The 213,792-nt window shown below is 41.9% G+C and overlaps 4 protein-coding genes across 17 annotated transcripts; all 4 read right to left on the bottom strand.

Annotated features, from left to right (window-relative positions):
• Nucleotides 1–36,753: 36,753 nt before the first annotated feature.
• ubash3ba (ubiquitin associated and SH3 domain containing Ba) lies at nucleotides 36,754–93,400 on the bottom strand. Its single transcript, XM_036933336.1, has 13 exons — nucleotides 92,371–93,400; nucleotides 49,223–49,276; nucleotides 48,413–48,599; nucleotides 47,909–48,107; nucleotides 44,854–45,023; nucleotides 44,414–44,622; nucleotides 44,056–44,200; nucleotides 43,701–43,821; nucleotides 43,378–43,593; nucleotides 43,105–43,249; nucleotides 40,063–40,169; nucleotides 37,677–37,786; nucleotides 36,754–37,456 (listed from the first exon to the last, which is right to left on the bottom strand). The coding sequence occupies exons 1-13, from the start codon at nucleotides 92,499–92,501 to the stop codon at nucleotides 37,319–37,321; spliced, it is 1,932 nt and encodes a 643-aa protein (XP_036789231.1). The 5' UTR covers nucleotides 92,502–93,400; the 3' UTR covers nucleotides 36,754–37,318.
• A 151-nt stretch (nucleotides 93,401–93,551) lies between these two features.
• On the bottom strand, nucleotides 93,552–139,862 carry f11r.1 (F11 receptor, tandem duplicate 1). Its single transcript, XM_021618972.2, has 10 exons — nucleotides 139,535–139,862; nucleotides 121,118–121,180; nucleotides 120,821–120,937; nucleotides 120,476–120,616; nucleotides 116,378–116,580; nucleotides 99,609–99,711; nucleotides 96,935–97,042; nucleotides 96,637–96,649; nucleotides 96,310–96,367; nucleotides 93,552–95,821 (listed from the first exon to the last, which is right to left on the bottom strand). The coding sequence occupies exons 1-10, from the start codon at nucleotides 139,581–139,583 to the stop codon at nucleotides 95,786–95,788; spliced, it is 891 nt and encodes a 296-aa protein (XP_021474647.1). The 5' UTR covers nucleotides 139,584–139,862; the 3' UTR covers nucleotides 93,552–95,785.
• An 8,864-nt stretch (nucleotides 139,863–148,726) lies between these two features.
• Nucleotides 148,727–173,727, bottom strand: LOC110534231 (upstream stimulatory factor 1). Of its 14 annotated transcripts, XR_002475101.2 has the most exons (12): nucleotides 173,526–173,712; nucleotides 172,998–173,063; nucleotides 172,842–172,891; nucleotides 170,812–170,957; nucleotides 170,558–170,671; nucleotides 170,168–170,309; nucleotides 169,865–169,919; nucleotides 169,488–169,546; nucleotides 169,267–169,373; nucleotides 149,973–150,101; nucleotides 149,425–149,634; nucleotides 148,727–149,394 (listed from the first exon to the last, which is right to left on the bottom strand). XR_002475101.2 is itself a non-coding variant. In XM_036933335.1 (11 exons), the coding sequence occupies exons 3-11, from the start codon at nucleotides 172,816–172,818 to the stop codon at nucleotides 149,545–149,547; spliced, it is 828 nt and encodes a 275-aa protein (XP_036789230.1). In that variant the 5' UTR covers nucleotides 172,819–172,891; nucleotides 172,998–173,063; nucleotides 173,526–173,720; the 3' UTR covers nucleotides 148,727–149,544. The 14 variants fall into 14 exon arrangements, 12 of the variants coding, with proteins under 12 accessions (XP_036789230.1, XP_021474637.1, XP_021474639.1 ...); XM_036933335.1 differs by having other exon boundaries at nucleotides 148,727–149,634; nucleotides 170,842–170,957; nucleotides 172,803–172,891; nucleotides 173,526–173,720; XM_021618962.2 differs by having other exon boundaries at nucleotides 148,727–149,634; nucleotides 170,842–170,957; nucleotides 173,526–173,717.
• Nucleotides 173,728–202,495: 28,768 nt separating this feature from the next.
• Nucleotides 202,496–205,193, bottom strand: thy1 (Thy-1 cell surface antigen). Its single transcript, XM_021618958.2, has 4 exons — nucleotides 205,048–205,193; nucleotides 204,489–204,544; nucleotides 203,917–204,240; nucleotides 202,496–203,613 (listed from the first exon to the last, which is right to left on the bottom strand). Exons 2-4 carry the CDS (start codon nucleotides 204,520–204,522, stop codon nucleotides 203,516–203,518), a joined length of 456 nt encoding a protein of 151 aa, XP_021474633.1. The 5' UTR covers nucleotides 204,523–204,544; nucleotides 205,048–205,193; the 3' UTR covers nucleotides 202,496–203,515.
• Nucleotides 205,194–213,792: the final 8,599 nt, after the last annotated feature.

Genomic DNA, 213,792 nt, shown 5'->3' with positions numbered 1-213,792 from the left:
ATATTGACTCACCCTACTTGTAGAGAAACACCAATGCCATCCTCCTCTTACATGTTGCCTAAATGGTCTATGACTTTGTCTTTTTATATATTTTTATCAAAAGAGGGCAAATGCTTGCTGGCTTCCCTTGCATTCAAAGCTACTGGCGGCAACAATGTCATACTCATTCTGACCAGACAGCATCAGATAGATAGATACGCTACATATACTGAGATAGAGGGGGACTGTTTCAATCGCTCGGATGCTTTCTTCTGTGAGAGACATTCAGCCTCTTGCGAATTGAAAGAAATGTATGAAACACAGAAAGACAAAAGATAAATGATTTTGTATGTTTTTTTCTGGGGAGGCTTGGCTTCCCCTGGCATCCATGAATACATACCACTGGGCGCTGCTCTACTCTGCCCACACTTCTAAAGGGACGCTCAACTACTATGGGACAAAATGGGGGTGGGAAACAGACAAGACATCATATGAGCCCTACATTAAAGATATTTTATGAGCCCATGCACCAAAACCCCCAAATTATTGTGCCGTTATTCAATACATACAGTGCCTTGCGAAAGTATTCGGCCCCCTTGAACTTTGCGACCTTTTGCCACATTTCAGGCTTCAAACATGAAGAATCAACAACAAGTGGGACACAATCATGAAGTGGAACGACATTTATTGGATATTTCAAACTTTCTTAATAAATCAAAAACTGAAAAATTGGGCGTGCAAAATTATTCAGCCCCTTTACTTTCAGTGCAGCATACTCTCTCCAGAAGTTCAGTGAGGATTTCTGAATGATCCAATGTTGACCTAAATGACTAATGATGATAAATACAATCCACCTGTGTGTAATCAAGTCTCCGTATAAATGCACCTGCACTGTGATAGTCTCAGAGGTCCGTTAAAAGTGCAGAGAGCATCATGAAGAACAAGGAACACACCAGGCAGGTCCGAGATACTGTTGTGAAGAAGTTTAAAGCCGGATTTGGATACAAAAAGATTTCCCAAGCTTTAAACATCCCAAGGAGCACTGTGCAAGCGATAATATTGAAATGGAAGGAGTATCAGACCACTGCAAATCTACCAAGACCTGGCCGTCCCTCTAAACTTTCAGCTCATACAAGGAGAAGACTGATCAGAGATGCAGCCAAGAGGCCCATGATCACTCTGGATGAACTGCAGAGATCTACAGCTGAGGTGGGAGACTCTGTCCATAGGACAACAATCAGTCGTATATTGCACAAATCTGGCCTTTATGGAAGAGTGGCAAGAAGAAAGCCATTTCTTAAAGATATCCATAAAAAGTGTCGTTTAAAGTTTGCCACAAGCCACCTGGGAGACACACCAAACATGTGGAAGAAGGTGCTCTGGTCAGATGAAACCAAAATTGAACTTTTTGGCAACAATGAAAAACGTTATGTTTGGCATAAAGCAACACAGCTGAACACACCATCCCCACTGCCAAACATGGTGGTGGAAGCATCATGGTTTGGGCCTGCTTTTCTTCAGCAGGGACAGGGAAGATGGTTCAAATTGATGGGAAGATGGATGGAGCCAAATACAGGACCATTCTGGAAGAAAACCTGATGGAGTCTGCAAAAGACCTGAGACTGGGACGGAGATTTGTCTTCCAACAAGACAATGATCCAAAACATAAAGCAAAATCTACAATGGAATGGTTCAAAAATAAACATATCCAGGTGTTAGAATGGCCAAGTCAAAGTCCAGACCTGAATCCAATCGAGAATCTGTGGAAAGAACTGAAAACTGCTGTTAACAAATGCTCTCCATCCAGCCTCACTGAGCTCGAGCTGTTTTGCAAGGAGGAATGGGAAAAGATGTCAGTCTCTCGATGTGCAAAACTGATAGAGACATACCCCAAGCGACTTACAGCTGTAATCGCAGCAAAATGTGGCGCTACAAAGTATTAACTTAAGGGGGCTGAATAATTTTGCACGCCCAATTTTTCCGTTTTTGATTTGTTAAAAAAGTTTGAAATATCCAATAAATGTCGTTCCACTTCATGATTGTGTCCCACTTGTTGTTGATTCTTCACAAAAAATACAGTTTTATATCTTTATGTTTGAAGCCTGAAATGTGGCAAAAGGTCGCAAAGTTCAAGGGGGCCGAATACTTTCGCAAGGCACTGTAGCCTATGATATAGGCTACCGCACATTAGCCTACACGCGACAGAAAATAATAAGGTGACCCCTGAAAGTCAGATGGAGATAAATATATCAGATGGAGATAAATTATATCTACGTGCAGTCCTTATATTACTGTAGCATATGCTGCAGCAAATGTAGTGACCACAATGGTCACTTGTACCATTTTTTTTTTAAACTGACAAATAAAATCAATCAATCCGAACTGTGCAGCGCAATCAATCCAAACTGTGCAGTGGAAATTTGACAAATGGAAAGAGACATCTGTAACAAAACACCAAAAAGTTGAATGACATTCAGAGATTGCCAAGACAAGCCTTCGGTACTGGTAGGCCTATAAGGGAGGGAGGGATGTTTTTTCTGTTTGTCAAGATTGAAATAGACAATTTTTTGTGGTGTTAAAAACACACCATGATATTAAAGTGACCGAAGTCGGCATGTTTTGTTTACTGGTTGTGGTGCATTGGCACTGAAACCTGTTGCTGGATAATTCATTGCTTAGATTTTATATAATTATAAATATGCCATCAAAACGTAAAACAACGCAATTAGCACAACACATACAGTAGGTTGTAATATGGCTATTTTGGGGGATTGGCTTCCCCGGTGATTTTACACACGCATCCATACTGGCAGAGCCAAGGGTGGGTCCCATCTTGTGTGCAGCATCAGAGTGAGATTTGCGCAGGTTAGCGTTTTTTGTTCTGGAGGCAGCTCTGCAGAGCGGTCATTTGTTGCCACAGCCACAAAGTCATCAAATCTGATATTAAACCTAATGCTAACCACACTACAAATCCTAATGCCTAACCCTAACCTTAACATTTTTACAATATGTGACCTGTTTCAAGACACTAGGCGTATGTCGCGGGTCTTTTATTTTTTTTATCAAAATGTGTTTTTGCCATCTCGAACTTTCAGTGTATGCTATCTGTAAATACAAATAAAATTGTTACATTACGAGCCTAGTTGGTTTAGCCAAAGATTACGTAAAAACAACCTTCCCGCTAGCCATGATTGGATGAGATTATGAGTGGGCTGGACATGCAGAGAGATGAGTTTGGATTGGTCTGCCATATAGCACACTTCTGTCTATTTGAGCTGGTCAGTATATCTAGGTAATCCTGTCTAACATGGCTTTAATTTTTTTTAATCATGTATTAAAACTGCATAAGTGTTGCTCTCCACTTTCTGGAGGACTGAAATCAGTGGAATTTGAGTATGATAGCTAAGGAGATGGAGAAAACACCTGTCTCCGGATTACATCTTCAAACTAAGGACAACCATGGCATCCAACCGGAGACGCGTCGAACCATGAATGATGTATACGGTATAATGATGTAAGATAGTTTAGCTAGCTACATTTTCAGGTATTACACATTTCTAATTTTGACAGAAAGAGCCATTTGCTTGGTTCGCTATATCCTAATGTTAGCTAGCTAACACTGAACCTGGTTGGTTAGCTACCTGCAGATTCACGCAGGGTAGTAACGTCATCAGTTTTGATTATGGTTCCTGTTTACCTAGCTAGCTATTTTTTTTTACGTATATGACATTATTTGTATCTCAGAGCCATTTGCTTTAGCTAGCTATAGCCTAATGTTAGCTAGTGTAACAGTTTTTAAAATACTTTGTGAATTTCACCAGGTTCATATATTAATATAGCATAGTCCTAGTGCTGGAAATAGCTGTCAGTAATCCAGTGTGCCCACCTTGTTATTATGCATGCCTGCATCCTGGGAATAGGTGAGTGTGTACTTGCGTTTTGCCCTGCGTGCTCATGTTCAAATCATTTTGATTGACTGTGAGAGGAAGGCATGTTTTTTCAGTTGTCTTCAGAAAAATTAGATTCCTTTAAGCACAAGCACAAGTCATGATACAGTGTTTTGCTCATGAATAATGTTGTATATTTAGAGTTTACTCATAAGTGGATGGTATTGTCAAAATGCAATTGTAATTGTACTTTTTAGAGTGATATTAACATTCTGAATTGAACATGTGGTTACTAGCTAGCTAATGTACTGTAAGTGCAAACAATGGCTAGCTCCTCGACTGATACTGTGCGACTATGTTTTGGAAAAAGGCAACAATTGGCAGAACATATTTATGCTCTTCAAATGTTTTGTATTTTCTTTTTGATGCAGTTATGTAGTTTTATCGATGTAAAATGTGCGTTGTGTTGATACATTATGAGAGGCTGTACTCATTTTTGTATTCTAAAATATTTTTTACGCACTATGAGAGAAAGAGGCGGCAGTTGCCAGAAAATATTTGTGCAATACAAATATTTTGTCTTTTATTTTAGATGCAGTGAATTCTGATGAATTAAAACAACCTGATCTCCGAAGTTCACGTCTATAGTCTCAATCAATCACATACAACGCAGAGTTACAGCGGTTCAGTTCAGCACCGGTTACACTATCTAACATTGAACCTGGTTGGTTAGCTACCTGCAGATTCATGCGTGGTAGTAACGTCATGAGTTGTAATTATCGTTAATTGTTTACCTAGCTAGCTAGCTAACGTTAGCTGGCTGGCTGGCTTGCTAGCTAACGTTATGTGCATGACCTTATTTGTATCTCAGAGCCATTTGCTTAGCTAGCTATAGCCTACTGTTAGATAGCTAACATTCAACCTGGTTGGTTATCTACCTGCAGATTCATGCTGAGTAGTAACGTCATGAGTTGTGATTATTGTTTACCTAGCTAGCTAGCTACATGTCTTAACAAAAGACTCCACTATGCAAGTAACCATTTCGGGTATCTTCGTAAATTCAGTCTGGCACTCTGCTCCAATTTCAGAGCACTCTCGTCTGTGTGTGCAAGAGAGTGCAGAATAACAGATTCATTTACAAAAGCTCAACACCAGTTGAATGTGGCCGGTGCCAGTAAGTTCATCGGCCAGATCGTCCGGTGTGCGCTCCGAATGCGAAACGCTCTGAATTTATGAACAGACAATCTGACATCACAGTTGCAGTCACCAATGCTCTGGATAACATAACATCCTAACCAGCCATGCTAGGGCTAGTAATGTTCAGTGAGCTGTTCGCTCTGACTTAGATGTCTGGAAGTAGCTAGCAAGTTAGCTTGGGTGCTTGACTGCTGCTGTTAGTACATTCGGATCAACCCTTAAAGAGTTGGGTGGGGCTAAAGCTTAAGAGGGTGTGAACAATGCTGAATGGGTGTAGACAAAGAAGGGCTCTCCAATAGTAGTACCAAAACATTCAAAAGGCAATTTTCTCAAAAGTGAGTTTAAAAGTTTATCATCTTTCAAAGCAGAATTACTTTCCCATTGTTCCTCAACTGTAGTGTATGATATAACATTTTGTAGCTCATGAGTCTCTACTTTAAGCCTATGTAAAATAAAATAAAATTCAAATTATGCTACTTAAGACCGATTTGAGCAGGTCAGTCACATATGGCAACTGTTTACTTTGCAGCTGGCCTAATGGGAAATCACTCAGTTCTGTCTCCAGGAACAGGCAATAAGCTATAAATGTCAACCTGCAAGATTTACAGTGCCTTTCACCATATCATTTTCAATGCTGTCCCTTATTCTTCCTATATTGTCTGCAGAATAATTCAGAATAATTCAGTGTGCAGTGTATTGTACTGTGTCACCGTCGCATGCCCTATATATATGTGGGCTGGGAGTAATGGGGAGAGTAACCTACCTGAGGGGAGGCTCTATTGTGCTGACACAGTCTGGGCAATGGTACAGTCTGCGGAAAAGGGGGTCCAGTAAACTATGAATGTTGAATAAAACTGACCTTTCGGCATACTTACTGTACCTCTCCTGGTCTTCTGCGCTGGGTTTTTGCATTTGAGCTTTTTGCGGCTACCTCCTCCGCTATTCAACATTAAGAAACTAAGACAGATACATTTAGTGGTATTTTTGTGATGCATGCAGCATGTCACAATATATTATAGCCTACCATTTAAAGAAAGTGCAGAAGTTATAAGTAAACACGTTTCTTGTAGACGGGGTGTTCAAAGCACACTGTCTAACGAGATCACTGTCCCAGTAGTGCCAAACACACGTCTACCACCAGTGAGTGAGTGATCAAACAGCAAAGAGAATATTCCCCGATTGTTTCAACTGTCTGCTCTGCTCTGTTCTGTGCGGCCTGTTACATAAAGGCTGTCCTCAAAACACTGCCATCCAATTCTGCTCACAGCACTGTTCGTTGTCTGTCTGAGTAATCTCCTTTTTTCCTCTGGCTGTGTCTGCGATGACCCAGTTTGCCTGAGGCACTCACTCAAAACACAACCAGAACACACAGGCTGCGTCTGAAATTGCACCCTATTCCCTGTATGGTGCACTTTTGTACAGAGCCATGTACTACTTTTGACTGGAGCAGTCTCAGGGCTCTGTCTGCGTCTGAAATTGCACCCACCCTATTCAATCAAAAGTAGTGCACTGCATAGGGAATAGGGTGACATTTCAGACGTTGTCACTGAGTCACAGGGCAATGAGTTTGCTCTGGGCAGTACACTTGACTGGACTGGACTGACAGACAGAAAGAGAGAGAGCTAGAGAGAGAGAGAGAGAGTCACAGCTCATGCCTGACAGTATCATGTCTCCCCAAACACAGTCCTAGTGCTGGAAATAGCTGTCAGTAATCCAGTGTGCAGACAGAATGCTCAGTCTTTTTCATGCACACGTTCAGGCAGCTTTTCTTTTTCATACCCATCAACACACAGCCAGCCTGGCTCACTGTTAGATCCCTTCTTACTCATCCCCATCTCTGTCTTCTCTCCTGTTCTCTACACTCCTCTACTGTTCTCCCCTGTTCTCTACACTCCTCTACTGTTCTCCCCATCTCCTTTCCTCTCCTCTCATCTCTTCTCCTCCCACTTCAGCTCAACCCAGCTGATGAACTCATTAACTTACGCTGCTGCTGTATTCATTCATATATGATTCCATATTCTCATGCCAACTTCACTATAGGACACGACCCACTTGTTAACTATTACTCAATACCCACACAAACATGTGGAGCACAGAACGAGTCACTGTATTAGAAATAGATGTGCTATAGAGAATATGGAGAACAGGTTTAGTCAAGTAGCTGACTTCTAGTTGAGTAGTTTTAACACGGATAACTTCTTCAAAAAGTGATGTTTTGTGGGTTAATTGTGTGATATGCTAGCTACAGTGCATTCAGAAAGTATTTATCCACATTTTCTTACGTTACAGCCTTATTCTAAAATGGATTACATATTTTTTTCCCCTCATCAATCTACACACAATACCCCATAATGACAAAGCGAAAACAGGTTTTTAGAAATATTTGCAAAAAAGAAATAAACTACCTTTGCTATGAGACTCGAAATTGAGATCAGGTGCATCCTGTTTCTATTGATCATCCTTGAGATGTTTCTACAATTTGATTGGAGTCCACCTGTTGTAAATTCAATTGATAGACATGATTTGGAAAGGCACACACCTGTCTATTTAAGGTCCCACAGTTGAAAGTGCATGTCAGAGCAAAAACCAAGCCATGAGATCGAAGGTATTGTCTGTAGAGCTTCGAGACAGGATTGTGTCAAGGCAAAGATCTGGGGAAGAGTACCAAAACATTTCTGCAGCATTGAAGGTCCCCAATAACACAGTGGCCTCCATCATTCTTCAATGGAAGAAGTTTGGAACCAACAAGACTCTTCCTAGAGCTGTCCGCCCGGACAAACTGATCAATCAAGGGAGAAGGGCCTTGGTCAGGGAGGTGACCAAGAACCAGATGGTCACTCTGACAGAGCTCCGGAGTTGCTCTGTGGAGATGGTTGTCCTTCTGGAAAATTCTCCCATCTCTGCAGCACCAATCAGGTCTTTATGGTAGAGTGAACATACAGAAGCCACTCCTCAGTAAAACGCACATGACAGCCCGCTTGGTGTTTGTCAAAAGGCAATTAAAGGACTCTCAGACCAAGCGTCACATCTGGAGGAAACCTGGCACCATCCCTACGGTGAAGCATGGTGGTGGAAGCATCAGGCTGTGAGATTAGTCAGGATCGAGGGAAAGATGAACAGAGAAAAGTACAGAGAGATCCTTGATGAAAAGACAACGCAGGAGTGGCTTCAGGACAAGTCTCTGAATGTCCTTGAGTGGCCCAGCCAGAGCCTGAACTTCAACCTGATCGAACATCACTTGGAGAGACCTGAAAGTAGCTGTGCAGCTACGCTCCCCATCAAACCTGACAGAGTTTGAGAGGATCTGCAGAGAAGAAATGGGAGAAACTCCCCAAATACAGGTGTGGAAAGCTTATAACGCCACACCCAAGAAGACTCAAGGCTGAGTGTAATCACTGCCAAAAGTGCTTCAACAAAGTACTGAGTAAAAGTTCTGAATATTTATGGAAATATGATATCTGTTTTTATTTTTTCTAATATTTTAACCTCTTTTTGCTTCGACATTATGAGTTATTGTGTGTAGATTGATGAGGATTTTTTTAGTTAATTTTAGAATATAAGTCTGTATCATAGCAAAATGTGGAAAAACTCAAAGGTTCTGAATACTTTCCAAATGCACTGTGTCTATATATACACACACGATACTTCTAGCAATGCTAATATACAGTATGACCAACGGCTAAAAACAGGAAGTAATTCTCCGGAGGCAGAATGCCGTGAACCTATATTATCCGGAAATTGTTTTATGATGTTGGGCAGGTATCCCATTCAAATTCAATTCAAATTCTGTTTCCAGTGCGTTGTGGCCAATTCAAATTCAATTCATTGTTTGAATTTAGAAATTCCGAATTGACCCCAACCCTGTCACACACATATAGTTGAGAGGAGCACAGGGTAACAGCAGTGCAGCGCATGTTGTGGGGTAAAGGGCTTTACTCAATGCCCCAATGGTAGGGAACTATTGTCAGGATCTGAACACAGCAGCCCTCCAGTTACCAGTTCAGTTCCCCCCACAGGAGGTTGGTGGCACCTTAATTGGGGAGAACAGGCTTTTGATAATGACTGAAGCAGAATGGGTGGAATGGTATCAAATACGTCAAACACACGGTTTCATTTTCTTCCAGAAACCGGCCCAGGATTCAAACTGGCAACCTTTCGGCTGCAGGTCCAACTCCTTAGCCGCTGGGCTACCTACAGGTTGATTAGCAGGTGCAGATATTCACCTGTACTGAGTGATTAATGTAGCAGCATTAAACAGATGTGGCAGAGCTACTGTACACTCGATTCCTTGTTGACCTTTCTGACCCCCCTTCTTCCTCTCTATCTTTCCATTTCTCTCTTTGCCTTTCTCCCGTCTCCCCCTTTGTCGCTCTCTCTATTTTTCTCTCCTGCTCTCTCTTTCTCCCCTGTCTCTGCAACTGTGATTATTTTCTCTGGCATCAACTGCTTTGTCATTAGATTCACCTAACTTACTGTATATCATGTTTATAACCAGTGTGTGTAGATATATTTGATGTAAAGTTTGAACACGCAGCTAAAATTGAAGATAGCTAATGACAGCAAGAGTCAGGGTTAGTTGTAACAAGCCTAAAGAGGACTTGGTGCTGGGAATGCAAATGTTGGGCCCACCAAGCGTGTACCCTAGGACTATCATACCACTGTCACAACTGTGACTCTGATGGAGTGAACATGTCCAACATTTACTCACACACGCAAAAAAAGCATGTATTTTTGGAACACTTCACATGACATTCCACATGTGAAAACGTGTTTATGGACAACAAAAATGTGTCTATGATACACACACACACAGTGGGTTTAACATAGTGTTTTCAGCTTACATATTTGACACACTTGACTACATTGTGTATGTTTATTTATATAGTAATTATTATTCAATCTGGGATTTGAACTCACAACCTCTTGGTTCACGTCTGAATGATATTTCTGCTACGCCACCACACCTGCATTCCTGCACCTTGAACTTCAAAGTAAATCTCAGCTTTGTTAAATACACACTCAAGGAAAACTACGATATTGTGTTTATCATAGTGATTCAAGAGTAACATTGAAACAGAATAATATGCCCCACCAATATTAGACAACTATACAGAAAAGCACATTTCTGAAATAAGTAATTGAAATCAATGAGAAAATAGTCAGATTAACTTCTAACTAAAATAATAATGAATTTGTAGACATTGTTGCTAAGCAGAAAGATCAGCACACCTCAAATCCAGAGGTTGTGAATTCAAATCCCAGGTGGGGTTAAATTTTAGATGAACAGTATACCACTTACTTTAAAACTACCATACCATTACCTTACTTACAATGGTTTGTGATGGTTTGGGACCATCACATGACGTCCTGACGACTGGTAAAACAAATGTCTTGAGAACATCCATGTGCTTAATCTAAGTCACTTTTATCTTGAGCTAGCTTCGCCGTGGGCTTCGCCGAATGCTAGCACTTTTTACCTGGGGTAAACTCCTCCCGCCGGGGCAACCTGTGTCAGATAATCAAATCCCTGCAATATCTAGTGTGAAGTCTTCCAAAAACACATTTGCACATGATTTCACATGAAATGTCACATGAAGTGTTCCAAAAATACATATTTATATGTGAAATGTCACATGAAGTGTTCCAAAAACACATATTTACATGAAGTGTTCCAAAAACACGTTTATATGTGAAATGTCACATGAAGTGTTCCAAAAACACATGATTTCACGTGTGAAATGTCACATGTAGTGTATCAATGTTGCATCCCCATGTCACATTGATTTAACATGAGATCATGTTCTCACGTGCTCACATGTTGTCACATGTAGTTTTACATTAGCTTCACATATAATCACGTGATCACACAAGATCATAAGTGTTCACGTGAAATTATGTATTTTTTCTTTCATAAGAGACACCACAAACATTAAATTGTTTAGTCCAGATTTTGCTATTTAGTTGTGAAATGTTTAGTTGAGAAGGGCCAGTTAATGGAACTTTTTATGATTTGTATTATTATTTCTGCAGCACAAAATGTTAAACATGGCAATGTTGTTCTCATGTTCTCAATAAAGGCTTTCAATAATTCGTTGCATATGATGAAACAGTTACATTTCCCCCACGTCCCGGGTCAGTTGTAACATTTCAATCCTTGTATGAGACAAAGTCACAACTTGTCTGTTTGATTTAGAGAGATAATACCTATGCCCATTTGTTGCAAACAGATGGAAGCTGTCCCTATCACATTTTGAATGTAGTACATCAAACATTCTCTGAAAAATTGACAAAAATGCTAAAAAAAGTGTTACAAACATCCCTCATCTCCCCTACTCAATATGAGACTTGACATACAGATATTTATAGTAGAAGTATATGGAGTCTAATTAGGACTTTGATAAGTTCAAACTTGCACTCTATCGTGGAGTAAGAAGGGGTGTTTTCGGAATGGAGTCTCCGGTGCCTGTGCAGTCACCCTGTTTTTAGAGCTATAGTTGAAGTCGGAAGTTTACATACACCTTAGCCAAATACATTTAAACTCAGTTTTTCACAATTCCTGACATTTAATCCTAGTAAAAATTCCCTGTCTTAGGTCAGTTAGGATCACCACTTTATTTTATGAATGTGAAGTGTCAGAATAATAGTAGAGAGAATGATTCATTTCAGCTTTTATTTCTTTCATCACATTCCCAGTGAGTCAGAAGTTTACATACACTCAATTAGTATTTGGTAGCATTGCCTTTAAGTTGTTTAACTTGGGTCAAACATTTCAGGTTGCCTTCCACAAGCGTCCCACAATAAGTTGGGTGAATTTTGGCCCATTCCTCCTGACAGAGCTGGTGTAACTGAGTCAGATCTGTAGGCCTTCTTACTCGCACATGCTTTTTCAGTTCTGCCCACACACTTTCTATAGGATTGAGGTCAGGGCTTTGTGATGGCCACTCCAACACCTTGACTTTGTGTCCTTAAGCCATTTTGCCACAACTTTGGAAGTATGCTTGGGGTCATTGTCCATTTGGAAGACCCATTTGCGACCAAGCTTTAACTTCCTGACTGATGTCTTGAGATGTTGCTTCAATATATCCACATAAATTTTGCTCCTTCGTGATGCCATCTTTTTCATGAAGTGCACCAGTCCCTCCTGCAGCATAGCACCCCCACAACATGATGCTTCCACCACTGTGCTTCACGGTTGGGATGGTGTTCTTCGGCTTGCGAGCATCCCCCTTTATTCCTCCAAATGTAACGATAGTCATTATGGCCAAACAGTTCTATTGTTGTTTCATCAGACCAGAGGACATTTCTCCAAAAAGTACGATCTTTGTCCCCATGTGCAGTTGCAAACTGTAGTCTGGCTTTTTAATGGCGGTTTTGGAGCAGTGGCTTCTTCCTTGCTGAGTGGCCTTTCAGGTTATGTCGATATAGGACTCGTTTTACTGTGGATATACATGTATTGTAGATACCTTTGTACCTGTTTCCTCCAGCATCTTCTCAAGGTCCTTTGCTGTTGTTCTGGGATTGATTTTCACTTTTTGCACCAAAGTACGTTCATCTCTAGGAGCCTGAAGGTCCCCTTCCTGAGCGGTATGACGGCTGGAATTTTATAAGCTGTTTAAAGCTTGATAAAGTACAGTCAACTTAGTTTATGTAAACTTCTGACCCACTGGAAATGTGTTACAGTGAATTATAAGTGAAATAATCTGTCTGTAAACAATTGTTGGAACAATTACTTGTGTCATGCACAAGGTAGATGTCCTAGCCAACTTGCCAAAACTATAGTTTGTTTACAGTAAATTTGTGGAGTGGATGAAAAACAAGTTTTAATGACTCCAACCTAAATGTATGTAAACTTCAGCTGTATGTCCCATTGTGCCATACAGAATCAAGAGTGTCACACACAGTTGCACACACACCACCATTACCCTTCACACTTGCAAAACGAGAGTGTTTGAGACACAGCTACTGGTTAGACTCACATAGACCCCTAACCTCTAAGGCAGGCTGGGACTTAGTGGGACTCGGGGCAGAAGGGAGGGTTAGTGGTATTCAGTAATACTAAAACAAACAGAGGGCATCTGTCATTAAACAAGACCTCGTAATTTGAATATAGGCAAAATGTGCTGGTTTAACTACTCAACTCACTTTCTTGTTATGACTTCCAATACAGTCCAAACCCAACAAACGCTATCCCTGCCACTACTACTTTGTAAAGGGCATGGGCATTAGACAGTCCAGTATAAAAAATAAATAAAAACGTTTAACCAGGAAGGGCTCATTAAGATTTGAAATCTCTTTTTCAAGAGCGTCCCGGCCAAGATGGGCAGCACCAAATCCTTACACAATTACAGACAAACATGAAAAACTACAGGCAATCTAAAAACTGAATTCACAAGTGTATAACAAAATCATAAAACAGCAAATTAAAAACATTGAAAGGTCAGGGAATCAGCCTCAAAATCCTTCATCAATGATTGAAACGTACTGGTTTAAAGATGCACTATGCTCTGTTTTGTCTTGCTTGCAAAATTTCTAATAGTTTTCTTCATTTCAGTTTATCTGACAAAACAAGCAAGTATAGTGCAGAGAATCACTGTACCATCTAAACCGCTGTGTAATATATTTTCCGTAACTAAAATAGTGTATTTTCAGCTGTTTGACTGCAAGTCTACGAAGCAATTGATCTGTTCTATGTGCACTATTTCTATGCTTCCCGTTTTGTTTTTGCATCTTTTACTATCGGTTTTGTACACTAGTTTCAAACAGCCGAAAAATACAATATTTTGAGTTTTAGAAAATATATTTCACATCCGTTTAGATGGTACTCTACACTATACTTGATTGTTTTGTCACAAACTGAAATTAGGCATACTATTAGAATTTGAGCATACTAGGAACTGGCAGAGTGATTTCTGCATAGTGCATCTTTAAGTCTAATTATAATGCTGTGTAGGCCTCCTACTGATATTACAATTTTCTACAAATTATTCCAATACATTTTTAGGCTATTTGACATTTAAAATATGCATGTATTTCTATTGTAATGGCAGAAATTATTGACGAGAACTTGGAAGACCGCCAACAGAGGGAACTTCTTGGAGAACTGATTGATGTTCAGTGGAAAATGTCAGCTTTATGTTTAAATCAACTTTCTAGGACAGCAATGTGAGTTTTTGTGGTTTGCCAATATGGCAGTCACTATTGGGTCTACTTTCAGAAACTCCCATTTCATAGCCTACTACAACAACACTATGTTGATGCTTGCTGGGATGTTGGTTACCAGAGATGGACTGTCTCAATACATTGCATATTAGTCCACAATTTCTCAGACATTTGGCTCGTAGTTCTTGCACAGGAAAGAATTGGAGACTGTTGTGATCTGATTGGTCCCTGAAAACTAACAGTGAACAGCAAGGGGGAGATAAAAATGATGGTTAAGGAGAAACCAATCATACGACCACCACTAGAGATAGAGTCCACTAGCTAGCTGCACTGGTGTAAAATGTCGCTATTGATATGATTTGTATATTAACACACAATATCTGGGACATTCTGGAGAACACTTATGGATCTGTTACCAACATACATACTGTACATCCATATATTTTCTCTGTAAACTGATTTGACAAATGATTTGCATTTATGCGGTGAGGTGGGGCTAACTAATTGAGAAATTGCAATCCAGGAGAAATGGAAACACAGCATACTTTGTGATATCAAATGCCTTCTTACACTTTAGGATGGGGCATGCAACCAAGCTCACATGAAACAATCCATGAAGACAAATGATCTGAAGTATGAAGTATACCTTCTGAGTATAAAAAATTAAGATGATTATAGATATACTGAACAAAAAAATGTGCGCAACATGCAACAATTTCTAAGATTTTATTGAGTTACAGTTCATATAAGGAAATCAGTCAATTTAAATAAATTCATTAGGCCCTAATCTATGGATTTCACATGACTGGGTCACAGATACCTTTAAAGAAAAAGTAGGGCTGTGGATCAGAAAACCAGTCTTTCTGGTGTGACCCCCATTTTCCTCATGCAGCGCGACACATCTCCTTCGCATAGAGTTGATCAGGCTGTTGATTGTGGCCTGTGGAATGTTGTCCCACTCCTCTTCAATGGCTGTGCGAAGTTGCTGGAAATAGGCGATCCAGAGCATCCCAAACATGCTCAAATGGGTGACATGTCTGGTGAGTATGCAGGCCATAAAAGAACTGGGACATTTTCAGCTTCCATAAATTGTGAACAGTTCCTTTGCCGAATGGGGCTGCGCATTATCATGCTGAAACATGTGGTGATGGCGGCAGATGAATGGCACGAAAATGGGCATCAGGATCTCGTCACCGTAACTCTGAGCATTTAAATTTCCATCGATAAAATGCAATTGTGTTTGTTGTCCATAGTTTATGCCTGCCCATACCATAACCCTACCATGGGGCACATTGACATCTGCAAACCGCTCACCCACACGACGCCATACACATGGTATGTGGTTGTGAGGCGAGTCGGACATACTGCCACATTGGATGTAGGATGGATTATCTTGACAAAAGGAGAAAAGCAGGGTTGTAGACAAATTTGAGCACAACATTTTAGAGAAATAAGCTTTTTTTGCATATGGAACATTTCTGGGATCTTTTATTTCAGCTCATGAAACCAACACTTTACATGCTGTGTTTATATTTTTGTTCAGTGTAGATTGAATGGGCTTGTCATTCACACATTAACGCATGCTCAACAGAAAAAGAACCGTTTGCAAATTATCTGTGGGACAACAAAATATACTAATCCCAAAGTCGTCTGCTCCCGCCCGCAGCATGAAAAACCTCAATGATCGCTGTCCCGCAGGAGGGGTCCCAGCAGGGTCAGACAGCCAGGGAAGACCAGTCTACACAGCAGAATTTTGCAGTGAATGATACAAAGTTCCATCTTGAATTGGGTAGACCTACAGTAGCTACAGGACAGCGGCTTAAGTTTAAAGTTACAGTCTGGGATCTGGGAATAATAGTCATTTAAATTATTGAACCATTGATTATATTTTTGGTTAATATAATGTGTACATGTACACCAAAATAATTCTTTGTCATGCCTCATTTTAGGAGGATCAGATGGTGACATGGGTCTCAGCAGGGTCAGGCAGCCAGGTAAGACCAGTCTGTGACGAATGTAAGGTGAATTTTTGCAGATACAACACTTTACTCTCTCTGTGCAGCAAACACTGGAGAAGCCAGATGCCATTTTAAGATAATTTGACAAACCTTCAAATTTGATTTTCAAACTGTATCAAGGGTTGATAGAGGCTCTTCACGAAGACACAAAACATGGAAAACAAAAATTTGAGGAAGACCTGATAGAAGCTATGATGATGATGAATGGATATGTTTGAATGCCCAGACATGTTCATATATCTCAGACATAAATTACTGCAGTTTAAGACTATCCATAGAATGTACTATATGCCTATGAAACTGAATATCATGCAGAGGAAATGTAATTCCTCTGCTGGAGGTGTAAAACACAAAACGGGACATAAATGCATATGTTATGATCTTGTGAAGGCCGGCTCAATTCAGGCAAAGAGTATGTTCTTTTATCTCAGCATGTCTACAGATTCTACCTTCTCCCTTTTGTTGTTTGTTTGTAAATGTTGATACTGGAGACTTACCTGAAGAAAATGTGCAACAAAGCATTTATAGCGGCAAAGAAATGCATTGCTATTAATTGGAAGGTCGGTTATCCTCACACAATGTCAAGGTATGTATCACTAAATGTAAACTCAGCAAAAAAAGAAATGTCCTGTCACTGTCAACTGCGTTTATTTTCAGCAACTTAACATGTGTAAATATTTGTATGAACATAACAAGATTCAACAACTGAGACAAACTGAACCAGTTCCAAAGACATGTGACTAACAGAAATGGAATAGCGTTCCCCTGAACAAAGGGGGAAAATCAAAAGTAACAGTCAGTATCTGGTGTGGCCACCAGCTGCATTAAGTACTGCAGTGCATCTCCTCCTCATTGACTACACCAGATTTGCCAGTTCTTTGCTGTGAGATTTTACCCCACTCTTCCACCAAGGCTCCAGCTAGTTCCCGGCTATTTCTGTGGGGAATGGCCCTAGCACTCATCTTCCAATCCAACAGGTCCCAGACATGCTCAATGGGATTGAGATCCGGGCTCTTCGCTGGCCATGGCACTGACATTCCTGTCTTGCAGGAACTCATGCACAGAACGAACAGTAATGCTGGTGGCATTGTCAGGTACCACATAAGGGAGGAGGATGTCTTCCCTGTAACGCACAGTGTTGAGATTGACCGCAATGACAACAAGCTCAGTCTGATGATGCTATGACACACAGCCCCAGACCATGACGGAACCTACACCTCCAAATCCATCCCGCTCCAGAGTACAGGCCTCGGTGAAACGTTCATTCCTTCGACGATAAACGTGAATCGTCAATGAAGAGCACTTTTTGCCAGTCCTGTCTGGTCCAGCGATTGTGGCTTTGTGCCCATAGGCAACGTTGTTGCCGGTGATGTCTGGTGAGGACCTACCTTACAACAGGCCTACAAGCCCTCAGTCCGGCCTATTGCGGACAGTCTGAGCACTGATGGAGGGATTGTGCGTTCCTGGTTTAACTCGGGCAGTTGTTGTTGCCATCCTGTACCTGTCCCGCAGGTGTAATGTTCAAATGTACCAATCCTTTGCAGGTGTTACACGTGGTCTGCCACTGTGAGGACAATCAGCTGTCTGTCCTGTCTCCCTGTAGCACTGTCTTAGGCATCTCACAGTATGGACATTGCAATTTATTGACCTGGCCACATCTGCAGTCCTCATGCCTCCGTGACTAAGGCACGTTCACGCAGATGAGCAGGGACCCTGGGCATCTTTCATTTGGTGTTTTTCAGAGTCAGTAGAAAGGCCTCTTTAGTGTCCTAAGTTTTCATAACTGTGACTTTAATTGCCTACCGTCTGAAAGATGTAAGTGTCTTAACGATCATTCCACAGGTGCATGTTCATTAATTGTTTATGGTTCATTGAACAAGCACGGGAAACAGTGTTTTAACCCTTTACAGTGAAGATCTGTGAAGTTATTTTGATTTTTACAAATCATCTTTGAAAGACAGTGTCCTGAAAGAGGGACGTTTCTTTTTTTGCTGAGTTTCTTACAAGATTAGGGGTAAACTGGGCAACTTTCATAAGTTCTGGATGCCTTGTATGGAACACAGTACGAATAAAGGTGTCTGTATTGAAAACATGAGGGGAGATACCTTTTGAGGTAATCCCTAGCTGCTGGGCTGCTCTGCCCTGGCCCTGGGGGTCTGCCATCCTGTAGGTTGTCACTCTGGCCTTGGCCTAACACACCCAAAACAAATAATGAATGTTCCACTTAGGTCCCAAACCTAAGTGGGGTGTGTTTCATTTGGGGCTGCAGGGTGGTGGACCCCTAAGGACAGGACGTTTGAAACCCAGCTATATTGTGTGCAAGTAAAAAGAGCTCTACAGTACTATTAGACCTATGCGATTAATTATATGGAGGATTTGCTGTTTCTGTGTGTTAATGTCCACTACCAGTCAAAAGTTTGGACACACTTACTCATTCCAGGGTTTTTCTTTATTTGTACTATTTTCTATATTGTAGAATAATAGTGAAGACATCAGAACTATGAAATAGCACATATGGGATCATGTAGTATCCAAAAAAGTGTTAAACAAATCAAAACAAATTATATTTTCCAAAGTAGCCACCCTTTGCCTTGATGACAGCTTTGCACACTCTTGGCATTCTCTCAACCAGCTTCATGAGGTAATTACCTGGAATGCATTTAAATTAACAGGTGTGCCTTCATAAAAGTTAATTTGTGTAATTTCTTTCCTTCTTAATGTGTTTGAGCCAATCAGTTGTGTTGTGACAAGGTAGGGGTGGTATACAGAAGATGGCTGTATTTGGTAAAATACCAAATCTAATCAAAGTTTATTTGTCACGTGCGCCGAATACAACCTTACAATGAAATGCTTACTTACAGGCAACATCAACTGTTCAGAGGAGACTGCGTGAATCAGGCCTTCACGGTCGAATTGCTGCAACGAAACCACTACTAAAAGGACACCAATAAGAAATAGTCTGATGGCCTTGAGATAGAAGCAGTCTCTTGGTCCCAGCTTTGATGCACCTGTACTGACTACGCCTTCTAGGTGGTAGCGGGGTGAACAGGCCGTGGCTCGCGTGGCTGATCTTCTTGATGATCTTCTTGGCCTTCCTTTGACACCGGGTGCTGTAGATGTCCTGAAGTGTGCCCCCGGAGATGCATTGAGCAGACTGCACCGATCTCTGGAGAGCCCTGCTGTTGAGGATGGCGCAGTTCCTGTACCAGGTGGTAATAGAGATCAACAGGAAGCTCTCAATGGTGCATCTGTAAAAGTTTGTGATGGTCTTACGGTCCAAGCCATATTTCTGCAGCCTGCTGAGGCTGATTGTCAGTGATGTGTACGCCGAAGAACTTGAAGCTTTTCATCTTCAAAAAACGCCGGCCCCGTTGATATGTATGGGGGCGTGATCCCTGTGCTTTCTCCTGAAGTCCATGATCAGCTCTTTAATTTTGTTGACGTTGAGTGAGAGGTTATTTTCTGGCACACACCTCTCTGTAGGCTGTCTTGTCGTTGTTGGTAACCAGGCCTACGACTGATTGTGTCATCTAAAAACTTGATGATTGAGTTGGAGATGTGCGTGGTCACGCAGTCATGGGTGAACAGAGAGTAAAGGAGTGGGCTGAGTACGCACCCCTGTGGGTCCCCTGTGTTGAGGATCAGCATATTGGAGGTGTTGTAGCCTACCTTCACCATCTGAGGGCTGCCCATCAGGAAGTCCAGGACCCAGTTGCACAGGGTGGGGTTCAGACCCAGGGCCCCAATCTTAATGATGAGCTTGGATGGTACTATGGTGTTGAAGGCTGAGCTGTAGTCAATGCACAGCATTCTTACATAGTAGGTATTCCTCTTTTCCAGATGGGATAGGACAGTGTCCAGTGCGATGTCAATTGCGTCATCCATGGATCTATTGGGGTGGTACGTAAATTGAAGTGGGCCTAGGATGTTGGGTAAGGTGGAGGTTATATGATCCTTAACTATCCTCTCAAATGACAGTAGTGAGTGCTATGGGGAAATAGTCATTCAGTTCAGTTCCCTACACTTTCTTGGGTACAGTAACAATGGTGAATATCTTGAAGCAAGTGGGGACAACAGACTGGCATAGGAAGAGATTGAATGTGTCCATAAATCAAATCAAATCAAATGTATTTATATAGCCCTTCGTACATCAGCTGATATCTCAAAGTGCTGTACAGAAACCCAGCCTAAAACCCCAAACAGCAAGCAATGCAGGTGTAGAAGCACGGTGGCTAGGAAAAACTCCCTAGAAAGGCCAAAACCTAGGAAGAAACCTAGAGAGGAACCAGGCTATGTGGGGTCGCCAGTCCTCTTCTGGCTGTGCCGGGTGGAGATTATAACAGAACATGGCCAAGATGTTCAAATGTTCATAAATGACCAGCATGGTCAAATAATAATAATCACAGGCAGAACAGTTGAAACTGGAGCAGCAGCACGGCCAGGTGGACTGGGGACAGCAAGGAGTCATCATGCCAGGTAATCCTGAGGCATGGTCCTAGGGCTCAGGTCCTACGAGAGAGAGAAAGAAAGAGAGAAAGAGAGGATTAGTGAGCGCATACTTAAATTCACACAGGACACCGGATAGGACAGGAGAAGTACTCCAGATATAACAAACTGACCCTAGCCCCCCAATACATAAACTACTGCAGCATAAATACTGAAGGCTGAGACAGGAGGGGTCAGGAGACACGGTGGCCCCATCCGATGACACCCCCGGACAGGGCCAAACAGGAAGGATATAACCCCACCCACTTTGCCAAAGCACAGCCCCCACACCACTAGAGGGATATTTTCAACCACCAACTTACCATCCTGAGACAAGGCCGAGTATAGCCCACAAAGATCTCCGCCACGGCACAACCCAAGGGGGGGCGCCAACCCAGACAGGAAGATCACATCAGTGACTCAACCCACTCAAGTGATGCACCCTTCCTAGGGACGGTATGAAAGAGCCCTAGTAAGCCAGTGACTCAGCCCCTGTAATAGGGTTAGAGGCAGAGGATCCCAGTGGAAAGAGGGGAACTGGCCAGGCAAAGACAGCAAGGGCGGTTTGTTGCTCCAGAGCCTTTCCGTTCACCTTCACATTCCTGGGCCAGACTACACTCAATCATATGACCCACTGAAGAGATGAGTCTTCAGTAAAGACTTAAAGGTTGAGACCGAGCTTGCGTCTCTCACATGGGTAGGCAGACCATTCCATAAAAATGGAGCTCTTTGGAGAAAGCCCTGCCTCTAGCTGTTTGCTTAGAAATTCTAGGGACAATTAGGAGGCCTGCGTCTTGTGACCGTAGCGTACGTGTAGGTATGTACAGCAGGACCAAATCAGAGAGATATGTAGGAGCAAGCCCATGTAATGCTTTGTAGGTTAGCAGTAAAACCTTGAAATCAGCCCTTGCCTTGACAGGAAGCCAGTGTAGGGAGGCTAGCACTGGAATAATATGATCACATTTTTTGGTTCTAGTCAGGATTCTAGCAGCCGTATTTAGCACTAACTGAAGTTTATTTAGTGCTTTATCCGGGTAGCCGGAAAGTAGAGCATTGCAGTAGTCTAACCTAGAAGTGACAAAAGCATGGATGAATTTTTCTGCATCATTTTTGGACAGAAAGTTTCTGATTTTTGCAATGTTACGTAGATGGAAAAAAGCTGTCCTTGAAACAGTCTTCTATGTTCTTCAAAAGAGAGATCGGGGTCCAGAGTAACGCAGAGGTCCTTCACAGTTTTATTTGAGACGACTACAACCATTAAGATTAATTGTCAGATTCAACAGAAGATCTCTTTGCTTCTTGGGACCTAGAACAAGCATCTCTGTTTTGTCCGAGTTTAAAAGTAGAAAGTTTGCAGCCATCCATATCCTTATGTCTGAAACACATGCTTCTAGCGAGGGCAATTTTGTTTCATTGAAATGTACAGCTGTGTGTCATCCGCATAGCAGTGAAAGTTAACATTGTGTTTTCGAATGACATCCCCAAGAGGTAAAATAATAGTGAAAACAATAGTGGTCCTAAAACGGAACCTTGAGGAACACCGAAATTTACAGTTGATTTGTCAGAGGACAAAACCATTCACAGAGACAAACTGATATCTTTCCAACAGATAAGATCTAAACCAGGCCAGAACTTCTCCGTTTAGACCAATTTGGGTTTACAATCTCTCAAAAAGAATGTGGTGATCGATGGTATCAAAAGCTGCACTAAGGTCTAGGAGCACGAGGACAGATGCAGAGCCTCGGTCTGATGCCATTAAAAGGTAATTTACCACCTTCACAAGTGCAGTCTCAGTGCTATGATGGGGTCTAAAACCGGACTGAAGCATTTCGTATAGAGAGCCGTTTATTATGTTCAACATAGGAGGGCCAAGCACGGGAAGCAGCTCTTTCAGTAGTTTAGTTGGAATAGGGTCCAGTATGCAGCTTGAAGGTTTAGAGGCCATGATTATTTTCATAATTGTGTCAAGAGATATAGTACTAAAATACTTGAGCGTCTCTCTTGATCCTAGGTCCTGGCAGAGTTGTGCAGACTCAGGACAACTGAGCTTTGAAGGAATACGCAGATTTAAAGAGGAGTCGATAATTTGCTTTCTAATAATCATGATCTTTTCCTCAAAGAAGTTCATGAATTTATTACTGCTGAAGTGAAAGCCATCCTCTCTTGGGGAATGCTGTTTTTTAGTTAGCTTTGCGACAGTATCAAAAAGGAATTTCGGATTGTTGTTATTTTCCTCAATTAAGTTAGAAAAATAGGATGATCGAGCAGCAGTAAGGGTTCTTCGACACTGCACGGTACTGTCTTTCCAAGCTAGTCGGAAGACTTCCAGCTTGGTGTGGGGCCATTTCCGATCCAATTTTCTGGAAGCTTGCTTCAGAGCTCGGGTATTTTCTGTATACCAGGGAGCTAGTTTCTTTTGAGAAATGTTTTTAGTTTTTAGGGGTGAAACTGCATCTAGTGTATTGCGCAAGGTTAAATTGAGTTCCTCAGTTAGTTGGTTAACTGATTTTTGTCCTCTGGCGTCCTTGGGTAGACAGAGGGAGTCTGGAAGGACCTCAAGGAATCTTTGTGTTGTCTGTGAATTTATAGCACGACTTTTGATGTTCCTTGGTTGGGGTCTGAGAAGATTATTTGTTGCAATTGCAAACGTAATAAAATGGTGGTCCGATAGTCCAGGATTGTGAGGAAAAACATTAAGATCCACAACATTTATTCCATGGGACAAAACTAGATCCAGAGTATGACTGTGACAGTGAGTAGGTCCAGAGACATGTTGGACAAAACCCACTGAGTCGATGATGGCTCCGAAAGCCTTTTGGAGTGGGTCTGTGGACTTTTCCATGTGAATATTAAAGTCACCAAAGATTAGAAAATGATCTACTATGACTACAAGGTCCGATAGGACTTCAGGGAACTCAATGAGGAACGCTGTATATGGCCCAGGAGGCCTGTAAACAGTAGCTATAAAAAGTGATTGAGTAGGCTGCAGAGATTTCATGATTAGAAGCTCAAATGACGAAAACGTCATTTTTTTTTGTAAATTGAAATTTGCTATCGTAAATCTTAGCAACACCTCCGCCTTTGCGGGATGCACGGGGGATATGGTCACTAGTGTAGCCAGGAGGTGAGGCCTCATTTAACACAGTAAATTCATCAGGCTTAAGCCATGTTTCAGTCAGGCCAATCACATCAAGATTATGATCAGTGATTAGTTAATTGACTATGATTGCCTTTGAAGTAAGGGATCTAACATTAAGTAGCCCTATTTTGAGATGTGAGGTATCATGATCTCTTTCAATAATGACAGGAATGGAGGAGGTCTTTATCCTAGCGAGATTGCTAAAGCGAACACCACCATGTTTAGTTTTGCCCAACCTAGATCGAGGCACAGACACGGTCTCAATGGGGATAGGTGAGCTGACTACACTGACTGTGCTAGTGGCAGACTCCACTATGCTGGCAGGCTGGCTAACAGCCTGCTGCCTGGCCTGCACCCTATTTCATTGTGGAGCTAGAGGAGTTAGAGCCCTGTCTATGTTGGTAGATGAGATGAGAGCACCCCTCCAGCTAGGATGGAGTCCATCACTCCTCAGCAGGTAAACACTCCAGCCAGCTGGTCTGCGCATGCTTGGAGGACGAGGCTGGGGATGCCTTGCGAGGGTTAACACGCTTAAATGTCTAACTCACATTGACCACAGAGAAGGAGCAGTGGTGGCCCACGTCAGCGGCACTGTGTTTTCCTCGAAGTGAGCTAAGAAGCTGTTTAGCTTGTCTGGGAGCAAGACATCGGTGTATGCGACGTGGCTGGTTTTCTCTTCATAATCTGTGATTGTCTGGGGTCCCTGCCACATACATCTCATGTCTGAGCTATTGTATTCCAACTCCACTTTGTTTCTGTACTGACGTTTTGCCTATTTGATTGCCTTACAGAGGGCATAACTGGACTGTTTGTACTCAACCATATTCCCAGTCACCTTGCCGTGGTTAAATGAGGTGGTTTGCGCTTTCAGTTTTTCAGGAATGCTGCCCACTATCCACGGGTTTTGGTTTGGATAGCTTTTAATTGTCACAGTGGGAACAACATCCACTTTAAGCTTTCTGATGAATTCAGTCACCATGTCAGTGTATATGGCAATGCTATTCTTAGATCAAAACAATTTTGAAGCATGGATTCCAATTGGTCGGACCAGTGTTGAACAGTCCTTACCACTTGTACTTATTTGAATTTCTACCTATGGGAAGGGAGGAGCAGGATGGAGGCGTGATCTGATTTGGCGAAGGAAGAGCGGGGGAGGGCCTTGTTGCCGTCCTCGAAGTGAGATTAGCAGTAGTCGAGAGTTTTTGAAGTGTGAGTGGCACAGGCAATGTGTTGAAACAAATTTGTTAGCATTTTCCTCAGATTTGCTTTAGTAAAGTCCCCAGCTACAATAAATGGGGCCTCAAGATATGTGGTTTCCAGTTTGCACAAAGTCCAGTGTAGTTCCTTGAGAGCCGTTGTGGTATCAGCTTGAGGGGGAATATACACGGCTGTGACGAAGACCGAAGAGAATTCTCTCGTGAATTTGATTGTAGGTCGGGTGAACAATAGGACTCGAGTTTCTGTACATTACCACAATCACACCATGAGTAGTTAATTATGAAATGCACACCTTCGCCTTTCACACCCACTTAAGCCTTAGCCTCACCCATCTCTTTAAGGATTCACATGTAAAGCCAAGTGCTAAACAGTGAGTACAGTAGTAAAGTATATGTCAATCTAGCAAACCAGGCTACAAACAGCAACTTTCTAAGCAATGTTTTGGTTTGTTTCTAGCTTGTTAGCTAGCTAGCTAACAGTGTGCTTTGATTGACTCCATTGTCTTAGTTGAGATGTTGACATCATTGGTGTGATCCACATGTTGCAGGTCAGTTGTGGCCAGGCCCATAGCGTAGACTGTGGTTGGAGTTTGCATTTGTCTGTGCTCTGTGGTTGATTGAGCTGTTCTGGACAAGAAGTTAGCTACCTGTAGTTATTTGCCCTGTTTCATTGCATGTGGAGTTGGTATCTTTGTAGCCTTAGCAACATTCTCTGCGGTCGCTTGGGGGCTGTGAGAAAGGGTTTCTTGAAGATCGTCTCGGGGGTTCGCGGTGTATTGTGATGAACTCTCTACCATGCAGATACTGTTCAAACGTGCAAAACAATGGAGAGACATTCTTTCTCAAACTGTGCATATCTTTGTTCTGTGTGAGTCAATGTTCTGGAGGCAAATGCGACAGGTTGTCCTTTTCGTAGAAGGTCTGCACCCAAACCTGTCTCACTGGCATCACACTGCTGTGTGACATCATCACTCAGGTCGTAGTATCTGAGCACTGGGTGTTGTTTGACTAACTGTTTGATAGTCTCAACTGCTGTGCCATTTCTGTGGTAGACATGTCCATTCAATGTCCTTGTCATTCAGTCTTCTGAGCGGCTCACACACATCAGATAGGCGGGGCATGAATTTTGCAAGATAGTTCACAAACCCCAATAGCCGCTGTAATGACTTGACGTCGGTCTGTGTACCCATATTCTGAATGGCTGTTATTTTCTCTGTGTCAGGGCGAAGGCCCTCTGTGGTGAGAAGATGACCCATGTATGTCACACTAGGTAGCTTTAACCTGAGTTTATTTTTGTTCAGCTTTAGGTTGACATCTCTTGTTCTCTGTAGACGAGCTGTAAGGTTTCTGTCATGATCTGCCATCGCTTCTTCGTGTGTGTCACCACATCCATAGCGTAGAATGTAATCTGCGATCACACGCACTCATTTTAGTCCCTGTAGTGATTCGTCCTCTCTGCGCTGGTATTCTTCAGCTGCTGGGTTGATTCCAAATTGCATTCTCAGAAATCTATACCTTCTTACAGGTGTATAGAAAGTTGTTAGCTGCTCACTTCATCAAGTTTGACATGCCAATATCCATCTTTGGCATCGAGTACTGAGAATACCTTTGCACTGGATATCATTGGTAGAATATTTTCTATTGTGGCCATCTGGAAGTGGATCTCAGTAAGGCGTTGTTGAGTGCACTGGGGTCCATGCATATTCGTCGTTTACCGGGTTTTTCAATAACAACCATGTTGCTGATCCACAGTGTGGGCTGTGACTTTCATGATGTCTGCAATGTCCGTTCAATGTATGGCCTTTGTGATCCTTTCCTTCAGTGGAATAGGCATCCGTCTTGGTAGCTGCTGCACAGGCCCGGGCTGCATTGTCTACTTCTAGGTGTAACTCTCCAGGAAGGCAGCCAATCCCATCCAACACATCCTTGTACTTGGAGATGATCTCCTCAGTTGTCATGATGACCTCAGTGAATGTGGTGCTTGGGGTGTCAACGTGATGTAGCACATGGCTGTGGTTCACGTGTAGTAAGCTGAGTCTTTCACATGTGTCAGCTGACAGCAGAGGAAGCTGGGATGTCTTCAACTGAAATTTGAAATGAAACATTTTTCCATCATGATCTGCTGAGATTGCATTCTCCTGTTGAAAATTATCAGTGTGCCGTCATCTAGCTTGAGTGTAGTTTTGCTGGGTAGGAGAACTGGGTTACTGTCTTGCATGACTCGCTGTTGGTCCCCATAGCTTATGACATTCCCTGTTGATCCTGTGTCTAGTTGACATTTAATTGTATGGCCGGGGTCATATGTCAATGGCTCATCACTGAGTGGAGCTAGCTTAAGGTTAACGAACCATTTGTTTGCCTTGTCTTCCACAGAGTTAACCCGTGAGATGTACAAGATTGCATCTGTTTGGTCATCTGACTCATTATGGTCCTCTAATAGATTAAGTTGAGGTTTGTGTTGTGCTTGTTTATAAACTCTGGCAAAATGGTTTCGTTTGCCACATGCTTTACAGGTGACACTGTATGCTTGGCATTTGGCTTTGGCATTAGCATGTACTGAACCACAGTAATAACAGGGTCAGTCGTTTGGCATTCAATGTTTGTAAGTATCCCCTGTAAAGTCTGTCTGTTTACGACCTTATGTTTGGCGTATTTATTCTGAACGTCGCTCAATGGAGGTATAATGTACAGTCTTGTGTTTATTCACTTGAACGACACGTGAATGGATTTGTTCAGTGTGAGGTTAGGTTCTCTGAGCATGTGCTCGCACAGATATATCTTTAGTGCCTATGACAGGCCTGTCACAGACTAGTTCCTCCCGTAATGCGCCAAATTCGTGTGTCTGCTAGCTTCCTCAGATTTCCAATGTACTGCTCTGTTTCACATTGACTTTGTTGACAAGCATTAAACATGTGACTATTAAAACCTACCCTAAACAGAAACTGTGGATTGATGGCAGGATTCACGCAAAACTGAAAGCGTGAACCACCGCATTTAACCATGGAAAGGTGACTGGGGATATGGTTGAATACAAACAGTGTAGTTATTCCCTCCGCAAGGCAGTCAAACAAGCAAAATGTCAGTATAGAGACAAAGTGGAGTCGCAATTCAACGGTTCAGACATGAGACATATGTGGCAGGGACTACAAACAATCATAGACTACAAAAAGAAAACCAGCCATGTCACGGACACTGACGTCTTGCTTCCAGACAAACTAAACACCTTCTTTGCCCGCTTTGAGGATAATACAGTGCCACCGACGCGGCCCGCTACCAAGGACTGTGGGCTCTCCTTCTCTGTGGACGACGTGAGTAAGACATTTAAGCATGTTAACCCTTGCAAGTCTGCAGGCCCAGACGGCATCCCTTGCAACATCCTCAGAGCAGGAGCAGACCAGCTGGCTGGTGTGTTTATGGACATATTCAATCTCTCCCTATGCCAGTCTGCTGTCCTCACATGCTTCAAGATGGCCACCATTGTTCCTGTACCCGAGAAGGCAAAGGTAACTGAACTAAATGACTATCGCCCTGTAGCACTCACTTCTGTCATCATGAATGCTTTGAGAGGATAGTCAAGGATCATATCAACTTCACCTTACCTGTCCCCCTAGACCCACTTCAATTTGCGTACCTTCCCAATAGGTCCACAGACGATGCAATCGCCATCACACTGCACACTGCCCTATCCCATCTGGACAAGAGGAATACCTATGTAAGAACTCTGTTCATTGGCTACAGCTCAGCATTCAAAATCATAGTACCCTCCAAGCTCATCATTAAGCTGGAGTCCCTGGGTCTCAACCCCACCCTGTGCAATTGGGTCCTGGACTTCCTGATGGGCCACCCCCAGGTGGTGAAGGTAGGCTACAACATCTCCACTTCGCTGATCCTCAACACTGGGGCCCCACAAGGGTGCGTGGCCATGGCCATGCACACCAACTCAATCATCAAGTTTTCAGACGACACAACAGTAGTAGGCTTGATTATCAAAAACAATGAGACACTCTATACTGTGGAGGTCAACACATTCGGAGTGTGGTGTCAGGAAAACAACTTCTCACTCAACGTCAACAAAACAAAGGAGATGATCGTGGACTTCAGGAAACAGCAGAGGGAGCACCCCTCTATCCACATCGATGGGACAGCAGTGGAGAAGGTAGAAAGATAAGTTCACATCACGGGCAAACTGAAACAGACAGTGTGGTGAAGACGGCTAAACAGCGCCTTTTCAACCTCAGGAGTCTGAAGAAATGTGGCTTGTCACCTCAAACCCTTACAAACCTTTACAGATGCACAATTGAGAGCATCCTGTCGGGCTGTATCACCGCCTGGTACGGCAACTGCCCTGCCCACAACCGCAGGGCTTTCCAGATGGTGGTGCGGTCTGCACAACGCATCACCGGGGGCTAACTACCTGCCCTCCAGGACACCTACAGCGCCCGATGTCACAGGAAGGCCAAAAAGATCATCAAGGACAACATCCACCCGAGCCACTACCTGTTCACCCAGCTACCATCCAGAAGGCCAGGTTAGTACAGGTGCATCAAAGCAGGGACTGAGAGATAGAAGCTATTTTTCAATCTCATGGCCATCAGACTGTTAAACAGCCATCTCTAACACAGAGGCTGCTGCCTACATACAGACTTGAAATCATTGGCAACTTCAATAAATTGATCACTAGTCACTTTAATAATGCCACTTTAATAACATTTACATATATTGTATTACTCATCTCATATGTATATACTGTATTTTAGACCATCTTTTGCATCTTGCCTATGCCGCTCGGTCATTGCTCATCCGTATATTTATATATTCTTATTCCATTCCTTTACTTAGATGTGTGTGTACTAGGTAGTTGTGGAATTGTTAGATTACTGCACTGTCGGAACTAGAAGCACAAGCATTTCGCTACACTCACATTAACATCTGCTAACCATGTGTATGTGACCAATAGAATTTGATTTGATTTTCGATTACTTCTAGTAGATCACATTTCTGGATGGCTCAAAGTGTTTCTGTAGCGCATCTATAATTGTTACCGGGTCAGTTCAGACATATGATGACGCTGTTGGAGATGACATTCATTTCCTCATCACATTTAGCAGAGTTGCCATGCATAATTTTTCTTCCTTTTCATCCAGACCCGTAGCCATCTCATAGTTTTCCCATTGTGCTCGGAAAAATGTGCAGTTGTATGTATCTCCCTTCATGTCCATAGGCTCTGGTACTGGAATGTTTTTTTTGTGTTTTGTTGTCGTTATTATTTGAAGCTGGTTAGCTAGTTGGCATGTCCCTTCCTGCTGTGCATTTATCCATGTGCTGTTTTGATATTTTGATTTTCAGGTATATGCCTATTTGGTTCTAACACTGTTTTGTGTGGTGTTTGATCTATACAAGAGCGAGGTAATGTTGATAAGAATGTCTTTACTTCAGAGGCCATGCAATTCAATACTCATCTTTAAAACAAAAGCAATTTAGGTCAAGCGGGTCCATATTAACAAAGGAAATGGAAGGACAAACAGTACAGCTAGATAGCAATAGAAACTGTACCATAGAGGCACAGAATAAGTTAGAGGAAAAACAAAAATAAATGGAGGGAATTATTAAAGAAAGATCAAGTGTAATATATTAGGAAATATAAAAAATAAAGCGAATTTACCAAATATTTTTTTAAATCTTTTAACATAGAAATGCTACCATTCTTTTTTTTTACTGAAACTGGTAACAAATGACGGAGTCGCCCATAATTCCCCAAACAATTATTTGAAAGAGAAAGCAAAGTACTTTAAGCATATATCTTCTCCATCTCCACTAACCAAAGTTAATTGTATGGATTTATATAATGAATATGAATTCAGAGGGCAGAAATGATTAAATATTAAAGCATAGACCTTTCACTAAAGGTGTGAGTCACACACAAGTTATACTTTTGTTCCGAACTGGTTCTCCAGCAGATAAGTGAGAATGTCTCACCCCATGTTCAAGAATGACCTTTTTCTCTTTATTCAGATATCAACCTCTCTTTTTAAACAAGCCATAGAAAGTTGGTTGCAATTTCAGTTTAATCCACCAGAAAAGACAGAACAAATAATACAACAAGTAGTGGTTCAACTAACATATACTAATTGATTAAAACATTTTTTTTTTTTACAAAGATTATACATTTTTTTATGTTTAAAAATTATATCATAAATATGATTGGTGGAGCTAAAAAAAACAAACATGGAAATGTCTGCTCTACTCAAAATTACAACCAACTATTTGCAGCATTTCCACAAAAATGGAAGAGGGAAAAAGTAAGAAACTTGTCTGTCTGCATTGTGGAATAGATATTGCTAGCTCCTGTACATATGTATAAAATGGTTTTACATAATGTTTTTTACAAGTGTACTGACAAGTGAGTATGTTTACATGCACACTAATAATTTGATATTAAACTGATTATGGCAGTAGGCCGAGTATGTAAATAGTCATGTAAACACCTTACTATGTTTATCTTAAATTCGGCGTAACGTCAAAAGACGAAAATGCTATGACATATTCATGGGAAATCGTTGTGTACTGTCTGTATTCCTACTGTAGCAGCATGGTGTAGAATATGAGACATCTCAAAGACACACATTAGCTAGCAAGGACACACAGTTACAAGACTAATATGAGTCATTAAGCCAAAGTATTTTACTGAGTAACTTTCTATTAAGGTATCTATACTTTTACTCAAGTATGATAACTGGTTACTTTTTCCACCACTGCTCGTTTATCATTTGTTTTGTCAACGTTTTGTTGTCCAGCTCCTCTTGGAAAGAGGAATCATCAGAAGCAGCCATTGTAGATAATTATTTAGCAGTCTTGGATGGACAGTGCACGGTAACATTGCTCCTGTGATCCTGTACCAGCTCTGTTTTGTAAAGCCTACCTTCGACGGTTGGAACAAGGAAATATGGTTCCTGTCAGGCTGTAGTCTTTACAAAAAATGAGTCAACCTAAATATCCTGCAATTTCCTGGCAGATAGGAACATCATTGAGACAACTCCAGTAGCTGCATTGAACAAGGATGACCCTACAGTATCTACTCGCATGATCTGTCACACCCTAATCTGTTTCACCTGTCCTTGTGATAGTCTCCACCCCCCTCCAGGTGTTGCACATAATCCGCATTATCCCCTGTGTATTTATACATGTGTTCTCTGGTTGACCATTGCCAGTTTGTCAAGCCAACCAGTGTTTTGTTCTCAGCTCCTGCTTTTCCCAGTCTCTTTTTCTCACCCTTCTGGCCTGTCCTGACTCTGAGCCTGCCCGACCTGTACCTTTGCCCCACCTCTGGATTGTTGACCTCTGCCTACCCTGAGGCTGCCTGCCGTCCGGTACCGTTGCCCCACCTCTGGTTTACTGACCCCTGCCTGCCTTGACCTGTCTATTGCCTGCCCCTTTTGGACTATTAAACCATTTATCAATTCGACGTTGTCTGCATCTGGATCTTACCTTCATTCCTGATACGGTTGGTCGTGCAATCAGTGAAATACAAAGGCCGCAATATTTGCTACAAAAAAATGACTCCATAGACTTTTAGATCAGACAGCAGGCTCAATCAAGCAATGACATCGTTGCCGTTACTCCCATGGTGAGAAAATACAGCTTTAGTGCATAATTATATCTGAAACACCTTCTCATCACTCAATCATGTAGGGAGGGATACATTGGTCGGCTAATACAGGACTAGTGAAAGACTCAGAGCACTACTTGTGTAATATTGTGTGATATTGTGTGATAAGTGTAATATTTTTTATTAAGGTTTTTCAGGGGGTGCTGCAGCACCCTCAGAACCCCGACTTCCCATGGCTATGCTATTCACTCAGTGTAATGAAAAAATGTCTAGCTAAAATTGATAAAATCTTGCTGCGCAATGACAGAAATTCCGTCTATGCCTTCTCAGAGTATAATATGTCTAGTTAAATGACTATGGTATATCAACTGGTAAAAATGTGCTGTCCAACTGAAATACTCCAATCATACATTGCCACCTAGTGGCATTTAATAGTAGCATCTTTGCAAATATCAAAAATCACACATGAATGCAGATAAAACATTTATTTGCAATCATTTGTATATTTCTTAAGCAGTTCATGATCACTATAATTTTCACAATCCTTTATCATTACAGAGGCAGTCATTTGCAACAAAATATAATACACAACCTTCTGGAACACTGTGTAATGCACACATCTTAAAACAATAAATACAACATTTTAACAGGATTTCTTTTTTTTTCATGTATAGTTTGTGAGCTTGTTTTATTTCCCCTTTTTGCATGGAGAGCACTTGTGGAAATAGTGAGAGCAGTCTGGCTCAGCGCAGAGGAGGTTATTATTAATAATAATTTTTTTCTTACCATTAAAATGACAACAAAACAAGTTAACGGTAATGTGGGAAGACTAGACTGTGTCGAGTACTGACGACTTCAATAGATGGAGTACTGCCAACTCAAGTAGGATGGACGAAACAGTGTGAGGGTAAAGTGAAGTTGCAAAACCAAGTAAAGGGAATTAACTCAGCGCAGAAAAAATTGATCTGTAACTTCTTTAACCAATAATACGTTTTCTTCACTCATTCATTAAAGCATTCGCTCCTTTACAACAATATAAATGAATGGTTTCATACATTATCATTTGAAGGCTGTTGTATATTTTGTACATACATTTGACAACCATATCATTATATCCTTTTTTCAATAATAGTGATTCCCCGGTTCATATAGGCAATCACGTACATTTAAAATAAACAACTTAAATATCCAATCTTTCAACATATTCAAATAACTTTCTAATCTAGCAAACATATCACTGGCTAAACACAGACAATGGGAGAGTCCTGAGAAGAGCTTTCTGTGCTCTGTGCAAAGACATGGCATAGAGCACAGTAAAGAGGGGAGAGAGAGAAAAACAGTGAGAGAGAGGAAGAGACAGAAGTGAGAGAGACGGGGGGGGGGGGGGGGTGTGACAGAAGCATTGTTTTAATTTCTAAGATCACGCTTTCCCACTTCTGCCAGCATATTGTGTTTGCAGCCATGTTGTTGCAAGCGCAATGCTTTGTTATACTGTAGATGGGGTTACTAATGACGTTTATCAGGTTGTGAAAGAAACAGGTTATTACTGTGTATAGCTTTGCGGGGAGACCGAAACACAGTTGGCCTCAAATGTAGACATTTGTGACGTGACTGATCGTCATGACAAAACATATTGATATTGGCCATATATGAATAATAAGTCCTTCCAGAGGAAGCATCTCAATGTTGATGGGTTTTAATGTACTGTTTAGTCTGTTTTTTTTGAGCAAAGGTGACGTTTGGGGCGGAGGAGTGGAGGGGGGGGGGGGGGGGGGGGGGGGCTGTGTGGGTTACATTGCACATTTACCAGGTCTCCACTCATAGGTCACTATATAAAGGAAAAGGAAAGCATACATACATTAAGGAAAAAAAAGTGAAAATATGCTGGTGCTTTTTAACATAACACTGCTTATAACAGGTTCTGAGAAGGATCATTAGGATCAAATGCTTCTTCTCAAGACATCTGTGATGACTGTCAACCATCTCCATTTCACCTTGACAAGAAAAATCTTAATTCAGACAGCAAGAGTAGTTTGGTTGGTTGGCTACATCCTAGGTGTCTCATGTGCAGTAGCTAGCTGTCCCAAAACACATGGCACTGGTTGATATGTAGAACTGCTCATGACATCGTCCCTCTGCCTTCATTGGTTGGACGTACCTGCATGTCATTTTCTTAGTTGTGCTAACAAACATGAACACTTGTCATTTAACAGGATGTGCGCTGCACAAATGTAAAAGACAAAAACAAATAAATGTTAAAAGCTTGAATGTTTAACCCTTTCCAAACAAACGTCTTTAAACAAAGCATTTACGGCTAGGTTGGAGTTGCTGAGGGATGGTTGAACTAGCCAACTCGACCCTAAAGCTAAAAGTGACAGCTCTCATCTGATTGTCAAGATTCAGGCCTATATTTGTGCTTTTTGAGGAGGGTTTATACAGCGGGTGAAATGACTGAGTACATTGAAAGTCACATTTTCAGAGCCATGGAAGATTCTAGCAGAAAAGGGGTTTCTTGTGCAGGTCTCTTCTCGTCACAGTGTATGAGAAAGCAGCCATGTTTTTTTTAAAATTTTTAAAGGTGGCACCAAAGCGTCGGCTGGGTAGAGACCCCAGGCAGCACTGTCTGAAACATCCCCTTCTCATGACACGACCCAACCTAAGTTTGTTAGCCATCAACAACGGCTCAGAAATATGACACGTTTTCATGAAGCGCTCTCCCCATTCAGTGAGGCATAGGGAAGGGAGGGGAAAGGGCAACTTGGAGATTTCGCTGCCCTGCTCCTGTCCTTTGTGCTCTGGCCAATACACACACCTCCTCATTCACAAATAGTGCATTAAAGCATACATCTTCAACACATATCAATATATTCTATCAATATACACTACCGTTCAAAATATACTATAACATCAAATTGATCAGAAATACAGTGTAGACATTGTTAATGTGTTAAATGACTATTGTCTCAACGTCAACAGTGAAGAGGCGACTCCGGGATGCTGGCCGTCCAGGCAGAGTTGCAAAGAAAAGGCCATATCTCAGACTGGACAATCAAAATAAATGCTTAAGACGGGGCAAAAGAACACAGACACTGGACAGAGGAACTCTGCCTAGAAGGCTAGCATCCCGGAGTCGCCTCTTCACTGTTGACATTGAGACTGGTGTTTTGCGGGTACCATTTAATGAAGCTGCCAGTTGAGGACTTGTGTTTCTCAAACTAGAAACTCTAATATACTTGTCATCTTGCTCAGTTGTACACCGGGACCTCCCACTCCTCTTTCTATTCTGGTTAGAGCCAGTTGGTGCGGTTCTGTGAAGGGAGTAGTACACAGCATTGTACGAGATCTTCAGTTTCTTGTCAATTTCTCGCATGGAATAGCCTTCATTTCTCAGAACAAGAATAGACTGACGAGTTTCAGAAGAAAGTTATTTGTTTCAGGCCATTTTGAGCCTGTAATCAAACCCACAAATGCTGATGCTCCAGATACTCAACTAGTCTAAAGGCGGCCAGTTTTATTGCTTCTTTAACCAGAACAACAGTGTTCAGCTAACATAATTGCAAAAGGGTTTTCTAATGATCAATTAGGCTTTTAAAATTATAAACTTGGATTAGCTAACACAACGTGCCATTGGAACACAGGAGTGATGGTTGCTGATAATGAGCCTCTGTTTGCCTATGTAGATATTCCATAAAAAAAATATGCCGTTTCCAGCTACAATAGTCATTTACAACATTAACAAGGTCCACACTGTATTTCTGATCAATCTGATGTTATTTTAAATGGGGGAAAATGTTCTGCTTTTCTTTCAAAAACATCAACATTTCTAAGTGACCCCAAACTTTAGAACGGTAGTGTTTATATATATATATATATCTCAATGCTGCAATATACACTGATTGTACAACATATTAGGAACACCTGCTCTTTCCATGACATAAACTGACCAGGTGAATCCAGGTGAAAGCTATGATCCTTTATTGATGACACCTGTTAAATCCACTTCAATCAGTGTAGACGAAGGAGAGAACACAGGTTAAAGAAGGAGTTTTAAGCCTTGAGACATGGATTATGTATGTGTGCCATTCAGAGGGTGAATGGGCAAGACAAAATATTGAAGTGCTTTTGAACGAGGTATGGTAGCAAGTGCCAGGCGCACCGGTTTGAGTGTGTAAAGAACTGCAACGCTGCTGGGTTTTTCATGCTCAATAGTTTGCCGTGTGTATCAACAATTGGTCCACCAGCCAAAGAACATCCAGCCAACTTGACAACTGTGGGAAGCATAGGAATCAACATGGGCAACATCCCTGTGGAACGCTTTCAATATCCACGCCTCAACGAATTGAGGCTGTTCAACTCAATATTAGGAAGGCATTCCTAATGTTTTGTACCCTCAGTGTATATAGACTCATTCAATGAGTGTGTTTACACAGCATATGCGATGGAAGGCGGGGCATTTTTGGTCTGGTTTTGATAGCGGTGTGTGTGTGTGTGTGTGTGTGTGTGTGTGTGTGTGTATGTTTACCGCGCTAGTTAGATAGCAGAGGAAATGTTTGCTTTGCGTTGGCTGCATCCGTCTTAGCTCAGCAGTGTCTCTCTGGGCTGCTGGGAGGTGGGGGCGGGGCAGGAATTCCTCAGTCCTGCTGTAGCGTCTCCCTCCAATTGAAGCTGTGATTGGGCCCGTGGGTCAATGGAAGGATGGGCGGGTCCACCAGCTGCCACACCCCTGTCTCCCCCATCTCCTCAGCCGCACAGAAACCTAGGTAAGGAATCTATACAGGGAGAGAAGGAGAGATGGATGCGTATTGAGGGACAAACTGGTGTCATTAGAGAAGTGTGCGGGGGGGTGGGGAGGCAGAGAGAGAAAGGAGGCAGAGAGAAAGGGATAAAGAGGGAGAAAACGAGATACATTAGAAGGGAGAGAGCAAAAGAAAGCGAGATAGAAAGCAAGATATAGCAGATCAAGAGATGTCCTAAAGAAAGCATGCTGACCTTTCTGACCACTTGTACAAAGTCCTTGGCGTTCTGTGGGCTGAGGCCCTGCATCTGGCGAGTACATGCCTCCAGGGAGGAAGCATGGGCCACAATCAGCACAGTGTTTCCTGTGTGAGACCAGAGGTTACATACGTTTACATTTTTTGTCATTTAGCAGACATTCTTATCCAGAGCGACTTACAAGAGCAATTTGGGTTAAGTGCCTTGCTCAAGGGCACATCAACAGGTTTTTCACCTAGTCGGCTCGCGGATTCAAACCTTTAAATTATTGGTCCAACGCTCTTAACCGCTAGGCTACCTACCACACATAACATGACTTACTTACAGTACATATCTACTTATTCACACTAACTCACAAATACCATCACTTAAAGTACATGGACCAGTGGAGGCTTCTCAGAAGAGGAAGGGGAGGACCATCCTAATCAGTGAATTTCAGAAATAGATACAATTATATTCACTTCACCAAGTACCTGATTAAAACACACTGTTTTGCAATGAAGGTCTATAGTAGTCTCAACAGCACCCTCTAGGGTAGCACCATGGTGTAGCCGGATGACAGCTATTTTCCATCCTCCTCTGGCTAAATTTATTTCAATACAAAACCTAGGAGGCTCGTGCTCCTCAACCCCTTCCATAGACCTACATGGTAATCATGACGACTTTCGGCGCACGTCCTCAAACCAATCAAAGCTTTTGCAGTATGAACTGACATGTTGTTCATCCAATTAAAGAATTAGAGAATGAACCGAGTACTACGCATGTGTGATTTAGAAGCTTGGTGAGTTGGTGACATTGTTGGTTAGATTGAGATTAGCATAGTGAATAGTTAAGCGTTTTTAAGATATTCAATTCAAATGAGTTTCTTCAAACTACAGGACACGAAGGTAAAGTATATATTGTTTTCTTGGTTTTATAACTATTTTTGTGTTGCGTTAGTGCCGTTTATAAAAAATAAAAAAAAAGAGTGCAGTTCTCTCTGCTAGAATTGCTGCTAACGCTCACAAACAATGTAGTGGATTTTTTGTTGAGGAACCCTCATTGCCCACATCAGATGTTACGATGCTTTATTTGCTGAGCATATGGAAGTTTCTACTGTCTTCTTCTTTGATCATCTTCTTTGAGACAAAATCCATTCAGAATGATTAGACAGCTTCCATCGCATAATCCATTAAAAGTGAGATTAAAAGAAAGGTTGACGCAGAGCATTTTGGCACATGGCAAATCAGCTGTCGCTCGCAGTTGTTAGCTGTGAATACAAATAGCCAATACAATTCCATTACAGAAGCGCCATCATAGGTTTGTGCAACAAGTTTCTCCATGAAGTTAAACTCTGACTTTGTTCATTCTGAGATGTCCAACAGACTGCGCACCTTGCTCATTTGACACAAAAGTACCCCAAGAAATGCTCCTGAATAAAGCCCTGATCATCCACATACGCAACTGAGAGCGACAGCTGATGTCTGTGGTTTCATCCATTTGCCATGTGACAAAATGCGCTGTCAACCTCTTAAATGGATGGAAGCTATCAAATCATTTTGAATTGATTTCGGCATCAAAGAGAAAGACAGTAGAAACTTCCATATGCTTAGCAAGTAAAGCATCGTCACTTGTTGCCCAAACCTAGGATGGCGCTTATGTAATGGAATTTATTGGCTATTTGTATTCACAGCCTGGTCCCCTCCTGTTCCCTGATTAAGAGGGGATGACCACTCCGTTACCAGTGTCAACTCTCTTCTGACATGAACTGAAGCCATGTCTCATGGATGCACTGACTGTTTCCTGTCCAAGCATTGTGAGTAGGCCTGTCAATGTTCTCTCATTACTGTATGTAGAGTCAATCACATTCACAAACACAATCCCATTATTACACATCAATGTGATTTTAATCCTTGCTTGGACTAACTCATTCTTAGCTATTTTGTACTGCACTGAAGCCTTTGAACACACCTCATACCCACATTCAATCCCTTCCCAACACTGTAAGTGGCCCTCTCATTCCCATTCCCCATAATATTTCATTATAAATGTCTTTATTAAATGTATTTGGTTCAAATCATTTTTGAAACACCGTCTTCTTCGTGTGGTCTGTGACTATACCGTGGTTCTCTTATACTACTCCATTTTTGAAGTTACCAGCCTCCATTGATCAACTCAAGAGTTTAGGAGTTAATCAGCACTTTCGAGGGGATCATCCCGAGCGATTAGTTGCACAGATTTGCTAATCTTGACCACATCATGAGTAGTTGTTTAGGATGCAGGATGATTTGTAGATCAGGGATTCTGCACAGAGCCTTGCTCAAGCCCATCCTCTGGAACACTCTGAATATGTAGCATAGTGTTACTTCACAGTGACTGTCTAGTCTGCTTTGGTCCTCCTTACCCAGGTTTTTGCACTCTGTCAGAATCTCCCTGGTGACCTGGAAGCTCCGGCTGATGTAGGCGTCATAGGACTCTGACACGCCAAGCTTGCTGATGGGAATATGAGGTCTGGAAGAGAAGGAGAGAAGAATCTGTTAGTTACACTGAGCCCTGTCCTCTGTAGCTCAGTTAGTAGAACATGACGCTTGCAACGCCAGGATAGTGGGTTAGATTCCCGGGACCACCGTACGTAAAATGTATGCAAGCATGACTATGTCACTTTGGATAAAAAGCATTTGCTAAATTACATATTCAGAAAATCCTGTATAAATGTTTTATTGCTGGCTATTTTCTGTTTACAATGTATTTTCACCTGACTGCAACACTTACCAAAGAGCTGCAGTTAGTTTCAGAATGGGTAGCAAGGAATTAGTTAGTCCTAAATATTTCCAAAACTAAAGGCATTGTATTTGGGACAAATAATTCACTAAACCCTGTATCTCAACGTCTCGTAATGAATAATGTGGAAATTGAGCAAGTTGAGGTGCTTGGTGTAACCCTGGTTTGTAAAATGGTCAAAACATATTGATACAACAGAAGCTATGATGGGGAGAAGTCTGTCCATAATGAAGCGCTGCTCTGCCTTCTTAACAACACCATCAACAAGGCAGGTCCTACAGGCCCTGGTTTTGTTGCACCTGGACTACTGTTCAGTAGTGTGGTCAGGTGCCACAAAGGGGGACTTGGGAAAATTGCAGTTGGCTCAGAACATGGCGGCACGGCTGGCCCGTAAAAGTACATGGAGAGCAAACATTAACGACGTGCATGTCAATCTCTCTTGGCTCAAAGTGGAAGAGAGATTGACTTCATCATTACTTGTTTTTGTAAGAGATTGACAAGCTGAATGTACCGAGCTGTCTGTTTAAAATTCTAGCATACAGCTCGGACACCCACGCATACCACACAAGACATGCCACCAGAGGTCTCTTCACAGTCCCCAAGTCCAGAACCGAATATGGAAGGCCATAGAGCCATGACTACATGGAACTCTATTCCACATCAGGTAACTGATGCAAGCAGTAGAATCAGATATAATAAGCAGGTGAAAACACGCACAAAGGTAGACACATGCATTCGCACACATTGTGTGTATGGGGGTATTACATTTTTGGAGGGTTGTGGATATGTGGTGGTGAAGGGATGTTACAGTGAGGGAAAAAAGTATTTGATCCCCTGCTGATTTTCTACGTTTTCCCACTGACAAAGAAATTATCAATCCATAATTTTAATGGTAGGTTTATTTGAACAGTGAGAGACAGAATAACAACAACATAAATCCAGAAAAACGCATGTCAAAAATGTTATAAATTGATTAGCATTTTAATGAGGGAAATAAGTATTTGACCCCCTCTTAATCAGAAAGATTTCTGGCTCCCAGGTGTCTTTTATACAGGTAACAAGGTGAGATTAGGAGCACACTCTTAAAGGGAGTGCTCCTAATCTCAGTTTGTTACCTGTATAAACGACACCTGTCCACAGAAGCAATCAATCAATCAGATTCCAAACTCTCCACCATGGCCAAGACCAAAGAGCTCTCCAAGGATGTCAGGGACAAGATTGTAGACCTACACAAGGCTGGAATGGGCTACGAGACCATCGCCAAGCAGCTTGGTGAGAAGGTGACAACAGATTATTCGGAAATGGAAGAAACACAAAAGAACTGTCAATCTCCCTCGGCCTGGGGCTCCATGCAAGATCTCACCTCGTGGAGTTGCAATGGTCATGAGAACGGTGATGAATCAGCCCAGAACTACACGGGATGTCAATGATCTCAAGGCAGCTGGGACCATAGTCACCGAGAAAACAATTGGTAACACACTACACCGTGAAGGACTGAAATCCTGCAGACCCCGCAAGGTCCCCCTGCTCAAGAAAGCACATATACATGCCCGTCTGAAGTTTGCCAATGAACATCTGAATGATTCAGAGGACAACTGGGTGAAAGTGTTGTGGTCAGATGAGACCAAAATGGAGCTTTTGGCATCAACTCAACTCGCCATGTTTGGAGGAGGAGGAATGCTGCCTATGACCCCAATAACACCACCCCCACCGTCAAACATGGAGGTGGGAACATTATGCTTTGGGGGTGTTTTTCTGCTAAGGGGACAGGACAACTTCACTGCATCAAAGGGACGATGGATGAGGCCATGTACCGTCAAATCTTGGGTGAGAACCTCCTTCCCTCAGCCAGGGCATTGAAAATGGGTCGTGGATGGGTATTCCAGCATGACAATGACCCAAAACACACGGCCAAGGCAACAAAGGAATGGCTCAAGAAGAAGCATGGCCTAGCCAGTCAAAAGACCTTAATCCCATCGAACATCTGTGGAGGGAGCTGAAGGTACGAGTTGCCAAACGTCAGTCTCGAAACCTTCATGACTTGGAAAAGATCTGCAAAGAGGAGTGGGACAAAATCCCTCCTGAGATGTGTGCAAACCTGGTGGCCAACTACAAGAAACGTCTGACCTCTGATTGCCAACAAGGGTTTTGCCACCAAGTACTAAGTAATGTTTTGCAGAGGGGTCAAATATTTATTTCCCTCATTAAAATGCAAATCATTTTATAACATTTTTGACATGTGTTTTTCTGGATTTTTTTGTTGATATTCTGTCTCTCACTGTTCAAATAAACCTACCATTAAAATTATAGACTGATCATTTCTTTGTCAGTGGGCAAACGTGAAAAATCAGCAGGGGATCAAATACTTTTTTCACCTCACTGTATATGATGTACTATTTTTACATGGCCTTTAGATTGCAGGCCTGCGTAAGAGTAAAGCAAAAAAACTGGTTAGGAACTGCCCTGAATCAGCCGTTATGGGGAGCCTAGCTGTGTGGAGAAGGCACTTTTTGTTTCCTTAAGTGTCCTTGCATCAACAACCTTTGAAATGTTTGAATCCTTTATGATACCATGTTATTTGTGGATTCAAATAAAGTATTTCAGGTGTGTGTGTGTGTATGTATGTAAGTTCTGAGGTACTGTATTCAAACTAGGTGTACTGTACCTGTAGGTTGTGTCCACACTCAGGCTAGCAGCAGCCATGTCAGTGGGAGGAATCCAGGCAGGGAGAGAGGTGCCAGACACCCACTTGGTCCACTCAAACAGACCAGGCTCTATACGGATCTTAGTCTTCCCCTCCTGCTGCAAGCCTGTGGAATAGAATAGAATAAAACAGAATTGAATACAATAGAATAGTTTATTGTAATCCGAGGAGGAAATTCTTTGTTCATCAGGCTGATGATTGTGGTGGATGGTTATGATATTGATCAGGACATACCTCTGAGGATGTTGTGGGCAGTCTGGACACAGCGCAGCGAGGGAGAACAGTAGACAAAATCTATCACCGCTTGGCTCTCCAACAGAGCTTCACCCACAAGGCGGGCCTGAGTGGAACCGAATACTGTGATTGGACAGTCTTTGTCGTAGTCTCGGAAGCCTCCACTTCTCGTTGGCAAACTAGACGGCATGTTGAGGTTGGAGCGAACATATCGGCCTAGAGTCATGAACGTAAAATAGGAGGCAGACTGATTATCATAATAGAGTAGGTACATTAGTACTACAGTAAAGCATATCTACTATTCAATCCAATCTCCTACTGACCTTTAGCATCAAAGCACTGAGTGATCCAGTGTTTCCCAAACACTACATCCATCCTCTCACCATGGCGACACACAAACAGACTCCTCTTGGGAAGACATGACTGAGTAGTGGGCCTCAGCATCTGGAGAACACAGTTTCATTACACACCGTTCATACATACTGTTAATAGCCATTATTAAGTACTATTATTCAATCATGTCTGTGCATAAACATTTGAATTCTTATTCAGAGTAGAATAAGCAAGGTTGTACAGCCTTTAGTAACCTAAAAAATGTATTGTGAAAAAAAATATATATATAGATATATCAAAAATGTGTTACATTTTGTGGCAAATCATTCAGTGTAACACGACTACCTGGACAGGTGGACAGAGGACAGTGAGGCTGGATGGATCTCCAGGGTCGTCAAGAAAAATTCCGTCCAGCTGTCCATCAAATAACAGGCCGCCCACTGCACCCCCAGTGTTGGACGGGGAGGCTGGGTTGCTGAAAGAGTGAGATCTGGGGAACAGATATACAGAATCAGGAAATTAACTTGAACCTAAACCATATCAAAAGTAACAACCCTCTTTTAAAATTGCTACGTTTTGGAGCAGCAAAACAGCAAGCAGATAGGAAAGGGGACAACTCTACTGCATTAAAAACTCACTTATTTACAGAATCACAGCCATAGCAAATCTCTACCCATTGAGTATGAAGCCTTCCTCTACTTACCCATGGAAGACCCAGGTGTCACACTCATCTGCCCGCCTGACATAGTTCTCAGGCAGCAGTCCAGGTAGCCCAGTGCCCAGAGAGGTGCCATAGACCCAGCCCTCGCTGGCACTACCCTGTTCCACAGGGGTCATGAAGATAAAGTCGCCAGGCGCCAGCTCTAGCTCGTCCTCATTCTGGGGCACGTATGGGTACATCACACGCAGCGTCTGGGGGGGGGGGGGGGGGGGGGGGGGGGGGGGTCAAATCTAAATTGCATTTAAAAATACACTTTACAGTAAAACAATACGACAATACAGTGAAACAATACAGCTAGACTAAAGTAAGAGAGATATATAAAAAGGAAAACAAGAGATCAGTAATAAAGACAAAAAAGAGAGATGAATAACACATAGACCACAACCCGGTCAGAGTAAGGCAGATTGGGGGGGCTGGTGTACCTCGTGGTTGGCAAATCGGATGTCCCGGGAGAAGAGAACGGCCAGCCAATCGCAGCCCAGCGACACGTCCACTCCCTTGGCCAGCTTCTCCAAGGCAGCCAGGTGATTGGTCTGGAAGTGGTAGGCCAGGGTCACATGGAGCTGCTTCTTATGGGGCTCCACGTGCACATCTGAGTTACGGATGGAGAGAAACAGGAGCATTATAGACACCATTTATATATTTACAGCTATATGGTAATTTATTTTTGAAAGTTTGATAATTGGAGAGAGACAGAAACAGAAAAGACCAAGTCCATATTATGGCGAGAAGAGCTCAAATAAGCAAAGAGAAACAACAGTCCATCAATACTTAAAAGACATGAAGGTCAGTCAATGCAGAACATTTCAAAAACTTCAAGTGCAGTTGCAAAAACCATCAAGCGATATGAGGCCGTCATGGGGACCGCCACAGGAAAGGAAGACCCAGAGTAACCTCTGCTGCAGAGGATAAGTTCATTAGAGTTACCAGCCTCAGAAATGAGCAATTAACTGCACCTCAGATTGCAGCCCAAATAAATGCTTCAGAGTTCAAGTAACAGACGCATCTCAACAACAACTGTTCAGAGGAGTCTGCATGAATCATGCCTTCATGGTCGAATTGCTGCAAAGAAACCACTACTAAAGGACACCAATAATAAGAAGAGACTTGATTGGGCCAAGAAACACGATCAATGGATATTAGACCGGTGGAAATTCATCTGAGTCACTGGCTTACTGGTGCTCTTCCATGCCATCCCTAGGAGGGGTGATTCACTTGAGTGGGTTGAGTCACTGACGTGATCTTCCTGTCCGGGTTGGCACCCCCCCCCTGGGTTGTGCCATGGGAGATCTTTGTGGGCTATACTCGGCCTTGTTTCAGGATGGTAAGTTGGTGGTTGGAGATATCCCTCTAGTGGTGTGGGGGCTGTACTTTGGCAAAGTGGGTGGGGTTATATCCTGCGTGTTTGGCCCTATCTGGGGGTATCGTCGGACGGGGAACAGTCTCCCCCGACCCCTCCTGTCTCAGCCTCCAGTATTCATGCTGCAATAGTTTGTGTGTCGGGGGGCTAGGGTCAGTCTTATATCTGGAGTACTTCTCCTGTCTTATCCGGTGTCCTGTGTGAATTTAAGTATGCTCTCTCTAATTCTCTCTCTCGGAGGACATGAGCCCTAGGACCATGCCTCGGGACTACCTGGCCTGATGACTCCTTGCTGTCCCCAGTCCACCTGGTTGCGCTGCTGCTCCAGTTTCAACTGTTCTGCCTGCGGCTATGGAACCCTGACCTGTTCACCGGACGTGCTACCTGTCCTAGACCTGCTGCTCTACCTGCGGTAGATACTCTGAATGATCGGCTATGAAAAGCCAACTGACATTTACTCCTGAGGTGCTGACTTGTTGCACCCTCTACAACCACTGTGATTATTATTTGACCCTGCTGGTCATCTATGAACATTTGAACATCTTGGCCATGTTCCGTTATAATCTCCACCCGGCACAGCCAGAAGAGGACTGGCCACCCCTCATAGCCTGGTTCCTCTCTGGGTTTCTTCCTAGGTTCTGGCCTTTCTAGGGAGTTTTTCCTAGCCACCGTGCTTCTACACCTGCATTGCTTGATGTTTGGGGTTTTAGGCTGGGTTTCTGTACAGAACTTTGTGACATCAGCTGATGTAAGAAGGGCTTTATAAATACATTTGATTGAGGAGTCCAAATGGAAGATTTTTGGTTCCAACCGTCGTGTCTTCATGAGACAGTAGGTAAACGGATGATCTCCGCATGTGTGATTCCCACCGTGAAGCATGGAGGAAGATGTGTGATGTTGCTTTGCTGGTGACACCGTCTGTGATTTATTTAGAATTCAAGGCACACTTAACCAGCATGGCTACCACAGCATTCTGCAGCGATATGCCATCCCATCGGGTTTGCGCTTAGTGGGACTATCATTTGTTTTTCAACAGGACAATGACCCAACACACCTCCAGGCTCTGTAAGGGCTATTTGACCAAGAAGGAGAGTGATGCAGTGCTGCATCAGATGACCTGGCCTCCACAATCACCTGACCTCAACCCGATTGCGATGTTTTGGGATGAGTTAGACCGCAGAGTGAAGGAAAAGCAGCCAACAAGTGCTCAGCACATGTGGGAACTCCTTCAATACTGTTGGAAAAGCATTCCAGATGAAACTGGCTAATGCCAAGTGTGTGCAAAGCTGTCATCAAGCCAAAGGGTGGCTACTTTGAAGAATCTAAAATATTTTGATTTGTTTAACACTTTTTGGATTACCACATGATTCCATATGCGTTATTTCATAGTTTTTGATGTCTTCCCTATTGTTCTCAATGTAGAAAATATTACAAATAAAGAAAAACCCTTGAATGAGTAGGTGTGTCCAAACTTTTGACTGGTACTGTACACAAAATAACTATCTATAGACAACAGGTCAAACGAAATTAAGTGCAGCTAAATTTGCAGTCTTTCCAGCTTCAGTTTGAAGGGATTGTGTTAGCTGTGTTGTTGGCTAGCTCTCGAACAACAGTGTCCTGAGCACATCGTCTATGGCAGGTGAAATCTCGCATCATTAGGCCATTGATATGGATGTAGCCAAATAAATACCACTAGAAAACAGCTTAAACAAATGCAAATGCAGCTACTATGTTGTTTTTCTGGTTGCACTGTTTGACCTGACTGTAACTTAGCTGTAGTTGGCTAGCTAGCAAGCAAAGGATAAGAATGTTGCCAGCATGGTAATGGAACATTTAGAACGATCGATTGGGTCGCGTCCATAGATACAGAACAAAAAGACTGAACGATTGGGTCGTGTCTCTGGCAACCGAAACGATAGAACTAACGACCAGCCGGCTTGGGTAGCAACCCTAGATGTGTGTCGGAACTTGTGGAAGGATGAAACAGTGTGAATAAATGAATCAAAATACAATTTTCATTATTTGACTATGTTGGTAACCCGTTGCATGTCCTCCAAACACCTGCTTCTCGGACAGTATCATTTAAACGTATTGTCCAATACATAGGTCCAATATACCTGCTTTAGTAGCCGCCTCCGTAGCAAAGTCAGCGGCAAAGTCCTTGAGCACTTCTGCCACCTGCTCCTCCACAAAGAGGCCTATGAAGTTGGAGGAGGTGTAGAGCTCCAGGGGGAGAGGGTTAGGGAAACGACCCCTCCATGACCCCACTGTAGCCTGTAGGGCCTCACTCAGGGCCTCCACCTTACCGTCCGCACACTGGAGAGAGAGGGTGACTGAGTTAGTTACATGTACAGTATAGTACAGACAGAGACGCAACTCTGTACACAGTGCTGCATAACACAGAGATTGCACAGATACAGAGCAACGACAGCTGAGTCAAAACCCAGCTAGCAGCGTATACATGCACCATGGCACATTACACAGTAAAACAATGCCAAGAATCCAGGTCAAAGAAACCCAGCCAAGACGTGCAGTCACTGCCAGTACTGACGACAAACAGTCTCACGGTTTGTCCTGAAACAGACAAACAAGGGTCCCCCATTGGTCAGGGCAGTACTCACCATGAAGAACTGGCAGAGGGTGATGTGAGGGAAGATGTTGTGGGCCTTGTTCTTGCCGCAGGTGACCCGTGACTGCTGCCAGAAAGTGCTGAGCTGGTGGAGCAGGGGGCCGCTGGGGCGCAGGTACAACACATACTCCCTGGGGAGAGGGTCGTCCAGAAATGGGTCGTCCACATGAGAGAACAACCTTGGGCGAGGATAAGGGTAGGTGAGGAGAAGGAGAGGGGGAGGCGAGGAGGGATGGCAGGAGGGTCAGTACACAGGGCAAATTCAAAAAGTCTCAGAGTGGAAGCACTGATTTAAGATCAGTCTTGCCTTTCAGGTCACAACGAATATGACTATATGGGCGAGCGTGGGGGGCCCGATCCTAGATCAGCATTCATACACAAAGATGCCTTTGAAATATGAGCCTAGGGAACTGGATGTGGGCTACACCCTCAACCAACAACACGAGTCATGTCTTTATAATGAAGTGTCTGTCAAAATAGCTTTTCACTTGACACTACAGTATATTTCATTACTCTACAGTATATTTGTTCATATAACAACAAAAAACATATTTTTTCCATTTTATAAAGCGGCACTGTGCAATAATAAAAAGAGTGTGGGGTGAGTGAGTGGTGCATGTTTGTTCCATCACCAGCAGCTAGCAACAGGGTTTGCAGTAACAGAGTTACAGCGATGTCCTCATACAGTCTATGGACAGATGTCCTTAAATGTGATCCGCTTGAATGATTACCACCTCTAACCAGGCCTTCACTATTAAGTCAGGAAGAAGTAAGTAAGGGTGTGTGTGTGTTCAATACCCACCAATCACAGGCTGCCTGCACATTTTTGCCTCCCGTAGACACCAGAGCTTTTAGCCTGCAGAAAGAGAAAGACAGAGAGATGATCAGCAGAGTGTCAAAATCAAGTGTCTTTTCCAGAGGATGTTTTACTAGAACTTAGTTTATTGGAACTTGTTCAAGAGTTTTGTATTATTACCATGTATCCCTGTACCACAGTACCCAGCACTGTACCACAGCGAAAAAGGTATCCAAGTGTGCAGGCCTTGCAGTAGGTATGGCTATAGTTTGCATTTTATATGGCTCTAAATGTCATGATACAGTACAACCACAGTCGGCAAAGTCAACTTCTGTTCATTTGCTTTGGAGAGAGTTTAAATTAAGATGTGAAAACAGGGCTTATTAAGGGTTAAATAAATGACTGCTAATGCATGCTAAACACAAGCTACAGTGTTCATTCTTATCACGCGCTAGGGAGGGGGGCGATATCACACGCTAGTTCCTCTTACACTTTATTAGTCATTAAGAAAAACTGTGGCCACTGACCATCTTTAGATCAGCAAAGCCACTGTCCTCACGTCACACGGTTGGAGTGGATGATATTCAGTCGACTGTAATCAATAGCTCCTTACACAACTCTTAACAGACAGGCTTCAATAACACACTTTCCGTGGCAAGATTGAGCGGGTAAAATAGCTATAGCGTTTGACAACATGTATGTTTGTTTGTGTCTTTATGGACGATGTGTATCCATGCGTGTCCGTGTCAGAGAGAGAAGAGTCATTGTGTGCAGTGATAAAAGGCAGCAGCTGCAGATGTATTTTTCTTGTGGAAATTAATGATTGAATATGTGAAGAAAATGCAAATGAGTTACTGCTGGGAAATGAGAAAAACATCAGCTAAAACTAAAGTGGGGAGAAAGTCACTGAGTTCAATTAGAAACATTATTACCTACATTTGATACCATCTATGAAGCTACGGTATAAAAAGCTAGCTAATTGTGCCATTTCCCAAAGCCAGTCAGCTAACATCTATGGGATTTTTTTTTACTCTGAGTGAGAAAGAGCTAATGACATTACAGTTAATGAGAGCTTCTCAGATTATAATTAGCGTCTTTTTATAAAACCTCTAAAATCACATGTTCACACTCACAGTAACTCTGTAGGGACTAGAATACCTGCTATGATGATCAGAGACTGTGCCAGGCAGTGCCAGCTGCCACATAACTCAAAGGACTACATATTAACCCAGAATACAAACTGACAACTGGACTACAACTCGGAGGACTTCATTACCCAGAATCCCCACTGACTACGGCACTGGGGATGGTAATTAACTGTGAGCCACATGGACAGAGTTAAGTGGATGGACTCTTATTGACACACACTCCCTCTCAGTGTGACACTGTTCTATGTCACATTGTTTCACACCCACCCCAGTCAGCCTGTCCTCAATGTGTCATTTGTACCTGTGAAGGATCTATATTCACACACACACGGACACCTGCACGCACGAATAAACAATTCAAGTGAATGACACAGATGAGAACTTTTACACACCGTCACACACGTTCGGACGCAACATACAACACCACACTGTCTCTCTGACTTGAGCTGAGAATAGCAAAAGCCCTAGTTTATTTCAGATGACAATAGAACACCATTTGTGTGATGTAATCACAAAAAGGGCCATTGACCAATTCCTTTTCCTGGTTCTTCTCAAGGTTACTTCACTTCCTGCTTCTCTTTCACAGGCTACTTACTGGTCACTTTAATAATGTTTTCATATTTTGCATTACTCATCTCATATGTATACACTATATTCTATCATATTCTACGGTATCTTAGTCTATGCCGCTCTGACATTGCTCATCCAAATATGTATACATTCTTAATTCAATTCCTTTACTTTAGATTGTGCCTATTGTTAGATATTACTTGTTAGATATTACTGTTGGAGCTAGAAGAACAAGCACACCCGCAATAACATCTGCTAAACAAGTGTATGTGACAAATAAAATGTTATTTGATGAACTGTATGCATTTCATTTCCGTTAGCAGTAAAGACTATCAAAAGTACTCGTGACTATCACCATCAGTGAATGCGGAACAAACATTGTAAGAAGCACCACACAGACTAAAATGTACTGTCTTTTTCCCCCATTTCTGTTAGCAGCATAGAAACAACTGAGAAGACTAGTCTACCAATCACCCTGTTTGTGACTCTGCTCTCTTACTTTGCATGTCTCATGATCTCACCATCTGTCTGTGAATGAGTTAAGTTTGAAGTTGTATTCGTCACATGCAAAATAACAGTGAAATGCTTAACTTGCAAGCCCTTCAACAGTGCAGCATTCTATATCAAAATAGTATTAAAAAAAACAAAACAAGTCACACAAAAATGACAGGTTGATGTAAGCTATATACAGGGTCAGTGCCAGTACCACGTTTACAATGTGCATACTGGAGTAGTTGAGGTAGATACAATGCCTTCATAAACTATTCATACCCCTTTACTTATTCCACAAGTAGTTGTGTTTTTAGAAATAATGTCTGCAAATGTATTGAAAGTGAAATACAAAATTACATCATCATTCAGACCCCTGAGTTAATACTTTGTAGAAGCACCGTTGGCAGCGATTACAGCTGTGAATCTTTCTGGGTACGTCTAAGAAAGTTACACACCTGACTGTGCAACATTTGACCATGATGCTTTTCAAAATTCTTCAAGCTCTGTCAAATTGGTTGTTTATCATTGTTAGACAACCATTTGCAGGTATTCATAGATTCAAGTCAAAACTGTAACTCGGACACTCAGGGACATTCACCATCTTCTTGGTAAGCAACTCCAGTGTAGATTTGCCCTAGTGTTTTAGGTTATTTTCCTGCTGAAAAGGTGAATTAATCTCCCAGCGTCTGATGGAAAGCAGACTAAACCAGGTTTTCCTTTAGGATTTTGCATGTGCTTAGCTCCTTTCCGTAATAATAATTATAATAACAATATAGCAGCAACATAAGTGGTGGGTGTGGGCATGGTGGTAAGTGTGTGTGTGTATGTGACTTTGTGTGTGTGTGTGTGTGTGTAGTGTGTGTGTGTGCGCAAGAGTGTTAATGTGTATGAGTTGAGACAGTTTGCATTTAGTCAGTCAGAAGCATATGGTCCTTGGTGGGGGTAGGCAGCTATTGTATATCTGCTTAAAAGTGCAATTGCTTGGGGGGGAAGGGGGGGGAAGCTGTCTCGGAGCCTGTTGTACCGAGACCTAATACTTCGCTGCCGCCAGCCGGACGGAAGCAGAGAGAGAACAGTCTATGGAAGGGGTGGCTGGAATGTTTGGCTATTTTTCGGCCCTTCCACAGACACCGTTTGGTGTGTACAGTATGTCCTGAGGATAATTCAGTGTGTAGACTAGACACTTCTTAAAGAGGTGGAAGCAAATAAGTGTCAAAGACAACACTTACTATTACATTTTTGTTAGCAGTATAGAAACTATCCAAGACACAAGCAACCAACCAACCATCGTGAATATGACTATACTCACTGTGTGTGTGTGTCTTGGCTCACCACCATCTGTGTGTGAATGATTCATAAATGGAAACAGAGCCTGCATCTCAAATGGACCCCTTTTCCATGTATAGTACACTAGTGTTGACCAGGGTCAACAAGCAGTGCCCCATATAGGGAATCAGGTGCCATTTGGGACACATCCAAAGACTCCACCATCACCACTATGTGACCAGACCTCAGAGTGAGAAGCTAACAGTGAATGTCGTGCCACTCTGGTGTTCACAGTCGGTGAGCTATTTTTACACTAGCCATCCCCACAGAGAGAAAGCCTGCCGACAGAGCAGTGTGCCTGCCTGCCCTGGCTGCTGCTGCCGCAATGCATGCTAGGACAAGAAAGTCCTGATTACCTCACCAGATGGCTCATACAGTCACATAGAGAAAACACAGAGACATACGGTCATTTCCATGTAAAATGACCCATGAGCACCAACATATGAAGTTCAAAGGAGCATGTAAAATTGGGTGTGAAATATTTAGCAAAAGTAATTCATATATACACTACCAGTCAAAAGTTTAAGAACACCTTCTCATTCAAGGGTCTTTATTTTTACTATTTCCTACATTGTAGAATAATAGTGAAGACATCAAAACTATGAAACACATATGGAATCATGTAGTAACCAAAAACGTGTTAAATAAGTCAAAATATATTTTAGATGTTAGATTCTTCAAATGTGACCCATTTCAGGAAACTAGGCATATGTCGCTAGTCATGACTTCACAGGAGAGCCATTACATTTTATTTTTATTATAAAAATGCGTTTTGGGGCAGGAATGCCTTCTGGAATATGTGAACTTTCAAGTGCCTTAATAACAAATTTGTGTGCCATCTGTAAATATGAATACAAATTGTAAAATTACGAGCCTTGTTGGTTAAACCACAGAAAGAGACAGCAACCTTCCCACTAGCCATGATTGGCTGAGATAATGAATGGGCTGGACATGCTGTGAGAGGAGTTCGGATTGGTCTGCCATATAGAAAGCTTCTGTCTATTAGAGCTGGTCAGTCTGTTGGTAATCATGTCAAACATGGCATTAAAAAAAATATATACACTGCATCGCAGTGCTAGAGGCGTCACTACAGACCCTGGTTCGATCGGGAGTCCCATACGGCGGCGCACAATTGGTCAAGCGTCATCCGGGTTGGGGGAGGATTTGGCCGGGGTAGGCCGTCATTGTAAATACGAATTTGTTCTTAACTAACATGCCTAGTTAAATAAAACGGAGGTACATTTTACCGAAACTCTGTTACTCTGTTTGCATCTTCAGTAAAAATGTGTTTTTGTCAAATGTTCAGTGTACATTGTTAAAAGCAGTCCGTGCATCGATTTGTATGGTTTGTTAAATTTGGAAATGTATTTTTAAGTGAAAAATATGAGTTTACCATGGATGAGCATTACCATGGAATTGCCCATATGCAGTGAGGGAGCCACGTGGAAGCATAGGCCTACACACAAGCACTTTCGAACACACATATACAGTATATTCCACCTTTATTCAAGGGAGAAACTACGCTGAACAAAATAAATAAAACGCAACATGTAAAGTGTTGCTGCCATGTTTCATGAGCTGAAATGAAAGATCCCATTCATTTTCCATACTCACAAAAAGCTTATTTCTCTCAAATTGTATGTACACATTTGTTTACATACCTGTTAGTAAGCATTTCTCCTTTGCAAAAATAATCCATCAACCTGACCCCGTGTGGCATATTAAGAAGCTGATTAAACAGCATTATCATTACATATGTGGACCTAGAGACAAAAGGCCACTCTAAAATGTGCAGTTTTGTCACACAATACAATGCCACAGATGTCTCAAGTTGAGGGAGCAAGCAACTGCCATGCTGACTGTAGGAGCTGTTGCCAAATAATTTAATGTTAATTTCTCTACCATGAGCCGCCTCCGTCATTTTAGAGAATTTAGAAGTATGTCTGGCCTCACAATTGGAGACCATGTGTATGGCGTTGTGTGGGCGAGCAGTTTGCTGATGTCAACTTTGTGAACAGAGTACCACATGGTGGCGGTGGGGTCATGGTATGGGCAGGCGTAAGCTACGGACGCTGAACACAATTGCATTGTATTGATGGCAATTTTAAATGGACAGAGATACCGTGAAGAGATCCTGAGGCCCATTTTCGTACCATTCATCCGCAGCCATCATCTCATGTTTCAGCATGATAATGCATGGCCCCATTTCACAAGGATCTGTACACAATTCCTGGAAGCTGAAAATGTCCCAGTTCTTCCATGGCCTGCATACTCAGACATGTCACCCATTGAGCACGTTTGGGATGCTCTGGATCAACGTGTACGTCAGCTTGTTCCAGTTACTGCCAATATCCAGCAACTTCGCACAGCCATTGAAGAGGAGTGGGTAAACAGTCCACAATCAACAGCCTGATCAATTCCATGCGAGAGACGCTGCATGAGGCAAATGGTCTGACTGGTTTTCTGATCCACGCCCTTACTTTTTTTAAAAAGGTATCTGCGACTAACAGATGCATATCTGTATTCTCAGTCATGTGAAATCCATAATCCATAGATTAGGGGATAATGAATTTACTTCAGTTGACTGATTTCCTTATATGAACTGTAATTCAATAAAATCTTTCAAATTGTTGCATGTTGCATTTATATTTTTGAACAGTATAGATCGATTTCCTATTTCTGCAGGAGATATACTTATGAGATCACAGCGACCCAGAGGTGACCGAGTGACACCAATAATGAGGAGGACACTGCCCTCACATAAAACATTTGGCACACAATCAAATGAAATGTGTTAGAACCCGTTTTCTCGATATTCTAACATTCTCAGTACAACATTCTATGGAAGACACCCCAATGTGGTTATTATAAAGTAGCTATATCTATGTAAGTGACACTTACAGCGACACAGACTAAAATACTTTGAAGCTTATCATCTCATGAGGATTAGGTGTGAGAGTTTAACTCATTCAGTGGAGACTAGAACACTAATATAACACACACCTGTTAAAATGCTAGCTTGTCACCTTCTCCAGTGTGGGTGCCGGCCAGGTCTGGAGTTATTAACTCCAACCCTCTCCACCCCTCACAACTCCTCTAGTCCCTAACAGTGATGGGAGGGAAGAAAAAAAATATATAGTTACATATCAGGATTTCTCTTTGATGATATTATAATACATTATATCATATTGACAATATCGCAACATACTGTCATTTTTGCTCTAGTTGGCTGTACCTGCACCAAAACTCCAGTATTTTTCCTTCATTAGCTAGATCTCCATCTTGTTTTTAAATAGGGAGGCAATTTTTTTTGCGCTCTTATTTCCATGACTGATCAAAACTTGTTTTCTCATGGCTCGTCCTTCTGCAGCCGACATACGGTCAGCGAAATGTTTGCAACATCGAATCGCAATACATATAGAACCGAGAGAGTCGCAATACAAATCGTATTGGCATTTAAGCATTGTGATCATATCGTGAGGTCCCTGGCAATTCCAGGCACTAGTCCCTAGCCCCTCTCCTCTCCTCGTCCACCCCGCCCCTCCTCGGTTCCAAGCAGGAACTCAATGATTTATTTATAAACTGCATTTCCTGTTCAAGGCAAGCAAGGGATAAAAAGGTTGGAGTGCACTCTGATAATGTACAATCATAGTAGTGGTGTGGTGAAAGGGAGTGTGGATTTGTCTGAATGGACATGTTGCATAGCCGTAGTGAATGTATGTTTTTGTTCTTGAATAAAATCACACAACAGGGTCAAACGGGAGGACTAACTGCTTGGTGATAAAGAAGGAGATATTTGAGCGAGTACAACATTTAGGAAACACTTGAGGGAGCTCTGTTTACTCACACAACCTAAAAACATACTCATCTGGTTGCATCCCCTTTCAGAATCTGTACTACAGCTCCCCCTGGCCCCTCCCCGACTCAGCCTCTATGGGGAAATTCACATTTCCTGTTTACAAAGCTGCTAGTGTGCACACATCACTCACCACTTATCACACTGACCGTGCAGAGAAAACTCCTCATCCACAACACACAAATCAACTGCACCTCCAAAACTATCAACAGAGGAAGTGTCCTTCCCTGTATCTGGCCTGGCTTCTGACTCACCCTTAGACAGCTGAGATAAGGCTTCACGAACCTGATCCTCATACATCAGCCTGCGTTTGAACTGAACCACACAGAATAAGAAAACACTTCCTCATCCTCTCCAACTTTAGGGCCTTTTTTCAACAGCAGTTAGTGAATTCCTGCTGGATGACCTTTCAGAAGAGAATATGTAAAAAAAAAAAGGTTGAAGAACAACATTCTGTATGCGTCCGAAATGGCACCCTATAACCTACATAGTGTACTACTTTACAGTGCACCCTATGGGCCCTGGTCAATGTAGTGCACTATGTAGAGAATTAGGTGCCCATTTGGGACAGAGCCTATGTCTCAGTCCCTGTGCTCTGTTGTGCCGTAAATGCATCATCTCCAGCTCCGATCAGTCTCAATGAGACTTACTACATATCCCTACTCACTCAGGGAGGAGTGATGGCACACCTCGCTGTAATGTGCAGAGGGATGGCAGAGCAGTGGGGGAAGATGAGAGAGGGAGGAAGAGAGAGTTCTAAGACAAAGAGGATAGAGGGGGGGGGGGAGAAAAGGATATGGAAGACAACAGGAGGGAGATGGAAGAGAGTTAGGCATGCTGATCCTCTGTGCTTAAACCACACAAAGCCCATTCTGTGCTGTACTGACTGCGAGCTGCTCAAACATCTTCTGAACCCAACAAAAAAGCTCAGCCCACTAATTGGTTGTGTAAGACATCCTTGTTATCCAGGGCCAGTATTCATAAAGCCGCTCAGAATACGAGTGCCAATTTAGGATCAGGTCTCCCTCCTGTCCATGTGATCTTATTCATTATCATCTAAAAGGCAAAAAGGATCCCTGATCAGCACTCTTACTCTGAATACGGCCCCTGGTCTCTGGTACGGTGAATTAATTGATTGTGGTTAACAACTAGGCCTTAACTTTCCATTCAGTGTTTCCCTCAGACCGTAGTCTCTCTACAAAGCCAACAGTATGATGAACCCCTCTGCCAGTGTCTCACACAATCACTCACTTCATAAAAAAACATAAAAATTAAAAAAAGAGGATAGAGGACCATGTGGTCATTCAGGGTAGAGATAGCGGTGGGTGACACCATTAAATATAGAGACAGAGCGAGAGAGATAAAGAAAAAACACATTTCCATCCACAGTTATGAGAGTTAAGTCATACCGTATAATTTAAAAAAAAATAAAAAACAGGAACTTTCGGTACAATTTTTAGTAAGTGGTGTGATCTGTGTCTGTAAAATGTATTATGCGAGAAATGACGGAAGAAACATCTATGTGCAAATATTGATATAATAATCATATCGAAGGAAACTTGGAGTCACAGATTAAATAAATTAACTTCACAGGTTGGTGAAAGTGCACGGTGATGAGCTTGATGCTCCTTGACAATAAATATTGAGGGTCTTATTCTGGTGACATGATCGATGCTTGACAAAAATATTCCATAATAAACTCATGTAGGATAGCCTACCTGCACAGCCTGCAAGCTGTTGGCTAGAGGGCACGTGCCAAGACCAGAGTAGGCACATTTGCTATTTAACGCAACGCTATTTGACAAAACTAAAATCGGTAGAGTTGATAATGCGATGGAAACACACTGAACATGAGATATTTTATTCGGTACATGAAAACGGAAGAAAGAAAAGAACAAGCTCACATGGGAATGTAAAAGCAACTACTAGTCCGTCTAACATTGGGAGTCTCCAGGCAGAACACTATGCAGCAAGGACAGACGAGTGTGCAACTTTCTTTTTCATTGGTATATAGTTTCTTATCCGTTAGTCAGCACCACCTCATCTAAAAGGGTGTGTTCTTTATTTCATTCCCTTTCTCTCCAGAGAGATATGGTAATGTCCTAAATGACACCCCATCACCTATATAGTGCCCTACTTTTGACCAGAACCCTTAAACGGGTCCTGGTCAAAAGTAGTGCACTAAATAGGTGATGGGGTGTCATTTAGGACATTACCATATCTCTCTGGTGGCTCTGGAGAGAAAAGGAATGAAATAAAGGAGTAGGGTGTAATTTGGGACACAACCATAGCCTAACATCTGTCACACAGAAAGCCGAGTCAAGCTCAAGGCACCAGCAACATTTAATCCATCAGGTCCTCCCTATTCTACTCTAGCCTGGGTAGACCAGACTGAACACTGTACTTAGGTGGTGAGCGAATAGTACAGTCAGGTTTAACCAGGGCTGTGTTCAGTACAATTTTTTAGTTCTGGCACATTTCTTTTGAAGGGAAACGGTGCTGTACTGAACAACCATTTGAAAAACGGAATGTGGTTGGGTTGTGAAACGCTTGTCAGCATGGCCACTGCCCTTGATATATGTCACTCAATGCTTCAAGCCACACCCGCCGCGGTACATCCGCAAGACTAACCTAATTGTCAAACTGTAGAAATAGTAGCCCTTTACTGAAGTAGCACAACTTCAAAAGACTGGCTAGCTTTGCAAGGGACACAAATAAAAACACTAAATGATACCACCATTAATAACCAAATATGCTGATGTCAGTGTAGCTATTTGGATATGTTTTCCCCTCTGTTGCATAATGCATGAGATGCTGAGTCCACAGAAACAGTAAACACTAGTCTTTTGGTATTCACTTTTAGTTGACACAGAAGAGCCAGAGTAATCAATACAAATATCTCCTCTCAAAGTCTGTCCTCAGTGGCTCAGATCAGGCTACAAATGCATGAAGGCATCACCCCCCCACCACACACACAAACACATCCAAAACAAAAAATGTTTTAAAACCTCTCTCTCATTTTGATCGTGGTCTAGTCCTTGTGTATGGCTTTAAGCTACAATATATTACCAATGACACTACAGCTTTCTGACTCAGTACATACAGTATTGACTTGTCAGCAATCAAACCATACTTATTTTGTAATTCTAAAGAATTCCATCTATTCCAGCAGATCTGAATCTGTCCACCATGCATGTTTGTCTCTGGGGGCCTGATTGCTGAACGCACACAGTACAGAGCCTCAGCGAGCTATTCTGCAGACAGTCAGTAACCCCCCCCCCCCCCCCCCACCCACAAACAAACAAACAAAAGAACATCAATATTCCCATTTGCTTGTAGGCTACATCTAGCAATGTGGTAAACATCTCTACTGGATGTCCCTAGAATGCAACTACAAAGCTTTTAGAAAAAGGAAACAATAACAGGAGAGAGAGGGAGAGTCTTTGCTAGAGTGTATTTTATACCAATAGTGTTGGATCTGTGACATTCACTTGTATTGATCATATCTTCAATGCAATATCAGATCCCATTGACTGTAGTGACCATAACATTGGCTTTCCTTGTTACTGCCACAAAGTACCAAAGGAAGGGCTTATTGATAAAGAGATCATCATGTTTCTCAGGAACATTTCTCTTTGTTGAAAATTTAAAACAAAATGTATGTTAGTCTGATGTGTATAAGGAGGAGAATCCAGATGAAGCACGGAGTATTTGTAAAATTATTCTTGCTAATTGTTGACAAGCATGCACCTGTTAAGAAAGTGTCAGAGCCCACTGGATCGGTGATGAATTAAAAAATTGTATGGTTCAAAGAAATGCAAAAAAGTCAGGTTGTTCATCTGTTTGGTTGACATACTGTCAATTGAGGAAAATAAGACATATGTAAAAAAAAAATATATATATATATATATATATATATTTGTTTTGGTAAAGTAGGGATAAAGACTTCAGAGCACCTTACATGATAGGGAGTGGCTCTTAATCCATGAATGGATCTTTTATTTCTGAGGCTCAGTATCCATGAGTGTGCAAATTCTTGCAGTATCTCGCGGGAATTTGGGACTTCACTCATTTTCTCATGCCGAAATCAGATTAGAAACATACAGTGATTTCAGAAAGTGTTCATAGCCCTTGACTTATTTCACAATCTGTTGTTTCTGTTTTCTGTCCTCTCCGGCACCTGACTTAGGAAGGACGCCTGTACCTTTGTAGTGACTGGGTGTATTGATACTCCATCCAAAGTGTAATTAACTTCACCATGATCAAAAATATTTTCAATGTCTGTTTTTTTTACCCATCTACCAATAGGTGCCCTCCTTTGCGAGGCATTGGAAAACCTCCGTGGTCTTTCTGGTTGAATCTTCCTTTGAAAATAAATGTTTGACTGAGGGACCTTACAGATCAATGTACAGTGCCTTGCGAAAGTATTCGGCCCCCTTGAACTTTGCGAACTTTTGCCATATTTCAGGCTTCAAAACATAAAGATATAAAACTGTATTTTTTTGTGAAGAATCAACAAGTGGGACACAATCATGAAGTGGAACGACATTTATTGGATATTTCAAACTTTTTTAACAAATCAAAAACTGAAAAATTGGGCGTGCAAAATTATTCACCTTTTAGCCACCTTTTGCTGCAATTACAGCTGTAAGTCTTTTGGGGTATGTCTATCAGTTTTGCACATCGAGAGACTGAATTTTTTTCCCATTCCTCCTTGCAAAACAGCTCGAGTTCAGTGAGGTTGGATGGAGAGCATTTGTGAACAGCAGTTTTCAGTTCTTTCCACAGATTCTCGATTGGATTCAGGTCTGGACTTTGACTTGGCCATTCTAACACCTGGATATGTTTATTTTTGAACCATTCCATTGTAGATTTTGCTTTATGTTTTGGATCATTGTCTTGTTGGAAGACAAATCTCTGTCCCAGTCTCAGGTCTTTTGCAGACTCCATCAGGTTTTCTTCCAGAATGGTCCTGTATTTGGCTCCATCCATCTTCCCATCAATTTTAACCATCTTCCCTGTCCCTGCTGAAGAAAAGCAGGCCCAAACCATGATGCTGCCACCACCATGTTTGACAGTGGGGATGGTGTGTTCAGCTGTGTTGCTTTTACGCCAAACATAACATTTTGCATTGTTGCCAAAAAGTTCAATTTTGGTTTCATCTGACCAGAGCACCTTCTTCCACATGTCTGGTGTGTCTCCCAGGTGGCTTGTGGCAAACTTTAAACGACACTTTTTATGGATATCTTTAAGAAATGGCTTTCTTCTTGCCACTCTTCCATAAAGGCCAGATTTGTGCAATATACGACTGATTGTTGTCCTATGGACAGAGTCTCCCACCTCAGCTGTAGATCTCTGCAGTTCATCCAGAGTGATCATGGGCCTCTTGGCTGCATCTCTGATCAGTCTTCTCCTTGTATGAGCTGAAAGTTGAGGGACGGCCAGGTCTTGGTAGATTTGCAGTGGTCTGATACTCCTTCCATTTCAATATTAGCACTTGCACAGTGCTCCTTGGGATGTTTAAAGCTTGGGAAATCTTTTTGTATCCAAATCCGGCTTTAAACTTCTTCACAACAGTATCTCGGACCTGCCTGATGTGTTCCTTGTTCTTCATGATGCTCTCTGTGCTTTTAACGGACCTCTGAGACTATCACAGTGCAGGTGCATTTATATGGAGACTTGATTACACACAGGTGGATTGTATTTATCATCATTAGTCATTTAGGTCAACATTGGATCATTCAGAGATCCTCACTGAACTTCTGGAGAGTTTGCTGCACTGAAAGTAAAGGGGCTGAATAATTTTGCACGCCCAATTTTTCATTTTTTGAATTGTTAAAAAAGTTTGAAATATCCAATAAATGTCGTTCCACTTCATAATTGTGTCCCACTTGTTGTTGATTCTTCACAAAAAATACAGTTTTATATCTTTATGTTTGAAGCCTGAAATGTGGCAAAATGTCGCAAAGTTAAAGGGGGCCGAATACTTTCGCAAGGCACTGTATGTGTGGGGTAAAGAGACGAGGTAGTCATAAAAAAAAAATCATGTTAAACACGATTATTGCACAGAGTCCATGAAACTTGTTATGTTATAAATCCTCTTGAAGCTAGGGGGCTCTATTTTTATTTTTGGAAAAATAACATTCCCAAAGTAAACTGCCTATTTCTCAGGACCAGATGCTAGAATATGCATATAATTGACAGCTTGGGATATAACTCTAAAGTTTCCAAAACTGTAAAAATATTGTCTGTGAGTATAACAGAACTGATATTGCAGGAGAAATCCTGAGAAAAATCCAATCAGGAAGTGACTTATTTTGAAACCCCTGTCTTTCTTTCGATCCCTATTGCCCATTGAAAGGGATATCAACCATAATTCCCTTTTCTGTGGCTTCCCTAAGGTGTCTACAGCCTTTAGACGTAGTTTCAGGCCTTTATTTTGAAGAATGAGCGTAAACATCCACATTGTGTAAGTGGTCTGTTGGCTCTGTGTGACTTTTGAGCAAAAAAGAGAGGTAGCCATTTTTCCTCCCGGTCCTAGTGAAAAGCAAACTATCCCGGTTGATATATTATCGAATAGATATTAGAAAAACACCTTGAGGATTGATTATAAAAAACGTTTGCCTTGTTTGTCGATATTATGGATATAATTTTGAATTTTTGTCTGCGTTGTCGTGACCGCTATTTCCGGTGGATTCCTAGGCATAAAGGATCAAACTAACGGAGGTATTTGGATATAAAAAATATCTTTGTTCCCTTTATGGAACAAAAGTCTCGTGAGTGAAAACATCCGAAGCTCATCAAAGGTAAACAATTAATTTGATTGCTTTTCTGATTCGTGACCAAGCTTCCTGATGCTAAGTGTACATAATGCTATGCTAGGCTATCGATAAACTTATAAACGCTTGTATTGCTTTCGCTGTAAAGCATAATTTCAAAATCTGAGAAGACAGGGTGATTAACAAAAGGCTAAGCTGTGTTTCGCTATATTTCACTTGTGATTTCATGAATATGAATATTTTCTAGTAATATGTTATATGTTATAATACGTAATACGTAATACGCTATGCTATTCAGCGTTGCTGATGACAAATATACCGGATCCGGGATGGGTAGTTAAGAGGGGAAGGGGTTGACTAGCTAGCCACATAGCCAGCAGGGTTGCATCAGTTTTCATTGGACTAGAGCTAGCTTGGCTGGCTAGCTAGGTAGCTAACACTAGCTAGATAACATGAGCTGATCATCATGTAGCAAGCAGCCTGTGCTGACTAGCGTCGTTAGCATGCTAAAATTAGTTAGCTAGCTATCAAAAATAAATTAATCAAGGAAATTGTACTGAACACATGACAAAAAACTTTGTAGTTGCTATTGATGTTTTGGTTGTTGTTTTTTTTTTGCTTAGTGACATTGTGAAAATCATAATTTTGCCATTTAACTAATTTAACTACTGGGATGTTTCTAAGAAGTCCTATACCTACCGGTATAAGAAGTCCTAAATCCCTGAGATAATTTGTGCGGAGAGGGAGCCTCAGAAATAAAAGAGCCGGTCAAGCATTAGGAGACACCATAAGTGATATTATGGGAAGAAAACCCAATTCATCTCCATAGTTTAGCGATGGGTCATTTATAACAAAACCTTTTGATATAGCCAGTCATTTCAATTATCATTTCACCGGTAAAGTGGCCGAACTGAGAAGTGAAATTATAACATTGAACAGTGAACCACCATATTTGTGTATTGAAGATCTATTAATGAAAGAGAAGGATTGCCGTTTTGAATTTAGTCAAGTTTGTGTGGAAGAGGTGGAAATAATAATCATCAATAATGAAAAGCCACCAGGTACAACCTAGATGGGAAATGATTGCGAATGCGAGCAGACTGTATAGCCACCCCTATTTGTCATGTCTTTAACCAAAGCCTAAAGAATGGCACTGGAGGGGACGGCTGCCGTTTTACGGTACCCTAACTAATTGTGCTATTTTGTGTGTTTTTTCACATTGTTTGTAACTTATTTTGTATATGTTGATGCTACCGTCTCTTATCACCGAAAATAGCTTCTGGATATCATAACAACAATTATTCACCTTGAACTGGACAAAGATTTTTTCTTTAATGAGTCGGAAGTGAAGGATATAATGTTGCTCCCAGACAAGGCCCAAATCCCCGTCATACGCATTAAGAAAATAAGGAAATAGAGGGCGTGGAAATCATGGTGCCTTCTGAGAATTCGTTGGCGAGTGGGTAACCCGCCTCTACCAACCATTCTATTTGCCAACGTGCAATCACTGGAAAATAAACTGGATGAGAACCGTTCGAGACTATCCTACCAACTGGGCATTAAAACCTGTAATATCTTATGTTTCACCAAGTCGTGGCTGAATGACAAGGATAATATACAGTTGGGTTTTCCGTGCATCGGCAGGACAGAACAGCTACATCCGGTAAGACTATGGGTGGGGGTGTGGGTCTATTTGTCAAAAACAGCTGGTGCGCAACGTCTAATATTAAGGTCGTCTCGAGGCATTGCTCGCCTGAGGTAGAGTACCTCATGATAAGCTGTAGACTACACTATCTACCAAGAGTGTATCTATATTTTTCATAGCAGTCTATTTACCACCACAAACCGAGGCTGGCAGTAAGACCACACTCAATGAGCAGTATAAGGCCAAAAGCAAACAAGAAAATGCTCATCCAGAAGTGTCGCTCCTAGTGGCCGGGGACTTTAATGCAGGCAACTTAAATCAGTTTTACCTAATTTCTAACATGTCAAATATGCAACCAGAGGGGGAAAAGAAGACCACCATTACTCCACAGAGCTCTCCCTCACCCTTCATTTGGAAAATCTGACCATAATTCAATCCGCATGATTACAAGCAAAGAATAAGGCAGGAAGTACCAGTGACTCGCTGAATACAGAAGCGGTACGATGACGCAGATGCTATGCTACAGGACTGTTTTGCTAGCACAGATTGGAATATGTTCCGGGATTCATCCAATGGCATTGAGGAGTATACCATCTCAGTCACAGGCTTCATCAGTAAGTGCATCGACGACATCGTCCCCACAGTGACCGTCCATGAATATCCCAACCAGAAGCAATGGATTACAGACAACAATCCGCACTGAGCGAAAGGCTAGTGCTGCTGCTTTCAAGGAGCGGGACACTAATCCGGACAATTATAAGAAATATCCCAATGCCCTCAGACGAACCATCAAACAGGCAAAGCGTCAATACAGGATTAAGATTGAATCCTACTACACCGGCTAGGACGCTCAGCGGATGTGGCAGGGCTTGAAAACTATTACGGACTAAAGGGAAACCCAGCCACGAGCTGCAGAGTGACACGAGCCTACCAGATGGGCTAAATGCCTTTTATGCTCACTTTATAGAGCTGCACCATTGAGAGCATCACCGGTATGGCAACTGCTCGGCATCCAACCGTAAGGCGCTACAGAGGGTAGTGGGTACAGGCCAGTACATCACTGGGGCAAATCTTCCTGCAATCCAGGACCTACAGTTGAAGTCGAAGTTTACATACACCTCTGCCAAACACATTTAAACTCAGTTTTTCACAATTCCTGACATTTAAACCTTGTAAAAATTCCCTGTCTTAGGCCAGATAGGATCACCACTTTATTTTAAGAATGTGAAATGTCAGAATAATTTGAATGATTTCAGCTTTCATTTCTTTCATCACATTCCCAGGGGGTCAGAAGTTAACACACATTCAATTAGAATTTGGTAGCATTGCCTTTAAATTGTTTAACTTGGGTCAAACGTTTTGGGTAGCTTTCCACAAGCTTCCCACAATAAGTTGGGTGAATTTTGGCCCATTCCTAAAGAGTATTTAGTCAGCCACCAATTGTGCAAGTTCTCCCACTTAAAAAGATGAGGCCTGTAATTTATCATAGGTCCACTTCAACTATGACAGACAAAATTAGAAAAAAAATCCAGAAAATCACATTGTAGGATTTTTATTGAATTTATTTGGAAATTATGGTGGAAAATAAGTATTTGGTCACCTACAAACAAGCAAGATTTCTGGCTCTCACAGACCTGTAACTTCTTATTTAAGAGGCTCCTCTGTCCTCCACTCGTTACCTGTATTAATGGCACCTGTTTGAACTTGTTATCAGTATAAAATACACCTGTCCACAACCTCAAACAGTCACACTCCAAACTCCACTATGGCCAAGACCAAAGATCTGTCAAAGGACACCAGAAACAAAATTGTAGACCTGCACCAGGCTCGGAAGACTGAATCTGCAATAGGTAAGCAGCTTGGTTTGAAGAAATCAACTGTGGGAGCAATTGTTAGGAAAGGGAAGACATACAAGACCACTGATAATCTCCCTCGTTCTGGGGCTCCACGCAAGATCTCACCCCGTGGGGTCAAAATGATCACAAGAACGGTGAGCAAAAATCCCAGAACCACACAGGGGGACCTAGTGAATGACCTGCAGAGAGCTGGGACCAAAGTAACAAAGCCTACCATCAGTAACACATTACGCCGCCAGGGACTCAAATCCTGTAGTGCCAGACGTGTCCCCCTGCTTAAGACAGTACATGTCCAGGCCCGTCTGAAGTTTGCTAGAGAGCATTTGGATGATCCAGAAGAAGATTGGGAGAATGTCATATGGTCAGATGAAACCAAAATATAACTTTTTGTTAACTCAACTCGTTGTGTTTGGAGGACAAAGAATGCTGAGTTGCATCCAAAGAACACCATACCTACTGTGAAGCATGGGTGTGGAAACATCATGCTTTGGGGCTGTTTTTCTGCAAAGGGACCAGGACGACTGATCCATGTAAAGGAAAGAATGAATGGGGCCATGTATCGTGAGATTGAGTGAAAACCTCCTTCCATCAGCAAGGGCATTGAAGATGAAACATGGCTGGGTCTTTCAGCATGACAATGATCCCAAACACACCGCCCGGGCAACGAAGGAGTGGCTTCGTAAGAAGCATTTCAAGGTCCTGGAGTGGCCTAGCCAGTCTCCAGATCTCAACCCCATAGAAAATCTTTGGAGGGAGTTGAAAGTCCGTGTTGCCCAGCAAAAGCCCCAAAACATCACTGCTCTAGAGGAGATCTGCATGGAGGAATGGGCCAAAATACCAGTGTGTGAAACAGTGTGTGAAAACCGTGTGACTTACAAGACTTACAAAAAACATTTGACCTCTGTTATATACCCTTTGTTGGCAATGACAAAGTATTGAGAAACTTTTGTTATTGACCAAATACTTATTTTCCACCATAATTTGCAAATAAATTAATTAAATCCTACAATGTGATTTTCTGGATTTTTTTTCTCGTTTTGTCTGTCATAGTTGAAGTGTACCTATGATGAAAATTACAGGCCTCATCTTTTTAAGTGGAAGAACTTGCACAATTAGTGGCTGACTAAATACTTTTTGCCCCACTGTGTATATGCATATTATTAGTAGATTTGGATAGAAAACACTGAAGTTTCTAAAACTGTTTAAATGTCTGAGTATAACAGAACTCATATGGCAGGCGAAAACCTGAGAAAAATCCAACCAGGAAGTGTGAAATCTGAAGTTTGTAGTTTTTCAAAGCTTGGCCTATCGAATCAAATTGCACTAAGGCTTCCACGATATGTCAAGCGTCTTTAGAAACTTGTTTGAGTCTTCTACTATAAAGGAGGGGGGAATGAGGGCTCTTTGAGTCAGTGGTCTGGCAGAGTGTCACAGACTCGTGACGCGCGGTCGCGAGAGAATTAGCTCTCGTTCCATTGCTTTTCTACAGACAATGGAACTCTCCGGTTGGAACATTATTGAACATTTATGATAAAAACATCCTAAAGATTGATTCTATACATCGTTTGATGTTTTTACGACCAGTAATCTAACTTTTTGGGAATTTTCGTCCTACCTTTCCGCTGGAAGGAAAGAATGCGCGTTTCGATTTGTTTACCAAACGCCCTAACAAAAGGAGGTATATGGGAGGTATAATTAACTTTATCGGACAAATCAAACATTTATTGTCGTACTGGGATTCCTGGGAGTGCATTCTGATGAAGATCAAAGATAAGTGAATATTTATAATGCTATTTCTGACTAATGTTAACTGCGCAACATGGCGGATATTTCTTTTGGCTGGTTTAGGCTCTGAGCTCCGTACTCAGATTATTGCATGGTATGCTTTTTCCATAAAGTTTTTTTGAAATCTGACACAGCGGTTGCATTAAGGAGAAGTTAATCTAACGTTCCATGCATAACACTTGTATTTTCATCAATATTTATAATGAGTATTTCTGTAAATTGATGTGGCTCTGCAAAATCACTGCATGTTTTGGAACTACTGAACATAACATGCCAATGTAAAATTATATTTTTTGATACAAATATGCACTTTATTGAACAAAAAACATACATGTATTGTGTAACATGAAGTCTTATGAGTGTCATCTGATGAAGATCAAAGGTTAGTGATTAATTTTATCTCTATTTGTGCTTTTTGTGACTCTCTTTGGCTGGAAAAATAGCTGCGTTTTTCTGTGACTTGGTGGTGACGTAACAATCGTTTGTGGAGCTTTTGCTGTAAAGCATTTTTGAAATCAGACACTGTGGCTGGATAAAAAAATATTTTATCTTTAAAATGGTGCCTAATACTTGTATGTTTGAGAAATTTGATTTATGAGATTTCTGTTGATTTGTATTTGGCGCCCTGCAATTTCATTGGCTGTTGGCGAGGGGTTCCGCTAGCTACCGTTCCCAGACAGGTTAAGCATCTCCAATCCAAAATTAAATCTAGAATCGGCTTCCGATTTCACAACAAAGCCTCCTTCACTCATGCCGCCAAAAATACCCACGTAAACTGACTGTCCTACCAGTCCTTGACTTCAGCAATATCATTTACAAAATAGCCTCCAACACTCTACTCAGCAAACTGGATGTAGTCTATCACAATGCCATCCGTTTTATCACCAAAGCCCCATACACTACCCACCACTGCTACCTGTATGCTCTCATTGACTACATATCCGTCGCCAAACCCACTGGCTCCAGGTCATCTATAAGTCTTTGCTAGGTAAAGTCCCACCTTACCTCAGCTCACTGGTCATCATAGCAACACCCACCTGTAGCACACACTCCAGCAGGTATATTGCACTGGTCATCCCCTTTCCTTTCAGTTCTCTGCTGCCAATGACTGGAACGAATTGCAAAAATCTCTGAAGCTGGTCATATCTCCCTCTCTAACTTTAAGCATCAGCTGTCTGAGCAGCTAACCTATCACTGTATCTGTATTAGAGGTTGACCGATTATGATTTTTCAACGCCGATACCGATTATTGGAGGACCAAAAAAGCCGATACCGATTAAATTGGAAGATTTTTATTTTATTTATAATGACAATTACAACAATACTGAATGAACACTTATTTTAACTTAATATAATACATCAATAAAATCAATTTCCCCTGAAATAAATGAAACATGTTCAATTTGGTTTAAATAATGCAAAAACAAAGTGTTGGAGAAGAAAGTAAAAGTGCAATATGTGCCATGTAAGAAAGCTAACGTTCAAGTTCCTTGCTCAGAACATGAGAACATATGAAAGCTGGTGGTTCCTTTTAACGAGTCTTCAATATTCCCAGGTAAGAAGTTTTAGGTTGTAGTTATTATAGGAATATTTCCCGCTATACCATTTGTATTTCATTAACCTTTGACTATTGGATGTTCTTATAGGCACTTTAGTATTGCCAGTGTAACAGTATAGCTTCCGTCCCTCTCCTCGCTCCTCCCTGGGCTCGAACCAGGAACACAACGACAACAGCCACCCGCGCTAACTCGCTAGCCATTTCACTTCGGTTACACCAGCCTCATCTCGGGAGTTGATAGGCTTGAAGTCATAAACAGCGCAATGCTTGACGCACAGCGAAGAGCTGCTGGAAAAACGCAAAGAAAGTGCTGTTTGAATGAATGTTTACGCGCCTGCTTCTGCCTACCACCGCTCAGTCAGATACTTAGATACTTGTATGCTCAATCATATTATATGCATCGCAGGACACGCTAGATAATATCTAGTAATATCATCAACCATGTGTAGTTAACTAGTGATTATGATTGATTGATTGTTTTTTATAAGATAATGTTTAATGCTAGCTAGCAACTTACCTTGGCTTACTGCATTCGCATAACAGGCAGTCAGGCAGGTCGTTATTGCGTTGGACTAGTTAACGGTAAGGTTGCAAGATTGAATCCCCCGAGCTGACAAGGTGAAAATCTGTCGTTCTGCCCCTGAACGAAGCAGTTAACCCACCGTATCTAGGCTGTCAGTTAAGAACACGTTCTTATTTTCAATGACTTGCCTAGTTAAATAAAGGTTAAATAAAAGGTGTAAAAAATTTAAAAAGGCAAAATACCGATTTCCGATTGTTATGAAAACTTGAAATCGGCCTTAATTAAAAATCGGTCATTCCGATTAAATCGGTCGACCTCAAACCTGTATACAGCCAATATGTAAATAGCACACCCGACTACCTCATCCCCATATTATTACTTTCCCTCTTGCTCTTTTGCACCCCAGTATATATACTTGCACATCATCATCTCCCGACTCCAGTATTAATACTAAATTGTCATTATTTTCGCCTCTAGGGCCTATTTATTGCCTACCTCCCTACATTTGCACACACTATACATATATTTTTCCTTTGTGTTATTGACTGTAGATTTGTTTGTGTAACTGTGTTGTTTTTGTCACACTGCTTTGCTTTACACATACCACCCCCGCCCCTTTCCATTGTGAAACCAAAAGGTCATGATTTTGTTAGTCCATTAGGGACTGTTTTCATTGCTTTATGTTAGCAATCAATAACCTATACTGTGTGTGTATGTATTTCTGTGTGATTATTTAGTTAGTTAGTAAATAATTAAATAAGCCAATTTGTGTATCGCTGATTCATCACTTAGGTTAGGGTTTGTGCAGATTTAAGAAAGTCAACATTCAGAATGAGACTGATGAGGAAATAGTTAATAGTTGACTGTTATTAATGTAAGAGATATTTAGATCAACTCAAAAGATGGGAGATAGTAACTTGTAAAAAAACTTTTCCCATGGTGCCCCAAATTCCTAATGTGTTAATTGTTACATGATTCATTTAAAAATGTAAATTAAACATAGGTAATTATTCGATAAATAGCAGTCATCACATTAATGATAGTCACGACAACATAAAGTGTGTAACCATTGAACATGCTTGAAACATCTCCTTCCAACTCACTCTCAAACACATAGATCCCCTCAACGCAGCACACTCTCCAGATCCCAATCACCTGTTCACACACCTGCATGTCATTATCACATGCTATTTAGTTCAGTTCTTTGCACCCCATCATTGTGAGGTATTGTTTGTTTTGTGACACATATTTGGAGCTCTGTTTTTCCCGTAATTTAATCCTCCCGTGTATGATAGAGAGGCAGGCCAAAACTAACGACGCCTTTTGCCTATTCCCTGCCTGTACTGTAGCCTATTGGATTTCCTGTTATCAATCTATTGCCTGATCTCCTGGATGATGTTACTAGCCTTTTCCCTGCCTGTACTGGACCCAGCTACCTGCCTCCTCCTGTGGTCCTTTACAATAAACACCCGCTGCGCCCTGCGCTTGAAACCAGCCCTCTATGCCCATCGTGTTCATTACAATAGCTGAACTCCAAGGAGAAACATTGAATGGTCAGTTATCATGTTCAAGTCAGTTGTTGTGAAGATGGGGAGAGGCATGTCTGTTATAAAATGTGTTTAACACAAAGATCAACTGTACTAGTTGTTCAGGCTTTGATCTCATCTTGATTAGTGTCCCGTAAAATGGTCAAGTGCAACAAGAAAGACCTAGCAAAGCTGCAACTGGCTAAGAAAAAATCATTCCATGTGTTATTTCATATTTTTGATGTCTTCACTATTATTCTACAAAAAAAATATCAGTACCAGTCAAATGCTTGGACACACCTACTTATTCAAGGGTTTCTCATATTTAACTATTTTCTACGTTGTCAAAAAATATTGAAGATAAACTATGAAATAAGACATGGAATCATGTAGTAACTAAAAAAAGAGAAGAAAAAGTGTTTAACAAATCCAAAATACATTTTATATGAGATTCTTCAAAGTAGCCACCCTTTGTCTTGACAGGTTTGCACAATCTTGGCATTCTCTCAACCAACTTCATGAGGTAGTCACCTGGAATGCATTTCAATTAACAGGTGTGCCTTGATAAAAATGTATTTCCTTCATAATGCATTTGAGCCAATCAGTTGTGTTGTGACAAGGTAGGGGTGGTATACAAGAAGAAAGCCCTATATAAAAACTTTGAAAGGTTTCTTCAAGTGCAGTTGCAAAATCCATCAAGCCCTATGATGTACTGGCTCTCATGAGGACCGCCACAGGAAAGGAAGACCCAGAGTTACCTCTGCTGCAGAGGATAAGTTCATTAGAGTTGGCTGGAATCTGAGGCACAGTTCAAATAAATGCTTCACAGAAAACAACAGACACATCAACTGTTCAGAGCAGACTGTGTGAAATCAGGCATTCATGGTCAAATTGATGCAAAGAAACCACTACTAATTGGACATCAATAATAAGAAGAAACTTGCTTGGTACCAAGAATCAACAGCAATGGACATTACACCAGTGGAAAAAAACGGTCCTTTGAGTCCAAATGTGATTTTTTTGTTCCAACCACCGTGTCTTTGTAAGTAGGCGAATGAATGATCTCTGCATGTGTGGATCCCACTGTGAAGCATGGAGGAGGAGGTGTGATATGTGAGGGTGCTTTGCTGGTGACACTGTCAGTGATGTATTTAGAATTTAAAAAAGGCACTTAACCAGCATGGCTACCAAGGCATTCGGCAGCGATACGCCATCCCATCTGGTTTGCACTTAGTGGAACTAAAATGTGTTTTTTTAACAGGACAATGACCCAAAACACACCTCCAGGCTGTGTAAGGGCAATTTGACAAAGAAGAAGAGTGATGGAGTGCTGCATCAGAAGACCTGGCCACAATCCAATTGAGATGGTTTGGGATGAGTTGGACCGCAGAGTGAATGAAAAGCAACAAGTGCTCAGCATATGTGGGAAATCCTTCAGGAGACTGTTGGAAAAGCATTCCTCATGAAGCTGGTTGACAGAATGCCAAGAGGGCGCAAAGCTGTCAACAAGACAATGGGTGGCTACTTTGAGGAATCTCAAATATAAAATATATTTTGATTTGTTTAACACTTTTTTGGTTACCACATGATTCCATGTGTTATTTCATAGCTTTGATGTCTCCACTATTATTCTACAATGAAGAAAATAGTAAAAATAGAGAAAAGCACTCGAATAAGTAGGTGTCCAAACTTTTGACTGGTACTGTATGTATGTATGCATGTACACACACTTGAAGTCGGAAGTTTATTAATTTAAAAAAAAGTCATTAAAACTTGTTTTTCAACCACTCCACAAATTTCTTGTTAACAAACTAGAGTTTTGGCAAGTTGGTTAGGACATCTACTTTGTGCATGACAAGTCATTTTTCCAACAATTGTTTAGACAGATTTCACTTATAATTCACTGTATCACAATTCCAGTGGGTCAGAAGTTCACTACTGTGCCTTTAAAAAGCTTGGAAAATTCCACAAAATGTCATGGCTTTAGAATCTTCTGATAGGCTAAGTGACATATTTTGAGTCAATTGGAGGTTTACCTGTGGATGTATTTCAAGGCCTACCTTCAAACTCAGTGCCTCTTGATTTTCCCATAATGTCAAGCACAAAGAAATCAGCTAAGACCTCAGGAAAAAAAAAATGTCTGGGTCATCCTTGGGAGCTATTTCCAAACCCCTCAAGGTACCACGTTCATCTACAAACAATAGTACGCAAGTATAAACACCATGGGACCACGCAGCTGTCATATCGCTCAGGAAGGAGACGCGTTCTGTCTCCTAGAGATGAACATACTTTGGTGCGAAAAGTGCAAATCAATCCCAGAACAACAGCAAAGGACCATGTGAAGATGCTGTAGGAAACCGGTACAAAAGTATCTATATCCACAGTAAAACAAGTCATATATCGACATAACCTGAAAGGCCGCTGAGCAAGGAAGAAGCCACTGCTCCAAAACCACCATAAAAAAGCCAGACTACGGTTTGCAACTGCACATGGGGACAAAGATCATACTTTTTGGAGAAATGTCCTCCGGTCTGATTAAACAAAAATAGAACTGTTTGGCCATAATGACCATTATGTTTGGAGGAAAAAAAGGGGGAGGCTTGCAAGCCGAAGAACAACATCCCAACCGTGAAGCACAGGGGTGGCAGCATCTTGTTGTGGGGGTGCTTTGCTGCAGGAGGGACTGGTGCACTTCACAAAATAGATGGCATCATGACGTAAATTATGTGGATATATTGAAGCAAAATCTCAAGACATCAGTCAGGAAGTTCAAGCTTGGTCGCAAATGGGTCTTCCAAATGGACAATGAAGCATACCAAAGTTGTGGCAAAATGGCTTAAGGACAACAAAGTCGAGGTATTGGAGTGCCCATCACAAAGCTCTGACCTCAATCCCATAGAAAAGTTGTGGGCAAAACTGAAAAAGCATGTGCGAGTAAGGAGGCCTATAAACCTGACTCAGTTACACCAGCCCTGTCAGGAGGAATGGGTCAAAATTCACCCAACTTAATGTGGGAAGATTGTGGAAGGCTACCCGAAACGTTTGACCCAAATGAAATTATTTAAAGGCAATGCTACCAAATTCTAATTGAGTGTATGCAAAATTCTGACCCACTGGGAATGTGATGAAAGAAAAGCTGAATTAAATCTCTACTGTTATTCTGGCATTTCACATTCTTAAAATAAAGTGGGGATCCTAACTGACCTAAAATGTAATTTTTACTAGGATTAAATATTTGGAATTGTGAAAAACTGGAGTTTAAATGCATAAGGTGTATGTAAATTTCCGACTTCAACTATACACACAACTTATTTGAAATTGAATTACATGTTGTTCTGGTCTATTACTGTTCTGTCATGTATTTGTAAGTTTTACACAGACCCCAGGAATAGCAGCTGCTGCATGTGCAGTAGTTAATGGAGATCGTAATAAACTAAACTAAACTCTCTCGCTCTCAGCACTTTGATTCTGTAAAGGTCACAAACCACTTCCTCAAACAGCCCACTTCCTCTTGGTGGACAAACGAGAGACAGAGAGCCTGCCCTGGCAGCGTGGGTGGAGAATACGTGTGTGCATGAGTATGCATACATGTGTATTTGTGAGTGTGTGTAGATTTGCTTCTCTAATCAGAATATGAATTAATAAAAAGAGGCAAAGGTGTACGTTGTTTGGTAGAGAGTAGTAGAGCATTTCAAAAGAGATGTATTTTTACTCTCCGCATCATTCAGTGACCACAGAAAGAGAGACTGAAGTTCTCGGTTTAGGGAGGAGATAAGCAAAAAACAAAAGAGAGGCTTGGTTGGAAGAGACATGTTTAACACCACCATGAAGAAAAATGGTGCTAATTATACAGGAAACGATTAATCCTCCCTGCATCATGTGACAATTAGCCACAGTGATCTAACGAGTGTCAAGACATTGAAGAATTTTACTTTCACTCCAGTATAATACAATGGCTCAGCTATTTTGTCATGATCTAGGCCTACCTTCAAACTCAGCAATTCTGTCTTAGCATGGTGCAAGTCGCCTATTTTAATAGTGTGCAACATTGAAATATTGTTCATTTCATCAACAAAAAAAAAAATATATATATATATTAACTGCACTCTCGGGTAAGGGCCTAGTAAGTAAGCATTTCACTGTAAGGTCACCTACACCTGTTGTATTCGGCGCATGTGACTAATAAAATAAAATTTGATTTGAATATTCATCAAACATTATTTTTTTCAGTGGCAACTGACGAGACTATAACGGACTAAATAGACCCAGAAAAAACAATATTTCCAGTTGACTAAAACGAGAACATCTGACTAAAATCTGACTACTAAATGGACTGGTTAAGAGTTTGAGAGATTAGAGCTTTTCAGTGATAATCAAAACTAATAATAGCGCAGATGCAAAACGAAATCCTGTCCAGCAGTTAGGATGCGCCAAATCCGGCACATACAGCCTAGCCTACATCAGCTGGTGCACTGCGGGAGAGCACGAGATGAGTGTGGGCACACAGGCTCCGCTCCAGCGCCGCCTCCGATTACACGTGTGGCCCAGGCGACGCTTGCTTTCCCATAGCTAACCAGTCATCACCAGCGTTCTAGTTAGATACCCTTTGCCTAGATGTTAAACACTAGCTGCTTTACGAAATTAAAAACGGCAGCATTAAGTTTAACGGTAAAACAGCCTAGCTACGCTTCTCTCCCTTGAGTATAGAATGTTGAATTTGTAGTCACGCTCAACCCTCCCACTTTCCCCACTGCATTTCAGAGACAGGTTGTGTAGCCAACGTACTAGCTGCGTCTCCCTCTTTTCCTCAGAGAAAACAGCTTGATTCTAGCCATTGCTGTTCAAAAGTTTGGCCCGATAAGACCGGCTATACGTATCTTTCCATCAGTGTATTGGAGGGCTGCATTTTACTTTCATGAAACATATCGCAGGTCGTTGTAAAACTAGGCTAACCATTTGTTGAGACCTTGTTCAATTCCATTACCTCATCAGCTAGTTATAGCTAACAATCTGGGGTGCGTTCAGCACGATACAATGTTTTGGAACGTTTAGATAACATTTCTATGTAGAACAAACCTGCCTCTGACATGTTGAATAAGGAATAACGTCACTCAATTCATGGGATTTCTATCTGCAACGTATTGCAGCTGAACTTGGCCCTGGTAACATTACCAATAGCCTATATGTAAACATTTGGTGGCACAGAAAGACAGGAAAATGGATAGCAAACAATGTACTGACCAAATAATGTTAGTTCATGTGGACTCAGTGACTCAGACTTGAGCACAAGGACTCGTGACTTGATAAGGGCTCTACGTTTAGTGACTTGACTACATCTCTGGGCGCAATTACACAGTAACCACATTGTAGTATCACAGTAATAAGACAGTAACATAGGGCTGTTACTAAAAAATAAAAGTATTGCATGTCAGAGCAATTGTCGAGGGACAGTGGTATGCCATGCCTGCATATTGCAAAAGATTGATTACCCATGTGACATACACTACATGACCAAAGGTATGTGGACACCCGCTCGTCGAACATCTCATTACAAAATCATGGGCATTAATATAGGGATTTGCTTCGATTCAGCCACAAGAGCATTAGTGAGGTTGGGCGATTAGGCCTGGCACTCAGTCGGCGTCCCAAATCATCCCAAAGGCGTTCAATGGAGTTGAGGTCAGGGCTCTGTGCAGGCCAGTCAAGTTCTCCAAACCAATCGACAAACCATCTCTGTATGGACCTCGCTTTGTGCACAGGGGCAATGTCATGCTGAAACAAGAAAAGGCCTTCCCCAAACTGTTGCAAGCACAGAATCGTCTAGAATGTCATTGTATGCTGTAGTGTTAAGATTTCCTTTCTCTGGAACTAAGGGATCTAGCCCGACCCATGAAAAACAGCCCCAGACCATTATTCCTCCTCCCCCAAACTTTAGTTGGCACTATGCATTGGGGCACGTAGAGTTCTCCTGGCATCCGCCAAACCCCGATTTGTCCATCAGACTGCCAGCTGGTGAAGCACGATTTCGCACTCCAGAGAACGCGTTTCCACTGCTCAAGAGTTCAATGGCGGTGAGCTTTACACCACTCCAGACGACGTTTGGCTAGGGCTGGGCGATAAGAGTGCATTCAGAAAGTATTCCTTTGCTATGAAACTCGAAATCGAGATCCGGTGGATCCTGTTTCTATTCATCAACCTTGAGAGGTTGCTACAACTTGATTTGAGTCCACCTGTGGTAAATTAATTTGATTGGACATGATTTGGAAAGGCACACACCTGTATAAGGGCCCACAGTTGACAGTGCATGTCAGAGCAAAAACCAAGCCATGAGGTCGAAGGAATTGTCCGTAGAGCTCCGAGACAGGATTGTGTCGAGGCACAGATCTGGGGAAGGGTACCACATAAAAATCTGCAGCATTGAAGTTACAAGAACATAGTGGCCTCCATTTTTAAATGAAAGAAGTTTGGAAACGACAGGTCGCCTAGTGGTTAGAGCATTGGGACAGTAACCAAAAGGTTGCTAGATCGAATCCCCGAGCTGACAAGGTCGTTCTGTTCCTGAACAAGGCCGTTAACCCACTGTTCCTGGGCCTTCATTGTAAATAAGAATTTGTTCTTAACTGGCTTGCCTAGTTAAAAACAAATTTAAAAGGGCTGTAATGTAACAATGTGGAAAAAGTCAAGGTCCAAATATTTTCTGAATGCACTGTATATCATATATCAAATAAATGTGATTCATTTAAATGTATATTTTTGAGCGATATTCCAAATGCCTTTCGCAGAGTCAAGTTTTTGTATTTTTCATTATGAGTGTTTATGTCCGCTTGTTCTGATGGTATCCTCCTTCTCCCAAGCCCATCCCTCTACCACTCACAACAACAAAGATGAGATCACTTCTTCCTCTCTGACAAATGGTTTCAACTTGCTATTTGTGCAACAAATTGACAAAGACAAAGAAACAGAAATATTATTATACTGTAATGGAGTCAACCTTTCAAACCATACCCTGTTTATGTTTCAACTCCTCCAAATTCGAGCAGAGCAGACACTACTAAAATGGATGTACCAATGAACATTCATTCTGGAAAATTAATGCTCAGTTTGTCGTGCACGAATTACGGTAGCACGTATTGCTAGCAACATTTAGTCAAATAAAGATTGCTATACTAGCGGTTTAGTCAGTTTTATAAATGTGCAATAAGCATTAAAAAAAAATCTAAGGAATTGGCAGCTAGTTCTCATTGAGAAATAACGTAGGCCACTTGATTTCAACATTGAAACAGAGGACAGGCTGGCATGTTGATGAAAGTCAGCTGGACAGAAGGTTGTGTTCAAAATTCAACTGTGGCATTGTCAGCTGAATTCAGAGCTTGCACCTAGATCCAAGTTGGCTAAACTTGAAATATAAATATTAGCTGGCTATGCACTAGCACATTTTCTTGTGCAAGAGAGATTGTTTACGAGATCGGTGTTAATTTTATATAATGCCTGCTACATTAGTGAATTTGCATTAAGCACGTTTCTGGTTAAATTTGTAACTAAAAGCTGCAGTTTAGCAACATGGCAATGCTGGGTTACTATGTCACAACAACTCCCCGGTCATGTTTAGCAGCGTTTACATCTAACCAGAGTGGTCAGAACAAACAAACAAACAAGAGGGAAGCTACAGAAGAGAAAAATGAGGAAGAGGGGAAGAGGACACGTGAAATAAAAACCAAAATGTGCCAAGAAAAAGCAGATGGAGAAAAGGGAGGAAGTATAGTCAGAGGAAGAGGCCGAAGAATAATAAGAACAAAGCAGAGCTAAGGCCAGGCCAATGAACCCCACGGTTGTGTCAAAGGGCCAAATGTAATCAGGCGTTGTAATTAAAAGCCTATTACTCTGCAGCCATCCCATCCTAACCCCACAGAGAGCCAGATCGCCATCTGCACTATGCTGTGTTGCACATGCCTTCCAGAGCCCTGCCAGACCCTACAGTCAAGTGCCCATGGGCTCTCAGTATGGAAACAGACTGAGGATGGGCATTAACAGATTGGGAATGGAAGGTGTTTGAACACAACCAGTATGGTACAGCAGGGAGGGACACTTACTATGGCAACAGCGACTAGGCAGATGGCTCATCAATAAACACATGCACAGAGAGACACTCATACACAAAGACACCCTCCCTCTGTCAAACACACACACACAAAGGATAAACATGTGTTCAAACACATACCAGTAATTACAGTCAAATGCATTACCCTCCAACAGAAGCATCGGCTACTCAAACATTAACAAGCAGCCTATGTCACATAATGTTAATGCAATGAGGCTGTGGAGTCAACACTTTCATATTTTTGGGTTGCGTAAGTACACACTTGTGGTCAAGCTCATCTTAGATATACTGTACAGCAGACACGCAGGCACTGCGAAACACACTTCTACTGAACTGTGGAAACTGATGAGTCTATACTGGTTGATTACAAAGCAGGGCTTAACTGCTATCTCACAGTCAAACTAGTTTAGCAGGCAACATTAACCAGGTGAAATTGTGTCATTTCTCTTGCGTTCATTGCACGCAGAGTCAGGGTATATGCAACAGTTTGGGCTGCCTGGCTCATTGCGAACTAATTTGCCAGAATTTTACGTAATTATGATACATTGAAGGTTGTGCAATGTAACAAGAATATTTAGAGATGCCACCCGTTAGATAAAATACCGAACGGTTCCGTATTTCACTGAAATAAACGTTTTGTTTCAAAATGATAGTTTCCGGATTCGATCATATTAATGACCAAAGGCTCGTATGTGTTTTATTATGTTATAATTAAGTCTGATTTGATAGAGCAGTCTGACTGAGCAGCAGCAGGCCTGTAGTCATTCATTCAAACAACACTTTCGTGCGTTTTGCCAGCAGCTCTTCGCAAGCACAGCGCTGTTTATGACTTCAAGCCTATCAACCTAATGGCTGGTGTAACCAATGTGAAATGGCTAGCTAGTTAGCTGGGTGTGCGCTAATACTGTTTCAAACGTCACTCGCATTTAGATTTGGAGTAGTTATTCCCCCTGCGCTGCAAGGGCCGCGGCTTTTGTGGAGCGATGCCTCGAGTGTGGCTGTTGTCGATGTGTTCCTGGTTCGAGCCCAGGTAGGGGCGAGGGGGACGGAAGCTATACTGTTACACTGGCAATAGTAAAGTGCCTATAAGAACATCCAATAGTCAAAGGTATATGAAATACAAATGGTAGAGAGAGAAATAGTCCTATAAATACTATATTAACTACAACCAAAAAACTCTTACCTTGGAATATTGAAGTCTCATGTTAAAAGGAACCACCAAATTTCATATGTTCTCATGTTCTGAGCAAGGAACTTAAACATTAGCTTTTTTACATGGCACATATTTTACATGGCACATATTTTACATGGCACATATTACTTTCTTCTCCAACACTTTGTTTTTGCATTATTTAAACCAAATTGAACACGTTTCATTAATTATTTGAGGCTAAATTGATTTTAGATGTTTTATATTAAGTTAAAATAAGCGTCCATTCAGTATTGTTGTAATCAGTATTGTTTAAATCGGCTGATTTAAATCGGTATCGGCTTTTTTGGTCCTTAAATAAATCAGTATCGGTATTGAAAAATCATAAATCGGTCGACCTCTAACAGAGACTTCCTGTCACAACATGTAATGATTAAAGTTGTTTAAGTGAATAACTCAAATAAAAAGGTTAAACATTTTTAAACGTGTGGCAATACCTGGAGAAGCATAGCTTTTGTCCAGTATAATACCTTACAAGCTACGGAGTCGCTCTGGCATCAACTCTGCTATCCTGGAAGGACACACTGGGCATTGAGATACACCCAAGTCATAAATTGTTCTCTCCGCTACTGCACGGCAAGCGATACCAATGGACCAAGTCTGGAACCAACAGGACCCTGAAGAGCTTCTACCCCCAAGCCATAAGACCGCTAAATAGCTAACCGGTCTATCTGCATTTACCCTTTTTGCACTCTTGACTCATCACATACGCTGATGCTATTGTTTGTCTATTTTTCATGTTACCTTTATTTAACCAGGTAAGCTAGTTGAGAACAAGTTACACATGGAGTTTCACATGGAATAAACATCAAGCAACTCTGGGATGCTGGCCTTCTAGGCAGAGTTCCTCTGTCCAGTGTGTGTTTTTTTCGCCGATCTTAATCTTTTCTTTTTATTTGCCAGTCTGAGATTGGCTTTTTCTTTGTAACTCTGCCAGATACTCAAGTCTAAAAGGTCAGTTTCATTGCTTCTTTAATCAGAACAGTTTTCAGCTGTGCTAACATTATTGCAAAAAGGTTTTCTAATGATCAATTAGCCCTTTAAAATGATAAACTTGGATTAGCCAACACAACGTGCCATTGGAACAGGAGTGATAGTTTGATAATGGGCCTCTGTAGACACGCCATTAAAATGCAACAAGTCATTTACAACATTAACAATCTAACTGTATTTCTGATTAATCTGATGTTATTTTATAATAAAGTGTTTCTCTTTCAAAAACAAGGACATTCCTATGAGACCCCAAACTTTTGAACAGTAGTGTGTGTATGAACAGTTTAAGTCAGAAATTTACATACACCTGAGCCAAACACATTTAAACTCAGTTTCACATTTCCTGACATTTAATTATAGTAAAAATGCCCAATCTTAGGCCAGTTAGGATCACCACTTTATTTTAAAAGAATGTGAAATGTCAGAATAGAGAATGATTTATTTCAGCTTTTATTTCTTTCATCACATTCCCAGTGGGTCAGAAGTTTACATGCAATGCTACCAAATACTAATTGAGTGTCTTTAAAATTGCAAAACTTGGGTCAAACGTTTTAAGTAGCCTTCCACAAGCTTCCCACAATAATTTGGGTGAATTTGGACCAAATTCCTCCTGACAGAGCTGGGTCAGGTTTGTAGGCCTCCTTGCTCGCAGATGCTTTTTCAATTCTGCCCAGGTCAGGGCTTTGATGGCCACTCCAATACCTCGACTTTGTCCTTAAGCCATTTTGCAACAACTTTGGAAGTATGATTGGGGTCATTGTCCATTTCTGTCTAGCGTTCGAATGTGCAGTTGCAAACTGAAGTCTTGCTTTTTTTATGGCGTTTCGGAGCAGTGGCTTCTTCCTTGCTGAGCGGCCTTTCAGGTTATGCCAATATTGGACTCCTTTTACTGTGGATATTCATATTCACAAGGTCCTTTGCTGCTGTTCTGGGATTGATTTGCACATTTCGCTCCAAAGTAGGTCTCTAGGAGACAGAACGCATCTCCTTCCTGAGCGGTATGACGGATGCGTGGTCCCATGGTGTTTATACTTGCGTACTATTGTTTGTACAGGTGAATATGGTACCTTCAGGTGTTCAGAAATTGCTCCTAAGGATGAACCAGACTTGTGGAGGTCTACAATCTTGGCAGATTTCTTTTGATTTTCCTATGATGTCAAGCAAAGAGGCACTGAGTTTGAAGGTAGGCCTTGAAATACATCCACAGGTACACCTACAATTGACTCAAATTATGTCAATTAGCCCGTCATGGCTATAGAAGCCTCCGATATCATTTTCTGGAATTTTCCAAGGCACAGTCAACTTAGTGTATGTAAACTGACTCGTGATACCATGAAATAATCTGTCTAAACAATTGATGGAAAAATTACTTGTGTCATGCACACAGCAGATGTCCTAACCGACTTGCCAAAAATATAGTTTGTTAACAAGAAATTTGTGGAGTGGTTGAAAAACTAGTTTTATTGACTCGAACGTAAGTGTATGTAAACTTCCGACTTCAACTGTATGTATGCATGCATGTATAAATACCTCAGCAAAAAATAAACAGCCTTTTTTCAGGACCCTGTCTTTCAAAGATAATGCATAGAAATCCAAACAACTTCACAGATCGTCCTTGTAAAGTGTTTAAACACGGTTTCCCACGCTTGTTCAATGAACCATAATTAGCGAACATGCACCTGTGGAACAGTCGTTAAGACACTAACAGCTTATAGACAGTAGGCAATTAAGGTCACAGTTATGAAAACTTAGGTCTGGGGAAAAAAAGACAAAGACACCCAGGGTCCCTGCTCATCTGTGTGAATGTGCCTTAGGCATGCTGCAATGAGCACTTCAGATGTGACCAGGGCAATAACTTGCAATGTCCGTACTGTGAGACGCTTAAGACAGTGACACAGGGAGACTGGACGAGCAGCTGATCGTCCTCGCAGTGGCAGACCACGTGCAACACCTGCACAGTATCGGTACATCCAAACATCACACCTGCGGGACAGGTACAGGATGGCAACAACTGCCCAAGATACACCAGGAACGCACAATCCCGCCATCAGTGCTCAGACTGTCTAGGCTGAGAGAGGCTGGACTGAGGGCTTGTAGGCCTGTTGTAAGGCAGGTCCTCACCAGACATCACCGTCGCCTATAGGCACAAACCCACCGTCGCTGGTGCAGACACTGACGAGTCACATTCATCGTTGAAGAAATGAGCGTTACAACAAGGCCTGTACTCTGGAGCGGGATCGAAATGGAGGTGGAGGTTCAGTAATCGTCTGGGGCGGTGTGTTACAGCATAATCGGACTGAGCTCGTTGTCATTGCAGGCAATCTGAACACTGTGCGTTACAGGGAAGACATCCTCTTCCCTCATGTGGTACCCTTCCTGCAGGCTCATCCTGACATGACAATGCCATCAGCCATACTGCTCGTTCTATGCGTGATTTCCTGAAAGACAGGTATGTCAGTGTTCTGCCATGGCCAGGGAAGAGCCCGGATCATGTCTGGGACCTGTTGGATGGGAGGGTAAGGGCTAGGGCCATTCCCCCCCAGAAATGTCTGGGAATTAACGTGCCTTGGTGGAAGTGTGGGGTAATATCTCACAGCAAGAACTGGCAAATCTGGTGCAGTCCATGAAGAGATGCACTGCAGTACTTAATGCAGCTGGTGGCCACAACAGATACTGACTGTTACTTTTGACCCACCCCCCTTTGTTCAGGAACACATTATTCCATTTATGTTAGTCACATGTCTGTGGAACCTTTTCAGTTTGTCTCAGTTGTTGAATCTTATGTTCATACAAATATTTACACGTTAGGTTTGCTGAAAATCAGAGCAGTGGACAGTGAGAGGACGTCTTTTTGCTGAAATATATATATATATATATATATATATATATAATCACAGAGTACCAGTCAAAAGTATCTTATTTGGACTATTTTCTCCATTGTAGAATAGTGAAGACAGCAAATCTATGAATTAACACAATGAATCATGTAACCAAAAAGTGTTAAACAAAAATATATTTTGAGATTCTTCAAAGTAACCACCCTTTGCAAATCTGTCAAGGCCATCATGGCATTCTCTCAACCAGCTTCTCCTGGAATGCTTTTCTAAGTCTTGAAGGAGTTCCCACATACGCTGAGAACTTCTTGGCTGCTTTTCCTTCACTCTGCCATCCAACTCATCCCTTGAATCAGTGGTCCACACTTTTGACTGGTACTGTATATGTAGTAAAAGTCATTCAATATTTGAATAAAACAATTTACAATTCCATTTGTTAACTTATTTTATTTTAAACAACGTTGGATGCAGCTTATGGTAGAGAAATGAACAGCTCTGGCGGACATTACTGCAGTCAGCATGAAAATTGCACGCTCCATCAAGACTTCACATCTGTGGCATTGTGTTGTGTGACAAAACTAGAGGTGGACCAATTAATCGGAATGGCCGATTAATTAGGGTCGATTTCAAGTTTTCATAACAATCGGTATTTTTGGACACCGATTTGGCAGATTTTTTCCCCCGCACCTTTTTTAATCTTTATTTAACTAGGCAAGTCCGTTAAGAACACATTCTTAGTTTCAATGACTGCCTAGGAAGGGTGGGTTAACTGCCTTGTTCAGGGGCAGAAAGACAGATTTACCTTGTCAGCTCAGGGATTCAATCTTGCAACATTACAGTTAACTAGTCCAACGCTCTAACCACCTGCCTCTCATTGCACTCCACGAGGAGCCTGCCTGTTACACGAATGCAGTAAGCCAAGGTAAGTTGTTAGCTAGCATTAAACTTCTTATAAAAAAACAATCATAAATCACTAGTTAAATACACATGGTTGATGATATTACTAGTTTATGTAGCGTGTCCAGCGTTGCAAATAATCGATACGGTGCGTATTCGCGAAAAAGGAATGTCCTTGCTCCAATGTGTACCTAACCATAAATATCAATACCTTAAAATCAATACACAGAAGTACATATTTTTAAACCTGCATATTTAGCTAAAAGAAATCCAGGTTAGCACGTAATATTAACCTGGTGAAATTGTGTCACTTCTCTTGCGTTCAATGCACGCAGAGTCAGGGTATATGCAACAGTTTGGGCTGCTTAATTTGCCTGAATTTTGCGTAATTATGACATAACATTGAAGGTTGTGCAATGTAACAGGAATATTTAGACTTATGGATGCCACCCGTTAGATAAAATACAGAACGGTTCCGTATTTCACTGAAAGAATAAACGTCTGGTTTTCGAGATGATAGTTTCCAGATTCTACCATATTAATGACCTAAGGCTCGTATTTCTGTGTGTTAAGTCATAATTAAGTCTGATTTCATAGAGCAGTCTGACTGAGCGATGGTAGGCACCAGCAGGCTCGTAAGCATTCATTCAAACAGCACTTTTTGCATGACAAGTAATTTTCCCAACAATTATTTACAGACAGATTATTTCACAGTACCACAATTCCAAAGGTCAGAAGTTTACATTCACTAAGTTGACTGTGCCTTAAAACAGCTTGGAAAATTCCAGAAAATGTCATGGCTTTAGAAGCTTCTGATAGGCTAATTGACATCATTTGAGTCAATTGGAGGTGTACCTGTGGATGTATTTCAAGGACTACCTTCAAACTCAGTGCCTCCTTGCTTGACATGATGGGAAAATCAAAAGAAAAATCAGCCAAGACAATAGTATGCAAGTATAAACACCATGGGAGCGGGAGCGCGGGAGCGCGGGAGCGGTATGACGCAGCCGTCATACAGCTCAGGAAGGAGATGTGTTCTGTCTCCTAGAGAGGAACGTACTTTGGTGTGAAATGTGCAAATTAATCCCAGAACAGCAAAGGAACCTGTGAAGATGCTGTAAGAAACAGATAAAGTATCTATATCCACAGTAAAACGAGTCCTAGATCAGCATAACCTGAAAGGCCACTCAGCAAGGAAGAAGCCACTGCTCCAAAACCGCCATAAAAAAGCCAGACTACAGTTTGCAACTGCACATTTGAAGAAATATCCTCTGGTCTGATGAAACAAAAATAGAACTGTTTGGCCATAATGACCATCGTTATGTTAGGAGGAAAAAGGGGGAGGCTTGCAAGCCGAAGAACACCATCCCAACCGTGAAGCACGGAGGTGCCAGCATGTTGTGGGGGTGCTTTGCTGCAGGAGGGACTGGTGCACTTCACAAAATAGGTGGCATCATGACACAGGAAAATTATGTGGATATATTTAAGCAACATCACAAGACATCAGTCAGGAAGTTAAAGCTTGGTCGGAAATGAGTCTTCCAAATGGACAATGACCCCAAGCATACTTCCAAAGTTGTGACAAAATGGCTTAAGGACAACAAAGTCAAGGTATTGGAGAGGCCATCACAAAGCCCTGACCTGGGCAGAACTGAAAAACCGTGTGCGAACAAGGAGGCCTACAAACCTGACTCAGTTACACCAGCTCTGTCAGGAGGAATGGGCCAAAATTCACAAACTTATTGCGGGAAGCTTGTGGAAGGCTACCGAAACGTTTGACCAAGTTGAAATTGTTTAAGGCAATGCTACCAAATACTAATTGAGTGTATGTAAACTTCTGACTTACTGAGAATGTGATGAAAGAAATAAAAGCTCAAATAAATCAATGTCAGGAATTGTGAAAAACGGAGTTTAAATGCATTTGGCTAAGGTGTATGTAAACTTCCGACCTCAACTGTGTGTGTGTGTGTGTGTGTGTGTGTGTGTGTGTGTGTATGTAAAATTATTTTGGGGAAGGAAAGGAATAGCTCCCTTGTGTACACTGCCGGTTATCAAGTCGACAGCCTTTCCTGCAAGACTTCTTGGAAACCAATCTTAAAATGGAGAAGCAGCAGGAAGTTAACAGCAACCACATTGAAATGTGAGATATTTCCATCTTATAATTCTCTCAGAAAGATCCATCTTCCACATGGCTGATCTAGCCTGGGTGCCAGTCTGTTTCTGCTCTCTTGCAGCACACACATTTCCAGATTCCCTCTTGCAAGACAGCAGAAAGGCTGGCACGCAGGTTAGATCTGACAACCAGACTCAGGATCACTGCCCCTTCCTCCTACAGTTCTGCATGTGACAGTGGCTGACACTGCGTGCAAGTGTCCAGTGCTGTGACAGTGGCTGACTGTCCAGCTAGATCACATCTGATTATCGCTGCTCAATGACAAATTATTCAGCATGAATACCCTTCATACAACAGTAGGGTTGTATGATTCATGTTCTCCACACACACACTGAAGCTCTTGTCCTCGAAAGGCTATGCCAAAGAGTTTCCCGGACAAACATTTTGTCTTATCCTCATAGCTACAGTAGGTCGGTGAGGCTTGTGTGTTTGTAGAGTGAATCATATAACCCTTCTGTCATAAGTATTAGTGCTTCTCTGTACCAGGAAACCTTCAATCACTACAGGGATTGAAGGTAAAGAGACTCACTAAGCAATTAGCCATGCTAACAAAGAAGGATACACTGAAGTGAGGGTTAAAACTACACAAAACCCCTGGTCAACTTTCAATATTAAACTGTTTAAAGACAAACCAATCAACACTCATTTCCAGATCCCAATTGTTTGGTTGAAAAAAACAAAAAACTATGCTTGTCTTTCCCCATTTTCTCTCCTCCTTCCTCTGCTTACAATGTTGGATACATAAACCATCTGTGACCTCACATCTGGTGAGTACTACTAGAGTTGAGTACACTAGCATCTAAAACACAGTGTTCAGGCTCGGAGTATTGAAGTATTCAAGCATATGAAACAGTGTTAAGGCCATTAGCATGTGATTGTGAAACAGTTCAGACTAATATGTAAAACAATGCTGTTTGGTATAGAAAATATTGAACACCCAACCAGTAAAAAAAAAGTGTTTTTTTAAACACCTATTGCTACTTAGAGGTGACATGACGGTGCACTACTTTTCAGACAAGTTTTTCCTTAAGAGTGGTTTTGGTAAATCCTGAGAAGTATTTTCATATTACTTACAACCTCATGCTAATCACATTAGCCAACGTTAGCTTAACCGTCCCGTTGGGGGGGGGGGGGGGGGGGGGGGGGGACAACGATCCTGTTCAGGTTAAGAAGAGTGTTTTTGGTAAATCCTGAGAAGTATTGCTTTAGCAGTACCCTCCTGTCCCGTCTGCCTGGGACGTTATTAAAAACAAACTCAAATTTGGCCAGGAAGACAATTTCATTTCCCAAGACGCAATACATGACCAAATATGTGAACTCCTGCTTGGGTTCACATACTTGAGGTCATGTAGTGCATCATGGGCATTAAAATAGCAGCAAAGGGGGACCAATTCCATAACAGCCTCCAATCTTCTGGGAAGGCGTTCCATTAGATGGTGGAACATTGCTGCTTCCATTCAGCCACAAGAGCATTTGAGGTTGGGCACTGATGTTGGCCAGTTAGGCCTGGCTCGCAGTTGGCCTTCCCATTCATCCCAAAGGTGTTAGAAGAGGTTGAGATCAGGGTTCTGTGCAGGCCAGTCAAGTTCTTCCACACCGATCAACAAACCATTTCTGTATGGACCTCGCCTTGTGCACAGGGGCATTGGCATGCTGAAACAGGAAAGGGCCTTCCAAACTGTTGCCACAAAGTCGGAAGCACAGAATCGTCTAGAATGTCATTGTATGCTGTAGCGTTACGATTTCCCTTCACTGGAACTAAGGGGCCTAGCCAGAACCTTGGGTATTTTTTTTATTTTTTAAAGCCATTATTCCACCAAACTTTACAGTTGGCACTATGGATTGGGCCAGGTAGCATTCTCCTGGCATCCGCAACATTCAGATTTGTCCGTCAGACTACCAGATGGGGAAGAGTGATTCCTCACTCCAGAGAACGCGTTTCCAGTGCGCCAAAGTCCAATGGCGTCAAGCTTTACACCACTACAGCTGACACTTCCATCACGCATGGTTATCTTAGGCTTGTGTGCGGCTGCTCGGACATGGAAACCCCTTTCACGAAGCTCCCGACAAACAGTTATTTTTGCTGACATTGCTTCGAAACCACTAATTTCAAGGGGTGTCTTCAGACACACATAATTCCAAAGCAACTAGGACAATTTCAGTTGATCAATGTATTTATAAAAGTTTTTTTTTTACATCAGCAGATGTCAAAGTGCTCATGCAGAACTCAGCTCAAAACCTCAATAGAGCAAGCAATGCAGATGTAGAAAACTCCCTAGAAAGGAGGTAACCTAGGAAGAAACCTAGAGAAGGACCAGGCTCTGAGGGGTGGCCGGTCATCTTCTGGCTGTGCCCGGTGGAGGTAAGACTACATGGCCATTTAAGCAAGATCGTTCAAGATATTCAAACGCTCATAGATGACCAGCAGGGTCAGATAATAATCAAAGTGGTCATATAGGGTGAAGAGAGCAAGAGGATACCTAGTCAGTTGCACAACTGAATGCATTCAACCGAAATGTGTCTTCCGCATTTAACCCAACCCGTTAAGATGTTATTGAAGGAGTTCAAGACCTGTCCAAGGTGGATGGTTGATCGTGACAACATTAGGCTATAGAGCAGGGATGGGCAACTTTGATAGGGGTGGGGTCCAAACAATTTATACACACACACACACACACACACTAGATGACTCACAGGGGGTGCTGTTCTGAAGCCAACGCACCTCCATTTTGGTACTCACCCACAATTATAAAGCAAATAGTTGGGAAGCTATAGAAATGCATTGTGATGTCTACATTCAATATATTAGACACCTTAATGCATACTTCAACATTAAAACAATATACAAAATATGTACTTCAAGGAAAATGTTTAAGTAATAATGTTACGGTCCCCACTTCCCCCCCCCAAAAAAGTAAACAGAATTCCATTCATTCCTATGGAGGACTGCTCCTTCTAGGGAGTGGCAATATGTCCAATCAGTGGCTTCATAGCCCCCCTTTGGCCATTACATAGCATCAGCAATCCAGAGTTTATATACACATCATTGGTCTGCATACCCACACATGCAGTAAGAGCCAGCCCTAGCCTTTTGGGGGCCCTAGGCAGGCAAGGGCAATTACACAGCCATAATGCAAATACTCAAAAACAATTACATCCAACACAATAACCTATCCATAAAAAAAAAATTAAGAAAGAAAAAATAAATCAGCTGTCATAGGTTTGGTTAAAATTTGAGCCATGATTTAAATTTTCTCCAGTATATGGTAACTGTCAGAAAGTGACAATCTGCACTCTCAGTAAGTCAACTCTGACAATGGTAACGGTTTGGAATCAAAAATATGAACTGTTTGTAGAGTGATTCAATTGGTTTTAGAATGGTGGCTACTGCATGTGAGAAAAATAACATGTGAAAAGTTCAGAACCCTTAAATTAGTCCAAACTAGACCGTGTTAACCACCTTCACCGGTTTCTTGAAAGTCAAGTTGGAGTCCAAATGATGCTGATATATAGGACATAGCATTTGACCCTCTACCAGTACCAACAATGGAGTGTTTCTTTTAACACCGGTATGGAACAATATTGCTCTGCAACTTAACCTATAATAGCAGGCTTAAAATAAAGCTTTGTTTGCACAGCTTAGACTGCGTTTAGACACGCAGCCCGAATCTGATCTTTTTGTCACTAATTGGTATTTTTTGACCAATCAGATCAGCTCTGAAAAAAGATCTGATGTGAAAACATCTGATTGGTCAATACCAATAAGTGGAAAAAAATATCAGAATTGGCCTCCCTGTGTGACCGCAGCCTTAGTCTAAAATTAGACTGCATAATAAGTAATCTAATGAATAGCGGCAGTACACTAGCTGTAGGTCAGATACTCACGCCCTGGTCTTGGGGAATCCCATGGACAGCAGCACGTCCAGACTTGACCCATGTTTTACAGTGCCCGATCGATTCTGGCGCTGCCTCCGCGGGGTGACTTTGGTGTAAAGCTCTTCTTTAGCTGCCATCATAACTCTCACCGTTCCATTGGTATTTCAGTCCTCGGTTTCACTTACTTTCAGTAAAACCGGAAAGATGGAGGCGGCGGCAGACATTGAAAAAGCGGATAATTTGTGTTAAACGGAATTAGACTAGACGTTGCTACACATGAACGACAATCCCGTTTAGTGGATGGAATAAAGCGAACAGGAGGTTCTGTAGACAAATGTTCTGAACACAGAATGAACTAAGCAGCTTCCTGGTGAAACGCAGATAAAGTCATAACCATAGCTGCAGAAGGGGGGTCACTAGTCGGAAGTCACTTTTGCTCTCAACGTCGCCGAGTCGAATGCTCTGACTAGGATGTAAACTATTTTTTGCTGGGAGTTTCTTGCAATTGTTCGCTAAAAACGTTAACACATTTGTGTCCTGAAATTATTTATTCAATGTAACTATGCCTCAAATGTCTTATTTATGAATGGATTTTGAGTGAGCGTCGGGACAGCCTGTCAAAAAGGTTGCAGCTCTCAACAGCACCGCCCCTTTTTCTTAAAGAGACAGGATTCACTTACGTCACATTTCTTTCTGTATGATCAAATGTATCCATTCACAGTGATTATACAGTGACTGCGCAAACAGAATAGAAGCTTACCCCCTCTCTGCACCACATGCACATCTACGGAATTCTTAAGACATTCCGAATTACAAAAACGATTTAAGGATACTGGTCTGTAAATGTACAAATTGTATATCTTTAAAATGTTTGGGTCTGGAAAACAGTAAGCTACATGGGAACACATCTAATTGGCACAGGTCAGAGGGCATATTAACATTCTCTAATTAGCCCTACACCAAACCTGCTATACACTAAACAAAACATTTTATACAGTGTGCCTTAAGAATAGTCTCTCTCAATCTAGCCTAAACTGATTATGGTAAAGGATAGATAACACTCAACAGTACTGAAGGACCATGGATGATCTTAGCTAGCACCTTCTGGATACATTGTACATAATAATAATAGCTCAAAGTCAAAGATATGGGAAAATACAACTATTACAAAAATGGTCTTTCAGAGACTGTTCTTCAAATAGTATTTAATATTAGAATCAGGTGTTACCGTAAAAACAACAAATACATTAATCTGTCAAAATTGTAAAATGCTCAATAAAAAGATCTAGATTAAAACCTGACTAATTTTTGCGAAATAAATATCTTAAGTACGACTGCACCCATGTTCTTTGTATGATGTTGCTGTGAGCACAATATCCCATCTTTGGGATGCTAAACTTGATAACTTGCAAAGAAGGAGAATGCACATCTCAACAAGTCTGGTTGCTAGTTTGTTACTGCTCTTGACAACTTCTCATGGAATTGTCATGCCAAACATATTTAAGTGTTTAATAGTGAGTGACAAAGAGTTGGCACGGCAGCACAAACCGATCTGGGACCAGCAACAAACAATTCAATACAATGACTAATACAAACATTAGGAATGTGATCAAAATAGCGTTTTACCACCTGAGAAACATTGCCAAGGTGGGTCCGTTTCCATGCTTTTATTCCAAGCATGCTTGACCACTGTAATGCTAACCTGTCTGGTCTACCCAAGAAAGCCATTGGTCAACTGCAAAACATACAGAATGCTGCAGCACGGGTCCTGACCGAGACCAGATGGAGAAGCTACATTACACTGGTTTTATGGTCCCTGCACTGGCTGCCTGGGTTTTAGAATTAATTTTATTTTCTATTGGTTTTTAAAATCAATTCACAATTGTGCACCCAATACATGTAAGACAGGCTTTTAAAGTTATGTACCCAGTAGGTTCCTCTGGCACTGGCCTTTTAACTATCCCAAAGCCTAGGACCAAGAGGCATGGAATGGCAGCCTTTAGTTACTATGCCCCCAGACTCTTGAATAGCCTGCCAGAGAACCTGGGGGAGCCAAAACTGTGGACATTATTTAAAGAGATCTTAACACATATTTTTAGATATGCATTTTCTTAGGGTGCTTTTTAGTCATTCAGTTCATTATTCTTCAGTGTTTTTATGCTCTTATGTCTGTTGTGTAGTAAATCGTTTATTTATGGTTATAATTTCTCCCCTGTAAAGCACACGGTGTTGCATTCCATGTCAGAAATGTGCTGTATAAATCAAGCTCGATGTGAGTTGATCAAAACACAATGCCATTTAAAACTAACTACCGTAAACAAAACATTTCACATTACAACTCACTGAACAGCATGGATATTCAAGGCACACAAGGTATGCGTATCAAACTGCAACCTATTCCCTACATAAATGCTCTAGAGCCTTGGTCAAAAGTAGTGCACTATATACAGAATAGGGTGCCATTTGGGATACAGTAGAGGCATGGGACAGAGGGAGCTGTGGTATTTCCAAAGCTTGTGTCAGGTTGAACAATCAAGACTTGGCAAGTTGAATCCCTTATGAAGAATGTAGGTTGTAGCTCAAAATGACACTAATCCCTATATAGTGCACTTCTTTTGACCAGGGCCCATAGAGCTCTATATTGGGCTAGCCTAGCGGTTAACAGTGTTGCGCAAGAAACTAAAAGGTTGTTGGTTCAAATCCACTCCTACCCTTGAAAAAGGAAGTTAACCCCCAAAATATACTCCCCGGGCATCGATGACGTGGGTGTCAATTAAGGCAGCCCACCACACCTCTGATTCAGCAGAGTTGGGTTAAATGCAGAAGACATTTGTTGAATGCCTTCAGTTGTGCAACAGAGTAGGTATTCCCTTTCCCCTTCCTTCTAGTGACTATATAGGGAATAGGGTGCAATTTGGGACGCAATGCATAAAACGCATGTTCTATTGGGGTTAGAAAAATTTAAATCACCAGCGTTATTGAAATATTTTTGGGAAAAAAGAAAAGTTCTATACACACAGCCGCCACAAAATAAAGCAGACATACAGTAAGTAGGTGACTGCCAGTTAGAGAAATATTAAAGTGGAAATAGTTTTTATAAACAGATGGAATTAAAAAGATTACATTAAAATCAATCCACACTGAGCAGGTAAAAGGGCCAGTGGTATTAGCATTTACCCAATTATCTCTCCTTCCTCCCAAAGTGTGCACTTTGCTTCACTGATTTGAAAGGAAATGGCTGGTATAAGGAAAACATGTGGAAACTCCCACTAGCCCATGCCGCTGCCAATCCAATGCTCTGAGATTTGTGGGAAGCAGTAAACAAGAGCACACTTCAGGAGAAAAGGGAGATGTTATTGGGTCGCAACCGCATTCATCGTTGTTGCCGTAGACTCCTGAGTATATCCTATGTTGCTTGCCCTGGCTATACCACGAAAGAAGACTTCTGTTTGAATTCCCCCTGAAACAGACAGAGAAGACTGCAATTACAAGACTACACCTTTTCACTGGAATACAATACCAAAGGACAGCAACCATTAAGTCTTTAGAGATGGTCCTCTGCAGCTCAGTTGGTAAAGCATGGCGCTTGCAACGCCAGGATATTGGGGCCGATTCTCGGGACTACCCACACGTAAAAATGTAGGCACCTATGACTGAGTCGCCTTGGATAAAAGCATCTGCTAAATATTATATATTTCCCTGACAACCAAACCATATAATACACTACAATCGTAATAATCATCTAATTGTCAGAAATTGAATTTGAGAGCACAGAGAAAACAAAGCATATAGAAATTATTTTCTTCACAATAATGTCTATTATCTTTTGAATAATCTTCTGCTTGCTAAAATGTTAAACACACCAGAGAAATGGAAGAAATACTATGGAAATTAATGTCTAAAAAGCACAAGACATGTTAAGACATTACAAAGAACGATGAAACTTACATCCTCTTCATCGCCATACTCCGATGTTGGCTGGTAGACCACTGAGGGTTTGGGTTGGCTGTAAGAGGAACACACCAAGTGAGCCTACAGTGATATCTATAAAGCCATCAGCCACTTTAAAGTGTACTATATTGTACTTTTTACATGGTGTTCTCTTTTTATGAAATGTTACATAAAATCCTTAAATTAAAAAGCCCTCAGCAACAGGGGCTGAGGCAACCAAAGGAGGACATAGATGTAATTTGACACTGGCGCTGAAAACCAATTTGCTAAGTCCTGCATTAACATGATCAGACAAAGTAATCAGTTATTAAAGAGTCCACTTACCTTGCACTCTTTTCTGTGAGGACAGAATAAATAAAAGTGAGTTAAATGTAGAGACATTTGTATGATGATTTGAATTTGAAGGTTATAACTTGCAGTTCATAATGTTTCAGTCACTGATCTGGGCCCGTATTTTTTTAAATGTCTTTGAATAGGAGTTCTGATCTAGGATTAGGTCCCTTCTGTCCATGCAATCTTATTCATTATGATCGAAAAGTCCAATCGGTTCCTAGATCAGCACTCCTACTTTGAGACGCTTTATGAATACAAGACCAGGAGTGGTTAGGGGGTGTGAACTCACTAGGCAGGTATCCTTTGCGGCGGGCGTACCACAGTCCAAAGCCTAGCAGGGCCAGGGCTAGGAGAGCCACGATCACCCCGGCAACAATACCTCCAGTGTTGATGTCATCTAGACAGAGAGGAGGAAAAATTGGGTAATTTCCACCAAAATGTTGGTTGATGCATCTTCCCGCACATTGATAAAACACTGTACTAGCAGACTAACTCAGCAAAAAATAAAAATAAAAAATCTGTTTTTCAGGACCCTGTCTTTCAAAGATAATTAGTAAAAACCCCAAATAATTTCACAGATCATTGTAAAGGGTTTAAACACTATCCCATCCTTGTTCAATGAACCATAAACAATTAATGAACATGCACCTGTGGAACGGTCGTTAAAACACTAACAGCTTACAGACAGTAGGCAATTAAAGGTCACAGTTATGAAAACTTAGGACACTAAAGAGGCCTTTCTACCGACTCTGAAAAACTCTGAAAAACACAAAAGGATAGAAGCCCAGGGTCCCTGGGTCCCTGCTCAACTGCGTGTTTGAAAGCTGCAAGGAGGCATGAGGACCAGGGTAAAACATTGCGATGTCTGTACTGTGAGACGCCTAAGACAGTGCTACAGGGAGTCAGGACGGACAGCTGATCGTCCTCGCAGTGGCAGACCACGTGTAACACCTGCACAGGATTGGTACATCCAAACATCACACCTGCGGGACAGGTACAGGATGGCAACAACTGCCCGAGTTACACCAGGAACGCACAATCTCTCCATCAGTGCTCAGACTCTCCGCAAAAGGCTGAGAGAGGCTGGACTGAGGGCTTGTAGGCTTGTTGTAAGGCAGGTCCTCACCAGACATCACCGGCAACGTCGCCACCTATGGGCACAAACCCACAGTCGCTGGATCAGACAGGACTGGCAAAAAGTGCTCTTCACTGACGAGTCGCGGTTTTGTCTCACCAGGGGTGATGGTCAGTCGTGTTTATCATTAAAGGAATGAGCTTACGCAGAGGCCTGTACTCTGAAGCGTCCGTCATGGTCTGGGGCAGTGTGTCACAGCATCATCGGACTGAGCTTGTTGTCAAGCTCAACACTGTGCATTACAGGGAAGACATCCTCCTCCCTCATGTGCTACCCTTCCTGCAGGCTCATCCTGACATGACCCTCCAGCATGACAATGCCACCAGCCATACTGCTCGTTCTGTGCACGACTTCCTGAAAGACAGGAATGTCAGTGTTCTGCCATGGCCAGCAAAGAGCCCGGATCTCAGTCCCATTGAGCACATCTGGGACCTGTTGGATCAGAGGGTGAGGGCTAGGGACATTCCCTCCAGAAATGTCCGGGAACTTGCAGGTGCCTTGGTGGAAGACTGGAGTAACATCTCACAGCAAGAACTGGCAAATCTGGTACAGTCCATGAGGAGGAGATGCACTGCAGTACTTAATGCAGCTGGTGGCCACACCAGATACTGACTTAATTTTGATTTTTACCTCCTTTGTTCAGGGACACATTCAATTTCTGTTAGTTACATGTCTGTGGAACTTGTTCAGTTCATACAAATATTTACACATGTTAAGTTTGCTGAAAATAAAACGCAGTTGAGGAGATTTCTTTTTATGAAGAGTTTATAACACTTTAAATGTATATTTTCTAAACCTTTGAGTGCAAAGTTCATTATTCATTTCTAATAGTTAAAATTATTTTCTTCTCAGTTGTATTTGTTCATTTCACTTGCCTTGGCAAATGTAAACATATGTTTCCTTTGAATTGAAAGAGGGAGAGACAAATAGAGAAATTAGATACATTACCCTGGCTCACAAAGTCAAAATGGGAGAGTGAAACAGCCTAGCATCCTTGTCAACGAGTGGAAAAAGAATATGTGCATTCACTATGGCATAAAGACCAAAGCAAATAATGCTAATATTCGGGGGGGTGCTTGTTACACACACACGTAATGGAAATAAATATTTTTTGCATATCCCAACTCCGAGACAACTGCAGGGAGTGGGGTCACGGCCATGGTCACCTGCCCCTGGAGGAATTAGGGTTAAGTGCCTTTGCTTTGACGCCGGTATTCGAACCACCGACCTTTCGGTTACTCGCCCAACGCTCTAACCTATCTGCTGCCCACATCTAGGTCTGGTTATTGTAAAAGCACTTATGCGGATGTAAAAACTTTGATTCCAGGGGTTGTTAGGAAACATATCCACCAGCATAACAATATTTTAAGAGTACATAATGTGAATCGGCTGCAACAGGATTATCTAGATTTACCGGTGTATGGTATGACCTACATTTGAATGAAGGAAACACTTTCCTAGATTGCTTTCACATTTTTGTATTAGGCCAGTAAGCTACTATCCAAACCAAACAAGAGTGATTCACATTAGGGATGGGGGTTGGAAATAATTTCTCTATTCGAATAGTATCATGAATTATTTTTTGATATACAGTACCAGTCAAAAGTTAAACTATTCCTTCCAGGGTTTCTTCATTTTGACTACATTGTAGAATAATAGTGAAGACCTCACAACTATGAAATTTAACACATGGAATCATGTAACCAAAAGAAGTGTTAAACAAAATCTAAATATATTTTGTATTTGAGATTCTTCAAAATAGCCACCTTTGATGACAGCTTTGCACTCATTGGCATTCTCCGATCCATAGAAAACAAAGAGCACTTACGGACTTCCATTCTGACAGCTTCACAGCGTTTCGCAGGGCCGGCAGCGTTCACAGCCTCACAGCTGTAGTCTCCTGTATCCATCTTGGAAGCAAAAGGAAACTCCTGCGGGGATAGAAAGAGACATTTACAAGCACTGATATTAAATAAAAAGGGTAAACAATTGAAATAGAGGTTAGATACCACACAGTACTGTTGTGTTAGCCTGGTCCCAGATGTACAGTGCCTTGCGAAAGTATTCGGCCCCCTTGAACTTTGTGACCTTTTGCCACATTTCAGGCTTCAAACACAAAGATATAAAACTGTATTTTTTTGTGAAGAATCAACAACAAGTGGGACACAATCATGAAGTGGAACAACATTTATTGGATATTTCAAACTTTTTTAACAAATCAAAAACTGAAAAATTGGGCGTGCAAAATTATTCAGCCCCTTTACTTTCAGTGCAGCAAACTCTCCAGAAGTTCAGTGAGGATCTCTGAATGATCCAATGTTGACCTAAATGACTAATGAGGATAAATACAATCCACCTGTGTGTAATCAAGTCTCCGTATAAATGCACCTGCACTGTGATAGTCTCAGAGGTCCGTTAAAAGCGCAGAGAGCATCATGAAAACCAAGGAACACACCAGGCAGGTCCGAGATGCTGTTGAAGAAGTTTAAAGCCGGATTTGGATACAAAAAGATTTCCCAAGCTTTAAACATCCCAAGGAGCACTGTGCAAGCGATAATATTGAAATGGAAGGAGAATCAGACCACTGCAAATCTACCAAGACCTGGCCGTCCCTCTAAACTTTCAGCTCATACAAGGAGAAGACTGATCAGAGATGCAGCCAAGAGGCCCATGATCACTCTGGATGAACTGCAGAGATCTACAGCTGAGGTGGGAGACACTGTCCATAGGACAACAATCAGTCGTAAATTGAACTTTTTGGCAACAATGCAAAACGTTATGTTTGGCGTAAAAGCAACACAGCTGAACACACCATCCCCACTGTCAAACATGGTGGTGGCAGCATCATGGTTTGGGCCTGCTTTTCTTCAGCAGGGACAGGGAAGATGGTTAAAATTGATGGGAAGATGGATGGAGCCAAATACAGGACCATTCTGGAAGAAAACCTGATGGAGTCTGCAAAAGACCTGAGACTGGGACGGAGATTTGTCTTCCAACAAGACAATGATCCAAAACATAAAGCAAAATCTACAATGGAATGGTTCAAAAATAAACATATCCAGGTGTTAGAATGGCCAAGTCAAAGTCCAGACCTGAATCCAATCGAGAATCTGTGGAAAGAACTGAAAACTGCTGTTCACAAATGCTCTCCATCCAACCTCACTGAGCTCGAGCTGTTTTGCAAGGAGGAATGGGAAAACATGTCAGTCTCTCGATGTGCAAAACTGATAGAGACATACCCCAAGCGACTTACAGCTGTAATCGCAGCAAAAGGTGGCGCTACAAAGTATTAACTTAAGGGGGCTGAATAATTTTGCACGCCCAGTTTTTCAGTTTTTGATTTGTTAAAAAAGTTTGAAATATCCAATAAATGTCGTTCCACTTCATGATTGTGTCCCACTTGTTGTTGATTCTTCACAAAAAAATACAGTTTTATATCTTTATGTTTGAAGCCTGAAATGTGGCAAAAGGTCGCAAAGTTCAAGGGGGCCGAATACTTTCGCAAGGCACTGTATGTGTGTTATACAGCCAACTATGGTCAGCCTGTTTGGCATTCCAATGAGCATAGGAGTTTACTATTCAGCACGTGTTATTAGCCGTAGCCTATTTAGCTAGCTCAAACCAGCTAAACTGCCACGATGGATATCAGAAATTGGCTTTGATAAAGTAGCAAAACAAAGCCAAAGTAGCAGGGGACACCTGGCTACTGTGTCAGTAGACCTTAAAAGTTGACAGCGCTGGAGTTCCTTGGGCACTGAATGCAAGTGTTCATAAAAAACACAGTAAGACTCGAGGCTACAGGGCTGCTGAAGGCAGTGACAGTTTACATTCTCTTCAGTCTTCGTGATCCTTCAAACAAATTACTCCAGGCAAAAGCAACAGATCTTTACACTTAAGTCAGTGGTCCGCAGTGCATCGAGAAGTTGGTGTGACAGTGGCACTAACGCACCACCAGCTCCAAGCAAATGACAATGTCAAATCAAATCAAATCAAATTTTATTTGTCACATACACATGGTTAGCAGATGTTAATGCGAGTGTAGCGAAATGCTTGTGCTTCTAGTTCCGACAATGCAGTAATAACAAGTAATCTAACTAACAATTCCAAAACTACTGTCGTCTTGTACACAGTGTAAGGGGATAAAGAATATGTACATAAGGATATATGAATGAGTGATGGTACAGAGCAGCATAGGCAAGATACAGTAGATGGTATCGGGTACAGTATGTACAATGAGATGAGTATGTAAACAAAGTGGCATAGTATAGTATAAAGTGGCTAGTGATACATGTATTACATAAGGATACCGTCGATGATATAGAGTACAGTATATACGTATGCGTATGAGATGAATAATGTAGGGTAAGTAACATTTATATAAGGTAGCATTGTTTAAAGTGGCTAGTGATATATTTACATCATTTCCCATCAATTCCCATTATTAAAGTGGCTGGAGTTGAGTCAGTGTCAGTGTGTTGGCAGCAGCCACTCAGTGTTAGTGGTGGCTGTTTAACAGTCTGATGGCCTTGAGATAGAAGCTGTTTTTCAGTCTCTCGGTCCCAGCTTTGATGCACCTGTACTGACCTCGCCTTCTGGATGATAGCGGGGTGAACAGGCAGTGGCTCGGGTGGTTGATGTCCTTGATGATCTTTATGGCCTTCCTGTGACATCGGGTGGTGTAGGTGTCCTGGAGGGCAGGTAGTTTGCCCCCGGTGATGCGTTGTGCAGACCTCACTACCCTCTGGAGAGCCTTACGGTTGAGGGCGGTGCAGTTGCCATACCAGGCGGTGATACAGCCCGCCAGGATGCTCTCGATTGTGCATCTGTAGAAGTTTGTGAGTGCTTTTGGTGACAAGCCGAATTTCTTCAGCCTCCTGAGGTTGAAGAGGCGCTGCTGCGCCTTCTTCACGATGCTGTCTGTGTGAGTGGACCAATTCAGTTTGTCTGTGATGTGTATGCCGAGGAACTTAAAACTTGCTACCCTCTCCACTACTGTTCCATCGATGTGGATAGGGGGGTGTTCCCTCTGCTGTTTCCTGAAGTCCACAATCATCTCCTTAGTTTTGTTGACGTTGAGTGTGAGGTTGTTTTCCTGACACCACACTCCGAGGGCCCTCACCTCCTCCCTGTAGGCCGTCTCATCGTTGTTGGTAATCAAGCCTACCACTGTTGTGTCGTCCGCAAACTTGATGATTGAGTTGGAGGCGTGCGTGGCCACGCAGTCGTGGGTGAACAGGGAGTACAGGAGAGGGCTCAGAACGCAACCTTGTGGGGCCCCAGTGTTGAGGATCAGCGGGGAGGAGATGTTGTTGCCTACCCTCACCACCTGGGGGCGGCCCGTCAGGAAGTCCAGTACCCAGTTGCACAGGGCGGGGTCGAGACCCAGGGTCTCGAGCTTGATGACGAGCTTGGAGGGTACTATGGTGTTGAATGCCGAGCTGTAGTCGATGAACAGCATTCTCACATAGGTATTCCTCTTGTCCAGATGGGTTAGGGCAGTGTGCAGTGTGGTTGAGATTGCATCGTCTGTGGACCTATTTGGGCGGTAAGCAAATTGGAGTGGGTCTAGGGTGTCAGGTAGGGTGGAGGTGATATGGTCCTTGACTAGTCTCTCAAAGCACTTCATGATGACGGATGTGAGTGCTACGGGGCGGTAGTCATTTAGCTCAGTTACCTTAGCTTTCTTGGGAACAGGAACAATGGTGGCCCTCTTGAAGCATGTGGGAACAGCAGACTGGTATAGGGATTGATTGAATATGTCCGTAAACACACCGGCCAGCTGGTCTGCGCATGCTCTGAGGGCGCGGCTGGGGATGCCATCTGGGCCTGCAGCCTTGCGAGGGTTAACACGTTTAAATGTCTTACTCACCTCGGCTGCAGTGAAGGAGAGACCGCATGTTTTCGTTGCAGGCCGTGTCAGTGGCACTGTATTGTCCTCAAAGCGGGCAAAAAAGTTATTTAGTCTGCCTGGGAGCAAGACATCCTGGTCCGTGACTGGGCTGGGTTTCTTCCTGTAGTCCGTGATTGACTGTAGACCCTGCCACATGCCTCTTGTGTCTGAGCCATTGAATTGAGATTCTACTTTGTCTCTGTACTGGCGCTTAGCTTGTTTGATAGCCTTGCGGAGGGAATAGCTGCACTGTTTGTATTCGGTCATGTTACCAGACACCTTGCCCTGATTAAAAGCAGTGGTTCGCGCTTTCAGTTTCACACGAATGCTGCCATCAATCCACGGTTTCTGGTTAGGGAATGTTTTAATCGTTGCTATGGGAACGACATCTTCAACGCACGTTCTAATGAACTCGCACACCGAATCAGCGTATTCGTCAATGTTGTTATCTGACGCAATACGAAACATCTCCCAGTCCACGTGATGGAAGCAGTCAATGTTATGCAAGTACACGTGATGGAAGCAGTCAATGTTATGCAAGTACAACTCCAGCAATACGTGGTAGACAGTACAGTAGGCCAGCAGGACAGAGGAGAAAAGACTGCATCGTTCTGACATTTCACCAAGAACAGAGAAGGCAATAGCCAACTGTGTGCCCTTGACTTTATAGAAGGTGAAACCACTGCTGGATCTAAGCAAAACCCAATTTGGTGGAAGCGGAGCTGTCGCTCGCCAGGTTTTGCAAACTGAAATTGCCCGCTAAGGCTCCAATGTGCTAAATCACAACATGTCGCTGAACTCATGAACACCATCATTATCCATGTTCGAAGCATGCTGCATCTCACTGTAGTAGTCTGTTTTGAATCTCCAGTCGCCTTTTGTTTACTCTAACTAGCCTGTATCAATCTGATATTTTGTTTACTAGGCGTACTTGGTATCGCTGCTTTGTTCGGTTCACATTAGCAGTTATGTCAGTATTCTAAGTCAAATTGCTATTCATTACTTTTGTTTTCATGCATGAATAACTAGGTTGCTACTTTCCAATGCAAGAACCCCCCCCCCCCCCCCCCCCCCCAAATTGTGTCCCCTCACCGATTTCTACTGACCCCTTAGTCACTATCCCAGCGACGGGTCTAGAAACACCTGCAGTGGGGAGCGCACCTGGCCTGGGATAATCATCTGCTGTGTCATTGCTACCAGTGATGGGCACACTTAAGGGATGAATGGTCTCTAGACAGAATTGGCTATTGCTGCTGTCAGATTGACCAGATTATTACTTCCAATAATTGCAAGAGGGTCTTCAATACAATAGCTAGAATGCAGTTATACTTTTAAAATGTGATCCTATTGGTTTTCAATTTCATTAAGCAGTTAGTGTTTAACCAGGCAAAGCCAAAAAAAGAGCAGGCTGGTGACTGTTGGTTACAAGGAAGCAAGCGAGTCGCCTGCGCGATGTGTTGCCTACGATCAGAGGCAGACCTAGAGCAGAGCCTGCACACACTCAGCACTTTCTTCGCCACAGCTGCGTGTGCCAGTGTCCTTACTGCTAGCTAGAGAACAGAACCCTTGCTCCTCTGCGCACAGTGTTGTTAATATTCTGCATATACAGTAGTAGCCTGTCCAGTCCAAATACAAGCACGCAGGAAGGCAAGTGAGTCACCAATGGTCGAGAAGGCGAGTCTGAGGTCAGAGTCACAAGTCATGAAAATCATGACTCCGATTATAACACTGGACTAATTCCTTTAACCTTTTTGGGATAGGGGGCAGCATTTTCACTTTTGGCTGAATAGCATGCCCAGAGTGAACTGCCTCTTACTCAGACCCAGATGCTAATATATGCATATTATTAGTTGTATTGGATAGAAAACACTGAAGTATCGAAAACTGTTTGAATGATGTCTGAGTATAACAGAACTCATATGGCAAGAAAAAACCAGAGAACAATCCAACCAGGAAGTGGGAAATCTGAGGTTTGTAGTTTTTCAAAGCTTGACCTACCGAAAACACATTGAGATATGGATGAGGTTGCACTTCCTAGGGCTTCCACTAGATGGCAACCGTCACTGACTCACCTGAGTCAGTGGTCTGGCAGAGAGCCTTGGTCTCATGACGTGCGGTCTCAACAGAGTTACCTCTCAGTGCCTTTCTTTTACCTTTATTTAACCAGGTAGGCAAGTTGAGAACAAGTTCATTTACAATTGCGACCTGGCCAAGATAAAGCAAAGCAGTTCGACACATACAGAGTTACACATGGAGTAAAACAAACATAGTCAATAATACAGTATAAAAATAAGTCTATATACAATGTGAGCAAATTAGGTGAGATGAGGGAGGTAAAGGCAAAAAAAAAAGGCCATGGTGGCAAAGTAAATACAATATAGCAAGTAAAATACTGGAATGGTATATTTACAGTGGAAGAATGTGCAAAGTAGAGATAGATTTAATGGGGTGCAAAGGAGCAAAATAAATAAGTAAAATAAATACAGTAGGGAAAGAGGTAGTTTGGGCTAAATTATAGATGGGCTATGTACAGGTGCAATCTATGCGCTGCTCTGACAGCTGGTGCATAAAGCTAATGAGGGAGATGTGTTTCCAGTTTCAGAGATTTTTGTAGTTCGTTCCAGTCATTGGCAGCAGAGAACTGGAAGGAGAGGTAGCCAAAGAAATAATTGGTTTTGAGGGTGACCGGAGAGATATACCTGCTGGAGCAAGTGCTACAGGTGGGTGATGCTATGGTGACCAGCGAGCTGAGATAAGGGGGGACTTTACCTAGCAGGGTCCTGTAGATGACCTGGAGCCAGTGGGTTTGGCGACGAGTATGAAGCGAGGGCAAGCCAACGAGAGCGAACAGGTCGCAATGGTGGGTAGTATATGGGGCTTTGGTGACAAAACGGATGGCACTGTGATAGACTGCATCCAATTTGTTGAGTAAGGTATTGGAGGCTATTTTGTAAATTACATTGCCAAAGTCGAGGATTGGTAGGATGGTCAGTTTTACAAGGCTATGTTTAGAGTGATGAGTGAAGGATGCTTTGTTTCGAAATAGGAAGCCAATTCTAGATTAAACTTTGGATTGGAGATGGTTGATGTGGGTCTGGAAGGAGAGTAACCAGACACCTAGGTATTTGTAGTTGTCCACGTATTCTAAGTCAGAGCCATCCAGAGTAGTGATGTTGGACAGGCGGGCAGGTGCAGGCAGCGATCGGTTGAAGAGCATGCATTTAGTTTTACTTGTATTTAAGAGCAATTGGAGGCCACAGAAGGAGAGTTGTATGGCATTGAAGCTTGCCTGGAGGGTTGTTAAGTGTCCAAAGAAGGGCCAGAAGTATACAGAATGGTGTCGTCCACGTAGAGGTGGATCAGAGATTCACCAGCAGCAAGAGCGACATCATTGACGTATACAGAGGAGAGTCGGTCCAAGAATTGAACCCTGTGGCACTCCCAGAGACTGCCAGAGGTCCGGACAACAGACCCTCCTCCGGATTTGACACACTGAACTCTATCAGAGAAGTAGTTGGTGAACCAGGCAAGGCAATCATTTGAGAAACCAAGGCTGTCGAGTCTGCCGATGAGGATGTGGTGATTGACAGAGTCGAAAGCCTTGGCCAGATCAATGAATACGGCTGCACAGTAATGTTTATCATCGATGGCGGTTAAGATATCGTTTAGGACCTTGAGCGTGGCTGAGGTGCACCCATGACCAGCTCTGAAACCAGATTGCATAGCAGAGAGTATGGTGAGATTCAAAATGGTCGGTAATCTGTTTGTTGACTTGGCTTTCAAAGACATTAGAAAGGCAGGGTAGGATAGATATAGGTCTGTAGCAGTTTGGGTCAAGAGTATCTCCTCCCTTTGAAGAGGGGGATGACCGCAGCTGCTTTCCAATCTTTGGGAATCTCAGACGACACGAAAGAGGTTGAACAGGCTAGTAATAGGGGTGGCAACAATTTCAGCAGATAATTTTAGAAAGAAAGGGTCCAGATTGTCTAGCCCGGCTGATTTGTAGGGGTCCAGATTTTGCAGCTCTTTCAGAACATCGTCTGACTGGATTTGGGAGAAGTAGAAATGGGGAAGGCTTGGGCGAGTTGCTGTGGGGGGTGCAGTGCTTTTGACCGGGGTAGGGGTAGCCAGGTGGAAAGCATGGCCCAGCCGTAGAAAAATGCTTATTGAAATTCTCAATTATAGTGGATTTATCAGTGGTGACAGTGTTTCCTATCTTCAGTGCAGTGGGCAGCTGGGAGGAGGTGTTCTTATTCTCCATGGACTTTAGTGTCCCAGAACTTTGAGTTAGTGTTGCAGGAAGCCAATTTCTGCTTGAAAAAAACTGAAGACAAAGGAATTTAAAGGAATTCTCCGGTTGGAACTTTGATGTTATGTTAAAAACATCCTAACGATTGATATCATACATCGTTTGACATGTTTCTAAAGGACTGTAACGGAACTTTTTGAGTTTGTCTGCACGAAATGCTCGCGCCTCATGAAGATGGATTATTATTGGTGGCTATTTGGACATAAATGATGGAACAAATCAGTCATTTATTGTTGAAACTGGGATTCCTGGGAGTGCATTCGGATGAAGATCAAAGGTAAGTGAATATTTATGGTGTTGTTTCTAACTTTGTTGATTTCAAAATGGTAGATATTCCTCTGGCTGTTTTGGGCTCTGAGCACCGTACTCAAATTATGCTTTTTCCGTAAAGTTTTGAAATCTGACACAGCAGTTGCATTAAGGAGAAGTTTCTTTAATTCTGTGAATAACAGTTGTGTCTTTTATCAATGTTTATTATGAGTATGTTTTACTGCCAATTGTGTAAAAATGGGCCTACATAAAGCCAACCAATAAAACACTGCAGAAAATATCCTGATTAAAAATATTTATTTGATCACATTGGCTGCACATGTCCTGCCTGCAACAAATATGAAACATTGTATCAACTATTAACTTGGGTCTGGCTCAAAGCTTGTGCTAGCAAACTTGCAACATTTTATAAAATATTCTGGGCCCTCTGAGTATCATGTGCTAGTGAGCTTGGAACAGACAGCTTTAGGCCAGTTGCTCGACTTAACCAGCACCTCAAGTTTACTGCTTGAACTCCTTTTCTAGAATATTAGCTTGAATGTATTGTGGAGCTCCCAAAATGATTACAGGAACCTATTATTTCAGTCCAAGTAAAGAACTGATAAGTAATCAGGCAGGCATATTTTATGACATTTCCATTAGACCAGAGAATGAAAATTTGTGGTTACAGTAGTTATTGAAAGGGAGAAAGCTAGAAAGATTTTAAATACATTGAGGAACTATTGTAATTCTCAATTATGTAAAAACAGAGACCTTGTTTGCTTACTGTTTGAGGTGAAGGAAAACATTACTTTGAGAAGCTCCACAGCTGGAGGCTGGACTGAGGGCTGTTGTAAGGCAGGTCCTCACCAGACACCACCGGCAACAGAGTCACCTATGGGCACGTTTATCGTCGAAGGAATGAGCGTTACACCGAGGCCTGTACTCTGGAGCGGGATCGACTTGGTGGAGGGTCCGTCATGATTTGGGGCAGTGGCTCACAGCATCATTGGACTGAGCCTGTCATTGCAGGCAATCTCAACACTGAGTTACAGGGAAGACATCCTCCTCCCTCATGTGGTACCCTTCCTGCAGGCTCATCCTGACATGACCCTCCAGCATGACAATGCCACCAGCCATACTGCTCGTTCTGTGCGTGATTTCCTACAAGACAGGAATGTCAGTGTTCTGCCATGGCCAGCGAAGAGCCTGGATCTGAATCCCATTGAGCAGGTCTGGGACCTGTTGGATCAGAATGTGAGGGCTAAGGCCATTTCCCCCCCCAGAAATGTCTGGGAACTTGCACGTGCCTTGGTGGAAGAGTGGGGTAACAGCTCACAGCAAGAACTGGCAAATCTGGTGCAGTCCATGAGATACTGACTTACTTACTTTTGATTTTGACCCCCCCCCCCCCCTTTGTTCAGGGACACATTATTCCATTTCTGTTAGTCACATGTCTTGTGGAACTTGATCAGTTTGTTTCTGTTGTCTTATATGCATACATAAACACAGTTGACAGTGAGGACGTTTCTTTTTTTTGCTGAGTTTAGTAAAACCCAAGATCATTCTGACTTCCTTTTATATAGAAAGGGCTCAAGAGGAATGATGTTCAGAAAAAGATAACAGCCAAGAGGGGGGTACTCCACTGACAAAATTGCAGAGAACCAAAGCCAACTAAATTAATTCTAAGAATTAGGATGTAGAAACTGCCAAAAACAAATCTAGTAGTAAAGCCTAGACATTATGAGTGATCTGGTTTCCAACAAAACAATGGTGGCTAATGAATTCAACTCATATTTTACTTATGTTGCTAATATGTTGGTTAGCAACTTACCCACCACTTGTTTGGGAATTAACAACTCAAGAGCTACTACGCCAATCTGGGGTCCAACCCAACTCTTTCTCCTTTAAAAAGTGTTTATGTAGGCAAGGTAGCTAAAATGCTAGTGGAGCTTAACTGCTCCAAAGCCACTGGCTTGGATGCTATACCAGCAAAGTTGTTGAGATGCAGCAGATCAAATTGCCCCATGTATTACTCACATAATTAACCTCTTGATCTAGGTACATTCCCAAACAAAAAATGGCCAGTCATTAATTTGCACAAGGACCAACCGTGGGCACTACAGGCCAGTCTCCATCCTCACTGTCAAGACCAAAATCGTAGCGTGTGGTCCATGAGCAGCTCTACTTGTAAATAATCTCATTAATGAATTCCAGTCAAGGTTCATAAAATCATACTCTACCGACTCATACTTAAAAATGTCCACATAAGGAAGGAGATTGATAATGGTGCAGCTTAACCTCAAGGCTTTTGATACAGTTAATCATAACATCCTACTTGCCAAGTTAAAGGCAGGTTGGGAAGTACCACTCTTGAATGGGTTGTATGTCCTACTTGCAAGGGAGGGAACATGTGGTTGAAGTAAATGGTTTGCCCTCCAAGGCTAAACCCATAAGCGGTGGATGGCCATATGGGAGCATGCTAAGGCTTTGGTTATTCCTAACTAGAGGTAGACCGATTAACCTTTCTAGGGCAGGCATTCCGTTAGCGGAACCCCCTTAACATTCCGCTGAAAAGGCAGCGCGCGAAATTCAAAAATATTTTTTTAGAAATATGTAACTTTCACACATTAACAAGTCCAATACAGCAAATGAAAGAAACTTCTTGTTAATCTACCCATTGTGTCCGATTTCAAAAATGCTTTACGGCTAAAGCACAATATGTTAGGTCATAACCAGGTCGAAAAAAACTGCAATTTTTACAGTCAAAGATAGGAGTCACAAAAAGCAGAAATGTAGATAAAATTAATCACTAACCTTTGATGATCTTCATCAGATGACACTCATAGGACATCATGTATGTTTTGTTCAATAATGTGCATATTTATATCCAAAAATATCCATTTACATTGGTGCCTTACATGCAGTAATGTTTTGACTCCAAAACATCCGGTGATTTTTCAGAAATACTCATAATAAACATTGATAGAAAGATAGTGTTATTCAGAATTAAAGATAAACTTCTCCTTAACTTGTTGAGTGTAGGGTGCAGTATTTAGATTTTTTTGGATGAAAAACATACCCATTTGAAATTGCCTGTTTCTCAGGCCCAGAAACTAGAATACGCGTATAATTATCAGATTAGGATAGAAAACATTCTAAAGTCTCCAACTGTCAAAATATTGTCTGAGTATAACAGAACTGATATTGCAGGTGAAAACCTGAGGAAAATCAAACCAGGAAGTGGCTTCAATTTTGAAAGCTCTGCCTTCGCTCCATTTAAAGGGATATCAACCAGATTACTTTTCCTATAACTTCCTCAAGGTGTCAGTCTTTAGACATAGTTTCAGGCTTTTATTTTGAAAAATGAGTGCGAAAGATAACATTGCGCCAGTGGATAGCTGGGTGTCCGCATGAGTTTTGCTTGCGCAACCGGAGTGGGGCAGCCACCGTCTCTCCCTCTCCTATTGAAAAAGTGATTATCCCGGTTGATATATTATCAATTATTCATTTTAATAACAACCTGAGGAGTGATAAAAAAACTTGACATGTTTCTGTGGACATTACGGATACTATTTGGAATTTGTCTGCAATGTCGTGACAGCTCGAGCCTGTGGATTTCTGAATATAACGCGCCAAATAAATTGAGGTATTTTGGATATAAAAATAATCTTTATGGAACAAAAGGAACATTTGTGTAACTGGGAGTCTCGTGAGTGCAAAGATCTGAAGATCAAAGGTAAGTGATTCATTTGATTGCTTTTCTGATTCGTGACCAAGCTACTTTGATGCTAGGTGTTCATAATGCTTTGTCTAGTGATCGATAAACTCAAATGCTTGGATTGTTTCGCTGTAAAGCATATTTTCAAAATCTGACACGACAGGTGGATTAACAAACTAAGCTGTGTTTTGCTATATTGCACTTGTGATTTCATGAAAATTAAAACTGTTTAGTAATTTTATTTGAATTTGGCGCGCTGCAATTCAGCGGGTGTTGATGAAAATGATCCCGCTAACGGGATGGGGTGCGTCAAAAGCAATCGTTGCACAACTGTACCTAACCATAAACATCAATGCATTTTTTAAAATCAAGACAGACGTATATATTTTTTTACCTGCATATTTAGCTAAAATAAATCCAGGTTAGCAGGCAATATTAACCAGGTGAAATTGTCACTTCTCTTGCATTCATTGCACGCAGAGTCAGGGTATATGCAACAGTTTGCCTAATTTGCCTGAATTTTACATAATTATGACAACATTGAAGGTTGTGCAATGTAACAGGAATATTTAGACTGATGGATGCCACCCGTTAGATAAAATACGGAATGGTTCCGTATTTCACTGAAAGAATAAACGCCTGGTTTTCGAGATGATAGTTTCCGGATTCGACCATTTTAAATGACCTAAGACTCATATTTCTGTGTTTTATTATGTTATAATTAAGTCTGATTTGATAGAGCAGTCTGACTGAGCGATGGTAAGCACCAGCAGGCTCGTAAGAATTCATTCAAACAGCACTTTCGTGAGTTTTGCCAGCAGCTCGTCGCTGTGCTTCAAGCATTGAGCCGTTTATGATTGCAAGCCTATCAACTCCCGAGATTAGGCTGGTGTAACCGATGTGAAATGGCTAGCTAGTTAGCGGGGTGTGCGCTAATAGCGTGGCAAACATCACTCGCTCTGAGACTTGGAGTGGTTGTTCCCCTTGCTCTGCAAGGGCTGCGGCTTTTGTGGCGCGATGGGTAACGCTGCTTCGAGGGTGGCTGTTGTCGATGTGTTCCTGGTTCGACCCCAGGTAGGGGCGAGGAGAGGGACGGTAGCTATACTGTTACACTGGCAATACTAAAGTGCCTATAAGAACATCCAATAGGCAAAGGTATATCAACAAATCGTATAGAGAGAAATTGTCCTATCATTCCTATAACTGCAACTTCTTACCTGGGAATACTGAAGACTCATGTTAAAAGGAACCACCAGCTTTCATATGTTCTCATGTTCTGAGCAAGGAACTTAAGCGATAGCTTTTTTACATGGCACATATTGTACTTTTACTTTCTTCAACACGTTTTTGCATTATTTAAACCAAATTGAACAGGTTTCATATTATTTGAGGCTAAATTGATTGTATTGATATTAAGTTAAAATAAGTGTTCATTCAGTATTGTTGTAATTGTCATTATCACAAATACATAAAAAAAAACATTTTTTAAAAAGTCTGATTAATCGGTATCGGCTTTGAAAAATCATAATCGGTCGACCTCTAGCAGTAACAGTCAAAAGTTGACAGCTACTAATTCCAGGGTTTTCCTTTAAATTTTATTATTTTCTACATTGTAGAATAGTGAAGATGTAAAAACTATGAAATAACATGGAATCATGTGGTAACCAAAAGAAGTGCTAAATTAAAATCTTATATTTGAATAATGTCAAAGTAACCACCCTTTGCCTTGATGACAACTTTGCACACGCTTGACATTCTCACAACCAGCTTCATGAGGTAGTCACCTGGAATGCATTTCAATTAACAGGTATGCCTTGTTAAGTTAATTTCTTTCCTTCTTAATGTGTTTGAGCCAATCAATTGTGGTGTGAAAAAGGCAGAGGTGGTATATAGAAGATCATTTTTTACCAAATATGGCTAAGTTCATATTACGGCAAGAACAGCTCAAATAAGCAAAGAGAAATGACAGTCCAGCATTACTTTAAGACATGGTCAGTCAATCCGGAAAATTTCAAGTGCAGTCGCTAAAACCAAGCGCTGATGAAGAAACTGGCTCATGAGGACCACCACAGGAAAGGAAGACCACAAGTTACCTCTGCTGCAGAGGACAAGTTCATTAGAGTTACCAGCCTCAGAAATTGCAGCCCAAATAAATGCAGAGTTTAAGAAACAGAAATTGCTCACAGGAGAGACTGAATTAGGCCTTCAAATTGCTGCAAAGACATTACTACTAAAAGGACACCAATAAGAAGACATGCTTGGGCCAAGAAACATAAGCAAAATACATTAGACCAGTGGAAATCTGTCCTTTGGTCTTGTGAGTCCAAATTAGATTTTTTCTTCCAACCGTCATGTCTTTGTGAGACGCAGAGTAGCTGAATGGATGATCTTCGCATATGTGGTTCCCACCGTGAAGCATGGAATAGGTGGTGTGATGTGGGGGTGCTTTGCTGGTGACACTGATTTATTTAGAATTCAAGGCACACTTAGCCAGCTTGGTTACCACAGCAATACACCATCCCATCTTGTTTGCGCTTAGTGGAACTATCATTCGTTTTTTTTCAACAGGGCAACAACCCAACACACCTCCAGGCTGTAAGGGCTATTTGACCAAGGATAGTGATGGAGTGCTGCATCAGATGACCTGGCCTCCACAATCAGCCAACCTCAACCCAATTGAGATAGTTTGGGATGAGTTGAACTGCAGAGTTTAGGAAAAGCAGCCAACAAGTCCTCAAAATGTGGGAACTCCTTTAAGACTGTTGGAAAAACATTCCTCATGAAGCTGGTTGAGAGAATGTCAAGAGTGTGCAAAGCATGGCTACTTAGAAAAATAGAATATTTAGATTTGTTTAATACTTTTTTGGTTACTATATCATTCCATGTGTTATTCCATAGTTTGCATCGTCACTATTCTACAATGTAGAAAATAGTAAAAAATTAAGAAAAACCTTCCAATGAGTAGGTATCCAAACTTTTGACTTGTACTGTAAATAATGAAGGATGTAGGACTGACCCCAATTAGTCAACCATTTGGTCAATAGGCTATTGGTCGACCAAGATATACTTTTTTTTATTCAAGCAGTAGCACACATTTTTTTTTGAAATGGCACACAGGACACCTGTCTGAGTCACACCCATGTCAGTGAACTAATCCATTGTAGTGTGCCATCCACGTGGCCTCCACAAGGGTCTGCACGTCTCAATGTGACTCGTGCCAATTTGTGCACTTTCGTAACTTCATTGTGTGAATTGTTTGCCTTGATTGTTATTGTATATCAATTCCCCATTACATATAAAAATCACCAGTAGTACATTTACCGTTAATGCCTATAATTTGTAATCTACAATGTGCTTGGTTATGCGAATATCTGTTAATGCATTCAATATTATTCCTGTCTTTTGCAGTTCTCATTGTCAGAGTGGAGAAGTTGTTTGCACAGAGCACAACATATACTACACAAGAGAAAAGTTTTGGTTAATTTCATTCCATTTACGACTTGTCAATTTAGTCATCGTCTTTTGTTTGGAGCGCTACTGTCAATGTTGCGTAAGGACGTGCACGCATAGAAGTAGGTCTATAGGCTACCTGGCCTGCGGGCAAATGCAGGTAAATGAAACGTACCCTGATAGTATTTCTGATTGGCTTAATGAACCACCACTAATGACCTGTGGAGCTTCTCACACAAAGTATGATATTACATCCAATGAGAATGGATGCTATTGTCAATGTATTTATATTTTTTTTAATCCTTTCCAGCTCTCTCCCTTTCGATAACCACTCAGAATGAAGGGGGAAAAAAGTAATGAGTGGAGATTATGGTTCATTGCTTAGGTGGCTACATGTGCCCATTTTAATAGAACATCAATGCGACAACTGTTAGCCAGTTGGCTTGGGTGCTTGACTGTTAAAACAGAACGCTCGGATCAACCCTTATAGAGATGGGTGTGGCTAAAGCTTAAGAGGGTGTGAACGATGCTGAATGGTGTATACAAAGGAGAGCTCTCCAGTAGGTACCAAAACATTCAAAAGGTCATGTTGTCAAAAGTGACTTTACAAGTTGATCAACTTTCAAACCAGAATTACTTTCCCACTGTTCCTCAAATGCAGGCTATGATATACCATTTTGTAGCCCTGTGTGTGTGCTTTTATCCAATGTAAAAAACACAATTTCAAACACCATTCCATTTTTTGCTACATTAGATCGAATCAAGGCGGTCGGTCACATACGCCAAACACTATCATGAAAGAGGGCCACAATGGATATAAGTAGACTGCTTATCCTCGATAATTCTTAATCAAGTGCATAATTGTGTACGTGTATGCAAAACGTTTTGTTCCAATGTGCTCCAATGAATATGACCCAGGTTAATGTTGTATAGGCCTAGCAATGAGAGTTGGGGTGAAAAGGACGCAGGAACACTGACCAGGTTGCCATTGACAGTGTTGATCTTGTAGGTGTAGTTCCTGAAGGCAGCGAACTTGCTGGGGTCCTCAGGGAGAGGGTTATTGTCTTTGTACCACTTGTAGGTAGGGGGAGGTGACCCCTGGGCATCATGGCAGGAAAGCAGCACGCTACGCGCCGTTGTCACAGAGGTTGGGACCCTACACATAGGCATGGATGGAGGCACTGCAGGAAAACGTAATATGTTACACTGACATCTTATTGTCGCGGTATCCTGAATCAATTCACACACGATCATAAAATTGTCACATTACAAGGGAGTTTCTATCCTGTCTATAACATTTACAGGCAATATCATTGCTCAAACTCAGATGAACTCCGACGAAGATAATCCCTCAAAGCAGTGTCTAGCTCTTATGTAATAATAAATCGGGTAGTTTGGGTCCTGGATGCTGATTGGCTGAAACAGCTGTAGGTACATCAGATAATATACCATGGGTATGACGCATAAAACACTTGTTTACTGTTGTATTCATGTTGGTAATCAGTTGTAAAAGTAGTAGCAATAAGGCACCTCTGGGGGTTTTTGGTATATGGCCATAACACATTTAAGGGCTGTTTTCGCTTAGTTAACAAATGATACAAGTCAAATCTCAAATTGTTTAGGGGGTAGATCAGCTTTAATATTGCAGCTTCCATCAATGTAATTGTCTGCATCATTTCGAATCCCCTGACATTTTTTAAAAATATATTTTAAAAAATTGGGGTGGAAATGTAACACGGGATTCTTTATTTTTCCTATATTGAAGAATGTACAACTTATTGGCTCAAACGCATTAAGGAAAGAAATTCTGTAATTAACTTTAAGGCACACCTATTAATTAAAATGCATTCCTTATGAAGTTGGTTGACAGAATGCCAAGTGTGTGCAAAGCTGTCAAGGCAAAGGGTGGCTACTTTAAACAAATGAAAATATATTTGAAGTTCAACACTTTGATTCCATGTGTTATTTCATAGTTTGTCTTTATTATTCTACAATGTAGAAAATATAAAAAGAACCCTGGAATGAGGTGGTGTCCAAACTTTTGACTGGTACTATATAATGTTTTGTAAATATTTTCTCCTAACCCTACCACCCCTCCTTGGAGTTAACTAATAGAACACTGAGGCTTCCCCTTCCAGTTTATGCATACGATATACATTTCGCAACAGTGATCTTTAGTTTGTATTTAATCCAATCCTTCAGACCAAAAACAAGCTAAAATATATATATATATTTTAGTTTGTATTTAATCCAATCCTTCAGACCAAAAACAAGCTAATATATATATATATATATATATATATATATATATATATATAAGACAGTATCAAAATATCTAATGATTGTCTCACAGTAAAATCTGCAGAGCTGGCACGTTCGTACACATAAAAAATTCTAAGTTCTAAATCCGGCGTCATCAGTTCATAAAACTTGAACTATTTTGCAATCTATGTGGCACAGCTGGCAATGTGTGTCTAAATTAAACTGGTAGACTTTATTAATCACAATTTTCTTTAGCCAATTTTGGTCTTTATTAATGCAGGGCCGACTGACAAGTTCCTTACTCTTCTCCCCTCTTCCATTTTTGCAGTAATGTTGCGATTAGTTGGTTGTAAATTTGAGTAGAGCAGATATTTCCATATTTTTGTTAGCTGCATGTGACTTAACAATGTAAGAGGACTGGTGGAGTTAACAAAATATTTATTTTATTCCAAAACTAAATGTTTGTTTTATCCATTAGTATATTGGAGTTTAACCATAATATTTGTTCCGTCTTTTCTGGTGGATTAAACTGAAATAGCAACCAACTTTCTAGAGCATGTCTTTTTTTTTTAAATTGCGATATTTGAGAATACATTTTTAAATAACCAAAAGTGAGAGGTTGTAATCTGAATAAAGGGGAAAAAGGCCATTCTTGAACTTTGGCGAGACATTCTTAATCTGCTAAAAAACAACTTCAGATACAAAAGTTATACATATGACTCATGCCTTTAGTGAGGTCGAATGCTTCAATAATATTTGAGCTTCGAATTCATATTATATAAATAGGCCCGTCCAATTGTCTGGCTCGCCGTTTCCAAATAATATTTTTTCATAATTAAAAAAAAACAAGTTGCTAGATATAGGCAAGGCCATACGTAAATAGTTAAACTGGGATATGACTGAAGAGTTACTCAGGGTGATTTTTCATACAAAATGGACAGGTATTTTCCATTCTATGGTAGCAAGTTCTTATATATTTTTATGCTAATTTCTATTAAAATATATTGTACTGAGATCATATCCTGAAAGAAATTAAGACTGTCCACATCAGTCAGACCATTTTATTAGTAAACTACGCGGTAATGTCAAATTTTTTGTGATCTAATATGTAATAGTACACTTATAATTTTGTTGTAATCCAGAGAGGTTTGAAAAGTATCTAGATCCTCTATGAGGCTGTGGAGGGATCCAAATTGTGGATATAAAAGAAAACATGAATCTGCATACAATGACAACTTTGTTTTTAACCCCTGGATTTCTAGACCCTTGAGATTGTTGGATATGATTTTAATAGCTCACATTTCAAAATGGTCTTAATAAATAGATACAGTGCATTAATAGAGTATTTAGACCCCTTGACTTTTCCCATGTTATCCTAAAATATATTTTTTTAATGAAAATCCTCAAACACACACAAAACCCCATAGTGACAAATAGAAAACCGGTTTAGACATCTTTGCAAGAACCCAATGGACTGACAGAGCTCCATAATTCCTCTGTGGAGGAGAGACTCTCCCAGAACGACAACTCTCTGCAACACTCCACCAATCAGGCCTTTATGGTAGAGTAGGCAGACGGAAGCCACTTCAGTAAAAAAGGCACGACAGCCAGCTTGGAGTTAGCCAAAAAGGCCCAGAAAGACTCTCAGACCATGATAAACAAGATTCTCTGGTCTAATGAAACCAAGATTGAACTATTTGGACTGGAGGAAACCTGGCACCATCCCTACAGTAAAACATGGTGGTGGCAGCATCATCCTGTGGGGATGCTTTTCAGAGGCAGGGACTGGGAGACTAGTCAGGATCGAGGGAAAGATGAACTGAGAAAAGTACAGAGAGATCCTTGATGAAAACCTGCTCCAAAGCACTCAGTACCTCAGACTGGGGTGAATGTTCCAACAGGATAACAACCCTAAGCTAACAGCATAGGAGTGGCTTCAGGACAAGCCTCTGAATGTCCTTGAGTGGCCCAGCCAGAGGCCAGACTTGAGCCCGATCGAACATCTCTGGAGAGACCTGAAAATAGCTATGCAGTGACACTTCCCAGCCAACCTGACAGCGGTGGAGAGAATCTGCAGAGCAGAAATTGGAAAAACTTACCAAATACAGGTGGGCCAAGCTTGTAGCGTCACACCCAAGGCTGTAATCACTGCCAACAAAGGTGCTTCAAAGTACAGGGACTGAATACTTAATTTGATTTCAGTTGAAATGTTTTTATAACTTTGCAAAAAATTCTTACAACCTCTTTGCTTTGTCATTTTGGGTTATTGTGTGTAGATTGAGACATTTTTCATCCATTTTAGAATAAGTAATGTAACAAAATGTGGAAAAAGTCAAAGGGTCTGAATACTTTCCAAATGCACTGTACATAATTTCAGACCATTGTATAAGAGATTATCCAAACATTTTTATATAAACTCCAGTTGTACTTTATCAAAAGTATTTTAAAAGTCAGCTATGAATACCAGGCCTGGTTTCCCAGATTTTTCAGTGTTCTATTGTTTATAGTACTTGTCTTATTTTATCTCCCGCTTATCTTCCATGTAAAAAAACCTGTATAATCAACATTAATAATATCGAACAATATCTTTTTAATTCTATGCGCTATGCGTTTTGCTAGCATTTCAGGATCACAACACTGAAGTGTAAGGGGCCTCAATTTTTTTTATGGACTGCATCTTTATATGTAAAACTTGGGTCCCGTTTCAGTAATAATGAAAATCAGGCCTTCTTGTTGAGTATCTGAGTCTACAATTTGTTATAGGAGTGGTTTAAAAAAAAACATGCTAATAACAGTCCTCTAGATTATACTTACCTAAAACGGTGAGCTTCACTTTGACCTCCCCAAAATTCTGACTACCAGACACCGCGCAGTAATACTCCCCATTATCTTTCCGTGTCACCTTACTGAACCTCAGCATCCCATCAAACTTAGTGACACGGTCGGCATACGGTGCTGAGAGAGGGAGGAAACATTATACTGGAGGAATGGCCAGTCACTCATTTGTAGGGATAACAAAAGTGTTCTGGTTTGAATACAAGAATAACGGTTAGACCAATGTGGATGAATATACAAGCTAATAATCACAAGTCCTACAAATACAAGAGGCCATACGTAATGCATTTCTTTGGAATCAGTCTGAAAAGTTGATGTACTTACTGGTAGGTTTCCCATCAAAAATGACATGGGTTGTAGAACCCTTCATGTCCTTAAACTTCCACTCAACTCTGGCATTTGCACCAAAGTCAGCAGAGTGAGTGCAGTAAAGATCAGCACCTGTAGAGAACAGTCTAATCAGTTTAAACCACAAAGCTGTGGGACAAATACAATAAAACGTTTTCAATATATTCTGTATTCCTTCCTTGTAATAGACAATGTGACAGTTGAAAGCTTTTGTTTATTTCAGAAAAGCTCAACATGCCAATTGATAGCCAATTTCTATTCTCCAGGACTTACCTTCATTCTCTTTAGCCCTCACATCTGCATTGCTGGTTGTGACTGTGAAGGCGCAGTCTATACCTGGGGAGAGAGCAGTAGAGAGATCAGAGACATTAAAGATGTGAAATTACTTAAGGGATGCATTGCAGCTTCGGAAATCAAACACCAAGTGCTCAAGTCCTAACACCATCTACAATTAACATAAACACCTGCAGAGATGACTGTTTTGGTTTCCGCTGAACTCTAAAGCCTTTACATTTTTATCAGAGAGTCATATCAATGACCTGCTCCGCTCTCTTTAAAGCCCTAAGAGCATGCCTGGTGATCTGCCAACCAATGGCCTGAAGCCTACAGGGTGTGGACTAGGTCTTCACGGGTCTGGGGTAGGAAATACTATAGATGACCCTCGGATCCGGGTCAGATCCCATTCTGTGTCCTTGGGTCTATGTAACTACAGCTGATAGGCTATACAGAGCCATGGTTGGGTCTAGGACATGAATTCATTGACTTAAGGCCTATCCAACATAGACCTAATTGTTAACCATAGGAGCAACTTAGTTGAGAACATTTGTCACTCTGCTCTAGACAGGTACGGTCTAGTTGTCCTCGGATCAACTTTTTGGACCCGGGATAAACTTGTGGTTTGACTAGACAATCACTGGGGTGTATTCATTAGTTGTAGACCGTAGCAAAACATTTTTCATAGCGAAATATTATTTTCTCCAAATGATTTTAGGGGGTGCACACGGCTATTCTGTGTTGAGCAGTTAAGAAACAGTTCCACCTGTTATGCTTCATTTAGAGTTATTTATGCAACTTCAGTTGTAAAAAACATTGGGCTATATGTTTAGATGTTTTATACATTCTAAGGCTGCATGATGCAACTAACGATGATTTGAAAAAAGTAGCATGAAAGGCAGCTTTGTTTTTTTGTGCAGGCTGTACACACTTCAGTCTCATTCACAATAACTAAAATTTCCCGGCTACATCCCCTTTGTGTGGCTGTAATGCCACCTAAAAAAAAAATCCATGCCTTTTGCGGCCAGTGGCCGTTGTATAATAATGATTTTAATTCCCTTCTGCTTGCCAAAGCGTCGCTCACTCACATGGCTCACCGTGACCGGGTCACAGATTGAAATATTTCAATGGATGTATGAATTTGAAGCTTCCGCTTGGCGTTTCCACTCACTACAAAATATGGTAATGAGGGGAAGCCCAGCGGCAGCAGTGAGAGTAGATGGATTTTGGCCTACCCCCTGCACATTCTCATCGATTAAACATTTTATCTAAATACAGTTCCCAAAACTAGAATCTTATGAACAGAGTGGACAAAATTGTAGACTTTAGCCTTTGCCAAAGTTTGTAAAACAAAAGTGCATCGTTTAGGAGTGCAAAAGCAAATTGAGTGATTGCACATGTGCACTTCAGAGTAGGCGTTCCCCAACTGAAATATGCAGATTTATGCTACAAAGGGACCATAGGATCTCGCAAACTCATGCTTGGCTCTGCCCACCTCCTTGCTTATGCTGCCCACTATGACTTCTGTTCTCAATGGAAATGATAGGCTGTTGTCCATCTTGGTTTAGTTATAAAAATCTTTGATTGAGGCTACAAGTGAACACACAACGAGTACACAACTGAGCGTATCCTTATCCAGATCCGAGGCGCATATTGAATAACTGTTTTTTTTTTCTCTACCAGCCAGATGAGTAGGGTAACTGTAACTAACAAACTTTTGTACATAGTGCTGGTTCGTAATATTGACCTTATTTTAGCTCCCCCAAAACATAATACTTCCAAGTCAACTGTAATATCAATACCATTGTAAAGCACAAATTCTCCCCTTTCAGCAAAATCAACGACGAGACCTTCAAGATGCCTGTCTCTGCACGATTTGAAGGAAATTAGCTCCTTCTGGTCTTTTTTAAAATGGCAGGTGGGGAAGTGAAACCAACTGTGTGATAGTGAAAGGTGTGGGGAAAACTGCTTTTTTCACCCGATCTGTCCAACTGATCACCTCTAAAATGTAAATAAAACACTATAAAGAGATACATATACACATATATATATATATATATATGTATATATGTGTGTGTGTGTCAATACATACCTATTTGAAGGTTTGTCAGGTTTTTAGGGGGCTGCTAAAGTTCAGAAATGAAATGAAAAAAATGAATGCATTCAGCTGTACAATTGACTAGGTACAAACAAACAAAGGGACAAGGTAATATACGCGAGAGAGAGGGGCTAACCCTGGTGGAAAGAAGCTGTACGGCACAAAATGAGTTGCAAATGAGTGCAATACGTTACATCGTAACGGGGGTCCGTTGTTTTTCTCCACAACGTCTCAAATTAGGTTATTACCGTGTCAAGCCACGCAGAATCGAAAGTAAACACCCCGGATTTTGATGCAACAGTCCCATTATTTTTCATTTCAGCCTCATTTCAATGCTGCAGTTGTGTAAATTTGTCACCGTTACTAGGGGGTAACTAGCACCCCCCCCCCCCCAAGAACAATGTCTAATTGCTTTGTCTCAATTGCGATGAAGGTCATGCTAAGAACAAGAAAAAAACAGCTAAAGTTAACAATAGGTACAGTGGGGCAAAAAAGTATTTAGTCAGCCACCAATTGTGCATGTTCTCCAACTTAAAAAGATGAGGCCTGTAATTTTCATCATAGGTACACTTCAACTATGACAGACAAAATAAGAAAAACAAATCCAGAAAATCACATTGTAGGATTTCTTATGAATTTATTTGCAAATTATGGTGGAAAATAAGTATTTGGTCAATAACAAAAGTTCCTCAATACTTTGTTATATACCCTTTGTTAGCAATGACAGAGGTCAAACGTTTTCTGTAAGTCTTCACAAGGTTTTCACACTGTTGCTGGTATTTTGGCCCATTCCTCCATGCAGATCTCCTCTAGAGCAGTGAGGTTTTTGGGGCTAGGCAACACGGACTTTCAACTCCCTCCAAAGATTTTCTATGGGGTTGAGATCTGGAGACTGGCTAGGCCACTCCAGGACCTTGAAATGCTTCTTACGAAGCCACTCCTTCGTTGCCCGAGCGGTGTGTTTGGGATCATTGTCATGCTGAAAGACCCAGCCACGTTTAATCTTCAATGCCCTTGCTGATGGAAGGAGGTTTTCACTCAAAATCTCAATACATGGCCCCATTCATTCTTTCCACGGATCAGTCGTCCTGGTCCCTTTGCAGAAAAACAGCCCCAAAGCATGATGTTTCCACCCCCATGCTTCACAGTAGGTATGGTGTTCTTTGGATGCAACTCAGCATTCTTTGTCCTCCAAACATGACGAATTGAGTTTACCAAAAAGTTATATTTTGGTTTCATCTGACCATATGACATTCTCCCAATCTTCTTCTGGATCATCCAAATGCTCTCTAGCAAACTTCAGACGGGCCTGGACATGTACTGGCTTAAGCAGGGGGACACGTCTAGCACTGCAGGATTTGAGTCCCTGGCGGCGTAGTGTGTTACTGATGGTAGGCTTTGTTACTTTGGTCCCAGCTCTCTGCAGGTCATTCACTAGGTCCCCCCGTGTGGTTCTGGGATTTTTGCTCACCGTTCTTGTGATCATTTTGACCCCACGGGGTGAGAACTTGCGTGGAGCCCCAGAACGAGGGAGATTATCAGTGGTCTTGTATGTCTTCCATTTCCTAAAAATTGCTCCCACAGTTGATTTCTTCAAACCAAGCTGCTTACCTATTGCAGATTCAGTCTTCCCAGCCTGGTGCAGGTCTACAATTTTGTTTCTGGTGTCCTTTGACAGCTCTTTGGTCTTGACCATAGTGGAGTTTGGAATGTGACTGTTTGAGGTTGTGGACAGGTGTCTTTTATACTGATAACAAGTTTAAACATGTGCCATTAATACAGGTAACGAGTGGAGGACAGAGGAGCCTCTTAATTAAAGAGGTCTCTTAATTGCAGGTCTGTAGAGAACCAGAAATCTTGCTTGTTTGTAGGTGACCAAATACTTATTTTCCACCATAATTTGCAAATAAATTAATTAAAAATCCTACAATGTGATTTTCTGGATTTTTTTCTCATTTTGTCTCTCATAGTTGAAGTGTACCGATGATGAAAATTACAAGCCTCATCTTTAAGTGGGAGAACTTGCATAATTGGTGGCTGACTAAATATTTGTTTGCCCCACTGTATTTCATGAAATGTTTTTAGAGCACAACTCATGAGCCCACCTCCTGCACTGTTCACACCTAATCCAGTCCCCACCTGGAACTGAACAGGGGGAGAGATGCCAATTGAAAACCGCTTAAAAAAAAATCTAACCAGGTATGAACAAGTTTTCATTAAGAACTGCGACTTGGCCAAGATTAAGCGACAAAAAGCTACACCTACATGTATAGTCAATAACACAATGTAGAAGAGTAGGGAGGTAAGGCAATAAAATGGGCTATAGGAGGCAAAATAATTACAATTTAGCATTAACACTGGAGTGATAGATGTGCAAGTAAAGTAACTGGGGTGCAAAAGCGCCCCCCAAAAAAACACACAATATGGGGATGAGGTTCTTGGATGGGCTATTTACAGGTACAGTGATCAGTAAGCTGCTCTGACAGCAATTGCTTAAAATTAGAGGGGGAGATATAAGACTCCAGCTTCAGTGATTTTTGCAATTAATTCCAGTCATTGGCAGCAGAGAACTGGAAGGAAAGGCAGCCAAAAAGGTGGTGTTGGCTTTGGTGAAGACCAGTGAGGTATACCTGCTGGAACGCGTGCTACAGGTGGGTGTTGCTATGGTGACCAGTGAGCTGAGGTAAGGCGGCGTTTTACCTAGCAAAGACTTATAGATGACCTGTAGCCAGTGGGTTTGGCGACAGATATCTAGCAAGGGACAGCCAACGAGAGCAAACAGGTCACAGAGGTGGGTAGTATAGGGGACTTTGGTGAGAAAACAGATGGCACTGTGATAGCAAACTGGATGTAGTCTGAGTAGAGTGTTGGAGGCTATTTTATGTAGGATAGTCAGTTTTACGAGGGTATGTTTGGCAGCATGAGTGAAGGAGGCTTTGTTGTGAAATAGGAAGCCAATTCTAGATTGGAGATGCTTAATGCAAGTCTGGAAGAAGCGTTTAACCAGTCAACTAGGTATTTGTAGATGTCCACATATTAAGTCAGAACCATCCAGAGTAGTGATGCTACTCAGGCAGGCGCTGCCAACAATTGGTTGAAGAGAATGCATTTAGTTTTACTAGTATTTAAAAGCATTTGGAGGCCACTGAATGAGTAATGTATGGCATTGAAGCTTGTTGAGATTTGTTAACATTGTCCAAAGAAGGGCCAGATGTATACAGAATGGTGTCGTCTGTGTAAAGGTGGCTCAGAGAATCACCAACAGCAAGAGAGACATCAATTGATATATACATTAAAGAGTCAGCCTGAGAATTAAACCCTGTGGCACCCCCATAGAGACTGCCAGAGGTCTGGACAACAGGCCCTCCGATTTGACACACTGAACTCCAGCTGAGAAGTAGTTAGTGAACCAGGTGAGGCAATCATTAGAGAAACCAAGGCTGTTTGTCAATCCCCACATTCTAATCGGCAGACACGAGTCGAAAGCCTTGACCAGGTCGATGACGACGGCTGCACAGTATTGTCTCTCATCAATGGGGGTTATGAGATCATTTAGGAACTTGAGGGCAGATGAGGTGTACCCATGACCAGCTGGGAAGATTGCATAGTGGAGAAGGTACGATCGGATTCAAAATGGTCGGTGATCTTTATGTTAACTTGGCTAGACCTTGAACAGTTTGGGTCTAGAGTGTCTACCCCTTTCAAGAGGGGGATGACCGCAGCAGCTTTCCAATCTTTGGGGATCTCAGATGATACGAAAGAAGTTGAACAGGCTAGTAATAGGGGTAGCAACAATTTCAGCTGATAATTTTAGAAAGACAGGGTCCAGATTGTTTAGCCCAGTTGATTTGTGGGGATCCAGATTTTGCAGCTCTTTCAGAACATCAGCTGTCTGGATTTGGGTGAAGGAGAAGCAGCTTGGGCAAGTTTCTGCAGGGGTGCAGAGTTGTTGGCCAGGGTTGAGGTAGCCAGGTGGAAAGCATAGCCAGCCGTAGAGAATTGCTTACTGAAATTCTTGATTATAAAATTGGTGGTGACAGTGTTTCCTAGCCTCAGTGCAGTGGTCAGCTGGGAGGAGGTGCTCTTATTCTCCATGGACTTTAGTGTCCCAAAACTTGGGAATTAGTGCTACAGGATGCACATTTGTTTGAAAAAGCCGGCCTTTGCTTTCCTAACTGACTGAGTATATTGGTTCCTGACTTCCCTGAAAAGTTTAATACCACAGGGGTTATTCAAGGCTAATGCAGTACACCACAGGATGTTTTTGTGCTGGTCAAAGGACAGTCAGGTCTGGGATAAACCAAGGACTATAGCTGTTCTTAGTTCTACGTTTTTTGAATGGGGCATGCTTATTTAAGACGTTGAGGAAGGCACTTTTAAAGAGCAACCAGGCATCCCCTACTGACGGGATGAGGCCAATATCCTTCCAGGATACCCAGGCCAGGTCGATTAGAAAGGCCTGCTCGCAGAAGTGTTTTAGGGAACGTTTGACAGTGATGAGGAGTGGTCGTTTGATTGCAGACACATTACAGAAGCAGGAAATCAGTCAGTGATAGCTGAGATCCTGGGTGGAGACAGCAGAGGTGTATTTAGAGGGCAAGTTGGTCAGGACGATATCTATGGAGGGTGCCAATGGTTACAGATTTGGGGTTGTACCTGGTAGGTTCCTTGATAATGTGTGTGGGATTTAGGGCAACTAGCTTAGATTGTAGGACGCCGGGGTGTTAAGCATATCCCAGTTTAGGTCACCTAACAGTAGGAACTCTGACGGTAGATGGGGGGGCAATCAAATCACAAATGGTGTCCAGGGCACAGCTGGGGGCTGAGGGTCAAAAACAAGCAGCAACGGTGAGACTCGTTTCTGGAAAGACGGATTTTTAAAAAAGGTAGAAGCTCGAATTGTTTGGGCACAGACGTGGATATTATGACCGAACATCTCTGCAGTAGCCATCTATTTTACGCAAATGGCTGGGTAAAATAGCTAAAAGGCTATAAACTAACATTAACTGTAAAGCTATCAGTCACTCGTGGAAACACTTACAACTGCAATTAAGTTACGTTAACTTTAATGGATTTTACCTCAGACGACCTGTTAATAAGGTTGCTAGCTAGCACTCTAAGCAGCTCATGCTAACTAAAATTACTGGTGGGGAAGTGAGTTGATTTTCAGCAAACTTACATTGTGTAAATATTTGTATGAATATAACAAGATCCAACAACAGACAAACTGAACTAGTTCCACAGACATGTGACTAACAGAAATGGAATGATGTGTCCCTGAACAAAGCAGGTCAAAAATCAAAATTAAGACAGTATCTGGTGTGGCCACCAGCTGCATTAAGTACTGCAGTGCATCTCCTCCTCATGGACAACACCAGATTTTCGCTGACATTCCTGTCTTGCAGGAAAACACACAGGATGAGCAGTATGGCTGGCAGCATTGTCATGCTGGAGGGTCATGTCAGGATGAGCCCGCAGGAAGGGTACCATATGAGGGAGGAGAATGTCTTGCCTGTAACGCACAGCGTTGAGATTGTCTGCAATGACAACAAGCTCAGTCCAATGGCGATGTGACACACCGCCCCAGACCATGACGGACCCTCCACCTCGATAACGCTCATTCCTTCGACGATAAAAGCAAATCCAACCATCACCCCTGGTGAGACAAAACCACGACTCATTAGTGAAGAGCACTTTTTGCCAATCCCGTCTGGTCCAGCGACAGTGGGTTTGTGCCCATAGGCAACGTTGTTGATGTCTGGTGAGGACCTGCCTTACAACAGGTCTACAAGCCCTCAGTCCAGCCTCAGCCCGGACAGTCTGAGCACTGATGGCGGGATTGTGCATTCCTGGTGTAACTTTACACATTCTACAGTCACAAGACGACTTCAGATGGGCCTATGGCATGTCATCTACCGTTTAGATGGGTTAAATGAAACCTGAAATCCAATGAAATGAATGAAACCTGAAACAGAATAACCTATTTTTGGGCAAATTCCTGATGATACCAGTCCCTTGCAAATTGCATCCCTGTGTTGAGAGAAAATGTCAGTTTTCCAGGTGTTGCGCACAGTTTGAGCAAAAAAACTGATTCGATAAATTGAACGAATGGCCAACATGAATCTACTTTCACAGTGAATGTTTTTGTTTATACGTTTTGTGGGAATGAATTGATCACCAAATGCATCATTAAAACAATATTGCACCCATTTAAATGAAAACCTTGCTGTTAATACAGTGCACTTGTAAAGTATTCAGATCTCTTGACTTTCCACATGGTTACGTTACAGCCTTATTCTGAAATTGATTTAAATGCCCCCCACAATCGACACACAATACCCCATAATGACAAAGCGAAATCAGGTTTAGAAATTACATTTACACAAGCATTTAGACCCTTTGCCATGTGACTCAAATCAAATTGTATTTTATTTTAACCAACAACGAACGCACTTAAGAAAAACATTTGTGTTAAAAAAATAAACAAATAGTTAAAGAGCAGCAGTAAAATAACATAGCAAGGCTATATACAGGGGGTACCAGTACAGAGTCAATGTGCAGGGGCACCGGTTAGTTTAGGTAATATGTACAAGGTAAACACTCGAAATTGAGCGCAGGTGCATCCTGTTCCCATTGATCATCCTTGTAGAAACATATCAACTTTGAATCCACCTGAGTTCAATTCAATTTATTGGACATTTGGAAAAGCACACACACACACACCTAAATAAAAACAAGGTCCCACAGTTGACAGTGCATGTCAGAGTAAAAACCAAGCCATGAGATCGAAAGCATTGTTTGTAGAGCTCTGAGGCAGGATTGTGTCAAGGCACAGATCTGGGGAAGGGGACCAAAACATTTCTGCTGTATTGAAGGTCCCCAAAAACAGTGGCATCCATCATTCATAAAATGGAAGAAGTTTGGAAAGACCAAGACTGCCCGGCCTGGTCGCCTAGGCCAAACTGAGCAATCAGGGGAGAAGGGAATTGGTCAGGGAGGTGACAAAATATCAGATCGTCACTCTGACAGAGCTCCTTTGTGGAGATGGGAGACTCTTCCAGAAGGACAACCATCTCTGTAGCATTCCACAAAAATCAGGCCTTTATGGTAGAGTAGACAGACAGAAGCCACCCAGTAAAACGCAAATGAATCCATTTTAGAATAGGGCTATAAATTTAACAAAATGTGGAACAAGGGGTCTGAATACTCCGAAAGCACTGTATAAATCGCAATGCAGCATACAACTGAGATACACGTTTGGAACAAGTTCACTTTCATCCATAGCCTAAAAACACACATCAAGTGCAAGTTAGCAGCTAAGCTCACATCTGAAGGCATTTAGGATGTCTTCTACTGCGGATCATTAAAATATCCTAATGATTATGGTCATAAATATTATAGCGACACGACACCAAAGATGGTTTGGTATGGTTTAGAAATGTGTGAACCAAGCTTGAGTTAAACTGGACAAAAACCAAGGATTCCATCATAACTGTCATTTAAATAGATGTTTTATTTTCATGAATTAAAATATGTATCCCATGTGAAACATACTTTGGAATAACAGACATTTTGGGGCAATAAATACATAACAGTCTAGTAACACTAGTCCCTTGCGAATAGAGCTACAGCCTTAACTCCTGCAGTAATGATACAAATGCACACGTCTTTGTGCTTCTTGAGAATGCAATGCTCAGTTATATAAAATATGTAGAGGTGCTGTCTTCATCATAAAAGCTGATACATATTTTGTGGTTGAAATACTATTGCTTTATTGTATTTTCTCCCTAGTCCATAAACGTCATTGTTCCACAAAAGATGAGAACTTTACCGATGTAAACTAGATAGACACATTCTATTACATTATACTGTTGAGCTAGGTTTTTTTTTTTTTTTACTCTTCAATGGCAACATGACAAAGGAGAAGCTACATGTATCTAATTATAGACAAGTTGACTAACAAAGCCAGAAATAAGCAGAAACATAACTACAATCAGGCAAAACAAACTCGTTTTTGTCTATCCAGAAATGTTCCATACTGTGATGTTTTATTTCAGCTCCTGAACAAAAAAAATATATATGGGACCAACACTTCACATGTTGCGTTTATAATTTTGTTCTGTATAGATAATTTGTAGTCAGCAACATGGGAGTGATTGCTTCCTTTCAAGAGCACAAAACATCTACATTTGTGACCCGTTTCAGGAAACTAGGAGTATAATAGCTAACGAGTTGAGAAAACACCGGTCTCCAGATTACATCTGCAAACTAAGGGCAACCATGGCATCCGACCGGAGACGCATCCATCCATGATGTATACCAGGTAAGACATTCAGATATTACACGTTTCTAATTGACAGAAAGTGGTTTAATTTCAAGTAAAAAAATGCTATTAGCTAGTTAATGTTAGCTAGCTGGCTGGCTTGTTAACATTACGTGTATGATCTAATTATTCAAATCTCAGCCATTTGCTTGGCTAGTTCTAGCCAAATGTTAACATTGATCCTGGTCGATTAGCTACCTGCAGATTCATGCAGTGTAGTAATGTTATGAGTTGGGATTATGGGTAATTGTTTAGCTAGCTACAAGTCATAAAAAGACTCCATTATGAAAGTAACAATTTCGGGTGCGTTCGTAAATTCAGTCTGGCCATCTACTCCAATTTCATAGCACTCGTCTGTGTGCCAGAGCGCAGAATAACTGATGAATTTACAAACGCTCAACACCGGTTGAATATGGCTGGTGTCAGTAAACGTCGGCAAAAAAAATTATAATTGTTGCCAGCAGCAGTTAGTCACCAACGCTCTGGATAACATGAAAACAGCCTAACCAGCTCTGCTAGGGCGAGTAAAATTGTCAGAGTAGGGTGTTCTCTCATGTGTCTGGAAGTAGCTAGCCAGTGAACAATGGTCAAGCACCCAAGCTGTGAGAACGATCGGAGCAACCCTACTGGTCAGCCTGAGCTTCCAGTAGGCCGCTCCGAGAGCGAAACGCTCTGAATTTACAAAATTACAACCTGACAGCACAGTTAGTCACCAACACTCTGGATAACATGAAAACAGCCTAACCAGAACTGCTAGGGCAAGTAATGTTCAGTGAGCTGTTCTCTCATTTGTCTGGAAGTAGCTAGCATTTAGCTTGACTGCTGTAAGTGCAGAACGCTTGGATCAACCCTTAACTAGATGGGTGGGGCTAAAGCATAAGAGGGTGTGAACAATACTGAATGGAAGTAGACAAAGGGCTCTCCAGTAGTAGTACCAAAATATTCAAAGGCTATTTTCTCAAAAGTGAGTTTACAAGTTTATCAACTTTTCAAAGCAGAATAACTTTCCCATTGTTCCTCCAATGTAGTGCATGATACCATTTTTGCAGCTCCAAGTTTACTTTTATCCAATGTTAAAAAAGGTTGCTACATAAGACCATTTTGAGCCGGTCAGTCACATTACTAGACATCTTTGAAAAAGGTTGAGTAGAGCTTTTTTCTCCCTCTCAAAAAGCAGCAGAATTTTATTTTGAGACTAGCTTGAATCTTAGTTAGTGAGGATCTTAAGGGCCAAGAAATTATCAACCTCCTGAGGTTGAAGAGGCGCTGTAGCGCAGTGTGGTTGGACTACACACCCCTATCCACAACACTAGGTGGACCATTTCAGATTGTCAGTGATGTGTACGCCGTGGGAACTTTAAGCTCTTCACCTTTTCTACTGCAGTCCCGTCAATGTGTATAGGGGCTTGCTCCCTCTTCAGGCTCCTGAAGTCCATGATCAGCTCCTTTTTGTTTCGTTGACATTGCAGGAGAGGTTATTTATTCTCCTGGCACCATTCTGCAAAGGCCCTCACCTCCTCCCTTTAGGTCATCTAGTCATTGTTATAGTCAGGCCTACTACGGTTGTCATCCCCAAACTGAAATTATTGAGTTGGAGGCATGCGTGACCACACAGTGATGGGTGAACATGGAGTACAGGAGGGGGCTGAGCAAACACCCTTATGGGGCCCCTGTGTTGAGGATCAGCAGGGCAGAGGTTGTGTGCAGTGCGATTGAATCCTTTTTGGATCTATTTGGGCGGTACGCAAATTGAAGTGGGTCTAGGGTGTCAGGTAAGGTGGAGGTGATATGATCCTTGACTAGTCTCAAAGCATTTCATGATGACAGGAGTTCTACAAGGCAATAGTCATTTACTTCAGTTACCTTTGCTTTATTGGGTACAGGAACAATGGTGGACATATTGAAGCAAGAGGGAGAGCAGACAGGTCTGTGCATGTTCTTAGGATGTGGCTAGGGATGGCATCTGGGCTGGCAGCCTTGCGAGGGTTAACACGCTTAAACGTCTTACTCACGTCAACCACGGAGAAGAGCCCACAGACCTTGGGATCAGGGCGCGGTGGCGGCACTTAACCTCAACGCGGGCGAGGAAAGTGTTTAGCTTGTCCAGGAGCAAGACTGTCCACCACGTGATTGTTGTTCCCTTTGTAATCCCGCGACTATCTGTAGACCCTGCCACATACATCATGTTTGAGGCATTGAATTGCGACTCCACTTTCTCTGTAGTGACATTGATTGCTTTACGCAGGGAACTACACGGTTTGTATTTTGACCATATTCCAAATCACCTTGCAGTGGTACATCTTTTGAATATATATATTTAACCTTTAATGTGGTGGTTTGCGCTTTAAGTTGAGCAAACAGTCATCTATCCACAGATTTTGGTTTGGGTAGGTTTTAGTCAGTGTGAACAACATCCCCTATACACTTCCTGATGAACTCAGTCATCGTGTATACGTCAATGTTATTCTCCGAGGCTAACTGGAACATATCCCAGTCAGAGTGATCAAAACAATCTTGAAGCATGGATTCCTATTGGTCAGACCAGCATTGAAAATACCTTAGCATGGCTACTTCTTTTTGAGTTTGAGCCTATAGGAAGGAAGGAGCCAAATGGAGTCATGATCTGATTTGCCCAAAAGGAGTGGAGGAGAGGGCCTTGTAGCCATGCCAGAAGGGAGAGTAACAATGGTCTTGAGTTGAAGCGTGAGTACTACAGGCAAATGTGTTGATAGAACTTCATTAGCATTTTCCTCAAATTTGCATTGTTAAAATCCCCAGCTACAATAAATGCATCAGGATACAGTGGGGCAAAAAAGTATTTAGTCAGCCACCAATTGTGCAAGTTCTCCCACTTAAAAAGATGAGGCCTGTAATTTAGCATAGGTACACTTCAACTATGACAGACAAAATGAGAAAAAAAAGTCAAAAAAAAATCACATTTTAGGATTTTTAATTAATTAATTTGCAAATTATAGTGGAAAATAAGTATTTGGTCACCTACAAACAAGCAAGATTTCTGGTTCTCTACAGACCTGTAATTAATAGACCTCTTTAATTAAGAGGCTCCTCTGTCCTCCACTCGTTACCTGTATTAATGGCACCTGTTTAAACTTGTTATCAGTATAAAAGACACCTGTCCACAACCTCAAACAGTCACATTCCAAACTCCACTACGGCCAAGACCAAAAGGCTGTCAAAGGACACCAGAAAAAAAAATTGTAGACCTGCACCAGGCTGGGAAGACTGAATCTGCAATAGGTAAGCAGCTTGGTTTGAAGAAATCAACTGTGGGAGCAATTGTTAGGAAATGGAAGACATACAAGACCACTGATAATCTCCCGATCTGGGGCTCCAAGCAAGATCGCACCCCGTGGGGTCAAAATGATCACAAGAACGGTGAGCAAAAATCCCAGAACCACACGGGGGGGACCTAGTGAATGCAGAGAGCTGGGACCAAAGTAACAAAGCCTACCATCAGTAACACACTACGCCGCCAGGGACTCAAATCCTGCAGTGCCAGACGTGCCCCACTGCTTAAGCCAGTACATGTCCAGGCCTGTCTGAAGTTTGCTAGAGAGCATTTGGATGATCCAGAAGAAGATTGGGAGAATGTCATATGGTCAGATGAAACCAAAATAGAACTTTTTGTTAACTCAACTCGTTGTGTTTGGAGGACAAAGAATGCTGAGTTGCATCCAAAGAACACCATACCTACTGTGAAGCATGGGTGTGGAAACATCATGCTTTGGGGCTGTTTTTCTGCAAAGGGACCAGGACGACTGAGCCATGTAAAGGAAAGAATGAATGGGGCCATGTATCGTGAGATTGAGTGAAAACCTCCTTCCATCAGCAAGGGCATTGAAGATGAAACATGGCTAGGTCTTTCAGCATGACAATAATCCCAAACACACCGCCCGGGCAACGAAGGAGTGGCTTCGTAAGAAGCATTTCAAGGTCCTGGAGTGGCCTAGCCAGTCTCCAGATCTCAACCCCATAGAAAATCTTTGGAGGGAGTTGAAAGTCCGTGTTGCCCAGCAACAGCCCCAAAACATCACTGCTCTAGAGGAGATCTGCATGAAGGAATGGGCTAAAATACCAGCAACAGTGTGAGAAAACCTTGTGACGACTTACAGAAAACATTTGACCTCTGTCATTGCCAACAAAGGGTATATAACAAAGTATTGAGATAAGTATTTGGTCAATAACAAGATTATTTTCCACCATAATTTGCAAATAAATTTAAAATCCTACAATGTGATTTTCTGGATATTTTTTCTCATTTTGTCTGTCATAGTTGAAGTGTACCTATGCTAAATTACAGGCCTCATCTTTTTAAGTGGGAGAACTTGCACAATTGGTGGCTGACTAAATACTTTTTTGCCCCACTGTATGTGGTTTCCAGTTTGTACAAAGTCCAGTGTAGTACCTTGAGGACCGTAGTGGTTTCAGCTTGGGGGAAATATACCTGGCTGTGACTAACAAAATAATTATCTTGGGAGATAATACGTCGATATTCTAGGTAAGGTAAACAAATGGACTTGAATTCCAAAACATTATCACAATCACACCATGAGTAGTTAATCATGAAACATACACCACTGCCTTTCTTCTTCCCAGATAATTATTTATTCCTGTCTGCACAATGTACTGAACCCAGGCGGCTGTATGGATGGTGAAAGTATATCCAGAGAGAGCCATGATTCTGTGAAACAGTATGTTACAGTCCCTGATGTCTCTCTGGAAGGAGATCCTTGCCCTGAGCTCATCTACTTCATTGTCCAGGGACTGAACATTAGCAAGTAATATACTCTGCCTTGAAGTCCACTACGAATACAAAAAGAAACATTCTGGACTAACATTTTAAAAAAAATTAACTGCAAAATTGCTTAGGAGCTAGAAGCACAGCTTCCATGTCTGTCGGCGTCATCTTGAGGGAATGTCTGCATGATGACAACTATGCCGTTTTCACATTGCTTCTTAATATAAACCCACTAGCATTTTATAATTACACTATTAGTTTGTTTCTTACTTCTGCAAATTAGCTCGTCTTTTCTTAGCAAGTTGGGCCTAAATTGTGTTAGCGGCTAATGCTTGTCACTAGTTAGCCAACTAATAAATGTATAGAGTCTGCGCAAACGTAATTAGCTATACAGCCTGATAATACCAGTGATGGTGTAGACCTAAATCAGAATGTTGTTTGTGCTTCTAAATCAAAGAGCAATACGCAAAAGCATGAATGTTCGCAACATGAATACAATTTCTGCTACATGAAGTAGCAAAGAGAAAACAAAATATAGCCAAAGATAACAAGGTCCCCTAAGAAACATTTATCCACACTTTGGTTCCTACACAGTCACAATAACTCCTCCTTGGCCTTTCTTCATTGTCATGTCAAACACAATTCAAAGTGCCCACTATGATATTTTAACTATAGAATTAGAACATTGATTCCATTTCCATGACTCCAACAGTACACCCAAGTGTTTTGCTCTAAATCGCAACTAAAATCACAATTGCAACATTTGGTTAAAAAAAAAAGGCCTAGATTGTTTGCCCATATCGTGCAGCCCCACATGGCAGTGTGGAAATGACCTCAGAGCAGGAAATGCAGAAATTTATGAAAATAGTTTTTGGTTGTAGATGAATTGAACATAAACTGGGTGGGTCGAGCCCTGACTGCCGCGATATCAGACCACAGGTATGACAAAACATGCATTTTTACTGCTCTAATCACGTTGGTAGACAGTTACTAATAGCAATAAGGGACCTCGTGGGTTTGAGGTATATGGCAAATATACCACAGCTAAGGGCTGTATCCAGGCACTCCGCGTTGTGTAAGAACAGCCTTTAGCCATGATATATTGGCAATAGAATGGAGAAAGTACCATTGAAATCACTTAGAATGTATGTGTTGCCAACCTAGGGCAAAACTTTTTCAAAAACAGTCATACCATCAAAATTTGAAAATTACCGTGATATGATATTTTGTCCATATTACCCGGCCCTAATTCGCTGTAATATTGGTATGGGAATAATAATGCATTTGATTTTTTTGAAGTGGTTTCTTGCATCAAACATTTTCATCCACCTCCTTGTCTGAAGGACAAGTGGATAAACAGGTTAATGCCAAGCCCTGCATGTTTTTTGGTTTTTTATAGACTCATGGAATGTAGGTACATTGAATACCACACAATGGCTGCTACTGTAGGCTGAATGATAGCTATTTACATGTTAAAATGTTATGGGATGCATTTTCTCCATTGTTTGATGGTAGGCCTCCATTATGATCAAATAGCCACAGTAGCCTACTTGATCACTCTCTGAAACTTAAAAAGTGAGTACAGCCTGTGTTCACAGTAAACGTGCACTGGAAGTTGCACAGAACCCACAACATTCAAGTTTGCGCTCAGCAAACCTGAAATTTGCTCAGTGTCAAAACAGAGGGAACATTGGTATGGGCCTCATCAGGTACATGGAGGACAGGATAGCTTAGCTCAGTTCTACACACTACTGCATCTGCAAAGTTGTATTAAAGAGGATATTTTATGTCCAGGGTACAGCTTGTACAGTAGAGCTCCCACTGCGCTGCTCAGTTAAAAAGCAATCTCAACATCTATCAATCTCAATTCATCAGCTTTTATCTGAAGGTATCAGTGGTGACTGTGTGAACCGAGTTTGGTTTGCCCATTTAGATAAATTATTTGTCCAGATAAAAGCATGGGAACTAAGTCTACAGTGTGTAAAATGAAACCAGAGAATTCTCTTGTTTGCTTGTCGTGTGAGTTTCGGAGGTGGGGAGGCAGAGCTAGGGTTTCCAAGGTAAAGCAATAACCACATTACAGGTGGAAAGTATAGGTCCCCTTGCACAGATTTTAGGAATGTTTAAAGGCCTTCTAGACCAATATTTCATTCAACTCTTGAAACTAAGCTAATAGTCCTGAGGGCTGGTTTATTTGAAGCCAGTGTTGCACTGTCATTTTAGACAATCTAAAGAGAAGAGAGTATTACTTTATTGATCCCAATGTGTTAAATTATTTTATCATCTCCAACACCTAATTAAAGAGATGAATGCACCTGCACCATGGTAGCCATACTTAAAATGCACAAAATTATTGTTGTGTCCACAACTCTGAAAAAGTAATCTTCCATTCATTACTCAATGGTTATGACAGCAAAGTAAACAATTCAGTTGCATATTAATAAAAATAAAAAAACTTGCCTGGGAACCAAAAAAAAGTGTCTTCGGATATTTAAAAAAAAAGTTCCCTCACAGGTACTCAACAAGCCATAATGTTGAATACCGGTATACTTTCCTGTGGATAGAGTCTCACATTCCTACCGTCAGAATGACCAACAGCGGTAACAACCGGTAGAACATGTTTATATGTCATTTTATTCAACATGCTGGCTTGATTTGATGTATAGGATCCCCATTAGCGACAGCTAATCTTACTGGGGTACGACAACGGAAGACAGTACAGGCAAAAAGGTAGAGGAAACTTTTCTGATCCAAAATACATTTTTGCCCGAGGTAGAATTCAATGCAATGGGAGTTTTCGATTCCAGGCAATTTCGATTCCAGGCAATTCCAGGCAGGATTTTCAGCGCCCAAAGTTGGCTTCGTGTGAACTACACTTCCTACACAGCTTATTTATTTTTTAGTTTACACAAATGTGTTCTAATCAAGTTAGACAGCGAACGTTAATTAGCCCAGGTAGCAGCCTTCATCTTCCCTTAGTATTCTGTAAACAAGCGCTGTAAACATTGAGAAAAGTCCATGTGGGAACACTAACCCTATAAAAGAAAAGCTATCAATAAGCAATTTGTTATTTATTACTAATATGAAAAGGTCCTTATGCTACCAAAAAAACGTAGTTGTAGTTTAGTAATAGTTTTACATTAGTTATAATCAAGTTTGTCTTTCCAATACAATATACCGATTGAAACGTAATCTAAGACCAGAAGAGGAGTTTTGATCGACAGAAGGAGCACTCACCTGTTGCATGAAGGAAGAGAAACACCGATACCAAGCCGCTGACAAACATATCGGCTCTCGACAAATGAAGCCTTATTTGTTTTCAAAACTGGTGAAGTGTCCAATTTCGACAGTCACTTTCAAATCAAAACTTTTCGATTAATCCAAAATTCTAAGTATGGTTAAGTAATTGTTGAAACTGTGGCCCACTCTGATTGAAATTGAAATATAATTTCGAAGAACAAAGAACCGACGCCCTACCGAATGCACCTGTAGAACAGTATGACGATTCTTCTTTCAACTGCACCTGTAGAAAGGAATGATTCTTCTTCTTTTAACTTTTGCGGCAGACTACACCTATTGGTGTATTGCTGCCACCTATGGTACGGGGTATTGAAACAAAAAAAATATTCCATTGCGGGACATAATACAAAATACAAAAATAATCCACTTCTTCAGTGATAATAAGGCTCAGGGGCCTGTGTGGACTGGAACATTCAACATGATTCCTTATTTAGCCTCTGCTGTAAATTCCCTGACTCCCAAAAAACGTTCAGCAACACTCACAATGATGCCTTTTTTTTCTCAGATATCTTCTTTGTTTGTGCTGTGCAGTTTATAACCAATGCAATAAACAAGTTCACATGTTTTAACATGCAACATGTCAGGATCCATTTGGTGAGCAACATTTACTGATTGATGTCTCTAATCCAATACCATGGTTTCTTCAAAATGACTCCCTTCTTCGACTCTTCTCACCGCCTCCGGATAGGAAACATGCTGGACAGCCCTTATTCTTGACACCTCGGTCTCCTTCACCTCCTTCAACAGGGCACTTCATGAATTCTGGTGCATGCTCGCCACCATAATTGCAGCATGTCTACATACACTTGACACATGTCCCAATAGTTTACATTATCATACTGCAAGGGTTTGGGCACAAAGGCTCTTACAGGATATCTCACATCACCCAAAAGTACGTATGACGGGAGAGACTCTTCTTCAAATAACAAAATAAAGGATGACCATACGGGTCAGTCGGTGTGCACCTGTGACGGATGTGAAACGGCTAGCTAGTCAGCGGTGGTGTGCGCTAAATAACGTTTAAATCGGTGACGTCACTTGCTCTGAGACCTTGAAGTAGTGGTTCCCCTTGCTCTGCAAGGGCTGCGGCTTTTGTGGAGTGATGGGTAACGATGCTTCGTGGGTGACTGTTGTTGATGTGTCCAGAGGGTCCCTGGTTCGCGCCCGGGTATGGGCGAGGGGACCGTCTAAAGTTATACTGTTACACACTGCCTCTACTTCTTCAGTTATATCCTCTGCACTCACTTCTAGCTCCACTCCAGAGATAAATAACCCCCCTGATAAGCGTCCTGCTTTGCAGATCCACATACGACAAATTCCAATCCGATATATTTTTCAGGTGCACAGGCTCTCACAGAATAGCAAATAAAACTTAACCCAAAGATTATGGATATACTGACAAGATTACATGTCTCTCCGCCCTAACAATGGGAGTCGTTGTCCACAAAGCGGCACAGTGGGCTCCCACCTATAGCTCCCACCTATCCTTTCTTTGGATTGGAGGATACATCTCATTATTGTAATCCTTTTTAAAATATTGACATCAACTGCCTGTATTCAATGGATAGAGATACTATACTACTAACCTCATACCATGAATATGCATAACCATCTCAAGACAACTCCGATATAAAGTGTTTTTTCTCAAAGTTGCTGGAATGTCACATATCCTACTTATATCAGTAAACTCCTAACAATTTAAGCATAACGAAACTTCTATTCGATAAAACAAACCTCACGTAGCAAATAAATTATTCATTTTTTGTTGTTGACCAAATTCGCCACCCTCTCATTGACCTCCATACAAACAAAATAGCAAAATAGCGGAAAAACGCCACCTGCTGAATTTTCAGCTAATTTGGGACTCGTTCTTCCTTGCCTGACCTGACTTTATCAGGAAGAAACTGTCAAAGCTCAACGAGACAGACAGGGTATTTTCAATCTCGCCATTGCCACTGGGTCTAAATCTCACCAAACGACAAGCGCCACAAACACTGTGACGTATGTCCATGAGGTGGTTTGATTAATCCCGCCAGGGCGCCCGTTGAGACTTGTTTTGCATTGGCTGAAAGTTGATCGCATTCGATGTTGAACTGGGCCGCCTCCCGGGGCCTGTTGCACAAAACTAGGATAAGGGATTAAGCCAGGATATCTTGGTGATCCTGGCTCAATTGATCCGTAATCCGGTTGCACTAAAGATGGATAGGGGGCAGGAGGATATGTTATGGTATAAATTACCATGGAGATTTATTCTGTGGAGCTAGCCTGCTCCAGACCAGGCTAAATTCCAGGATCTATTTAATCTCATCCCTAATGTCAGTCAGCAGTCACCACAAATGGAAACCAATAGTTATTTCACTGCTCACTATACATTGTTATCACATATAACTAGACCCACTGTTATTTAAACGTTTGTGATCATTAATTTCAATGATTTTGGATAAAAAATGATTTTTAGATGATGTTGCTATCATTAGATAATTTACAGTTTCCCATAGACTATAAGGCTATATATAAAATGCTAGAATATTAGGGCCACAGAGGGGAAAAAAACACAAGTCATAATATTGTAACCAGTTGTTTTAAAGGAGGACAGTTGTTAAAATGACAGATGTGGGGCATTTCGTGAAATTGTACTTCAGTATGGTTTCATAAACAAAGACATGCTGATGTGCCAGAATATTAAGTATCACATTGTCATAAGTATCAAAACTGTAAAAACAATATGTAGCTTTTCTGCAGAAAGAACCAGCCTCATAAATTTATGACTTTATCCTTTTTCTTCAGTGTGGCCCTAGTACTCTGTCATATAAACAAATACACATTCCATATGAATATAAAAACACAATGTGTAACATTATGTTCCTTTATTGAATAAGGACAAAACAAAGCAGGTAAACCATCAGCTCCTTTCAAAACTGAAGTCACAGTGACTCTACAAGATGGAAAGCACAGAATCTAAGCATATTATACAAAATGATACATATACAGACCTTTGAATGTGTATAACACACCCTGCATGTCTGCACACTAAAATAAATGCAGGACAAATCCATACACATCAACTGAACAGACAAATGAAGGGATGCAGTAGCCTCCCTGCAGCCTTGTATTACACACAGTATACCGCACAAACATCATAAGAGGCCAAATTCGTCAAAAAACGAACCCAAAAAAAACCAAATTCCTCTGCCACCGCAGGACATATTTAACCAAAATTGAAAGCACACATACTAACTAAAATAATTCAACACATATTGGTCCCTCAGCAGCCGACCACTGTCGTCATCAGGAAAGATTGCCGGATTGTCCCAGTCCATGGCTGGTGGCACTCTGGGGGCCCTCTCCTTCCTCAGGCAGGCCACATTGTGGAGGACAGCACAAGCCACAGTAATATCACATGCCCTAACAGGGCTGACCCTTAATTTGTGAAGGCAGTGAAAGCGTGCCTTCAGGAGGCCAAAGGTCATTTCAACTCTGGCCCTGGTCCTGGCATGGGCATGGTTGTAGGCCTGCTGTGCTTCCTGGGGGTCTGTGAAAGGTGTCAGGAGAAAAGGCTGGCAGCCATACCCCCTGTCTCCCAGCAACACACCAGAGAATTCACCTGTCAACACAAAATCTCATCATTACTACCTCATAAACACAGTGATATTCTTGACACAGCCATGATGGTTATAAATAGGGGTTGTGTGGCTTACCTTGTGATAGGCACTGATAGATTTCAGAGGCCCGAAAGATTCTGGAGTCATGGACTGAGCCAGGCCATTTTGCCACAACATTGCTGATCACACAGTCAGCATTGCAGACCATCTGAAATCATAAGATGAGGAATATTACACCAATCAATGCACATCACTGGCAATGCAGAGTGTTCGTCAATGGACAATATCAAAAAGTTATGTTCACCTGAACATTAATGCTGTGAAAGGATTTCCTATTCACAAAATCGGCCTCATGGGCACCTGAGGGGGCTTTTATCCTTATGTGTGTGCAGTCCACTGCACCAATGACATTGGGGAAACCTGTCACACAAAGTAATGAGTATCCTACTATGTGTTAACAGTTGTCCTGTAATTTGTAGATCCTCTTACCTGCAATCCTATAGAACTCCTCTTTGATGTCACAGAGTCTTCTGTGGCCAGGGAAGGAGATGAAGACATCTGCTAATGCTTTGATAGCCAGACACACACTCCTTATTGTGCGGCAAATTGTGGCCTTGTTCAGCTGTTCTGCATCCCCCACTGAGTACAGGAAGGCTCCACTAGCAAAAAAGCGCAAGGCCACACAAACCATTTGCTCCACACTCAGTGCATGGCTCCGTGCAGTGCGGTGCTTAATCCTGGGACCCAGTAGTCTGCATAGATACCTGATGCCATCTGCAGAAAACCTGTATCTTTCATATAGATGGTCATCAGGGAAGGCCAGTGGGTCCAACCGGTCCCTGAAGACCCTTTCTCACCTGAAGGCTCTCCTCAGCACAAGTGCTTCTTCATCCACCACATCTCGCACGAATGGGCATGCCATTGTCAGAGCAGAAAGGAACACACAATTTTGGGCCTTCATATAGGCTAGTGGCCACACCTGGTGCTGGGGGGGTGGGCAAAAGAGGGCGATGCCTTATAACGATGACTTGGTTGTACTGATTGCTGGGAAAATAAAAAAAACCTTAGAAAGATGCCACCGTCCTGTGTGCTCACAATAAGAGCTCATATGTCATGGCTCACTTGACTTTACGAGAATATACCTAATTTTTATTTTGAGCTGTGTCATCTTCTTGGAGCTGGGGGAGGAAAGAAAAATAATGATTAATACATTTGTGTTACAGTTAGCATACAGTGTACATTGAAGGCATATCTCACCTCCCTCTCAAGTTTTTTTATTTCAAGGTCCAGTTTCCTAATTGTCCTCTTTTTTATTTCGAACTCCAGTGCAAGATTTTCCATCTTTTTCTTCTTGTACTGAATGTCTATGTCTGCCAGTTCTATTTGGCACCGGAGGTGGTTGCCATACAACTTTCTGATAGCTTGTGAGCTCTGTGAACACAATACAATTAGCGCAGCTGGAATTTGGCAGGATGTGGTGTCCTTTTATTAATACGCACTATGTTGCCAGGCTGGTTTTCCCACTGTATAGCATCTGGGTCCTGTAAAAGAAATTAGATTTTTTGATTTTGATGAGGACTCCTCACCATTGTAGAGTAAATAGTACTTTCACAGTCTTAACATGATACCTCATGCCTTCTGGAATCCAGAGAGATGGTCTCCTCCTCATCATCGTCTCCATCATGTGCTGTTGCTGCTGCACTGGGGCCTTCACCCTATCACATTTAATCGGATTCATATTGAAGCTAGTAGACAAGACATGCCAGGCCTACAGTATGCCTTTGATGGAGTACTCACTGGATCAGCATCGTCTGGTGCTTGTGCTGGTGGCTCTAACAGGAACACAGTGCTGCCAGACACTGCAAGGCAATAGGTAAACCAAAGTCAGACAGTCCAAATTGATTCAATATGAATGTGGTTGTATCCCATGTAGAGATGGAAGGACATACCTTGAATGAAGCGGGTGGCATCTTGGGAGGAACCTATGCTCGTCTCTTTCCCCCCAGGGATCCCCTCTAAGACGGGCCTGCCTTTATTTAGCTCCAAGGCCATGTCCTCTGCTGGGGTAAGGTCAGCCTTTGGTGACCCACCACCCGTGCCTTGTCTGTGGGTATTCTTTTTCACTGCTAAAACAGTACAGACAATGTGTGAGCAGGCACCTTCTGGGTACAATATATGCTTGTGCTTTGTTAAATATTAGTCAGGGACCATACCATTCTGCAGAATGTTCTTGTATTTGATTTTGACCTGCTGCCATGTCCGTTTTGGCCCGTTCATGTTTAATCTACACACACACACACACACACACACACACACACACACACACTTAATGGAGTCACACTGCAAAAAATTACTTGGTATTTTTGTCTTGTTTTCAGTAAAAATATCAAACATTTTATCATAGCTTTATACAGTGTGATGGAGTTACTTTACACAATTTCACTCATATCTGCAGTGCATTTCAATAAAAAAAATTAACCGTTTCATAATTACAGTACAACTGCATTTTTGGAGATGTGAATTAAATATTTGAATTGTAATTGTGATGTTTCAGCGGAGCGGTGAGTGTGTAATTGTGCACTACTTACGCATTCAGGCGGTCTGCAATACTTTGCCACGCTTTTTCTCTTTGCTTTATCACTGTGGCGGTGTTGCCTTTCTTCTTAATTATATCTTTTACCTCCTCGTATGCCTCCATGAGGATTTGTGCTTCCGACGGGGAAAAGTACGCGGCTCTAGTTGCCATGGTAAATCAGTTAATCTGTGATCTGTGGCGGGGTCTATTTGAGTGAGCCGTGAGCGCGCACCTATCCAGGATTGGTTTCACCTGGCTTAATGAATCCGTGTCTGCTCATCCTGGCTTGGTCTTTGTGCAACCAATTAAGCCTGGACGCACATGTTTTGGCTTCATTGAGCTCAGCTGAGTCATTTATCCCGGATGTCTTAATTCTACTTTTGTGCAACAGGCCCCCGGTCGTGAGCCAGGTGCCCTGTTCAAAGCCCATGGCGAAGTCTGCTCAAAACAAAAGTGACGCAATTAAGCAAGTGTAGTAATCACTAGGATTCTGTTTCCCATGCAAAAGGGATTGCTTTTGATAAAAACGCTTTATCTGCCCTTCCCAATGAAAACTAATTAGACAATTCTAACATTTATTTTATGAAAAATAGATGTATGTTTCTGGACGATGCATCATGCTGCCTTGTTGACAATATGACCGAGTGGTGCAGATTACTGTTCGATTTGAGAAGGGCGTGCATCCCTCCCTGCTTTCGCCCAATGATGTTACATCATGCCTGGTGGCCCGCTGCTCAGCATAATCAAATCCGCCCAGCATAAAGCCGTCTATTTGAATAAGCAGTTGAACTTGTTTAGAGTATTTACAGTATATTCTTTATACATACAGTCTTTGAAGTATAGCCTATGTGGTATAAAAAAAATAAACAAAGTGTTGAATTGTGCAATAATTTCATTGTGTTTTTATTCTACCTTATGTTATTTTTAGTATTACATATATTGGTTACTTGCATGCAACAGAAAGGCATTTCACTGTACTTGTGCACGTGACATTAAAAGTTGAAACTTACAATCATTGGTGTCTACTCAATCAGCCCAGTCGGTAATTCACTTGTCTTCATCCTCCTATCAGGCTGCAAAGGGGTCGGTTTCCTCAACTCAATTTAATGAAAAGGTCAAGCAGTCGAGCAGTGAATTTCAAACAAAGATTCAACCAAAAGACCAGGGACATTTTCCAATGCCTCGCAAAGAAGGGCACCTATTGGTAGAAAAAAGCAGACATTGAAAATCCCTTAGAGGATGGTGAGGTTATGAATTGCACCGAGTCACTACAAAGTTACAGGCATCCTTCCTAAATCAGTTGCCGGAGAAGAAGGAAACAGCTCAGGGATTTCACCATGAGGCCAATGGTGACTTTAAAACAGTTAGAGTTTAATGGCTGTGATAGGAGAAAACTGAGTTAAGAGATTGTTTTAATACTCACATGTACAGGGTTTCAGGTGTGATTAAAGGGTACAGTGAAAATCTTAGGCTCTGAGCTACAACATGCACGACTTAAGTGAAATAAAGTAATGAAAATGGTACTTTAAAAAAAGGTAACGTTCATAGGGGGAGTAGCCGGGGGTTGTTGAAGTCACTGTTGTGCCTTCTTCACCATGGTGTCCGTGTAGTTATACCATTTCAGCTTCTCTGAGATGCGTACGCAGAGGAATTTGAATATACTGACCTTCTCCACGGCATCCCCGTTGATAAGGATGGGGGCGTGTCCAGCCTGGTTCCTCCTGAAGTCCACAATCATCTTTGTTTTTCTAACGTTGAGGGAGAGGTTGTTTACCTGGCACCACGCCATCCGAGTTCCTACCTCCTAACTGTATGCTGTCTCGTCCTTGTCGGTAATCAGGCCTACTACTGTTGTGTTGTCAGAGAACTTGATGATGGAGTTTGAAATGTGAGGTCATGCAGTCGTGGTATGAAAGAGAATACGGGAGGGAACTGAGGATGCACCGTTGTGAGGGCCCTGTGCTGAGAATCAGTGTCGAGGAGGTAATGTTTCCTACGTTCACCACCTGGGGGCGGCCCGTCAGGAAGTCTAGAACCCAGTTGCATAGGGAGGAGTTCCTACTGCAAATTTGTTTTGAGTACCTTCCTTGTATTTATATTTCTGCTAAATATATTTTATTTTATTCCATTGAGCTTTAAAAAAATATATATGTTTTTCCTTACTCTTATTCTTTTTATTGTCGCATCATGGTGATACTGATTGTTTGTCGGCACTGGTGGTTTGTTTGCATAGCAGGTTAGGAGAATTAACGTGGCATGTTAGGATAATTAACATAGCAGGTTAGGAGAACTAACGTGGCAGATGAGGATAATTAACGTAACAGGTTAGGAGAATGAGATTAAGGTTAGGAAAAGGCTTAGCTGAAATTCTATAATTGTCAACTGGTATCCCCGACGCGACAACTAGATGGAGCTGTACTGGTAGCCACAACCATACAAATCATCAGTCTGGACAAACCATCAGTATCATAACACCTGCAAGTATTTAATTGTACTGTGTACCATGTGTATTCTGCATATGACAAATAAACTTGACTGACTTGAAAGTAATAAGGGCGGCAGGTAGCCTAACAGATTTTTGGGTCAGTAACCGAAATGTCACTAGTTTGAATCCCAGAGCTGATAAAGTGAAAAATCTGTCCATGTACCCTTGAGAGCAAGGCATTTAACCCTAATTGCTCCATGGTTGGCGTTGATAATGGCAAACTCTGACTGTGAACCCACTCTCAGCATGGAATGGGATATGAAAAAAAAAAATCAAATTCACAAGTGTATAATACATACTTGTACATGTGTGAAATAGGACAAATACAAGCACACCCACATAATTATAAATCTCACTCAATCAGCATAGCTGAATTCAAGGTATATTGTCCACTCATGATAGTGACAGATTGTTAATACCATAAATGAATACCATTTCATTTCCAGTGTCTGTAAATAAACAAGATATTTCTTTCAGACAAATTTAATAGAAATTACAGCAAATCAACCTATAACACAAAATAATATTAGAGGCTGAAGGTTGTATTAATGTCAGAAATAGGTTAGTCCAAATTTTGGAAAACTAAAAATACACAAAGAACCATCAAATTCATTATTTGCTCAGTGACTGATACAAACTGATGTAGGACACCAGTGTCAGTCAGCTGGTAGTGAAACTGTCAACCAATAGACATGGTGTTCGGTTCAGTCTAGCATTTAAATAAGCCTTTTCATAAAATATTTTATTTCAAACATAAAAGGCATCACATTTTTTCTTTCACATAATGTGTGGCAAGAGTGTAGAAATACCCATATATGGGCAAGTTGTTTGAGGGGTCACAAAATACATTTGATTTCAAAGGTGATAAAGAACACAGACATGAGTATTATTCTGTGTAGCTTAAGTGTTTTTCTAGGTAGGATGAATGTCCATGATCATGGGGTGTCCATACAATTGTCAAGGAAGAAAACATCACAGAGGACATCCAAAAAGAGTGCAGTCCAGATTTGTTGGAAGCAACCCTCTGCATACAACTGCCTCCACTGACCAATGTTGTCGTATTCCAACAGCCCACAACATCCTAGACCTTGTTCGAATGCTTTCCAAATACATCCATCCTAGATGAAATTACAGATATAAGATGACTGGGTTGGTGTCATTGGGACCCTACGTTTCACCTCTCCAATCCCATACAGATCAGTTACTACCTCAAGTGAGGAAAGGAGGGTGTATTTTCTGGCAATTCAAACAGAGCCCTCGTACAGGCACCTTTGTCACTTGTCCTTCACTGTGGATCTACACCTGCTGCTCCCACAATGCCGTTCTGTCTCAGTTGGCTTCTCATCATCTGGTTCTTGGTTTTCCAATCATCAACCTGTGAGTGGGAAAAGGGAATATGTTAATGTGGTATACTTGTGAGTTGTCATAGTAACCCACATCACCAGCTTTTGACCAACACCGCTCACTACTATTAAGATTAATGTAATGCATCATCGAGGTTTCTTTGGCTATGTATAGATCTTTAGCATGTTTGAGAGGATCAGTCTGAGCAAGGTGCTGAGGATGAATCCCTGGTCTACAGTTCCCCTGCAACTAGTAACTAGTCGTTATGTGGTCAAGATTAGCAAATCTGTGCAGCACATTGCTCAGACAGATCCCCTTGAACATGGTGATTGTGTGTTTGAGTGGGAACAATCTGAGCTGCTGCAGTACCTCTTGTCTGAGCAACTGGTTGTCCATGCGTAGTCTCTCCAGATTCTCCAGGTCCTCCCCCAGTCTGGCATTGCTCTGACGCAGCTCCTGGATGTAATCACAAGCCTTGGACAGGATCCCTCCTTTACTCTGTAGGGAACAGACAGGACAGGAGGACACCACACTGGTCACAGCACTGGCATCATGCCTTGATATATACAATGAACAAAATTATAAAACACAACATGTAATACGCTGTTTCATAGGCTGAAATAAAAAAAATAACCCAGAAATGTTGTATACGCACAACAACAAAAAAAGAAGCTTTTTTCTCTCAAATTTGATTACATCTCTGTTAGTGAGCATTTCTCCTTTGCCAAGATAATACAGCCACCAGACAGGTATGGCATATCAAGAAGCTGATTAAACAGCATTATCATTACACAGGTGCACCTTGTGCTGGGTACAAAAGGCAACTATAAAATGTGCCGTTTTGTCACACAACACAGTGTCACAGATGTCTCAAGTTGAGGGAGCGTGCAATTGGCATGCTGACTGCAGGAATGCCCACCAGCGATGTTCGCAGAGAATTTAATGTTAATTTATCTACCATGCTTTGCTGCCTCCAACATCATTTTAGAGAATTTTGCAGTATGTCCTGCCAGCCTCACAACCGCAGATGTGTATGCCGTCATGTGGGCGAGCGGTTTGCTGATGTCAACGTTGTGAACAGAGTGACCCATGGTTGCGGTGGGGTTATGGTATGGGTAGGCATAAGCTAAAACAACGAACACAATTGCATTTTATCGATGGCAATTTGAATGCACAGTACTACCATGATGAGATCCTGAGGCCCATTCCTTTTAAGGTATCTGTAACCAACAGACGCAAATCTGTAGTTCCAGTCATGTGAAATCCATAGATTAGGGTCTAATGAATTGATTTCAATTGACTGATTTCCTCATATGAACTGTAACTCAGTAAAATCTTTAAAATTGTTGCATGTTGTGTATAGTTTTGTTCAGTATAATAATAATAATAATGCCATTTAGCAGACACTTTTATCCAAAGCGATTTACATAGCTTGCTACGGACCACCACCGAGATAATCAATCTCTGTTGAGGGAAGAACTGACTTTGACATATTGTGTATATTTAATTATTCTGAACGCAAGGTCAATTCTTGCAAATGTTCTCAAAATACTTACTTTTATGTTCACTAGCTGGACAGGCAAACACCGCTGGTACTAAACTGTAAACCAATCAAAACTTGTGTCGTATGCCAATCACGTTATCCTTATCTAAGGTAGTAGACACCTGGTGACATCTTGAGAGGGAGCTTTGTCCGACAAACTCCTCAAGCAAAGTCTTATTATTTATTTGTAATCTAACTATTTAGTTCTAGAAACGTGACACCATCAATGCAAGCTGTGAAATGACTGCCAACTTAGAACATAGCAAGTAATCTAGTTAAAACAAATATATATATTGCTAGCTAGCAGGACCAGATAGTTTTATCACTAGATAGCATGTCAAATCAAATTCAAATCAAGTTTTATTCGTCACATGCGCCGAATACAACCTTGCTTACTTACGAGCCCTTAACCAACAATGCAGAGTTTTAAAAAAGTACAAAAAAATTGATAAATAACTCTGAAAAATAGTAACAAAATAACAATGACGAGGCTATATACAAAGGGTACAGAGTCAATGTCCAGGGGTATGGGTTAATTGAAGTAAGAGCGTTTTAGCTATCAGTTTATTACAAGTAATTTGACTACACACATCTATAGGACAAGTAGTGTAAATCTAATAGTCATCAAGGCAGGACCCACTCATTTATTTCATACTGACAAATAAGAAATCCCACATTATCCCTGTCAATAGTTGGAGTAGGATGATTGCAGAGCACCCTGCCTCAGACTGTCAGGATGTTCATTTTCTAGCTCACAAACTACATTCCTTTGCTGTGATGATTTATTTGATGAATTCTTGTCTCTCACTTTTGTCTCACATGATCTATTATACCCTCCTATGTCCTAGTCCCATAGATCAACCAAGTGCTATTCACCAAGCATTGGCCGATTCACTCCTACTGCAGTTTGAACTAGACCTGGCGTCACTATTTAGACATTGGGACCCCATATGAATACGCATTTGCCTGTTGTCTTTTCTTTGTGGGTTTTGTCTCGCACAGTCTACTGCATTTTAGAGTTGAAGAACACCAACCAACTATAGATACATGCTTGTCTGAACATGTTTATTCATTATCTCTCACTTGGGGCCTGGGCACACAAATGCTCCTAGCGAGAAGGGTGAATACTGAAGCATACGTTGATGACAGTTCTAGTCTCCATCAGAGGCCCAGGCTTTTGACATAGATGGCAAAGCTCTCATTTCTGGACTGCAACATTGTAAGATTGTGCCCTCTGCACTTGATATACATTGATTGGTAGGTTACACTATATTACTATATTTAGATACCTCAAATACTGCCCGAGACACCTTTGCTATTTGTCTTAGTTCTCAATAAATGGTGAAACACTATTTGTGATGGTGTTCTTTGTTCGAATATACAGTTTGAATGTACAGTATATGCATGAAACGTACATTGTGGAAAACGTCTCACACTCAGTCATAGTTAGTAGAATAATGAATGGATTGGCAAGACTTGGCACCGTCAACTTCTAGAAGTATAGTAGGAAAGTTAATAATTTAAACCATCTAAATATACTTGTATTAATTGAACATTTATTTCCCAACTGCTTTTTCTATAATCCTACAGGTTCTTTGTCATTCCCATACCTTATTTTCCAATGCATCCAACACTGGGCAGCTGCTATTTGAGAACTCATCTGGTTTAGGAATCAATCTTTGGTAATCTTATTGCAGAGCACATTGTACAATTGTTTTTATTGAATATTGTTTTGCAAGGTATGCTATATGTGTAGGCTATGCCATATGTATTGGCTAATATGCATATGAAGCTGATTTTAAACCTCCATTCTAGCAAACATTACATATTTTTATCTACATGCTTTTATGTGGGTTTCTATGCAAAGATAAGATGGCGCTGACAGACATGGCAGCTCTGCTTCTAGCTCCGAAGCAACGTTGCAGTATTTTTTTTGTGTGTGTGTGTTATTTCTAACATTGTTAGCACAGAAGGTTTTTTGAGTTATTACATACAGCCGGAAATAACTTTTGGACATCAGTCAAACTCACCAGAATTACGACCAGGAATACTACTCCCGAATTGTATCCTTTGTTTGTACCCGACAGGGCAATTGAACTTATCCCCGAGGCTGCTCCAAGACGCCGCCGGCGGAGAAGATGTATTCGGAGTAGACTTCCAGTTCAACTCAGGAGGCAGGCACACCATCCACCACTTCTAAGTATATTATTCGCTAATGTTCAGTCTCTGGACAATAAAGTAGACAAGCTCATATAGCAAGGGACGGTAACAGGGACTGTAACATACTCTGTTTCACGGAATCATGGCTCTCTCTGGATATACTTTCCCCATCCATACAGCCAGTTGGGTCCTCAGTACATCGCAAATATAGGAAAAAAGAACTCCCCGGGGAGAAGCAAGGCAGTGGTGTATATTTCATGATTAACTACTCATGGTGTGACTGTGATAACATACAGAAACTCAAGTCCTTTTGTTCACCCGACCTAGGATACCTCACAATCAAATGCCGACCGTATTACTTCCCAAGAGAATTCTCTTCGGTTATAGTCACAGCCGCGTGTATTACCCCTCATGCCGATACCACGATGGCCCTCAAGGAACTACACATGACATTGTGCAAACTGGAACCCATATATCCCGAGGCTGCATTTATTGTATCTGGGGATTTTAACAAAGAAAATCTGAGGAAAACACTACCGAAGTTCTATCAACACATTGACTGTAGTACTCGTGCTGGAAAACCGCTCAACCACTGCTACTCCCCCTTCAGGCACACCTACAAGGCCCTCCACCGCCCTCTCTTCGGCAAATCAGATCACAAATCCATTTTACTCCTCCCTTCCTACAGGCAGAAACTCCAACAGGGAGCGTCCGTGCTAAGGTCTATTCAACGCTGGACCGACCAATCGGAAGCCATGCTTCAAGAGTGTTTTGATCACGCCGACTGCAATATGTTCCGGGTAGCCTCTGAGGATAACATTGACGTACAGTGGGGAGAACAAGTATTTGACACACTGCTGATTTTGCAGGTTTTCCTACTTACAAAGCATGTAGAGGTCTGTAACTTTTATCCTAGGTACACTTCAACTGTGAGAGACGGAATCTAAAACAAAAATCCAGAAAATCACGTTGTATGATCTTTAAGTAATTAATTTGCATTTTATTACAAGACATAAGTATTTGATACATCAGAAAAGCAGAACTTAATATTTGGTACAGAAACCTTTGTTTGCAATTACAGAGATCATACGTTTCGTTTCCTGTACTTCTTGACCAGGTTTGCACACACTGCAGCAGGGATTTTGGTCCACTCCCCCATACAGACCTTCTCCAGATCCTTGTCGCTGGGCAATACGGTCTTTCAGCTCCCTCCAAAGATTTTCTATTGGGTTCAGGTCTGGAGACTGGCTAGGCCACTCCAGGAACTTGAGATGCTTCTTACGGAGCCACTCCTTAGTTGCCCTGGCTGTGTGTTTGCTATGCTATCATGCTAGAAAGACCCAGCCACGACCCATCTTCAATGCTCTTACTGAGGGAAGGAGGTTGTTGGTCAAGATCTCACGATACATGGCCCCCATCCATCCTCCCCTCAATACGGTGCAGTCGTCCTGTCCCCTTTGCAGAAAAGCATCCCCAAAGAATGATGTTTCCACCTCCATGCTTCACTGTTGGGATGGTGTCTTGGGGTTGTACTCATCCTTCTTCTTCCTCCAAACACGGCGAGTGGAGTTTAGACCAAAAAGCTCTATTTTTGTCTCATCAGACCACATGACCTTCTCCCATTCCTCCTCTGGATCATCCAGATGGTCATTGGCAAACTTCAGACGGGCCTGGACATGCTCTGGCTTGAGCAGGGGGACCTTGCGTGCGCTGCAGGATTTTAATCCATGATGGCGTAGTGTGTTACTAATGGTTTACTTTGACTGTGGGACTGTGGTCCCAGCTCTCTTCAGGTCATTGACCAGGTCCTGCCGTGTAGTTCTGGGCTGATCCCTCACCTTCCTCATGATCATTGATGCCCCACGAGGTGAGATCTTGCATGGCGCCCCAGACCGAGGGTGATTGACCGTCATCTTGAACTTCTTCCATTTTCTAATAATTGCATCAACAGTTGTTGCCTTCTCACCAAGCTGCTTGCCTATTGTCCTGTAGCCCACCCCAGCCTTGTGCAGGTCTACAATTTAACCCTGATGTCCTTACACAGCTGTCTGGTCTTGGCCATTGTGGAGACGTTGGAGTCTGTTTGATTGAGTGTGTGGACCGGTGTCTTTTATACAGGTAATGAGTGGAGAACAGGAGGGCTTCCTAAAGAAAAACTAACAGGTTTGTGAGAGCCGGAATTCTTACTGGTTGGTGGTTGATCAAATACTTATGTCATGCAATAAAATGCTAATTAATTACTTAAAAATCATACAATGTGATTTTCTGGATTTTTGTTTTAGATTCCGTCTCTCACAGTTGAAGTGTACCTATGATAAAAAAAATTACAGACCTCTACATGCTTTGTAGGTAGGAAAACCTGCAAAACGGCATTGTATCAAATACTTGTTCTCCCCACTGTATACACGGACATGGTGACTGAGTTCCTCAAGAAGTGCATAGGAGATGATGTTCCCACTGTGACTCCTAAAAACCTACCTAAACCAGAAACCGTGGATAGATGTCAGTAATTGCGGAAAACTGAAAGCGCAAACCACCGCATTTAACCATGGCAAGGTGACTGGGAATAAGGTCGAACAGGCAATCGAACTGGCAAAACATCAGTATAGAGACAAAGTGGAGTCGCAATTCAACGGCTTAGACACGAGACGTACAGTGGTTCTTCCTTTAAAAGTTGTGTTGTACTGCAGCACACCTTGCGGGCTACCGCAGAATCATATGGCACGTTATAAGTGTCAGCCATTGTTGCAATTGATGCTAGTTAGTGCTAGTTTGACCACCAGAGGGCATCTGAGAAGCATTTGACTTTTTTTAAATATTGGCTGTTCTAGAGAATTTAAAACCTTTTTTGTAAGAACATAGTATATGGGATTGATTTTAAGAAATGTATCTTCATTAATTTGATTAATATTATGGTGTTTCTATTCGAAGAAAAACAAAACCCTGTACAATGTGACTGATCAGGAGTAGGCTACTAAGAACAAAATAATCCTAACATTTCCACAACCTAATTGTAGGCTAACCAATACCCAAATTGAGATTCAGTGAAAATAAAAAATCTCATTGATTTATCAAGACCAGTCCCCATGCTTGTCTCAGAGCAGCACGAAACGGTGCTGAAATAGTTGACCACACACGGGTAGGCTATTGCTTCAAATCCTATTGCTTCTATCTTCAATATGCTTTAAATGCCACAATGTCACACATAATTGAACACATACCAATACTTATTTTCCACCATAATTTGCAAATAAATTCCTTAAAAATCGTACAATGTGATTTTCTGGATTTTTTTTCTCATTTTGTCTGTCATAGTTGAAGTTTACCTATGATGAAAATTACAGGCCTCTCTCATCTTTTTAAGTGGAAGAACTTGCACAATTGGTGGCTGACTAAATACTTTTTTGCCCCACTGTACATATGAGATGAGTAACGCAAGATATGTAATAATTCTTAAAGTAGCAATATTAAAGTGACTAGTGTTCCAATTATTAAAGTGGCCAATGATATCAAGTCTGTAGGTGGGCAGCCGCCTCTCTGTGCTAGTGGTGGCTGTTTAACAATCTGATAGCCTTGAGATAGAAGCTGTTTTTCAATCTATCGGTCCCAGCTGTGATTCACTTGTACTGACCTCGCCTTCTGGGTGGAAGAGGGGTGAACTCGGGTGGTTAATGTCCTTGATGATCTTTCTGGCCTTCCTGTGACATCGGGTGTTGCAGGTGTCCTGGAGGGCAGGTAGCTTGCCCCCGGAGATGCGCTGTGCAGACCGCAACACCCTCTGGAGAGCCCTGCGGTTGTGGGAGGCGCAGTTGCCGTACCAGGCAGTGATACAGCCCGACAAGGTGCTCTCAATTGTGCATCTATAAACGTTTGCGATGGCTTTAGGTGACAAGCCACATTTCTTCAGCCTCCTGAGGTTGAAGAGGCACTGTTGCGCCTTCTTCACCACACTGTCTGTGTGCGTGGACCATTTCAGTTTGTCAGTGATATGTACACCAAAGAACTTAAAACGTTCCACCTTCTCCACAGCTGTCCCATCTATGTGGATAGGGGGTGCTCCCTTTGCTGTTTCCTGTAGTCAACGATCATCTCTTTTGTTTTGCTGACATTGAGTGAGAGGTTACTTTCCTGATACCACACTCCAAGGGCTCTCACCTTCTCCCTGTAGGCTGTCTCGTCGTTGTTGGTAATCAAGCCTGCCACTGTAGTGTCGTCTGCAAACTTGATGATTGAGTTGGAGGCGTGCATGGCCACGCAGTCGTGGGTTAATAGGGAGTACAGAAGGGGGCTGAGAACGTGGGGCCCCAGTGTTGAGGATCAGCGGAGTGGAGATGTTGTTTCCTATCTTCACCACCTGGGGGCGGCCCGTCAGGAAGTCCAGGACCCAGTTGCACAAGGCGGGGTCGAGACCCAGCTTGGAGGGTACTATGGTGTTGAATGCTGAGCTGTAGTCAATGGTATAGGTATAGGGAATACATAGGTATTTCTTTTGTCCAGATGGGATAGGGCAGTGTGCAGTGTGATGGCGATTGCATCGTCTGTGGATCTATTGGGGCGGTAAGAAAATTGGAATGGGTCTAGGGTGACAGGTAGGGTGGAGGTGATATGATCCTTGACTAGTCTCTCAAAGCACTTCATGATGACAGAAGTGAGTGCTACGGGGCGATTGTCATTTAGTTCAGTTAACTTAGCTTTCTTGGGAACATGAACAAGGGTGGCCATCTTGAAGCATGTGGGGACAGCAGACTGGGATAGGGACTGACTGAATATATGCCGTCTGGGCCGGCATCCCATGACTATCGCCCCGTTGCAAGGGTTAAGATATTTAAATGTTTTACTCACGTTGGCCACGGAGAAGGAGAGCTCACAGTCTTTGGTAGCGGGCTGCGTAGGTGGCACTGTACTGTCCTCAAATAAGTTTTTTAATTTGTCTGGTAGCAAGACGTCGATGTCCGCAACAGGGCTGGTTTTCTGTTTGTAATCCGTGATTCTCTGTAGACCCTGCCACATACGTCTCGTGTTTGAGCCGTTGAATTGCGACTCCACTTTGTCTCTATACTGACGCTTTGCTTGTTTGATTGCCTTACGGACGGAATAACTAAACTGTTTGTATTCGGCCATGTTTCCAGTCACCTTGCCATGTTTAAATGCGGGTGTACGTGCTTTCAGTTTTGCGCGAATGCTGCCATCAATCCACAGCTTCTGGTTAGGGAAGGTTTTAATAGTCACAGTAGGTACAACATCTCCTACACTTCCCTATAAACTTGCTCACCGAGTAAACTCGCTCAATGTTGTTCTTTGAGGCTACCCGGAACATATCCCAGTCCACGTGAGCGAAGCAATCTTGAAGCGTAGAATCCGATTGGTCAGACCAGCGTTGGATAAACCTAAGCATGGGCGCTTCCTGTTTTAGTTTCTGCCTATAGGAGGGGAGCAACAAGATTTAGTCATGGTCGGATTTGCCAAAAGGAGGGCGGGGGAGGGCCTTGAATGCATCGCGGAAATTAGAGTAGCAATAGTCGAGCGTGCTACTCACTCGTGTACTGCAATTGATATGCTGATAGAATTTAGGTAGCCTTGTTATCAAATTAACTTTGTTAAAATCACCAGCTACAATAAATGCAGCCTCAGGATATATGGTTCCAGTTTGCATAAAGTCCAGTGAAGTTACTTGATGGCCGTTTTGGTATCCGCTTGCGGGGGGATATACACGGCTGTGACGATAACCAAGGAGAGATCTCTTGGGAGATAATACGGTCGGCATTTGATTGTGAGGAATTCTAGGTCAGCTGAACAAAAGGACTTGAGTTATTGTATGTTGTTACAATTACACCATGAGTCGTTAATCATGAAATATACACCCCACCCTTCTTCATCCAGGAAAGATGTTTATTCCTGTCGGCGCGATGCACTGAAAATCCCGCTGGCTGTACGGACTCCGACAGCATGTCCCCAGCTAGCCATGTTTCCGTGAAACAGAGTATGTTACAATCCCGGATATCTCTTTGGAAAGCAACTCTTGCCCTGATTTTGTCGACTTTGTTAACTAGGGACTGGACTTTACCGAGTAATATACTCGGAAGCAGTGGGTGGTGTGTGCACATCCGAAGCCTCACTAGAAGACCACTCCGGTGCCGTTGTTTTGGGTTGGTTTCTGGAATCAGTTCAAATGCCCTGGGAGGTGCAGACAAACAATCCGCTTTGGGAAAGTCGTATTCCTGGTCGTAGTGCTGGTTGTGCTGGTAAATTGACATCTCTCTGATATCCAATAGTTCTTCCCGGCTGTATGTAATGACACTTAAGGTTTTCTGGACTAACACTGTAAGAAATAATACATATTAAAACAAATACTGCACAGTTTCCCATAGGACTAGATGCGAAGCTGTCATCTCTATCGGCACCATCATGCAAAGTTGCCTTGCTGTCTTGACCTTTGTATGCTCGGCTATAAAAGTCCAACTGACATTTACTCCGAAGGTGCTGACTGGTTGCACCCTCTATAACCACTGTTTATATTATTTTACCCTGCTGGTCATCTATGAATGTTTGAAAAGCTTGAAAAATGATCTAGCCTTTATGGCCAAGTACTCTTATAATCTCCAACCAGTTCGGATTTAAGTATAACTTTCGTATGACTGACGCCTTTAGTAAGAGGTCTAATGCTTTAATATTTAATAATTTCTACCCTCCGATTTCATATTCCTTATATAATTAGGCCCATGTGTATATTCATCAGATGAACTGCAACATGTCGGTTAAAGCGATTTCATTCATGAATGCATAACCCTGCATTATAATTATATAAAAACAGATGGAGGCATTTTGTTTTTCACAAGCGTAGCAGGCTGTGAATTCTGCAAAAAAGCCAACCAAACTAAGAAAGACATGTCATTGGTTGCCATGGTGAATAATCCAATAATAATTGGTAAGATACATAAAAGGAAACATCAAAGAGTTTACCGGAATCTCTAAATGAAAATACTGGAAGATCAATAAAATGTCCTTGTACAGTGTAGATCTAATTAAATGTAAAGGAGTCAAAATTAATATCTAAGGGGCTTTTATACAATTATAATGCAGTGTTAATAATACATTTATATATTTGTAGGGGTTGATACATTTTTTGTTGGGAAAAATCTGGTTTTAGAGTACCTAAAACAATGCATTTGGTGGACTCGGTAAAATGGACTGATGGTTGAAGATGATGAGCGATCGACAAAGGCAATCAACATTGCTCTAATCACAGTCAGAAGACAGTTGAAGAAACTTGAGTGGACTTATGGAAAGGCTTTGTAAAACATCTTATATATATATATAATATTATTATTTATTTTTTTCAGAACATTAACCATGCGTGTTCTCGATATCTACTGTTCTGTAGTTTAGTCTGACAAACAAAGAACTTTGCGTGCTGCAGGCCCAGGCATGGATCAAAGCTGTAGAGACATTCAATGACATCATCAAGAGATATGGAGGACCCTATGTCAAAGAGGTGTCTTGGGGACCACATTGTGTCTATTGTCCTGCTAATAGCCCTTGTGAAAAACAAGTGTTTGAAAAAAAAATCCCCTTCCACTTGCCTCGTCTATTAATTTGAAAGAGTATTTTTATAATTATTTTATTAACAAAAGCATAAAGATGTTGAAGAAATAATGTACACTATTTGCTTTATCCGACATTTTGCAGTTGCATGAGGTTTGGACTTTAGAGAACTTAACCTCACGTTCGGATGAAAAGCGTGCCCAGAGTAAACTGCCTGCTACTCAGGCCCAGAAGCTAAGATAAGCATATTATTAGTAAATTTGGATAGAAAACACTGAAGTTTCTAAAACTGTTTGAATGGTGTCTGTGAGTATAACAGAACTCATATGGCAGGCGAAAACCTGAGAATAATCCAACCAGGAAATGGGAAATCTGAGGTTTGTAGTTTTTCAAGTGATTGCCTATCCAATATACAGTGTAAATTTGGTCAGATTGCACTTCCCAAGGCTTCCACTAGATGTCAGCAGTCTTTAGAACGCTGTTTCAGGCTTCTATTGTGAAAGGGGAGCAAATAAGAGCTGTTTCAACCAGGGGTCTGGCTGAAAGCCTTGAATTGTTGATCGCGCGCGGCCGTGAGCACGAGCTCAGTTCCCTTTCATTTCTAAAGATAAAGGAATTGTCCGGTTGAAACAATATTGAAGATTTATGATAAAAAACATCCTAAAGATTAATTATATACATCGTTTGACATGTTTCTACGAACTGTAATGGAACTTTTTTGACTTTGTCTGGACTTAGTGCCCGCACCTTGTGCATATGTATTGGTGAAATAAACCCTCAAACAAAAAGGAGGTATTTGGACATAAAAATTGACTTTATCAAACAAAACAAACATTTATTGTGGAACTGGGATTCCTGGGAGTGCATTCCGATGAAGATCATCAAAGGTAAGTGAATATTTATAACGCTATTTCTGACTTTTGTTGACTCCACAACATGGCAGGTTGGCTGGAGGTTGGAGAAGTTTATCTATAATCCTATGCATAACACTTGTATCTTTCATTGAAGTTTATGAGTATTTCTGTAAATTGATGTGGCTCTCTGCAAAATCACCAAATGTTTTGTAGGCAAAACATTACTGAACATAACACACCAATGTAAACTGAGATTTTTGGACATAAATATGAACTTTATTGAACATAACATACATGTATTGTGTAACATGAAGTTCTATGAGTGCCATCTGATGAAGATCATCAAAGGTTAGTGATTAATTTTCTCTCTATTTCTGCTTTTTGTGACTCCTCTCTTTGGCTGGAAAATGGCTGTATGTTTTTTGTGACTAGGTGCAAATCGTTGGATTAACAAGAAGTTTATCTTTAAAATGGTGTATAATACTGTATAATACTTGTTTGAGGATTTTTAATTATGAGATCTCTGTTCTTTGAATTTGGCGCCCTGCACTTTCACTGGCTGTTGTCAAATCTATCCCGGTAACGGGATTTGATCCCTATGAAGTCCCTACATCGCAAGTTGGGAAATATATATATATATTTTTTAAACTTTACATTTAGCCGAGCTATCCTTTTGTAAAGGTTGAAGAGTCTATTGTCCTGCTAATAGCCCATCATCACTTCGATCATGCTATAACATACTGTAGCACCATTACCAGGATCTCTATTCATTTAAGTGAGCAGATTAGGGCTTTCAGGAAGAACGGAAAATTGCATGTCAATTCATAAACCATGTGCCATGGAATCGGTACATCTAAAATCTCTTACCAACTATTTAGCTAAGTGATGAATCGCATTGATTTATCAAGACCAGTCCCCATGCTGGTCTCAGAGCAGCGCAAAATGGCAGTTGACCACATGCGGGTAGGCTATTGCTTCAAATCCTATTAGAACAATTGGATGACTTTGGGTGTTCCAGTAAGCAACAATTTGCTTACCTTCATTAGCCTACTTTATTCGAATATTTATGTAATTAAGTGATATTTATTCCCATAGTAATTCATCATGGATCCCATAACAAAATAAACATTAGCATTTTGAAAGAGTATTTTTATCATTATTTTATTAACAAAAGCATGTTGATGAAGAAATACTGTACAGTATATGCTTTATCTGACATTTTGCGGTTGCATGAGGTCACCCACACGCACTTTAAACATTTGGATAATAAAGCATTTAAAGCATATTGAAGATAGAAGCCGCCTGTATATGTTTATTAGGCTACTGTGCAGTTTGACAAGTAAACATATCCTACAGTACATAGTAAACATGGTAAAGTGCCTAATTCCTTACATAAGGGAGAGCAGGCCATGTCCAGACTTTCTCGTGACCTTAAGTACTTATTAACTCTTGTCTTTAATGCGTTTCGGGTTGCATCAGTCATGGACAGAAACTTCTGAGACACAGTATTAATGATGAACACCTGGAGGTTCACTGGTAAGCCACATTTGCTTCAGGATCCATCTCAGTTGGTATTTTGTGGAACCATGCGTTTTATCGGTGCAGCCCGTTGTCTAGCCCTTTGTCCACTGATCTCCACGGATGGTTGTCAGCATGGTTGGTATGCTCTGCAAAAACACATTCACGTTTTTAGTACACAATTAGCGATTTTATTACACCGTATGCCTACACATTGATAGGCTATATACACTATTTTTGGGGAAAATACACTGAAACCAAAATACCTTTAGTTTTGGTGATCCTCTCAGCTCCGGCTCATTTTCAAGTCCTCTGGTGGTTACAGTCCTAACCCTGGAACGGGTAGCACCATAGAAAGAAGCTGGCTTGATGAAAACTGTAAGCCGGAAAAGGGTCTGCTCGGACCAAAACACACTGCCGCTCAGGTTTGCATTGCAAATGAGGGGATAAACTGGGTCAAGACGCCAGCAGAGTAAATAGACCTTTATAGAACCTTTATGTAGTAAAATCAAAAATAAATAAAATGTCCTAACTTTGCCAAGCCTACAAGCAAAGATGAACTGGTGAAGGCAATCAAGACGTTTTGGCTTGAGAAATTGACGATACAATTCTCCCCTTGCCCTCTTCCTTGGCAAGAGACTATTGTCCTGCTAATAGTCCATAATGGGTGGATGGATGGCTTCTTTTGTATTCAAATGTATTGAATGAATGTATGAATTAGTAATTTACCATTCTCATTCTGGAACGTTGTTTCCAGAGTTCTCTCATTTTCAAGTTTTAATTACAATATTTTGGAGATGATTTCGTTTTCAAATAACTGAAAGTAAGCGGTTATAATCTGAATAAAGGGAAAAAAGACATTCTTGAACATGGCGTGAGACAATTTGCCCTTTAAATTTTGTCTGGCTTGCCATTCCAAAGAAAATGTCATGTATTGTTTGCTCATGTAATATAAACAGGTCGCTCTCCGCCCGATTCTCCGCCAATGCCGCACGATTCTCCGCCAATGCTGCATGACTCTCCGCCAATGACGTGACTCTCCGCCAATGATTAAAAGTTAGAGGATTGAAGGACTCTATAATTAATATCTAAGGGGCATTTTACATTAGGGAAAATCTGGTCTGTGAGAATATCTAATGGGCTTTTATATAATTATTAACAAAGTGATTATTATTAACCCTGCATTATTAGGATGCATTATGAAAGTAAAATGGTAATATCTTTCCTTTTAGAGACTATAATACACTATAATAATATACACAAAGCACTAACCCTGACTCTTGGTTTTTAAGTGCTCATATGTCCAGGTCTATATATTACTGGTGTTTTTTTTAACAAACATTGCTTATTTTAGTTAAATGCTATTCACAGACCGTAATAATTTGAGACCCAAACTAGCGATCAATTGTAGAGTTGTGACTTTTAAACTCAACAAAAAAAGAAATGTCCTCTTACTGTCAACTGCGTTTATTTTCAGCAAACTTAACATATGTGTAAATATTTGAATGAACATACCAAGATCCAACAACTGAGACAAACTGAACAAGTTCCACAGACATGTGACTAACAGAAATGGAATGATGTGTCCCTGAACAAAGGGGGGGGGGGGGTCAAAATCAAAAGTAACAGTCAATATCTGGTGTGGCCACCAGCTGCATTAAGTACTGCAGTGTATCTCCTCCTCATGGACTGCACCAGATTTGCCAGTTCTTGCTGTAAGATATTACCCCACTCTTCCACCAAGGCACCTGCAAGTTCCCGGACATTTCTGCGTGGAATGGCCCTAGCCCTCACCCTCCGATCCAACAGGTCCCAGACGTGCTCAATGGGACTGAGATCTGGACTCGTCGCTGGCCATGGCAGAACACTGACATTCCTGTCTTGCAGGAAATCACACACAGAACGAGAAGTATAGCTGGTGGCATTGTCAGGATGAGCTTGCAGGAAGGGACCCTCCACCTAGACCCCGCTCCAGAGTACAGGCCTTGATGTAACACATCACCCCTGGTGAGAGAAAACCGTGACTCGTCAGTGAAGAGCACTTTTTGACACGGTGGGTTTGTGCCCATAGGCGACGTTGTTGCCGGTGATGTCTGGTGAGGACCTGCCTTACAACAGGCCTACAAGCCCTCAGTCCAGCCTCTCTCAGCCTATTGAGGACAGTCTGAGCACTGATGGAGGGATTGTGCTTTCCTGGTGTAACTCAGGCAGTTGTCGTTGCCATCCAGAACCTGTCCCGCAGGTGTGATGTTCGGATGTATCGATCCTGTGCAGGTGTTGTTACACGTGGTCTGCCACTGCGAGGACGATCAGCTGTTCATCCGGTCTCCCTGTAGCTCTGTCTTAGGCGTCTCACAGTATGGACATTGCAATTTATTGCCCTGGCCACATCTGCAGTTCTAATGCCTCCTTGCAGCATGCCTAAGGCATGTTCAAGCAGATGAGCAGGGACCCTGGACATCTGTCTTTTGGTGTTTTTCAGAGTCAGTAGAAAGGCCTCTGTAGTGTCCTACATTTTTATAACTGTGACCTTAATTGCCTACCGTCTGTAAGCGGTTAGCGTCTTAACGACCGTTCCACAGGTGCATGTTCATTAATTGTTGATGGTTCAATGAACAAGCATGGGAAATGGTGTTTAAACCCTTTACAATGAAGATCTGTGAATTTATATGGATTTTATGAATTATCTTTGAAAGACAGGGTCCTGAAAAAAGGACGTTTCTTTTTTTGTTGAGTTTATAAATCACTTACATTTTCTATTTTTCACTTCTAGACTATCAGAAAGAAAGTTGGTACTTGTTTATTTTGATCCAAAGCCATGAATGAGTGAGTCACTCAGTAGGTGCCGAGGCTATATGTCCACGCCATCAACTTGATTATTTAGCAAACATCACTTGCTTCTTATATTTCAGTCAACATACATCTTAAGCATATAATAACTTTTTTAAAGCTTCCAAAAGCATAATCAGTGCTCTAACTCCCCCTTTCGGTGGTCTGGAGCAATGAAGCAGTGACGCAGGGTAACGTACTAAACCACAAATTACCTCTAAGTCCCACAGCACAATCTCAAAACTTTAAATTGAGGAACCACTGCATGTGGCAGGGTCTACAGATAATTACTGATTACGAAAGGAAAACCAGCCATGTCGGACACTGACGTCTTGCTCCCGGACAAGCTGAACAGCTTCTTTGCCCACTGAGGATAACACAGTGCCATCGACGTGGCCCGACTCCCCAAGGATTGTTCTCCATGGCCAACAAGAGTAAGATATTTAAGCGTGTTAACCCTCACAAGGCTGCCGGCCCAGACGATATCCCTAGCCGCGTCCTCAGAGCATGAGCAGACCAGCTGGCTGGAGTGTTTCCGGACATATTCAATCTCTCCAGATCCCAGTCTGCTGTCCCCACTTGCTTCAAGATGTCCACCATTGTTCCTGTACCCAAGAAAACAAAGGTAATTGAACTAAATGACTATCGCCCCATAGCACTTACTTCTTTCATCATCAAGTGCTTTGAGAGGTTAGTTAAGGATTATATTACCTCCACCTTCCCTGACACCATAGACCCACTTTGATTTGCATTCCACCCCAATAGATCCACACACCATGCAATCGCCATCGCACTGCACACTGCCCTATCCCATCTGGACAAAAGAAATACCTATGTAAGAATGCTATTCATTGCCTATAGCTCAGCATTCAACACCATCTGGGTTCTGAACCCCGCCCTGTGCAACTGGATCCTGGACTTCCTGACGGGCCACCCCAGGTAGGAAACAACACCTCCACTTCACTGATCCTTAACACAGGGGCCCCACGCTCAGCCCCCTCTTGTACTCCCTGTTCACACATGACTGCGTGGCCAAACACGCCTCCAACTCAATCAAGTTTGCAAACGACACAACAGTAGTAGGTCTGATTACCAACAATGACTAGACAGCCTACAGGGAGGTGGGGGCCCTGGCAGAGTGGTGCCAGGAAAATAACCTCTCCCTCAACAGAACGAAGGAGCTGATCATGGACTTCAGGAAACAGCAGAGGGAGCACGCCTCTATCCACATCGATTGGACCGCAGTGGAGAAGGTGGAAGGCTTCAAGTTCCTTGACGGACACATCACTGACAATCTGAAATGGTCCACCCACACAGACAGTGTGGTGAAGAAGGTGCAACAGCGCTTCTTCAACCTCAGGAGGCTAAAGAAATTCAGCTTGGCCCCTAAAACGCTCACAAACCTTTACATATGCACAATTGAGAGCATCCTGTTCCGCCGCCTGATACGGCAAGTGTACCGCTCGGAACCGCAGGGCTCTGCCCAACGCAACACTGGGGCACACTGCCCAACGCATCACTGGGGCACACTGCCTGCCCTCCAGGACACCCAATGTGCTGTAGGAATGCCAAAAAGATCATCAAGGAGTTAAATCACCCGAGCCACGGCCTGTTCAACCTGCTACCATCCAGAAGGCAAGGTCAGTACAGGTGCAGCAAAGCTGGGACCGAGAGACTGAAAAACAGCTCATCTCTCGAGGCCAGCAGACTGTTAACTAGCCATCACAAGCCGGCTAACACCCGGTTACTCAACCCTGCACCTTAGAGGCTGCTGCCCATATACATAGAATATAGAATCACTGGTCACTTGAATAAGTAATGTTCACATACTGCTTTACTCAGTTCATATGTATATACTGTATCCTTAATGTATTTTGGTTAATGCCACTCCGACATTGCTCGTCCTAATATTTATATATTTCTTAATTCCATTATTTTACTTTTAGATGTGTGTATTGTCAGACACTACTGCACTGCTGGATCTAGGAACATAAGTATTTCTGTACACCCACGATAACATCTACTAAATATGTGTATGTGACCAATAAAATTTGAGTATACAGTTCAAAACAAGTTATTTCCATGACAGCCTGACCAGGTGAAAGCTATGATCGCTTATTGATGTCACTTGTTAAATCCACTTCAATCAGTGTAGATGAAGGGGAGGAGACAGGTTAAAGCATTTTTAGCCCTTGATATAGTTGAGACATGGATTGTGTATGTGTGTCATTCAAAGGGTGAAAGGCCAAGACAACAAATGTAAATGCCTTTGAAAGGGGGTATGGTAGTAGGCGCCAGGCACACCGGTTTGTGTCAAGAACTGCAACGCTGCTGTGTTTTTTACGCTCAACAGTTTCCTGTGTTTATAAATTTTTTATTTAACCTTTATTTAACTAGGCAAGTCAGTTAAGAACAGGGTTTGGCCGGCAGGGATGTCCTTGTCCCATCGCGCACTAGTGACTCCTGTGGCAGGCCGGGAGCAGTGCACGCTGACACGGTCGCCAGGTGTACGGTGTTTCCTCCGACACATTGGTGCGGCTGGCTTCCGGGTTAAGTGGGCATTGTGTGAAGATGCAGTGCGGCTTGGTTGGGTTGTATTTCAGAGGACGCACGGCACTCGACCTTCGCCTCTCCGAGTCCGGACGGGAGTTGCAGCGATGAGACAATTGGATACCACGGAATTGGGGAGAAAAAAGGGTAAAAAATAATAAATAATAATATTATACGTTATTCTATTCTTTTGAAAACACAGTTTATTTGTCTTGTTTCATACGACCTGCCAAATCAAATTAATAATGGATTTCTTTGTGATGGTGTATATCAATGGATTTATTAAAATAGACTCCCGCCCACATATGCACACCCCTACTTCCTCTCCTCACCCGCATGCATGTGGGAGGTACAAAAGGCTTATGCCGGCAAGAATGTGGTAAAAATGGGCCTGTTTGAAAGTGGGGTTCATAGAAACATTTCCCACATTTTAATAAGTTCTACAGGCAACATACTGTAATTACTGTGTGAGCGCATTCATCTTAGGTAGATAGGTGAGAAAACTGCTTTTTAGAAGAAAACAGATGTAGTTATCTGAAGTTTTTTAAGGGAGAAGGGGGGTGCTGTGGGAATAATCAAGGAAGAAGAACTAGAAAGAGAATCTCAGAAATGCGTCCATGTGAAAACGTATACCAGTTGAATAAAATATGAAGACTTGACTGAGTACCTGGGAACTCACCTGCCCATTCTTCGTCGCATCCAGGGTGCAGTCTGGGATGGTTTTGGACAGCTGGACGATCCAGTTGTTTATCTTATCTCTGCGTCGGCGCTCAACTGGGGACCGATTAAAAAGGTTAGAAAATGTCTTGAACAAATATAAAACAAGACTTCAGAGATCAACATCCTTGAACATTTTCAAGGTCACAGTACTGCTGTATATTCAAGTACCTTCATTGTGTTGGGCTCGTCTCTTGTCATCTCTAGATGTACGAGGAGGCTCTGACTTGCTGTAGAATAGAAAAAGAGGATTCAAAACAGTAGCCCAATGTACAACATGTAGACCTATCACCACATTCACCAGGTATGAAATACTATTGGCAATGTCATGTTATTTTAACTATGGTCGTGTTCATTAGGTCACGCAACAGAAAACATTTTTTAACATTTTGCAATGGGAAACCAAATTAGCTTTTCTTATTGGACAACCCCAGTTCCCTTGATGAAGGCCCGGAGGCCTAGTCAGTGATGGGTTATGTAATATCATAACCTGGACAAAGAGGATGTGATGTTATGTGTTAGATATCTTTGTTGAGGGTGCTATGGACCTCTGGTTTGTTCCGCCCAACACGTCCTGTGGGGACATCATCACATATAGCTGACCTGGAAGACACAGGGCACTATTAAGCAAACAGACAATGTACAGATTGACTGACTATCTCAGCTGGCCCAAATTCTCTCCCTCCACCTTGCCCTTGGACCTAACCCTTCGGTTTTTGCAGATCTGAAGTTTCCTGATTAGGTATAACCGGAAAAGTGCTATCTTGCTTACATCTTACAGATATGCCAACATTGAAGGATGGGGCAGGGAGCTAATTGGGACATGTTTGAATGACATAATTTCAACTGACCAGTGGGTGTGCTCTGAGTGAGCAGTGTTTCTGGCGCTTGTACATTCTCAACCATGGTACTCTGTGTGGCATCAGTGACAGGGTAGTAGTAGTGAGTCTCTGAGGCTTCCCCCTCCAGTCCCTCAGACTGGGAAAACACCGCCTGACAGACAGACAGACAGACAACACACATGACAGATATTTTAGATAGCAACAGATCCAACTAATAAACTGAATGGACAGTTGGTAGTATGCTTGCATGCACAATAAAGTGTGTGGGGCAAAGGAAATGATGGGTGAAACTTTATCAAGAGACGGCACTCCAGCCAAAGGGGATGATATATGTGAGACAAAGCAAACTTGTGCATTTTGTGTGTGTGTGTGTGTCTCAACACCATCCAAGGGTTGTACCTGTGTGACAGTCTGTGTCGTTGCGGGGAAGCCCGTCACCACGCTAACAGCAGAGGCGCCGTCTGTCTGTCCGTCCACCTGTCCATCAGACACCTGGATCACCCGGTACGTCACCTGAACAGAGGGGGGTGGGTCAGTAAAGGGATGGCTAAGACAGAATCTTACAAATGTGCAAACATCGAAGGTTTAGGGCCAAGGGGAAGGGAGAAAATTGGGACAGACTGAGTGTGTGTGGCATGCAAAGTCCCTTCTACCTGCCCTGAGGGAGGGTACAACTCCCCTACCGGCAACCCGCCTCCTTCGGTCTTGAACAGGTACTTGATTGGTTGATCAGACGAGAAGGTGGCTGCAGACTGGATGGTGGTGATGGCAGTTGGGTCGTCGGCCGTGGCAACAGCACCTGAGGGCGAGACCAGAGAGTCTTGTAGTTTTTGTGTTCTTTTTTATTTTATTTAAGTCAGTTAAGAAACAAAATCTTATTTACAATGACAGCCCACCCTGGTCAAAAACTCTCCCCTAACCCGGACGACGCTAGGCCAATGATGCGCTGCCCTAGGGGCAGCCCGATAACGGCCGGTTGCGATACAGCCCAGGATCGAATCCAGGTCTGCAGTGACGCCTTGAGCACTGACATGCAGTGACTTGGACCGCTGCGCCACTCGGTCCCCCAAAGTAATAAAATCAGATCAACCTGACTAACAAGTTTTTACGTTAACATTAGCAGGATGTATGAGAGACAACTTGGCAGAACATTTGTTGCCCTGGCACTACACAGCTGATTCATATAATAAACTAATCATCAAGCTTTGATTATTTGTATCAGCTGTGTAGTGTCAGGGCAAAATCCAAAATGTGCACCCCTTGGGGTCCCCAGGATTGAGTTTGGGAAACTATAGGTCCTAGGCCCATGGCTATGACAGCATGTGTACTTGCATAGATCACAGCCTGAATAATTTCAGTAAACACACATCACATTGACCATTCAGTGAAGCAATGCAAAGAACGTATATAGTTTACACTGAACAAAAGTATAGAACGCAACACGTAAAGTGTTGGTCCCATGTTTATGATCTGAAATAAAAGATCCCAGAAATGTTCCATATGCAAAAATGTTTTATGTAAACAAATTTGTTTACATCCCTGTTTGTGAGCATTTATCCTTTGCCAAGATAATCCATCCACCTGACAGGTGTGGCATATCAAGAAGCTGACTAAACAGCATGATCATTACACAGGTGCTGGAGACAATAAAAGGCCACTCTAACGCGTGCAGTTTTATCATACAGCACAATACCACAGATGTATCAAGTTGAGGGAGTGTGCAATTGGCATGCTGACTACAGGAATACCCACAGGTGCGGTTTCCAGAGAATTGAATGTTCATATCTCTACCATAAGCCACTTCCGGCATTTTAAAGAATTTGGCAGTACGTCGAACCGGCCTCACAACTGCAGACCACGTGTATGGCATCGTGTGGGCAAGGGGTTCACTGATGTCAATGTTGTCAGAGTGGCCCATAATGGCAGTGGGGTTATTGAATGGACAGGCATACCATAAACTACAGACAATGAAACACATTTGCATTTTATCTATGGTAATGCACAAAAAAAACATCATGAGATCCTGAGGCCCTATTTTTTTATACTTTTTTCAAGGTATTGGGTGACCAACAGATGGGGCGGCAGGTAGCCTAGTGGTTGGAGCGTTGGGCCAGTAACCCCCCCCCAAAAAAAAAAACACAAAAGGGTACAAATCCCCTACCGGCAATCCGCCTCCTCCTGTCTTGAACAGGTCCTTGATTGGCTGATCAGACGAGAAGGTGGCTGCAGACTGAAAGGTTGCTGGATTGAATCCCCGAGCTGACAAGGTAAAAATATTTTGTTCTGCCCCTGAACAAAGCAGTTAGCCACCTGTTCCCTGGTAGGCAGTCATTGTAAATAAGAATTTGTTCTTAACTGACTTGCCTAGTTAAATAAAGGTTAAAATAATCTGTATTCCCAGTCATGTGAAATCCATAGATTAGGGCCTACTACATTTATTTCACAATACTGGATTTCCTTTTATTTAACTAGGCAAGAACGAATTCTTATTTACAATGACGGCCTACGGGGTTAACTGCCTTGTTCAGGGCAACGCTCTAACAACTAAGCTAACATGCCGCCCCCAATTGCAACACAGTAAAATCAATGAAAACGTGGCGTTTATATTTTTGTTCAGTCTATAACAAAAGTAGTTAATTCTCACCATTATGATAAATCATAGAATACTCTCAATGGCGCTCACCTTCATCGATTATGGGCACGTCACCGTCGTCATCCGGGCTCTTCTGCTGCCTGTGGTACAGGGGAGAAGGCGGCAACAGTCAGCCAATAGTTAACTGGACAACATAAAACAAAAGGTTGATTGCCCATTAACGAAAGCTTTTTCTGCCACACTTACCCTTTCATCTCGGTTTGCTGCTCTATGCCTTTAAAAAAACAGCAGCGGCGATTCTGTCAGTTTCACCTATAACGTTATTTACCGGAATCAAAAAATTAGGTCTATATTGAAACCAACAATGAAAAACATTGCCATGTTTATCTCGCACTGTAAAGTTAACTGGCTTGCTAGCTAATTAAGTACTCGATACAGTCCACAACAATTACGAATTAGCTAGGCACCCCTCGTAAATATAGATATTTAAGCAGTATTAATTGACAAATACAAATGAGTGTGTGATGGCAATGTTATAGCTACGATACCTACTCAAATTCAATCATAAACCTCAAACACTGGACGGCAGGGCTCGAAAATGGTTAGCTAGCTATCTATCGTTAGCAATGTAAACAAGGCAAATGTGCTAGTTAGCTTGCAAACAACCAATCCGCGCTAGAATTCGTTAGAAAAGCAAGGGAGATTTCCCCAAATGGCTAGCTCATCATACCGACACATTTAATTAGTATTTAATCCAATTGAAGTCAAACTAACCCGTAAATATTGTAGCGCAGCTAGTCCACCCATCCATAAAACAAAGATTATCTATTATTTTGACAAGATAGTCGAGTGACCGCTCTATATGTCCTCAAAGATGGAAGCCATGTACCGATTTTTTTTAGAACTAACCCAAGACCCATCACAGCCTGTCGTTTCCAATATAGTAATGGCGTCTTTTTGTAGGTACTAACTCCGCCATGGTGCGTTGTACATAGCCTATTGGGAAAACGAATTGTGTTTTTGTAAGGGTTTTGGATAAACGCCAAATATAAGGTATGTGCTAAACATAGAACAAGAAGTTATCCTAAACCTATGTTCATCTTCATCAGCTAACATCATTTTTTGTGAATTTTGAAGCACTTATGACATTTTTAAAAAGCACAAAGGCTAAATAATTTATAAAGTTAATGTTAACTAACTAAATATCAAACTTTTAAGATCTCCTAAACCTCAGACCTAATTTTCGGCATAAATCCCGAAACCCAATTCTTTCCCCATTAATTTTCCCCAGGAATTTCTGAACAAAACAAAGATAATTCATTTCTGGGTTTCATTATTATGAGCTGTATTGAAGCAAATTAATCATGGCGGCTTTTCCACTGCACTGCCGTGATTTTCACAGTTCCTCGTTTTGTTTCCAATTGCTCACGGCCCGCTTGATTCCTGGAACCAAGCAGGATATTCAGCCTCATTTGATATCTTCGATGAGGTTTAAAGGTGGTTGGCATCCAACAGATGTTGCACTACCAACTGCACTGGAATATAACTCCCTAATACTTTGCTTGGAAAAAAGGAAATAAATAAACCAATACCCTATCATCTAACCCTACACTCATTAAAAACCCACCTCCCTACTCTACTAAATCCACAAATGTAATCAACAAGGCTCCATTTTCGGCATGTCAGAAAAATAGTATGAAGCTAGTAAACTTAATGATGGTGTCATGCTTGGCCACACAGCCGTGGGTGAACAGGGAGGACATGAGGGACTAAGCACGCTCCCCTGAGGGGCCCCCGTTTTGAGGATCAGCGTGACAGGTGTGTGGATAGCGCAAGGGCTGAGGGGGTAAAAATAACGTGTTTGGAATGCAGCCAGTGAATCTTCCCCTTCAGTTGGTCCACTTTCACATTTACCGCTACCCCAGTAATCACTCCTTTCAATGGCACCCTTTTCGTGAGCGCAAAACAATTCACATATCTTGTCCCCAGTCATTTGGCTCAGAGCGCCTGCTCCCTCTGACCTGCAGGAACACAATTTTTTTGAAATTGTACCTTTATTTAACTAGGCAAGTCAGTTAAGAACAAATTCTTATTTTCAATGACGGCCTAGGAACAGTGGGTTAACTGCCTGTTCAGGGGCAGAACGACAGATTTGTACCTTGTCAGCTCGGAGATTAAACTTGCAACCTTTCGGTTATTAGTGCAACACTCTAACCACTAGGCTACCCTGCCGCCCCAAGACCACTTCGGGTTACTTTCACCGATTCCACAGCACCCAACTCTGCCAATTAATATTTCCTATTAGAGGACAAGATAAAAATCGAGTATAGAGGATACTTCCTATTTCTGTAATCTCGGCAAGGCCTAACAAAAGGAAATTAATCATTTTATAATTTTTGTAGTTGGGGGGGAAAAAAATGGATGTCAACTCGTTTTCTTTTTTATGGTTTCCAAATGAGGCATTGAGTAAGAGAAAACAAATTACGACAAAATGTATCACATTTTTTCTTTTTATTCATACCTGGAATTAGACGCCCCATGTTGCAATAATATAATATTCACGGTGCATAGCGGGTCTGGGTTGAGCTGCAGTGTCGGCAGCACAGAAGAAAGGATTAGACATTTATGTGACAGGAAGATAAAAATACTAACGTTACCTAAGATGTTTAAATCATCATGAAGTTAGCATGCCAATAGAACGAACTCAGTAACAACTGAACAAAGTTGGCTTGCACTAGCCAGCTAACATTAATGCTGACTAGCTAGCAAGCTGGCTAACTGACTAGCTAGCAGGTGGTGCAAACCAATTAGCTAGCAGGCTTGCTACCTGGCTACTGGCTATAGTCATGCTAACTAGTGGATATTAGTTTGTCCCTCATGCTAGCTAGATGAAGTAAGTCTCTCAACATTAGTCTCTCAACCTGCTGCAAGATAAAGCAGCCCGGCCAGAGGTACCTGCTGTAGAAAGGGGAGATTTCTACATTAATTTCTGTAGCTAACTTAGCTAGATCTTCAGTCAGGCTGGTGCTTATTGACTAAGTAGGCTAATAATTAACAGAGGTAACCATTTACAGTAAACAATCTGGCCCTTTGCGTAGCTATTTTCTTACATTCAATACAACAATATCCAGTTAAGCTACAGTCAATGCTGATATTGTGGGTGTGGGGGTTCAGAATGTGCCCGCAGGAGAAGGACACAGTATGGTGTCTTGGAAATTTTCACTAGGGACTCAGTCAAACCTAAATTAATCATCCTTTATTATCAGCAAGCTGGAGAGGTTCCAACAAACTTAATGCACCATAGCACACGTTGGTCGGGAGCTCTGCCGGGGCAGCTCCATTATTTCTCTTATATACTGCTTTCACAGACAAGTTATAATTGCACAATTTACATTATTAATCATTAATTCGTCATTAACGTTTGGTTCCTGCATGTGCCTGACCAATACCTCACAAGGCTTCTTCTCTCCAAGCTGAGACCTTGAAACTGAGATATCCCCTTTGGTTCCCAGAACAATGTTCTGGAAGTACTGCCAATTGGTCTGAGGAGGAGGTCACAGTCTCCTGCACAAACCAAGATAGAGGGAGAGGAGATGTTGTTTACAATTCAATGCTATCTCTAGAGACCACAACATTTTCCCTCACATTGCCTGCTTTATCGTAAAATGTTAAGGTAACATATCGGCGACCTCGCCGCAGAGTTACAGGGTCAGGGAGTCAGAGGGCTAATCCTTAGGGAGAAATCCAAACCACCCAGCAGACACAATCTGGTGAGATTTGTATTGAAGCAAGACAAAAACAAAACAAACAAAAACAACAACAGCAATACACTTCTTCATATAAAAGACCTTATCCTTTACCCAATCAAGCTCTCTGTCTGTAAGGTATCATAGAAATTCATAGTACTGAGAGAGACTTTGTCATTTCTTCAAACAATCATCTTCATTTAAAATGGATTAATTATTGCAATAATGAAGCTGTTCGACACACACCTCGAAGTGTGTGTTGCCGAGAGTTTAGCCTTTAATGAAAAAAAAAACTGATATTATATAGGGGACCCAAAAATGCTTAGTATTGGCTGGTCCCCCCCCCCCCCCCATGCAGATCAGGGGGCATCATAAGCTACTTCAGGTACACCCTGTTGTTATCTGGGGGCTCCCGAGTGGCACTGCGGTCTAAGGCACTGCATCTCAGGAGGCATCACTACAGACACCCTAGTACGAATCCAGGCTGTATCACAACCTGCCGTGATTGAGAATCCCATAGGATGGCGCACAATTGGCCCAGCGTTGTCCGGGTTTGGCCGGTGTAGGCTGTCATTGTAAATAAGAATTTGTACTTAACTGACTTGCCTAGTTAAATAAAATACGAAATAAAAAAATCTGCATCTGGTGCCATTTCCCAGATGCCAGGATGATTAGGATCAATGAGGGTTTTGTTCTACTCCTTCAGCCTATCTCTGTTACACCCACCACATCTTGTCTATGGAATGCAGACTGTAACTCTTTTGTCAGCTCAAGCCTCAGAGGCCTAACACAGAGGTCAGAAGTCATTCAACCCCATAAGTGAGTGTTTCTTTCCCTTTTCTTTCCCTGTACTTCAGACTCTTTTTTAAAAATATATTTCAAACATTTTGTGTACCAGGTTTACCTTGTGTTTTTCAGTACATTTCTTATCAAGAGAATTTACATATGTGCAACCAAAACTCGGACAATAGATACTTCAGAAAATGTAATGTGTGTGCCAACCCGTGAAGAGGCCACTAAAACACAATAAATCAAATACGGTTTCAACACCACTAACAAATAGGTTGTTTGTGTGTGGGTACTGGCGTGTGTGGTAAAATGCATGGTAAAAATAAACAAAATGGCTATCTTGTTCAGGAAGTCTTGATTAAACCATGTGTATACAGAATCATACTTCAGACACATCAGATGATAGTGTAATGTAATATATGATAGTGTCCCGTTAAGCGGAATAGTAAACATCCCAGAGACCCTTTCTTGTAATCTTATCATTTTGAACAATTGCATTGACATATGAACTGTAATGACTGTCCCTGTGACATCATCTAGTCGAAATCTGTTGTTAATTAACCAATCTGCGAAGTCCTTCAAAAAGTTAGTGCTGGTGATCCTTATATATAATCATCCTATCCTGCCACAATGATTCAAAACCTGCTCTCTTATTTGTACATAGAGGTTATGGGGAGGGCCAGTGGGGTTAAGTAACTGATCTTAACATAGATCTTGGTAGTGGTGGTCAGCTAGTGAAGAGGTCCCTATGTAACCACGTCACATTGTCTAGTGTAGTCGTCTCCCTACTGAATTTGAATCGTGGAAAAGCCACATAAAAAAAATTATAAGGAAAGGCAATAAAGGTTGACATTTTTCAAGTCCAAAAATCCAGAGAAAGATGTTGAATTGAACCCAGAACGAGCCAAAGAACTGTCAGTGCCGGAGGAGAGGAGTGAGGGGCAAATGGTTCCTGATGGCGATACTAATTCTGACAGTTCAGCATCACCACCGGCACCTCCACTAGCTAGTAGGCCTACAATTCTCTTCCTGTAGAACCATAAAATGTAAGGATGGGAGAGAAGGAGAAGTGTTTTTAGTAGGATGTATATAACTGTGATGGTGAGAAATGTTTTGCTGTCTGAATAGAGCTGTTTCGACCCTTTGGGAAGAACTAAACTTGGTTAAGCTTCTCTAGTGTCCGTGAGTTATTTACTCTGAAAAATAAGAACCTAGCAGTTGGCGTTGTCGGCAGGATTCACCACGATTTTTTTATCAAACCAAAGAGTCCAAATCAGTGGAACAGGAGCCGGCAAAGCAATAAGGTTGGCAAGTTCCTACACCTGTTACAACTCTTTTTGACATCTTGGGGAGATGAGAATCGTAGGCTGAATAATTATAGGATACGGACTTAGGAAGCCTGAGTTTATTTAAAAGGCCCATAGTGTTATTACCTGTCACAGATTTATAGTAAAAGGTAAGTCCCGGAAGGTAAGCCCAAACAGGTTGGTACCTGTTTAGAAGGTAAGTCCTAGGGGATAAATCCCAGTGGGTTAGTACCTGTGATTACTATACAAAAAAGGGTGAGGCCCGGAAGGTAAACCTGAGCAGTTTAGAATCTGCAAAAGGTAAGTCCTTGTGGGTAAATCCCAGCGGGGTTGGTTCCCTGCATAATCTAGAAAGGCGTGTGAGCCTAGGTGTAGTGGCTGTGAAGCAGCTAGATGTGTGGACAATATTAGAAAGTATCAGTAGAGAGCAAACGAGCAGTTGGTACAGGACTATTGGGATGTGAATTGATGAACGATAGGATAAACAAGCACTAATAAGATTCCAATTCCGGCGCCGACAGAGATGGCCGCCTCTCTTCGCGTTCCTAGGAAACTATGCAGTTTTTTGTTTTTTTACGTGTTATTTCTTACATTAGTACCCCAGGTCATCTTAGGTTTCATTACATACAGTCGAGAAGAACTACTGAATATAAGATCAGCGTCAACTCACCATCAGTACGACCAAGAATATGTTTTTTGCGACGCGGATCCTGTGTTCTGCCTTACAAACAGGACAACGGAGTGGATCCCATGCAGCGACCCAAAAAAACGACTCCGAAAAAGAGGGAAACGAGGCGGTCTTCTGGTCAGACTCCGGAGACGGGCACACCGTGCACCACTCCCTAGCATTCTTCTTGCCAATGTCCAGTCTCTTGACAACAAGGTTGATGAAATCCGAGCAAGGGTAGCATTCCAGAGGGACATCAGAGACTGTAACGTTCTTTGCTTCACGGAAACATGGCTCACTGGAGAGACGCTATCCGAGGCGGTGCAGCCAACGGGTTTCTCCACGCATCGCGCCGACAGAAACAAACATCTTTCTGGTAAGAAGAGGGGCGGGGGCGTATGCCTTATGGCTAACGTGACATGGTGTGATGAAAGAAACATACAGGAACTCAAATCCTTCTGTTCACCTGATTTAGAATTCCTCACAATCAAATGTAGACCGCATTATCTACCAAGAGAATTCTCTTCGATTATAATCACAGCCGTATATATCCCCCTCCAAGCAGACACATCGATGGCTCTGAACAAACTTTATTTAACTCTCTGCAAACTGGAAACCATTTATCCGGAGGCTGCATTCATTGTAGCTGGGGATTTTAACAAGGCTAATCTGAAAACAAGACTCCCTAAATTTTATCAGCATATCGATTGCGCAACCAGGGGTGGAAAGACCTTGGATCATTGTTACTCTAACTTCCGCGACGCATATAAGGCCCTGCCCCACCCCCCTTTCGGAAAAGCTGACCACGACTCCATTTTGTTGATCCCTGCCTACAGACAGAAACTAAAACAAGTGGCTCCCACGCTGAGGTCTGTCCAACGCTGGTCCGACCAAGCTGACTCCACACTCCAAGACTGCTTCCATCACGTGGACTGGGATATGTTTCGTATTGCGTCAGATAACAATATTGACGAATACGCTGATTCGGTGTGCGAGTTCATTAGAACGTGCGTTGAAGATGTCGTTCCCATAGCAACGATTAAAACATTCCCTAACCAGAAACCGTGGATTGATGGCAGCATTCGCGTGAAACTGAAAGCGCGAACCACTGCTTTTAATCAGGGCAAGGTGTCTGGTAACATGACCGAAAACAAACAGTGCAGCTATTCCCTCCGCAAGGCTATCAAACAAGCTAAGCGTCAGTACAGAGACAAAGTAGAATCTCAATTCAACGGCTCAGACACAAGAGGCATGTGGCAGGGTCTACAGTCAATCACGGACTACAGGAAGAAATCCAGCCCAGTCACGGACCAGGATGTCTTGCTCCCAGGCAGACTAAATAACTTTTTTGCCCGCTTTGAGGACAATAAAGTGCCACTGACACGGCCTGCAACGAAAACATGCAGTCTCTCCTTCACTGCAGCCGAGGTGAGTAAGACATTTAAACGTGTTAACCCTCGCAAGGCTGCAGGCCCAGACGGCATCCCCAGCCGCGCCCTCAGAGCATGCGCAGACCAGCTGGCCGGTGTGTTTACGGACATATTCAATCAATCCCTATACCAGTCTGCTGTTTCCACATGCTTCAAGAGGGCCACCATTGTTCCTGTTCCCAAGAAAGCTAAGGTAACTGAGCTAAACGACTACCGCCCCGTAGCACTCACTTCTGTCATCATGAAGTGCTTTGAGAGACTAGTCAAGGACCATATCACCTCCACCCTACCTGACACCCTAGACCCACTCCAATTTGCTTACCGCCCAAATAGGTCCACAGACGATGCAATCTCAACCACACTGCACACTGCCCTAACCCATCTGGACAAGAGGAATACCTATGTGAGAATTCTGTTCATTGACTACAGCTCGGCATTCAACACCATAGTACCCTCCAAGCTCGTCATCACTGGGTACTGGACTTCATGATGGGCCGCCCCCAGGTGGTGAGGGTAGGCAACAACATCTCCTCCCCGCTGATCCTCAACACTGGGGCCCCACAAGGGTGCGTTCTGAGCCCTCTCCTGTACTCCCTGTTCACCCACGACTGCGTGGCCACGCACGCCTCCAACTCAATCATCAAGTTTGCGGACGACACAACAGTGGTAGGCTTGATTACCAACAACGACGAGACGGCCTACAGGGAGGAGGTGAGGGTCCTCGGAGTGTGGTGTCAGGAAAATAACCTCACACTCAACGTCAACAAAACTAAGGAGATGATTGTGGACTTCAGGAAACAGCAGAGGGAACACCCCCCCTATCCACATCGATGGAACAGTAGTGGAGAGGGTAGCAAGTTTTAAGTTCCTCGGCATACACATCACAGACAAACTGAATTGGTCCACTCACACAGACAGCATTGTGAAGAAGGCGCAGCAGCGCCTCTTCAACCTCAGGAGGCTGAAGAAATTCGGCTTGTCACCAAAAGCACTCACAAACTTCTACAGATGCACAATCGAGAGCATCCTGGCGGGCTGTATCACCGCCTGGTACGGCAACTGCTCCGCCCTCAACCGTAAGTCTCTCCAGAGGGTAGTGAGGTCTGCACAACGCATCACCGGGGGCAAACTACCTGCCCTCCAGGACACCTACACCACCCGATGTTACAGGAAGGCCATAAAGATCATCAAGAACATCAACCACCCGAGCCACTGCCTGTTCACCCCGCTATCATCCAGAAGGCGAGGTCAGTACAGGTGCATCAAAGCTGGGACCGAGAGACTGAAAAACAGCTTCTATCTCAAGGCCATCAGACTGTTAAACAGCCACCACTAACATTGAGTGGCAGCTGCCAACACACTGACACTGACTCAACTCCAGCCACTTTAATAATGGGAATTGATGGGAAATTAGGTAAATATATCACTAGCTACTTTAAACAATGCTACCTTATATAATGTTACTTACCCTACATTATTAATCTCATATGCATACGTATATACTGTACTCTATATCATCGACTGTATCCTTATGTAATACATGTATCACTAGCCACTTTAACTATGCCACTTTGTTTACATACTCATCTCATATGTATATACAGTACTCGATACCATCTACTGTATCTTGCCTATGCTGCTCTGTACCATCACTCATTCATATATCCTTATGTACATATTCTTTATCCCCTTACACTGTGTATAAGACAGTAGTTTTGGAATTGTTAGTTAGATTACTTGTTGGTTATTACTGCATTGTCGGAACTAGAAGCACAAGCATTTCGCTACACTCGCATTAACATCTGCTAACCATGTGTATGTGACAAATAAAATTTGATTTGACAAAAGTGTCCAAATGATTAATAGACTAGACTGTTATTACTTAACGCTGGGGGGGTGACGCTGAGACAAGAAAACAAAAATGTCTTCTAAAGACCAGGATACACCCGGAGGGGGGAAAAGAAAAGGAAAATGTTACCATAGTCTTAAAAGCACAAAAAAAAGCATATCATCAAAACCAAGAACCAAATAAACGGTGGGGAAAATTTGTGAAATTGGACAAAATTGGAACACAAAAATATTTAAGAGAATATTTCATATTCAAGAGCCTATGGATGCAATCGTACTGTGGAACACTGAGATCAGAGAACGGTCCAAACCACAATATGCAGGCATCCTAATCACAGAATTTTATCAGCAGCGGATAAAACTAGAAAAATAGAAAAAATATAGATCTGCTAGGTAAAATGGACCGGGTGTTAAGGTTTTTTTCTTCCTCTTCCTCTGAAGAGGAGGTGTAGCAGGGATCGGACCAAAATGCAGCGTGGTTATCTTCATACATCTTTAATAAAGATAATGACGATACAATACAAAACAATAAACGCAACGTGAAAAACCTACGAAACACTCAAAGAATATGGCTGCCTAAATATGGTTCCCAATCACCTGCCTCTGATTGAGAACCACTCCAGGCAACCATAGACCTTCCTAGACTACTCTACTATACCACAATCCCATAACCTACAAAAACCCCAAGACAAAACACACCACATAAATAACCCATGTCACATCCTGGCCTGACCAAAATAATAAAGAAAACACAAAATACTAAGACCATGGCGTGACACCAGGCAGCAGACAAGAATGAGCGACAAATAAAAAACTACGAATATCCGAAGGGCATGCACGTAGATTAGATGAACAAAAACAGGAATTGGCTAATGAGCTAGAAAAAAGTCAAAACCTAAATCGAGAGTTAGAGGAAGACCTTGAGGATAGGCAAAACCAAATGAAACAACTCAGGGTTACGCTTCAACAGTATCAGAATACGTGTAGAGGAGTGTATGCAATTGCAACTCCTCTGCCGTTCGGGTTTGAAACCTGTTATCAAAATGGCTATCGCAGGGGTGGTAGATCAGCATTCTCACTGGGATGAAATAGGACAAGCAGCGTTGAGAGTAGAATCTAATTCCATTTACTCCGCAGCAGTACGAGTGGTTAATGCTGCCACAGTGAAAGTCAACAGTGGTTACAATGGTCCAAATAAGATAAAGAAACCGAGAGGGAAGGGTAGCAACCCGGTGATAAGGCACAGAGGGTTAGCTCCCTGTTTTAGGTGTGGGGCTATCGGGCATTGAAAGAATGAATGTATGGTGGTACTGGAATCTGCTACTTTGGGAGGAAATGCTTTTACTACTTTGGGAGTAAAAGTGTTTGCTTCTTTGTCAAAAGAGCAGCAGTAAACCCTCTTAAAAGCAGCAGGACATGAACATTTTGCCTATCAGTACATGGCCTCCGTTCGATCAATAGTAGTTCATAGAGATTACGTTTTTTATGTGAAAGGAGACGTAGGAGGTCACGTCTCACACAACTTTCTAATAGATACAGACGCTCAAATATCACTAATTCCATACAATAAAAAAATTGGCTAAATTTGCGGCAGGGAAAAGTATCACGTTCAGCAGGGTAACAGGGCCACAATCTAAGGCGACACAACTATTACCTATGTCATTAAACCTAGGACCAGTGACAATACCAGGATAATTTTACATGGCTACGGGAATAGAACCGGTTTTGGGGTTGGATAATCTTTGCGAGATGCCGGGGGAATGGATTCTGAAAGGTAACATTAAAATTGACAGTAAGAACGGCGAAAGCAGAGCAATTGTTGTTTCAGGACCATCCATTATGGGCAAAAGACGCATTAGATTGTGGTCTAATCAAAGGTTGCATGCCTGTTGTGGTTGAGGGAGAACCGCCATCACCAATGAAGCAATAACCTATTAAACCAGAGGCTGAGAAATCAGTGGCGGAGTACCTTCCAATATTACTTGAACGCGGCATAGTGATCCGCGGACCAGCTCAATGCAACAACCCTTTATACCCAGTAAAAAAAAGGACTAAAATGGCGTATTACTGGGGATTTTCGAGGCCTAAACAAACATGCAGTGAAAATCACACCAGTGGTAGCAGATTTGGCAGACCTATTGGCATCTATTCCCTCGGACTCAGAATGGTACAGTGTGTTAGACATGAAAAATGGATTATGGTCGGTGGCTGAGGAGTCACGACACTGCTTCGGGTTCTGTTGCCAGGGGGAGCAATTTACGTGGGCTAAAGTACCGATGGGATTCACAAATAGTCCCACTTGGTATCATTCTGCATTGAAACAATCGTTAAAAGGATGTACGTTTGAAGGTTCTGTGTTGGTACAATACGTGGATGATTTGTTATTAGCATCAAAAGACGAAGAAACTCATATGCGAGACCTCACCACAATGGTAGACTATTTGGTGGAACAGGGTCATAAGGCATCATATGAGAAAGCACAACTAGCAAAGCAAGAAGTAACAAATTTGGGGGTTGCGATTTCTAAGGGCACGAAACACATTACCCGGGATCGGATAGAAACCATGCGTTCTTTGGCACGGCCAAACACTCCTCGCACGCTCACAAAAACTTTAGGAGTTTTCAATTTTGTTAGACATTTTATTCTGTTATTCTCTGAAATAGCTGAGCCACTTACAGAGTTGACAAAAGGTGGGAAGGGTCCCCGTGAGAGGATAGAGTGGAATCAAGAGTGTGAGGAAGCGTTTCTCGAGAAGCAATTGTGTCAAGCGGCAGCATTGGGATTGCCAAACCTAAAATTACCGTTTTAAAACTTTTGTTAATGAACAAGAAGGACATTGTAACGCGGTGGTTACGCAAAATCATGGGGGTAGAGAGAGACCAGTAATGTACTGGAGTAAACTGCTAGACTCAAAAGGAATGCAAAAGGAATGCCACTGTACAGGCGACTGAAATGGTGTTGCATAACACGGCTTCCATTACAATGGGTCAAAAAGTAGATTTTGTATGTTCCACACGCAGTAGCAACCATAGTGAACAGCATGAAAGCACAACATGTTACTAGTGCAAGATGGACAAAATGGGAGTTGACGTTAAAATGGGGGAAATCTACAATTTCATAAGATTGGTGCTTTGAATCCTGCGCCGTTAATGCCTGGGGAGGGTGAATCGCATACATGTAACCCAGATCCGATTACTCCAAAACCTAGGCCTGATTTGCAAGAGACAGCATTAGAATCGGGAAAAGTATTGTATACAGATGGCTCTAGTTACATAACCACCGAAGAGAAGAGAGTAATGGGGTATGCTGTGTGTGATGACAGAGGAATAGTGAAGGCAGGCCCAATGTCAGCCTCGGTATCAGCCCAGGGGGCGGAGTTACATGCATTGGCCGAGGCTTGTAGGTTGTCGGAAGGGGAGAATATAACAATATACATGGATTGGTATGCATTTGGGGTAGTTCATGATTTCAGTACATTGTGGTCACAAAGAGGCATGTTAACAGTGACAGGAACACCAATTAAAAATGGACTGGAGGTAGAGGCATTATTAGAAGCATGTCAGTTACCCAGTAAATTAGCAGTGGTGAAATGTGAAGCTCATACTAGTCGCAGAGATAAAATTGCCATAGGTAATCGTAGAGCAGACAAAATGGTTAAGGCGGCTGCCTTGGTGAGAGAAAGTGTTAGAGAACCACATGTAAATATTGTGAATACGAAGGCTGGGATTGCTGCTGTAAATATTTTAGACTCACAAACTAGCAAGATGGAAATGCGGGAGTGGTTAGAGCAGGGGTGCCAAGTAGACATTGAAGGGTTATGGTATAACACTAACACTAGAAGGCCAGCAGTGCCAAGTGGGATACATTTTACTCTTCCTGAAATGTATCACGGACCAACTCATCAATCGGCTGTGAACATGTATTCTCAGTTCAAGAAGACGTGGTGGTGAAAGGAACATTTCGGGACTGGGTTAAAAGATATGTGATATGTGCCCAACATAATATTGCACCAAAAATGCCTACTCCTGCCCGACAGCAAACCTTCCCGGAAGGACCATGCAGATTCACTTTATAGGGCCACTCCCTCGAAGCAGCGGGAAGACCCATGCATTGGTGATGGTGGACAGATTTTCAAGATGGACAGAAGTATTTGCAACTTCCACAGCATCAGCGAACTTTGTGGCACAAACTCTGTTGAGGGAAGTGATACCGAGATGGGGCTTATTTCGGACATTAGATCCGATCAAGGAACGCATTTATCTTCTAAAGTGCTACAAGCGGTATGTAAGGCATTGGGAATCTCCCATGCTTTTCATTGTCCGTATAGGCAGCAAGCGGCAGGGATTACGGAGCGCCAGAATCGTTCGATTAAGGAGAAATTGGTCGAGACTTTAGGTACCGAAGGGAAAGATTGGGTTACGAATTTACCCATGGTACTGATGTCAATGAGTTATTACATACCGCTTGTTGCACTTTAGAAGACAAATGCGTTCCTTGATCGGATCTAATGTCCGAAATAAGCCCCATCTCGGTATCACTTCCCTCAACAGAGTTTGTGCCACAAAGTTCGCTGATGTCAATGAGGGCGTCAACTAACACCCCTACTGGACTCACGCCACACGAAGTGGTGACTGGCAGACCGATGAGGGTTCCAGGAGCTGTTATTCACATGTCACAAAGGAGTGATTTGGCGATAATGGGAGAATCTATGTCGTCATATTGTCAGAAAATGACCCATGCGTTGCAGTGTGCATTTTCCCAGGTGAAAGCTGCACACGAGGAACAAGCGCCAGGAGATAACCGAGAGTACAGGCTGACTCCTGGAGATCGACTGTACATCAAGATCCCCCAGGCGGGGTTGTTGGGACGCCATTGGTCAGGACCACACACCGCACTACTCACCGCAACCGCTCCTCGGTGGGTTCACACTTCTCACGTTAAGCGAGATCCCGCAGCATAATGGGTGAGCTAGAATGCCATGATGGCTGAAGCGGAGCTAAAGTGAGAGAGGAAGAGTAGAGTTCACTGTAGACAAGCAATTGGGGTGGGTCTGGGAGCGTTTTAACCGTCACAGTTTTAGTGTCGGTTGCTCTGATGGTTAATGAACCATGTAAAGACGATAGATTGACTATTAACATAGAATGGGTTGCCAAATATGAAGGCACGAGAATGCATTGGGGTAAAGTCGATACTAACGCTACAACTACTAAACAGGTCACTAATCACAATGGTATGGTGATATGGATGGAGCCACTTGATAACAGAACTAGCACATTGTACATAGGTTGTTCTAAACAAGGTGTGGTTTTATTACAGACAGGAGTGTGGAAGGAATGTAATAATGCTGAGAGTTTACAGAAAATATCTAGATGTTCTCTGTTGCCACAAATAGACATCATGAGTCAGGGTTCAAGATCAGCTGTAGCTCAGTTGATAACTTTCAGATTAATGTTACCCGAACTTAAAACATTTCAGAAGGTTGATAGCACGGACACAACCATTGCTGACTATGGAGCAGCAAAGGATAGTGTGGGGGAAGTGCTATCTCATAAAAGGAGGTTGTATTCACCAGTAATGCACTTTAGTACAGCAACTAGGGGAGTGAAGTGGTCAGGGAAAGTTTTAGACACCAGTAGACCACGAACCTGGGGAAAGATAGCTTGTTGGTGTAATTATACTCTGGACAACATCCTAAGGGGGGAATATGGGAACCAAACTATTCTTACTGTCAAGTGACAGGGGGAAGAAGATGCATATGAGCAGATGAAGGCATACTTACAGACTCATTTAGGGCCTGAACTAGTGACAGAGACAGACATACATCAATGCAGATGGTATGATGGAGGGATCAAGGGTCAGTCCTACGGAGTGTTAGTTGCAGATTCTGGCAGGACCGATATCAGTGCATTCTATTGGGTCCCACAAACCAAGGCATTAACGTTACAGGGAATTGGGAGAGCAGAATCTAACATGACTGGGGTGGAAGTTTGTGTCGCTATTAAGTTAATGAAGTTGGTACTAGAGTCTCTGGGGAACGATACCACTCCTCTATGTATATTGGTACAGGAAATAGTTTGTAGGAAAGGGAGGACGGCTAGTTGTGTACAATATAGGGACTATTATGAAGAGGAAATTAACGTTACACATACCCAGATAATGGTGAAAGTAGCAGAGATAGTGTTGTCATTTCAGACACTGTTGTCAACTTTCAGGAATGAGTTTGTCACAGAAGGCATAACACTTGAAAGTACAGCAACCGATCCCTGTATAAAGGACACCACATCACCAGAAGGAAAGTTTGCTGTGATAATAGCATCACATCTCCTGCAGAGTGCGATTAAGAAACGTGACTCAGAGTTTTGTACGATTGGATACTCTTCCAACGCCACTAATCTCCCCCCATTTCTGACAGCTAGTAAACACTTGACATATCTCCCAGTAGATTGGGACCGAACCACAGTAAACGGAAGGTGTCAGAAGGTGGTTGCTTATCAGCCATTGGGGTTCAAAGTCTACTCTGTAACAAGGGTGTTTACAAACGGGTGGGGGGGTAGATCAAGGGTGTTTACAAACAGGTAGATCGGCCTTGGGATGAGAGATGTGTACCTAACTTGAGCACAGGGATGTATTATACGCAGGTACCAACTGTAGCAGAACACAGGTCATTAGAGATATTGGTGGCTAAGGACCAAGGAATAAACTGGGAAACAGGTAGGGGGTATCTGAAAGGTAGGAGAGCAGGAGACGGATTCCGAGCAATAGCTATTCTCACAGCAGTCGCTGTAGGGACAGTAACAGAAGGAGCAGTAATAGTAGCGCAGGAAGCTATATTGACTGCATGGAACTGGACTACAGCGCAAATGAGGGGAATAGTGAAATATGCATCAGGAGCAGTGTTAGTAATTGCAGGGGTTACTTTGGTGATATTGTTAGGATATCGTGTGCTGAGGGCATGGATGTTAAAATGACTACACAGTGTTGAGTTACCTCAAGATGAGGTAAAATTGTAAGGCTACTGCACGTACAGTATATATCAGGTGGCTATGTAGGTAGATGATGGGGAGCAAAGTGAGAATGACATGGCTTGGGAACACCTCTTGGATCCTGTAGTCTGACGGGGAAGAAAGGGTGTAAGCATCAGGAAGCTTTTTAGCACTTCCATTTTTGCCAAACTCAGCAGAAAAGTATCCTGAAGGTATAGTCAGGCTAAGAGAGAGTGGGAATTGTCATGTTATCAAACTTAGAGTTGTCATTCATGTATAATTGGGTACATCTTAATCTTAATTAATTGGGTACGTATTAATGCTGTCATGTTTGTGTGTCTTTATGTTGCTTTCCAAGTCTTGTGCTATTACTCTCTTAGGAACCAAAAGGGGAAAATGGAGAAACTAAAAGCTGCTCCATCTGCCATAGAACGAGACAGCAGATTCAGCTGGAATAGCAGTTTGTTGTGTGATAATAGATGGAAATAAAATTGTGTGATCACACAGAGGCAATAAGTCTCTGAATTTGTAAACCTTGCGGTGGATGTTTGGTTTGTTTGTTTAATTCATGTTTTATAATCTTTTGTTAGTGTTTTTAAATTCATGTTGTATTATTGTTTATCCATTTTAGTCATTTCCAAGTTTATGTAAATTGAACATTAGGATGCTATTGTTCAAGAGGAAGGACTGTTGGAATCGGCTAAACTTTGATCATTGAGATATTAAATGAATGATAGAAAGTGAAAGAGACTGGGTTTTATGACAGAAGTTAATGGTTCTCTGAAGAAAGACAAATGGCTTCGGAATGTGTTGGGTGGACGAGAGGAGAGAAACGTGTGAAACAGGGGAGACAGATGGACATCTGTGGATTAGATGAAGGAGGGGTTGAGGTCAGGAGGTGAGGACAGATTCTCTTAAGGGAGTAATAAAGGTTTGGTATCCTGTTACCCTCTATTTTCTTCCTGTAGAACCATCAAATGTAACGATTGGAGAGAAGGAGGAGTGTTTTAAGTAGGATGTATATACAGTGGGAAGAACAAGTATTTGATACACTGACGATTTTGCAGGGTTTTCTACCTACAAAGCATGTGGAGGTCTGTCATTTTTATCATAGGTACACTTCAACTGTGAGAGACGGAATCTAAAACAAAAATCCAGAAAATCACATTGTATGATTTTTAAGTAATTCATTTGCATTTTATTGCATGACATAAGTATTTGATCACCTACCAACCAGTAAGAATTCCGGCTCTCACAGATCTGTTCGTTTTTCTTTAAGAAGCCCTCCTGTTCTCCACTCATTACCTGTATTATCTGCACCTGTTTGAACTCGTTACCTGTATAAAAGACACCTGTCCACACACTCCATTAAACAGACTCCAACCTCTCCACAATGGCCAAGACCAGAGAGCTGTGTAAGGACATCAGGGATAAAATTGTAGACCTGCACAAGGCTGGGATGGGCTACAGGACAATAGGCATGCAGCTTGGTGAGAAGGCAACAACTGTTGGCGCAATTATTAGAAAATGGAAGAAGTTCAAGATGACGGTCAATCACCCTCGGTCTGGGGCTCCATGCAAGATCTCACCTCGTGGGGCATCAATGATCATGAGGAAGGTGAGGGATCAGCCCAGAACTACACGGCAGGACCTGGTCAATGACCTGAAGAGAGCTGGGACCACAGTCTCAAAGAAAACCATTAGTAACACACTACGCCGTCATGGATTAAAATCCTGCAGCGCACGCAAGGTCCCCCTGCTCAAGCCAGCGCATGTCCAGGCCCGTCTGAAGTTTGCCAATGACCATCTGGATGATCCAGAGGAGGAATGGGAGAAGGTCATGTGGTCTGATGAGACAAAAATAGAGCTTTTTGGTCTAAACTCCACTCGCCGTGTTTGGAGGAAGAAGAAGGATGTGTACAAACCCAAGAACACCATCCCAACCGTGAAGCATGGAGGTGGAAACATCATTCTTTGGGGATGCTTTTCTGCAAAGGGTACAGGACGACTGCACCATATTGAGGGGAGGATGGATGGGGCCATGTATCGCGAGATCTTGGTCAACAACCTCCTTTCCTCAGTAAGAGCATTGAAGATGGGTCGTGGCTGGGTCTTCCAGCATGACAACAACCCAAAACACACAGCCAGGGCAACTAAGGAGTGGCTCCGTAAGAAGCATCTCAAGGTCCTGGAGTGGCCTAGCCAGTCTCCAGACCTGAACCCAATATAAAATCTTTGGAGGGAGCTGAAAGTCCGTATTGCCCAGCAACAGCCCCGAAACCTGAAGGATCTGGAGAAGGTCTGTATAGAGGAGTGGGCCAAAATCCCTGCTGCAGTGTGTGCAAACCTGGTCAAGAACTACAGGAAACATATGATCTCTGTAATTGCAAATAAAGGTTTCTGTACCAAATATTAAGTTCTGCTTTTCTGATGTATCAAATACTTATGTCATGCAATACAATGCAAATTAATTACATAAAAATCATACAATGTGATTTTCTGGATTTTTGTTTTAGATTCCGTCTCTCACAGTTGAAGTGTACCTATGATAAAAAAAAATTCAGACCTCTACATGCTTTGTAAGTAGGAAAACCTCCAAAATCGTCAGTGTTTCAAATACTTGTTCTCCCCACTGTAACTGTAATGGTGAGAAATGTTTTGCTGTTTGAACACAGCTGTGTCGACCCTTTGGGAATAATTAAACTTGGTTAAGCTTCTCTAGTGTCCGTGAGTTATTTATGCTGAAAAATAAGAACCTAACAGTACATTAAATTAACCTCCTATGCATCAGACATAAAAAAAACAACAACGAAGAGCCCTCAGAAAGAATGGTTTGAACATGCCTGAACCATATGTAGGCTGGGCTATTGATTTTATTTTATCCCTCTTTTAATGTGGTCTGGACGTTGTTACTTACTCGGGATATGTTGAGTTGTTTGGGAACTCGGCTGGGGTGTTCAGAGATTATTATTTTATGTATACCATTTATTTTCCTTTTATGTGAACGCAGCAGTAACTATTATCCACCTTTAGCCAGAGATGACTTGCACTAAAGTTGGATTACTGTTCGATGACTAGCACCTTCAATCTATTGACATGGAACTGCCATGGTCTAGGTCATGCAATAAAACGGAAAAAGATACTATGTGCTCTAAAAAAGGAAAAAGCAGACATCGCGCTATTACAAGAGACACACCTCTGTGTTGCTGAACATGCCAAACTCCACAGAGCTTGGGTGGGACAGGTCTATTTCTCATCTTTCAAATCAAACAGTAGAGGTACAACCATACTTATCCATAAGAATGTTCCATTCATAATTGACAAAAACATATCTGATCCGGAGGGAAGATTTATTTTGATAACTGGGTCACTGTACGGACAACCAATTACTATCTTAAACATATATGCCCCTAACACAGATACTCCTGCTTTCATGTCAAAAATGATAACCCTGTTCAATGAGCATTGTGTTTCCTTTGGCGTGGTGGCCGGAGATTTTAATTGTACCCTTAACCTGTCACGTCCTGACCTTAGTTCCTTTTTATGTCTCTGTTTTAGTTTGGTCAGGGCGTGAGTTGGGGTGGGCATTCAATGTTTTCTGTTTTGTGTGTATCACCTGACGGAACTGTTTTGTTTCTTTCATTCACTTTGTTATTTTGTTTTGTCTGTTCAGTTTAAATAAATCAACATGGACACTTACCGCGCTGCATATTGGTCCGATCCTTCCTACTCCTCCTTAGACGAAGAAGAGATTTGTTACAGAACTACCCACCACAACCGAACCAAGCAGTGTGGTAACCAGGAGCAGAGGGTTCTGGACTCCTTGACATGGGAGGAGATTTTGGACGGTAAGGGACCCTGGGCACAGGCTCGGGAATATTGCCGCCCCAGGGAGGAGCTGGAGGCAGCTAAAGCCGAGTGGAGGAGTTATCACGGCAGCGCAACAGGGACGAGAGGCAGCCCCAAAAATATCTTGGGGGGGGGGCACACAGGGAGTGTGGCTAAGTCAGGTAGGAGACCTGAGCCAACTCCCCGTGCTTACCGTGGCGAGAGGGCATCGAGCCAGGAGCAATGAAGCCGGCTCAGAGCATCTGGTCTCCAGTGCGTCTCCTCGGCCCGGGTTATATGGCACCAGCCCTACGCACGGTGTCCCCGGTTTGCCAGCACAGCCCAGTGCGGTTTGTTCCACCCCGCCGCACTTGCCGGGCTACGGGGAGTATCCAGCCAGGACAGGTTGTGCAGGCTTGGTGCTCGAGACCTCCAGTGTGCCTCCACGGTCCGGTCCATCCAGTGCCTCCTCCACGCACCAGGCCTCCTGTGGCAGCCCCACGCACCAGGCTGTCTCTCCGTCTCCTCCCTCCAGGTGCTCCCTCCTGTCCAGCGCTTCCAGAGCCTCCCTCCTGTCCGGAGCTGCCAGAGCCGCCCGTCAGTCAGGACCTGCCAGAGCCGCCCATCAGTCAGGAGCTGCCAGAGCCGCCCTTAACACCGGAGCTGCCGGAGTCGCCAGCCTATTTGTATGCCCAAATCCGCAACATGTTAACATGGATCACAAACAGACAAGAGTCAACGTGGATTCAGATAGAAGCCCAATCCTGTGGTTCATTGCCACTAAGCTCAATTATATTCATTAATAACTTAAGTGAAGGGGGCAACATAGCCAAAACCTTTGTGATTTACAGCACCCTACTAGCTTGGAAGGACTGTAAGAAATACCTGGGCATTTCCTCCCAAATATGTTCCCACTCGCCCATAGTAGTCAACCCAGACTTGCCAAAAGTCCTGAAGGATGCCAACTTTAATGTTTGGCATACTCTAGGAATCAGGACCTTTTCAGACCTATTTCATCAGAAAACCACTACACTGAAATCTTTTCAAGAGCTCTGGAGTGAATTCCATGTGCCAAGATCCAATGTATTTTATTTTATATATCTTCAAATTAGACATGTCATTTCCTCATTTACTTCCAAGAGGGGGTTTAGAACTCAGTTGAATGAAGATGAAACCCTTCTTGTCACAGCACAATCCATTAAAGGCAAAATATCTTATATCTATGGACTCCTTTCTCCTTTGAAAATAATCTGGGAAAAGGACCTTGATCTGACTATCAGTGATGAGTTATGGGCGGAGGTTTGCGACAGGGTATACTGCTCCTCTACTAATGTAAAAATGAAAGAATCTAATTACACATTTTTGTACACATTTTATTACACTCCTTTGAGACTCCATAGAATGAAAACGGACATCTCTCCTAACTGTAAAAGATTTACCTCTGAAAGTGGAACCTATATGCATGCATTTTGGAACTATAGAGAGATTGCCAGATTTTGGCAATCTATACATACTGCTGCTACAGAAAATACTTGATGTACAGTTTGATATGACCCCGTGTATATATCTTCTTAATGCCCAGCAGGACTGTTCTTGATCCTGACAGAAAATTTACTTATGACTATTACATACTTTACTAAGAAATGTATTATTCTATTGTGGGCCTCTAATACCCCTCCTACATTTATAATGTGTCGTCTCAGCTAAGGCTGGAAATAGCTAATAAGAACCTTGATAGTGCTGCTGCAAGTTTTATATATATAATTATTAAACAATTGAATAGATATATAGATAGATATGTACATATATATATATATATATATATATATATATATATATATATATATATATATATATATATATACATACACAAAGTATATATATATATACAGTGCCTTGCGAAAGTATTCGGCCCCCTTGAACTTTGCGACCTTTTGCCACATTTCAGGCTTCAAACATAAAGATATAAAACTGTATTTTTTTGTGAAGAATCAACAACAAGTGGGACACAATCATGAAGTGGAACAACATTTATTGGATATTTCAAACTTTTTTAACAAATCAAAAACTGAAAAATTGGGCGTGCAAAATTATTCAGCCCCTTTACATTCAGTGCAGCAAACTCTCTCCAGAAGTTCAGTGAGGATCTCTGAATGATCCAATGTTGACCTAAATGACTAATGATGATAAATACAATCCACCTGTGTGTAATCAAGTCTCCGTATAAATGCACCTGCACTGTGATAGTCTCAGAGGTCCGTTAAAAGCGCAGAGAGCATCATGAAGAACAAGGAACACACAAGGCAGGTCCGAGATACTGTTGTGAAGAAGTTTAAAGCCAGATTTGGATACAAAAGATTTCCCAAGCTTTAAATATCCCAAGGAGCACTGTGCAAGCGATAATATTGAAATGGAAGGAGTATCAGACCACTGCAAATCTACCAAGACCTGGCCGTCCCTCTAAACTTTCAGCTCATACAAGGACAAGACTGATCAGAGATGCAGCCAAGAGGCCCATGATCACTCTGGATGAACTGCAGAGATCTACAGCTGAGGTGGGAGACTCTGTCCATAGGACAACAATCAGTCATATATTGCACAAATCTGGCCTTTATGGAAGAGTGGCAAGAAGAAAGCCATTTCTTAAAGATATCCATAAAAAGTGTCGTTTAAAGTTTGCCACAAGCCACCTGGGAGACACACCAAACATGTGGAAGAAGGTGCTCTGGTCAGATGAAACCAAAATTGAACTTTTTGTCAACAATGCAAAATGTTATGTTTGGCGTAAAATCAACACAGCTGAACACACCATCCCCACTGTCAAACATGGTGGTGGCAGCATCATGGTTTGGGCCTGCTTTTCTTCAGCAGGGACAGGGAAGATGGTTAAAATTGATGGGAAGATGGATGGAGCCAAATACAGGACCATTCTGGAAGAAAACCTGATGGAGTCTGCAAAAGACCTGAGACTGGGACGGAGATTTGTCTTCCAACAAGACAATGATCCAAAACATAAAGCAAAATCTACAATGGAATGGTTCAAAAATAAACATATCCAGGTGTTAGAATGGCCAAGTCAAAGTCCAGACCTGAATCCAATCGAGAATCTGTGGAAAGAACTGAAAACTGCTGTTCACAAATGCTCTCCATCCAACCTCACTGAGCTCGAGCTGTTTTGCAAGGAGGAATGGGAAAAAATGTCAGTCTCTCGATGTGCAAAACTGATAGAGACATACCCCAAGCGACTTACAGCTGTAATCGCAGCAAAAGGTGGCGCTACAAAGTATTAACTTAAGGGGGCTGAATAATTTTGCACGCCCAATTTTTCAGTTTTTGATTTGTTAAAAAAGTTTGAAATATCCAATAAATGTCGTTCCAATTCATGATTGTGTCCCACTTGTTGTTGATTCTTCACAAAAAAATACAGTTTTATATCTTTATGTTTGAAGCCTGAAATGTGGCAAAAGGTCGCAAAGTTCAAGGATATACATATATAAAAATGTTTTTAAAAGATATATATATATATATATATATATCTATTCAATTGTTTAATAATTATATATTATTTATTTAATTGATTTATTATTATTTTATTTTATTTATGTTTTTTAAAGTCTGTCACATCTGTGAATGTGGAATATGTTTTGTTGGTTGATTGAAAAACAAGAAAACTTTAAACTTTAAATTGAAAAAATAAATGTGAATTGTATTGCTCTCAAGAAAAGGGTGCCATTGAAATGAGTGATTAATGGGGTAGCAGTAAATGTCAAAGCTGACCAACTGAAGGAGAAGATCCCTGGTGTTTGTGATGCTCGTCATTTGGTGTGATGCTCGTCGCTTAGTGCGACATTACCAGCCCCAAAACCTCACTGCTCTAGAGGAGATCTGCATGGAGGAATGGGCCAAAATACCAGCAACAGTGTGTGAAAACCTTGTGAAGACTTACAGAAAACGTTTGACCTCTGTCATTTCCAACAAAGGGTATATAACAAAGTATTGAGATAAACTTTTGTTATTGACCAAATACTTATTTTCCACCATAATTTGCAAATAAATTTATAAAAAATCCTGCAATGTGATTTTCTGGAGTTTTTTCTCATTTTGTCTGTGATGACAATTACAGGCCTCTCTCATCTTTTTAAGTGGGAGAACTTGCACAATTGGTGGCTGACTAAATACTTTTTTGCCCCACTGTAGCTACTATAGCTGTAGCGTGTGAGAGTTTGTGATGCGATGTGAACCAGGGTCAGTAACTTGTCATACAAACATACATGGAAGACTTAGCTACATGTTTGATGTTTGCCAGAGTATCCGATTTACGTTATACTGTTGGTATACTTTCAGAGGTCATTCCTGAATTTACGGACACAGAAGAAGCTGCAACATGCTCGAATGGTGAAGCCACAACCTCAGAGCCCTGCACCCCGACACCCAGGGTCCATCGACACAATCATTGCTCCTGAAACCCATGAACTCAGCACCCCAAGGGTCCATTCTCGGTTGGTGAACAGTTCAATATTAATTGTCATGTTCACTTGTAGCCCAAATCACACAATTTCTTCAACAGGGCTTATCAACAGAAGGCTTTTGTCATGGCAGGGTTGTGTTCTTAAACATTATTTAAGGAGACATTATGAATCTAGGAGTGTTAATATAAAACTGGATTACAGATTAAATTCATCATATTCTGAGCCAAGACTTGTATTATTTGCATCATTGGCGTATCTGGTTGGTCCCACACTGGCCTTTGGTGGACAAGATTTAATACATTTGCTGAGACAATCCATGGTTGGCAAACAAAACTGCACTCACACTGGCTGCCCTCAGGTTTGCTATGGAGTCTGTACCTTATAATTCCTGTGCTGTAAATCTCATATCATCTGCTGGTTGAGAGAATGCCAAGAGTGTGCAAAGCTGTCATCAAGGGTGGCTACATTGAAGAATATCAAATATAAAATATATATTGATTTGTTTAACACTTTTTTGATTACTACATGATTCTGTGTTATTTACAGTGCCTTGCGAAAGTATTCGGCCCCCTTGAACTTTGCGACCTTTTCCCACATTTCAGGCTTCAAACATAAAGATATAAAACTGTATTTTTTTGTGAAGAATCAACAACAAGTGGGACACAATCATGAAGTGGAACGACATTTATTGGATATTTCAAACTTTTTTAACAAATCAAAAACTGAAAAATTGGGCGTGCAAAATTATTCAGCCCTCTTAAGTTAATACTTTGTAGCGCCACCTTTTGCTGCGGTTACAGCTGTAAGTCGCTTGGGGTATGTCTCTATCAGTTTTGCACATCGAGAGACTGAATTTTTTTCCCATTCCTGCAAAACAGCTCGAGCTCAGTGAGGTTGGATGGAGAGCATTTGTGAACAGCAGTTTTCAGTTCTTTCCACAGATTCTCGATTGGATTCAGGTCTGGACTTTGACTTGGCCATTCTAACACCTGGATATGTTTATTTTTGAACCATTCCATTGTAGATTTTGCCTTATGTTTTGGATCATTGTCTTGTTGGAAGACAAATCTCCGTCCCAGTCTCAGGTCTTTTGCAGACTCCATCAGGTTTTCTTCCAGAATGGTCCTGTATTTGGCTCCATCCATCTTCCCATCAATTTTAACCATCTTCCCTGTCCCTGCTGAAGAAAAGCAGGCCCAAACCATGATGCTGCCACCACCATGTTTGACAGTGGGGATGGTGTGTTCAGCTGTGTTGCTTTTACGCCAAACATAACGTTTTGCATTGTTGCCAAAAAGTTCAATTTTGGTTTCATCTGACCAGAGCACCTTCTTCCACATGTTTGGTGTGTCTCCCAGGTGGCTTGTGGCAAACTTTAAACGACACTTTTTATGGATATCTTTAAGAAATGGCTTTCTTCTTGCCACTCTTCCATAAAGGCCAGATTTGTGCAATATACGACTGATTGTTGTCCTATGGACAGAGTCTCCCACCTCAGCTGTAGATCTCTGCAGTTCATCCAGAGTGATCATGGGCCTCTTGGCTGCATCTCTGATCAGTCTTCTCCTTGTATGAGCTGAAAGTTTAGAGGGACGGCCAGGTCTTGGTAGATTTGCAGTGGTCTGATACTCCTTCCATTTCAATATTATCGCTTGCACAGTGCTCCTTGGGATGTTTAAAGCTTGGGAAATCTTTTTGTATCCAAATCCGGCTTTAAACTTCTTCACAACAGTATCTCGGACCTGCCTGGTGTGTTCCTTGTTCTTCATGATGCTCTCTGCGCTTTTAACGGACCTCTGAGACTATCACAGTGCAGGTGCATTTATACGGAGACTTGATTACACACAGGTGGATTGTATTTATCATCCTTAGTCATTTAGGTCAACAATGGATCATTCAGAGATCCTCACTGAACTTCTGGAGAGAGTTTGCTGCACTGAATGTAAAGGGGCTGAATAATTTTGCACGCCCAATTTTTCAGTTTTTGATTTGTTAAAAAAGTTTGAAATATCCAATAAATGTTGTTCCACTTCATGATTGTGTCCCACTTGTTGTTGATTCTTCACAAAAAAATACAGTTGTATATCTTTATGTTTGAAGCCTGAAATGTGGCAAAAGGTTGCAAAGTTCAAGGGGGCCGAATACTTTCGCAAGGCACTGTATATACTGTTCTATACCATTGACTGCATCTTGCCTATGCCGCACGGCCATCGCTCATCCATATACAGTTGAAGTCGGTTGTTTACATACAGCTTAGCCAAATACATTTAATCTCAGTTTTTCACAATTCCTGACATTTAATCATAGTAAAGATTCCCTATCTTAGGTCAGTTAGGATCACCACTTTATTTTAAGAATGTGAAATGTCAGAATAATAGTAGAGAGAACAAATTATTTATTTCATCACATTCCCACTGGGTCAGAAGTTTACATACACGCAATGCTATTTGGTAGCATTGCCTTTAAATAGTTTAACTTGGGTCAAACGTTTTGAGTAGCCTTCCACAAGCTTCCCACAATAAGTTGGGTGAAGTTTGGCCCATTCCTCCTGTGTAACTGAGTCAGGTTTGTAGGCCTCCTTGCTCTCACACGCTTTTCAGTTGTGCCCACACATTTTCTATGGGATTGAGGTCAGGGCTTTGTGATGGCCACTCCAATACCTTGACTTTGTTGTCCTTAAGCCATTTTGCCACAACTGTGGAAGTATGCTTGTTGATTCTTCACAAAAAAATACAGTTCTATATCTTTATGTTTGAAGCCTGAAATGTGGCAAAAGGTCGCAAAGTTCAAGGGGGCCGAATACTTTCGCAAGGCACTGTAATAATTTTGATGTCTTCACTATTATTTTACAATGTAGAAAATAGCAAAAATAAAGAAAAACCCTTGAATGAGTATGTGTCCAAACTTTTGACTGGTACTGTATATTTTCCCAGGGAAGAGAACACACTTGGAGCACAACCAGCAAATACCTGAACTTCATGAGGGTGACCGAGGCCTCATACCTGGAGACACTTGAGGCCCAGCGTCTTCTTCTTCTTCTTAGACCGTCATTATAAAATAATTATTTGTTCTTAACTGACTTGCCTAGCTAAATAAAGGTCAAATAAAATTGTTTTAATAATTATTCGGTGGGGTTTTTTGGTGGTTGGCATCTACTGTGAGGCCCCGCATCAGCAGCAGGATCAGCACTTCAATCAGGTGTGAAAATGAGGCAGCAGCCAGGGTGACTGAGATGGCCCAGACAGCCTCGTTTAACAGCTTCAAAGCTGTATTTGGAAAGTTTGTCCAGGCCATAAAAGGGCAAAAGACACCAGCAACAGTCTCGTCACTAGACTAAACTGGACTAAACTAGCTGAAGTTGTATGTAAAAAATATATATTTTTATTATTCACTTTATTTATTCATTTGCGCTACATTAAAAGCCTTGTGAATGTGGCTTTCAATTACTGTTCATTGAATTTAGCATACTGTTAAACAATGAAAATAATGTACATTTTGGAGCATTAAACTTCTGTAAACTTGCCTACTTAATTAAACATTGGTAGAAAATAGAAGATACAATTGTGTAGTGGGTAAAAAATAACAGGTCTAATAGTAAAATGAACATAAGGCAGTATATAGTAGTACTTTATTAATCCCCAAGGGTAAATTTATGTAATAAGGGGTAACCAAAAAATGGAAAGAACCACTGAGTTAAGGGACCAGGCTCAGTCTGTCATGCTAGTAGAACTGTTGTTGGGTTCTCAAGGTGACTGCATAAGAACCCTTTTGGAACCCTTTTTTTCTAAGAGTGTAGCCTATATCTGCAGACCAGAGTTGCGGTAAAGAGGTCAATGGAATGCAGACCGTGGGAGATAGAAGATGGATGCCGGATTGGCCTACATTCAACAAATCTGATCTAACAAAGTGGATATTCGTCAAATCCGTCATGATTGATGTTATTGTAACAGGCCCACAATGGGGTTACTAAAGTCAGATTTTGATATATTTGGCTGTTTTCACTGCGTAACATTTAGAAAGTTTAGAAGAAGTGGCTGCTAAATGCTAACTCCTGTTCATATAAGCTGGTAGCATAGCTAGCATACAGAGATAGGTGGTGGTAATCGTCGTTTTGAACTGCAATCTATACTATTTAGAATGCAAAATTACAGAGACGGCATACAGATACTGTACTTTCCCCCTCCAACTCTCCCTCAATCATATGTCAACAACATATTAATTGGACTATTGTTTTCCTTAGATTACCTTCCTCAGAACGGCACAGAAAAGCTATAAACTATATTAGCATTGATCTTATCCATGATGACTCAATATCAGCAGTGTGACATTCAGGATAAACTATTATCTCTTGTATTGTGCTCTCATGACAAAAACACCAAATGTTATCTTACCCAACAGGCAGACAGCTGTGGCTAGGATGTACATGATCTTCTCTAAAGCAAAAAGACTATAAATACAAAACAAAGCAGAATATGGAAGATCAAAATATGTTCAGTTTAGTTACATTTGCATCTAAATGCATAAATTCCCCTAATACAATAGGTTAATCCACTATTCACTACTCTACGTTGACAAGTTATGATCAAACAAGATCTGTGTGAGCAAATTTTGTTAAGAGTGTAGCACAAACCTCAAAGGCTGGGGTCAGGACAGATAAAAACAAAAAAACAGGTAACTGCATGTTCCAAGTCTGTTTATTCATTCACATGCGCAAACGTGCCATTTTACAAATATGTTCACAGACTATTATTATTGTGATCTAAGTATGCAACTTTATAAATTGTGAAATTTTACATTCCTGAGGAAAAGCCAGTCAACGACATCTTCTCCCCATCCCTAAAATGGACAAGTCTCTGCCTGTCCCCGGTCTCGATTACATCTCCAACCTTGTATAAAGTCATAGGTTTGTAGCTACAGTAACGGTAGGGGAATAAAACGTCAAATGTTTCTACATTCTTCTTTCATGCCAAGTTGTATTGTTAATTTCATAAATGTGTTTTACATAAAACAATTTATTATTGTTAATTCAGTTAAATATTGCTTGACACAATGCACACATAAAAAATGTGCTCAAGTCTATAACTAAACAGATTATGGTTTAGCCAATGCAAAGTAATTATGTTATTAATCGATGATAACACAATTAACGATGATAATAACACTGCATAACATTTAGAAGGTTTAGAAGAAGTGGCTGCTAAATGCTAACCCCCATTCGTATGAGCTGGTAGCATAGCTAGCATACAAAAATCAGTGGTGGTAGTCAAGGTTGTTTTTAACTGCAATAAAGTTGATTGGTGATGATGACATGTATTCGGGTCGACATCCATACAAGCATTATACTCAGATTTTTCCATTAACATAGTGTCAAATACACATATGAACTAAATGCCTAAATGTAGGTACATTTAGCTGGGGGGGCAATGAGGAGATTCAGGATCTTTCCACCACACGTTTCCATGGCATTTCCATTATTTGGGTCGAGTTCCATTGACCTCTGTACCTTATCTATACTAGCAGACCATATTCTAAGACCATATTCTAAGCATTCTAAATAGTATAGATTTAAAAGGCACAATTCTGTGTGAGTGCAATTAGGCTACATTAACGAGATAATGATAAGCTATATTTTTCATGATTATGTTGAACAGCTTTGGAAAAGGAAACAGCAGCTATAATGGTTTTATAATGGTTCTTCACAGCCACTTGGCTTCCAGCAGCAAAACAAGTGATGTCACAGTCAACATCAACATGCTGCCATGCTCACTCCACGCTGAACACTGGAGGAGTAGCTCTAAGAGAGAGAGAAGCAAACACAAGTTGAAGTGAAGGACTCGACAGGGGAAGCCTTTCTCACACAAATCTTTGGTCTATTAGGAACGTGAGGAAAGTTTTCCTTCCCTATCACTTCACCATTTTCACTGAAAAGCAAATGATAACCACACAAACATGAATTCTATTGACATAGATCAACTGTTCTGTTTTCATATTAGGGTACCTAGGGAACTGAACTTACAGTTACACTCAAATAGCAATGTAGACGCACAGTTTCATGAATGCAGAAGTGAAACTAATACAAGTTTGATAAAATACTTACTCTTTTCCACAGTGGAAGTTTTTGACACTGTCTCTTTCTGCTTGATGGTGCAGGTGAAGTTTTTGGGCTTGTCGTCGGAAAGGCCAGTGAGGTTGAGACGGCAGGTGGAGATGCCTTCCATGATGGCGACAGCACCACGGTTCTTGAAGGTGGGGTCCTGAATCTTAGCAGGGTCTGTGCTGCCCACCACATTGTTCTCCTGGGTGTATGTGCAGGTAGGAACTGGTGTCGCAGCTGTCAGCTCGTATTCACAGTCCATCCTCAGGTTTTTCTCCTTCGTCAGGCAGGAGGTCAGCTTAGTCACCTTCTGGGCTGAGGCAAAACCTAAATCCCAGATACGGCATACAGATACTGTACTTTCCCACTCCAACTCTCCCTCAATCGTATGTCAACAACATATTAATTGGACTATTGTTTTCCATAGATTACCTTCCTCAGAATTGCACAGAAAAGCTATAACCTATATTAGCATTGATCCTATCCATGAGGACTCAATATCACCAGCGTGACATTACTATCTCTTGTGACAAAGCATTGTGCTCTCGTGATGAAAACACCAAAGGTTATCTTACCCAACAGGCAGACAGCTGTGGCTAGGATGTACATGATCTTCTCTAAAGCAAAAAGACTATAAATACAAAACAAAGCAGAATATGGAAGATCAAAAGATTACACCCATTTTTACGTGCATCACTCATTCACATGAGCAAATGTGTCATTTTAGAAATATGTTCACCATCTATTATTATTCTGATCTCAGTATGCAACTTTAGAAATTGTAAAATGTTACAGTTGTAGGGAAAAACCAGCCAATAAAATCTTCTCCGCATCCCTAAAATGGACAAGTCTCTGCCTGTCCCCGGTCTTGATTACATCTCTAACCTTGTATAAAGTCATAGGTTCGTAGCTAGAGTAACTGTAATAGGTGAAAAAATGTAATGCCAAGATGTATTGTTCATTTCAGAAATGTGTTTTAAATAAAACATTTTTTTATTGTTAATTCAATTAAATATTGATTTATACAATGCAGACATCAATAATGTGCTCGAGCCTATTACATACAGATGATGGTTTAGCCGATGTGAGTTACTTATGTTATTAATCGATGATAATACAAGTAATGTCTCTTACCTTAACGCTGAAGGAGTTGAAGCTCTGCTCGGTTGTGTGATGTTAGGGGTGGATAATGTCGGCTCTCAATGAGATGCAGAGAGAGGGTTGGTAGAGCCAGAGAAAAAAGGAGGGACGGGGTGTGTCAATGTTGTTTATCAAAATGACATTGCACAGTTTAGACTGCACACTAGAGGGATTGTGGGAGAACACTGGTAGGCTGCAGGTCTACCAAGGTCTATTTATCTATTGGCCACAGCATGCATTGTGATAAATATTCAGCCCATGACTGTGCTGTATTTCCTGAATTGTTTAATACAATTTTTATAATAATTTGTCAAATATTATATCCTTCCTCACTTGGCCTGAGTGTGTAGCAAATTATTGAAGTAAACAGTCATTATAAGGCCTTCTACTTTTCCATAACGTGGTTGCAGAGGCTATTTCTGAAATTATGTATGCCCACAGGGACTCAACTCCAGTTTTCAGACACCACATAGTTCCTGGAATCAATATCCTGAATCTAATGGGGTAGTTCAAGTGTATAGTTTAGTGACAACCAATATAGACGTTTTCATTTGCCGTCCAAAATATTCCTTTTGTGCATAGATATGGTAGGTTTTAATGATTCGTTTTAAACATACAAGATGCAATGTCGCCTTAATAGACTCTTTTCCTTTTCAAATCTGAAAGCTCCATCACTAGATCAGATTGTTTTATTTAACATGGTGAAAAGTGCAACAAATGTTAATGTAAATTAATTTAATGTTCCAGGGACACACAATATGATTTCAGCACCACACTGCCATGGACAGTGCCCTGGGCTTGTGGAGCTCGGTCGGTCGTTGACATATGTCTCCAGCATCCACCAAAAGCTCTCTCCATAAATGTATGCTATCTGTTGTTGTTTACTATCATTAAATGTGAAGACTGTAATTTGATCAAATCTATTCTGTATGTGTAATTGTTATTACGTGATTAAACTAGTAATGTAAACTTAATTAACTAGGAAGTCGGGGCACCATGGAAAATGTTGATTTACAGAGCAATGATATTCCGAATATAACTCTTCAGATATTTTAATATCTGATCGATTCATCATTCTCATTATAATGTTATTATTACCTTGTAAAATTTTGGGTTATCTGCACAAACGCTAGCATTAATTATGAATCAGCGATATACAAATTGGCTTAATAATTTATTTACTAGCTAAATAATCACAGAAATACATGACAGACAAACAGTAGATATTGGCTACTAACAATGAGAGAAAAGTCCCTAGTGGGCTAAGCCGATATGACAGCTTAGTAGACAAAAGGAAAGGGTGGGACTGAGAAAGAGCGGGAAAGACAAACTGAATTCATTACTCACAGTCTATAAATATATGAATTGAAATGCTAATCCTTTGCACATGAATGGCCGCTCATTTCCGAATAATTGCAATGTATTTATATTTACGCCCGTATGTCGTTGTTGTCTTCTCTGTTGGAATCCTTGATCATCCTGTAGGGTTCATCAGAGTCTCTGGTTAACTTTAATGGAAATCACAGTCTTTCGTGGTTGTAGGTGGTTAGAATAGATACTTCAGAGTACCATTCAGAAATGTTCTCATAGAAAAATTGCTTTGGCAGTTGTCGGTATTCTCATTATAAGTTTACGTCATTTCTAGCTGCAGACTCGGAAGACGTGTACTCTAGAATTTGCTCCTTCTGTAGTGAATCGATAGTCTCAGAGTTTAACCATTTGCAACCATAGCTTATACCGTGGTTTGCATGGTCTTAACCATTCAAGACGTCCTGCTTACCGTGGGTCTCTTTGGCATGAAATGTACATTTTGTCACGGGTGGTTTTATACGTTTAAGTAGAAAAGTTCTATGACGTCGACGTAAATCCTATGCTCACGTGGGCGTGGCCACTGACTAGTTAATCTTTATATGAAAACCCATATTTTCTCATTTAGAAGGTTAACATCACATTACATCTTTTCACAAATTGTTAAATGACATATGTTTCACAATATTTAGATGGAAACCTGACAGCTGGGAAATGTACACTTTGTTAGATACCTTTATGTGTGTTTCCTGTCCTCCATGAGATCACCAAATGAAACACTCATCATAACTGTGTCCTAGTGTCACGGGTAGAAATAGAGCCTCCCCCCCCAGGGCACGTCATGACACTGTAGTCAGTGCAAAAACCATTTAAAACATTCATATCATTGTATATTTTGCAATAAAATGTAAATTCTTACATTAGTTGACAAATATACACTATATATAAAAAAGCATGTGGACACCCCTTCAAATTAGAGGATTCGGCTATTTCAGCCACACCCGTTGCTGACAGGTATATAAAATCAACCATGCAGCCATGCAATCTCCATAGACAAACATTGACAGTAGAATGGCCTTACTGAAGAACTCAATGATACCGTCATATGATGCCGCTTACCAAACAAATCAGTTTGTCAAATGTCTGCCCTTCTAGAGCTGCCCTGGTCAACCGTAAGTGCTGTTATTGTGAAGTGGAAACATCTAGGTGCAACAACGGCTCAGCCGCTAAGTGGTAGGTCACACAAGCTCGCAGAACGGGACCGTCGAGAACTGAAGTGCGTAGCACGTAACAATTGTCCGTCCTCGGTTGCAACACTCACTACCGAGTTCCAAGCAATGCCTGCACAAGGACTGTTCATCGGGAGCTTCATGATATGGGTTTCCATGGCCGAGCAGTCACACTCAAGCATCGGTTGGAGTAGTGTAAAGCTCGCCGCCATTGGACTCTGGAGCAGTGGAAACACGTTCTCTGGAGTGAGGAATTACGCTTCACCATCTGGCAGTCGGACGGATGAATCTGGGTTTGGTGGCTGCCAGGAGAACGATCCCTGCCCGAATGCATAGTGCCAACTGTAAGGTTTGGTGGATGAGGAATAATGGTCTGGAGGTGTTTTTCATGGTTCGGGCTAGGCCCCTTAGTTCCAGCGAAGGGTAATCTTAATGCTACAGCTACAGAAACTGTAACTCGACAGAAGGAACTCACAGATAATTGTATGTGTGGGGTACAGAGATGAGGTACTCAAAAATCATGTTAAACCCTCATTTTCCACACAGAGTCCATGCAAACTATTATGTGACTTGTTAAGAAATTGTCTTTCTCCTGAATTGATTTAGGTTGGCCATGACCCCGTTGACTTTATGGTGTATTGTGTGTAGGCCAGTGACAAAAAATCTCAAATTCAGGCTGTAACACAACAAAATGTGGAAAAAGTCAAGGGGTGTGAATACTTTCTTAAGGCACTGTATGTCTTACTGAAACGTAGCTGGATCATGATGCTATGCACGTAGTACTCAGTGGATTCTCCATGCAGGATTGGACAACGGCTTCGAGGAATACGAAGGGAGAGCTGCAGATTATTTTATCAACCAAGAGAGTTCTCATCCATAATTATCATGGCTGTCTACATCCCTCCACAAGCCAACACCACTCTGGAACTCAACAAAATGTATAGGGCCATAAACAAACAAGAAACGCGGGTAGACTTAAAACCGTCCTACCTCACTTTTACCCACACGTCCCCTGTGCCACTAAACCACTTTTATTCTACCCTCGTCCTCCCTTTGGCGAATCTGACCATGACTCCATTCTTCTGCTTCCTCTTTACAGACAAAAGCTCAAACAGGAAGTACCAGTGATGCGCTCAATACAGAAGTGGTTGGATAAAGCAGACATGAGGCTACAAGATTATTTTGCTAGTACAGACTGGAATATGTTCCGTGGTTCCTCCGATAGCATTGAGGAGTTTACCACAGCAGTTACAGGCTTCATCAATAAGTGCATAGACGATGCCATCCCCACAGTGACTATAAGAAAACCATGGATTACAGGCAATATCCACGCTGGGCTAAAGGCTAGCGCTACCGCTTACAAGGAACTGGTCATGACACACATAAACACTATCATCCCAGTTACCCTAGATCCAGTGCAATGGGCATACTGCCCCAACACATCCACAGATGACACAATGTTAATTTCACACTGCCCTCTCCCACTTGGACAAGAGGGGAAATTACTATGGAGAATGCTGTTCATAGACTACAGCTCAGTGTTCAACACCATGTTCTCTGGACTCATGTACATACAATGTATTCAGACCCCTTGACTTTAAAAAAAAAAAATGTTTACTTTACAGCCTTATTCTAAAATGAATTAAATTACATTTTAATGACTGTCAAGTTCTGACCGTAGTTCTTTTGTGTTTTCTTTGTTTTAGTGTTGGTCAGGACGTGAGCTGAGTGGGCATTCTATGTTGTGTGTCTAGTTTTCCCATTTCTCTGTTTGGCCTGATATGGTTCTCAATCAGAGGCAGGTGTTAGTCATTGTCTCTGATTGGGAACCATATTTAGGTAGCCTGTTTTGTGTTGGGTTTTGTGGGTGGTTGTCTTCTGTCTTTGTGTCTATGCACCAGATAGGACTGTTTCGGTTTTTCACATTTGTTGTTTTGGTATTTTGTAGTGTCCACGTTTATTTGTCTTTATTAAACATGTTGAACACTAACCACGCTGCGCTTTGGTCCGATCCTTCGTCCACAGAAGAAAGCCGTTACAGAACCAACCACCAACAGACCAAGCAGCGTGGTAACAGGCAGCGGCAGCAGGAGCAGAGAAATAGGGAGGAATGGACATGGGAGGACGTTTTGGACGGCAAGGGTTGCTACACATGGAAGGAGATCCTGGCGGGAAAGGATCGCCTCCCATGGGAACAGGTGGAGGCAGCTAGGAGAGCAGAGGCAGCCGGAGAGAGGAGCCACGGATACGAGGGAACGCGACTAGCAAGGAAGCCAGAGAGGCAGCCCCAAACATTTCTTGGGGGGGAGGCACAAAGGGAGTGTGGCTAAGCCAGGTAGGAGACCTGTGCCAACTCCCTGTGCTTACCGGAGAGCGAGAGGGACCGGGCAGGCACCGTGTTATGCTGTGGAGCGCACGGTGTCTCCAGTGCGGGTGCATAGCCCGGTGCGGTACATTCCAGCTCCTCTAATCGGCCGGGCTAGAGTGGGCATCGAGCCAGGTAAGATTGGGCAGGCTCGGTGCTCAAGAGCTCCAGTGCACCTGCACGGTCCGGTCTATCCAGTGCCACCTACACGCACCAGCCCTCCGGTGGCAGCCCCCCACACCAGGCTTCCTGTGCGTGTCCAGAGCCCAGTACTCCCTGTTCCTCCTCCTCGCACTCGCCCTGAGGTGCGTGTCCTCGGCCCAGTACCACCAGTGCCGGCACCATGCACCAGGCCTACAGTGCCCCTCGTCTGTCCAGAGCTGATAGTCTCCCGTCTGTCCAGAGCTGCTAGAGTCTCCCGTCTGTCCAGAGCTGCCAGAGTCTCTCGTCTGTCCAGAGCTGCCAGAGTTTCTAGTCTGTCCAGATCTGCCAGAGTCTCTCGTCTGTCCAGAGCTGCTAGAGTCTCCCGCCTGTCCAGAGCTGCTTGAGTCTCCCGCCTGTCCAGAGCTGCTTGAGTCTCCCGCCTGTCCAGAGCCGCTAGAGTCTCCCGTCTGTCCAGAGCCGCTAGAGTCTCCCGCCTGTCCTGAGCCGCCAGAGCCGCCAGTCTGTCATGAGCCGCCAGAGCCACCAGTCAGCATGGAGCTGCCAGAGCCGCCAGTCAGCATGGAGCCGCCAGAGCCGCCAGTCAGCCAGGAGCCGCCAGAGCCGCCAGTCAGCCAGGAGCCGCCAGAGCCGTCAGAAGATGGATGCCGGATTGGCCTACATTCAACAAATCTGATCTAACAAAGTGATCTAACAAAGTGGATATTCGTCAAATCAGTCATGATTGATGTTATTGTAACAGGCCCACAATGGGGTTACTAAAGTCAGATTTTGATATATTTGGCTGTTTTCACTGCGTAACATTTAGAAGGTTTAGAAGAAGTGGCTGCTAAATGCTAACTCCTGTTCATATAAGCTGGTAGCATAGCTAGCATACAGAGATAGGTGGTGGTAATCGTCGTTTTGAACTGCAATCTATACTATTTAGAATGCAAAATTACAGAGACGGCATACAGATACTGTACTTTCCCCCTCCAACTCTCCCTCAATCATATGTCAACAACATATTAATTGGACTATTGTTTTCCTTAGATTACCTTCCTCAGAACGGCACAGAAAAGCTATAAACTATATTAGCATTGATCTTATCCATGATGACTCAATATCAGCAGTGTGACATTCAGGATAAACTATTATCTCTTGTATTGTGCTCTCATGACAAAAACACCAAATGTTATCTTACCCAACAGGCAGACAGCTGTGGCTAGGATGTACATGATCTTCTCTAAAGCAAAAAGACTATAAATACAAAACAAAGCAGAATATGGAAGATCAAAATATGTTCAGTTTAGTTACATTTGCATCTAAATGCATAAATTCCCCTAATACAATAGGTTAATCCACTATTCACTACTCTACGTCGACAAGTTATGATCAAACGAGATCTGTGTGAGCAAATTTTGTTAAGAGTGTAGCACAAACCTCAAAGGCTGGGGTCAGGACAGATAAAAACAAAAAACAGGTACCTGCATGTTCCAAGATCTGTTTATTCATTCACATGCGCAAACGTGCCATTTTACAAATATGTTCACAGACTATTATTATTGTGATCTAAGTATGCAACTTTATAAATTGTGAAATTTTACATTCCTGAGGAAAAGCCAGTCAACGATATCTTCTCCCCATCCCTAAAATGGACAAGTCTCTGCCTGTCCCCGGTCTTGATTACATCTCCAACCTTGTATAAAGTCATAGGTTTGTAGCTACAGTAACGGTGAGGGAATAAAACGTCAAATGTTTCTACATTCTTCTTTCATGCCAAGTTGTATTGTTAATTTCATAAATGTGTTTTACATAAAACAATTTATTATTGTTAATTCAGTTAAATATTGCTTGACACAATGCACACATGAAAAATGTGCTCGAGTCTATAACTAAACAGATTATGGTTTAGCCAATGCAAAGCAATTATGTTATTAATCGATGATAACACAATTAACGATGATAATAACACTGCATAACATTTAGAAGGTTTAGAAGAAGTGGCTGCTAAATGCTAACCCCCATTCGTATGAGCTGGTAGCATAGCTAGCATACAAAAATCGGTGGTGGTAGTCAAGGTTGTTTTTAACTGCAATACAGTCCATTGGTGATGATGACATGTATTCGGGTTGACATCCATACAAGCATTATACTCAAATTTTTCCATTAACATAGTGTCAAATACACATATGAACTAAATGCCTAAATGTAGGTACATTTAGCTGGGGGGGCAATGAGGAGATTCAGGATCTTTCCACCACACGTTTCCATGGCATTTCCATTATTTGGGTCGAGTTCCATTGACCTCTGTACCTTATCTATACTAGCAGACCATATTCTAAGACCATATTCTAAGCATTCTAAATAGTATAGATTTAAAAGGCACAATTCTGTGTTAGTGCAATTAGGCTACATTAACGAGATAATGATAAGCTATATTTTTCATGATTATGTTGAACAGCTTTGGAAAAGGAAACAGCAGCTATAATGGTTTTATAATGGTTCTTTACAGCCACTTGGCTTCCAGCAGCAAAACAAGTGATGTCACAGTCAACATCAACATGCTGCCATGCTCACTCCACGCTGAACACTGGAGGAGTAGCTCTAAGAGAGAGAGAAGCAAACACAAGTTGAAGTGAAGGACTCGACAGGGGCAGCCTTTCTCACACAAATCTTTGGTCTATTAGGAACGTGAGGAACGTTTTACTTCCCTATCACTTCACCATTTTCACTGAAAAGCAAATGATAACCACACAAACATGAATTCTATTGACATAGATCAACTGTTCTGTTTTCATATTAGGGTACCTAGGGAACTGAACTTACAGTTACTCTCAAATAGCAATGTAGACGCACAGTTTCATGAATGCAGAAGTGAAACTAATACAAGTTTGATAAAATACTTACTCTTTTCCACAGTGGAAGTTTTTGACACTGTCTCTTTCTGCTTGATGGTGCAGGTGAAGTTTTTGGGCTTGTCGTCGGAAAGGCCAGTGAGGTTGAGACGGCAGGTGGAGATGCCTTCCATGATGGCGACAGCACCACGGTTCTTGAAGGTGGGGTCCTGAATCTTAGCAGGGTCTGTGCTGCCCACCACATTGTTCTCCTGGGTGTATGTGCAGGTAGGAACTGGTGTCACAGCTGTCAGCTCATATTCACAGTCCATCCTCAGGTTTTTCTCCTTCGTCAGGCAGGAGGTCAGCTTAGTCACCTTCTGGGCTGAGGCAAAACCTAAATCCCAGAGACGGCATACAGATACTGTACTTTCCCACTCCAACTCTCCCTCAATCATATGTCAACAACATATTAATTGGACTATTGTTTTCCTTAGATTACCTTCCTCAGAACGGCACAGAAAAGCTATAAACTATATTAGCATTGATCTTATCCATGATGACTCAATATCAGCAGTGTGACATTCAGGATAAACTATTATCTCTTGGATTGTGCTCTCATGACAAAAACACCAAAGGTTATCTTACCCAACAGGCAGACAGCTGTGGCTAGGATGTACATGATCTTCTCTAAAGCAAAAAGACTATAAATACAAAACAAAGCAGAATATGGAAGATCAAAAGATTACACCCATTTGTACGTGCGTCACTCATTCACATGAGCAAATGTGTCATTTTAGAAATATGTCCACCATCTATTATTATTGTGATCTCAGTATGAAACTTTAGAAATTGTAAA

The sequence above is a fragment of the Oncorhynchus mykiss genome, chromosome 10 (assembly GCF_013265735.2).
Source record: "Oncorhynchus mykiss isolate Arlee chromosome 10, USDA_OmykA_1.1, whole genome shotgun sequence".
In the NCBI taxonomy this organism is placed as follows: domain Eukaryota; kingdom Metazoa; phylum Chordata; class Actinopteri; order Salmoniformes; family Salmonidae; genus Oncorhynchus; species Oncorhynchus mykiss.
Note: the sequence above shows the minus strand (reverse complement) of the source record. Positions and strands in the feature narration are given on the sequence as shown.

Excerpts from the sequence above, each read along its gene's own strand:
- ubash3ba (XM_036933336.1), bottom strand. The coding sequence starts at position 92,501 with ATGATGGCAGCTAAAGAAGAGCTTTACACCAAAGTCACCCCGCGGAGG. Across the intron at positions 43,594-43,700 it reads TCAGTGCTTTGATGCTAAAG|GCCGATATGTTCGCTCCAAC; the intron begins GTCAGTAGGAGA and ends TCATGACTCTAG. Across the intron at positions 40,170-43,104 it reads AGTGTGGACACAACCTACAG|ACCTCATATTCCCATCAGCA; the intron begins GTACAGTACACC and ends CTTCTCTTCCAG.
- thy1 (XM_021618958.2), bottom strand. The coding sequence starts at position 204,522 with ATGTACATCCTAGCCACAGCTGTCTGCCTGTTGG. Across the intron at positions 204,241-204,488 it reads CACAGCTGTCTGCCTGTTGG|GTTTTGCCTCAGCCCAGAAG; the intron begins GTAAGATAACCT and ends TCTGGGATTTAG. Across the intron at positions 203,614-203,916 it reads AACTTCCACTGTGGAAAAGA|AGCTACTCCTCCAGTGTTCA; the intron begins GTAAGTATTTTA and ends TCTCTCTCTTAG.
- f11r.1 (XM_021618972.2), bottom strand. The coding sequence starts at position 139,583 with ATGTTTGTCAGCGGCTTGGTATCGGTGTTTCTCTTCCTTCATGCAACA. Across the intron at positions 116,581-120,475 it reads AGTGAAGCTCACCGTTTTAG|TGCCTCCATCCATGCCTATG; the intron begins GTAAGTATAATC and ends GTTTTCCTGCAG. Across the intron at positions 99,712-116,377 it reads ACACTGTCAATGGCAACCTG|GAGTTTCCTTTTGCTTCCAA; the intron begins GTCAGTGTTCCT and ends CTATCCCCGCAG.
- LOC110534231 (XM_021618959.2), bottom strand. Across the intron at positions 169,920-170,167 it reads CACTCAGAGCACACCCACTG|GTCAGCTATATGTGATGATG; the intron begins GTCAGTTGAAAT and ends TGTGTCTTCCAG. Across the intron at positions 169,547-169,864 it reads TTGGGCGGAACAAACCAGAG|CAAGTCAGAGCCTCCTCGTA; the intron begins GTCCATAGCACC and ends TCTATTCTACAG.